Source organism: Dermochelys coriacea, chromosome 10 (genome assembly GCF_009764565.3).
Source record: "Dermochelys coriacea isolate rDerCor1 chromosome 10, rDerCor1.pri.v4, whole genome shotgun sequence".
In the NCBI taxonomy this organism is placed as follows: Eukaryota; Metazoa; Chordata; order Testudines; family Dermochelyidae; genus Dermochelys; species Dermochelys coriacea.
In genome coordinates this window covers 35,705,177-35,939,599 of record NC_050077.1, presented here as the reverse complement: position 1 = coordinate 35,939,599, position 234,423 = coordinate 35,705,177, and the positions used below count along the sequence as shown (strand labels likewise).

The window sequence follows — 234,423 nt, the reverse complement described above, 5'->3', positions numbered from 1 at the left end:
GCAATCAGAGTTGGTTGAAAGAAGGGTAAAATAGCTCAATTTTAAAAAATCCTGATTGTTTTTCAAAATGTACATTTCTTGGAATATTGGAAAGTCTGCCATTCAAAAATGTTTGGCCAGTCATAACTTTTAATTTCAATGAGTTAATATTTTTTTCCATTTACTTTTCAGATTTTGAAATTGGAAATTTCAAAATGGGAAAAACCAGCACTAGTGGCAATGCAAACAGCACTTGGATCCCAGAGTCTTTGGTTTGCAAGATATGCTCCCTATTTACTGCACGCACACACAGACTAGCTATGTATTGGCAGTAAATACTTAATTCTTAATCTCTAATAAGGCCGGATCTAGTTAGTTGCTGAGTTCTCTCCACAACCTTTGACTTCAGTAGGAGTTGGGGGCACCATGCAGAATTGGGCCCACAGTTTGGGGGGTATGTTCAAATGCATTTCCCAAAATCAGGATGTCTCTCTGAACCACCTGAGTCTGAAGAGGGCCCCTTGTGAGTTTTCTGGTACTTCCAGTTTCCAATTGGACTATGGGAACAAACTCTCTCACAGCATTTCTGGACCTCCCACTTCCCCTTCTGCCAGGAAGAGGCTGCATGAAGAGGAAACATTTAGAGGACAAAAGTTAACCGGTTTTTGCTCAGCCTCTGAGACATTTTGGTTCAGGTTCTAGGATGGGTTGGGCCTTCGTTTTTATCAGAAATGTGCCCTGAAACAGACCACTCCTCAACTTCAGACATGGTTACAACCCCGCTGTCCCCTAGATCTATAGTGGGCTGAACTGAAAGCGAGCTCCATATGCTCTCAAACGGTGGATCTGCTTTGGGCCCATTTCTGTTTAACATGATCCCTTCACCCCTCATAACTTGATATCCTGCAGCTACACAGATGTTGTCCGCTGGTTTCAAATTCCATCCAGGGAGTTGTGACATGAGTAATATTTTTCCCTTTCAGAGGAAGTTTCTCCCCTAATCCTACATCCTGTTGACCTGACCCTAGGAAAGGCCATACTCCCCCTCTCTGGTGAATGAGATGGTGTTAATCATCCAAAGTCCCAGGCTAAAGACCTACCTGCTGGACTGCCCGTCCTCTCATGCATGCCTGCCTATTACATTCTCCTTTAGACATTATATGGCCAGGACAGCTGAAGCTTTCTGACTCTGCTCCTGCCCATGTGCTGGGTCTTCAGGGCTATTTTCTTGGTTGCCAGTTTGTTTCCTCCTTGCGAATATTTTTCTTGAAGCCATTCTGAGGATGTAGGATGAGAAGTCAGTGCTCCTTCCAGGGCATCACAGAAGCCAGCCATTCCCCCAATCTGTTGGCATTTGGAAAGCCACCTGTGCTGGCTTTGCAGCACCATCTGGGAAAGTGAAGGTCAGAAGGGGTTGACTTCCCGTTCTCCAGAACCAGCTGAGCGGAGAGTTAGGGATGTGACTGGGTAGGTTTGGAGGGGACAGAGTACTCCTGCATCCTCAGCTAAGGCAGGGTAGAAGGGAAAGGGAGATCCTGACAGCACCCAAAGAAAAAGAAATCTGTTGTATCACAGCGAGGAGGAGGAGGAAGAAAGGGGATGATGAAGATCTTGAATGCCAGCAGCATTCTTGAATATGTGGAATTTACAGCAATTGGCCCAATCAAACTCCACCTGTGTGGGGCTTGCACCCAGGGTGCTGTACATCAATAGCTCTTTGTCAGTTTCTCCCAGCCACAGAGCTCATGTGGCTTAGTCAGACCCCTGAGCTGAATCTTTGGGGTTAACTCTATTAGAACCCACACCCCACTTCCTGGAGCCTATGGGCTGCCCTCACAGATGTCCAAGTGCCTTTGGCCCCACAATGACGTTTCAGCAGCTTGGAATAGTCAGAGCATAGAGATGCAAGGGTTGCAACCCTACCTTGGGGTGTTGCCAGGGCAGGGGGAGCAGAGGTGCCCGGGTGGCCAGATCTCCCATCTTTATGGACTCTTTGAGCTGACAGAGCAGTGCAAAGGGGCTGTAGCCAACTGAAAAATCAACCCCAGGGAGTTTTGGTCTCCTGCTATCCCCTGCCACAGGAGAAGAAGCTACTGGAGCCGTTATGTGCCATTGCTAGGCATGCAGTTAGAATGCTACCATTGTATGCCACACAGCATCCTGCAGAGCAAAGCAACTTTCAGAATTCCCAGGAGAGTTTCTCCTCTCATGGAAGGGGCCATTTTTCTCCTATCAATATAGTAAAGAAATAACTGTGTATTTCCTTGCAATGGCCCTGCACTTCCAAGGATATTGTAATGAATCTACAGCCATCTAGGGCTTTGTGGTTGTCACAGTGCTGCACCTGATAGCCCCCTGGAATTGTGTGTGCATAGAATGGACAGCGTCCTGCTCCAAACAGCACAAACTCCTACCATCTGAGCTGAGTGTTAGCTGTATAGGGCCTAGACACAGAAGGGAGCAATTCTGAGTCCAGCAAGAGAGGGCAGTGGCATATCTACACCATGGTCTGATCATTTATCATTCCAAATGGTACTGCACACCTGCTCAGAGCTAGACCAGCCTATGAAACGCCCAGGCTATCCAGGAGCTAAAGAACCCAGGTGTCCTGGAGGTAGCTGCATTTTTTTTTAAAGTAGGCAGGTCTAACCCCAGTATTCTGTTTGGTAAACAAAAAATGTCTACCTATGCCTAATGCTGAGCGAAAGGAAGAGCTCTGTTAGCAGCGGTGAGGACCCCCAGATGAGCAGTTCTGATTCTGTCCAGCAGAGGGCAGTAATAGCTCATTGCCCTGATGGGAGTCACTACCATGAGAATTGCGTACAAAAAAGGGTGTGTTAAATGGGAATTGTAACCACATCGTTTTTCCACGTCTGCTTTGCAGGGCTCTGGATTTGCTTATTGCACAAATATATTGAGTTTAAGGCCTCTCTGAGAAGCTGCAACTTGCAGTTCCAAAGCTTCTGTTTTGCAGTTGTAATTGGTTCAAAGGGAGGGCTTCTCCCCTCCACTCCAGGTAAAAGTCCTGCAGCTAGCAAGGGGAGACTTTGCTTGGGTCAGGAGCTGCATAGGGCCCCTGCCCCCCTATCCCCACATTCCTTGGCGTAGGGGCGTAGCTGGGGAGTTTCCCTCGTGCTGAGTGTCTCAACCTCTCTGGGGGTTTGGTCAGGCCCTACGCTACCAGCACTCCCAGCTGTCTTCGAGACACCACTGACTTCCTGAGGAAACTACAATCCATCGGTGATCTTCCTAAAAACACCATCCTACCCACTATGGATGTAGAAGCCCTCTACACCAGCATTCCACACAAAGATGGACTACAAGCCATCAGGAACAGTATCCCCGATAATGTCACAGCTAACCTGGTGGCTGAACTTTGTGACTTTGTCCTCACCCATAACTATTTCACATTTGGGGACAATGTATACCTTCAAATCAGTGGCACTGCGATGGGTACCCGTATGGCCCCACAGTATGCCAACATTTTTTGGCTGACTTAGAACAACGCTTCCTCAGCTCTCGTCCCCTAATGCCCCTACTCTACTTGCACTACATTGATGACATCTTCATCATCTGGACCCATGGAAAAGAAGCCCTTGAGGAATTCCACCATCATTTCAACAATTTCCATCCCACCATCAACCTCAGCCTGGACCAGCCACTCAAGAGATCCACTTCCTGGATACTACAGTGCTAATAAGCGATGGTCACATAAACACCACCCTATATCGGAAACCTACTAATTGCTATTCCTACCTACATGCCTCTAGCTTTCATCCAGATCACACCACACGATCCATTGTCTACAGCCAAGCTCTACGATATATCCTCATTTGCTCCAACCCCTCAGACAGAGACAAACACCTAAAAGATCTCTATCAGGCATTCTTACAACTACAATACCCACCTGCTGAAGTGAAAAAACAGATTGACAGAGCCAGAAGAGTACCCAGAAGTCACCTACTACAGGACAGGCCCAACAAAGAAAATAACAGAACAACACTAGCCATCACCTTCAGCCCCCAACTAAAACCTCTCCAACGTATCATCAAGGATCTACAACCTATCCTGAAGGATGACCCATCACTCTCACAGATCTTGGGAGACAGGCCAGTCCTTGCTTACAGACAGCCCCCCAACCTGAAGCAAATACTCACCAGCAACCACACACCACACAACAGAACCACTAACCCAGGAACCTATCCTTGCAACAAAGCCCATGGCCAACTCTGTCCACATATCTATTCAGGGACACCATCATAGGGCCTAATCACATCAACCACACTATCAGAGGCTCTTTCACCTACACATCTACCAATGTGATATATGCCATCATGTGCCAGCAATGCCCCTCTGCCATGTACATTTGTCAAATTGGACAGTCTCTACGTAAAAGAATAAATGGACACAAATCAGACGTCAAGAATTATAACATTCAAAAACCAGTCGGAGAACACTTCAGTCTCTCCGGTCACTCGATTACAGACCTGAGAGTGGCTATCCTTCAACAAAAGAACTTCAAAAACAGACTCCAATGAGAGACTGCTGAATTGGAATTAATTTGCAAACTGGATACAATTAACTTATGCTTGAATAGAGACTGGGAGTGGATGGGTCATTACATAAAGTAAAACTATTTCCCCATGTTATTTCTCCCCCCACCCCACCCCCCACTGTTCCTCAGACGTTCTTGTTAACTGCTGGAAATGGCCCACCTTGATTATCACCACAAAAGGTTTTCCTCCTTCCCCCCGCTCTCCTGCTGGTAATAGCTCATCTTAAGTGATCACTCTCCTTACAGTGTGTATGATAAAACCCATTGTTTCCTGTTCTCTGTGTGTGTATATAAATCTCCCCACTGTATTTTCCACCGAATGCATCCGATGAAGTGAGCTGTAGCTCACGAAACCTTATGCTCAAATAAATTTTTTAGTCTCTAAGATGCCACAAGTACTCCTTTTCTTTTTGCGAATACAGACTAACACGTCTGCTACTCTGAAACTTGCTTAGGTAGGGTGACCACCTAGCAAGTGTGAAAAATCGGGACAGGGTTGGAGGAATAGGTGCCTAGATAAGACAAAGCCCCGAATATCAGGACTTTCCCTATAAAATCAGGACCTCTGGTCACCCTACGCTTAGGGGAGAGGTTGTTGTTGCTGCTGTTTAATAGGAAGCAAGTGTTTCTCAAGCCAAGGCAAAAAGGGTTTGCCCCAGCAGATCAGGCTGTGGATCTGCCACATCCCCCCAGCTCAGTCCCAACGTGACAGGTGAGCTCCCAGCAGGGTTGTCACAATGCTAGCCAATAACAGACACAAAGGGCTGGGCCCAGTGAGGCTGCAGCAAATGAGATTTACAAATTTACAGCAAATTTATACTGGGGATGGTCACGCCCTCCCACAAGTGGCTTCAAGCCCTCCCCGGGGTCTGACTGTGGGAGTGTCCAGGAGCCCCAGCCATGGGTGGGAACTCCATTGCGCTAGATGCTGTACAAACACAGACCAAACAGTTCCTGGATCTCTCGTCCCTGAGCTCAGCAATTCTTTGTTCCATGAGCAGCTCCTGCCCTCATCTACCCTCTCCCCCAACCCCATTAACAGGCTCGGGTCCTTCACCCCATAGTGACAGCATCAGTTACCTTATCTGCCATTTGGCAGCTGCCAGGGCTGCAGGAATTGAGCAATCCGCAAGCCTGTTTCAAGGGACGCCAGGTTAATTCGTAACTCATCAGTGTTTGCCCAATACATTGGGTGGGCGGTACAAGGCTGGGGGGAGGGGATTCTTTGTCCAATGCTCCCAGGGGAAGTTGTCCTTTGATAAGATGATAACAGAACCGGCTGGGCACATTTCCACAGGTAACTGGAAAGTTTTATTTGTCTCCTACTGCCTGAAAGGTCAGGGTGTCCTGCTTTCAATTCTATTTCTGTGTGGTGCCCTTTGTGTTTTGATCGGAGATATGTTCCCTTCTGAAGGATCCTTAATGAGTGTTCCTAGATGTAATTGAGTGACCTGCCATCTGAACCTGTCAGGTGCTTTTGCTTAGGGGAGGGGTTGTTGTTGCTGCTGTTTAATAGGAAGCCAAGTGTGTTTCACAAAGGATTTGCCCACAGCAGATCAGACCATCCTTCCCAGCAGGTAGACAAGGTCATAGACAGTGTTGTCGCAATGCTGTCTGATGATTGACACAAAAGAGGGGGACCAGATTCTCAAAGGTGTTTTGGCACCTAACTCCTATGGGATTTGGTGCCTAAATACCTTTGAGGATCTGGGCCTGGGAGGCAGCAGAACTTCTGGGTTCTGGTCTAACCTCTGTGTGACCACCACCTCCACTGTGGCCTTTGTAGCTCACAGGAGGGCTTGGGAGTTAGCCTCCCAGCTATCTCTGAAGCACTTTGTGAGCCTGAGGGTTAAGATGTATGGATACAAAATTCTGTATGTAACACACAGATCAGAGTGTACTCACCCCACTGCCCTCCACTAGATAGAATCAGAACTGCTCAGCTACATAGCATAAGTCCCAGTATTGGAGATGATGTCTACAGAAGCAGTGAGTTCCACTCAGATAAGATGTGTCTCCATTGATGTGTTCTAAATGTACTGCTCTTTTAATTACATCATAACTCACATTCTTGTACCATGGAGGGACTGATCCTTTCTCATTGCACTGCCCCCAAAATGTAGCATGGCACAAGGGCCAAACTAGGCCAATGCCACCTTGTGTTTGTCAGACAGCAGGGGCAGATGAACCCATCTGTGATAGAGAAGCTTTCCTTGGTCAAACCTATATGAACTGGAGTGCAGATCCTCAAAGGTGCCTAATGCTCATCTAAATCAATGGGAGTTAGGTGTCTAAATACCTTTGAGGATCTGGGTCTGAGTGCACCTTTTCATACATGGCCTCCAAGTCCAACGGAAATATGCAAACGTGAGAAGGCACCAAACCCAAGTGAATTTGTTGGGAGCGGAATCTGGACTCCTGCTCATTGCTAGGTCAGATGGAGATTGTTTGTTCAGAGCGTCTAACTGGGGTAAGTCACAGGAAATGCCCTGCTGCAGCTCCTTGGCCAGCTGGAATGGATTCGGGCTCTACCTGTGGCTGTAGCACAGTTCAGATGGGGGGGACTTTCCAGTAGCGTGTGTGAAACTGGAACCAGGACACCTAAATGTTACCCCTCTCAGCAGTGCTATAGGGCAGGCAGAAGGGAACATTCCATATCCAAACAAAACCATGGGGTAGAGGGAGAGATAGCTCAGTGGTTTAAGCATTGCCCTGTTAAACCCAGGGTTGTGAGTTCAATCCTTGAGGGGGCCATTTAGGGATCTAGGGCAAAAATTGGGGATTAGTCCTGCTTTGAGCAGGTGGTTATACTAGATGACCTCCTGAGGTCCCTTCTAACCCTGATATTCTATAATTCACAGCTGGGATTTAGGAGGCAGAAAGTATTTATGCATGTGGAATTTGACTAGACACAATCATCCCTACTTTTGCCCAAAATGCCATGGCATCTTTAAGAACTGGAAGAGGTCAGGGCTTCAGTTTTAGGCCTCATCTGCAAGATGGGACCTCCAGCAACACAGTACCCATTAGGTGCTCTCTGGGATATTGGAGCAACACTCATTCAGAGTGAAGAAAGCCACCCACTGAATCACCAGCTTTCCCATCCTAAAGTACCCTTGTTTCTTCAGATTGTCAACCATCCAAATCATGAACAGGCCTGATGCTGCTTAACTTACAGGATCAGACAGCTAGCCCAATAACATAGGCAATACCAGCCCTCAAAGCTACTGTTGAGCCATAGATCTAAATCTGATTGGTCCAACTCTCAGTTATTCTTTGCTCAGGTCGCATTTCATTTGCTCCCACGGAAGATATTGTGTTATAGGCCCCAGCCTGACTTACAAACTATTCTACAGCTCTGGGTCAATCAGAAGAGGCATAAGAAAGACTACAGGGTGGTTTATCTTTGTTCATGTAGCAAAGAAATGCCCAGCTTTGAATCTATAGATTGGCCCTTTAAATAAAACAAGCTCCAGGGACCATAGAAACAAAGGAGTCTTTGGTTTGGTTTGGTTTTGGCAGACAGACAGCCTTTGCCCAGGAGGGCTTAGCATGAAAAATGCATGTGGGGATCCAGGCAATGGTAGGATGCTAGAAAGAGGCGATCGATCAAGTATCTCTGAAAGCCACACAGCTGTGCCTGTTTCCCTGCCTTCTCTGAGTCTTTGCTGCTGACGGGGATATTTTGGTGATGGGGATATTTTTTTGTTCCGTGTAGTCACGCTGCTGCTCAGTTTGATTAAGAAAGTTGCTGTGGAGTAGGGACTTTTGCACCCAGGCAAACTCCAAGGAAGAGAACTGCCTGAATGAAAGACAATGGGATGGCTTTGCAGTTATTGCCTCATTTTCCTCTGTGATTTGTCTTTGTTAATTGTTCCAGACAGGCTTTCGGTTTGATTCTGGACACTTTGGCCTTCACTTGCCAGCTCCAGAAATAGCCATAATCAAGATCAAGATATTCAAAAGTGATTTTCACAGTGATTTGGCCCAACTTTAATTTTGGGGAGCCCACCTGGAGACCCCTTTGTGCTCAGCCCTCCAAGCACAAAGCTTCCCTGCAGCCAATATATCCAGCCAATGGCAGCATACAGCCACTTAGGAGCATCGCCAATGGCAGGGCTGCTATAACAGTTACTGTGCTATCCCCTGCCCAGAACCAAGTGTGTCACCTGGGTGTTGCTACTATCTGATGCTCCCCAGCAGCTGGAAGTGCCCCTGTGGGCTGTTGGCAGCTGCTGTAGCTTAAAGAAGCTCTGGGGGCCAGGCCAGTGCAGAACCAGCCCCAGGATCAGGGCACCACAAAGGGACCCTTTGCAAACTCTCCCTCCCTCAGCTGCACCCCAGCCCTTCTTGGGCACACCAGCCTCCATACGCAAACTTAAATCCACTTAAATTGACAGGCCAGAGTTTCGAAGTATCATCAAGCCTGCCTCTAAAATCATGCGATTGGCTTTTTGCTGGTGCTAACAGGGCTGGATATATTGGCTGCAGGGGAGCTTTGTGCCTGGAGATTGGAGCCCCTGTTTGTGTTAGTCTCCCCATCCCCCAATAGGATTCCTTGTGACATGTCTTCTGGAGATATCATGGGTTTAGAGAAGCTCGGAGCTCTCATCCTGTCCGTGCTCTGCCATTGTAGCCTGACACCTGATGGTAGCGGCTGGGACTGGATCCCTCCAAGGGTATGTCCACATTGCAATCAAAATCCTGAGGCACTGAATCTCAGAGCTTGGGTCAGATGACTTGGGCTTACAAGGCTAGGGCTGTGGGGCTAAAAAGAGCAGTGTGGACATTTGGGCTTGAACTAGAGCCTGGGCTCAGAGACCCTCTGCCCTTGTGGAGTCTAAGAGCCCAGGCTGCAGCCCTAGCCCAAATGTCTATTCTGCAATTCTATAGCCCCGTAGCCAGAGCCTTGTGAGCCTGAGTCAGCTGACCCAAGCCAGCGGCAGCAACACTGCGGGTCTTGTATTGCAGTGTAGACATACTCTAAGCCTCTTCTCGTACTCAACCTATACTCATACAGGACTTTGCCCTGCTGCCCACGGGAGACACTGTGGGGAAGTGATTTGTAAGGACACTGCCAGCTACACCACTTCCAGCCTCTTCCGGTGGGGGTGCTTAGGGGTATAGTGTAGGAGTATCAAGCCACTCCCAGCAGGGGGTGCTGAGGAGAATGGGGTAGGAGGACTGAGCTGTGCCCAGCGGGGGGCAGGGGGAGGGAGGGAAGGCGGAGCCACTGAGGGGAATGGCATAGGACAGGGATGGGCAAACTTTTTGGCCTGAGGGCCACATCTGGGAATAGAAATTGTATGATGGGCAATGAATGCTCAGAAAATTGGAGTTGGGGTGCGGGAGGGAGTGACGGGTCTGACTGGGGGTGTGGGCTCCAGGGTGGGGCCAGAAACTAGGAGTTCAGGGTGGAGGAGGGGGCTCCATGCTGGGGTGCAGGCTCTGGGGTGGAGCTGGGGTGAGGAGTTTGGGGCATAGGAGGGTCCTTTGAGCTGGGACCAAGGGGTTCTGAGGACAGGAGGGGGATCAGGACTTGGGCAGGGAGTTGGGGTGCGGGAAGGAGTGCACGCTCTGGCTGGGGGTGCGGGCTCTGGGGTGGGGCTGGGGATCAGGTGTTTGGGGTGTAGGAGGGTGCTCCAGGCTGGGATCAAGGGGTTTGGAGGGTGGGAGAGGGATCAGTACTGGGGCAGGGGGTTGGGGCGTGGGGAGAGGCTCAGGGATGCAGGCTCCAGGTGGCACTTACTTGAAGTGGCTCCTGGAAGCAGGGGCATGTCCCTTCTCTGCCTTCTATGTGGAAGCATGGCCAGGTGGCTCTGCACACTGCCCCATCCACAGGCACTGCCCCTGCAGCTCCCATTGAAGTGCCAGAGGGGGGACATGCTGCGGCTTCCGAGAGCCACAGGGAGCAGCCCCTGACCCTGCTCCCCAGATTGACCGCTGGATGGGAGCCATGCCGCAGCTTTCTGGAGCTGCGTGGAGCAGCCCCCAATCCTGCTCCCTGGCTGGAGCACCGGAGTGCCGGAAGACACTGCTCCCTAGTGGTAGCTTGAGGTCTGGTTTAAAATGGCTGGTGGGCCAGATCCAGCCTGTGGGCTGCAGTTTGCCCACCCTGATGTAGGAGCACTGATCTGTGCTTAGCAGGGAGCGCTAAGGGGAATGGCATAGGAGCATCGAATCCCTCCCAGCAGGGGGCGCTGAGGGGAATGGGGTAGGAGCACAGAGCCCCTCCCAGCAGGGGCACTAATGGGAATGGGGTAGGAGCACTGAGCTGTGACCAGCAGGGGGCAATGAGGGGAATGGGGTAGGAGCACTGAGCTGTGACGAGCAGGGGGCGCTGAGGGGAATGAGGTAGGAGCACTGAGCCCCTCCCAGCAGGGGCACTAATGGGAATGGGATAGGAGCACTGAGCTGTGATCAGCAGGGGGCAATGAGGGGAATGGGGTAGGAGCACCGAGCCTCTCCGAGCAGAGGCGCTGAGGGGAATGGGGTAGGAGCATTGAGATGTTCCCAGGAGGGGGTAATGAGTGGAATGGGTGGAACTGGTGAGTGTCTTAGCCCCAGGGCTGAGGTTCCACAATCCTGGGCCCCATGTGGCTGGGCAAGTAGTGCCTGTGTGGGCACAAGGAGGCCCCATGCAGGCAGACTCTGGCACAGCTGCCAATAACATTTCCCACCACTCATTTACAGAACATTTCAGGAGTTTGCATAATCATCTCTAGATGTGCCAATGGTGTGGTGGTTCTTTAACTGTCAGGGAGGGAGAGAGGGAACTTTACAGGGAGCCGCCTCTTGGGCTAATGGCTAGTGAAAAACAAAGGGAACTCAAGGAATGGGATTTGTATGACTCAGCGTGGAATTTTGTTTCCATCTGATAGCTAGCACCCATTTCACCTCTAAGCAATGTGCCTGTGTAGCTCTCGCCACCTGGTTTGCCTTTAGCTGTTGTGGGTTCAACCCCCACTCTGAGCTGCTTGCTATTTGTATGCAACATTAAGTTTTGTATTCACACACATACTGTACTTAATCATAGAATATCAGGGTTGGAAGGGACCTCAGGAGATCATCTAGTCCAACCCCCTGCTCAAAGCAGGCACAATCCCCAATTTTTGCCCCAGATCCCTAAATGGCCCCCTCAAGGATTGAACTCACAACCCTAGGTTTTGCAGGCCAATGCTCAAACCACTGAGCTATCCCTTCTGTAGTGGAGGAGCTGATAAATACAGAAGGGAGTAGCCTTGTTTGGGGGTGGGGGGTTAGCTGTGGTGATTTTAACAGGACAAATATCTTAAGGATGCAAGGCTGGGGGCTCACCTGTTTCTGGAGAACAAACAAGGTCCACAGTCTAACCTGAAATGGATTGGAGAGAGACATGGAACAGGAAGGAGGAGACAGACCATGAATAGGAAAGAGGAGAAAAGCCAGCTCAGGAAAGGAAAAGGTCTTAAGAAAGAGAGGGTTGAGTCACCATAGCGCTACACACACCCTGCTCCAGGGTCACAGTTCGCCCACATTTTGTCACCTCTCCCTGTCTTCACTGAGATCCTGCCAAGCCTACCTCAGAGCCTGGACTGAACCACAGCTGTTGCTTTCAAAACCTGCAGGATCCCTGGAGTCAGCTGGTGCACAAGAGCATTCTGGGATTCCATCCTCTGACAAGGGCAAGTCCTGGAGTGAGTGAGCTGAGGGCAATGGCTGGAGACTCCTGTCAGATCTGCTGAGCCTCAGTGATGGGTTGCAAAGGAGAATGCAAGCAAGGGAACAAGAATGGGTTGGGGTGCTTAGGTCCATGCTAGGCCAGGTGGCCTCCTGGGAATTCAGCCAGTGAAGTAATGAGGTCTCTGCAACAGACTGTGAACAGCTCCCAGGGAACTACTGAGAGCTCTTGAGTTAAACAAGGCAGGATTTGCAAAGATTTGCAAGCTTCCTGATGACCTGCTTCCATCTAACAAGGAGGAATGGGCTGGAATGGTGCAAATGAAAAAAGCAGGCTATGGTGTGTGTCCTCATGTGAGGTCAAGCAGATTGCAGAACAGGAGAGCATGTGGGTGCCCTGTCACTGGAGCCATTGAAAACTGGACCATTCAAGCACAGTAAAGAATGACCCAGCACTGCTCCCTGCACATAGAGAAAAGGTGATCTGTTAAGGATCTTTCTCCTCTAGCCTCGGTGATCTGACATTATGTCCTGGAAGACCCATCAAGTGACAAACAATGGGGGGAGGAGGAGGAGCCAGTCTGTGATCACATCTTGACTGGAAAATATCAAGGTGTCTCCAAAAGGGGTCGCTGTTGGGGAAATGGAAATAACAAGAGGTTTGCACGAGGCTTTAACTGCATCATCTGCTTTTGTTCCACTTAGTGGGGAAAAACCTCAAAGATCACTTAACTCCATAAAAAATCCCCCTCCCGGTCTGATTTAAAGGCACCAGGCTGTTCTGAGCTAAAGCCGAGACTCCTGGTTAATGCAGCTTCTTCTCAGTCACAATGGGGACAGCCATGGGAAGAGCTACGTGTGCAGCACAATGGCCGCAGCATGTCTTGCCCTGATTGGATGAAATGTTGGCCCCACTAAAGTCTGTTGCAAAACTTCCATTGATTTCAATGGGGCCAGGATTTCACCCAGTATGTTTTACCTGTGCTTATCCTCGAGTGACTTGATGGGGACCTCTCTTTGTCTCTCCTAATGATCCCAAGTCTAGGACCGGCTCTAGGCACCAGCAAAGCAAGCACTTGCTTGGGGCGGCACAATTCCAGGGGCGGCATTCCTCCCCCCCCCCTTTTTTTTTTTGTTGCTTGGGCAGTTGCGCTCTCGGAACTTGGGGCAGCAAACTTTTTGCTTGGGGGGGCAAAAAACCTAGAGCTGGCCCTGCCCAAGTCAAAGGCTCAGTTTCCAGGTCAAAGGGTGCTTTCTCTACTGTGGTCCGCTCTGCCTGGGAAGTCTCTGGACCTTCCCACCCACTGCAAATTCCTGCAAAGCTAGCCACAAGCTGTTGGAGTGTTTGCAAGATATCCTGTCTCTCCTGGGGCCAAGGGGTGCCCTGCTGGGGTGGGAAGTGGGTGGCACAAGGAGAGGAAATTGATCTGTTTTCCTCCAGCTTTGTGCTAATGATTGATATTGGTAACACTGAGCTATTCAAAGAATCAGACTTCCAGTAACAAATGTGTGTGAATTCCCTTGGCAGCAATGGCGTTACAATTTCCTGGGCTCAATTTCCGCCAGTGCATAGGAAATTTCATAGCAGGAAGGTTCAGGTCAACTTCCCATGGTTTGAAGGAACAGACAGAGCCCTCTGATTCCAGAGATCCTGTCATCAAGCCCTGAGAGTCTGTCTTTGAGGGACAGTTTCTCAAGCACAATGTATTTTTTTGGTGGCTCTCCATCAAACCCCATTCCCATCCCACACCTAAAGTATTGTGGGTATTATGCCCAGGGATCATAACTCTGATATGGCTGTGAAAGGACATGGGGAGAGCCTCCAGGGGAGTTCAATGACAAGTCACCCCCATGTATGTCACAATTCTCAGCACCATCAGACCCTATAGACTGGCATCCTATTCATTATAACATATAGAATTAGCATCTCCTACATAAGGGACAATTTCTGTACATTCCCAAAGACCAGCATACCGGTTCTGTTAACACTGATGTGGTATTAGACAGACTGATTAGGACTGAAAGGGTATTCCAGTCAGACAGCAATGACTGCTGAGTGACTATTCTAAACAATAGCCCATAGATAACCATGCCATTCCAAGCAATTCCATCTCTGGGGTCTGGCGACTAAGATTCTGCTGCAGTAGTTTATTATGGATGAAATTACAGCCTCTTATTACTTTATTACATTAACTGCTTAGGGACACATCCTGATATCCTTACTCAAAGTCAGTAGCAATTACTCCACCAGTAATCCCATTGATTTCAAGGGGACTGTTCCTGTAGGAAAGTACTAGTCCACATGAATAAGGAAATTAAAATTTGGCCCTTTATAAATATTAACAATACCTTGCATACTATAGACTTCAAAGTGCTTTTCAAAGCTGCAAAAGTAGCATTACCCTCATTGTACAAATTGGGAAACTGAGGCACAGGAAAGAAGTGACTTGTCTAAGATCCTCTTTATGAGAATTATTATTATCCCTTCTCTCTCTCTCTCCCTCACACACAGACACGGATAAAGCTACATCTATAGCTACATCTATAGTAACACCCCTCCTGTGACCATGGATGTCAGATCTGAATTCCCCCATGGGCTTGTTTTTCTGGTTTAACAGTTTCATGCCCACATTTGTTCATTTCATTAATTACCTTACAATTCACTCCAATTATTAGAAGTTTATTAGTGTTTTCAAAAGTATCTTTCCCCATGCACCACCACTACTTTCTGTTTCCCCATAACATCATCCAGTGCAATCTGAATCCTGGCAAAGCAACACAGGCACAAAACGCACAAAAATGCATCCGATGAAGTGAGCTGTAGCTCACGAAAGCTTATGCTCAAATAAATTTGTTAGTCTCTAAGGTGCCACAAGTACTCCTTTTCTTAAAACGCAGTATGTTCTCCACCCAGTAGGTAGCCTACACAAGAGATGGTTTTCACTCACTGGGCAAATGAGCTAACCCTGGCAGTGTGGGTCTCTCTCCCTTCCTACATGAACACATGTGTCATAATAGAAAAGCCACCAGGTGTTCTATATAAACCTCTACACACACACACACACACACACACATACACACACACGACAGGTGATTCAGTATTTCCCTTTGATACAGCTACAGCTAAGGACCAAGTCACCAGTTTGGTTTAGACAGGGACTGTTCAGAGCAGCCAGCGATGAAAATTCCAGTACATCCAAGTGCCACTCAGCCAGTTCACTGGGATGGGACTTTTAAGCGAATCCAGCACAGCTCAGAAGGTTTCACATTTAAAGAAAATGCTTTTGAAGTTGCTGGATGTGGTTTGGGTAACTAGCTACGATGTAGTCAAGCCCAGCCTCCCAGGGCAGGTGTCAGTCAGATCACAAAACAAACAGCCCAAGAAGTGGTTGTGCAACAAGCAGCAGGAGGAAACTGGTCAAAATACACCCCAGAAAACAAATGACAGCCAGGACAGTTGGATGTGCTTGGATTTTAGGACATGTACTTGTAATAAGAAATTCTGAAGCTTTGTGTTTTAGATTTACATACACACTTGCTTTTATACTGTATGTGCATAACTCTATTGCATAGTCACACAGCCCACAAACATATTGCACACTTTATAGAACAGGATCAAAATTCCAAATTTCTAGGAAAGTCCTGAGCTGAAAACAATACACATCACACTGCCCTTCTCCAGAAGTTAGTCTGATTCTAGCTTTCTACTCCCATCCAGATGGAGCTCCTTGTTAAGCAAAAGAATGAGTGACTTACCTGAAAGCAGGACCTTCTCTCTCTGTCTGCTCTGCCTGATGTTCTCTCTGTGAAAGTGGGAAGTGTTTTAGATTGTGCAGTAGGTATATATTGTCTGCAAGTCTGGCCTAAGGGCGTCCATCACTCGGCCTTGCTTTGCTCCTGCCCCTATATGGAAGATACCGTCACATGCTTTGCAGCTCCCAGCTATCCGTATGGCAAAATAGGAAAGAAGAAAAATGGGAGGGGGGCGGAGGGGAAAGGAATCTTCATAATCATGAAAGAGGCAGAGAGAATTTCTCAGCAAAAACCCACCAGACAGAAATCCCTGACTGACCCAAACTTCAGTTTTTCTTCTTTTGTATCTGTGGCTCCCGGCAGCCTCTTTCATGTTCCATTCAAGGCCCAGAAGATGTAAAGAGAAGTTTACCTTGATCCGATTTCTCTGGGTTCTGTCTCATTGGGAGATTAGATGAGTCATTGCGGGCGGAGGGTTAATGGACACTCTTTTCAAATACCAGGGGGTAACTATGTTAGTCTGTATCCACAAAAACAACAAGGAGTCCGGTGGCACCTTAAAGACTAACATTTGGGCAAAATAAAGCTTATGCCCAAATAAATCTGTTAGTCTTTTAGGTGCCACCGGACCCCTTGTTCTTTTCAAATACAAATCATTGGCCCTGTCTTCCAGAGTAAAAACATTGTCTCCCCCAAATGGAACCCTTACCCATCCACCTCGCCCCCATGCACACCCGCTACACACCCACCATATTCCCACACTGCTTCTTTTGTACTTCACACTTCCAATGAAGACAACGCTGGTCAGTTTCAGGCTATTGTCACCCAACTGGCCACTGTTGTCTGGCAGTTCCTATGTTCCTGTTTAAAACAGCTGGCAAGTTATGATGGGCCAAAGTTGTCCCTGCTGTAACCCCTCTGATGTTGCTTCCCTCCCCATTCCAGTGCTGATGGAAGGAAGTGGGCTGAGAAACCCGGAGAGTGAAGCACTCCAAGCAGTGACAGCTGCTATGGGGAGATTTCCCCACATTGTCTTGCATGCTAGCAGCAAGAAAGGAGGTCTGGGAAGGCAATTGTGGGGGGCGTTTTTGTAGTCATGGTGCCTCCGAATAGATGATCCTCGTTCATTAATTTCACACAGGCCACGATCCGGCCATCAGATGACCTGGATAATTTGTTTTAACCAGTGATCTAGGTGTGAAAATGACTTTATCCCATTAACAGCCATCCACTGCCAACATGGTGATCTCAATATGCTTTGAATATAGTACTTAGCATTTCATGTCTTTAAAGCTCATTGCAAACTATTCTGCACACTCCTCCGATGGCATTAGCCCTTTGTTTCAGGTAGGGAAACTGAGGCACGGCCTGGTGAAATGACTGGGCCAAGTGAGATAGTTGGAGTTAGAACCCAGGCACTCCATGGTCCCCTATCTTTTGCTAATTCCACTAAACTACACTACCTTAGGGCTGAGCAAACCAGTTGGGATGAAACAGACCCATCTGAATCTCAGTCCAAAACCAGGGGCAGTAGTTTTTATCAGTTCCCAGATGGTCAGATCATTCTTCCCCCCACTCTGTTATTTTCATTTTATCAGCTGCCTCGTCCCTTCTGGAACAGGGAGTGGGAGGACACTGAAAAATGTTGCCCCTCTCCAGAAGCAGACCTGCCTAGTGGATGAAGCACTAGACTATGTCTCCCTAGACTTGGTTTCTGTTACTGTCTCTACTACTGGCCTGCTGGGTGACCTCACATGAGTCACTTCCCCTCTCTGTGCCTCAGTTTCCCCATCTGTGAAATGGGACACTGGTACTGACCTTTGTAAAGCACTGTGAGAACTATGAATTAAAAGAGCTAAGTATTATTATTATTTTCTAGTCTTCTTCCACAAAATTTTCCTCAAGTAGCTGGCTCTGCTGTAGTCCTGCTGCTATATAGAAAATACAGTTTATTTCTTTACAAAGGCAGGGGAGCTCTGTTTGTGCACAGAGAGGCGTGAAAGAAGAGAGATGGTGTTTTCAGGGTAGAGATGGGGGTCAGACAAGAAATTTCAAATCCAGCTTCAGATTCTGCACTCATAAAGTTTGGATGTGCTCAGCTATAAGCAAAAAGACAGGGTGTTCTTTATCTACTGGCCCTCCAACCTCACCCTGGGATCTGAGAGTCAAGCCATCTTATGAATCAGTGCCAATTGTAAAGGTCCTACTAGCCAAATCAGGCCCTCACTGACACCTGGGCACCCCATTGTCCTCAGATCTGCCCACAGTGACTCCATGCAGCTGCAATGGGTTTGCTGAGGTGCAGCTGATTAGAACTAGTCAGCAACTACGTTGATGATGCCCAAGCTGCAGTAGACTTCAGCTCCCCCTCCCAGAACTGGGCTGAGGGGCTGACAGGAGGAAAAAGAAGTTCTGTCATTCAATTGCGTAACTGTGACCTTGAATATTCATTGAGGGACCTAATTTAAAGTCCACTGAAACAGTGGGGGGGGGGGTCTTGGAATTCCCTAGGGTTTGGATCAAGTCCAATGAACAGATCTGATGAGTAAGAAGAACCAGTTTTATGTAGCCACTTTTTGTGTCAAACTTCACTTTGAATGTGACCCATGCAGATCTGCTGGCCATGGGGCTCATAGACTCTAAGGTTAGAAGGGACCATCATGATCATCTGTCTGACCTCCTACACATCGCAGGCCAAAGAACTTTGCTCACCTACTCCTGTAACATACCCCTAGCCTCTGGCTGAGTTAGTGAAGGCCTCAAATCGTGGTTTAAAGACTTAAAGTTATAGAAAACCCCACATTTACATTAGCTTAAACCTGCAAAGACTCATTCCCCATGCTGCAGAGGTAGGCGAAAAAACCCCGGATGCCAAACTTGGGTCTCCAGCTCCTGGAGGCGTGTGATCCAGTGAAAATCTCAGCTTTCAATGTTTTTGAAAAAGTAAGTTTCTAGCCCTCAGAGTTGCAGAGAAAACTTGGAAACATGATCCAAGCGCATCCTGAAGACTCAAAAGCCAGAGGGCAAATAGAAAGCAGCACTCATGATTTTTGATGATTGGTAACAACATGATTGGATAGAGAGGAGGTTAGCCAGGATTCCCTGGCCTCTCGGAAAGATTTCCCTCTTGGATGGTACAACCTGTCCCATAGTTTGGATCCCAGCTAAAGTTAGTTCAGTTTTAATATATCCGGCTCAGGTGAGCCAGGTTGGAAGCAGGGTCACAGAATGGGGTTGGGAGCCCAAGCTGTTGGCCGATCATGTAGCATTGTTTAGAAGAGTAGGGGTTGATAGACCCAGGGCCAGCTCCTGTTGTTGTGGATTTCTGGTCACGGAGGACATACTCTGCGGCCCGGAATGGGGCAAGATCTTTGAAACATTGCATCCCCTCCAACTGATCTAGGGTGGAGCTGGGCAAGTGGCAGGAGATAGGAAGCTGCCAGAGTCAACTCCTGCTCCGAAACAGCTGTGGTCCAGATGATAATAATTGAGAACATCTGTCAGTTAGACGAGCTCTTATCTGTGTCAACAAACATCCCAGCCCATGACTTCTTCCTGTGTACCAGACTCTGTTGGACTTAAGAGAAGAGTTCAGCAGATGGGCTGCCCCAACAGTCCTTCCAGGGAGCTAAGCAGGGCCATGTGAAGATCTCTGAATTTTGACAGGAACAGGAACCATTTAATCTCCTCTCTACATACATTCACTGCATACATGTCCTCTTATCCAAAGTGTTGCTATAATGCGTGGAACTGTAAGCTAGAATATTACACCAGAGGTCTGGTGGTAAGAGCAGGCCAATACAGGGTCTGCTTCTCCCCAGAGCTTCATTTAGGGTCCAGTGGACATCATACTAGACTAGGAATCAGGAGACCCGGTTCTATTCTTAGTTCTGCCACTGATCTGCTATGTAACCATGAGTAAGTTACTTGTCTCCCTGTGCTTCTCCTTTCCTTCCCACCCTTTGTCTGGGCTACTTAGACTGTAAGTTATTCAGAGCAGGGGCTATCTCTGACTTTCTGTTTGTAGAATGCCAAGCACAATGGGGCCCCAATCTCATTTGGAGCATCTGCTGTAATACAGGTGGGCACATGAATCCGTAGCAAGTATTTTGCCTTATTATCCCTAGTGCGCTCACAGACAGCAAGTACTTCCTTCTGCTTGACCTGACACCATTGCCAACTTTGCTCACAAACATTTTAGTCGTGGCCTCAGAAGGGCTTGGGCAAAGAGATTGGCTGAGGGGCTGGGATCCTTAACAACACTATGAGCCTTGGCTAGATCAGACACAAGTGCAGCAATGTTTTGAAATAAAACCCAGTTAAAACACCATCCGAGAATTCTTTCATTCCTAGATTGGTTGGAAAATGGATTCTGTGTCCAGCCAAAAAATGTTGACATTTGGCTTTCTTTTTATCCCAAATCAAGATGAAAAGGCAAAATTTTGAATTGTTTCACAAAACAAAATTCCAAAAAGCAGTCTGTTTTGGGTCAGTTGAAACGTTTCATTTGGATGTTGACCCTTTTCATTTTTTTTAGATCAAATAAAGTACATTAGAACATAAGAACTGCCATAGTGGTTCAGACCAAAGGTCCATCTAGCCCAGTATCCTGTCTTTCGACAGTGGCCAATGCCAGGTGCCCCAGAGGGAATGAACAGAACAGGTAATCATCAAGTGATCCATCCCCTGTCGCCCATTCCCAGCTTCTGGCAAACAGAGGCTAGGGACACCATCCCTGCCTATCCTGGCTAATAGCATTTGATGGACCTATCCTCCATGAATTTATCTAGTTCTTTTTTGAACCCTGTTGTAATCTTGGCCTTCACAACATTCTCTGGCAAGAAGTTCCACAGGTTGACTGTGCATTGTGTGAAAAAATACTTCCTTTTGTTTGTTTTAAACCTTCTGCCTATTCATTTCATTTGCTGACTCCTAGTTCTTGTGTTATGAGAAGGAGTAAATAACACTTCCTTATTTACCTTCTCCACACCAGTCATGATTTTATAGACCTCTAGGATATCCCCCCTTAGTCTCCTCTTTTCCAAGCTGAAAAGTCCCAGTCTTATTAGTCCCAGTCAGCGGCAATATGATATTTTCTATCTTATTATCTATGCCTTTCTTAATGATTCCCAACATTCTATTCACTTTGAAGAACACTTTGAAATGTAGAGTCATTTTGAAACAACAGACTTTGTGTTCTGAAAATACTGAAATGGGACTTTTTCCCTTGTCACAATTTTCCCCCCAATTTTTTGTCCAAACGGAATGTCATTGAAATGATTCCACGTTTCATTCAAATGGCATTTTCCAACTGAAAAGTGTTTTGCTGAACACGTTTCAGCCAGCTTGATTCTGCATTTCCCAGCTACCTGTGAACAAACACGCCACTTTCAAGCCCCAGCAGCATCCTAATGCCCTTAAAGCCTATACATCTGACCCTACCCCAGTCTTCCCACCAGGGAGGGCTGGGATGAGGCAAGGCAGGGAATTCTGGGAAAGCACCAAACAGAGCCAGGACAGCATGGGGAACATGTGCATTATTGATTGTTTCCGAACCATGTGTCATTGGCCAGTTTCCCCAAGTCAGCAAAGGGTTGTGATAAAGACAGTATGGAGGGAGTAATTACATCGCTGCTATTTAAAGCAATGGCCTGAGTCCAATGGGCTAATAATAAATGATTGTAGTCTCCCTCAGAGAAAAAAACTGGCCAGTTTGTGAAGAAGCTAAACTCCACTGGCCTTTATAGTCTACAGTCCTGATTCAGCAAGGCACTAAGCATGGGGCTGACTTTAATGCCATTGAGGCCAATTGGGTCGCTCATGTGCTTAGAGTTAAGCTCATTCTTGAGTCTTGCTGAATTGGGGCCCTTGGTAGCCACTAAATGGGCTTAGACAGGTTCTCTCTCACATGTGCAGAGTGTCGCCCGCCTCTCTGTGATGGGGCGGAATTGATTCTGCTGCTCATCTGGGCAGGAGCAGGCTGGTGAGTATGAACAGAAGAGGTTTGTGATAGTAGGGAGAGAGTCTGCAGTCACTCTCTGGAGATGAAGAGTTAGTGAGGAGGGAGCTCAAGCCCAAGAATCTGGCAAGCAGCTGGGAGAAGCCTAGACGAGCCACTGAGCGTGGAGCAAGCTCTGGTGGGAAGCCCTGACAAAGGGCAGGATTTGGACATTGGTTTGAATTTATACTTGGAGTTTTGTTGGGGATTCCAGGAACAAGCCCTGGGATTCCTGGTCCCGAGGAAAGGGTGAGTCTAGAGAAGCTGCGGAGAGGAAGGCCCAAGAGAGGCAGGGTAGGAAGGAGCCCAGGCAGACAGTGGCAAGGAGTGGGACTGAGCAGACTTTGGCTGCTGGTTGTAGGGTCTCTGGGCTGGACTCCAGCATAGGTGGGGGGTCCAGCTTCCCCTACCAGCCACTAGTATGGTGGTGTGAGACCAGAGAAGGTGAAATTAACCCCCACACCCTGATATAAGGGGACAAGGACAGCCCTGAGACAAGGCTGTGACCACGGGGCCCAGAGTTGGGGCCCAAATGGGGTGATGACACTGATCTCCTTTGTAAAGTGCTATAGAGGAGCTTGGGGTTATTATTATGGCAGAGCCAGGAACTGACTCCCTATTTCATTGAGCCCTTAGCCCAGGGACTTAATGTCAAAGCCATCGTCCCAGGGGTTTTAAGCATAAATAAAGCCAAATGTTCATCCTGGGGGCCTGCTCATATGGCTTGAATGATATAAGGATTTGTGCTGAGCCGATGGGTTCATCCTGCAGTCGTGTACAGGTGCTGCAGCCAGTGAGACAGGTCTGTTGAATGAGACTTTGCTGCATTTGATTAGCATTCTAGAAGACAAGAAGAGTTGATGGTTATGTGGAAGGTGGGTGGGTGGATTTGTGCTGTGTTGATAGGTGACCTAGAGTGACCAACAGCCAGCATCTCTAGGAGTGTGTACCGGGTTTTCCCGTCACCAGGCCGAGTGGTGCATTCTGCCCATTGCTGTCCCAAAGCATACATGACCTAAGATTTATTTTCTCGTGGTGTACAATGTCCAGTTCCGCTCAGATCACCAGTTTGCGCCACTACACTGACATGTCCTGGAGCCTATAGATCCCTTGCTACAGCATGGAGGCAGATTGGAGGGCTCCAGTGTTTGTGCATATGGCATGTTTTCCCAGTCTCTCTCCTCATCGTATAGCCCAGATGGCACAAAGACTGTCACAGGAAGGGATAAATATGCATCGCCAGTTGGAAAGCATCTTGTTCTGAGGCTTCATGGGGGTTTGTCATCAACTGCGAAGCAGCATGGCTCTTTCCTCCCCAAAATCTGTTGCACGTGGATACAAATTGACACCTGACTGGGCAGGGCTTTCAAATGACTGTCTGGTTGGACCACTCTGAATCTACTTCTCTCTTCTTAGAGGTCCTCTGTACACCCCGTCTTTCAGGATGTTTTGCCACATGCATGGATGCTGATTGCTCTTAAGAAAGCTTTCAGAGCCCTTATTGTCCAGAAGGCTCCAGCTCCAGTCCTGGGATAGCCATGTCTGCATCCCTTCCAGAAGCAGGGCCTCCGTCCCACAGTGGTCCAAAGAACTCCAGGGTTCTTTAGTGCTTGAATCTGCTTTTCTGTTCCTCCAGTTTGTGTCAATTCTCATGTTTCCTTCCCTAGCTAAGAGGACTCACTGCAGGGTCATTTCCCCCCTGTTGGAGCAACTACTTAGTGTCAACATACTGGAACAATAAACCCAAATAAACCATTTGGCTGTGCTGGCCTGGGAAGCCCGGAAGGTCTGGGCTGCAGCGATTTCAGTGGCCTGGTTTCATGCACATGGTTGGGATCTGGAATTTCTAAAAACCTCCTCAAGGGGCGAAACGCAGAGTGCTGCCTCCTCAGCAGGGCTTGGTATTCGCATCAGAGCTGTAATAGTATTGGGCAGATAGCTCTCTATGGGCCAGGAGACAGTCCGTCTTCACTGGGGGCTTCTAGGGGCTAGAAGTGTGAAGAAAAGCCTCTTCCAGTGCAGGAGAGAAGGAGCCCAAGAAGACTTTGATATGGAGATGATGTCAGCCTTTTTTGGGTCAGTGAGAACAATAGGGCATTGAGAGGACAAAGGTCTCCGGAGGCTAGTAGCACTGAGTCAGTGGTCTGTCAGACGGGGACCTCAAGAGGGTCAGAGGTACAGTATGGAGGCAGCTGGTTGGCAGCTGGAGAGAACAGCCGGAGACCCAGAGCCCAGGTTCCCTCTTTTTAAAATAAAAAGGAAAACAGCAGCTCCCCTGGTGACCTTTCCCTTGTGCAAATCTCCATCCTTCCTCACCTCACCACCAAATTCCAGCTGCAGCAGCAAGCAGCCGGGCTGGGACCTACTATGCCAGTGGTGGCGTGAAGTTACCCAGGGCCCTTGCACGTGCATGTGGGTGCGTGTGTGCGCGCACATACCAGAGTGCTCCTTTGTTCCAGCCTGCAGGCTGCTTCGGGGGAGGGGAGGCAAACCGGTTCGCTTGCCAGTTTCTCCTGAGATCCGCAGAGAGGTGTCTGTAGGGCTCATCTCGAAGAATGTCAGAGTGCATGTGCTCCATAAGACGGCCTTTCAGAACTCATTAGCCCCGCTGTCACGCAGTGCGCCACAAATTGGGAGTGACAGCTGTCTCTGTGCGCACCATCCATCTGTGGCAAATGTGTCAGCTAGCTGAACACTCCTGAGGAAACTGCTACGAGTCAGGGAAGCGGGGGGAGAGAGAAGCCAGAGCAACAGGAGGCAGGGATGGACAACAGCTGACCTGGTGGGACCACGCGTCTCGAATCGCCTGGCTCTTGGTGGCCAGACCGGCAGAAAGGCTCATTAAATAATAATTCTTTACAGTCCCATTCAAGGGCCTGAAAGCTCTTAATAAACAAGAATCAAGCCTCCAATGTCCCCTGGGAGATGGGTGGTTGTATTATTATTAGACTCATTTTACAGCTGAGGAAACAAAGTGAAGTGACTTGCCCAGGGTCACAGAGTCAGTAAGTGGCACTGCTGGAAGAGAACCCAGGACCCCTGACAGCCAGTGTCCCCACAGCACCATCTTTCCTCTCTCCCCATCAGTGGCTCAGATGTACATTGGAAGGCAGAACGACCTCCTTTGCTCTTCTCCCTCCGTGTCTCGTTTCTCCTCTGTCTCTCATTTTTTTCCCCTTTTGATTTCCCCCACCTCAGCTCCCAATTTTCACCCATACAGTGCTGATGGACAGTGCCGGAGTGCCCAGAAGACTATTCCCATTGGTTCTATTCCCAGCAAATTGAAATGCAAGTTATTCCTTCAGTGCCCAGTCCATAACGTTCAGCCCTTTGGGTTGGGAAGAAGTTTAGTTCCATGACCCATTCAGTCTTTGGCTTCTTAGAAATGCTCACAAGAAGACCAATAATTCTAGTTGTGGTGGGTTTGTGATGTGGATGTTTGCCCATTAAGAGCTGGCCTAAGAACCACCAACACCAATTAACTTTGGTCACAAAACAACCCTTAGATAGTGCCAATTTTAGTTGCTATTAGCTAAGGACAAACTTGAACCAAAGACTTGAAGTGCAAAGCTCCATATCCTATTATCCATCCAGTCCTCCAAAGCTAGGAAGTGAAATGTTAAGGACCATCAACATTCCCTCTACTCCCTCCCCAGTGAGACACACCTCCCCACTAGACCAGCCAGAGAGAATTCAAAACAATCTCAATGCTTCTGTAGTAGATCTGCAAGACTTCTAGCAAACCCTTTCCCAAACTTGAGTGCCTGTTGTTACATAGAATTATGCAGAGGGGACAGCAGGAGACAGATGTCTGCTTTTTTTGTGGTGTAGGAGTGTGGATGGAATTTGGGGAAGGGGTTGTTGGAAGGCTAGTGTCCCAGTTGGGGCAGGGTTAAGGTTGGGGTGCATTCTCTGTGGTGTATAGGAGCTATGCTCGTACATCTCTGGGTTGGGAAGTAGAGGAAATCATATTGGTAGTCTTTATTTTTCATTTCCTTTCCTTTTAGGTTCTGTGTTAGGTACATGATATAGAGAGCAACCGTAACTGACCCGCAGCACAGTGTTTTTGTGTATTAACATAGCTGTAGATTCACCACTTCAGGCTCCCATGTTTTGGCCTAGACATCTCCGGAAGCCTGTGGAGATTCGGTGCACTCTGAGTGCTCATGCAGTTCACAAAAAGGCTTTGCCTTCTCTCCAACCCATCTGCCTCCCAAGCATTTACCAGACTTCATGGAGTCATGAGTTCTATTGGACAAAAAGCAGAGCAATTATTTCTTCCAGGTCCATTGGGTATACAAGGAAGCCTTGCAAAAAATGGCATCAATTAAAGCAAGTTTGACATTTTTTTTATTGCTACGGGAGTTGTAGAGAAGGCACTGAAAGTGCAGGCAGTGACATTAATCCACATGGCACATCCAGCAGCACTGCAGGTGTATAGTGCTTTTATGTGGGCAGAGGAATACTAGACAATTAGACACACAATATGGATGAACTATGAGATAATCCCCAGAAACTGGGACTTATGAGAAACCTTTGGGATCAGTGGCAGTATGAGCTGTATGATACACACAGGAGAGGTTTAAATCTCAAACCTGTGAATTTGGGGAACTACATGATGCCTAAATAAAAGATGGACTTGCATGTGGAATAAAAACCCAGATCCTACAACCAGTGAAGTTGGTTGCAAAACTCCCATTGAAAGAACTCAAATGTGAAATTGCGGAACTATTAACTATGGTTTGTAACCTGTCCTTTAAATCAGCTACTGTACCCAATGACTGGAAGATAGCTAATATAACACCAATATTTAAAAAGGGCTCTAGAGGTGATCCTGGCAATTACAGACCGGTAAGTCTAACGTCAGTACCAGGCAAATTAATTGAAACAATAGTAAAGAATAAAATTGTCAGACACCTAGAAGAACATAAATTGTTGGGCAAAAGTCAACATGGTTTCTGTAAAGGGAGATCATGTCTTACTAATCTTTTAGAGTTCTTTGAAGGGGTCAACAAACGTGGACAAGGGGGATCCAGTGGACATAGTGTACTTAGATTTCCAGAAAGCCTTTGACAAAGTCCCTGACCAAAGGCTCTTACGTAAATTAAGTTGTCATGGGATAAGAGGGAAGATCCTCTCATGGATTGAGAACTGGTTAAAAGACAGGGAACAAAGGGTAGGAATAAATGGTAAATTTTCAGAATGGAGAGGGGTAACTAATGGTGTTCCCTAAAGGTCAGTCCTAGGAACAATCCTATTCAATTTATTCATAAATGATTTGGAGAAAGGGGTAAACAGTGAGGTGGCAAAGTTTGCAGATGATACTAAACTGCTCAAGATAGTTAAGACCAAAACAGACTGTGATGAACTTCAAAAAGATCTCACAAAACTAAGTGATTGGGCAAAAAATGGCAAATGAAATTTAATGTTGATAAATGAAAAGTAATGCAAATTAGAAAAAATAACCCCAACTATATATACAATATGATGGGGGCTAATTTAGCTACAACTAATCAGGAAAAAGATCTTGGAGTCGTTGTGGATAGTTCTCTGAAGACGTCCACGCAGTGTGCAGCCGCAGTCAAAAAAGCAAGCAGGATATTAGGAATCATTAAAAAAGGGATAGAGAATAAGACAGAGAATCTCTTATTGCCCTTATAGAAATCCATGGTACACCCACATCTTGAATACTGCGTACAGATGTGGTCTCCTCATAGCAAAAAAGATATACTGGCATTAGAAAAGGTTCAGAGAAGAGCAACTAAAATGATTAGGGGTTTGGAATGGGTCCCGATGAGCAGCGATTAAAGAGGCTGGGACTTTTCAGCTTGTAAAAGAGGAGATTAAGGGGGGATATGATAGAGGTATATAAAATCATGAGTGGTGTGGAGAAAATGAATAAGGAAAAGTTATTTACTTGTTCCCATAATATAAGAACTAGGGGCCATCAAATGAAATTAATGGGCAGCAGGTTTAAAACAAATAAAAGGAAGTTCTTCTTCACTCCGCGCACAGTCAACCTGTGGAACTCCTTGCCTGAGAAGGTTGTGAAGGCTAGGACTATAACAGGGTTTAAAAGAGAACTAGATACATTCATGGAGGTTAAGTCCATTAATGGCTATTAGCCAGGATGGGTAAGGAATGGTGTGCCTAGTCTCTGTTTGTCAGAGGGTGGAGATGAATGGCAGGAGAGAGATCACTTGATCATTACCTGTTAGGCTCACTCTCTCTGGGGCACCTGGCATTGCCCACTGTCGGTAGACAGGATACTGGGCTGGATGGACCTTTGGTCTGACCCAGTATGGCCGTTCTTATGTTCTTATGTTCTTATTGACTTCAGCCTGATGTGAGAAACTTTGGGAAACTGATTTAACCTTAACCCACGCCATGGACACTAGTAGAGCCAATTAAATGCAAATGCAGATTCTAAGTGTGGACTGAACAGCAAATCCATGTGTTGTCATTTCCAAAGAGGAACACTACAAGTTGAGGAAACCCAAATAACAATCAAAATATAAATCAAAATGGTTTCTGGCTGGGTAAATATTTCTGTGCACAACAGTGGCCAAGAACACAAATCTTAGGTCAAATATGCCATTAAAATAAACAGGAAACATGATTTTTCAAAGGTATATCACACAGTTAAACCCAAAAGTGTCCACATGAGGTACAGTAACTATAGAACAAACTGTTTCAGATTAGCAACCGTGGCTAAATATTAGTGGCACATCTGTATCCTATCAGTTGGACACTGGAGCATAATGCAGTGTTGTTCTAGGGGAAATATTTAATAGAGTAGCTAAGGAAGAACAGAAATCTAAAACAAAGCTTGTTTTGTATTCAAGACACAAAATAGCAATACAACAGCAAATAGCTATTACAATTTGTACAATACCAACATAGAAAACATACTCTAAGATACAACCGCATTTGCTCCAATCCCTCAGACAGAGACGAACACCTACAAGATCTCTGTCAAGCATTCTTAAAACTAAAATACCCACCCGTTGAAGTGAAAAAACAGATTGACAGAGCCAGAAGAGTACCCAGAAGTCACCTACTACAGGACAGGCCCAACAAAGAAAATAACTCCACTAGCTGTCACCTTCAGCCCCCAACTAAAATCTCTCCAGCGCATCATCAAAGATTTACAACCTATCCTGAAAAATGATCCCTCCCTCTCACAGATCTTGGGAGACAGACCAGTCCTCGCTTACAGACAGCATCCCAACATGAAGAAAATACTCTCAGCAACCACACACCACACAACAAAAACACTAACCCAGGAACCTATCCTTGCAACAAAGCCCGATGCCAATTCTGTCCACATATCTATTCAAGTGACACCATCATAGGACCTAATCACATTAGCCACACCATCAGGGGCTCATTCACCTGCACATCTACCAATGTGATATATGCCATCATGTGCCAGCAATCCCCCTCTGCCATGAACATTGGCCAAACCAGATAGTCTCTACGCAAAAGAATAAATGGACACAAATATGACATCAAAAATCATAACATTCAAAAACTAGTGGAAGAACACTTCAACCTCTCTGGCCACTCAGTAAAAGACTTAAGGGTGAAAGGTAAAAGACTTCAATTTTGCAAAAGAAAATCTTCAAAAACAGACTCCAACGAGAAACTGCTGAGCTTGAATTAATATGCAAACTAGATACCATTAACTTGGTTTTGAATAGAGACTGGGAGTGGCTGGGTCATTACACATATTGAATGTATTTCCCCATGTTAAGTATCCTCACACCTTTTTGTCAACTGTCTAAATGGGCCATCTTGATTATCACTACAAAAGTTTTTTTCTCCTGCTGATAATAGCTCATCTTAATTAATTAGCCTCTTACAGTTTGTATGGCAACTTCCACCTTCTCTGTATGTATATATATCTTACTATATGTTCCATTCTATGCATCCAATGAAGTGGGCTGTAGCCCACGAAAGCTAATAAATTTGTTAGTCTCCAAGGTGCCACAGGTACTCCTGTTCTTTTTGTAGATACAGACTAGCACGACGGCTACTCTGAAACCTGGATGAGAACTGTGGTCTATCTAGTCTAATATCCATTTATAGCATCACTCAATAACTTGCTGAAGAGTAATTGCAGTTGTTCCAGCTGTTTCAGAACTAAAAGCATGTAAGACCGTAGCCAGAGAAAAGATAGTTGTTGCAAGGTCCATAGAATCATACAGAGAAAACACTGTCAAGATACTAGGAGAATTCTCAAATTTCTTCCTGGAATGTCTGGAAGGAGAATGCCACATTAAAACAGATAAAATCAGTAACTCCTGCACTTCATCCACGAAGAAAATTACATTTGTTCTACCAGAAGTTGATAATGGGCAGGGAAAAAGGGATTTATTGAAAAAAGCAGAACAATTTGTAAACAGGTTTTATACTCTGAAGCCAAATGAAGTACATTTATGTATTGAGCCAAGTGATTTAAATAGTCATAAAATGTAAAAATTATTGAAGGAAAACTGTTGAAGTTGTAGCAGAAGCAAAAATATTCCCAGTATAAAATGCAGGATATATATTTTGTCAAATAAAATTATATGAGTCAGGCTCTAAACTAGTGACATTTTATGGACCACTGAAGTGTCTGGGTCTGATTCTCCTATTTGTGATTCTCCTTGTATTATTCTGAGTTTTATGTTCACTTTGAACAGATTCAAATGACCACACAACATGTGAGACAAGGAAGACTCACACCCTATAAAATCAAGTGAATGCCATTTGGAATTTGCTCTGCCCCTGTGGGATTTCAAACACCAATTACACAGATCTTCAAGGGACTTATGAAGGGTTGATGTTAGAATGGAGATGTTTTAATCTGGGATCAGGACCCTCAAGAATACAATGAAAGATTTAGGACAGTTTGGTAACTTGCAGAAGGCAGAGACAACCGAAAATTTCATAAAGTCCCAAGTTGATCTAACATAACTTATCTATACAGAATGAAGGCTAAGCAAAGGAGTCTTAATTATTGAACCAGGTGAAATAAAATCCATAGCAGAAATGCCCATTCCACTGTATAAAGTAGTTTCATGGGGATGATAAAATATTTGGCAAAAAACATTTCAAATCTCCTGTGGTCAATAAACCCTTAAAGTGATTGCTGGGAAATGATATTACCTGGCATTGGGAAGAGAGACACGAACAGCAATGACTGGGTTCTCATTTATGATAAAGCCACTTTACACCATTCCAGCAGTGTAAAGGAGCCATAAAAAGGACTTTAATGCCTCTTTACACTGCCCAAGGATGTCCATGAGAATTTGGCCCATTTTGATTTAATTAATCTAGTTGCATTGTCAGTAGATGCATCTTCTGAAAGTTGAGGCTGGATTCTCTGATCTGCTAGAGTCACACACAAGGCAAAGGGAACTTAAAGAGGCCAGAGAAACCCCCTGGTGAATTCCCCTTTTTAAGGGGAATGATAGGTTTGCATAAGGCTGGCGGACACAGCCATGTTGCCTTGCCTTCCACTGCCTCCTACACGAGAGCTGTGCTGCCCAGGCTAAGTAGGCAGGGGGTGTCCAGGTCAGAGGTGGAGAGGACAGGCTGGGTGTGTGTTTGGGGAGGAGAGGGGAGGCAAGGCCAGTGCCCAGGGAAGAAAGCGCATGGCAGAGTGAGGCTCCCTAGGCCTAATCCTCTGCAGATAGAAGGTCTTTCACTGACAGCATACTTTAAAGCTGCCCCCTTGCAGCTGATCCAGGGAGAGAACGGCATTAGCTTTGGGTCAGTGTTAATCTGCACTGCTTGGCTTTATTCACACCAGTGCAGAGTGGGGTAAAATGCTTCCACCAGCTTGCAGGGCGATAGCGAATCACATCAATTTCTTTAAAAAAAAGGAAGACTTGTGGCACCTTAGAGACTAACAAATTTATTTGAGCATAAGCTTTCGTGAGCTACAGCTAACTTCATCAGATGCATTCAGTGGAAAATACAGTGGGGAGAGCCATATACATAGAGAACATGAAACAATGGGTGTTACCATACACATTGTAAGGAGAGTGATCACTTAAGGTGAGCTATTACCAGCAGGAGAGCGGGGGGCGGGGGGGGACGACTTTTGTAGTGGTAATCAAGGTGAGCCATTTCCAGCAGTTGCTAAGAACATCTGAGGAATGGGGGGGGGCGGGGGGGGGAAATAAACATGGGGAAATAGTTTTACTTTATGTAATGACCAATCCACTCCCAGTCTCTATTCAAGCCTAAGTTAATTGTATCCAGTTTGCAAATTAATTCCAATTCAGCAGTCTCTCGTTGGAGTCTGTTTTTGAATTTTTTTTGTTGAAGAATTGCAACTTTTAGGTCTGTAATCTAGTGACCAAAGAGATTGAAGTGTTCTCCAACTGTTATACGTTTGAATGTTATACGTCTGATTTGTGTCCATTATTCTTTTACGTAGAGAACACTTCAATCTCTTTGGTCACTCGATTACAGACCTAAAAGTTGCAATTCTCTAACAAAAAAAATTCAAAAACAGACTCCAACGAGAGACTGCTGAATGGAATTAATTTGCAAACTGGATACAATTAACTTAGGCTTGAATAGAGACTGGGAGGGGAGGGGTTATTACATAAAGTAAAATTATTTCCCCATGTTTATTCCTCCTCCCCCACCGTTCCTCAGACGTTCTTGTCAACTGCTGGAAATGGCTCACCTTGATTATCACTACAAAAGGTTCCCCCCCCCACACACACACTCTCCTGCTGGTAATAGCTCACCTTAAGTGATCACTCTCCTTACAATGCGTATGGTAACGCCCATTGTTTCATGTTCTCTATGTATATGAATCTCCCCACTGTATTTTCCACTGAATGCATCTGATGAAGTGAGCTGTAGCTCACAAAAGCTTATGCTCAAATAAATTGATTAGTCTCTAAGGTGCCACAAGTCCTCCTTTTCTTTTTGCGAATACAGACTAACACGGCTGCTACTCTGAAACCTATCAATTTCTTTGGCGTTCGTTTTTTACTCTTTCAAAATTATAGAACTCATGCCTAGGGTGTGTCACAGGTAAAAATGCAGCACACCTGCTTCTTGTTTTTAATCAGGAGAGCTGTGTAAATGAATCCCAGGTAGACTGGCTCACTCACATATCTTTTCCCCAGGGAATTTTTCTCTCTCTTCCAATAGAATATGAGGTGGAAAATTCACAGGGAGCAGGATTGGCTCAGTGATCAGTCATGGATACATCAGTTTAAAATCCATGCATGTGCCAGGACTGGATGGGCATGGAAAGTGAACTGCCGATGCTCTATTCCACAAGGAGCTCTGTGCAGAAAAGAGCAACAAGTGTGACAGCTCTGAGGCCTACAGAAAAACCTTCTGAGGAAGGATGCTGAAGTAATCAGAGTAGGGGGACAGCTTCAAGAGACCTGGGTCCTATTCCCAGCTCTTCCACTGACTGGTGAGTGATCTTTGGGAAGCCACAGCACTTCTTTGTGCCTCGGTTTCCACAGCTGTAAAATGGGAGATATAATAATACTCATTCACGTCACTCAGGGTCTATGATGCTAAATACATGGTAGTTGTAGATGTAACCCACATCCACTCCTTTTGTTGCTCTCTCACCCTCTACTGGTGGCTGGGTCACATAGAGAGGTCGAGAGCCTGCTGAAGACATGGGTGTCTTAGCTCAGGCAGCAAAAGCTCCTGCTTTAAAGATCCACAAGTCCCATATTCTACCCCTGCTACTGATGCCCTCCCAGGAGCGTGGCATTAATGCAGGTGTGCAAAGTGTTGTCATGATTTCATCAAGGAGAGGAATGTGACAATCTGGCAGGCATTTATTTTTGTTACCTTGCTCATTTAACAGAAATAAGTTCTTGCTCAGGAAAGATGAGCAGGAAGATTCCCCGGAACAAAAACATTCCCAGCCAATACATTCCAAAAACACACTGAAAAGAAAGCTGAAAAATGCATGCAGGCAAAGCAAACTAACAGGCTGGGACTCACCCTGCAGAGCATTCATACATTTCCTGAACTAGACATCACTGCCAAATCCTCGTAGGGTCACCACAAGAAAACCCTCTTTGCTTGGGCCCTCTAGCACTAGAGGTTTGTTTTGCCACAGGCGGTCCCAGAGGGACTGCAGGCAGAATGCTGGTTTCCCTGCTGCAGTTTGGCCCAGGAGACAGCAGCACTGGAATGAGGTGCCACCTCATGGCTTTACCCTGCTGCCGAATACAGGGCTCATCATGTCTGCATGCACCCTGATGGGGGGAAGGCAAGAAGCCCTGGCTGCTAGATCTTTGAATTCCAGACCTCAGCAGCATGCCCACCTTCTACCCCCTTGACGGTGAGACTGTGCTGGGCTCTGTGTAGACACAGCACAGGGGTTTTAATGGATAGATCCTGCACATTCACACTGGGCCCCTTGCCACATATTGGTGTCTGCTCATTTCTGGGGATCTGTGCTGCAGAGGTTCTTGTCAGGCCTGATGCTGGAATGCTCCTGTGTGATGCTGAGAGACTGTGTATTTAACCTTCCCATTACCCGGTGCCAGCCCTAGGCAGAGCTGCCTTCTGCAGCCCCTGGGGAGGGATAAATAGCGGAGAGTCAAACCCAGACACAGATGGAGGATGTTACACAAATAACTGCAAACCTTGATATATGATTACAGTAATCACTGCCCTGTCCATCTCTTGCCTGCACCCATGTCCCTATCTGCTAGGGCAGAGGCAGTGGAGAACACTGCCCCAACAACAGCTGAAAAGAAATTGTCAGGGGAACCTGGCCCAAAATGAAGGTTCTCTGAAAATGAAGCACTATTCACCGTAGAGCTCAAAGCACTTTACCGAGGCCAGGGAGTAGCTTTCACCCTGTGTCACAGATTAGAGAAACTGAGGCACAGAAGGACTACGTGATCCCAGCTCTCCTGCTGCCTAGGCCACTGCCTGGTCCAGTGGATCACAACTGCTTTTTACTAAGTCCAACACAGCTGGGGGGAGGCTCCTCAGCCACCACTGCAATGATGCCAGGGTGGGAACCAGTGAGCCTCCAGAATGAAAAGCAGGCGCCACTGTAGCATGAGCTGATGAACCAGGCTGTGTAGTGGGGAGCTGTAACAGACTCTTCCTTTGTAGACTGGGTGCAGAGGGGGATGTGTGACACCCAGTGGGTAGCTCAGAGGGAGGAGGGTTCAGCTGTGGTCACGTCTGAGTAGCTAGGAGCTGAAGGTGAAGAGCTTTGCACCCTTTGTGTTGGATTGGTCAGCCCTGCCAAACGCTCGGCTTGCGTCCAGAACTGAAAATGCTCTTGCACATTGCAGTCTTGATGTCTTCCCCTCAGCTGTTCTTATAGGGCAGCTCTCAAGTGTGGGGATCTTGCTCAAATGGTCTGTGCGAAGGGTTCAGTCACAGAGACCCCCTGGGGACTGTCACCTGATGTGCTGGAATAACCTCTGAGCCCATTTTCCCTGCCAGCTTGGGACTCCAGAACCTTGCCTTGTTGAGCCCGACACACTAGCCTGCAACACAGACCCAGGTTCTGAACCATGCCCCCAAAGCTGCAGACTCTAACCAAAGACTGCTCAGCAAGTCACCACTCTCCAGCACCCAGACACCCAGTTCCCAATGGGGTCCAAACCTCAAATAAATCTGTTTTACTCTGTATAAAGTGTATACAGGATAAACTCATAAATTGTCCACCCTCTATAACACAGAAAGAGATGCACAGCTGTTTGCTCCCCCAGGTATTAATCACTTATTCTGGGTTAATTAATAAACAAAAGTGATTTTATTAAGTATAAAAAGTAGGATTTAAGTGGTTTCAAGAAATAACAGACAGAACAAAGTAAGTTACCAAGCAAAATAAAACAAAACACGCAAGTCTAAGCCTAATACATTAAGAAACTAATGTGGTAAAACCAGGACAAACAGTTACGGGGGGGGGGGGGTAGTAATTAGTCCCAGGGGATTAAAAGGCCCCTCCTTATCCAGTGAGGAGAGATAACCAGGGGCAATAAGGTTCAGCTGGAAAAGGGGTTGCTAGGGAACCAATTAGGTTCAGCTGACTCCAACTACTTGGGACCTTTTTAAACCCTCCCCTGGGTGGAAGGAGGGGGAGAGTGAGGGAGTGAGAGGAGCAGGGAAGCTGCCAGTAGGCTGTTTGCAGCAAGACACCAAACCTCCCCAATAGGGAGGCTGCACTTGCTCCCCAGAATGGAAAGAAAACAAGCACAAGGGACTGACTGAGGAGAGGAGTAGCAGGACCCTGTGCCACCTATAAGGATTCGCCTTGCCCCAAACCTGAGTCTCCAAGGCTAAAAAGGACTGAGTCTGCTGAGGCGAACAAGGTATTTTGCCACACAAAACACAGGTAAATCTCACCCTCAGAACTATTTCAATAAGCTTCTTTCACAGACTAGACTCCTTCTTAGTCTTGGCCCAATCCTTTCCCCGGTACAGTTCTTGTTAGTTCCAGCAGGCATCTTGGGTGAAAAGCAGGGGATTTCACATGACTGGGATGGATCCCCTTTGTTCTGTTCAACCCACTTTTATATCTTTGGCATAAGGCAGGAATCTTTTGTCTCTCTTGGTCCCCACCCACTCCCCCTCTAAATGGAAAAGCACCAGGTTTAAGATGACAGGTTTCAGAGTGGTAGCCATGTTAGTCTGTATCAGCAAAAAGAACGAGGAGTACATGTGGCACCTTAGAGACTAACAAATTTATTTGAGCATAAGCTTTCATGGGCTAAAGCCCACTTCATCAGATGCATGCACGAAAGCTTATGCTCAAATAAATTTGTTAGTCTCTAAAGTGCCACAAGTACTCCTTGTTCTTTTTGTCCTTGTTTAACATGGATTCCAGTACCAGGTGACATGGTCACATGTCCTGTGAGACCCCCAAGCCTCCTTTATTTCCAGCCTGACTCACAGGAAGGCTTACAAGTAAGCAGAGCAATTTACAACTAATTATCCTGGTCAATGAGAGCCATCAAGATTCCAAGCCACCATTAATGGCCCACACTTTGCATAATTACAATAGGACTTTAGAGTAATACTTCATATTTCAAGTTTCAGATCCAAGAATGATACATTCATACAAATAGGATGAACACACTCAGTAGATTATGAGCTTTGTAACGATACTTTATAAGAGACCTTTTGCATAAAGCATATTCCAGTTACTTTATATTCACATTCCAAGCATATTTTCATAAAGCATATGGAGTGCAATGTCACAGTCTGCATCTACACAACTCCGTGATGCCTGTATTTCCATCCACACATGGTCTCCATCTCAATGCAATGAATTCTGGCCTCGTATCCCAGGCCAGCTAACAGTCCAGCAAACTCCTCAAGTGGCTCTTTTGCAGCCCATTCTGCAGGTAAGTTACACACTGACTTGATCACCCACATCTGCAGACAGCTCTCCTACCCAAGTACTCCCGAGGCTTCCAGTTGCCCCATTACAGACTGTCCTGAGTGGTATCTCTCCTTATACAGGTTTCAGAGTAGCAGCCGTGTTAGTCTGTATTCGCAAAAAGAAAAGGAGTACTTGTGGCACCTTAGAGACTAACAAACTTATTAGAGCATAAGCTTTCGTGAGCTACAGCTCACGAAATGCATCCGATGAAGTGAGCTGTAGCTCATGAAAGCTTATGCTCTAATAAATTTGTTAGTCTCTAAGGTGCCACAAGTACTCCTTTTCTCCTTATACAGAGATTCCTGTGTGGCTAGTGCGCTCTATGAAACCAGTTGAGGTTTTGATTTTAACATTGGAGGTCACCAATCTTCTTGTGTTTGTGGCTATGATTATGCTGCATTCAGGTCCAATGTCTATTTTGAAATTCACTTATTTCCCCCATTTACTTCCATTGTTCCAACCCAGTCTGTTGCAGAACATTGCTCTGCAAATGTATTACAAGATCCTGCCTCCGTCACGCCATTCTCAGAGCTTTGTACTCCAGCTCTATGATCACGAATGTATTTTGCTTTTGTATTTCTTTGTGATTTGAGTGAAGAGTAACACGCCACTGCTAACTGGATATGCTTATTGAATGTCCAAAACAAGCCCCAGAGCTGGTTGAAAAATGTCACAATGCAAAATTTCAATAAAAAAAACCAAAAATGTTTGTGAAAACATTGTTTCATTTTTTGACCAGCTGGACTGCTCACTTTGGTGTTCTGGCTACTTCTGTGTTTTTGCAAACAGAACTGATCCCTGCTATTTGTTTATGCTGATGTTCTCTTTTTGTGGCTTGGAGTGCGATTTTAATTAGACGCACTTCAGTCCTCTCAGTGCTCACTAACGCTTGCTTTCAGGAAGCATGATTTTCACCAGCCCTGAAAACAGTGGATACACTGTTCTTTGCAAAATCAAGCCCATCTCTTCCAATAAGCTTGCTTTGCCCAATTGTCTCAAACAAGTCTAGATGTTAACTGCTCAAATTCACAAGACTGAGGACTTGTCTACACTGCCTACGCGGATGGAAGGGATTCCACCTCCCCAAGAGGTGGCAGTTAGGTCAACAGGCGATTTCTCCCATCAACCTAGCATTATCAACACCAGGGATTAAGTCAGTTAACTGCATTGCTCAGGGATGTGGATTTTTCTCACCGAGTAACATGGTTATTCTGACCTGATTTCCTAGTGTAGACCAGGCTTATCTTTGTTATAAAGATATGTGGCATACTGGTCTCACTTAAAAAGAAAAGGAGTACTTGTGGCACCTTAGAGACTAACAAATTTATTTGAGCATAAGCTTTAATGTGCCTTTCCCAAGTGACATTCCTGCCTAGATCCCAGTGTTCTTGACATTTGTGAATGACTCCATCCAGCTGTTTACAGTCCCCATCTTTCTCCCACTTGAATCTGTTGTTAATCTCCCCCATCTCTGGGATGGGCTCTGTAGCATTGTACAAGTTTTCACACCCTTTGATTTCTCTTCAGTGCCACTTACTTCTGGGACAGTTCACAAGCTCTGCCGCCTCCTCTGGTTCTCAGCCAGGTTCCCTTCTAGGCCAAGGGGTTCAGGATGGTTTGCTCTGTTTTTACACACGGTTCAGCTAACTTCAGTTAAGCTGTGGCATGGGAGGGGCCAGTGTCCATGACATTCTTCCTGGGAAGGGATTTTCAGGCCAGCTGCAGTCACAGCCGCATGCACTTTTCTCCTTGCTAGGCATAACTGACCATGCTGTGTAGGTGAAATGTGTTTCCTCAGGCCAACCTGCCAAACAGCTTCTTTCCACATACAAAGGGTTAAATCAGTGGCATCTGACCCTTCCGCTGTCCTGCAGTGGCAGCAGCAAAGCTGTCCCCACATAGACACAATTCCTTCCTCAGGGCTGGTTTGTCTGGTCAGTGCAGGAGGCCCCCTCCAAGTAGCTTTATAGAGCCAGGCTGCCTTCATGAAGCATTAACTCGAAGCCTAGAAATAAGGGGAAAAGGAACCGCTCTCTCTTCTAGTTTCTTTCCATGACACTTCGCTGCAGGGAGCTCCCACTGGAGAAAGTGCCCTTGTGAGCTAGAGTGCTGGAGGTCCATAGAATGAACGGTGCTGGGGAGATTTGGGAGGCTGGCCCACCAGGCAGCCTTGGGGTTGCAGAGTGGTGCACAGAATGGAAATGCTGGAGCGGGACCATTGTATTGCCACACTGGCTTTACAATTCAGAAGAAACGTGCTTGCGGCAGGAGTCACCAGGTGATGTTCTATATCTGGGTTCTTCTGGAAGGAGGTCAGACTAGAGGATCATAATGGTCTCTTTTGGCCATTAAATCAGTGGACCCCGTGTCCTGCTGCCATGACTCCACTGAACCCAGGGGATCACACCAGCAGAGAATGTGCCTGGACAAATCAGGCTCAGGTGAGATTTGGTCACAGAGTGCTCTCTGACTCAAAGCATGGATAGATCAGCCAGAAGTCTTGGGTTTGGGAAGGTGTCTCTCCTTTGCAGTCCTCATTATCTCTCTGTGGGCCTTGCAGAAACTAGTATGCATGAGACTCCAGTTTCACAGAGAACCAGGTGTGAAGGAGCATGACTGGGCTGGCAAGAGCTTCCTAGATGGATGTGGTTGTGCTGGGAGCGGGAGGGACATAACCAGTTCTATTCCCAGGGTGAACTGACTTTTCAAATCCAGGATGTGCTGGACGCCTGGTAAGATTCTCAGGCCCTGCAGAGATTGAGATAAGCATCCACAGGGAACCATTCCGCCATCACTGACTTCAGGCCAATTTCTCCATGCTTTGTGCCAGAGCATGCTCTGGATCCACAGGTCCACCTGTCACAGAAAACACCACAAGTGGGAACAGAGGATGGCCCTTTACCTGACCCGTGTCACGATTGCCTTCTTTGTTGTGACCAGGTGTCATAAATATAAAGAGAAGGGTAAACACCTTTAAAATCCCTCCTGGCCGGAGCAAAAACCCTTTCACCTGCAAAGGGTTAAGAAGCTAGGATAACCTCGCTGGCACCTGACCAAAATGACCAATGAGGAGACAAGATACTTTCAAAGCTAAAGGGGGGGAGAAACAAAGGATCTGGGTCTGTCTGGGTGATGCTTTTGCTGGGGACAGAACAGGAATGGAGTCTTAGAACTTAGTAAGTAATCTAGCTAGATATGCATGAGATTATGATTTCTTTAAATGGCTGAGAAAATAACCTGTGCTGAATGGAATGGATATTCCTGTCTTTGTCTTTTTGTAACTTAAGGTTTTGCCTAAAGGGATTCTCTATGTTTTGAATCTAATTACCCTGTAAGGTATTTACCATTCTGATTTTACAGAGGTGATTCTTTTTACTTTTTCTTCTATTAAAATTCTTCTTGTAAGAAACTGAATGTTTTTTCGTTGTTCTTAAGATCCAAGGGTTTGGGTCTGTGGTCACCTATGCAAATTGGTGAGGATTTTTATCAAACCTTCCCCAGAAAGAGGGGTGCAAGGTTTTGGTGAGGATTTTGGGGGGAAAGACGTTTCCAAACAACTCTTTCCCAATAATAAACCCGGTTAGACATTTGGTGGTGGCAGTGAAAGTCCAAGGGCAAAAGGTAAAATAGTTTGTACGGTTGGGGAAGTTTTAACCTAAAAGTTAAAAGTAAAGCTTTAAAAGTAAAAGATAAAAGTAAGCTTAGGAGGTTTTCATGCAGGTCCCCACATCTGTACCCTAGAGTTCAGAGTGGGGAAGGAACCTTGACATGGTGGCAGAGCGGTCAGATTAACTTGAAATCATTTTGAAATCAATTTGAGATTTTTTGAACCAGAAACACAGATTTTAAAAGGGATTTTTTTTTTCCTTTGGGCTGCTGGAAAGCAGGTTTCCAACTAAAAGCAGTTAAGGGTTTTTTCTCTCTGCTTGGGGGCCAGAGCAGAGACAAAAGGGAATTGTCTCTTGTGAGCTGGAGTTTTCTCTACCTAAAAGCAGGGTAGTTAACCTCCTGCAGGGAAATTCACAAGTCTTCACAGACCTGAAGTTTTTTGCTTTTGTTTTGTTTTTCTTCTCCTAAGAACAACTAGAAGGGTTTTCTGCCTATTTGCCTGGAGACAAAGGTGTTAGGGGTTTTTTTTTAGGATTTCTCTGTAGGCTGACAATCACTATCAGAGAACATAGGTATCCAGACAGCACAGCAAAATTTTACAAGCCAAGGTTTTTTTGTTTGTTTGGGTTTTCTTTCTAACTCTCGGGTGTAAAGTTAGTTAAAAACAGTGAGAGTAAGATGACAGACTCCACGGTTCAACAAAAGCTGGAATTAGCCAGATTGGAGGCTGAGGAAAAAAAAAAAGGAATATGAAAGACGGATAGAACTCATGTGGATGGAGATGGATGTACATGTGGCCAGGGAAAAAGAAATGGAGGCTGCCCACAGGAGGGAAATGGAAGCAAAGGACAAAGAATTGGAGGCGAAGGAAAAAGAGAGAAAGCATGCACTGGAGATGGAGAAGGCAAAGGCTCAACAGAATATACCAACAAACCCTAGCAATCCTTCTCCAGGTACCACTTCCAATCTCAGAAAGTTCCCCACCTACAATGCAGGCGATGATACCGAGGCCTTCTTAGAAAATTTCGAAAGGGCCTGCTTTGGGTACAACATCTCTACAGACCAATACATGGTAGAGCTGAGGCCGCAGCTCAGTGGACCTTTAGCTGAGGTGGCGGCTGAAATGCCTAAGGAACAAATGAACCAGTATGAACTGTTTAAAACCAAGGCGAGAGTCAGAATGGGGCTAACCCCCAAGTATTCCCGTTGGCGGTTCAGAGCCCTAAGGTGGAAACCAGATGTGTCATTTACCTGACATGCCTACCACATTGTGAAACATTGGGATGCCTGGATATCAGGAGCAAGTGTTAAATCTCCAGAAGATTTGCCCTTCCTAATGCAAATGGAACAGTTCTTAGAGGGTGTTCCTGAGGAAATAGAAAGATACATCCTAGATGGGAAGCCCAAAACTGTAATCGAGGCGGGGGAAATTGGAGCCAAATGAGTGGAGGTGGCAGAGAAGAAAAAAACTGGTTGCAGTTGGAGCAGATACCAGAAGGGACAAGCTCAGACCACACCCTACTACTGGGGGCAGCCCAAGGCCCCACCTACCCCCCAAGGAACCCTCCATACACCTTATCGTCCCACCACACCATTCTCCAGCAACCCACCTCGCCCCAGTGACCCATCACCTGGACGATGTTTTAAATGTAATGAACTGGGACATGTAAAGGCCAACTGCCCCAAGAACCCCAACAGATTACAGTTCATTGAACTGGAATCAGCCCAGAGGTCCTCAGGCCCAGATACCTCCCAGATACCCTCGGAGTGGAGGGAAACTGTGAGTGTGGGCGGGAAGAAGGTCACCACGTGGAGGGACACGTGGAGGGACACCGGAGCACAAGTGTTGGCTATCCATGCTTCCTTAGTGGACCCCAATTTAATCAACCCAGAGATCCAAGTGATGATTCAACCCTTCAAGTCAAACTCTTTCAATTTGCCTACAGCCAAGTTGCCTGTCCAGTACAAGGGCTGGTCAGGAATGTGGACTTTTGCAGTCTATGATGATTATCCCATCCCCATGCTGTTGGGGGAAGACTTGGCCAATCATGTGAAGTGAGCCAAGAGGGTGGGAATGGTCACCCACAGCCAGGCTAAACAAGCCGTCATGCCTAGCTCTGTTCCAGAAATTTCTACCCGGACCCAGTCAGAGGTGATGGACCCGGACCCCAGGCAAATGTCTGCAACAGCAGTTGTAGATCCAGTCCCGGAGACCCAGACAGAGCCAGTCCCAGAACCGGAACCGACGGAACAACCAGCACCAGACCCATTGCCCGCACTGAATCCAGTACTTGCAACCCCAACACCAGAGGGCCCCACCAAACCTGAACTGGCAGCAGCCGATAACCCTACACAAGAGGCTCAGCCAGAGCCTGAACCCCAACATAGTGCACCAGCGGAGAGCGGTTCACAGTCAACGGAAACAGCCCCATCCCCTACATCACTTCCAGAGGGATCAAGCATAGGTCCACAAACCAATGAGGAACTGATGTCTCCAGCATCAAGGGAACAGTTTCAGACCAAACAGGAAGCAGATGAAAGCCTCCAGAGAGCTTGGACGGTGGCACAGAGCAACCCACCGCCTCTCAGCTCTTCTAGTCGATCCAGGTTTGTTGTAGAAAGAGGACTTTTATACAAGGAAACTCTTTCTGGTGGACACCAGGAAGACTGGCATCCTCAGAGACAGTTGGAAGTTCCAACTAAGTACCGGGTCAAGCTCTTGAGCTTAGCCCATGATCATCCTAGGCCATGCTGGGGTGAACAGGACCAAAGACTGGTTGGGGAGGTCATTCCACTGGGAGGGAATGGGCAAGGATGTTTCTACCTATGTCCGGTCTTGTGAGGTATGCCAAAAAATGGGAAAACCCCAAGACCAGGTCAAAGCCCCTCTCCAGCCACTCCACATCATTGAAGTTCTGTTCAGGGAGTAGCTGTGGATATTCTGGGTCCTTTTCCAAAAAAGACATCCAGAGGAAAGCAGCACATACTGACTTTCATGGATTTTTGCCACCAGATGGCCGGAAGCAGTAGCTCTAAGCAACACCAGGGCTAAAAGTGTGTGCCAGGCACTAGCAGACATTTTTGCCAAGGTAGGTTGGCCCTCCGACATCCTCACAGATGCAGGAACTAATTTCCTGGCAGGAATTATGGAAAGCCTTTGGGAAGCTCATGGGGTAAATCACTTGGTTGCCACTCCTTACCACCATCAAACAAATGGCATAGTAGAGAAGTTTAATGGAACTTTGGGGGCCACGATACGTAAATTTGTAAATGAGCACTCCAATGATTGGGACCTAGTATTGCAGCAGTTGCTCTTTGCCTACAAGCTGTACCACATCCCAGTTTAAGGTTTTCACCATTTTAACTTGTATATGGCCATGAGCTTAAGGGGCCATTACGGTTCATGAAGCAGCAATGGGAGGGATTTACACCTTCTCCGGGAACTAACATTCTGAACTTTGTAACCAACCTACAAAACACCCTCCGAACCTCTCTAGCCCTTGCTAAAGAAAACCTACAGGATGCTCAAAAAGAGCAAAAAGCCTGGTATGATAAACATGCCAGAGAGCATTCCTTCAAAGTAGGGGACCAGGTCTTAAAGGCGCTCCAGGCCCATAAAATGTAAGTGTCATGGGAAGGGACATTCACGGTCCAGGAGTGCCTGGGAGCTGTTAATTATCTCATAGCATTCCCCACCTCCAACTGAAAGCCTAAGGTATACCATATTAATTCTCTAAAGACCTTTTATTCCAGAGAATTAAAGGCTTGTCAGTTTACAGCCCAGGGAGGAGATGACGCTGAGTGGCCTAAAGGTGTCTACTATGAAGGGAAAAGTGCTGGTGGCGTGGAAGAGGTGAACCTCTCCATGACCCTTGGGCGTATGCAGCGACAGCAGATCAAGGAGCTGTGCACTAGCTATGCGCTGATGTTCTCAGCCACCCCAGGACTGACTGAACGGGCATACCACTCCATTGACACAGGTAATGCTCAGCCAATTAAAGTCCAACCTTACCAGGTGTCTCTTCAAGCTAAAACTGCTATAGAACGGGAGATCCAAGATATGTTACAGATGGGTGTAATCCGCCCCTCTGGCAGTGCATGGGCATCTCCAGTGGTTCTAGTTCCGAAACCAGATGGGGAGATACCTTTTTGTGTGGACTACTGTAAGCTAAATGCTGTAACTCACCCAGACAACTATCCAATGCCATGCACAGATGAACTATTAGAGAAATTGGGATGGGCCCAGTTCATCTCTACCTTGGACTTAACCAAGGGGTACTGGCAGGTACTGCTAGATGAATCCGCCAAGGAAAGGTCAGCCTTCACTACACATGTCGGGCTGTATGAATTTAATGTACTCCCTTTCGGGCTGCGGAATGCACCCACCACCTTTCAAAGACTTGTAGATGGTTCCTAGCGGGATTAGGATATGCAGTCACCTGCCTTGACGATGTGGCCATATTTTCAGATTCCTGGGCAGAACACCTGGAACATCTACAAAAAGTCTTTGAGCGCATAAGGGAGGCAGGACTAAATGTTAAGGCTAAGAAGTGTCAAATAGGCCTAAACAGAGTGACTTACCTTGGACACCAGGTGGGTCAAGGAACTATCAACCCCCTACAGGACAAACTGGATGCTATCCAAAAGTGGCCTGTCCCAAGGTCAAAGAAACAGGTTCAATCCTTTTTAGGCTTGGCCAGTTATTACAGGTGATTTGTACCACAATACAGCCAAATCGCCACCCCACTGACAGACCTAACCACAAAGAAACAGCCAAATGCCATTCAGTGGACTGAAGAGTGTCAGAAGGCCTTTAACCAGCTTAAAGCGACACTCATGTCTGACCCTGTACTAAGGGCCCCAGTCTTTGACAAACTGTTCCTAGTAACCACCGATGCGTCCGAGCATGGTGTTGGAGCAGTTTTAATGCAGGAAGGACCGGATCAAGAATTCCAGCCTGTAGTGTTTCTCAGCAAGAAGCTGTCTGAGAGGGAAAGCAACTGGTCAGTCACTGAAAAAGAATGTTACACCATTTTCTACGCTCTGGAAAAGCTATGCCCATATGTTTGGGGACGGCGTTTCCACCTGCAAACCGACCATGTTGCGCTACAGTGGCTTCATACCGCCGCAGGAAATAACAAAAAACTTATTCGGTGGAGTTTACCTCTCCAAGATTTTGATTTCGACATCCAACACATCTCTGGAGCTTCTAACAAAGTGACTGATGCACTCTGCCGTGAAAGTTTCCCAGAATCAACTGGTTAAAGTCGTCCTTGAGATGTGGAAAATATTGTTAGTCTTTATATACTTGGTAGTATATTTAGAAGTGCATGTGTCTTATTAACTCTGTTTTTTCCTAGAGCTCCAGGAAGAAATCCCAGCCAGCGTTTCACCCTATCTGTGATTTGGGGGGCATGTCATAAATATAAAGGGAAGGGTAAACACCTTTAAAATCCCTCCTGGCCAGAGGAAAAATCCTTTCACCTGTAAAGGGTTAAGAAGCTAGGATAACCTCGCTGGCACCTGACCAAAATGACCAATGAGGAGACAAGATACTTTCAAAGCTAAAGGGGGGGAGAAACAAAGGATCTGGGTCTGTCTGGGTGATGCTTTTGCTGGGGACAGAACAGGAATGGAGTCTTAGAACTTAGTAAGTAATCTAGCTAGATATGCATGAGATTATGATTTCTTTAAATGGCTGAGAAAATAACCTGTGCTGAATGGAATGGATATTCCTGTCTTTGTGTCTTTTTGTAACTTAAGGTTTTGCCTAAAGGGATTCTCTATGTTTTGAATCTAATTACCCTGTAAGGTATTTACCATTCTGATTTTACAGAGGTGATTCTTTTTACTTTTTCTTCTATTAAAATTCTTCTTGTAAGAAACTGAATGTTTTTTCGTTGTTCTTAAGATCCAAGGGTTTGGGTCTGTGGTCACCTATGCAAATTGGTGAGGATTTTTATCAAACCTTCCCCAGAAAGAGGGGTGCAAGGTTTTGGTGAGGATTTTGGGGGGAAAGACTTTTCCAAACAACTCTTTCCCAATAATAAACCCAGTTAGACGTTTGGTGGTGGCAGCAAAAGTCCAAGGGCAAAAGGTATAATAGTTTGCACGTTGGGGAAGCTTTAACCTAAGCTGATAAAAGTAAGCTTAGGAGGTTTTCATGCAGGTCCCCACATCTGTACCCTAGAGTTCAGAGTGGGGAAGGAACCTTGACACCAGGGATCTAGCCAGAGCTAAAAGCATGAGCCTCTACAGCTTATAGAATGAGCTGTGGAGCTGGCTAGTGTACTGGCCTCATATTCCGCATGGACTGGACACAGACGCTAGAGCTGACCTGATGTTAGCAATGATGGGAGATGTTTATATATGTCCCTAGTGCAGACAAGGCCACGGCACTCTCTCATGGAGACTTTATTTTTGTTCTTTCTTGTCTTCATAATCTAAACTAAAAGCCCATCAGCCTGAAGGTCTCAGGGTGCTCTCTGTGTATGGAAAACATAGCAGAGTTGGTCCTTGGCCCCACTAAGTCCCCTTAGCACCATTTTGGCACCCTAAAGGGGACCTGGAACTTCTCCCAATGGGCAGCTGGGATCCCCCGGGCTAACATGACCCCATGTCCTGGAGTTAGCAAGACAGGCTCAATTTTACCAGGACAGTCCTGATTTCTCAGAGGACAAGCTGGCAACTTCTTCTAGGTACCCTGGAAAGTCCCTTTTGCCATGTAGTAAGTCGAAACATCTGCGGCTGTTCATTTTGTCCGAGATGCACAGCCATTCCAGGGTGAATTTGCTCCATGTTTACTGTCCAGAGGAACAAGTGCTGACCATGATGTCCAGTGTAGGGAGTGGAGGGAAGAGCCGGAACGTTGAGATGTGACCATTAATGATCCCAAGTCAGTGTTTTGTGCTAAGCTCACTTGGGACGCTATGTTCCTGGGCAATCCCTCCCCTTAGGAATACACCCTTGTTGCTCTGGAGTCAGAGGCCAGACCTCATGAATGATACCAGTGCATCTGGTATAAGCATCTTGTGACCCTAGAGCATGTCACCACAAAATCGTCTTGCTGCCGGACTCTCAGTGTGGGCCACTGCCCACATATATTTGCTCTACGCAAAAAGAGAGTTTGTTATCTTATTTTAAAAAGCTTGAAGTACTGAATAGTGGACATTCATCAAAAAGTATGGGCGAGGAAACATCTGCATTATCTGATCACTTGACAAGTTGTGGGGAGACCACAATGACTGCAAAAGTTGAACAAATGGACTCTGAAGTGACAATGGAACTACAAAATATTGGTAATTTTGTCATAGTAATGGAAGAAACCTATCCTGAAGACATTGCATTATGGCCAAAATCTGTTTCATTGGCTATGATAGAATATTTCTTAGTAAATAAACCCCAAAATATGGATAATATGGAAAATTTGAGAAAAGTGTATGAGGTTGCAGGACAAAAGCAATTTAGAGGGCCACATAAGTTCCAGTTTCTGAGGATGAAGAAAAATGGGATGACAGAAATGAGAATTTGGTTGATTTGTTGAGAAACCACTAAGAGTCTAATGTTGTTTTTAAAAATTATTCCCTGATCATAATAAAGGAAAACAAACATTCATCACTGGGCACTCTAATTGGAGAAGCGTTACAAGACATATTGCTAATCATGAAACTTCCAGAGTGCATATTAATGCTATGCGTAAGTTCGTTCAAAGGTGTAAATTATCTGGCAGAATTGATTCTGTGTTATCAGCTTACTTTGAAAAGGAGTGTGCTTATTGGCGGAAAGTGCTGAGATGGGTTGTTGCCATGATCGGACTGCTGTCTTCTTTGGGACTACCTCTTAGACAACATGATGAGTCATCATTGTCAAATGGAAAAGGTAATTTTTAACCTGCTTTGAAGATCTTAGTGAATTTGATGATTTTCTCAAAGAACATTTGAAAAATTATCAGTTTTGTGGCTCAAGGAAGACCAATTTTTTAACGCACCAAAGCTACAATGAATTCATCACTATAATGGCAGAGCGGCTCAGAAACCAATTCACTGATGAAGTAAAGGATGCCAAATACTATTCCATAATAATCGATTCAACACCAGCTGTGAGTCATGTAACCCAATTAACATTAATGTTAAGATACGTGACTGGCCATGGGGAAGCTGTCGAGCGATTTCTTTGTTTTGTCCCGCTAAAATCCCACACTTCTGAATGTCTAGAGATAACTGGTTTGGAAATCATTGCACATGTAGGTTTGGACATCAAAAATTGTCACAGGCAGAGCTTGGATAACGCCACAAATATGGCAGGAAAATATTCAGGTCTACGGGCAAGACTGAACAATACAAGCCCCTCCGCTTTCTTCATACCATGTTCCAGCCATTCCTTAAATGTAATCTGCAATGCTGCAGCCGAATCTTGTGAAGGAGCTACACATTTTTGACTTCGTTCAAAACATTATGCCTATTTTCCTGTTTCCACGCATTGGTGGAGTAGGCTACAATCACTCTTGGAGCAGGCAAATGAAAACCCTTTGACAGTCAAAAGAATTTGTGACACCAGGTGGTCTGCTCGTGCAGATGATGTTTTGGCTTTGAAAATGAGCTATGATGATATAAAGAAAACCTTATTAGTCAGAGACACATCAAATTCTGAAAAACTGCATGCAAAAACTGAAGCAAAATACTTAGCAAAAAGTTTGAAAGGTACAATATTGCTGTTTTTACTCTTTTGTGGAATCGTTTACTTCAAAGAATTAATGCCGTCAGCAAATCGCTGCAAAAGGTTGATACAAATTTATTGAATGCTGCACAGTTGTTAGCCTCAGTTAAAAGTTTTGTCGTGGAAGTTCAAAATTACTATAGTCTGGTGGAAGCAGAGACACTAACACTAACAGAAAATATAGGTTCCTCTGATATATCTGATGAGAAGCATAAAAAAAGCTGGAAGTTATTTTTCAGTGAAACTAGAGACAATGAAATCAATTTAAAAGGGAAAGAGAAGATCATCATTGAGACCATCACTGTTATCTGTGACACAATAATAGTGCAGTTGCAGAACAGAGATGAATCTCTAAAGAAAAGGGTTGATTTATTTTGCTTGTTTTTTGACAGAAAATGCAAATGCTAAAAGCCACTACAGTAAGAAATTAAGTGAATTCTACCAAGAGGACATAGACACAAATATTTTGAAGATGAAGTGAAACATTTCATCCATTTTATTGAAAATGATGAGGTCTGTGCTTCGAGATCACCAGCTGATTTGTATAGACTTGTACATGATGGTTTGCAGGCAACCTTTCCAAATGTAGAAACCATTCTGAAAATATTTTTAACAATACCTGTCACAAACGCTTCTGGTGAACATTCTTTTTCTGTATTGAAACAAGTTAAAAATTATTTGTAAAACACGATGAGTCAGGAACATTTGACAAGTTCGGCAATATTGACAATCGAAAGTGCCTCTTTACAAAATATTACTTACGATGACTTAATTGACAATTTTTTAAAGAAAAAGGGTAGAAAAAAAGCTATCTGAATACATTTTTTTTCAAATTGAATAAGTTTCTTCAGAGGAGGTTAACTTTTTTTTCCATTCATGAGTCATTTATACTTTTTATTTTTATGTTTTTTTCACATTAGCATAATGCAAATACAAGCTTTCACCTAGACCAGAAGTTCTCAAACTATGGTGCGAGAACTCCATTCAGGTGGACCGAGGAAAGGTTATTTAATTTTTTTTTATAAAGCATTCTTATCCAAAGCACTTTACAATCGTTAGCTCACGGTACGAATAACATTTGCAAAGATCACTAAGTGGTCCACCGAGACCCCCAACGATTTTCAAGTGGTCTGTTGAAAAATAAATTAGCTTACAAAACAATCAAGGTACCTCATTTTATTTTCATTTACTTGCTATGACTTAGAATATAGGAGGAGGATGAAGAAAAAAAGAATGAAAAACTGGGGGTTGTGGAGGGAGGAGATAAGAGAGAATGTTCTTTTTCTTGGCTGGGTCCGAAGGGAGGGGTCCCGAAAGTGAAGCTGTTCACAGGGCCCCACTAACTCTAAATCCACCACTGGGCAGGGGTGGGGATGGCACTGTGCATCTGAGCTACTCAAAGGGGTTATGGTCACTAGGGGACCTTCATAGGCTGGTGCAATTTCTATCAGCCCTGAGGCTGACTGGAGGAAGAATGGAGGGGATTGGGATGGAGAATGGACGGAAAAGGAGGGGCAGACAGATGGAGGAAGAATGGGAGGGAAGAATAGAAAACAGAGGGAGAAAGTGGGGCGAGTGGGAGAGATCTCTCCCATTTCTCTTTCCTACAGGGCTAGCAGGAGGCAGAAAGGCACAAGAAGGAAGCAGAGCAGAAGGGAGGAAACTGAGAGACTGATTCGGCTGCAGAGAGGGAGGCTTAGGGGGACGTGAGGAGAGAAAGGTGTGAAACAGTGGGAAAGCAGAGGGAGCAGTGCGGTGAACAGCATTAGGGAAAATCCAGGGGGTGTCCTGCAGTCCACTGTCCCCTCTCACGGTGCTCCCCTGGCAGGGGAGGGGCTACAGTGTGATTTCAGGGGAAGTTGGGCCTGAGCTGCACATGGATTTGCTGCAAGTGGGGCACAGGCCAGCCGTGTGCAGTGGAGGGTCAAGCAGATTTAACTGTCCTGAGTCTGAGCTCTTACCTCCCCTCGACTCACACACAAAGCTGGCCACAGTGCCCCTGGCGCAGGCTGCCCAAGGCCCCTGTCTCACCCCCCCTCTTGCCCTGGCACATCTGGAGGCCGCTCGGCACTGTTCCTTGGTGCCTGAGGTGCTGTCCCATTTTCCTGCTGCCGCTTTGCATATTCCATGCTGCTGGCGAGCAGGGCTGAAAAATGGCCATTTGCAGCTCCCTGCCACTTGGCTGGCAACTGGCTTCTAGCAGAGAGGAGCTGCCACCTCCGCAGCCCAACCCTCCTCAGGGGCCGCACTCCCCCCCACCTGCCTCAAGCTCCCTTGCGCCCACACTCTCCCCACCTGAGCAGGGTCTTGCTCTTGTCCCACAGAAGGGGGCTGGTCCCACGCGGCCACTGGGGCTGAGTGTTGGCTGGGCTTCACATGGATGCTTGTGGGACATGTGGGGTGTTGAAGATTGTGCTCTGCCTGCCTAGCACCTACCAGCTCATACCCCAATGCTGCAGCTTTCAGCCCCTTGTTCTGCCTGCTACCACTTCATGCTCCATTCCCCTGGGTCCTGTCAGCCCACCTTGCGCTGTTCCATCCACCCCCACCCCATCTCATTCTCCACACCTGCTCTGCCCCCCCCAGATCATACTGCTCCGTGGGTCACTCAGTGCTACATCATTCATTTCATTTGCAGGATTCGCCTCAGACTGTGCTGGAAGTTCTCCTGTCACTGCTCATTGAACCCGAGGAAGGCACGGACGGGCCTTCCCCATCACTGCTTTATGCACCATACACTGTTGTAGCTGCTGCCGCTTCTGGTGTCTGGTGTCAACAGGTAGGCGGTGGCCAGTGAAGGTTGGAGAGACTGACCAGGAGCAGCATGGTCTTGGCACGGTACCAGGATGGGGCAGCAGTGGCCCTAATGGGCTATTCAGTACAGTGCCTAGAATGGTCCACAACAGCATCTGGCCTGCTACAGACAGACTGGTCTGAATTCTTGGTGGTGAGTACTTGGAGATGCCACAACATCACAAGCCTGCTCAGCTGAATCCTGGCCCTTCTCCATGACCTCAGCACTCAAGGGTAATAGAGCCCAAGCCTTGTGCAGGAGAGAGGGCCCAGAAATCACTCTTACTCCATTAATGGCTTATGCTGGTTTGATGGCCACCATGTTGACGAATACACAGGGGATCTCCAGAGCATCTGAACATGAGTAAGTGTGACTAAGTGTGCCAATGTGAGTGTGTGTGCTGGTGCTTACTCCTGTCCAAGAACTATTGGGCCCAATCTTCAGCTGGTGTAAATTAGCATAAATTGCCATTGATTTCAATGAAACTGAACACCTGGCCCTACACAGAAATTCTTCTATAGACTCTTTTCTTAGGAAGCCAGATTAGTTTGCCTGGACTGTGGCATTCCTATTTGACCTAGATCTCACATCCACATGAGTTTGGTAGAATCTGCCACCAATCCGGCACCATTGCTGCCTCTGCTCAGAGGAGGCCCAGGGTTAGAATCAAAAGTCGTGCCATGAGTCAGGATTAAGGAACATTGGAAGATCCAGGCCTTGAATAGCAGGGAGTGCTGCCGCACAGGACTGGCACAAGCTGTGTGGGGAAGAAGGAATAGAAAAGCATGGATGCTGTGTGTGAGGACTGAGGTGCACTGATAGGTTTGTAGGGAAGGGTAATGAAGACTAGGATAACAAAGAGCTCTGCCAGTCAGAAATGAGGGGCAGTGGCAGAGCTATACAGGGACTTTACCCAGCAGCTGCCTGCATTGTATGCACACACCAGGCCAATATTATTATTATTTTAGTAGTATTTATTGTTTGTATTACAGTAGCACCTGGGAACCTGTAATGGAATGCTAAACTGTATGCTACTGTTCAGCCACTGCGTGGCGCTTTGTGTAAAAGCCCATATTTAAATGACTCTCACCCATACCTGGCAGGGAGCTGATGATGAACACATGTGGTGTGTATAAGCAAGCTCTGTAGCCAGTCCATAGCTGGTTCAAAAGTACATGACATGGTGTCAGGAATAAACTAAAAACAGAAGGAAAACAGCAACAAAGGGTGCAAGCAGAAGGAGCAGAGTTTGCTGGGTGTTTGCAGGATCCCATCCACATGCCACTCTTCAATGCCCCAGAGAACTCCACCTTTGACAACCTTCACAATGGACAGACTGGAAGCAGTGTTTTGCAAGATTTGAATTGCAAACAAACTCCATAAAGAAACTGGAGATATACAGGTATCTCCTTTAATTTATGCTATAGGGAAGCAAGCAGCACATACCTTTAAATCCTTTGACTTTATTGCAGTCACCAAGATGACTATGAAAGGATTGCACCTATGTTTGATGCTTACTTTAGCAAAATGTGGTTTATGAAGAGCATGTTTTCCCCAGAGAATTCAAGAATGAGGAGAAAATGTTGAATCTTTTATGAGCTCTGCATACATTGGCTAAAAACTGATTTTGGAAATGCAAAAAATATCAGAGACAGGCTGGTTATTGGATTAAAAAATAAAAACCTTTTACATCAACTACAATTGAAGAGAAATTTAACCCTAGCCAGAGCTATATATGATAGCAAAGCAGTCAGAATTAGTCAAACAATGGAACAAAAGGTGGGAACAACTTGTAAAACTTGAAACTAGCTTAGAAGCTATAAACAGACACTTGAGTGTTAAAAGTCATTATCATAAAACCCTTGAGGCAAGGAGAGAGAACTTCCAGGCTAAGAGGGACAAATTCCAGCCTACGTGCACAAGGTGTGGAAAAAGTTATATCCCAAGAAATGATGTACACTTAGCCAGAGGCACAAGGTGTAACAAATGCATGAAATATGGACATTTTGAAGCCGTTAGCTGCTCCAAAGCAGTCAGGGAGTTGACTTATATTACAGACAATCAAGAGCCATTGTTTCTGGGTGCTATCACTTGTGATGACATGGAGCCTACCTGGAGAGAGTGAAACTGAACTTCATGGTAAGACTAAAATTGACTCATGAACTGATGTCACAGTCATCTCAGAAGGGACTTAAAATCATCTTGAACCCTGCACAGAGCTGAAGTTGTCTGACACAGCTCTGACTAGTCCTGGAGGTATTCTGAATTGCATGGGCCAGTTCACCACAGAAACAACTTATAAAGACAAAAGTTAAGCATTCAGAGGGCATGGGATCAAAGACCAACAACCTTCTCATGGCAGCCATGATAGGCCTAGTGAGAAAGATGGAAGGACTCAAAAGAGGATTTGATGCTATTGTACTTTTGAAAGGAGATCCAATATAAATCAACTTAAGGGATGATACTGAACCATACAGTGTATAAGCACCTTGACCAGTGAGCTCTTGGAAGAGACTAACTGGACATTTATGCAAATTCAGAGGACATTGTTATCTGGTCATTGTGAACTATTTTTCCAGGTATACAGAAATAATGTACTTGAAAGACACAACATGTTGCTGCATTATTGAGAAACTGAAGTGCACTTTTGCTCACTTCAGTATTCCAGAACAGTTAGTGATGGACAACGGACTACAATTCACTGCAGCAGAATGTAACTCTTTCTGAACCAAATATTATTTTGATCATATTACTAGCAGCTCACATTACCTGCAAATGAATGGAGAGGCTGAGAGAGCTGTACAGAGAGCCAAGAAAATCCTGCAGCAGAAAGATCCATTCTTTGCTCTTTTGAGTTACAGATTAACATCAATAGTGGCTACTGGATATAGTCCAGCACAGCTCCTGATGAAAGACAACTCAGGTTCTTTTCCAAAGTTGGAATGGTAGTTCTATCTCCAGAGTGGCCAGACATGAAGAGAGTAGCCAAATCAGATTAAAAGGCTAAAAGTACTTATGAACATTTTTACAACAGACATCACTCAGTTAGAGAACTGCCGGGTCTAGAACCTGGTGACCATGTTCATGTCAGCTTGGATGGAGAGGAAGGCTGGACAGCTCCAGCTGTCATAAAGAAAAAGAATTCAGCACCTAGATAGTATGTGATCAGTACCAACAGTGGAGAGTTCAGCAGAAACCATTCCTCAGAAAGAACAATCAACAGAACAAATTCTACCAATGGAAGATACAGATCAAGAAGAAGATGACTCAAGTCAGTTACTGCAACAAACAGGCAGCCTGATGACCAAGTTGTTGTGCATTTTTGGTTCATGTAGTTAGAAAACCAGTACAATTCAGAGACATTTAACAGACTGATATGTACTGAACTTCAAAGATAGCATGATAGTGTAAATGATAGGAATGTAGAACGTAAAGGGGGAGAGGTAGTGTGTATTTTACCCTGTAAAATACCTTATTTAAATGACCCTTAGTCATACCTTGCAGAGGATTAAAGGATCTTATGATGAACACATCTGGTGTGTATAAGCAAGCTCTGTAGCCAGTCCATAGCTGGTACAGAATTTCATGACAGAGCTCCAGACATGGACCAGGGCCCCATTGTGATAGGCACTGTACAAATACAGAACAGGCAGTTTCTGCCCCAATGAGCTGACAATAAAAATGTTTCCAGCTCCTCAATTCCACAAGCCCCATACTGCTCCCAGGGCCTGTTCTCATAAGGGATTGGAGCTGGCTGGGCTGCATCTCATTTCTGCATTTTCTGGGCTCCAAATAAGCTCAGCTGATCAGGAAAATGCCACCACTCTGTGCTGGAGAAGATGTAGGAATCATTTGCCCCCTTTTCCTTTTGGCCCAAATATTAACAAAATCCCAACCCCAGTGCAGAGATCTGGGATTCCCAGGACTACTGTCTCCCCTAGAGGTTGCATTGTTTGGATTCTGGGGTTTAGGCTCATCTTCCCTCCACATACACACCTAAATCACCCCTGTGTGGCTTGGTCCGCAGCTCTAGCAGTTTTCAGCTTGTAGTGCGTCAGTGGAGTAGCGCTGGCTGGAGCGAACACCGCAGCCCCTGTCTGCATTGTTAGAGTGACTCAGTATGACATGGAACAGCTGTTAGGTGGAAAGCAATCTCCTGCGGGTGGTAGCGGGGAGAGAGGAGGGGGGCGAGGGAAGTTTGAGCTGTTCAGTGGATAATTATATCTTTATGGGCTAGATTCTTCGCTCACAGTCAAACCTACGGGTCATGAGAAAAAGAGCAGGGCTGTCAGGCCCCATTAGCTCTCCCAGCTCTGACAGCACTCCTTTGCCACTGGGGGGAACGAGGGGGTGGGGAGCCAGGCTGGATTGAAGCCGAACAGAAGGATGTGCACGGAGCGGTGAGGGGAGCACTGTGAAGAGGAACAAGAAGGCACAGCCAAAGCACGGCCAATGGGCAATGGGGACATCCTCTGCACAGTAGCCTTCATTTAAAGAGGCAGGGAAGGAAGGTAATGAGTATGCGAGAGAGGGGTGTGAAAGCGCAGGAATGGGAGATCAACCCTGCCTTCATTCAGAAGTCACTACTGCACCCTGTCCTAATATCCTGATGGCTGAAGGCATACTTCGGGGGTGCGGGGAGACAATCTGTTTGAGACCACTAGGTAGGAGGCAGCATAGTATAGTGGTTAAAGCAGGGGATTGGGTGTCAGGATTCCTAGATTCTGCTCCAAGATCTGGGATGAGTGGGGCCTAGTAGCTAGGGCAGGGGACTGGGCAACAGGATTACCAGGAGCTTTAGAAGCTTAGGTTACTACGGCAAGTCATATACGCCAGCATTTCCACACTTGGGGTCCTAGAGTTAAGTATCCAATGGCAGCAACATGTCATGTAAAGCGAATTGGGATGGGGAAGATGATTATGCAGAGCCAACGTGCAGGGCTTTGGGTGGGGAAGTTGTGCTGGCTCCCACCAGCTGTTTTCCAAGAAGTGCCTGCATTTGCAGAAGCAGCTGATAAGGAAGAGGGGCTCAGTGGGTGCAGGACTGCGGATGCAGTCAGGGATGGAACCTGGGCTATAATACACATGAGTGCCAATGAAGCTGGAAAAGGTGGGTGTGAGCTGCCTCCGAAATGTGTGGGTCTCGGCTGGGGACTACCCCAGAGATCTTGTTGCAGTCTGGGGCCGGGGGCGGAATAGGCATATATGTTACAATAATTAGGTGCAGCTGTCAGATAAACTAACCAAGCCATGCAATTGCAATCAATGCGAGCTTTGCCATTGGCTTCTGGGGTTTAGGCTTTGCAGTCTTATTGTTCATGCAAATGGCACTTTGTGGCCGTGGGTTTGGTTGGAATCCATATTACTGCACCTTGGCCATGATAGCAGCCACATCCTCGCGAGCTGGCTGGTTTGCCAGCCTGTGGGACGAAACCTGACGGTAGAAGTGATGTTGAGATCATTGCCCCGCTTCCATCTGGCTGGTGCTGAGATGTAATTAGCATAGATAGAAACACAGTAATGGGCCTTCCTTAGGTGCCAGAGATCCCCAGCAGGACACCCTATGGCGGTCCCGCCACGCAGGCCCCATGTGCACAGGCAGAGCCCCTGCTGTTCCCTAGGGAGGTTGTCCTCGGTGGCAGGGGAGAGCTGGAGCTGCGTGGCTGGCTGGAGCAGTGGCAGGGCTGGCACAAGCTCCCTGCCCCTCTCTCTCCAGCATGACTTTCCTACCAGCAAAAAAGAAAAGAAAACGGAAATCCTGGCGGTGGCCAGTGCAGTGAAATTTCAACAATTAAGCAATAATGTTCTCGAAATCGGTTGCTAAGGGCAACTTGGGAAGGCTCCCAGAGCAGCCCATGGGCTGGCTGGTGAAGGCGCCTCCCTCCCCTTCCTCCTCCAGGGGAAGGGCTCCTACTCAGGCACACTGCCTCTCGCTCACACACCAATTAAAAAGACCCACAACAACCACCCCTAGAACCAAAGCCCCTGATCTGTGGGGGAGAAGCCAGCCCAGCTTTGCAGGGAGGGATCGAACTCCAGGGAGAGAAGGGCCTGATGAGTCTTATTCACCACCTGACAACCCTCCATGTGGTATCAAGACCCAGCCCCTCTTCAAGGCAGTCTAAAGCCAGTCCTGAAGCCGTTCCTCAGACCCAGCTCCTGGACCAGCCTCTCCAGCAGTTACTGATGCCCAGCACCAGGGCACAGCATGCACCAGGCAAAACTTCTAACAGGCCAAATTCCGAGCACCTGCTAATTCCTTTGGTCCAGATCCCAGAGTGCTGAGCGCATCCTCATCTAGGACTGACTCCAAAAGGAGCTTTTCCTGCCCACAGTCTGAGTAAACCCTCAGGGCTGGATCCTGCTGAATACTGAGTAGTCTGTTAGTCCGTGGCGAGTACTCAGAGAGCCAGACACTGCTCAGTGTGTGTGTTCTCAGGCCTCTTGTCCTTGATGACCTCTTGTCATGCATCACTGTTCCCTCTAAGCTGTGCACGCACACAGATCCTAAACCCCATGCACATGGTGACACACACGTACACAAAAATTTGCACAGAAGCACAATTTGCACAGAAGAAATTTTTTGCGCACACAGCCTGTCAAAAATTTGCACAGAAGAATTTTTTTGCACACACAGCCTGTCAAAGGTTAGAGGGAACATTGCCATGCATGTTTTGCCACACTAGGACTTGAAGCCTGAGCCTGCCATCAGAAAAGTGCCCATCCATGTACTGGAGCAGATTGTCAGTAAGCTGAGGCAGTTCTATTACTTCAGTGAAGCTCAGTTAGCTCCAGCTGTGGGGCTCCCCATTGGCCCTATAACAACCCACTCGGTGACTTCCAGAGCAAACAAGTGCTGTTTGCAAACCAAGAGGATGTGTTTTCTGAGTGCCCTGGTGGCCACCAACTCCACCTGGGATCTGAAAGCTGAGCGGGGTGCTTTCTGCCTCTGCCAACATAATAAAGACTTTGCCCCTGGAGCCGGGTTGCTCACTGCATTTATCATGCAGGGTAACATCCAGCCCACACTCCCACTGCTGAATTGAACTGCAAGGACAATAGGAGTAAGAACTTGTATGTGTCAGTAAAGCAATGTGTTGGCTCAAAGCCACACAGGGACTCAGGCCCTCCAGCCACTGAGAGCCTAGGCCCCTGCGACTAGAGCTGAAGGAAGCTCTGTGTTAGCAGCTTGCCATCTAGGGCCAAAGACACATAGTGAACAGTTCTGATTCCACCTAGCAGAGGGCAGTGGTGACAATGGTAATTCTGCGGTGTGAGTTAATGAGGAGCTGCTGGCCTTGTTTTTCTGACTAGGAACTACCACACTTCAGTAACTCACACACCGCCTGGCAGAGGCCCAGCTAGCAAGAGTGGCTGCCAGACATCCAAACACGTTCCAGTTGCTCTCTGGGGGAATCCAGGGGAGATGCCATTTCGCCTCATGCCCCAGATGGCTGTGTTTGGTACATTCTGCTCGTGGGGTGTGCAAAGAATGGGAGTGGTGGCTAGTGGAGTTTTCCATTGTCTCAAACTCAGCCCATGTCCTTGCACGATGGAGTGTTAGGGTCAGAGGCAGATGATTATTTATTTCTCTCTACGTGTCCACGTGATTAGTCAACGGGCCCAAAACCATGGCGAGGAGGCTGGGCAGGATCAGACCCTGACACTGGGATCTCTTCAGGAAGGGGGCCTTGGCCTAGATCCTCAAAGGCATTTGGGCGCTTAACTCAAAGGCATTTGGGGGCTTAACTCTAAGGCATTTGGGTGCTGAAATACCTTTGCAACTCTGGGGGCCATGCTCTTGTGCTGGTCTGCAACACCTAGGATGCATCTGGCTCTAGATCCACAATGAACATACACTGAGGGCTTCATTCAAGGCTTCACTGTGGCTGCCTCAACTGCATGCCATTTGAGAAGAGTGGTGACATGACATCATCAGGCTGTTTTCTGCAGCTTTTCTTCTCAACAGTCTCTCCCCTGTGCTGATTGGTTGTGTGCTCCAGCCCCTCCCACTCCCTGTCCATCTAGCTCCTCCCCCCTAACATAACCCCACCAAGAGGATTTAAAGAACAAAACAAAAGAAACAAAATTGTGGCATTAACATGATGTTTGTCATCATCACGTTGCCTCTCTACTGCTGCGGGTTGGGCACAACCACTGGCCTTCATTTAAGCTAACTGTAAGAAACAAGTATCAGAGGAGTAGCCGTGTTAGTCTGTATCCACAAAAACGAAGAGTCCGGTGGCACCTTAAAGACTAACAGATTTATTTGGGCATAAGCTTTCGTGGGTAAAAAAGCAACAGTGTGTGTAACCAGGAGCCGCAAGAGTGTGTGTAACCAGGAACTGCAGCCTCTACTCCAAGCCCAGGCATGTCACCACTAAAACAATGGTTAAAAAAAGGTTTGTGAGTCTGTGAAAGAGAGGCAGGAAGCTCAGAGAAGATGGGAGTGGAGAGAGAAGCAGCAGAAAGCCAAGGGCAGGGAACAAGCACTGGTAGCAAAAAGGTTGGAGCTGTTGGGCTAAGTGCTGGCTGGAAAAGGGGCTTGGACACTGTCTCTTGTTGTTTGATTCCTGATGAGTCGAGGAAAACAGGACCTTGGACATTTTTTGTAAACAGACAGGATTACACCAAACACCTGACTCCGTCACCTGCTGCTCCTCCTAAATGGACAAACCTGCAAGATCCCACGTTTCTGGCTAACTGCAGGGGTCGAAAGGGGTAACATACTTTCCCTCCACTCCCTTTGTCTGGCTTGTCTATTTAGTTTTCAAGATCTTTGGGGCAGGGACTATCTCTCATTATATGTTTGCACAGCGCTTAGTGCAGTGTGGCCCCATTCTCGGTTGATCCCTTGGCACTAGGTAATAAACCAGATCAATAAATAATAAAATTAATAGAACAGCTCCCTCCCGTCATTAAAATGAGCCCTGCCACCTTCCCCAGACCCTCTTCCAGCACCGCTTACGTCCCACTCCTAGCAGCTACTCTTGTCCACAACACAGAGCTCTCCACTGGCCTAGCCAGCCCTGAGCCACCCCAGTGAGTAATGACTTTCAGCCACTAGACAGGCTGAATTTAAACTGGTGACTTGGCTGCCAAAAACTCTATGGTCCATTCCCAGACCAGTAAGCCATCAAGACTCCCACGGGCAGCATGAAATTAGTAAACTGTTATCTATGTGTTTCCCTAGAACATTGCCCATGGGGAGTTTTTGTGATGTCACATATTGTAAACTCTAGGCTTTGGACACTTGCAAAATTGTTGTAAGTAAGGGACTGGAAGGAAGCAAAGGAACAGTAACTTGGTTATTGACAAGTCTGATAAATTCCAGACAATTCTTCCAGTGTCACAGCTAGAGGTGTGTAACTTACAAGCAGAGCCATATTTACCCTCCTTTTCCTGCTTGAACATCCAGGAGCAGATCACCACTTCTTCCACCTCCATGGATTGTTTGAAAACAAAGGCCTTTTTTTTTTTTTTTTGGTACTCTGTGGCTTGATTGCAAACAGCTCTCTGGAAGTATTCACTACCTGAGTGGCGCTGGTTTGTTGCAATTGTTTAGATAAGTCATGTGGTATTGTTTCTTTCTTCTGGTTGGATGAGTGTGCAATTATTAATCGTGTTTACTATAGTAATGCATCTAGACCAACCAACACCAGGCCTCATTCTGTTAGATGCTGTACACTCTAAATCAGTGGCGCTCAACCTTTCCAGACACTGTGCCCCTTTCAGGAGTCTAATTTGTCTCACATACCCCCAAGTTTCACCTCACTTAAAAACCTTTTGCTTACAAAAGTAAGCACAGCACACCATTACTGAAAAATGGCATACTTTCTCATTTTTACCATATCATTATAAAATAAATCAATTGGACTATAAATATTGTACTTACATTTCAGTGTATAGTAGAGACCAGTATAAACAAGTCATTGTCTGTATGAAATTTTATTTTGTACTGACTTTGCTAGTGCTTTTTATAGACTATTCAGACAAAGGACAAGCATGTCTGGTATGAATATTCACGTGTAACATTAGCATTTGGGTTCCATGGGACTTTGAAGTGCACACAGACTGGTTAGCTAGGGAGGTGCCATGATTCACTGGCTAAGGCAGTGGGTTAGGAAACAGAAGATGTGGGTTTTACTGCCACCTATGCTGCTGTCCTGCTATTTGACCTTGGGCAAGTCATTTTACACCTTCCAACCTTTGTTGATAAGATCTGTCTCTCACCAGGTGTCTGTATAGCACCTGTACAGTTGGCTACTGATCTCATCTGAGGCCTCTAAGTTCTATCACAATACAAATAAGTCAGAGAGAACAGGTGGGTGAGGTAATATTGGACCAACAATAAAAGGTATTACCTCACCCACCTTGTCTCTCTAGTATCTGGGACCAACACACCTACAACTACACTGCAAATAATAATTCACGCAGTCGAACTGGATCGGACAAGCAGCGGGTCAAGAAAATTGAAACATCAGGGGGCACTCTCACGATACCAGCCCAGGCCAAGAGGCAGGCACTACTTCCCCAGCTGCAGAGCGCCCCTTGCCTTTAGGAGAGGAACTGAGCCCCTCTACTGTACCCACTGGCGGGAAACCAAGCTGAAAGGCTGTGAGCATGGCAACGTGAAATCATTTAAAAATTCAAGGTTTCAGAGTAGCAGCCGTGTTAGTCTGTAGCCACAAAAAGAAAAGAAGTACTTGTGGCACCTTAGAGACTAACAAATTTATTTGAGCATAAGCTTTTGTGAGCTACAGCTCACTTCAATTTGTTAGTCTCTAAGGTGCCACAAGTACTCCTTTTCTTTCTCCTTACAGTGTGTATGGTAACACCCATTGTTTCATGTTCTCTATGTATATAAATCTCCCCACTGTATTTTCCACTGAATGCCTCCAATGAAGTGAGCTGTAGCTCACGAAAGCTTATGCTCAAATAAATTTGTTAGTCTCTAAGGTGCCACAAGTCCTCCTTTTCTTTTTGCGAATACAGACCGGCTGCTACTCTGAAATCAGTTTCCTGAGAGCATCTAACCAGAATCTCAAAATGTATCATTTTCTTTCCCCTGCGGTTGGTGTCAGGGAATGAAGAGGCATCGTACAGAACTGTGATAGTTCTAGCTATGGGCTAGAGGCTCAGCCCCGTGTAAACCTGCCGAACTCCTTTGATATCAGTGGGGTTACACTGGTGTATACCAGCTGGGGATCTACCCCTGTGATCCTTGGCAGCAGAATAGTCTAGCTGGAAGAAATCAGAGTAAAGCCAGTTCAGATGTTCCTGGAAGTGACACAAGTTCCATTTTTTCTCAGGAGCCGCTCATGGAGAACTGACTTGCAGCATTTTCCATGGCTGTTGTTTCAGAGATGTGGTTGTGGGCAGGAGGAGTCGACAGCCTGGGGATTGGGCTGGGAGGGCTGGTTTGTGGACGTAACTGGGTAACAGGCAGCTGTGACTAAGCTGAAGACAACAATTTAGGGGAAGGATTGGTGGTAGCTAGGTGGAAATCAAGGTCGGGCTGGTTGGGGTGCAGGTTTTTGGGGAACAGGGTAGGTGGAGTAAAGTTAAGAAATTTGAGGGGCTAAGGTATGCACTGCTGTAGCCAGATGGCAGCCAGTTGGCATTGGGCTGGGGCACTTTGCTTTCGTATGCCTCAGTGGGGAGAGGCAGTTGCCACAGAAGCAGTGGGGTGCACTTAGTTTGGTCAATGCCACGTGTGAGCATCCTGCAGACAAGAGACACTTCGCCGCACCCTTAGGGAACTTGCGAAAAAGGCATCACTCAGCGTGCTCCATGTCCTGCCAGGCTGCTGCAGGCTGTCCCAGTGCTGGGGCTGGCAGAGGAGACATTGGAGCAGAAGACGAATGCGATAAGAGTCATGGGGAAGAGGAAGAGAGAGCCAATAATTGGTCCCTGTGCACACATGTGCCCCAGAAACACACACATGCCTAAACATACCACCAGACACGCATATGCCCAGACACAGACCCATGCTCACCAGGCCCACAGGCACACACCCACACACACCGGGCCCCCAGACACACACCCATGTCAGGGTTGCCAGGTGTCTAGTTTTTGACCAGAACACCTGGTGGAAAAGGGACCCTGGCAGCTCTGGTCAGCACAGCTGACTGGGCTGTTAAAAGTCTGGTTGGCAGCAGCAGCCGGTTCCGCATGGCTACTGAAAGCGGCCAGCATGTTCCTCCGGCTCCTAGGCACAAGGGCGGCCTGAGGAGTCTGCAGCACAGGTGTGGCCCCCAAGTGCTGGCTCTGCAGCTCCCATTGGCCAGGAAATGTGGTCAATGGGAGTTGCAGGGGTGGTGCCTGCAGACGGGCAACACATAGAGCCACCTGGCTGCCCCTGCACCTAAGAGCCAGAGGGATATGCTGGCCACTTCTGGGAGCCACCTGAAGTAAGCACTGCCCAGAGCCTGCACCCCAGCCCCCTTCCCCAGCCCTAAGCATCCTCCTGCACCCAAACTCCCTCCCACACCCCAACCCCCTGCCCCAGCCCAGAGCCCCCTCCCGCACCCTGAACCCCCTCATTTCTGGCCCCACTCTGGAACCTGCACCCCCCTGCCCCAACCTGGAGCCCCCTTCCACACGCCAAAACCATCATCCCCATCCCCCTCCTGCACCCTGAATCCCTTGGTCGCAGCTGGAGCCCTCACCCTCTCTCGCACCCCAATTCCCTACCTTAGCCCATGAAAATGAGCAACTGAGCGAGGGTGGGGGAGTGTGAGCGATAGAGGGAGAGGGGATGGATGGGCGGGAGCGGGGCCTCACCCCCCTCAGAGAAGGGGCAAGGCAGGGAGTGAGGCAAGGGTGTTCAGTTTTCTGCTGTCAGAAAGTTGGAAACCCTAACACGCACACAAGGCCCCACACACACACCCACAGCCCCCAGACACACTCATGCACTCGCCTGCACACACCCAGCCACATGAGACTCTTGCCCTTCCCCTCCTGCAGCAGAAGGAAACAGGCGAGATTAGAAAAATCCAGATCAGACGCAAAGGCCAGGCAAGTTGCCAGCCCTCTGGGGGCTGTCCTGGCCTTCATCACCCCTTGAGAGAGGTGCAGTCTTGTCTCCGCCCTCAGTCACCAGGCTGCTGAGCACTGAACAGCCCTGGAGGACGAGGTGCGAGGACACACACTCCTCAGGCTCCAGCCCTCCCTCTCCCCTGGTATGTCTCTGATGCTGCTGCACTGCAAGTTGTGCTGCGGTGAGGACTTTTGCTCTGATTCACTGATCCCGTTTCGCCAAGGCTCAACTCGGCTCTCAAAGCCACTGGGCCCGGCTGTTGTTATTGTTGGTTTTCGCATCCTTCTCTTTCTCCCTGAGCGGTTTGGAGGCTCCGTCATTACCCGGCTTCCCCAGCCACCTGTCGGGGCCTACTGACCTCAGCGTCGCCTTGGGCTCGCCCTTAACAAACAGGCCAGGGAAGATTTCTCAAGCTTCCACCGCCTTAATTAGCAAGTGCTGGGCTAGGGCCATGTGTCCTGCTGGCTGCCTGCAAGCAGGCGATGGCGGTCCGGAAATGCACCCAATTAGCCAACCACTCAGCTCCCGGATGGGGTGAGCAGCCCAGTCACTGCCAGCAAAACACAGGGCCAAAGAAAAGACTGACACCAGGTTTTTTCTCCCCAGTTGTCTAGGCCTTATCCTCTTCTCCACAAGGTTTGTCCCTGGTGTAACCCCACTGGCTTTCATGGAGTCACTCCTGCGTGGCAGTAGGATTGGGCTAGCTGTGCAAGTCTCTTAGGGTGTTTAAATCTTCGCTTCTTTTAGGGCGTTTTGATTTCACTCTGATTTTACACTGTTGGGATCTCACAGAGGGGTAGGACCAATGTCTACCCAGCAGTTTGAAAGGTGATTGGTTACTTTGTATTCCTCTCTTATCCTCTACAGAGAAGGGAGCATTCCCACTCACCCACCAACCACTCAGTAGCATTCTTCAGCTCCGACCATTGGAAATTGTACAGCCATTTCACGCTTTCACCATGCACTGCAGTCTGGTGCCCTGCATCCATAGACATCTTAACCCACAAATCCATTAACAGTTTGGCTGGGGGGGTTGCTTATATGATGGCTGCCTTCTTGGCCAATGCACCAGGGAGTCAACCAGGGACCTCCGGAGCTGCTATAGCTTGAGCTAAAGAGCCAGTCTCTTTAGCGGGTGCCCTAGCAGACTCTTCTCCTCTACAGCCAGGGCAGAGAGAGAGAGAGAGGGATCTGTATTACACCCACACCAGTGGGTTACACTAACATTGCTAAAGGTGCCAACAATGGGAAGATGCAGACCAGCACTGCTTCACATCAGCAGCCAAACCCCCAGGGCTGCAAGGATTGAGATGTCCCAAGAGCCAGGGTGCTGAGTGAAATATAGTGGGGGATCAGAGGTGAGCGACTTGGCAAAAGAACTGAGATTTTTGTGATAGATTCAATTAGGTTTTTAAGAGCAATAAACGTGCATTTGCAAAGACAACAACTTTAACAGTCCATGTTCTGTGGGAAAGTGTGCTTCCAAAGAGCAGCACGCTCCCTTTTTATACCATTGTTCTCTGCCATTTGCCCATCTCATCATGATCTTTGGTCTAATTTAAGGGGTAAGCCCTTTGGGACAGGTACCGTGCTGTTATGTTTACAGCTCCAGGAGGCTGGGCTAGCGAAGGCCAAGCTGGGAACGCAGCCACCTCTGAAGTAGAATGCAGCCTTTGTTTATATGATGGAAGCTAGGATTAAAGATGTGCAGAGGGATTATAAGAGATGTCTTTCACATCTCACCTTTCCCAAGTAATGCCTGAAATTGGACCCTTGGTACATGGCCCCTTCTAGGCCCAAATATTTCCCATGCCCAACAGAACTCTGAGAACTTTCAGATCGGTATACCTGTGGAAAGCAGTCTCCCTGTGGGAGCACAGAATGGCTGGGGTTGCATAAAAAGACCAAGAGCTAATGGGCTTTGGAGATTCCGGTCCTGTCCTCCTAGTCAGCTGCCAACCTTTCAAGCAGAACAGTCATGCCTTAGCCATGCTAAGTGATGCAATCCGAGCAGCAGGGTCTCAGTGGGGGACTGCCCCTCTCACCATGCCCAAAATGGAGGGAGGAATTTAAGGGATCCTTTTGTGGAATGGTCACCATGGTTCTGGCATCCCTGAGTCCTGCCTTGCCTGGTTCTCAGGGCACTTCCTCAGGCCAATGTAGGACAGGCCTCACCTCCACCATTGCTGCAGCTGCAGTGGAAGGAAACACCTCACCTGCTGCACCTTCTGGCTCCCCCTCCCTTCAGACCTGCTCTCACTACTTCCCTACCTCGCTGTGGCCTTCCCCTTCTCAGCAGGAAGCAGACATGCCCCTAAAGCTCTCCCAGGCTAGAGATTGAAAAGTTCTGACCCAAAAACATCTCTTGAAACTGGGACCTCTTCTCAGTTGTCCCCAGTCCACCCCTCACCCCCAACTGCCTCATGTCCTGGCCCCCTGGAGTGGACACAGGAGAGAGTAGTCCTGTGCCACTGTACGGCCCATGGAGGAGGCCCCATTCGCTTGTCCAGCTGAGCACCCCAAAGAGTTAATGCAAAGCATCAGCCATTAGCATCCTTGCTAATAATCCCAAATACCATGAGCTGCCAGGCTGTCACTTTCATTAGTGCTTGGAAGATGAGCCCTTTGCAAAGGACAGGCTGGGGGAGGGAAGGCTGAGGGGCCGTTCGGCTGACAGACATCAAACCGCCTTCAGTGACGTCAAAGGTCACCTCAGCACTTGCTAAGGACTGCCACCTCCCCCACTCCCCCAGCCAGGTGGGGGAAGGTGCGCAGGTCCCTGTGCCATTGAGGTGGGTGATGACTGGAACGCCATGCCTCGCCGAGCTGCCACCCCGCTCTCAGGGCTCTCGGGAAGCGCGCTGGCCGTTGCCCCGAGCGCCTGCATTCAGGGAGGTGTGTGGGGCTGCTGTCACATCGCATTAGCGTCCTGGCCCCAGTGCGGTGACTCGATTAAGTCTTTAGCCGCAGAACCAGTTTAAAGAGTCAGTGATTCACTCCACTGGCTGGGCAGGCCCAATCACAGCGCAGGTCACTGATGAGACACTGGTAGATCCCAGGGACACGCGGATGAGGGAGAAGTGGGATTTAAAGGCGAAAGAAAGAGACCACTTTTTAAGTCTCCCTTAACACCTCCCACCAGGATTGTAACACTGATCAGGTTGCGAGGTGGGGGGTGGGGAAACGGTGGGGTCCGGCTGGCATGCAGAGGTGTTTGCCATCTGAAGAACCCTTCAGGTCACAGCCCCCCATCTGCTGGCATGCACTGAATGTAAACTTGCCTTTTCGGTGTGTTTTGCCCTGGTGAAAGGCAGCAGATTGACAGCCCCAGCAAGGAGAGTGCTCTGCTTACCCAGAGTGGGCCGTGTGGGCCTGCAGACGGCTGGTCTTGGGTCCAAGGTGTCAGGTGATCTGGGTTCAAGGCCCAGCACTGCCGCAGACTCCCCCTGTGATCTCGAGAAAGTCACATAGGGCTGGACTTTTCAGAAGGGCTCAGCTCCCATTGATTTCAGGTGGAGTTGTGGGTGTGCCGAACCTCTGAAAAGCTGGGTGTAAAATGGGGTGAGTCCCCCCTCCTCTACCTAGTCTATTTAAGGTGTGAGCTCTTTGAGCAGGCGCTGGCTCTCCCTGTGTGTCTGTACCTTGCATGGCACAGTGGGGTCCCGCTGTGGGACCAAGCATTCGTTCATTCTCTGTCTGTTTAATCCTTGTGGTCACTGACAGCAGCCACAGCAGTACCACCTATGGTGTCTGGAAGGAGATTGGTAGCCCACAAGCAATGGACTGAGACCACAGTTCGTTCCACACACTGTCAGCTGGCTAGTGTGCGGCCACCGCTAGCCTTGGCCCCAGGCCCCCCGCCCGTGTGCAGAGGTACAGGGGTGTGGTTGGGCCCCCCTGGGACTGTCTCTGTGGCACCTCACCAGCCTCCTTGGCCCCCTCTGCTGACCCCATGGATGAGGGGTGTCCGTTGGTGCTGCCACGCCCACACGCTTATTCCCCATAGACCACCCCACAGCCATCAGGAACTGAGCACAGTCAGCACTGATATGGGCTGGTGTGAGCCACTCACCTGGTGGTGGAAGGGTCCGTGCTGAATGCTGATTCTCTGAGCCAGCCAGATTCTCTCAGCCCCTCTGAGCTTTTCACACCTACAAGCCTGGCTTTTGTAAATTGCCTGGGGATCAGTCCACTGGCAGGCAGTGCCATACACTAGAAAACGCTGCATTCATGTGGCTCCTAAACTAGCCACATTTGTACTTGTTGGTAAACTACAGTCAAGTTAACACACAAAGTGTAAGTGGAGCTTAATGATGTTTGGCTATGGGTATGTTGTCCCGACCTGTTCATTCTGTAAAAAGCAGCCAGGCTGCTCAATTCCTCTCCTCTCTCATGTTTTATGGCTCTATCATGCTGCTCAAGCCACCACCGCCACCTCTTTTCTGTTTCCCCAGGCAGCAACACACCCACCAGCTAGTGTCCCAGTTCCCCTGACCCCAAAGGCCACACCCCCGAGCCAGTCCTACTGAGTCACCCTAAGCTACAGCTGACACACCTCAGCAAGGCTGAAATGGCACCATGAGCTCTCACCCAATGAAGAGTTATTTGTGGGTATGTCACTCACCCCCTCTCCCGGTCTATTGTCCTGTTCTCCCTGTACTTCAAAATCTCATCTACCTCCTACTTTCACGGGCTGCCTTCCATACTCTCCTGCCAGCTGTGACAGAATAGGCCCCTCTATTCACAATATACACACTACTGTAATAATCTGTGCACAAAGTATGCCTTGTAAGGTATCACTTGAAAACTCATAATTTTCTGAGCAGTGTTGTCTTGGTAAAATATGTGTAGGAACATTGTATGGGAAGTTATAAGTTTCCCCTGTATGATGTTATTAACACGTTCCAAACTCCACAGCCCTGCCCATGCAGAAGTCAGGTCTGTCCTAAACAAAGGAAGGACTGTGTGCTTGCCTTAGTTTGCATTTAAGCAGTAAACAGAGTTATCAAGCAGGGAGGGAAAACAAAGGAAGTTCAAACAGGTGAAAAAAAACTATCAAGGACCATCCTTCCACATGGCCTCTGTCTCCTGGTTGGAAATGGTTTTCTCAGCTGGAAATGGTTTTCAAGAGGGGGCCTGACACTATAAAAAGGAGGGACAAACACCCCAAGGCACCTCCCTGCCCATCTCATTCTCTGCACCTGAGCAGAGAACAGGAAACAGCCATCGGAATCCGGGGGAGAGGTCCTGACCTACAAAGTTTGGACAGTGATCTGCCAGAATATGTGGTGAGAATGTTGGCTTTGCAACTAAGAGAGTTTCTTAAGTAGATACTAGTAAGTGTTTTATCTTTATTTCTCTTGTAACCATTTCTGACTTTTATCCCTCATAGACTTTAAGGCCAGAAGGGACCGTCACAATCATCTAGTCTGACCTCCTGCCATTGCAGGCCACAGATCTTCACCCACTTTACTTGTATAATAGACCCGCTGGCTGAGTTACTGAAATCCTCAAATCATGATTTAAAATTTTAAATTACAGAGACTGTACCATTTACACTAGTTTAAACCTGCAAGACACCTGTGCCCCATGCTGCAGAGGAAGGTGAAAACCCCACCACGGTCTCTGCTAATCTGATCCAGAGGAAAATTCCTTCCTGACCCCAAATAAGGCGATCTATAGACCCTGAGCAAGACCCATCAGCCAGACACTTGGGGAAGAATTCTCTGTAGTATCTCAGAGCCCTCCCCATCTAGTGTCCCATCACCAGCTGTTGAGGATATTTGCTGCTAGCAGTCGCAGCTCAGCTACATGCCTCATTACTTGTACTCACTTAAAATCTATCTTGTTGTAGTTAATAAACTTGTTGTACCTAATCCAGTGTGTTTACATTGGAGTGTCTGGGTAACTCTATTTAAAATAATGAGCTGGTGTATTATTCCCTGAAGAAATAACAGACTTAATATATGTGTACTGTCCAGGAGAGGGTTGGGCAGTACAGGACGTACATTTCTGGGGGAAGATCCAGGACTGGGGGTGTATTGGGGTCACCCTGCAGTGTAATCAGGACTGGTGAGAGCCAGGGTGTGACTGGTAGGCTGCAGCTGCCTACAGACCCTCAGGGTGTGGCTTGGATGCTGGAAGGTTCTGTGTGAGTGGCCCAGGTGAGAGCTATGACAGCAAGGCATTGTAAGGCTCTCTGGTTGCAGGGTAGGGGTGGCACGGCCCCCCACTAGTCTGGACTGTACCCCTGGTATGTCACACTAGCCAACAAGCCTTGGCTTCAAATTTAGCCCTGCCTGAACTGCTCACAGGCTCTCCAGAGCATCAATCCATGATCTCATGAAGAGAAGGCCCAAGCCACATCCCTCTATTCCTCATGTCATTTCCTGATTTGGAGGTTTAGTTTAGTTCAGTGGATTCACCCTTTGCCTGTTCTGACCCAAAGGATGGGTTCTTGAGCATGAGCCCCATCTGTCTCCTCTTCCCCATCCCTGAAAAGCCCTCGAAGGGTACATCTATGCTGCAAAAAACAAAAACAAAAAAAACCCCACAGCTGTTACCTAATTTGTTGAGTGGTTATAGATTATATTGACCTTCCAGTTAGTCACTGATCTGTCTTACAAGGTGTATGCCTGTAGATTTCTTGCATTCCTTCTAAATAAAATACCTTTAAACTGCTATGGGCTACATGGCAGCAAGGCTCAGAGTCCAGATCAACTGACTTGGGCTTGTGCGGCTCACACTACGGAGCTAAAAATAACTGTGAACGTTCCCATTTGGGCTCTGAGACCCACCACCCTTGCCTAGGTGGATCTAGAGCCGGTGTCCAGGAATTAGTTTTTCCAGGAACTTCTCTTCAATCCTCTCGTCTCCTTCACAGTCCCAGAGACCAAGCCCAGGTAATACAGCCTCACTATTCCTTCCCATCTCAACTTCCAAACCCTATTTCTCTGCATTAAATGACATGCCACAATGCAGAGAGCATGCCAACCGGATACTACATAGAAACATAGGAATGTCCAGATCAGATCAGATCCAAGGTCCATCCACCCATCATCCTGTGTCCGACAGTGGCCAGCACCATGTGCTTCAGAGAAAGGTGCAAAAATCCTAGTTGCAAATGGGAGATAATCTGCTCCCCTACATCGGTCTCATTTGATAGCTATTGTCTCAAACTCTGAAGCAGGAGGTTTAATATTGCTTTGTGAGCAGTAACTATGATAACTCTGAAAATCTGTTATTCACATACATGTCCAATCCCTTTTTGAATCTACCTCAATTCTTGGCCTCAACAACATCCAGTGGAAGGGAATTCCACAGGCTAATCACACACTGTGTGAAAAAAGTATTTACTTCATCCATCTGAAATTTTCCACCTTTCCTATTTCATTGACTGTCCCCTATTTTGTTCAACTTCTCCATCTCTGGCTTGGAGAAGATGTTCACCACAGGTGCCATCCAGGGCATCATGAGCTGCTCCATGTATGGTGTCACTTGATGATTTCTATATCAGATGTGTTCAGTTATTTATCTTTAACTTCCAGTCCTGCAGACGTACCTGGGTGCTGAGACCTAAGCTGGATTCTTCCTTCTCCCACGTAATGACAGTTCTACAGACAGCTGGCAACCATCTTCCATATATTTGTAAAGGAGTAACTGAGTGGAGCCTAGCAAACTATTCTGTTTATGATGCACTAGTACTAGCCCCCAGGCTGCTCTCCCAGAGCGATGCTGGCTCTGCAGGGCTAAGGGGAGGAAAAAGCAAGCCCCATTTCTTTAGTCACTAAAGTCCCCAGTTGGGGGTCAGAATTCATGCAGGAAGCTGGTGCATGCAGGATTTGTGGATGAGAAGGCATCGATCCTCTGTTTGGTGTTGAGCTGCACTTTAAGGCTTGTATCTTTCCAGTTAACTTGAAGAAAGACCATGATCTTCTACAGGGAAAACTCTCTTAGTTGGTGCAGTAATTATAAATACCAGGTTGGCAGGTGGACTTCATACTGGGAAGATCAGACTCCCTGGCTTCCCCACCCTCAGGAGCAGAACTCAGAGAGACTGACTGTTCCTTGAAAGTCACCAGACGCTGAAGGGAACCTCAAAAGCTGTCTTAGGAGAGGCCATTCCAGGTGGGCATAGACATGCAGCTCTGGTTCTTCTCTTCCCAGTAGCATCACACAGAGTCCACTCCATGGGAGCTCAGGAATCCTCATCTCCTCCCTCCCCTTTTGGGGCAGTCACTGGGACAGAACTGGCTCCTGCTTATACATTAGGAGCCGGGTTAAGACTCTGTACATTAACTTCATTCTAAATGATGGATTTAGCCTGGGAAGCCACAAGCTGCCAACTCTGGTAACACGAGCCAGGTGTAAAGCCACCTCTCACTGATGCTGGGCCTGGGTCGGGCCCTGAGCAGAGGCTGAGATGAAGGAGGCAGAGGAAAGGCATGGTTTGGGATCCTTCAGTTGTTTGCCGGATGAAAGTAATAGTCAATTTCACGCCAGTGTAACATCCCAGATTGGCAGCCCCAGCACGGCATGAGCAATACAAATCCCTGCGCACCCATCCCTGCTTGGAGCTAGGGAGGGCATGCTCGGCTTCAGTTCCTATGGCCTAGTCTATCTGTAGCCTCTCTCCCAGGACTGCCAGATAGGGCTGCTGTGTGGATGGGACTCTGGTCTACCAGGGGCTAGATTGAAGAGTCACCATCTCTCATCGCTAGATGGCCAATGGTAGTGAACTGCTGTCTGTAATAACCTGGTCTGGGTGCAACTGGGAGAAGGCTTCATTATCCCGTACCAGTCCCCAGCAGCCCCTGGCTCTCCAGGTGCGGAGTTATTCAACATGCACGCTCGAGATGCCCTCACAGTACGTGCCTTAGAGCGCAACGCTAGGACATGGCCCTTTGGTGAACTGGAGAGATGGCCGCGGCCCCAGGGAGTTCTCCATTCGCGTGTACATCTCTGCACCTGGTTGTACACAATTCCCATGTCCATAGGGTGCTTAGCTCCATGCCAGGGCCTTCTCCTCACTCCAAGGCAACAGCCAATCGGAGGGAGTCTCTAGCTGCCAGGCGGCCACAGAACTAGTGTGGGATTTCCCATGGATGCCCTTGACTGTGTTGCTAACAATGCTAGTGGACTCTTGCCTGAGCCTTCATTCAGAGCCTGGCCACTGGTCCCTGGGAAAAGGACCTGACCCGATTTCTGTGCTGGGGCTCTGAGGTGCACCTCAGGCAGTAGACACCTTGGCTGAGAAGCAGGGACTGAGCAGCAGACAGAGGCAGCCAGGCTGCCTGACAAACCAGCAGGGTGGGTAGCAGTAATTATCACGCAGCCGACAGCTGAAGGGGAGCATATGGTAAGGGAAAGGAAACGAACTTGTATTTTTCCGGCCCCCAAGGCTCAGCCTTTCAGGCGCTTGTCACAGTTGATTTTCGCTGCCTGACTGGCAGGGCCAGGGCCCCTCAGTTTCACTTTGTTCCTGAGTTGTGTCATTCTGTTCTCCGAAAGGGCTCTGTGCAGAATATGCACATAGCTTTCTGTGCCTACTGCAGTACTAGGCCCCATTCCCCTGCCCCACTGCATCCCTATCCCATGCACCCTGCCCCACTGCAACCCTATCCCACCAGCCTGTTCCATACCCCTGCCCCACTGCATCCCTAAACCATCATCCTGCCCCACGTACCTACCCCACTACAGCCCTATCTCACCATTCTGTCCCATGTGCCCCGCCGCACTACATTCCTATCCCACTGTCCTTCCCCATGCCCCTGCCTCACTGCATTTCCATCCCACCATCTTACCCCATATCCCTACCCCACTGCAATTCTATCCCACTATCCTGCCCCATACACCTGTCCCACTGCAACGCTATCTCACCACCCTGCCCCATGCCCCAGCCCCACTGCATCCTTATCCCACCATCCTGCTCCATACACCTGCCCCACTGCAGCCCTATCCTAAGAACATAAGAACAGCCATACTGGGTCAGACCAAAGGTTCATCTACCTCAGTATTCTGTCTTCCAACAGTGGCCAATCCCTCACACCTAAAACACCATCCACCCCATCCCTTCCCTAGTGTACCCATCCCCCACACCTAGCACACCCATCCACACCTTCCCTCCCTAGTGTACCCATCCCGCACACCTACCCTCCCTAGTGTACCCACCCCAAACCTAGCACACCTGCATCCCATCCCTCACTAGGGTACCAATCCCCAACACTTAGCACACCCATCCACCCCATCACTCCCTATTGCACCCATACTCCACACCTAGCACACCCATCCACCATAGTTAACACACCATCCAGCCCATCCCTTCCCTAGTGTACCCACCCCCAAACCTAGCACACCCACCCACCCTATTCAGCCATAGTGTACCCATCCCCCATGCCGAGCACCCCCATCCACCTCCTCCCACCCATCCCCCACACCACTCCCTAGCGTACTAAAACCCAACACCTAGCACACCCATCCAATTGTAGTGTACCCATCCCCCACACCTAGCACATAATTCACCCCTTCCCTCCCAAGTGTACCCATCCCCAACATTTAGGACACCCATCAACCTCATCACTCCCTCGTGTATCCATCCCCCACACCTAGCACTCCCACTGACCTCATCCCTCCCAAGTGGACCCATCCCCCACATCTAGCACACCCATTTACCCCATCCCTTCCCTAGTGTACCCATCCCCCACACTTAGCACACCCATCCCTCCCCTCATGTACTAACTCCAACACCAAGCACACACATCCCTCCCTTGTATACCCATACCCCACATCTAGCATTCCTTCCACCCCATTACTCCCTTGTGTATCCATCCCCAACACTTACTTAGCACACCCATCCACCCCATCCCTCCCCAGTGTACCCATCCCCCATACCTAGCACACCTGCATCCCATCCCTGAGGGCACCGTAGCCCCGTTCTCCCATCACACTCCTCCACAACTTCCAGACCCTGACCAAGATCTACTTTCTTTTTTCGCTTTGCTGGTTGTTTACATTAGATATCTTTGTGTTCCTGGGCGATGCTCTGGAGGGGTGGGGAGCTGGTCCGTTAGGATGTCTCGGATGCCCTGGAAGTGAGACTTGCTCTAACTGAGAGGGCAGTTACTTACTTTTATTCAGACTACTTTGACAACTATTTAACTCAAACCCTTTAATAATCAGTGTGGACAAATTCTCTTCCATTAAAGATCTGATGTCCCAGGCATTAAGATTCTACTAATAATGCCTAGCTCTTCCATGGGAGTTTCCCTCCCTAGCTCTCACAGCACTTTATCCAGGAGTCCTATGCCTTTATCCCCATTTTACAGATGGGGAAACTGAGGCACAGTGACTTGCCCAGCATCCCCCAGCAAAGCAGTGGCAGACCAAGGACCTCTTGAGTCCCAGTCTGGCACCTTAGCCATTAGCCATAAAGGCTGGGAGAGCTCATTAGGCAAGAGACCCTCCCAGTACAACAGGGCCGGTTGGAAAAGATGCTCCTTCTATTTCTAGGGTAAGACTCGAACAAAACAACCCAGTTTGTTAATACAAGCCCTATCAAGTTTTCACCAGGAAGAAACAATAAGGTCTCCGGTCATTTTATCCCCCTCTGCAGGTCACCCATAAAGCTGTCAGTGTTTGGCACATGGGATCAGCATACACCCTCCTGAGACAATAGAAGAGTGTGCGTGCATGCAGGTGGGTGTATGCATGCAGGGGAGACACAGGGTGCACCAACGTGTGAACAGAGCATGCCAGCGACAGCAGATGTGCATGGCAGTGGCTGTGGTCGTGTGTTGTGTTGTGTGGGTAGCTGTGTGCATGGCTGGCACAGCATGCACCACTATGAAAGCCCCTCCTAGACGGGAGGAGCACGGTGCACATGTATCTGAGCTCTGTGTGTGTGTGCGCGCGCCCGCGCGCGCACACACTGAACACCCCCTCCCTGACAACAGGGGTGTGTGATGAGCAGAGGTTTGTGAGCGGGGAGGTGCAAGTATGCACTGAGCATAGCTCCATTAGTGTCGCAGGGTGTGTGAGCTCACAGGTGTACACCCCAGCAGTGCTGTGTAGCGCGGGTGCCCCTGCTTTGCAATGCACACCAGCCACAGCCCACCTCCTAAACGAGACCCAGGCTATGGTAACCGGACCTGTCTGTTACTCAGAAGCGGGGCCAACCCCTGGCAAAACATCTCCAAGCTCTGAACCACAGCTCAGCTAGTCCCTCGGCGCCTTTCCAAATGGGAGCATGGGAACCCTGAAGCTCCAGATAAAAGAGAAACCTGCAGGATAGAAAGACTGAAAACTCCAGCTCCCAATGGCTCAGCTGTTGCTCTGCAGTCCCTGAAACAGTTTCAGTTCACTCTTCTCAGGCTGCTTTGAAAGGTCTCAGCTACACGTAGGGAAGATGTTTGTATTTATTTCTCTGACACACAACATGCCTGATGTCTAATAGGTGAGGCTGGTCCAAGTGCTGGATCTAAGACTAACTAAACAGAGCCAGAGTGAGCCAATGCAATACACACTTTGGACTCTGCAAGGTGGCGTCACAGGGCCATGTGTCTGATTGAAGACCAAATTCTGTTGTGTCCGTACAAGCAGAGATTAATAAGACTGGGCCTTTTCAGCTTTGAAAAGAGACACCTGAGATACGATATGAGGTCTATAAAATCATTCTGGTACACAGAAAGTGAAGAAGGAAGTGTTATTTATTCATTCATATCACAAAAACCAGGGGTGAGCTAATGAAATTAATAGGAAGCAGGTTTAAAACAAAGAAAAGGAAGTATTTCTTCATGCAACACCCAGTCAACCTGTGAAACTCATTGCCAGGGGATGTTGTAAAGGCCAAAAGTATAACTGGGTTCAAAAAGAACTAGACAAGTTCCTGGAGGATAGGTCCATCAATGGCTATTTGCCAAGATAGACAGGGATGCAACCCCATGCTCTGGCTGTCCCTAGGTTGTTTCCCAGAAGCCAGGAGCGGACAACGGGTGGATCATTTGATGATTGCCTTTCTGCTCCTTCTCTCTGAAGCACTGGCACTGGCCACTGTCAGAAGACAGGCTACTGGGTTAGATGGACCACTGGCCTGAACCGGTATAGCCATTCTGATGTTCTGCTGTCCCACAGCAGGCTGAGGGCAGTCCTGCTCTAGAAAAACTCATTGGTGTTTGGGGAAGGGAGAACACTGGGGATTTACACCCCAAACAAGTCAGGGGCAGGGAGAAGCCTACCCGGGAGCGATGGTGCCCTCCCTTGGATGCCTAGATCCTATAAGTCTCACCTGGCTAGTATCTCTGGCTGGCTCACAGCTGACTGCACGGGGTAGCATCTATTCTCTATGTGCGTGTCTCAACAGTTTCAAACCACAAAGTGTGGCACCATGCCAGGCAGCTGCACGCCTCAGGTATGCTGTGAAGAGTGTGCATTCAGAGATCCTGACACAGCAGGGTCAGTGTCACAGTCCTAGGACTCTCAGCAGTGCCTGGCTCTGTGATCACAGCAGAAGGCGGCAGGTTTGCAAACAGGTGGTGACATTCCTCGGGCTGAGGGCCTCCGTGTAGGGACCCACAACAGCAAGAAGCCAAGGGTGGAGGAGGACAGAGATTGCAGGTCAAAACTGATGTGCATTAAGAAGGCTGTGGGGGTCCAGGTCTGGAGGGATGGCAAAGAACAGTGACAACAGCAGTCTAATACCTCAATAACTAGGGCTGCAGGGCAGGGTTGAGGGGTGTCGGCAGAGCTGAGGATGCAGGACTGGAATAGTAGGAGCGGGTGTGTGAGCTTTGTGTTGGCATTTAGGAGCACTAGGAGATCCACATGGGATGCTAGCATTGATAAAGCAGGCGGTGCAGGCTAGGTTGATGTGCATTAGCAGCACATTGGACTGGCAGGAGTGAGATATCACAGCTGAGGTATCTGTAGGATTCACAGATCTCAAAATGGAGAAATCATCAGGAGTGGGCACCATGGAAGTAGGACACCTCCACAAATGTATCTCCTTCCAAGAGCCCAGTGCCATCACTCCATGGGTTCCTCTATCCCCCAGTGTCTTGGTGCTATCAATGCAAATCAGGAGGGGACTTTTCTGAAGAAGCAGCAGTAGGGGATCATAGAATATCAGGGTTGGAAGGGACCTCAGGAGGTCATCTAGTCCAACCCCCTGCTCAAAGCAGGACCAATCCCCAACTAAATCGTCCCAGCCAGGGCTTTGTCAAGTCTGACCTTAAAAACTAAGGAAGGAGATTCCACCACCTCCCTAGGTAACGCATTCCATTGTTTCACCACCCTCCTAGTGAAAAAGTTTTTCCTAATATCCAACCTAAACCTCCCCCACTGCAACTTGAGACCATTACTCCTTGTTCTGTCATCTGCTACCACTGAGAACAGTCTAGATCCATCCTCTTTGGAACCCCCTTTCAGGTAGTTGAAAGCAGCTATCAAATCCCTCCTCATTCTTCTCTTCCGCAGACTAAACAATCCCAGTTCCCTCAGCCTCTCCTCATAAGTCATGTGTTCCAGTCCCCTTATCATTTTGGTTGCCCTCCGCTGGATGTTTTCCAATTCTTCCACATCCTTCTTGTAGTGTGGGACCCAAAACTGGACACAGTACTCCAGATGAGGCCTCACCAATGTTGAATAGAGGGGAATGATCATGTCCCTCGATCTGCTGGCAATGCCCCTACTTATACATCCCAAAATGTCATTGGCCTTTTTGGCAACCATGGCATGCTGTTGACTCATATCCAGCTTCTCGTCCACTGTAACCCCTAGGTCCTTTTCTGCAGAACTGCTGCCTAGCCATTCGGTCCCTAGTCTGTAGCAGTGCATGGGATTCTTCCATCCTAGGTGCAGGACTCTGCACTTGTTCTTGTTGAATCTCATCAGATTTCTTTTGGCCCAATCCTCTCATTTGTCTAGGGCCCTCTGTATCCTATCCCTACCCTCCAGCGTATCTACCTCTCCTCCCAGTTTAGTGTCATCTGCAAACTTGCAATCCACACCACCCTCCAGATCATTTATGAAGATATTGAACAAAACCGGCCCAAAGACAGACCCTTGGGGCACTCCACTTGATACCGACTGCCAACTAGACATGGAGTCATTGATCACTACCTGTTGAGCCCGACAATCTAGCCAGCTTTCTATCCACCTTATAATCCATTCATCCAGCCCATACTTCTGTAACTTGCTGGCAAGAATACTGTGGGAGACAGTGTCAAAAGATTTGCTAAAGTCAAGGAACAACACGTTCACTGCTTTCCCCGCATCCACAGAGCCAGTTATCTCGTCATACCCTTGTCAGGTATTAGAGGCCTCTGTAATCTGTCAGGCAAAGGCATCCCAAGATCCTGTGGCTGGAAGCTGAAAGTAGACAATTCAGAAAGTAGCTACCAATTTTTAAGTGTGAGGAACTAACCAATGGAACAATTTACCTGGGGATGAGGGAGATTCTGCATCACTTGGAGTCTTCAGATCAAGATGGGTCGTCTTTCTAAAGAGTGGGTTCTAGCTCAGACACAAGATATGGGCTTGATGCAGCTGGCAACTGGCTGAAATGCTCTGGCTTGTGTTATACAGGGCAGACTAGATGATCATAATGGTCCCTTCTGGCCTTAATCTCTGACTCTATTACTGGTTTCTAATCCCAGCTCTGTCACTGACCCAATGAGTGTCCTTCGCTAAGTCACTTCACTGCTGTGTTGCAGTGTTCCCATGGGGAAAATGATCCTTTGTACAGTGCTTGGAGATGTGTGGTCACAAGATAATATTTCAGTATGATGATTTCATACATGGTGTCAGCACCAGTTGCCCTGATGGTATCAGCCTTTGGCACAATGGGTGGGACTGTTTCTCTCTGATGCGGACTTTGCTACAGCTACCTGTCCCCATGTGGCTTTCAGCCTGGATTGCTGCACCACCCCCGAGGACCATCTTGAATCTACAACTGGTGCAGACACAGCAGCCCCCTTCCTTAGCAATGCTAGCCCTAGGGAACAGCTACATTTGCACTACAACGCATGTGCTGGCACCCTGGCCACTTCTTGCTGCAGGGTGAGGTGTTAACACTGAACTGTAGAGCCCCATGCAGTTTGGAGCAGACTCTCAGTTGTCGTAAATTATAGCTCTCCTAAAGGACATGAAGCTTCACTGCTTTACACCATCTGAGGATCTGGCCCTTTGTGTCCTGTCAACCTCAAGCCCTTTCACCCCACCAATCTGCTCCAGAGCTGAGATCAGCTGGTGTGCTCTCACTCGGGGGCATTTTCAGTTAATGTCCCTCAGCGACGGACTCTGCCTCCCACTGCTTGCTCCAACAGAGCTAAAATCTGTTGCAAAGTCCATGTTCAATGAGGTGTTTGCCTCGGGCACCGACTGTGGGAATACAGCGCTGAGCACAGCTGAAGTCCAGAGCAGGGTTGATCACATTTGGTTTGACACTGGTCAATGCAGCATGTATTACTTTAAAATCCTGCCTTTGTGTGCAAGTATGATCGGCACCTTCTCAGCTAATTAATTCAAATAAAACAAAGGCAGCAATGGACTGATTCTACCAGATGAAATTTACATTAATTATTATAACCTATACAAATGGTAATGAAATCACAACAAAAGCAGCATTTAGCACTTTCCAGCTTCAAAATACTTTACAAACATTAACTAATTAATTGTCAAACCACCCAATTCCATTGAGGTTGACCACCATTATTATCCCCGTGGTATAGATGGGGAAACTGAGGTACAGGGGCGAACTAAATGACTTGTCCAAGGTCACACAATGGGCCCATGGCACAGGAACTGTTGACTCACAGTCATGTGTGCAAAATCCCTAGGCTGTGGACCGGCAGAGGTGAAAATGGATCTCATTGAAAATTAGTACTCATGAGCGGGGGCACTTTGCCCCATACATCACTGGGGCAGCCAAGACAATGTCACATAGTAGGATCTGCGTCTGCCAGCCTCACTCGTGCCCAGCAGCATCCTGAACTCATGCCAGCGGGCGCGTCCTGGGTCTTTCTGGAACACAGAGTATTGGCAAATGGAATCATGGGACTGACTAATCAGCATGAACCATGGAGACACCATCTGCCAGCCAAGAGAGAAGGGGAGTGTGGTTAGAAAACAGGCACTGCCCTGCCATCTCCCGCACTGCCTCCAAGGTTATGGGATCTGGAGCCAGCAGGTGCAGGTGTCGTACTGGGCCTGAGTCACCTTGGGGTGTATGTGAATGTTTGGTGCCCACATTCATCACACAGAGTCCCTTCACAAACCGGCCTGCCTCGCCCCAGTAACTACTGCCTTTATCCCCTTGCTGGTCTGTGTAGACACAGCTGCAGCAAGGTTGCTAGCTTGGTGGCCTAGCAAAGAGGAGGCTGCTCGGGTCCAGCCAGCAGGGGGTCAGTGCTAAGGAGGTAACCCATCTAGGGCACGGGCCTGGTCCTTAAAGGATGGGCCAGGCACGACGTGGCTCTTATGCCCCATGGGCTCTGGGAGCGGGGCCACTGTCAGCTTCTCTACAAGGGCTGGTGAAGGTGAAGGACCCCCGCTACAGAGGGGGAAAGGGCGTAGGCACAAGAGCCTCTTCCACAGGGTCAGTTTGGGGTTCTTCTCTGCCTGAAAGATGTACCCAGCATAGGCCAAGCCTGACACTGAGGCCTCTCCTGGACTTCCAAAAAAATTACCATGGAGACAAGAGAGGCCCCGGGTGGGTGGTGGGAGGAAGAGGGGAGGCGAGTTTAGAGAGTGAGCCCATCCTGCCCTCACCCTGCAGCAGTGCCCCTTATCCCATGGGGATGGGCCTGGCTCCCCACCCTGGGCATTGTGACCTGGCCCGCAGGGTTGCAGCGCTGCTTCGGTTTGGTCCCCCCCGAGTTACACGGCGACCCCATGTGCCAGCTCACAATGCCACTCTCACAAGTTCCATGGTTTTGGGGGCCCTCTCCAGTGGCAGGGGGGCAACTGCCCCTTTTGCCCTCCCGTTCCAGGTGCACCTGATTCTGCTGCTTCTCCTCACCTGAGTAAATTAACAGACGAGGCAGCCTTCGACCCGCCAGACTTCAGAGCCCCACGGACACTGCCCAGGGGAACCCACCTGGGTGCAGAGTTCTGATGGACCCTGGGGACATCCATCCGAGCTCTGCATGCCCTCGTTCTCCTCCAATCGCCGGCTTCTACGCAGCACGTGAAGCCGCTTAGCAGCCACTGTTTTAAAAGGATGAATCCAACTTTTAAAGGGACTTTGAAATACCCATCCAGGAATTTATACAAGGAGCCACTGAGGGAGGATGGGGGACTCACCTTTCCAACGAATGGAGACTGCAGCCCTAGCATTTCTTGGCCTCCGAGTGTGTTCAGCTGCAGCTTCCTAATTGTCCCAGCTGTGTATCGCTACCCCATCCCCCCGCCTTCTCCACCGCCCCGCGGTGCTAACCTGCGGGTCCTTGACTGGTAAGCCCCGATTACTGACCTGCTATTTGCCTGTCAAGAGTTTGCTCCACAGACAAAACACCCCCTGTCAAATTAGTGAGTCAGAAGACGTAAGAGAGACCACCGCTGCTAATTTGTACATTAACTGGTTCTGACAGAAATATTTCACAAGTGAAAAAACAGAAAATGTGCCTCAAGAAAACGGTCAGCCTCCATACCGGCAAACTTCTGCTTAACTGGTTAGTGCAGGGGGAAAAAACCGCAAATGCCAGGCAAGGTGGGCAAAGCTCACAAGCCCCACTTCCTCTGCCCCCCCATCTTTGGGGCAAGAGAAAGTGGGCCAAATGCACAGCCAGCTGCACCAGCAGTTCTGGGCCATATGCTGCTGTTTTTAGGAGGTGGGGTTAGAACTCTGGCTGGTTCTGGGTTGGATCTCAGCCGCGGTGAGAAGATTGGGGTTTTGGGGTTGTTTTATTCAACTAGGGCTCAGAGCTGATCCTGAACTAGCAGGTTGGGTTGCAATGGCAGGTGCTCAGTCCCTGGGTTTGCAAATGTTGCAAGAGGCCTAGTGCAGGGAGGGCCTGCCAAAGAGAGAGGTAGAGCAAAGAGGTAGATTTAGAGGTGACAGGGGGAGCACGTGCCCCTTCCCCCCCCAATTTCTGCCAGGGTTTGCCAGCTGCACCTGGGCCCCCTCCCTGTGTGGCAGCTCCTGGAGCTGGCGAGCTGCAAGTTGCAGCCATGAGGATGGATAGATAGCAAACAGCTTGGAGCTGTAGGGAGGGGCCACTGAGGATAAGGGGAGTGTGCCTGGGGGAACGTGACTCAAGTTGTTCGGGGAGGGGGGACCTTTACATTTTGCACTCCTGCTACCAGCAGGTACCAGTCATCTCTGGGTAGATTTAGATGTATATGGCCTCAGCATTCACAAATGGGGCTAGAGTTTCTGAAGTGCTCCACATTCAGCTCCGCCCCGTGAGATGCTCATGGCCAGTTTCTAAAGCACCCACCATGCACCATCTGGCCCCAGACCTACAAATGCTTGTGTCCATGATCCACTGAGTCACTAGGATGGCTAACATGGAGGAAGTGAGTTAGGCATTTACAGGGTCGTTCGTATGGATTTGCTGGCCAAACAGCAGCAAAGTGGGGACCCAAGAGCTCCAGATACTTGCAGGGTGTGTACACGCCAAGGCACACAAAGAATACTCAGGGGGGCCCCCAGGGGATCAGTTGAGAAGTAGTGGGATGAACCTGGGTGACGGGGAGTGCTTGCTTCCCAGGTGGGATCCACTAGGCTGGGGAGGAAGTGGTAGAAGCTGTATCCTGGACTAGATGAAGCACTAGCGCATCCACAGTCCCAAAGAGGCTCTGAAGCTTTGTACTGGGGACTCGTATGTTGACCCCAGCTAGGTCTGGGCTCCAGACAGTCTCTGGAAATTCTTCTAGATCGTGTCAGCTCTTCAAGTCCTCCTTCTCCATTCCTCTGTCTTAAAGCTGCTCCTTGGAAATTCTGCAGTTTATCAAACCCTTTTGTATGACATCCATCCATCCATTTAGTTTTGGGGCTTCCAGCCCTATACAGTCTTCAAACCTTCTTTTCATATGCCCAACAAGCTAAGCTGCATTCCTTCCACTCTTCTATAATTGATACCACCTTCACGCTTCCCCCAGTTCATTCATTGTGAACGTAGGCCATCCTTGTAACTCCAAGCACACATCTTAACATTTGCATTGCCCCCGTATTCCAGCTCTGCTCCTGTCTCTTCCTCTGTGCTCAGAATTTGGAGTCATACCCAAGTACAGGCCCCTTGTAGATCTCACTTTTCAGTTGGACAGGTGTTCTATCACAGATCGCACCACTCACGGTTCTCCATTTAGTCCACGTCTCTCAGTTTGATGTGGAGTTTATTATCAAACCCAGTTACTTGAGCTTCTGTACCTTTGGGAGTGGCTGACCCCCCCAGACTTGCAGGCTTGTTGACTTCCTGCAAGGTATCATCGAACCTACAGACCATATGTTCTGTTTTATTTCTGTGGATTTTCATGCGATTTCTTTCAAGTCCCTGGAAATTACAATATGCAGATTATAGGATCGTTATTTGTTCCAGTACCATAGGTCCCATAGATGCTAGGTGCTGTACATACCAGAGCGAGAGACAGTGCCTGTCCTGACCCCTTTACAATCTGAACAGAGGGTGAGAGGGGAACTAAGCACAGAGAGTGGAAGGGACTTGCCCCAGATCAGTGGCAGAGCTGGGAATAGGACCCAGTTTTCCTGAGTGCTAACCCAGTGCCTCACCCACTAGGCCATGCTGCCTCTCACTGGTGCAGTACCAAGTTTATCAGACTCCAGATAGCCCCAGCCAGAAGAGAGGGGGATGAGGACAAGAGAGAGAGAGAGAGAGAGTGTGTGTGCGCGCACGCCAGCCATGCATGAAGCTCAGGGACACTTCTAAGCATGAGTCAATGGGACCCAACAGAGCTAGAGCCTATATACTTTAAGGAACCAGCCTGAATCCTGGAAGAGCACACTACAAGCATGGCTTTCAGACATACAGTGGGGTGGGGCTGGGGACAAGAACACCAATGTCTGGTCCAGATCTTCATAAAGCTGCACTGATTGACACCAGCTCAGGATCCGGCCCACTGCATCCATGCTAACCTCTGACCTACAGCTGCATGACATAGCCACACCACCAGGACTGAGTTCCTCTTGCATGCCAAGCATCTGAGTCTCTTCTGCTTCATAGAGCAAACACACCTGGGCAAAGTGGGTGTCCCACGGTACATGGCCTGACTATTCCAACCTTGGAGAACTTGTATCAGATGCTTGCTTCAACTGCTGATACTGCTGACATGGGCAGCGGGTCAAGCACCCTTTCAGGGAGGCTAGCCCCCGGCCCTGCCCTTTCTGATGGAGCCCCACTCCTCCGCACCCCGCCGACTGCCAGACCTCCGAGCCCACCCACCCCCTCCCGTGGCCAGAGGAGTCCCAGCCAAACCGCCCCACATCCCAGGCCATTGGTAGGGTTGCCAGGTGTCCAGTTTATGACCAGAAAGAAGCACTGACCAGACACCAAAAGTCCGGTTGCCACCTGCAGGAGCACGGGTGACACATGGGGGGACATGCGGGGGCAAGTGCCCCCTGAGATTGGCTTGCCGGGGTGGGGAGAAGGCTCTGTCAGCCAACTTCTCTCTCCCGCAGGCAGCCACCACGCTGGGTTGGGCTCTCACGCATACCCAGAGTGGAGTGGCTATTGGGAGAAGTGGGTGGTCATAGAATATTAGGGTTGGAAGGGTCCAATATTAGGGTCCAACCCCCTGCCCAAAGCAGGACCAATCCCCAACTAAATCATCCCAGCCAGGGCTTTGTCAAGTCTGACCTTAAAAACCTCTAAGGATGGAGATTCCACCACCTTCCTCAGTAACCCATTCCAGTGTTTCACCACCCTCCTAGTGAAATAGTGTTTCCTAATATTCAACCTAGACCTCGCCCACTGCAACTTGAGACCATTGCTCCTTGTTCTGTCATCTGCTACCACTGAGAACAGCCGAGCTCCATCCTCTTTGGAACCCCCCTTCAGGTAGTTGAAGACTGCTATCAAATCCCCCCTCACTCTTCTCTTCTGCAGACTAAATAACCCCAGTTCCCTCAGCCTCTCCTCGTAAGTCATGTGTTCCAGCCCCCTAGTCCTGTCCCTTCTGCTCCCCACACGGGCCTGGCTGCCAGGGTCAGAGGCTGAGTGAGCCAGAAACATGCTGGGGAGCAGAAGGGGCGGGACCACCCACTTCTCCCTCCGGCCGCTCTGCTCTGGGTCGGCGTGACAGCCCAGCTGCCCAGTGCGACAGCTGGGCTGCCTGAGAGAAAGCCTGGCTGTGGGAAGCGGCAGCAAGCCACCCCCAGCCCAGTCCCAGCTGCCGGGGACAGCGGCTGAATGGGCTGGGGGGCAGGTGCAGCAGGAGCCAGATAACTGGTGGGGTGGGGAAAGTGCAGCAGTCCCCAAGCTAGGCGTGGGGGGCGGAGACTGAGTGGAGGGCAGTACCTTGAGGGAGGGGGTGGAGCATGGGGCTGGGCCTTAGGGGCAGAAGGTGAAGCAGGGGTGTCCAGATTCCAGAAATTGGAAAGATGGCAACCTTAGCCACCGGCCAGCCTGAGCACCGCTCCAAGCCCCAGGGCCACCAGCTGGCCCAAGCACCAGCCCGACTCCTAAGCTACCTCAGGCTGCTGTCAAGCCCCAAGCTCCCGGCTGCTGACTCGAGCTGAGCCCCCACTCACTTCGGGGAGGAAGGGGAGCAAGGATGGGGTCTTGGGGCCGAACATGAGCAGGGCCTCAGCCTGGGTTAGGGGAGGCTTAGCCTGCCCTGGCCTATGATACCTGCTGCCCATGAGAGCAAGTCTGTGCTTCCCTCTCTGGCTTTCCCTTGCAAATGCAGCTGGGAACCTGTAACTGTGGAGATATATTCCTCCTGGGAGTACAATAGCCTCTAGAGATGTAAGACTGGGGGATCACGCAGAGCTAGCCTAACGGCCAGTGTGTGAACCCAACCAGACCTGCTTGGTAAGCACAGTTGTATCCCTGGGCCCCATCTAAGAGGGGGACGGATGTAAAATTCCAGCCCAGGATAGGGAAAGGCCTGAGAGGGTGAACGCAGGGAGCCCAGCAAGTGGACAGCATACAGCTAGACCCGTAACTGTGGCAGCCTCCACAGGGAGGAGATGAAAAAGATAAGGATAATCTAGTCTAGAGGGAAGCTAAATAAGAGGAGATGAGACAGAGATGCATAACATAATGGAAAGCGTAGGGCAGGTCAGTCAGGTTCCCCTGCGTGCTCTCTCAGAATAAAAGAACAAGAGGGAAGCCACTGAAATTAAGTGACAAAAAAATGTAAGCCCGTCCAAGGAAGTCCTGTTTGAGATGAGATAATTCACCTGTGGAACTCACTGCCACAAGGTATCAAGGCAGAGAGATTAGCAGGATTTGTAAAAAAGGCTTAGCCATTCATATGAATAACAAAGATCTTGTCCTACAGCAATGCCAGCCCTGCCATGAACCAGCCACACAGAGGCCCGGTTTTCAAATGAGTTCTGAACATCTGGCCATGTCAATGCAGTGGCCAGCTGTTCAGAAGTGCTCAGCATCTAGTAGCAGGCCTTGAGACAAAGGGAAACTCCCTGTGGTGGGTGCTGAAGGAAAGGACTGGAAAGGCACCTCTGTCCCATAGCGTAAGCACCAGAGCAGACCAGTTCCTGCAGGTCATGCTGCAGCATCACAGGTGGGCGGCTAAGTCCAATTCTTGAGCAACTGTCCTTGCCACTGATAACGCAGGTGTAAAGCGCAGGGCCAGAGGATGAAACCGGCACACTACTAGAGCGTGAGGCTGGCTGCACTTTTCACTCTTTTCCCTTTCCTCTCTCAAGAATCTCTCTTCAGCCTCTTTGCCCCCCTGTCACAGCACTGAGATCCTGTGGGGCCTCTTGCTAGGTTTTCCCAGCTTGCCGTGGCGACATTCTAAGTTTTCAAGTCCCTCTTGCAAACATTCTCGAACCTGAGCCGAGGTCGGCCCAGTGTCCTTGGGGCAGCCACCAGTTCTCCGAGAAGGACGTACTTTGGAATGCATCCAATGATCAGCGCAGGTGACTACGCTGGTGTTTGAAAATCTGGTCATCAGAACCACGGCGATCAGCATCCGAGAAAAACCTAAGTCAGACAATCAGCTAGAACAGAGAACAATCCACTGGCTCTGCCACAGGTGCATCTGTTAATGGCTCCGTGCTTGCACTTACCCTCAGCCCACTAAGACATGAGAGAGATGCGGCTGAACACACCACAGATGGCCCAGGGGATCAGAGCAACATCCTCCAAACCACTCGCATTCAGCCAAATACCCAGCATGGCAGCCTCCCTTCTCACACAGTGCGCTGCTGAATTAGTGATTGGCTCACCTGTCAGTCAGCAGAGCTATTAACGCCTAGTTCAATTCAGAGCGCTTAGTGACTGCAATCAGAGACCAACAGGGGAAGGAAGAGAAGCCATCATCCAGGGATGCTTTCAGTCAGGCCTGGACTGCCGCTGTGACAGCACTGCTCACACGCTTGCTCTGAGAGATCACAAAATCAGTGAATGCCTCCTTAGCACCACACATGTCAGTGCCCCTTTCCACATGGAACACGGCCAGGCTGACTCCAACGGGCCTACTCAGAGCACTAGACTGGGACTCGGGTTCTGTTCCTGACACCACACTGCACAGTGACCTTGAGCATGTCACTTCACAGCCCTGTGCCTCAGTTCCCCATTTATGAAGTAGGAATAATGATGCTGGCCCGTCTGGGGAGTGCTCAGAGATCCGCTGCTCAGTTCTTGTAGAAGAGCTAAGGATTACTAGGATACAGTTAACCCCATGCGGGACCAGGACCCGCATGCTCAGCACTTTGCAGAATCAAGCCCTTGGTAGAGACAGTGAGGCTAACTCTCTGAGGGCTGGTATCATGCGTCTCGCCTCCCCCTTGGCACTGAGTCTTCTGTAGGGCAGATGACTTGGGCAGCAGCAGCAAAGGGGTGGGCTGAGATCTATGGGACCTCTCCCTGCCCCTGTCAGGAGCTGCCTGTTTGGGGCATGGGATGCATCAATAGGTTTGCAGGCAGTAGTGGGGGTCCCCTCCTACCTAAGCCATTAAAGAGGAAGCAAGAGCCAGCTTCAGGGCATCGTCTGTCCTCACTGTGCAGTGAGCCTGTAAGAGCAGGACCTGGGTTGGGAGTTGTCTCCCTGCCCTCCACACAGGGCCGGCTCTAGGATTTTTGCCGCCCCAAGCAAAAAAATTTTTGGCCACCCTTGCTTTTTTTCGTGCCCCCCTCCATCTCTGGCTCTGCCCCAATTCCACCCCTTCCCAACCTCTTCCCCAAATCCCCAGCCCCGCCTCCTCCCCCAGGCGTGCCGCATTTCCCTCCCATTGCTTCCTGCGGCTCCCCCCCGCACAACCCCCTGCCTTCGCTCACCTCTGCTCTGCCTGCTCCCCTGAACATGCCGCCGCTCCGCTTCTCCCCCCTCCCTCTCAGGAGAGGGAGAGGCAGTGCGTTCAGGGGAGCAGGCAGAGCAGAGGTGAGCGAGGGGGGGCGCGCAGGAAGTAACGGGAGAGGAACCACTCCCTGCCCCATCTCACCTCCGCTCCACCACCGCTGCCTCCCCCGAGCGCGCCGCCGCTTGGCTTCTCCTCCCTCCCTTCCAGGCTTGCCGCGCGAAACAGCTGTTTGGCGCGCAGCAAGCCTGGGAGGGAGGGAGGGAGAAGCAGAGCGGCAGCTGCACACTCAGGGGAGCAGGCAGAGGCAAGCTGGGGAGGCGAGGGCACATTTCTAGATAGGGGCGGCATGGCCGGTGCCGGAATGCCGCCCCTAGAAATGTGCCGCCCCAAGCACCTGCTTGTTTTGCTGATGCCTAGAGCCAGCCCTGCCTCCACACTCCCAACCACCCCATCGATTCTTTTCACACCTGCAATAATCAACCAGTTAAAGCCCTGGATACTAAACATGCCTCCAGCCAATCAGAGTGTTACTGTTCACTGATGCACCCTCTGTCCCTCCCACAAGGCCTCTCTTTGGAGGTTGTGATTGGTCAAGACTACAACAGGCTGATTTGAGGTATTGTCAGCATTAATACCTAGGGCTCATATGGCACCATTCTGTCATAGACCTCCAAGCCCTTTATAAGGGACACCAGTATCATGACGCCTATTGTACACATGGGGAAACTAAGGCATTAAGTGGTGATATGTCCTGCCCAAGGTCTGAGCCAGGAACAGAATCCAGGTCTCCTGGCTCCCAGGCCTGTGCTTTATCAACAAGGCAACACTGCCTGTCCTCTGCAGTCGTTAGCGTATATCCCAACATTATCATAGTGTATTGAGCAATCTCACAGTTAAGCTTTTGTTTTATGACCTTTTATGAAGGCAAATCACCTTTCCATTCCTAGCCCAATGCCATTTTGCATTTGGTTCAGATGCTGCCTGGGCAGACAGAGAGAGACAGTGCTCTAGGGAGCCTTGATGTTCCTTTCTTGTTTGGCAGCTTCTGTGCACAAGAACAATGGTGCTGCCAACCCCTCACTCACCTCAGAGCAGCACTGCCTCAAGAGCTGTGGCTGCTTTTTGGGGAGCTCACGCGGGATGTATCAATATAGAGAGGCTGTTGGAAGGACGATTCTTTTCCAGGTGTGACAGCAACGCACTTCAGAGGCTCCTGCTCCCAGGGGCCCTTGAGGCTCTGTAGCGGCTGGTCCCTCAGAAGGCAGGAGAGCTAAACGCACCTGAGGGAGGAAATGCAGCGATCAAAGGGACGTGAGCGATCGCAGCTTCCCTACTCGGCTTGGCCACTTTTGGCAGAGTGGGTCTTTTTGAAAACACGTAGTGCAAGCAGGCAGGGTGGGGCCATAGTGTGATGGTAGCGGCTGGGCATTAGAACACTAGGGAAGGTGATATATTGGGAGCGCTTCTAAAAGCTCTGCTCCAGGAATTACTGAGGGATAGGACCCAACGCAAGACCTTCTGCTCCCAAAGCACAGGTCCCTGGAGTGAAAGGAGGCTTGTGAGGTGCTGTTAGTAGAGCCAAGCCTCTGACATGCACTGGAACCATTCCAATGCTGTCCAGCAGAGGGCACCACACTGTTCATTTAAATACCATCATCATCTTTGGTAGTGTCATGCGCTGGGAAAGGGCGACCCATTGGTCAAAGGGCAGTACCTGCCCGGCTCGGGGCACGAGATACTGAAGAGGGGTAATAGGGCTACCAGCCCTTTCCTGGGGTGCTAGCGGTGGTAAACTTTGGTACCTGCCCCTCTCTGTGGGGTGTTGGCGACGGGGGGTATACAGGGGTACCTGCCCCTCTCTGAAGGGGGGTGTCAGAGAGGGGAGTATACAGGCGTACCTTCTCCTCTCTGGGGAGGTCTTGGGGGTATACGGGGTACCTGCCCCTCTCTGGAGGGGGGTGTCAGAGAGGGCGATATACAGAGGTACCTGCCCCTCTCTGGGGGTGGGGTTGGGGAGTATACAGGGGTACCTGCCCCTCTCTGGGCGGTTGGGGGGTATACAGGGTTTGACTGAGGGCAGGGGGCAGCCTGCCAGGTCCTCAGAAGCACCAGTGCAGCTCGTTGGGTCCTTAGGTCCTTGCCCCAATGAGTCTCCATGGGGAGAACTGGTGGTGAATGCAGGGGGGGTGAGGGGGTAGGTCATTCTCTTCAGGGCCCCCAGTGCAGGAAGGACTCCATGGCCATTCAGGAAGGGAGGAGCTCACAACTCAGGCCTCTCCCCCCTACTCCAGGCCCTTCTCGGGCTCTCCTTTCATGGGGGGGACGAGACTGGGGGGCCTTTGTTCTGAACCACACAGCTCCCGTCCCTGCCATGAACCCCAGGATCTGACTCCCTTGTGCCCCAGAAGGAGCTGACACCCTGGGCAGGGGTTGGGGTGGGCACCCGTCTGAGTGACCCATGCGAGTGGCCAGGAGCAGGCAGCCCATCCATGTCTAGTAATGGCTGATACCCTGAGAGCTGCCAGAGACCCAGCCAGGATCGAGACCCTGTTGTGGCCTGCACTGCCCAAACACACCTGGGGACATGGCCCTGAGGGGCTCACACTGGTAGCAACAGCACAGAGCACACATAGTGGGTACGGCAGGATGGTGAATGGGGGACGGGGGGCATGGCACTGGGGCACAACAAGAATTCATCTGGTCTGTGGAAGTTGTAGCTCCTCGTGGGCTCTGGCAGCTTCCTGGGGCCCATGATCCCTGGCCTGACCTCCCGAGGCTCCATGCCAGGCCAGCCCTCTCTCCCGTGGCAGTAGCCACATTGGTGTGACAGAGCATTTTGAAAAGCGCTGATCCACCAGCATGAGGGGCTCTGGTCATCCCCCCGCCAGGCAGGTGGGAGGCAGGGAGTGCACTGGCTGCGGCTGGCTCCTCGGGATAGCAGCACACGTTGCGTGATCTGTTGTGGCAGCTTCCCTGCAGCCTGGAGCCAGCCTGGAGCTAGCACTGAGGATGGCTTTAATTGCTTTCAGATTCACTAGTGAGCCCATGACAGCCTGGGCTATGCAACTGGAGCAGCTGCAGTGCGGCCAACTGCCCCTGCTTTGCTAGGGACAGGGCCCGGTTTTCATCCCTCTTCTGGCTGCTTTTGAAAGGAAAGAATGAAAGGAAGGCAAGATGCTGCCTGTGCCCCTTTCCAGACTGGCAACCTCTTCGCTTAGAGCCAGACGCTATAGCAGCTTCAGGCAGCCCTCTGGCCCAGCGCCTCCAGAACCCCGTGACATGGGGACCCCCCAACCTTCCTCTATTAACTCCACTGGGTGGTAACAACACAACCAGTAGCAACCTGCTGCCCCTCACCTGCCAGCTGAGGTTTCCATGGCACAGCACAAACCTCGACTGAGCCTCATGTCTCTGCTACGGTGTCTGGTCATCAATCCCATTTTACAGAGGGGGAAACTGTGGCACAGGGCAATGACATGATTTGCCCATGGTGACATGAGTCAGGGGCTCCCAGAACCCTGCTCTAACCCATAGGCGCAGACTTCCCCTCTGCCCATTGGGTGCTCGACCCCACCCTGCCCCTGTCCTCACCTTTTCTCGTCCCTCCCCCACCCCCTTCCCCTAAGTCCTTGTCATTGCCTTGCCTCTTCTCCACCTCCTCCCCTGAGCATGCCTTGTCCCCACTCCTCCCCCTCCCTCTCAGAAAGTCCTAAGTGCCACCAAACAGCTGTTAGGCGGCACGGGGGCGGGAAGCACTGGAAGGGAGGGGGAGGAGCAGAGATGCGGCACACTCGGGGTAGGCGGGGAGAGCTTGGTTGCCAGTGGGTGCAGAGCACACACTAATTTTTCCCCGTGGTGCTCCAGCCCCAGAGCACCCACGGAGTCGGTAACCTCACCAGGGCTTCTGGGCCCTGAGCTTCCACCCAGCCAAGCAGGCTAGTGCTCTGTAAACTCAGCTTGCCTCCCACCCCCACAGTTAACCATCTGAGGGCTGGGAATGGGGCTTTAGCTCTCACCAAGGGGCTGTGATGTTTGCCCTGAGATGAGCGATAATGGGAATGTCACAGAGGGATGGGGGGGATTTGCAGGAGGGATCAGACCACAAAGAATGTCAAGCAGGCGAGGGTGATGACAAAGCGATGATAGAGCCAATGGGACTATTCAGTCTGAAGGGCCGTGAGCACAGTCTAATGGGGGTCATGCCTCAACTCTGCCTGGGATCATGGGCAAGTCACTGCCCTTCTCTGTACCTCGGTTTCCCAGCCTGGCTCCTGGGGCAAGACGACGCTGGGGAAGCACACTGGGATTCTCAGCCGGAAAGCGCTGTAACATTATTACTGAACAGCCGCATAACTGCGGGGCAGGAGACACAGGGCCATTCCTTTTGAAAGGGACAATTGCCATCAGACATCATGCACCCCTCCCTCCCGCTCTGCTCAGGGTTCAAGCGAGGTCCCCCTCCCCACCCACCTAGGCATGGACAGCAGGGCTCACTGGGCAAGGGGCTCCACAATTAAAAACCTGCACCCCATTGAAGCTGCATGGGATGGTCCCTCTTCACCAGGATTCCTGCCATAGAACAGCATTCACTTTCAGCGCGTCTCTCCCCAAGCACCACTAAAGCACTAGCCAGGCTGGAGCTGCACTGTGTGGTCCAGCGCCCCTCGGGGGATAGAACCGGGCACCCAACCTTCTGCTACCTGAAGCAAAGCGGGAGCCCCGTATGGCTCTGGCAGCAGTAGCCCCATACACCACTTGCTGTTATCTCCCACTGCAGGGAGACAAAGGCCCCCACCTTAGCCTTGGGGATCAGGGCTTTAGCATCACAGGCTTTTAAAAGGCTCAGCCCTGTTCACACTGCACCCAGGGCCCATCACTGCAGGGCTGTAGCCAGGGCTCCCACCTGCCGCACAGCCCTTTATGTAACAGTTTGGGGACAGCGCAGAGGGGCTCAGCAGCCATCCCCTCGGTCACGGGTCCCCAACAAGCACCCCCTGTCAACTGCTCCCCAGACACTGTGAGGGAACCCAGCCGCTGGGCCCCAGGTGTTTTAAACTTGAAAAGAGCCCAGCAATTTCCCGCAGTCTTGGGGTCCCTAGGCTCACACTCAGGGCATGGACCCTCTATCTTGCACCCCCCCTCCTGAGACCTGGACCCTGCTTGTCCGGCTACCTCATCTCATAAACACAGCCTCTCACAGATGTGAGCCTTCTGGGTTAGTCTAACTCTCTCAGGGGGGCCGTGGTCAGTGTAACCATACAATACTGAGAGCCATTGTGTTCAGGAGCCAACGCCATCGCTCATTTACGTAACAGATACAGCACAGGAGAGGCCAGTTCCACAGAACACAACAACCTGTCACGTCCACCCCCCATCAGCTCACCTTGGGAAGCCTGGGTGACCACCTGTGTTCAGGTAGGCAGGGCCCCTGCCTCCTCAGGCCCCTACATGCTGGGTTGCATCTCTCTCCTCTTGAACTGAAGGAAAAATGGCTCCTGAGCAACTCCTGGCCTTTTACAACTTTCAGGCCCCCCATCAGGTGATGTCCTTCTCAGGTGATCACGGACCTCGGCCAGGTGACTCTGTTACCGAGACAACTTCTGCTAAACCAGTTCTCCTGATTGAAGCCATCTGTTGCAATTAGAGAGCTCTTAACATCAACAACACTCTTTTGTTGGCCCTTTGCCACCAGTCTTGGGCATTTCAGTTCGTCGTGAAGGCAACCAGCCAATGGAGAAAGCAAAGGGGGGCTGCACATTCAAAACGGAATCTGTGGTCTGGGAAAGTTCCCTGCAAAGGGTTCCTAAGCTCACACAGCAGTCACACATTGTATGGCCAGATCCCCCAAATCCTCACATCTCGCCCACCTGACTTACCTTGTGACAGCTCAGTACAACGTCTATGCAAGTGAGCCAGCCCTCTTCAGTACCATGGCAGTCCTGGCTGACTTTGGCAATGAGGAGCAGGCTCTTGGGACAGGCAGACCTTCTGTTTAAACCCAAACTCCTAGGGCATCAGCTGGGCTGGGGGAGGAAATGCTGCTGGATGCACTGACATCCTGCTTGCTAGACAGGAGCGCCAGAGCAGCCACAGCTTTAAGGCTCTGGTATTCCCATCTTCCGCAAGCCACCCCAGCAGGTAACGAGCCCTTCTGCAAACGCTTGCAGTAGTTCTGTCACTGGAGCCATAGATCTGCGCAATAACTGACCCCAATCAAGACAGGAGGGGGAGAGGGGCCGGGGCTGGGAATCAGGACTCCTGGGTTCTATTCCCATCCACTGGCAGGAGTGTGAGCTAGTGCATCAGAGCCGGGGCAAGGGAGTCAGGACTCTTGGATTCTGTTCACAAGTCAGGGGAGTAGGGTCTAGTGGTTAGACTGGGGGCTGAGAGTCAGGACTCCTGGGTTCTGTTCACATTACCTGGCAGGAGTGTGGTCTAGTGGATTACAGCAGGGATTCTGTTCCCAGCTCTGGGGAGAGGGGTAAAGCATGAGGGACTGAGAGTCAGGACACTGGGTTTTAGCCACCTGGAAGGAGTGGGGTTTACTGGTCTGAGAATCAGGCCCGTTAGCTCAGAGGATTAGGGTTGAGTGGTTGGAACTAGGGCCTGAGACTCAGGACTTCTGGGTTCTCCTTCTTAGTGCCACCCTGACCTGATCTGTGGCCTTAGGCTCGGCACCTCTGTCTGGCCATCCAAACTGTCAATCTTAGGTGCTTTTAAGTTGTCCATCACCACAGCCTGCAGGTGTCAAGACTCCACCCACCCTGCGCCTCAGTTTACAATGGAGGGAATGGCTCTTCCCCAGGGGCAGTGGTAGACGGCATTAATGGCGGAACGGGTGATCAGATCCCTGGCGGCCAGGTGCTAGAGGAGCAAAGGGGCTCAGCAGCAGTGGGTGGCGATGCGGAGGGCACCCCACTGTGAAGCAGGGCAGGCCTCTCACATGTCCTGCGTATGACTGGGTGTGATGTGCACACACACACACAAACACTCCAGGAAGGGCTTTGCCCGGGTGGCTAAATGGCAATGGCAGCTGTTCCCAGGTCAGCTCTCTGAGCAGCTCCGGCAGACCAAGGCCTCAGGGTGCCATGGTCAGCACTGGAGTCCATTGGCAGACCTGGGGGCAGAGGGTCAGGTCAGGGGTCTGAGGTACATGGCGTGTGGAGGAGGTGGAGCCCAGCACTGGAGTAGCTGGGGGCTGTGGGTCAGGACTGAGGGGTGTTGTCAGAGCTGGGGGGGGCAGGACCCCTACACACAGAGCTCTGCCAATGCCTCTCAATCCCAACCCGCAGTCCCTGCTAGCCCAGCCCTGGGTTCCTCCACACACAGCCTTGCCAGTGCCCCCCAATCCCGACCCAGAGCTCCTGCTAAGGCTGCCCCTGAGCAGACACTCCCCATCCCACCAGCATCGTGTTCTACTTCTGTGCCTCGGGTTTGAACTCACGTAGCATAGTGCCAGTGCATCACCTCACTGCCCCGTTCCCTCCTAGGGGTAATTACCTGCCTGGTCATTTCTGCCCACCCCGCCCCCATGCTAGGCACGTGATGCATGAGCAAGCAGAACCATCAATAAATCCCTTAGCCCAGCCACCTGTGGGCAGCTTTCCCAGGCCCCACTCCAGAGATGCCAGCCCTTCCTGCTGGTTCATAACACCCTCTGCCCCCTTCAGGAGAGCTGTGCCCTGGACGCTAAGGCCAGCCAGGGGAGGGCTGGGGCATTTACATGCTCACCTGTGAGGATTTACACTGTCAGTGCCCATAGCAGAAGCCGGGGGCTTTGGAAGGCACTGGCTTTCAAGGGTGGGACATCCCCTTGGACGTGACAGCTTTGGAGGCTGCGCTGGAACCATCTCAGGTGGGGTGTGAGTTGGGCCGTTGATCCTACTGGCTCTGCAGTGTGCAAGGAGCTGCATGAACCACCAGCGGCACAGGGACTGCAGGCTCAGAGGAGACCTGAGCCAGGGGTGCCTTGGCCAGCAGCTCAGGAGAACAGGGCCCAGGCCCAGGGGGAAAGGGAGGAGGCCAAGCTGAAAGCTGGAATCTTTCCTGCCGGGGAGTGGAGGCACTGGCAGCTGCATACGGCCTAGAGGCCCATTAACCCGGCCGCGAGCAGCCTGCATTATTGACAAGGTTGAAGCCAGGCCCTGGCGCAGGCAGCCACCGAGCCAGCCCAGCTGCATGTGCACGGGGCCGAGTGCGCGGCAGGCAGCCCCCAGGCAAAGCACTCTGCCTGCTCCACAGAGCCCCCCTCCCTGGCAGCCTGCTCAAAGGAGTCTCTGAGTGGGAAGTGTTTCATGGCAAGAGGGGGTTGGCTCCTTGTTGGAGTGGCTGCAAGGTGTCCAGCATATGAGCAGGCCTGGATTGCTCTGGACCCAGAGTATGGGGGGGGTAGCTTGGTCCAGAGACAGAGATCCCAGGGGAGAGCAGTGTGTGGTTTCCCCACCCCTACCCCTCAGTCACCAGGCTTTGGCTGTGCTGGCTGGGGTTTCATAGGCAAGATCCTGGCCAGAGACATGCTCAATACCCAGAGCATGGAGGTGCCGTGCCCATGGTCACCCTGCCCCGCAAGCGCCACCCCTCCATACTGACATAGGCATCACATGCAGGTGATGTCACATAGGGATGGTGCATGTGACAGCACCAGGTATCACATGGGCACAGGGGGTCTCACATGGGGGTAACACAGGGGGATGGTACAGGGGATATCACATGTGGAGGCATGGGGGGTATTGGGGGGGCATGGAGATGGCTTGGGGTGGCATAGGGATTATCTCATAAGGGTGGCACAGAGTTGGCACAGAGGCATCATCCATTGCAGAGCACCACGCTGAGGCCCCTTGCAAACCCTATCTGTTCACCCAGACACTGACACTCCCCACCCCGCCAGTTGTTCTTTTCAAACCTCCCTTCGTCTCAGAGGAGCTCCGCGGCGTGAAATGCACAATATGCTCTATCTGCCCTGTGGGAGCCATAAAATATTCACCAGCAGCTCCCATTATCGTCAGATGCAATCAAAGAGGCAGAGCGTATGCGAGGCCCTGCTCGGTGACATGGCCCCGCGCTCTCCTGAACGGGGCAAACTGGCCACATGGCCCGGCCATCACTGGCCCCCACCCCAGCAAGGCAGGGAGACTGCGAAACAGGCTCTGCTCAGCGGGAACCCACCGCAGATGAGGCACTGGTGCTAGCACCCGACAGGCGGCCAGAAGCCTTCCAGCTCAGCGGCTGCGTGTGTACAGAGAGGGGCCGCTGAGGCTACCTTGGTGCACATCCACCAAGGCACAGGGTGGGGATGGGGTTTGCACCCCCTTCAGGGCGGGTGTAGACCAGGCCGAGTATTGTCCTGATTTTACAGTGCTCTTCTCCCATCACGCACTGCATCCAGCAAGGGTGCCCTTCCCCCAGTCACAGTCGCTACTGCCGCACAGCTCCTCCTGCCCTTCCCGCCCAGCACAGGCATCGCCTTCCAGGACAGCCTGGCCTTCCCAGGGTTCAAGGGAGGGATCCTCCACTGTTGGCACTGAGGTCCTGTCCCAATCCATGCGCCTTGCCCATGGCCCTGGGGCAAACACCTGCCTTTGTGCCCCTGCCCAGCTGGCCCCTGACACTGGAGCAGGTGGGGAGGTGAGCCAGCTGGTTCTAAGCCAGCCAGTGCTGTTTTTCCGAATCATTGTCCCCTGCCTGGTAGCGATTTAGACTCGGATGTGGGTTTATCTGGTATTCTCATGTGGACTTGCTGAGGACACAGTGGGGGCAGTTTTTCACATCATGCAACCCACCCCCACCAGTGATGGTGCGTGCGAGGTCATGCCGATGGGGGCAGGGCACTCACAGTACCAGAATGTCTGCTATCCTGGAGATGTAGCAATGCACACCCTCCCTCGGGGACTGCCCCCAAGCCTCTCTGCAGGGGCTGATGCCCTGCGGCAGGGCCATGACACATGCAGGCTTTGCCCTACAGGATGATGGGAAGAAAGTGGCCATGCCCCAATCCCAGCTCCTGCATCAGAAGCCATTGCCTTTAGCAGGTGCATGTGTGAAAACACACAAGGCAAATCAGGACCAGGCCGGCCAACGGGACAATTGACAATCCCACAGAAATCACTTTAAAGGTCTTTCCTCATGGCAGCTTTGGCCTTGACTCCAGCTGACTTTCAGTGAAGGACATCACCTATGGATTCACCAGTACCGCTTCCCTGGAGGCCTCCTACTTCTAAATCTAATTACCACCACTGGGGATAGAACTTCAGCTAAACAAGTAACTTCATCCTCTCTGGCAGCAGGAGTAGGCTCTTATCCTCTCTGCAGAGTAGCCACCAGAGAGGGAGGTGCTAGACCTGCAGGGTGTTGGAGCTTGTTGGCTTGGCCAATTGTTGATTGTACAGCCCCAGGTGATCTGGCTCCAGGACGGTCACTGCCCAGCATGTGTTGTGTGAACTGACAGCTGGTAGGGTCATGCACAGCCCCTGAGCTTCAAAGCAGGACACTGTGCAGTGGTGAATAATATATTTATATTGTATAAGGGGGAGTTGCCAACAGAGCTGGACGCTGAGGCCACCGAGTGCCATCACACTGCTCTTTAATCAGTAAATGTTGCCATCATACAAATACTGGTGGAGAAATACGGAAAAACCCAGACATTGTTTGTCCTAGCAGATTTTTTTAAAGGAGTCTTTAGATGTAGCAGGTGGCAATAGAGCCGGACGAAATATTTTGCGTGAAATTTTTTTCTGGCACAAAAATGAAGATCCAGCAACACCTAAACATTTCCCGTATCTGTGTCAGCTTCATCAACCTGGTCATTTGCCAAATACCCTACCAAAAAAATTCTGAAATACCCCAAACATTTCATCTTCACATTTTTCAAATGAAATATTTCAATGTTTTGGTTTGAAACGACTTTTCATTTCAAAATTTCTTTTAATTTTATTTTTGAAAATTCAAAAAATGTTTAAAAATGGTCATAATGGAAATGAAACCTTTTCACTTTGTCATAATGAAACATTTCATTCAACCCCAAACATGGTTTTTTCCACTTTTCAATTCCCCAAAACTTTTGAAAAGTTTTCGTTTTCCATCTGATCCGAGACTAATTTTCTTCTGACTTTTTGCCATTGAACCAAAAACTTCATTATTCACCCATCTCTACTTGGCAACACCTCTGTTTGCCAGCGGCAGAGAAATCAGCATGCTATTTTGGTTGCGAATGTGACTGTTAGGTTACAGAATCTTTCTATAGTTCTGAGTTTTGTCTGTTGACTGGTAACGATGGGGGCTTGAATGTGAGGTCATTAAGGCTCAGATAGCATCTGTGGTCTCAAACTGTGGTCCCTGGATTGCTGGTGGCTCATGGGGCATTTTTGCTTTTCCTCAGCGCTGGATGATGAATCTGTGAGTCTCCAAGCAGTGCCTAGTCCAGGACAAGTGGAATTCCCTGAAATTTAGCCAAGCACATCTGCTGGGCATGCCAATCCACCGGTGGCTGGGCAAAAAATGACATCAAAAAGAGCCTCAGCATCAACTAATCTGTGTTGCCAGTGTCTGTGTTCTTGAGAAGTCAGCACTAGGCTGGATAGACACTACAGTGATGGACACCTTAGAGATGCAGATGGTCAATAGCAGAAGCAGCTGCTGCTCTTGAGGGAATCCAGTGCTTGACTGGGTACACTGCTGGAGGGTCACCTATATATTTAGTCTGCAGAAGAGGAGAGTGAGGGGAGATTTGATAGCAGCCTTCAACTACCTGAAGGGGGGGATTCCAAAGAGGATGGAGCTCGGCTGTTCTCAGTGGTGACAGATGACAGAACAAGGACCAGTGGTTTCAAGTTGCAGTGGGGGAGATCTAGGTTGGATATTAGGAAACACTATTTCACTAGGAGGGTGGTGAAGCACTGGAATGGGTTACCTAGGGAGGGTGGTGGAATCTCGATCCTTTGAGGTTTTTAAGGCCCGGCTTCACAAAGCTCTGTCTGGGATGATTTAATTGGGGAGACTCAGGCCAGACAGTGGGTGCTGTCCTCATTTTAAAGACAGGTTCAATCATCAAATAATTATTATTAATTGGTCAACTGCTCATTGAAAGGCAATTTTCCACACCCCTCTGTCTCAGAGCTGCACGTCCACAGCTCACCCAGTGCCCCATAATCCTGACCCCCAGCTCCCTCACTATCCCAGCCCTGGGGGACCTGCTCAACAGAAGAATTGGGGCACGAGCTGCCCAGGCCAGGCCGACAGCCAATGGCCACAGCAGCCTCAGCTTAAATCCAGACTCAGGATACTTCCCTCAGGTGCCTCAGTCTGGGCCCCCCCAAGTCAACTCCAGCACCACACAGCACCTCTCCCCTTCTTGTCTCCACCCCACTTCTCTCTAGCTTGACATCCAGATCTGGTCATTCCTGTATTGTTCCCGTCACGGTGCTTAGAGCTATTTGGGAGTCTCCAGCATTAAGCTGCCAGGATCTGTCAGGATCTGTCTCGGTCACTTAGCTTTGCTCAGTAGCTACCTGTGTTGAACCTACCTCTCAATGTGCATCAGGCCTGAAATCCTGCTTGCCACAGGCTGGCCCGACCGACTTCCAATCCCCTTCCCTTGCTCTTCCTGACAGACCTTCCCTTTCACATCCCCCACCCTCAAGATTTAGCCTAGCAGTAGATTCAAAAGGGACAGCTGATTTCGTGGTTAGATGGAGGTGCTTCCACTGGGTCTTGGGGTAGTCCATCAGCCATAGCCCTTTTTCAGGTATCCCCACCACTAGCAACAGCAGGTTATTATCCAGTGTAGCCCTGGCTAGTTTAACTTGCCTCGTGGTGGTCACTCTGACCTGTGTAGTCAGGCTTAGGGCCCCTAAAAGGCAGCTAACCCCAATATTGCATTTTAGTATGAATGGGAATTTGTCCAAACATTTGTATCAGAAAGTGTGTTACTCGCTCATTCCTAGCCCTGTGTTCTTTGTCATCCAGTAAGGGAGCAGACGTGTTATCATGTGACCTTTGGTGACCAACCACAGGACAGAGATGGCAAAGAGTCAAGGCAAACAGTTGGCAAGGGTCCTGTCATCTGAAAACGCTGTGGTAGAAACTTGCGAAGAAGAGAATGAGGATGCATCAACCAAACCGGGGGTGCAATGCACCAGGAATCTTTCAACTCTCTCTGCTAATAACCATGCCTACAATAAAGGGAAATCTTCTCACAACCTCACAATTTTGCTTTGGACTGGCATGGGAATTAGGCTCCAGAGAAAACCAGCCTGGGGGAATATTACAGAGGGAGCCTAGCGAGCAGTGCAACAATCAGTGAGTGGAGTGAGGGTGCTCTGGGAGGAGCGGTAACATCCTAGGTGGCAGGGAGACAATGCCCCAATTCAGGAGCCCCCTGAAAGGCTCAGGTCATCCCATATAATTCGCACCTCAGCTGCCAGCACTGCTGGTAACAGACATCAGCCACAGCCACCATCATCTTCTTGGTGACTGTCCCCATAGCCACTATCACTGCTACTGCTGGCTGCAGTCCCCGCACACCTTCCACCCATGCTGCCAGGAACGGAAACTCAATGGACTCTCAAAAAAATGGGGGATGTAGCTAGGGTGGAAGCGACGGGCTCCTCTCCTTGACTGTTCGCCAGAGGTCAGGCTGTAGGGGCCCCTGTTAGAGACAGGCTGCGTTAGTCATTCCCAGAGCTAGAGAGAACCACAGGGTCGGGTCTGCATCCAGCAGCCTCAGGAGAGGATCCCCCTTTTTACTCAGCCTTACTGATCCCAGCCTGTCTCCTCTCTTCGCCAAGGGACAGGACAGAGACTAGGCCGAGCTGGTGGAGGAGTGGGGTGAGTTAAGGAAGCCGAGGGCAACTTGAACCTTGGGGGTGGGTGGCTGCAGAGCATGGCCCAACACAGCACTAGGGTCTACGGCAGAACACTGAGGCAGCATCCAACAGGTCCCCCCTTCACTCCTCCCCCTGTATTTGACACTGCCCTCTATGCCCCAGCAAGAGATGGTGGGAAGCTGATGGGATGCAGCAGGAAGGGGAAGCAGCTGAGGAGAACAAAGGGTTGAAATAATAACTCCTTCCCTCTCCAAGTTGTCCCTTCCTGACCAGAGCCAGGCCCCAGAGCAATGGGGAAAGACGGGGAAGCCGAGGAGACACTGCGCCTGCCCCCCTCCCCCCCAAATTAACTCTCCATCTGTTTCTTCTCAGCTGAGGCTGATGGCTTGTGACAAGGCCTCCTCACTGCAAATCTGTTTTGCCTGGAAAATCTATTACAAGTTGCTCTAAGAAAGACAGAAATCCTCTCCTTCTGTCTCGCCGCACTGGTCTCTCAAGGTGCCCACCCCAGGCAAGAAAGAGGTTTGGGAGCTGGCGTGCGTGGTCTGCTGCCTCCATCGAGGTGGAAAGCTCGCCCGCTGACCGTGAGGCCAGACCTTGGGCTGCCTCCCTTCCTCCCCTAGGCTCTCGGGGGTGGAGGGCATCCTGCCCATCTCAGGGGGCCAGGCCTACCTTGCCTGTTACAGTCAACAAGAGGACACCCTGTTGTACCCTTGTGGGAGGAGGATTGAGCCTCTTAGGGGCTGTAAATGAGAACTCTACACAGTCCAAAATAGATGGGCAATGCAAATCCCATCAGTTATTCCAGTGCTGGGTAACCCCTCCCTCCCAGCACTGCTAATGAAAATCCCATAAGTACCTACATGGGAAACAAATATTTAATAATGGGCTCTTCAATCTAGCACAGAAAGTATAACACAATCTGAAGGCTGGAAGTTGAAACTTGATTAATTCAGATCAGAAATAAGGTGTACATTTTTAGCAATGAGGGTAATTAATCACCAGAGCAATTTACCAAGGGTTGACTCGTGGTGGATTCTCCAGTGCTGGCAATTTTTAAATCCAGACTGGCTGTTTTTCTGGGAATTGTTTTGGGGCAGGTCTCTGGCCTGTGCTATGCAGGAGGTCAGCCTCCATGATCCCAGCCTTGGAATCTATGAGTTTGGAAAACTGGGGTCAAATTCACCAAATTATTCTGATGAGGGAAAAAAACCTAAAAAAGAATTCTAAAAAAATTGAAACCCTGTTTTTTCAATTTGAAACGACGACTCCTTTCAAAACTTAATTAAAGAACATTTTAAAAAGTCACTCAGGAAAAGAAAAAGAAAATGTTTCCTATGAACCAAAATTTATTTATTTAATTTTAAGTTCACTGAAACTTTCTGAAACTTTGCACATTGGATCATCGTCAACCTGAAATGAAAACTTTCTTCTATTTTTTTTTTCAGAACAGCCAGTGAACTGAAAAATCAGGTACTTGCCCAGCGCTAGTGTTTAGTGCTAATGCCAGCTGTGCCACTGGATCCCTTTATAGATTAAGCTAAGGTCCGGCCCTTCTCTGCCTCAGTTTCCCCATCAATGCTATGGGATTACCAGGTTTGGCCTACCTCCCAAGCAATCATGAGTGTTCATTACTCACACACCCATACGTTATCGCAAGACCAGCGATGAGCTGCACCCCCCCCACCACTGTAGGAGCCGACAGGGGGGTTGATTAGCACTTTTGGGGCTTCTTTTGTTCTATTAATAACTTCAGAGTAGCAGTGCACAGACAAGGCAACATGCCTTTCAGTGAGTCACAGCTACAGACGCAGCACTCAGCCATGTGTTGCCCAGGTGTAATGAACGGGTGGGTTATGAGGGCAAAGTCCCCTGGTGCTATGTTGCTCAGCGGTGGGTGTCAGAGGCAGCTGTGGGTCAGAGCCCACACACTGTAGGGTGCACAGTCCTCTCTGGGGGCACGCTCAAAACCAGGGGCAGAGGAGTGAGCTGCAAAGGCCTAGCAGCCCCCCGAATCCATCCCCTTTCACGCACATAGCAGAGTGGCACTGTTAGTGCCACGGAAAATCCAGGCATTGTGCTGATGGCCAGTGGGGTAGAAGGCCAGGTGGAGAACAAGCCGAACCCCTCTGACTCTTTCAGTGTGAAGCCAGCCCTGAACCCACTTGGCTGGCATAACTTGGCTGGCTTCAGATCCAAAGGCAATGACTCCAGTCGACTGACAAAGGGATGAGCTGGGGCAATTGGCTCTGTGGAGCTGCCTTCTGCGCCATGCTGAAAGCAGCAAGTCGCGTGGCTGGAGACAGTTCTCACGTGGGTAGTGCTGCACTCGGTGCACCCACATGCTTTGCTGTGCTTTATTATTTACAGGGGATTTAGTGACCCCACAGCCCCTCCTCCAGTCCCTTGGGGTCCCAAGAGTAAAGGCTCCAGGCCCAGTGCAGTCCCACTGGTAGGCTGAGACAGAGGAGGGAAGGATGGCCTGGAATACTGGAGAAGGGCTAATGTGGCGCCCATCTAGGGGGAAAAGGAGGAACCAGGGAACTATAGACCAGTCAGCCTGACCTCAGTACCTGGGAAACTACTACAGCAATGTATGAAACATTCCATTTGCAAGTACCTGGAGGATGAAGGGATGATCGCTAGCAGCAGCATGGATTTACCAGAAATAGGGTAACTGCTTTGTTGGATAGGTGGAATGTGGTGGACATAATATACCGGGACTTCAGCAAGGCTTCTGCCACAGTCCCACAAGACAGTCTGATAGGTAAACTGGAGATATGCGGGCTCGACGGAACTACCATTACATGGATACAAAATTGGTTAAACAACGACAAACAAAGAGTATTAATGGAATGATGTAAGATTGGAGGGAGGTCTCAAGTGGGGTTCCACAGGGATCTGTTCTGGGGCCAGTGTTGTTTAACATGTTTATTAATGATCTGGATGTAGGTATAGACAGCAGACTGATCAAATCTGTAGATGACACAGAGCTGGGGCAGAGGGGCGTTGCCAATACTTAGAAGAATACATCTAAAATTCAGAGGGTTCTTGATAAATGGGAGAACTGGGCTATAGATGACAAAATGAAATTCAACGAAGACAAATGTAAGGTGCTATGCTTAGGGAAGGAAAACCAAATGCACAAATACAGAACGGGGGAAAACTGGCGTGGCAGCAGCACTGCTGAAAAGGATCTGAGACATGTGGTGGATCACAATCTCAACATGAGTCAGCAACGTGCAAAAAAAGCAAGTGCAGTTTTAGGTTGCATTAACAGGCATAGCGTGCAAGTCACGGGAGGTGATAGTACCATTCTACTCGGCGCTGGTTGGGTCTCAGCTGGAGTATTGTGTCCTGTTTTGGTCACCAATGCAGAGACAGCCCAGGCCTGCCAATAGTGGGGGGAAGGAGCAGAATGAGGGCAGCTGGCTTCAGCAGTGTTACTGAGCATGCTCAGTACAAGCCAAGCAGTAAATCTGTGGGGGCTGTGACACTTCATCCTCTTCCCCCCATCCCCATGCGTTGTCTGTGCACCAATGTATAGAAAGGATGTTTAGAAACTGGGAAGGATCCAGAGTCAAGCAACAAAGATGGGGTGGAATCTACGCCACATGAGCAAAGGCTGAAAGGACAGGGGATGTTTACTTTGGAAAAGAGGAGATTAAGAGGGGGACATGATAGCAGTCTTCAGATACTTGAAAGGCTGCCATAAAAAAAAGAGGGCAGGACAAGAGGCAATGGGTTCAAACTAGAGCATAGCAGATCTAGACTGAATCTCAGGAAAAACTTCCTAACTGTAAGAACAGTGGGACAATGGAACAGACTCCTTGGGAGCTTGTGGAACCTCCTTCACTGGAGGTTTTCAAAAGGAGGTTGGATAGTCATCTGTCTGGGATGGTTTAGACACAACAAATCCTGCATCTTGGCAGAGGGTTAGACGAGCTGACCCTGGCAGTCCCTTCTCACCGTATAGGTCTATGGCCCTGTGGATAGGACACTCACTGGGAACTCAGGAGATCTGGACTCAATGCCAGGCTCTGTCTCTAGGTGATTTTGGACACTCAGGTCCAGATCCTCCAAAGTATTTCAGCACCTAACTCCCAGTGATTTCCTTTGAGACACTGGGCCTCAACACCCCACCTGTGCACTGGGGTGAATACGTGACTCTCTCACGGGGGTGTTGGGCCGGTAAAGATGGTGAGGCACGCACATACTCTGCTGCTCTAGAACCTGCGCTGGCACATGCCCTGCTCTATAGTGACTAGCCCGCCATCCCAGGGCATGGGACGCTGGGAGTGGGCCTGCGCAAAATGCATCCCAGGAAACTTTTTCTTTTCCCTTCCCTGGTCTCAAAGATGAACACCTTTGCAACATTCGGCTTTTTTTCAAAATTTTCTATCCCCCCCAGCAACATTTTCCTTTTCTCCTTCCCCTCCCCTACCTGTTTGCTCGGAACCCGCAGAACCAAACAACTTTGGCTTTTTCGCAATGAATCACTACCATCCTCTCCCACCCTGTAACTGACCCCTCTCCCCGTGGGATCCCCCATCACCATGGGGCCGATGACCCCTCAACACCCTTACCACCACATCCAGTTTCAATTAAAGCAGGATGACCCGCTAAATCCCAGCTCCTGGAGCCCCTGGTAGACGCAGGAACCTAGGAGTGACTTTAAATGTGGCTCAGAGCCTGTGATGGGGAATGAGTTGGTATGATGGTCCCAGCGCCACGCCCATGGACTTCGGACTGGCTGTGATGGAGGAACTCTGTGAGATCTATGTAGCAATGCAGAAGCAGCTGAGTCCCTCCCCCCACTGCACACCGCTCTTAGCACCAGATGGCCTGCAACGGTGCTGTCCGTGCCCCAATCGACAAGCTGCCAAATGCAGCAGAGCATTGAGTGAGATGCAGCACTTGCCTCCCTCTCCGTCTGGCATCTCGGGGCACCAAACTCCCTGGGTCTGAACCTCCCATCAGTGCACAAACCCTTGGCTCCCAAGAACACGTTAATCCTACAGTCCCCAGCAGGGGGAATAAGAGGCAGAGCTGGCCAGCCAGTGATGTGTGACCCCTGGATCTTTCTCCCCAGTGACAGTAGCTGGCGCTCCCCACTTAGTCCTGCTCTGCTGAGAGATCATGGAACCTCTCTGCTCTTTGCCTGACTCCCAGACCTCCTGGTTGCTAGGTTGCCCTGACATTGCCAAGGGCGGATCAGTGCGTCTGAGTTACACTAGGGATAATGCACCCACCTCTGCCCACTTCACCTTTGTTCCCACCACTAGGCCAGGCGGCTGGGGACATCCGCTCGCTGAGCTGAACAAAGCAATGGCCATCTCTGCTGTCAGCAGGCCCTTCATCCAGACCAGCGTGCAGGAGACACAGCATGGGGCCAGCACAGGCAGGGAGCCAGAGTGAACCACAGGGTCTGTCCATGTCCAAAGCCTCCCCTGCACCCTTTATAGGCACTACAGCCACATCCTCGCCCTTTCTCCACCACTAGGAGGCTCTAGAGATCCCAGGGCACCCACTCAGTCCTGCAATTAAATTGATGCCACTGCAAACAGTGGCTTAGCTGGCTGGGGGGGCAGCAGCCTGTAATGCAGCACAGGGCTCTCTCCCAGGAGGCTGACAGGGGTTACAGGCTGAAGGGGTCACCCCCATCCCTCCAAGGGATCCTTCCTCCTGAAAGCAAGCCCCCTCCCACTCCTGGGGTGACATGTGGAGGGGATGAATGGCAGGTGCCCCTTCTGCCCAGCAAACTCTGATTCTGCCTCAGCGCTGAGTCCTCCATGCACAAGGCAGATACAGCCCCTTCACGAGAGACTCTGGGAAGTCAGACTCCAGGGCCCAGTCAGTCCTTGGCCTTTCGCTGTCACTGCCAATAAGGGGGACACTCAGTGCCAACAGCGCTGAACTCACACCCCCAAGCAGGCCTTGCCATGGAGACACCCACCAGCCACTGCTGACTTGGGCTTGATTTGAACTAGCAACCCAGCGCAGGGGCTCCTTAGACCAGACCAGCACCCTCGGAGTTCAGACATTGTCCCTCCAAATGCCAAGGTCTGGACAGCAGATGGCTAAGAGAAGTGATGCCAGTCGGCTATGAAACCAAGCGTGGTGTGGAGAATGTGAGTAGGGATGTGAATTCACCCTTCCCCACAAAACCAGGGGTCACCCTATGACGTTAATAGGCTGCAGGTGGCATACAAACAAGAGGAAGTATTTCTTCACACAATGCACAGCCAACCGGTGGAATTCATTGCTAGGAGATGTTGTGAAGGCCAAAAGGCTAACAGGGAGGTGGGACGGGGGTGTCAAACAAGCCCTGAATGGTTCATTGAGGATGGGTCCATCAATGGCTATTAGCCAAGGTGGGCAGGGACACAACCCCACACTCTAGGTGTCCCTAAACATCTGGGTGCCAGAAGTCAGGTGTGGCAGACGGGTGGATCACCCCATAACTGCCCTGCTCTGTACACACCCTGAGGCTCTGGCATGGGCCAGCGTCAGAGCCAGCAGGGCAGCTCTCAAGTTCTTCGATCCCCTGGGCTCCCCTGCACTGGCTGGGCAGACAGCCTGTGTGAGGTGGGCAGCAGCTTTGCAGGAATCTTGGTCCAATGTTCCATACCAAGACTTGGAATGATCCTCGTCCTTCCCAGCTGGGAGCAGTGATTGGCTGCAGGGCTGGCACCCCACGAGTGCTGCAAACTGGTGTCCAGGAGGGCAGGCCTGGAATGCCAAGGGGCCAGGCCCCCAGCACTGCCGTATGCCAGATAACCCCACCCTTTTCCCCAGCGTAGCCATGGGTTAACCCCGTTTACTGGGCATGGTCACACCTCGGGGTGGGGGGAGGGAGCTTCACCTTCCAGTGAAACACACAAGGCCAAGATGCCCATGGCTGGAGTTTGGGGAGGGCTCAGAACCCAGCCTGGCTCATTGCAGCTGAGGCTTGGGCCCCGCTGCACAGGGTGTGGTCAGGAGGGCTGGGCAGAGATCCACAGGAGGGGGAGGGGGCACAGTAGGAGGCGGTGGGATGGGATTCCACTACGGCTTGGGAAGTGTTCAGCTATGGGGGCCAGACAAGCCCCCTGGCCAGAGAGAATCCGTGAAGCAGGGGTAGAGAATGTGCAATGAAGATCCACAAATGAGATGCCTAGTCCAGATCCCCCACCACCTACCCACTGCTCCCATGGCCACCCCACCCGACGGCAAAGGGCAGGGCAGGGCAAGAATGCTTGGTGGGCTGTGACAGCCTTGAGCACTGCTGACAGGGGGGCATGCACTGAACAGAGTGCCCTACCCCAGCAACCAAAGGAAAACCTGGGACAGTCCAACAGGGGTCAGGCAGAACAGGTTGGTATCCTAGAGAGAGAACCAGGCCTCACCTCAGGCCAATGTATTTCATGTGACGACTCTGCCCCTCGCTGGCTGGTCTCAAAACAGATTTCTGCACAGACATTGTATTTCCACAACCCCTAGCCAGCAACTAGCTCATGCGCTGCCCAAGCAGCAAGGAAGGGTCTGGCCAATGTTTCCATGATGGCATCAGAGAGATTTAGCCCCACCCAGGATCTCTCTCGGTGATTCAGTCCAGATGGGAATAGGGCAGAGACGTTTGCAGGAACTGGGGCATTATGGATTTAAATCAGTTTGTTTCTGTCCATGCAGGAGCACGCGCGCTCTCTCTCTCTCTCTCTCTCACACACACACACACACACACACAGTGTGTTGCCAACGTTTGCACTTTTATGAGTCTCACAATAAGTGATGTTTTTTTCTCAAAGCCCCAGCTCCTGGATTCAAGTGAAAGGCGAAAATCCCACCTGTCATTTAAAAACAAACAATGTCGAGCTTAAAACAGGCCCCAATCACCCACGAAAGGGAAAGAAACCAGAAGACAAAGAAAATGAGCCCCAGTTTTATTTTTAAAGCTCATGATTTTTAAGTCAATCTCATGACTTTGAGGCCTGACTCTGGATTCTTGAACAGTTGGGGTTAGGAACACCATCCACACCCACACCCACACCATTTATAACTCACCCTTTATGCAGACCCTTGGGCCCAGATTCTGATGCGGTGTGAACGGGTGCCACTGCTGAACTATGTCCCCTTACAGCAGTGGCAATGGTGGATAGCTGAAAAGAAGCTGCTAGAAACCAAGAAGCCTGGACATTCTCATAAGGAATCTCAGGAAATGCTGTCTCAATTAAATTACTCTAAAATGGATGTGAACCTGTTTGAAAGACCGTATTGAAAGTGTAGTTCACTGTCAAATGGGGGCCACCATAGCTAGATCGGTCCCACCGGGGGCAGTCCTGCATCTGATGTTATTCACTATTTTCATTCAATAACAAATAACGGAGTGGAGCGCGTGCTTACAAAATGTGTGGCTGACATCTGTGTGGCGCAAAATGTGTGGCGATCTAGGGGTCGCCCGCACTAGAACTCAAAAACAACCTCAATAAATTGGAGACTTGCTCTGAAATGAACAAGATGCAATTCAATAAAGACAAGTGCATCGTACTACATTTATGAAAGACAAATAAAATACACAGCTCCAAAATGGGGACTAGCTGTCTAGGTAGTAGTATGGCTGAAAAGGATCTCTGGGTTACAGTGAATGCCAAATTGAATAAGAGTCAACAATGTGATGCAGTTGCAAAAAAGGCTAATGTTAATCTGGGGTGAATTAACAGGAGTATTGTAAGTAAGAGACAAGAGATAATCATCCGGCTCTACTCAGCACTGGTAAGGCCCCAGCTGGAGTCCTGTGTCCAGTTCTGGGTACCCCACGCTTTCGGAAAGATGAGCAGCCCCAGTTCGAGCTCTTATGCCCAGCCATACAGCACACTACATCCCCAGTGCCAGTAAAGAATGCAAACATCCCAGATCTCAATAGCACAGGTCCTGCTCCCAGCACATCCCACGGGCCAGGAGATGTGCTAGTCAAAGCAGTAATATTGCCCTCACCCACACAATGATTGCTGCAGTGACCACTTCCCCCTGCTAAGGAGTCTGCCGGCCCAGGGACTATTTACGATGCAGCAGGTCCAAGATTTCTCAAGGGTTCAAAGAATCAGAGCAGCACCGGGCTGCTGGCCTGATCCATGGGCCAGTTAAGGAACATAGCAAATAACAGACATGACAAGCTACTGGTGTGTTACTGCTACCCTCTAGTGGACAGAATTAGCACTGCTGCACAGGCCTTATACTACTAGCTACCAGGAATTCTCTCTCAGCTCAGGGCAGGATGGATCCAAATTCAGTCCTTTTTGTTGCAGTGAGGCTTCGAGTGACAACGGGGTGCAGCACAGTTATAATACCACATAACATTTATGTCCTGCCACCTCTCTAGGGCCCACAGCTCTTTATAAAGGTTTCATTATTCCCATTATACAGATTGGGAAACTGGCACAGAGCGAGGCAGGCTCTTCCCCAAGGTCACCCAGAGAGCCAGGAATAGAACCCGCCTCTCCTGCTTCTCAGGTCAGCACCATACCCACCCAGCCACATCACCTCCTACATACTGTGCCATCCCAGCAGGCCATGGATTTGTTAACTAAAATTCAGAATTCAAAGGATTTGGAAAATTTGAGGAAGAACCACCATAAAATTGGTGAATTGTAGGAACTGTCACAACAACTCAGACAAAGGTTCCATCTACACCAGCATTCAGTCGCAGTACCAGCTGCTTTAGAGGAAGATAGAAGAAACCTTGCAGTAGCAGTTATGGGATAACAAACTCTCAGGGAAAGTTTCCTCTTGACCCCCATTAGGGAGAGGTTGACTTGTGCCCTGAAGCATGAGTGTTTATATTTCCTCCCCAAACTCTTGTTTAGTTTTTAATGTTTACTATAACAGTTCTAGATACTCATGTTATCCCTAGACGTGTCCAGTCCATCTTTGAATCTTGCTAGGTTCTTGGCCTCTGTAACATCTTGTGGCAATGAATTCCACTGGATAACTGTGTGCAGCATGAAGTCATTTCCTCTTAGTTTTGAACTTTCAATTTCATTGTTCTTGTATGAAACATAGAGAACCTGCTTCCCAGCGTGGGCTTCTAAGTGTATGACTGAAAATGATCTACACAAATAACAACAAAATAAACGAGGGGCTTAATTAAAAAACAAAACTTTATTTGGTCCATTGGAACCTGAGTTTGAAAACCACCCATGGATAATTCGTATCATACAGGGATTACAGATCTGATTTACAATTGATAAAATAGCCTGTGTTTTGTAAGAGCTGGACAGTATTTACAGGGTTAAAAATATTCACAGCTCAGAGAGAGAAAAAACGAGAGAGAGAGAAAGAGAGAGAAGAAAAGGACAGAATCATCCAAAGAAGGAAAGGAAAGAACAAAACATATCGTTCGACGAATAAAAACTACAAATAACAGAGCTTGGCTCAGCTGCTCCCTGCCGTTGGGGGGCCAGCAGGGTCTGAGAGGCCGTGCACACGAAGGGGCAATATCCCTCACAGCAGAGATCCCCCATTCCCACCCCCCTCCTTCCCAGGGAGCACAGTGCAGATCATAAAAACAGAAGGGAGGAGAGAATTGTCCCACGCTCACAGCCTGGAAGGGAAACCTGGGGTCAAAATAAGCCTTGGCATTGCCAACCCCCTCGGTGCCCAGCAGAACGCCAGCCTTCCCCCAGTCTGAGTCTCTACAGCACAGCTGATCTCTCAGGGGTGAGATGCTGCTCACAGGGGACAGCCTGGCAAGCTACCTGTGCAGGCCTCACAATAGCACACATCTCTGCTGGAGAATCTGAACCCGGAGCGCACCGGGGGCCTAACTGCCTAGGGACTGAGTGCCTGTTTCAGGATCTCAGAAAACCATCATGTTAATAAGGGCAGGTAAATGAAACGGGCGGCTCCAGGGCTGAGCTAGAGCTGATTCCATCTGAGCATCACTCCCCCCTCGCTAAAAACACAGAACATTTCCCAGGAGCCTTTGGGGGAAGATTAGTGCAAAGCTTAAAACCAGAGTTAAAACCGCCCTGGGATTTTCATGTCAAAGGGCCTGCTATGGGAGAGAGGTTTCACTGAGCTGGGGGAGTCGCGCTCTGCACAAAGCCGAGTGGACTCATCTGCCGTAGGACCTGGCTAGCTCAGAATCCCACATACAGAGGTGGCAGCATGGGGGTCTTGGGCCCACCACACTAATCAGCCATGAGCATGGATCTCCTGCTAGCACCCAGTGGCACCAGTGGCTGCACTGTCACTCCCATGACACCCCATGCCAATGCCCTCCAACAGGCCCCACGACATCAACTGCACAAGGCGTTTGCTGCGGTTCCAGACTCACTGCCTCTGCTCTGGACGTGACCCTCACCCCCTGCTCCCTCTGCCCTGAAAACCCACAAGGTGCCTGGGCAGAACCCCCTCCCTACCAGCAGCTTTGGGACCCCTGCAGAGTGGGGTATTTGGGGGCAGGGATTCCCTGACTAAGCTAGTTGGGGTTTGATTGGCCGTTTAAAGCAATGATCATTTAAAAAAAGAAAAGTCAGTGCATGGCAAAACTGTCAAACAATGGGGGAAGGGCGTGAGTCTGCTCAACCCCCAGCCTGTGTCCAAGCCCCAGTGCTGGCTGGTGTACCCACTACGCTGTACCCACCCCATACACTGACAGCCCTGGAAAATCCCTGCTCCAGCTGCGCCTTTCACCTGGGCCCAGCAATGTGCTGCACTGAACCATCAGTTGAGTTCAATTTTTTGTGCAGCGGCAGCTCCATTGGCTTCCCTGGTGCAGAGCAGGCCAGGATCAGGCCAGACAGCCTGTAGTTGGGCCGTTTCTTTGGCTGGCCTCCCTGCGCGCCTGCACCAGCCCTCCCAAAGCTGGGACAGTGGTGCCACGGGTCGAGAGGCGCACTGGGGAAGGCTGGACTGTCAGTGCCAGGGGACAGTTCTCCAGCACAGCTCATGGCTTCTCTCCTAACACTGCTCCCCACGGCCAGTACTGCATAGTACACGTGTGTTCCTCGCACACACTGAGCACGGGCTCTGGGAGGGGGCTGGAATCCCACACATGCCCCGTGTCTCATAACGCAGAGAAGAAAAGGGACATTTCACTCCATTTTGGTAAAAGACGCTTTGTAAAACGTTAACAGCTGCTTTTCAGAAGAAATCACTGCCCCCCTCCCAGGGGAAAAAGCAGCTCTGAGCAGCCTCGTTCTGCCCGCTGCAGGAGGGGGCTGCCCGCAAACACTGTTCTTTGCCCTGGTGAAATATGGGCAAACATCCCCCTGCAAGCCATGGGACAAAAAACTACTTGTCCCAGAAACCTCTGGTGCATAAGGCTTTACCCAGAGCTGGTTTGGGGGGCTCAGAGATCAGAGATGGGATCACTGGCCAGGAACTTTTACCAGATTTGTGGGTCATGTAAATTCCCAGCCTGATCTTCCTCTCCCTGATCTTTGCCATCAGCCTCCTGTGAAGCCACTGGCATGAGATGCAGCTGGAGGCAGAGATGCCAGTGCCCCAGGCCAGGCCGGGCGGAGGCGATTCCATGCACCCATGGCCATTTAAAGCAGCAGCACCTTCCCGACAGCCCATGCGAGCCCACTTCACCTGGGCTGGCCCCCTGGCTTGCTCTGTCCTTGCCAGGAGCTCGGTCTCACACTAGCTCTCAATTCTCTTTGGCTGGCAAACAGCCGACAGGAGGGCAAGGCAGGGCCTGAGGCCGGCTACACCGGGCCCCACCAGCTTGCTGCAGCCATGCTTCCACAGCGTCCAGGTGGGCGATCCTGGAGCCGGGCCCCGCGGTACTAGGCGGGCAGCAGGGAGCGCACACAGATGGACAGATGTCAGTCAGAGGTATATTGTTTTTTGCAGCATCAGGTGCCTGATGCTAGTGGAGGGAGCAGAGTCCTGAGTGGCCATAGGGTTAGGAAGGAACCTGCCTCCCTGCCCCCGTTCTCCTCCCCCAGCCTGGCCAAGGCTCCCGGCTGCCCTGGCGATTGGTGGCCATTCCTCCAGACCAAGCGCATGCGCTGGAGGGGCGGGGGAAGGGCCAGGATCCTGAGACTGCCCCCGCCCCGGCTGGCTCCCTGTAAAGTGCATGCGTTGGCGGACGGGGGTTGTGCGGAGGCAGGGAGGGGAGCGGGGGGGGGGGGGGGAAGGATCCCCAGCCCTGAGGGAAAGGCGCTTGGCGGGATGCTGTGGCACTGCCCCCTGGTGGCTCAGCACCACCGGGTCGGGAAGCAGCCCGAAGCAGCCGGGGCCAGGGCCTTGGTTAAAGCAAGAAGGCGGAAGCAGGAGAGGGGCAGGGAGGGCTGGGCTGGTTGTCATAGCGGCCGGGGCCTGTGCAGCCCCGCCACTTCAGGGGTGAGCAGTGGGTTGTGGGTCCCTTTCGTTGACATCCAGTCATTGAGGAAGGCCTGGGCGGCTTTGCGGTGCGCTAGGCGGTGGGTGATGGAGAAGCCGGCATTGCCTTCCAGCTGAGAGAGGATCACCAGCACCTGTCTGCAGGGGGAGAGTGATCAGTGTGGGTGCGGCCGGAGCCTGCTCTCTACCCATGGGTGCAGCTGCTGAGAGACACATGCTCCTACGTGGGGCTCCCTCATGGCAGGGCCTTGTTAGGGCCACAGGGCTCAGGGGCTCGGCCAACAGCTAGGCTCCCTCGGCAGCCCCTTTCTTAGAGGCGCTCTGTGGTTGGGCTGGAGGCGCCGGGTTCCCTCACCAGCCCCTGCCTCATGGGGGTCTCTGTGATCAGGCTGGCGGCACCAGATCTCCTCGCCAGGCCATGCCCTGGGGGGGAGGGGTCTCTCAGTCTGGCCCGGCATTGCAGGCCCTGTCATATGGCAGCCTCATTTCTGGCATTCCCCGGGGTGTCCCCTCACCTGTGCAGCGGTGGCACGCTGTCCTGGGTTTTCAGGCTGCCCCGCGTGGACACCACATTGAAGCTGTCCGTGCAGTCGCACTGGACGTGCAGGTAGGACTTGGGGTGCCGGTTCTCCACCACCACGATCAGCCCTGCCCAGCCATGCGTCAAGTAGTAGCAGGTCATCCCCTCGCGGCCCTGCCAGGACAACCAGCAGGGTCAGACGGGCAGGCCCCTCCCGGGCAGGCCCCTCCCAGCCCCCGCGCCAGAGCCACAGAGTCAGTGCCCACCGTCACAACAGGAACCCAGCCAACCAGAGGAAGCTGCTGGCCTCTCCTGCTCACTCCAAGCCATCCAAGGCACCTGCCCTCACTATGCATCACCAGTATTTTCCCACCTCAGCACCCAGGGGAGGGAGGGATGATCCTGCAGGCACAGGGATGCCCTGTATCCCCATCCCCTGCCCCCCCTGCTCTCCAGGGACCGAGCCCATTCACACCCCATGCACCCCAAGCAGGGTACCTGTGGGATTTGCCAGCCAGGTACTGCCCTCCCATCAGCCCACCCTACCCACCTGGCAGGGAAACCTGGCCCCCAGAGGTCAGGGCACACGACTGAGCTGAGCCAGGCTCCCTGTGGGAGAGGGACGGAGAACCTGCAGCAAAGAGGAGACCCCTCTAGCCACAAGCAAGAGCCACCAGTCCGCCCCCGGGGGGGTGTCTCCATAGCCAGCAGCAGTGGTGAGCTAGGTATGAGCGGGCAGAGTGCCAGCCGGAGCTGCAACATCCACCCAGCTATTCGTAGTGCGCTAGCTCCAGCCCCGCTAGCGCACATCCCTCTCCCAGGGCAGGGAGGTTGCAGCACAGACGGACCTGGGGCAGCCCGTGTGTACTGACCCGTCAGCCAGCAGCTTGGGACTCAGCTGGGTCCCGCACCCACCTCGTGCCGCTCGCCCTTGTTCTCGGTCAGCAGGATGATGGCGTCGGCCAGCGTGGTGGGCTGCGCCTCGACCTGCTCCACCATCACCAGGCGGGAGCTGTAGATGGCCAGGATGTAGCTGGAGCTGTCAGCGGGGGGGCTGGAGGCTGGGGAGAAAAAGATGTCTTCAATGAGGGGGCGCACCAGGCCCTCCAGCCCCCACCATACTGCCCGTGCTTCCCCACTCGTCCAGCTCCTCCATCAGATTCCAGTTCAGCTCCTGCTGCTTGGGACAGGACGCTGCCCAGGGCACCCTGTTCCCTTCACCAGCACCTCATCAAGCTCCACTGACATCACAGCTCCCTTGGGACAGGCCTTGGTCACCCCCGGACAGGGGAAACCGAGGCACAGAGCGGCGGTATTACTGGCCCAAGTCACATAGTGCCTGGAACAAGACCCAGGAGTTTGGATTCCCAAAGACAGGGATTCTTGAGTTAGTCTGCAGTGATTGGAGGTGACTCACTAGCCAACTGGTGGCATGGCTGGCTCTGGGGGAGCTCCTAGGAGGGCCAGTCTAGCAGGCAGAGCTGGCATTGGGCACTCGGCCAGGCAGAGGGAACTCTGTGCCTGCAGGTAGCAGGCTGGGGAAGGGCTGGGTGGGCTGTGCTGATGGTGGCCCTCTTTCCCCTGTGAGATCACAGGAGATCGCCTGTGTGTCATGAAACGGAGATGGGGCGCAGTCCTGGAGAGCCAAGGACCTGGACTCTCGCCAAGCTGCCTTCCCTCTCCCACCCACCCACCCCACAGCCCCTCAGGGCAAGCTGCAGGGACATGCCCAGCCAATGGGGAAAGCCAGGGGGAGATACCACTGCCCCCCGCCAGCAGCACAGGAGCGAGGTGACAGTACAACCGGCCCCACAGCCCCTCCCTGCAGGGCACGCTCAGTGGGCTGGTGTGCTGAGCTGGGAGCGCACCGGGGGCCTCACCCTGGCCAGAGGACGTGCCCGGCAGCGGGGCATTCCAGTGGTTGAAGGCACAGCACACGACAGCATACTCGCCCGGCTCCAGCATGACGTCGCAGTTCACAAATTTTTTCACCGCCCGCTTGCTGTGGGCCACCAGCCGGCCCAGGTTCAGCTTGTTTCCGCTGGTGAAGGTGGCACGGAACACCATGATGCACAGGTCCAGCAAGTGGCTGTCCACCATGTCGGAGCGCCTTCTCGGGGGGGGGATGGGGCGGGGAGGAAAGAAGTCAGGACTGCGCCAGCCATGTCCCTGCCCACCCCGGATGGGAAGGCTCTAACCGGGGGATACGGCTTTACTGCCAAGGTGAGCCGTGCTGCCGTGAGCAGGACAGGCGAGCGGAGCAGATCCACCAGCTGGGCCTGGGGAAAGCATGGCAGGAGCATTCCCTAGCAGCAGCATGAGTGCTTTGCAGGCATAGCTCTGTCATACAGAGTAGGGATACAGGGGTAAGTGTGTACCCAAGAAAGGCTTTCCATGCTGACCTGGGCGCCCTTTGCCTGACACAAACCCCTCCTGCTTGCACCCAGCTCAGGCAGAGGGAGACACATCCTGGGTGCTGGTATCAGCGGATTACAATAAAACCCCAGGCAGATCTTGGTGATCTTTCCCCTTCATGTGTCTACTGCACCGAGTCTGTGCTTTACACTCGCCGCCGGCAGATGGGGCAGAGAGCTTCCTGCCAGGCCCTGTTCTCATCCGCAGTAAGCAGCACCAAGGCATTGCAGCAGAGCCACCTCCGAGGCCAGTCCCAGGAGGGAGGATCCAGACAATTCCCAGCCCAGGCTGCTTTGGGCAGTCAGGGAATAACAACAGCTGGCCTGTTGCCAGCACCAGTCGAACAAGGATCCCAAAATGCTTTTCATGTGTTAATGGCAGGACAGGATTATTATCCCCATTTACAGAGGGGAAACTGAGGCCCAGAGCATGGCAGTGGCTTGCCCATGGTCACCCAGGGGCGAGGGGCAGAGCTGAGAATGGAATCCCAGACTCCTGGCTCCCAGACTTGTTCCCCCCTGCACTGCTTGTCTGAACTGGATCCAAGGCATTGCTCCTTGCCCAAGTGCCACACCTGGTTTCCCTGCCTCACCTGCTGCCCTCCTGGAAGAGGGCGAACTCCAGCGCAGCACGCTCCAGCACCGTCAGCGAGGTCACCGTCACGGGTCCGCTGGCCTTGTTGGGGAAGGTGCCCTGCACCCGAACCTCATGCCAGTCTGAGTGGAGCTTGCAGATATCCACCGAGTCAAAGTATCTGCCAGGAGCGGGGCCAAAGCCAACGTCAGTCCCAGGCAACGGTAGCCATGGCTGCGCTGGGGCTTGCAAACCCAGGCTGCACCAAGGCCTTGGTGAGTGGATCCAGCCCCACCCTACCCACCGCTGGGCAACAGAGCGCCTCCAAGGAGGATGCAGATGGCTACCCACGGACAGGAGCCGCACTGCGGGTGGGTCAGGGCAGTGCGACCCACATCCTCTGCAATGGAGGGGGGCTTCCCAGCGAGCAGAGGCTGGGCCAGACTTGTCCCTGCCAGCACACCCCCACGCTCAGCCTCTCTCCTTGCACGGCTCCCAGGCTGGAACCCGAGCCCAATGGGGTGGCCCTGGGTGGCGGTGCTGCCCAGCAGGGGGTGCTACAGGGACTGCCCCGGAGATCTGGCACAGGCTCCCCAGCCCCTGGTGTTCCCAGTGGAAGAGGCAAGGAGCGGGTGGGAAAGAGGGAGGAAGGAGCAGAAATAAAGGAGAGCAGTACTGGGGGGGTGGGAATTAAATGGCTCTTCCCCAAACAAGTGCAGGCCCCGCCCCCATGCCCAGGGGCCTCAAAGGACTTTGAGGGGCTAGAGGCATATTAGGAGAGGATTCCTCCTTCAGGACACGGCACCGGCACGCTGACCACCACTAGGTGGCGCCAAAGCACCAGGCTTGGCAAGGGACAGGTGATGTGGGCACAGCCCAGCCAGCGCTGCACCCGACCCTGCCAGCCCTGCCCCTGTGGCCCTGAAGGCCCACAAACAACCAGGCGCTCGCATTTAAGTCTCCTCTAAGGTGGTGCACACCACTGGCCTGGGCCCACGAATTGCCAGTAGCACATCCAGCAGGACCTCCTCATCCCAACACTGGCCAGGTCTGACCCTGCATCACATACTGGACCCACTGGGATCGCGGGTGGGAGTCAACACAGACACCTGCCACAGTGGCCGACCCGCTGCACTGCCCTGGCCAGAGGGGCTAACGAGGACTGCCTTAGCTAAGATACCTCCCTCATTTACTGCAGACTCCTAATGGGGCATTTTAATACAGTCTGTGTATCTGTCCATGTTTGACCTCGTGCCCAACTACCCCATACTTATGAGCTTCAGCCCCAGGCTGCCATGGGAACCCAGAGGTCCTCTCCACAGGCTCCAGGCTTGCCTTGCTGTGGAGTACATGGGAGTCCAGGAGCAGGGCAGGACTCAGGCCTCAGGATTTCTCCAGAGCCGTGTCCTGTCCCAAGTGACGGCTTCCCCCATGCCCCTCAGGAAGCTCGGAGAGAGCTCAGGAGCAGCCAGTTTTTTCCTGACTTAGGGGCTAAATTTTCCCTTTTGTAATTTCATTCCATTTACCCTCCTCCTTCCCTTTGAGCCACCTCCCTCACCCCAGGTATTTACCCAATGCAAACCTCGGTACCCTCCCATCCCCAGCTGCCACTCAGCCAAGCTCTGCCTAGCTTGGCTTTTTTTGAAGCTGGACTCTCAGTCCAGGTGGCAGCAGAGTCTGATCTGAGCCCAGGGATGTTGGGATCTGGGGCTCTCGCTAGATTCAGTCCCAGGGGAAGGCAGGACAGACCTGGTGGGGGAGCTGCCCAGCTCCTGTCCTATAACCGATAATGATGAGGCCAGGAATTCGGAGCCCAGCAGGGCGAGGGGGACCCAGTGCAGCCCCCAGGTGTTGGCACACGGGGAGCCCCCTGCTCGGCTTTACCTGATGAAGTCGCCGTACTCCATCCAGAAGACGCCCTCGCTACTCCCATGGGGCATCAGATCATGACGCAAGTGCACCGGCCAGTGGGGCCACTCATCGGACCAGCTGCCATTCCAGGAGAAGCGGCCCCAGGGGTTCCGGAGCCGCAGCAGCCTGATGGGACAGAGGAAACAGCCCCCAGAATCACAGCAGTGCCAGGCGAAGGGTATAGCTACTGCGCTCATCAGCTACAACCCACTAGACATTTTTTATCTCCCGAGACTTTTCCCCCATCCCCAAGGGTGAGCCAGCAAAAAAAGGCAACTTCCTGTCCTCAGTCTGCCAATGCAGCTAGATCCTAAACCGCTGCCACTATCCCAGCCCTGGGCTCCCGGCACAACTCTGCCCTGCCAGTGCAGCTCAGTCCAAACCCACAGCCCCCTGCCTGCTATCCCAGCCCTGGGCCCCCCACACCTCCACCAGTGCCCTTCCATCCTGTATCTGCTGCAACCCGAGTACCGTCCTTGAGCTGCACTCAGCAGAGGCCACTTGCACGGCACACCAAGCAGCAGAGTGGTGTGATGTAAGCAAGCCATTAAAGAGATCCCAAACTGAGCCTACTAGGCTAGCTTTGAAAGCAGGCCTCCCATAGCATACCCCTCCCCATCTCTGCCAATGAGGATGAGGAGGTGGCACGGCATATTGCCAGCGCGGGTAGCAGCCCCACCCCAAGGCCTTTGCAGCCTCAGCTGGAGGCTGGCCTGTTTGTACCAGACAGACAGACAAAATCAGGGGGGCAGGTGGGGAACCTCTCTGTGCAGCTCCCTCCACCCTGGCCAGTAAAGATCAGGGACAGCTAGCCCTGCTAGATCAGGGCCACCCAGCATACAGCAGGCAAGGACACTGGTGGTGCTGGCCTACAGCACAGCAGCATCCCAAAGCATAAACCAGTTTGTGTGACACCAAGGGACAGAGCAAGGGATTCTACTGTGGGGACTTGGCCATGTTTGTTATTGGGGTTCCAGGAGTCCCCTTGGGGCCAAGGCCTGCAGGGGGGCCATTCAGCACACATCGCCCCTTAACCCAACACCCCCATCCTCAGCCACATAACACACTCTCTCCCTTTCCCCGGGATTTCAGTTCGGCCCTACACTGACACCACGAACCCAACTAGAGCAAGGCTCTGTCAGTAACCCCTGGGCAGGCGCAGGGGGCTGGCAAAGCCTCAACACTCCAGGCTCTGTGCTGCTGGCCCCGCCCCCCCCCGAGCGCAGAGGGGACTGGCGACACAACACCATGTGCACCATGGCCCGGCTCACCTGCGGCTCTGCACGTCCCGCACGTCCAGTATTGAGTAGGCGTGCCGCGGGCGAAGACCCATGCTCTCATAGGCTGCGTCATCCACCTTCATGTTGCCCCCGCCGCAGGAGGCGCCCATCAGAAACCTGCAATGGGCAGGGAGGAGAACAAAAGAGATTGACGCCATGCCGTGTGGCACTGACAAGGATGGAAGGAGAGGCTGGGAGCTAGCCCTTCCCCTCCACATAAGGACACAGAGCCAGGGACAATCATTCTCTAATCCCAAGAGGAGCTCCCCTGGTTCAGTGACAGGTGGCCCAGTGCCAGCTAGGAGATGGCCCTGCCCACGGCTGCTAGTGCCAGTCACACATTCTGCTCTCAGGAACATTCGCTCTCTATTCATCCCACAGCCAGGCTCTTTGTCCCGAAGCTCCTCAGGTCTCCCCATATTTTGCCCCAGCCTAAGGCCCCATTGGCAATGCCCAGGGCTAGGGCTGCCCGTGCCAGGCATACAGCAAAACAGATTGCAGTCACCCCATGTAGATGGTGCCTGCTGAGACCACTGGTCTGGCACACAGCACTCTGGTCTGCTTGGAGCAGGTTATAGACCATTGCGTGCTGCACTCTAGAGCTTCCACTGGGCACCCCACTTCAGGCGCAGAGAAGCATTGCATGCTGGGCTCTGTAGTCTTTGCAGATGGCATTACACTATTAAAGAAAAGGGCAGACAACGAACTGTGCAGCAGAACCCTGGGCATCGCATATGGTCTGTTTAATGATCCCGGCTGCACCCTCTCCTGTCAGAGAGAAATATCGCCAGTTCCGAGCACTCAACACAACCTGCCATCCAGGACCCTAACTTCCCCTCCCTTATCCCTGCATCTCCCAATGCCCTTCATTGCAGATCCAAATGAACCCTGCCTTCTTCTAGTCTCACAGATCCGGTTTCACTTCTCACTGCAGCAACATTATGCCCCAGTGGGGGAATATGCAAGGATGGGGCCTTAATAATATAGAAGACTGGAAACAAAACTCATGCAAAGCAAAACATCAAATGAATCATCAGGTTAACAATCAGCCATTTAAAACCCACGAAGTCTGGTGATAACTATGGGAAGGAAGTTCATCAAGGTTGGATTTTCTGTAAAATGAAAACGAACAAGGAGAAAGTCACTTCCTAGCACTATGCCCAGGGCTCTGCTGCCAACATTTATCAGGGCTGCCAAGTGGGGCAGGTTGCATCCTGGGTGACACTCTAGCCTCTCTTCTGTGCTCTCTATGAATAAGAGCTGCCACTCTAGCCTCTCTTCTACAACTCTATGCTCCTGACAGCTGAACATGAACCCCTCCCGCCTCATCTTACCCAGCCTCCTTAGAACTCAGCATTTTGGCCCAGATGAGGTCAGTGTCAATGGGCTCCTCGCGAGGGTTAGTGGAGCTGACCTGCAGCATCAGGCTCTCGCAGGGGGCGCCGGTTAGTGTAGCCAGGCCTTCAATGGCTCGCCCTGCCTGGAGGGCAAAGTATGAACCATGCAGCTTGGCCAGAGCCTTCTCAATGAGGGCTACCCACAGCTGCTTCCTCTGGGCCTGGGAAAGGGAGAGAACCAGGGGTTACAACCACATGGAGGCGTGAAGCCAGCTAGACAGAGTCGCACTCACATTCATGCAAGCCAGGACCTTTGTGCGAAAGTTCCCCCTGGTCTCCTTGACCCCACCCTGCAAAGATCACACAGAGGAGGCGCGAGTTATTGAGTGGCTGCCTTTGAATGAATCTTATCTGACCAGCATCTTGTTCCCATGGCATCACTCCCTCAGCCACATCCTGGAGTTGACCCAAGAGGCTGTGAAGACTCTGCCGACAATGTGGTGGAGAGATGTATTTGGACAGGTTTTCAAACGCAGGCTAATGGCCCCACTTTCCAGTAAATCTGGATTTAGGAATGTTTAATAAGAAAAGGGGATTTCAAATGAGTCTTGAATGTCTGGATTCATACCCACTCCCCCCAAAAGCCAGCCCCATGGATTAGGCTGACTACAGAGCACTTGCAGATTGAACCAATTATATTTCGCACAACATAGAGATGAGATTGTTTCAAGGACAAATAGATGACAGCTCAGAGATGTCAGAGACACAACAGCAAACTTCTCTCCCCCGCAGTGCAGGGACAATGGGAAGAAGTAATTAGACAGAGGCTGCTTTGCAGGAGGAGCGTACCCTTAAATTGCTTTGTTATGGTGCTAGGCTGTGGCATTGTTACGCGGATTATATATTCATAAATAAATACAAAGACTGCGTGAATACAACTAGAAATCTGCAAAGGTTCCATCAGCACTAGCCACATGGCACAGCCTGTATGATTGATTGTGCAGCGCCTAGCACAATGAGGTCCTGGTCTATGCCTGGGGCTCCTAGCACTACCACAATACACATAATAAATAATCTTATGGCAGGCGCTTTGTTAGATGAGTGAGGCACTTGGCAAACACACGGCAGCTCCCCACCCCAGGAGCTTACAGCCCATGGAGATAAAAAACAGAGGAGGAGCAGATGACAGCAAAGTGAGGCGATATCTGGCATGTCTCTTGTTGGGGCTAGATGTTAAGTTACACATTTCAAAAAGTAACAGAAAACACCGCCTACATGCAACCTGGCTAAGCTAACGCCGTGCTGCAGGAACTGTGGTAAAGTGCTTTGAGATCAACAGATGAAGCGCACCCTATGATTATCCACATTGCATGACATTTTGCGACTGAAAGGTGAAATTCCAGGAGGAGGTGACTGGGGTGGGATCTTCTGAGATGCGGGAGAAGAATGAAGCTTCTTTGTGATCTATAAAGAAAGCCTGAAAGTGCTTTTGTGTTTTGTTTTTAAAAGTCCCTTCTCCCTGCCCTACAAAAATGTTATTTATCTCTGCTTGAGATCCTATACAAGTGGGCCCTGATGCTGCTCTTCCTTTGACTTTTTAAAACTCAGGCTTTTGGTTCACATTGGTTATCACTTATAAATTCCAACACCTACAAAACATCTAAGAGAAAAATTCCTTTTCTTAAAGATTCAATTCTGCTCCTCCACCCAAGACCAAAAAGTTCAATCCACATGCAAGACCTGCAAGGAAACCTCCAGAAAACTCAGGGAAGGCCCAACTTAATATTTCTAAGGTAAAATAAAAACATACTTTATTTTGAAAATAAATATATAACTATAATTCTTATCTAGCCTTCTCTGTGCTTCATGAGGAGGCACAAGCTGAGCACAGATGTATTTCCCCCCTTTTTAGTTTCCCTTTAATGGTGCCCTGGCTTTCCTATATATCTCTGTGCACTCATGTGGGAGTTGGAACATATGCCTGCAGAAATCCGGCCCACAGTTGTTTTGATTTTGAAATGAATGCTGAGGATTTTCAGAAAGCTGCCAGCCTAGCAGAGACCCACACTGTTTTCTGTGCCCCTGATTTTCTCAAGTCTCTGACACTGAGGCAGTGCGGTTTGTCCGGAGGATTTTCCGGCCTGTGTTTCAGAAAGGACACTTCCAATCTCCTTCATGCAAATGAACCCAGCAAGCAGCCGCTGGGCCTGTCAGACTGGGCAGGGAGAACAGGCAGTGATGTCCCAAAGGGGCCGAGCCTTTTTTAATCAGTCACAATCCAAGCAGATGCCAGCTGAGCATGCCCAGAAGCGATCTGACAATTGCTCAGAGTATATTTATGTGTAACGTCCCCCTCAAACCAAGCAAAGGTTAACGGAGGCAGTCCCCACTGAGAACGGGGCCCTGCCCTGCTTCAAACTGCGGCCCTCTTTTCTCCCATCCCAAGGCTCAAAAACGGCTCATGCTTAAAAAACAGAAGAGTCTGTAAGTGGAGAAGGGAGGAAGGAAACTCAGCAAGTTACATGCATGTGAGGCCCAAGGAGGCTGCAATAGAGACAGCTTGGCAGCCTAACGCAGGCACCGCCTGCAACCACTGTAACAAAGGGAGAAACTCACCCCACAGCAGGCCGTGGAACCGTGACTGTTCCCCATTACCCACTCCACAGCCAACAGCGAGTCACATGGTGGACTGTGATCAGCATCCCCCCAGCCCTGTGATTTTCATCTACATATCCTGGTGGAAGGGGCTATTCGTGCTGCATCACTCTCTGTCCCACCGCAGGCCTGTTAGAGCTCCCCACCAGCTCACCCATGGAACATCAACCCCTCCAGTCGGCCACCCAGTGGCCAATGGTTGCCAAGGCAGGAGGAGGGGGTGCTGACCTGAGAGAAGAGGAGGTAGCCACACTCATCACAGGGCAGCATGTCATCCACCAACACTGTGGTCCACGTGCCGTCTTTGCACAGCCGCACCTGATAGGCTCCCTCTGGGCACATGGTCCGTGTGATCATCACCCTCTCCACCAGCTCTGGCCGCTCCGCCAGCACCGCCAGGGCGCTCAAGAACCTGGGGAGAGACCAGACAAGAGGCCTCAGGAACCGTGCTGGAGGAGGCATGTCTGCAGCATTGGCATGGAGAGATGGCCTTGAACTGAGAGGGGGCACAGGGCCTGGTGGGCGGGGGAAGAGAACATTCACCTTGGGGATAGTCCTGCACCTGCTCTGCAGAGGAGCCAGGAGCTGGCTAGACGTGCCCTCGGATCCCACCAGCCTAGCTGGACCCCTGGAATAGAAAGGTCCCTCCAGTTGGATTCCTGCCTTCTCAGCTGGCTGCAGGACACCCCAGCCCCAGGGTACCTGTGATCTGGCTGGGGTGGGCGAGGTGCCAGCCCAGCCCCGAGAGCTTTGCCAGGGACTCTAGCTGCAGCAGGCTTGGCCCCTGTGCTGTATCATGCCCTGTGGGGCAAGGAGTATTTTGCGCACTGGCCCTGCCCAATGGATTAGCCCTTTTCACACTTTCTGCCTCCAGGAAGAATAGCAGAATGGTGTCCGGCTTGGCTAAGCATACAGGAGTACACAGCCTGGCACTGCCAGCAGGGAGTGCCCTCCACCTAGAGTCAACACCCGAAAAACTCTGCCTTACGTTCCCCATGGGCTGCAGAGAGGAAAGAGACGAGGCAGCTCCAGAGACCAGGAAGAGAGCAGGCTTTCTGAGCTATCCCAGCCACTCACTGCCAAGTCAAGGGGGCGGGCATGTAGATGGGCATGAAACATGCCAAGTGCTCATCAGCAACCATTCTGAAAGGGACGTTAAACCTTGTGCTTCAGGGTTTGAGACAATTGCTAACTATTAAGTACCAGGATGAGGCAAATTATCCCACATCTGCTACTGCGGGGTTCTTGCCTCGTCATCTGAACCTCCAGCGCTGGCCACTGTAAAACAGGACACTGACTGTGAAGGACCTTGGCTCTTATCCTGCCTGGCCATGCCCAAGTCATCTTACAGCCATGCACATGCAACCACGGCAGAGGGGCAGAGACCACGAGGGAGTGGGATCCCCGCGGCCCTGTCTGAACTTGTCTAGCAGGAGATCAGGAATGGGGCTCACGAGTTCATCCGTGGATGCAGACACTAAATAGGAGAGGAGTCTTTGGCTCTATAATGAGGGGCGAGGACACGCTAGGGACTGGGATAGCAATGGATGTAGGGGGTAGATGAAGGGGACTGGGGTCCGTGATGGGATGAGGGATGACAGCTGGCACAGGGGTGTTTGTGTGAACACAAGAGAGGGTCGGCGTGGCTGGAGTGCAATCAATCAGCTCCTTACCAGCAGTTTCCCAGGAGTCCCTGCAGAATGTCCGAGGGCCGGGGCGTCCGGAACACTGACCACTTGACTGACCAGTCCTTGGAAATGCTACAGTTGATTTCGTGGGGCCGCAGCCACAGCTTCACCCTCTGCTGCACGCTGTCCCCGTCAGGGAACCCCACCGCCTTGGGCCCTGGGTGAAAACTGTCGTCCACAAAGTTGACCTTGTTCTGCAAACACAAGCATACTGTAAAGGAGGAGCAGGTCTGCACAGTCCCCCATGCCCCCGGCAGTGCATCTCCAATGGCAGGGGACTCCTGGCTCCCCACGCCCCCCGGGAGGAAGAGCCAACGTGTATCTGCCACTGCCCTTGCTGGGAGGGTAGGACATGCTGGAGGCCGAGCCCTCGAGCTGCTGCCAAGGAGGGTAGCACCTCAAATGCTCCCCTAAGGCTGGCATTTAGAGTAAGGTGCCTGGAGACTGTAGCGGAGAGGGAACAGCAGCATTAGACCTCACTAGGCTTTTTCCAGGGCTGCTGCTGAGTGGAGCACCTCCGAGAGCGTGTAAGAAGCGGGTCCCTGCAGCTCCCCCTGCAGGAAGCCGAGCCAGGCTGAAGGGACCGTCCTGCTATTCCTCATGGGTCAGGGGCTATCTCACAAAGGGCAAGAATTCGCCCTCGCACACCTCTTCATATCTGGTCCCCAAGGAATGTGCAGCCCCACGAACACGTGGGAACCACAACTGCTTTCCACCCTCCTAAGACCAGTCTTGTGGCTAAGGAACGAGGAGACCTGGGGTCAATTCCCCACTCTGCTAGACTCTCTGTGAGATCATGGGCTTGTCAGTCAGTCTGTAGCTGTGGAGTGGGATTGATACCCCTGCCTTTCTCACACCATGTTCATCTTGGCGAGTTAGGTTGGCCAATGCTGGGGGCAGGGCCTGTCTCTTACCATGTGCCGCACACTGGGGCCTCGAGAAGATAAGAATAGCAGCAAACCTCCAACAAAGCCTCTACTCTAAACCATGCTCTGAACGCTCACTGCTCTGTGCCATCAAGGAGCCTTTGCCAGCTGCTCCCTTGTGGTCTGAGTCATGGATGCTGCAGGCTGCTCAGAAGCACTCAGCTTGAGGAGGCCAAGGGGGGAGGAGCCATTGACCAAAGATACTTGCAGCAGAGAGGTTAGACAACAGCGATAAAAATCAGAGGGCTGCTGCCCCAGCCCCGGACCATCCAATTCCCCTCCTATTATAGGCCCGGCTTGCTTCCACCTGCGCTGCACTCTGTGCAGAAGGGGGAACCAGACCGGGCTGATCACTGGGAGGGTCTCCCCAGGAAGCCAGTGCACCCGTAGGAGGAGGATCTACTGGAGCTCTGGGAATCGAGAGACTGTGCAGGAAGAGGGCTGGCTTGAAGGATTTGTGTAGGAAATAAAGAAAGAAGCATTTTGAGGGCTGAAGTGCAGGTCTACTCTGGGAGACCTTGTAGCCAGCTAGAGAACTGTTGGTGTATCTGTTGTCATAACCCTAAGGGAGCAGCCCCTGAAAGGGGAGAAATAATATTTACTCAAACTGTTTACAACTGGCTCAAACAAACCAGGATCTTTTTAAATTAAAGAAAAATTAAATTGTTATGATAGAAAACAAATGAGATTTAAATGAAGTTCTCTATTTATGGCAGGGGTGGGCAAACTTTTTTGCCTGAGGGCCACATCTGGGAATAGAAATTGTATGGCGGGCCATAAATGCTCACAAAATTGGGGTTGGGGTGCTGGAGGGGGTGAGGCCTCTGGCTGGGGGTGAGGGCTCTGGGGTGTGGCCAGAAGTGAGGAATTCAGGGTTCAGAAGGAGGTTCTGGGCTGGTGAAGTGGGGTGCAGGGGAGGGCTCTGGCTGGGGGTGCGAGCTTTGGGGTGTGGCTGGGGATGAGGGGTTTGGGGTGCAGGAGGGTGCTCTGGGCTGGGATCGAAGGGTTGGGAGAGGGATCAGGGATGGGGCAGGGGGTTGGGGCACAGGGAGAGGCTCAGGGGTGCAGGCTCCAGGCAGCACTTACCTCAAGCAGCTCCTGGAAGAAGCGGCATGTCCCTTCTCTGCCTCCTATGTGCAGGCGCAGCCACGTGGCTCTGCATGCAGCCCTGTCCAAAGGCACCACCCCTGCAGCTCCCATTGGCTGTGGTTCCCGGCCAATGGGAGCTCCACGGGTGGTACTTGGGGCAGGGGCAACATGCAGAGTTGAGGCCCCTAGGTGTTCCTATGTATAGGAGCCAGAGTGTGGGTCATGCTTCCGCGAGCCATGTGGCATGTCTCCCGACCCTGCTGCCTGGCTGGAGCACCGGAGGGGGGCCATGCCGTTGCTTCCGGGAGCCACGTGGAGCGGGGCAAGCCCCATACCCTGCTCCCAAGGAGGAGCTTGAGGGCCAGATTCAAACAGCTGGTGGACCAGATCTGGCCCGCAGATCATAGTTTGCCCACCCCTGATCTATGGGGCTAGCTCTTTTGGCTCCTGCTCCAGTCTGAAATCACTGTGGGAGTTGGGTTACTCATTTCTTTAATTAGTGTTTCCTAATTGTTCACAGCCTTCCTGATTTTGCAGAGGGTTTTTTCCTACTGATAAGTTTCACACTTACAATATTCATCTGTATCGAACAAGAGAAGTCCCAGGTCCTCCTTAGTCTTCTCTGAGGGGAGCGCGCCACACAGTCAGAGACTAAATTCATGAGTAAATAGCCTGTGCTCTATTTGCAACCAGCAACATCTTCTGATATACTGCACGTACAAAGGTGGGTCTGTGGCAGTATCCCCACTGGATAGGTGGGGAAACTGAGGCTCAGGTTGGTAGCAATGAATGCGTCAGAGCCAGGAACAGAACCTTGTTCTCCTGACTCTCATTCTAGCACCCTTGTCACCGGACCAGGAGCGATACCATCAGGATTGGAGCAGTTACTGTTTGTCAGGCGCACGGGGTTCCTGTCACCACCCCTTCCTTCGTGCTCGCTGAGGCTTCCCACCCAACTGCCTTTCTGGATGCAGTGCTTGATCTGGTCTAGAGCATCACGGGCTAGCTCCTACAGCAGCAGTGGGTCCTGGTGGCACCGGCTGCCACCTGAGTACATACCAAGGATTGGGCAGGAGGGTACTCGAGCAGAGCTGGCGTGTGTATTTCAGCCCACACTAGGAATTACACCTCCCAGCTGCTGTGTCCACACACCCTGGACATGATTGTGGGCAAGTCATTCCTGCTCTGTTTCTCAGTTTCCCCCTTTGTACAACAGTTTGCTCGATTACCAGAGGGGAGGGCATGAGGATTAGCCAATGCAGGAGATTCTCAAGTGGTGTAAAACTGTCACAGCTTCCCTGACTTTGATGGAGCTCTGACAATTTGCATCAGCTGAGCATCTGCCCCAGAGTCTGTGCAGTGCTTTAAAACAGAACGTGCTCTATTAGTGCCAGGTGTTACCATTAGAAAAGGAGGGAGGGATGCAGGATTAGGGGATCCAGACAGCATAAGGTAGAGAGAGAAATGAGAAGGGGAAACAATGCCAGGCAAAGAGACAAAAGAAATGGGAGAACCTGAACGAGTTTTATGCCTAAGGTGGCAGAGCAGAAATAAGACTGTAGGTGGGGAGATTAAATCTTATTCCATTCTGGGACACAGAGGGAGGACAAGGCTAAAAATGAATAAAGCCAGGGCCATGTTGGTTAATACAAAGACCCAGGGAGAAACATTTTGAAATGTACAAGCAAAACAGACGAGAGCAGAACGCCATCAGCAGTTAATTCAAGCAGAACTTCCTTGCTCAGAGGGCTACTAACATATGGAATAAACCACCAGAGGAGACTGCTGATGCAAATAGCATCAATAGGCTTTAAGAGGTTACTCCATATATTTCTGATGCTTGGTGCTAGTCCAAATGGGAACTGCCACAAAAGAACAGAGCAATGATCCATCCAGTCTGGAGTCCAGACTACGGCAGCGGTCTGTACAAAACATAGCCATGGCTTTAAGTCTATCAAACACAGCAGCAGATCGAACTCTTTAACCTCCTCTTAAATTCAGGCACAGAGCGGGAATGAATTCAGTCAGGCAGAATCTCTCATGCTGTTATGGTGGGAGCAGAGATCAAGACCTAGCACACAAAAGGAGAGGAACAGGAAAGAGTGGGGGAAATCTGGAGAGGATGAGAGGTTTACTGCTTTGTTAATTATCCATCATGGTGTATTTCTTTCAGGTCCCAGGATCCTGTTAAGCTTCTCCCTCCAACCTGTTGCAGGAATTCTGATCACGTGGTTTGATCTAGCTGCAAGCTTCACAGCTGGCCAGAGGGAGTTTGCTGTGCCTCTGGGGTCTGGAGAGCCGCAGGGCACTGGGCTAGACCTCTCTGTCTGATTAGGCGTAGATTAGCCATCAGGGAATGAGGTGAGTTATTCTCTACCTGACTGTTTTAGACCCTGATTCAGCAACATACTTAACATGCCCGTAGCCCCAATGACTCCAAATTCACTTGCTTAAAGTTAGGCACATGTGTAAATACCTTCCTGAGTCAGGGCCTTGTGGATGTAAAGGTGCCCAGCTGCCTTGGCAAAGATGGGTGCCGATAAAAATAAATGTAGGCCATAATTTTCTACAGCCTTGTATTCAGAGTCAGCATTCCGGTGGTCAATCTTCAGTGGGGAGCTGTAGGGGGGAAACCCCAGCAGGGCTGAGTGAGGATGGAGGTGAATTCCTCACCAGCAAAAGCTAGCGATGGTACCCAGATTCCACATGCAATAAAAGCTACAATACCCAGGTCTTCTATAGCGCTTTTAATCAGTAGATCTCAAAGTGCTTTACACAGAGGTCAGTATCATTATCCCACTTTACAGATGGAGAAATTGAGGCACCAGTCAGGAAAGTGACTTGCCCAAGGTCACCCAGCAAACCAGTGGCAGAGCCAATTTTGACACCCATGTTTCCCAAGTCCCAGTCTAAGGTTCTTAACACTAGGTAACAGAGCCTCCCACTAGCCCAGAACAACTGGATGCTTTCTCCATAAGGTGTGCCTACATTACAGTGATGAAAACAGGAGAGATTAGAGATTTATTTAGTAGAAGCAATAAATGAAGGTTGCCATCAAAGCTTCCTATCAGAGCAAATCATTGCAGCGTGGCCAACCCTTACAGCAAATCTCATGTTTGTTTTTTTCCTTAAAGCCCTAAAACCTTGGAGTCGCATGAAAACAATAGAATTGCAGCTTTCATTTAAAAACAAAAACAAATCAAGAAATGCCTAGCCTTCCTGGCTGCAGACAGAAGCTTAAGAATGTGAACTCTAAAGGTTAAAAAACCAGATGGCAAGTAAGAGCTCCAAATGTATGATTTTTAAAACCTCATGTTTTTTAAGTCAATATCATGACTTTTTAGGCCCCAAGTCACAGCTTTTTAAATTCTTGGGGTTGGCAATAGTGGTATTATTGCTATCAGTCTGCATCCACCTTTTGTCTCTTGTTTTATTCTTGGACTATACATTCTCTGGGGAAAGAACCATTTTTGTTCTGTTTATACATCACCTAGCACAATGGGGTCCTAGTCTACAGCTGGGTCTCCTAGGCAGTACCAGAATACAAATAATAATGTTCCTTTATAAAATCATTAGGTTTCAGAGTGAACACACTGAGTAGAACTGGGCAGTACACACATCTCAGAACTATTGTTTTGGGCTCTCTGCAAACTCAGGCAGACAGCACTGCAATGGGTCACTCTGTGAAAGTATCCTCTGCAACCATAAGGGCTAGAAACCTAAAAGGAAGATTAAATTGAGCCAGAGAAATGCCAGGCTCGATGGCTCAGAACCAGCTCATTCCTCCCACATGCTATGCAGAGTGCCAGAGGAGCACGGGCACAGAGGGCAGAGCAAAGCTGTGGGGTATTACGGGGCCTGGCAAGCACTCACCTCCTGGCAGAAGCTCACAATGTTTTCCCACAGGGCCTTGGCCTCCCCCTCGTCTGTCTGCCGCCGCTTCTCGGCATCCATGCTCTCCCGCCTCTTGAGCGGCTTGGCGCCCTTGCGCTGGGTCATATACAGCTGCGGGGTGTGGCAGGCCACACAGTGCTTGGCCTTGAGTTCGTTGAGCAGGGTACAAGCGGGGCAAGACCACTGGCTCGGGCTGTCCTGGACCAAGAGTGGCTGGGAAGGGAAGAGGCGGGCCATTTTCCGGGCCGACGGGGCCTTGCTCCCACAGGAGGTGCAACCCCCTTTGTCGGAGCCACAGTCAGAGCACTTGGGGGCTGGATCGCCCTGCGCCCCATGCTCCTGGAAACCGTGCAGTTTGGAGCAACCGCAGGCTTTGCACTTCTGCGCCAGGATGGGGTTCTTTAGGGTGCACTTGGAACAGGCCCAGGTGGTGAAGTCAGGGCTGGAAGGGCTGCAGGGGGTGAAGCGCACCGAGTCCCCCGCCAGGTCGATGGTGTCACTGCCTTTCAGAGCACTGCAGGTCTCGCACTTGCTCGACCCAGCTGAGTTGAGCAGGGCACAGGTGTTGCACTGCCAGTGGGACGGGCTGACCTCCATCTCCTCTTCCAGCACGCTCAGCCGCTTGTTGGACAGCAGCTCCTGGAAGCGGGCAGCAGGGGGCGCCCTGGCCTGGCCCTGCGGAGACCCCTTCTGCCCAGACGTGGGCTGAGAGATGTCAGGCACCTGTGGCTGCAGCTGGGGTGGCACCTCCCTGCGGCTCCTGGGCACAGGGTTGTTCTGGAGGCCAGGGGAAAAGGGGCTGAAGGTTGGCATCTTCTGAATGTCCTGCTCCATGATCACCGGGCTCTGGATGGCAACAGGGTCACTGTCCAGGGTTTCTATGGCAACACCGGGCTGTGCCGGAGCTGAGGCCACATGGAATCCAGCTGGAGCAATGACTTCGGGAACTACCAGCGCCTCTGGGGGGATCTTGGGTAGCGAGAGCTTGCGTGGCCCCCCACAGGCGGAGCAGGAGTTGGCCATGGGGGTGTTGTGCAGAGTACAGCGCTGGCAGACCCAGCCATTCTCCAGCTCCACCTCGTCAGGGCTCTTCCCCCCAGACTCTTCGCTGTTGCTCTCCACCTTGTGTGCCTCCTCGGTGGCGATCCCCTTGGGCTCCACCAGGACAGCGGGCTTGGGCAGGATGCCATTGATGATGGGCAGTGGGGAGCCGCCAGGCCCAGGCTCCGGTGTGAAGCCGCACACCTCACAGGCCTCCTTGCCCAGGAAGTTTCTGAAGGTGCAGCGGGCACACGGCCATTTCTGCTCCTCCACGCTGAGCCGCAGGATGTGGTTGAGGTCTGGCTTCTGGCGAGGGGCCTCGCAGATGGAGCACTGGCGCTGGCCCACTGGGTTCAGGAAAGTGCAGCGGGTACAGGACCACTCCCGCACAGCAGCCATAGAACCAGGAGAATGGGTGTGACTGCAAGAGAGCAGGAGAAGAGATCATTACCAACCCACAGCGCAGGGAGGGGAGCAAAGGAACACACCAGAGCCTAGAACTCTGTGCAAAGGAGCCTCAAACCTGCTACCATCAGATTGGCTCTTGGTAGGGGATGGACTAGGAGGCTCTCTCTGCACTAGCCAGAAAGAACATGTGCATACCTCTATACCAAACACACATAGCTCCTGCTAGAAAGGTGCTCACATGCTTACATAGACGGGTCCTTGCTTACAGTACGGGAATGTACAGGAACCCAACGTACTAGGGACCGGTTTCTCTGGCACTGACAACCCGTTTCTCCAAGCACACAGCACCAACCTGGCTTCCTACCAAACGACTTGAGGAGCAGAAGAAAGGTAGCAATCCAATGCTGTGCAATACCTGTGGTCCCTCCCCAGACAGAGGAACACCCCTGCCCCCCAAGGGAATGCCAGGCTCTCAGTGGATCCATCAAAGACCCGGAAGTGATTCCACTTTCTCCCCTTCCCTCTTGCTTATCACTCCAAGATTTCATTTGTCAGCAGAACCTTCATGGGCTATTCTCTGAGTAATCACACGGCACCAGGCAACACAACACAGATTCAATTGCACTCTGGACTCTACCCCACAGGAGCAGTGCTTTGGCCTAGAACTGTAGAGAAATGCATGGAGCACAGGCTGACAAGTATGTTAATACCACACCTCCAAGCGGCTTTTCTAAAGCAACTTTCTCCAGCTTACACTTGATTAGTTTAAACCGCACCTGTCTCTGTTCACCTTAGGTGAATATCTGGATTACTTACAGACAGACACAGTGATCATGTAACAGAAGACCCTGTTGTAAGACAGATATGCAAGGGGAAGAAAAAGACACTGGTTAAAAAAAATCAAGTTTTTAAAAGAAACAAATGTTCTTACCTGGGTAATTCATATCAATGTAGCTTATTAAAACTTGAACACATTTTAAAAATCTAATCTACATCTCACCCTGAATGGTGAGTATTTGCTTTGTTCCCACTACTCAACTGTGGCACTAGCCAGTTTCACTTTTGGTCTCAGACTCTTTCTAGTAGCACAGGAGAAACTTGCTACAAGGTTTGCAATGTGACACCACAAGGGAAGCTTTAAATCCTAACCAGGCAAAAAACAAACCCAAACCACTTTTCATTGGAAAAGGAAACAAAGTGATGGACACACTGCTAGTGATCTTAGATTTTGTCAGATCTTTTAGTACAGAAACATTTGGTAAAACGCTGAGCCTATGCAAAGCTGGCTATTCCCTCAATGCTGGGGAAGCCTTTACTCAGAGCTGTATGCTTGGAGATTAATCCCTCTGCCTTTCCATCGCACTAGTAGTGTTTTCTGCCTGAGAAACACACGATCTCCCCTAGCAGGGATGCAGGGTCAGATGTATACCACCAGAGTAGCAATGTACCAACAAGTGCCAGAAAACATAGGGTCTGTGCCAACACTCCAGCCGCGGCACCCTTCACCCCAGAGCCTGAGTGAAGGTCAGCACATCAGGCTGAAATGGGAACTTCCTGCCTCTTTCCTCATTTATGGGAGGGATTTGAAGGTTAGACAAGTTATAAATCTAAACAGAAAAATTATAAAAAGACAGAGAGAAAAATCCCAATCTGTGTCAAGGGGATGGGACCCTTGAAAGGGGAGCGGGGCCCATACACCTGACTGGTCAGCTGCCTCCTAAACGTGTATTAAGAGAAGGCACCTGGGGTAACTCAGGAAAGATCAGGAGAGAGCTGCCTGAGAAAGACACAGGAGCAGCAGAGGAGAGCTGGGCCAGGGAGCCACTGCAAAGACTGAAAGGTGAAGAACATTGTTGGTGAGGACTGGCCAGAGCTGGGATGCCCTGGCAAGTTTCAGGGGAGCTCGTGCAGAGGCCCCTAGGAACAAGGGGAAGAACCCGCCTCTGTATGGGAAGCTGAGCCCAATGTTGGAGGATGGACTGGCAGGCAAGGGACCCCTGGGGGAGTGGAACGCTGCAGGAAGCCCCCTTGCAACAGGCTGGAGCAGAGGGCTGCGGGAAGCTGAGCCCTGGCCCAAGGGGTGGTCCTGCAGGCATGTCCCCCGAGCATGGGTAGGAGGCCCAAGCAGGAAGGAGGCCAGACGTGGGACTACGGAAGAAGAGTCGTGGGAAGGAAGCGATTCTGGGAGCAATCGGGTGGGTGCTCCGGAGCAAAAGGCAGAAAGAGGAGAGGGACAGACCCGTTAATGGAATGGTTTCATCACGAGGGTTTTACAGATTATTGCATGTACATTACGCCTAGAGGCAGGCTTTTGAATTGGCCATTGAGAGAGACTCAGCTCCTTGTATGGCCGGACCATGTAGTCTATGTTGCCAGATTGGGGTTGCCCTATGACACCCAAGCCCAGTGGGCCCTCAGCAAACAGCCCTGATCCTGCCATCAGGTCCATCAAGGCAGACCCCTTCCCCCACACTGGGGATCAGTGCAGCACAAGGATCCACCTGTGCAGGTCTGACCTCAAGATCAGGCTCACAAAGAGAAACCCAGCAGTTCTACAGCAAAGGAAGCTACACCCCAGGCCACTAAATAGCACCTCCTTGCAGTACCTCTCCCTTGGAAAGAAGAGCTTTGCAGCACGGTCTGAGGGCTGACAAGTTCCGGCTATTCTGGGCCACAGGGGAGGAGCAAGATCCAGACCTGAGGGGCTTTCACACTGGATGACAGGCGCCTCTGGCTCCCAACTCAAGTGCTCCTACTGATCTCAGCTGCAGCAGAACAGCATGGGGAGTGAGGGATCTCATCCCTCAGCCAGACAGTCCCAGAGCTTTAGGAGTTAGTACAAACACCTTCAACTCAGCCCAAATGTCTACAATAGCCAATGCAAGCCCATTGTGCCCCGGCACAGCGCCCTGATTCCCGAGCAGCCCAGCCCCTTCTGCACCAGCTGCACTTTCCAACACAGCCCCAAGATGAGCACGTTGCCACAGCTGAGTCTTGAGGCAACAAACCCATGCAACAGGGTAGTGAGAGCCACACAGGAGGGGAAAAGACACAGCCTCCTGGCCACATGCAAATGAAAACAGCTGTCTTCACCAGAGCTGGAAGACAAGGCAACAATCACTTAACAGTGACACTCCCAAATGGAGAGCCCAGGTAACCGAAAGTGGGAAGCCCCCTCCCCACACACACCCCACCACCACCAGAAGGGCCGCTGTGATCTTTGCCATCTCTTCTACTGGATTTTCCCAACCCCCCAAGAGAATACTTCTCAGAGATTCAAATTAATTCTGAGAGCCCGCGCAAAATCTCTTTCTGATTCACATCATGCTCTTTAATAGTTTGTACTTTACCATTTGTTTATTGGAGTTATTTCAGGAAACTTTCATAACAAGGTGAAATATAAAAATTGATTTTCCTTTCTTCTGCCTTGAGTCATACAGCTGTGAGCTACCACGAGATGATCAGCAGCCTCTCATGCAAGTCTCCAGCTTACTGGAGTCCACTCTAGCTATTTCTACCCACTATTTCCATTTGTATGCTCTACACATACAGATACACACCTGCAAACACACACACACACACACACACACACACACACTTACTTACCAGTCTCTGTACTATAGCTGAAGCCAACTGACCCAATCAGGACGAGGGCTGCAGTGTAGGGGCTGTACAAACCCATGGGGAGACATGGTCCTTGCCCCTAAGATATGTGTGCACACGCAGACAGACAGAGTGACTGACCCTCATTTCATACTCTGATCTGCATGGGTGGGCCCCTTTGGAGCCCCCTGACTTCGTGTAACACACACACACACAGGTATGTGAAAATTCAGTTGTTCCCCCAGTCCCGTGGCCACCTCCCTCTGCTTCCTGACCTCACAGACACTTCTTAACTCTGGGGGAAGCAAATGAGACAAACTGTCTGTGCTTGCCTCCAGGATGGGCATGGCAGGACAGGGAATTTGGTTTACAAAGATCAGTCACCACTCAGCAAACCACAGACCCAAAACATGCACCACCAAGGAATCAAATGGCTCCTTACTGCCCGGTGCCACATACAGGAGTCTCTTAGCACACGCAGCTGCCACCTGGGAACAACCGAGTGCAAAACCTGCTGCAGCTCACCAGTGGAATGAGCTTCAGCAGTCTCAGTGCAGCGCCTCATCCACATGATAGCTCAGCATGATCACATGGACTTGGGGCGCTAATAGCAACCAGAGGCTACCACCACCTGAAAGCTGTTAGCTTACATACATAAATGAAGCTGGCAGCTGCAGCCACACCATCAACACGCCACTGCAGTTGGCGCCACGTTCAGCACAGAAGCCATAGATGGACTGGGCTGCAGAGACTGAATTAGCCCGTCCCTGCTGTGGCATGTCACTGGAGAGGCCTGCGCTGCTGAATCCATCCTCTTGGCTGAGGCTACAAGAGTCAAGGACCACCAATCGTCAGGTGTGGGGAGGGAGAAGAGGAATCCGCATGGATCTCTTGTCATATACTGGCCATAGACAGATTAGGCACCTCAACGCTCCCCATGCCCAAAATGGGGCAGCATCCCACATCTGTCAGCATCTGCACAACAGGGCCCAGGTTGGCCCACAGCCAAGCTCTTGTGCTGGGCCATTCCCAGCCCGAGATGCTAAACCACAAACATCCCCTTCTCACGAGCACGCTGCAGGCCCAGAGGAACTTTTACCTTTGCTCTTCACCTGGGTGAGTGTGGGGAGTGCCCCTCAAGTGCTGCAGGGTCATACTTTGAGGATAGACCTTCAAGGAAGACCAGTGGGGTTCATGATCAGTAGGCCACCCTTTTCCCACACCAACTCAGGACTGAACCCAGACCTGTGTGTGACAGGGGACATGGGTGGGATATAAACGCAGGGACCCTAAGTAGGAACAGGAGCCTATGGAACTTCTTGGAAAAACAGAGCTAGAACCCCTGATGCCCTAAGTAAACTTCACTCTGGGTAACCCCAGGTTCTGCTTCTTGTGCCTGAAGTCCCCTCTGCAGTTTTGATTGAAGAGGTATTCAAGGTATTTGATTGAAGGCAGTATTCTTCCCTTCCTGCCTTACAGCATTCTGTAATACTGCTGTGGGGTGTTAACCAGCCACCAAGTTCCACCCCAGAGCTGGCTGCATTTCAGTGGTGGACAGAATTAGCCTTTTCTATAAATGTGGCAAAGTGTTTTGCAATCCTTTGGCACTGTAATACATTATTATTACTGCTTCAAGGAGAACGACAGCCTGCTAGCCTCTGTGAACGTGGGCACCGGTGCAAGGAAAGATTTGAACAACAGATCCCACACACCATGCAGACCTCCCATCTAAATCACAGGATTCAACAGGTCTGTCCTCTCAATTAAAAAAAAAATCCCCTTTATATTTACACTACTGCCAAGTCCACTCTCCTCTTCATCACAAGGGGCCTGGCTCAGAAAAGGGAACGTGTATCTAAAATCTCACTAATGGTGTATTCACCACACCAGCAGCCCTCGCATAGGTCAGGTGGGAAATGCCCATTTGCTTATGACATGAGCCAAGAAGGATGGGGAATGAGCATTAGTAGCATCAGGTAATACTGACTGAGCTGCTCAGAAGCACAGTGCCCATTGCAAAAGCCAATCCGGTTAAGTTGTGGAGGGTGGGGATCAGATGAACGAATTCCTGCTCCACTAAATCACAGACAATCTGGGGATGCTCTGGCCTAGCTGCTTCCAATGGGAACTGAGGGCATCAGCACTTTGCAAGGAGAAGATCCTAATTACGAGCCTCTGCCCTGGGCCACCCTGTCTGTCTCTGATTCAGCCCATACACTCACTGACCCACTCTACCAGTCCTCATCAGCACTGACTCTGCTCTCCAAGTCACAGAGAAACCAGCCACTGTTCCCAGCCTGACCCTCCTCTTCCCCTTTCAGCCTCCCCAATCAACCTGACGCCCTAGCCCAGGAGCTCCTACACCCATCCCTCCCAGAAACCTGCTCTTGAGGGAACCCCCCAAACCATCCCCTCCTAGGAATCCCTGCCTCCCACACCTCAGTCCCCGCTCCTTACCCCTCCCTGCTGGTGAGCCTCAGGTCTATCCACCCCACCTCCCTGGCACTGAGAGGAGCCAGAGCCCCAGCCGCTGTGGTTTCAGCGCACCAAGGGTCCAGTATGCGCAGCAGCACATGGCACTTACAAAATTGCTGCATGGCCACTGGTGTGGACATGCGTATGCACAGCTTGCAAGGAAGGGGGAGGGCAAGGAAGTGGCACATTTCATTGGCAACTGGCAAGGCAGTAGAAAAACCAGCCAGCTGGCAACCCTGCACTCCAGCCACTGCTCTGGTGAGCAGATGCAGCCCATGTCCTGTGGCACGGTCGAGAATGCACAAAAGGCCCCATGGGACAACTGGGGAAGCGCTGAGCTACACGCAAAGGCCTGGCCTACACCAGACAGTTGTACCACTTTAACTACACCCGCAGAGCTTAACAAACACAACCCCATCGTGCGAATGCACTTACACTGGTATGAAGGTGCTTGGGAGTCACACCCCCGAGCTGACTCAGTTATACCGGCACAACTTCCCAACTTGCATGGAGGACAGGTCCACCAATGGCTGTTAGCAACCCCATGCTCTGCGTGTACCTAGCCTCTGACTGCCAGAAGCTGGGACTGGATAACAGGGGATGGATCACTTGATAATCACCCTGGTCTGTTCATTCCCTTTGAAGTCTCTGGTGATAGCCACTGTCGGCAGACAGGATGCTGGGCTAGATGAACCATTGGTCTGACCCAGTCTGGTCACTCTTAGTGCATTCCACTCGATGGCGTGAGTTCACCTCTCCGAGAGATAGTCACTAGGTCTACAGAAAAATTCTAGCTGCCCTATGCTGAGGGTTCGGCCACCTAACTACTGCGCTCAGGGTGCCTGATTTTTAAGTGTAGAGCAGGCCTTAGAAAACAAACAATTGTAAGGTTATGCATTTAGGGATTAATAACAAGAATTTTAGTTATAAGTTGGGGACGCATCAATTAGAAGTAACAGAAGAGGAGAAGGACCTTAGAGTATTGGTTGATCATAAGATGACTATGAGCTGCCAATGTGATATGGCTGTGAAAAAAGCTAATGCGATTTTGGGATGCATCAGGAGAGGCATTTCCAGTAGGGATAAGGAGGTTTTAGTACCATTATACAAGGCACTGGTGAGACCTCACCTAGAATACTGTGTGCAGTTCTGGTCTCCCATGTTTAAAAAGGATGAATTCAAACTGGAGCAGGTACAGAGAAGGGCTACTAGGATGATCCGAGGAATGGAAAACTTGTCTTATGAAAGGAGACTTAAGGAGCTTGGCTTGTTTAGCCTAACTAAAAGAAGGTTGAGGGGAGATATGATTGCTCTCTATAAATATATCAGAGGGATAAATACAGGAGAGGGAGAGGAATTATTTCAGCTCAGCACCAATGTGGACACAAGAACAAATGGGTATAAACTGGCCACCAGGAAGTTTAGACTTGATATCAGATGAAGGTTTTTAACCATCAGAGAAGTGAAGTTTTGGAATAGGCTTCCAAGGGAAGCAGTGGGGGCAAAAGATCTATCTGGTTTTAAGATTCTACTTGATAAGTTTATGGAGGAGATGGTATGATGGGATAACGGGATTTTGGTAAGTAATTGATCTTTAAATATTCAGGGTAAATAGGCCTAATCCCCTGAGATGGGAGATTAGATGGATGGGATCTGAGTTACCCAGGAAAGAATTTTCTGTAGTATCTGGCTGGTGAATCTTGCCCATATGCTCAGGGTTTAGCTGATTGCCATATTTGGGGTCGGGAAGGAATTTTCCTCCAGGGCAGATTGGAGAGGCCCTGGAGGTTTTTTGCCTTCCTCTGTAGCATGGGGCATGGTTGACTTGAGGGAGGTTTCTCTGCTCCTTGAAGTCTTTAAACCATGATTTAAGGACTTCAATAGCTCAGACATGGGTGAGGTTTTTCATAGGAGTGGGTGGGTGACATTCTGTGGCCTGCGCTGTGCAGGAGGTCGGACTAGATGATCAGAATGGTCCCTTCTGACCTTAGTATCTATGAATCTATGAATCACTGCAGTGCTTTACACTGCCTTGAGTTCCCAACCTGCCAGGTGCAGGTGGTATGAGCTCGAGGATCCATCTACCCACGTCAGAGTCTGGCAGTAAGAAGAGGTACATGAACCAATACGGTCTGGGAGCTGCTGTTTAGAGCAGTGGTTCCCAAATTGGGGTTCGCAAACCCCTGGGGGTTTGCAAAATGTTACAGGGGATTCGCCAGAAAAAATTCACTAATGGCAGCCAGAGGATCCCGGGCATTGGAGGCAGCAGGTGGAACCCGGTTGCAGGGCAGACAGCCTGAGCCCCAGGGAGAGATTTAAACTTAAATCCCTGGAAATATTTATTTTTAAGGGGCGGTAGGGGGTTCACGAGATTTCACAATTTAGTGAAAGGGGTTTGCAGGCTGTTAATGTTTGGGAACCACTGGTTTAGAGCCTTCCCAGGGGCAGATTTCAAGCGATGCCGGGGGAGACAGCGAAAGGGATACAAATCCCAGATCAGATGTGGGCCGGCAGAAAGTGTGGGGCATTCACAGAAGCAAAGGAAAAGGAACCGTGAGACTGAACCTGCCTGAAGGGGCAGAGGCTCCTTGCGGAAGCTCCAGGACATGGGACTGCAGGGAAAACTGTGTGCCATTGCCTCCGGGAAACTTCCCTTCCAATAACATTTCCAAGGGCACGGATGTGTCAGAAGGCCACTGCAGTTGGAATTTCCAGCCGAGCACCACCCCCTCCCCCATGCAAGAGGCAGTCCAGAGCATTCCCAGATGTACAGGGAGAGAGAGACGGAGAGGAAGTGAGGAGAGAATGGAAAGCCCATTACAGAGATACAATTGTTCCTCTGCTGATCTATCCCTTAACTAAACGGGACAAGATGACTCGGGCTGGATGATGCAGAGGGGAAAGCACTAGCCAGTCCCCTTTGGAAAGCTGGGCTCCCATCCTGACTGGCTCTCCGCTGTGATGAGTTTGATGGCCTCTGCTAAGCTAGCAGTGAATATTTGATCACCACCACATTTGGCATGCTTGTGAGAGAGGCCCAGGGCTGGAATAAGCCAGGGGGCTGCTGGTGAGGCAAAGTTGGGGGAGTGGGGCGGGACTAGAATAGCAGCATCCGGATAGTACTGACAGTCGCTGGCAGGATTGTGGGGGCGGAGGGGGAGGCTGGAACAGCAGTCCTCACCCCCTGCAGCTGCGAAGTGAGGGGCATTGGCGCATCAGCTGTTCCCAGCCCTTACTACCCAACCCACCACATTCATCTACTCTAAAAAGAGGAGGACAACAGGTCCGATGGGAGAGGGAAATAGACTCTTACTTTCTTGAAGGGGCAGCATCCACCCCTGTACTAGCCATCCCTATTCTGTAGTAACATCCAGCAGGCAAGGGGCTGCTTGACAGGGCCCTTCCCTGGGGACTTACAGCACAGTGAGACTGGAGGCCTAACTAGAGCAGGGATCAAAAAGAGCAGGAAACAAGGTGAGGTAGGGGTCTGCTTCATTATACCACCGCTTTGCAGGGAAATGAGCAAGCCACGGGCTGGCGCGCTGCCACCAGCTGTGCATTATAGAACAGATGCATACTGGTTTCTCCCATGTGAAGGGTGCTAGCCATGCCCACCCCCCATCTAGCGGGTTAAAGGAGTTTTGGTACAGTGTGATGAGAGAGAGGAGATCCAAGCATCAGAGTGAAAACACATAATGGTCCCCATTACACCGGTACTAGCCCAGAGTGACTGCGTTGACAGGAACAGAGTTATTCAGCATCTACAGCTGCTCAAGGGTCACCAGAATCAGGCCCTCTCTCTACAGAAAATTCTTCAAAAAGATCTGAAGCCCTTAAACCTGTTGCCTCAGTTCTCTCTAGTGGAAAAATCAATTGTTCTTGTTAACAAGGTGCAAACTCGGAATTCTCTAATACACAATATATTCTAGCCAAATACTCCTGCTTGACAACACAAGAAAAGCACTAAGCTTCTTTACAGAAGCTATCTGACTTGATTTTCCTCTAGCAACAAATCATAGAAATATCAGGATTGGAAGGGACTTCAGGAGGTCATCTCGTCCCACCCCCTGCTCAAAGCAGGATCAATCCCCAATTTTTGCCCCAGATCCCTCAATGGCCCCCTCAAGGACTGAACTCACAACCCTGGGTTTAGCACGCCAATACTTAAACCACTGAGCTATCCCTGCCCCCCGATAGACAGATGGAGCACAGCAAAAGCAACCCTTCTGCATTCACGGATATTTCCAATCTCAGACATTGCTCCACAACGGTAGCATGGACTGCTCTGAGGCACGTGGATCTCAATGTAGCCCCACAGCCGTTTCACAAAAGCTCCACCCAGGAGGCCTAAGAGACAGTCTCTACTCTTTCTCTTGAGAGATACCCCATGACTGTAAAAGCAGGAGATGCTGTCAATCAGGTAACAAGCCAGATGCACCCAAGATTGGAAATAGGTGGCTCGAGGTCAAGACTGAAGTGCAGGCCAGACTTTGGCCATACCCTAGGCATCAAAACTAAGATTAACAAATTCATGTCACTTGTAATCTAATGCAGAGTTAACCCTCCTGTCTTCAGGATGAAATGCCAGGGTGTTTGCTCACCGCTAGCATGTCTCAAAACATGGTTTGGCAAGTATTTTATACCCTTTCCACCGTGACCCCAACACCTGACGAGAAAAGAACTGTTACCTAAATGAGACAGGTCCCAAGCAGGAACCCTCATCAAATCCTGGTAAATTACAGTACAGGCAGGAAGAGTCCGACCATTATCCCAACACTTCCAAGCCTGTTCCAGACAGCCAACCACCCCGCCCCTGCCAGAACTAGGCACTGACAGCCAGGGCTGCCCAACATGAAAAAAAACACCCAAATGCAAGAAAGCTGTTCCTTTTTCCTTTCCACCCTCTGCACCCAACTCACCTCCTAACCCACGCCCCCAGCTGTGCTGAGGACTTGCTGTGAAGCCAGTCACTGCTGCCTGAATACAGCTGTTCATACTAGATCCAGGCAGGGGGAGCCCATTTCCCGAGAGGAGCAGGTCTTCTTGGTCAGCAGCCGAGCAATTGCCATCCTGCTTCTCCAGGAAGGCCCATTGTGATGTCACAAGCGCTGCTTCATACATGGGTGACTCGCCCAGCTCGAGCCAGAAGAGTTTCCTCTGCACAGCTGCATTTCCAGCTACCCTTTGGCTTCACTGTACTCAAACTTGCCCACATCTCCACTGACTTCAGAGATCAGCTCTGCTTTATCCACCAGGGATGGAGGCACCAGTAAGTGGGCAAGATCCTACTAAGAGTAAGTCTACACTACAAAAATAGGGCAAATTTATAGAAGTTGGTTTTGTAGAAAAGCGTTTTTATACAGTCTATTGTATGTGTCCCCACACAAATGGTCTTTTATCTGGCATTTAGTCGGCGGAGTGCATCCACGGTACCGAGGCAACCATCGACTTCCGGAGTGTTGCACTGTGGGTAGCTATCGCACAGTTCCCGCCATCTCCGTTGCCCATTTGAATTCTGAGTAGAAATCCCAATGCCTGATGGGGCAAAAACACTGTCGCGAGTGGTTCTGGGTACATATCGTCAGGCCCCCCCTTCCCTCCTGCTCTCCGTGAAAGCAATGGCAGACAATCGTTTCGCGCCTTTTTTCCTGGGTTACCCGAGCAGACGCCATACCACAGCAAGCATGGAGTCCGCTCAGCTCACCGTCTCTGTATGTCTCCTGGGTGCTGGCAGACGTGGTATGCATTGCTACACAGTAGCTGCTCATTGCCTTTTGGCAGCAGACAGTGCAGTATGACTGGTAGCCATCACTGACGTACTCCAGGTGAGGTTTTAGTCGACCTGGGTGAGGTTAGGGGCATCTGGGCAAACATGGGAGTGACTCAGCCAGGTCATTTCCCTTTTAAGTTTCATCTCATGGCGATTCAGTCCTGTCGGCAGTCCTACTGCACCGTCTTTTAACGAGCAGCCAGGAGATGACGATGGCCAGCAGTCATACTGAACCGTCTTCTGCCAAGCACCCAGGAGATGACGATGGCCAGCAGTTGTACTGCACTGTCTGCTGCCAGCAAGATGTATAAAGATAGATGAAGTGGATCAAAACAAGAAATAGCCCAGATTTGTTTTATATTCATTTTCTCCTCCCGCCCTCCGTGGCCTGCTAAACCCAGGGTTTTGAGTTCTATCCTTGAGGGGGCCATTCTGTTTCTCCTTGATGCAAAGCCACCCCCTTTGTTGATTTTAATTCCCTGTAAGCCATGTTGTCAGTCACCTCTCCCTCCATCAGAGCAACGGTAGACAATCGTTTCACGCCTTTTTTCAGCGCAGACGCAACAGCACTGGGAACATGGAGCCCCCTCAGATCAGCGCGGCAATTATGAGCACTATAAACACTGCATGTGTTATCCAGCAGGATATGCAGAACCATAACCTGCAAGAAAAGCGAAACCAGGAGAGGAGGAGACGACTGCAGCGTGGTGACGAGAGTGATGAGGACATGGACATAGACTTCTCACAAAGTATGGGCCCCTGCAATGTGCACATCATGGTGTCAATTGGGCAGGTTTATTGTATGCAACGCCAATTCTGGGCCCGGGAAACAAGAACAGGGTGGTGGGACCGCATAGTGTTGCTGCTCTGGGATGATTCCCAGTGGCTGCGAAACTTTCGCATGCATAAGGGCACTTTCATGGAACTTTGTGACTTGCTTTCCCCTGCCCTGAAGTGCAAGAATACCAAGATGAGAGCAACCCCCAAAGTTCACAAGCGAGTGGCGATAGCCCTGTGGAAGTTTGCAATGCCAGACAGCTACCGGTCAGTCGGAAATCAATTTGGAGTGGGCAAATCTACTGCGGGGGCTGCTGTGATCCAAACAGCCAATACTAACACTGAGCTGCTGATATCAAGGGTAGTGACTCTGGGAAATGTGCAGGTCATAGTGGATGGCTTTGCTGCAATGGGATTCCCTAACGTGGTGGGGCATCTTGGCACTGGAGCACCAAGGCAGCGAGTACATAAACTGAAAGGGGTACTTTTCAATGGTGCTGCAAGCACTGGTGGATCACAAGGGACGTTTCACCAACATCAACGTGGGATGGCCAGGAAAGGTACATGATGCTTGCATCTTCAGGAACTCTGGTCTGTTTCAAAAGCTGCAGCAAGGGACTTACTTTCCAGACCAGAAAATTACTGTTGGGGATGTTGAAATGCCTATAGTTATCCTTGGGGACCCAGCCTACCCCTTAATGCCATGGCTCATGAAGCTATATACAGGCACCCTGGACAGTAGTCAGGTGCTGTTCAACTATAGGCTGAGCAAGTGCAGAAAGGTGGTAGAATGTGCATTTGGGCATTTAAAAGCACGCTGGAGCAGTTTATTGACTCGGTTAGACCTCAGCGAAACCAATATTCCAATTGTTATTACTGCTTGCTGTGCACTCCACAATATCTGTGAGAGTAAGGGGGAGACGTTTATGGCGGGGTGGGAGATTGAGGCAAATTGCCTTGCTGCTCATTACGTTCAGCCAGACACCAGGGTGGTTAGAAGAGTACAAGAGGGCACGGTGCACATCAGAGAAGCTTTGAAAACTAGTTTCAGGAATGGCCAGGCTATGGCGTGAAAGTTCGGTTTGTTTCTCCTTGATGGAAACCCCCCCGGTTTCACTCTACTTTCCGGTAAGCTAAGCACCCGCCCTTCCCCCCCTTCGATCACTGCTTGCAGAGGCAATAAAGTCATTGTTGCTTCATATTCATGCTTTCTTTATTTATTCATCACACAAATAGGGGGATAACTGCCAAGGTAGCCCGGGTGGGGTGGTGAAGGAGGGAAGGACAAGGCCACACAGCACTTTAAAACTTCTTGAATGCCAGCCTTCTGTTGCTTGGGCAATCCTCTGGGGTGGAATGGCTGGAGGCCCCTCCACCGTGTTCTTGGGCATCTGGGTGAGGAGGCTATGGAACTTGGGGAGGAGGGCAGTTGGTTACACAGGGGCTGTAGCGGCAGTCTGTTCTCCTGCAGCTCAACCATACACTGGAGCATATGAGTTTGATCCTCCAGCAGCCTGAGCATTGACTCCTGCCTTCTTTCAGAAAGCTGACGCCACCTACCATCTTCAGCCTGCCACCTCTCCTCGTGGTCATATTGTGTTTTCCTGCACTCTGAGATTGTCTACCTCCACGTATTTTGCTGTGCTCTGTCAGTGTGGGAGGACGGCATGAGGTCAGAGAACATTTCATCATGAGTGTGGTTTTTTTGCCTTCTATTCTTCGCTAGCCTCTGGGAAGAAGAAACATATCCAGCTGGTGGAGGAAAAAAAAGGGAGAGTGGTAGTTAAAAAGATACATTTTATAGAACAATGGGTACACTCTTTCACAGTAAACCTTGCTGTTAACATTACATGTTAAGCACATGTGCTTTCATTACAAGGTCGTATTTTGCCTCTTATTGAGGGTATGCCGATTTGGTACGAGAGATCACTCACACAGGGCCGGGCAGCAGAATTCGGCTTGCAGGCAGCCATGGTAAGCCACATTCTTTTGGCTTCTTTAACCTTCATAACATGTGGAAATGGCTTCAAACACCAGCGCCCTTATTTCCCATATGAAGTAGCCATTGGGTTGCCCATTAAAAATGGGCTGGCAATTTAAAAGGAGGGGCTGAGGTTTCCGGGTTCACATGCAGCACAAACCCAACTAACCACCCCCTGCACGCACACACACAATTCTCTGGGATGATGGCTTCACCCCCTCCCCACACTGCGTGGCTAACAGCAGGGAAGATTTCTGTTCAGCCACAGGCAAACAGCCCAGCAGGAATGGGCACCTCTGAATGTCCCCTTTCTAAAACCACCGTTTCAACCAGGTGACCATGAATGATATCACTCTCCTGAGGGTAACACAGAGAGATAAAGACAGATGATGTTTGAATGCCAGCAAACACCAGGACCATACGCTGCAATGCTTTGTTCTGCAATGATTCCCAACTACATGCTACTGGACTGGCATGGTAAAGTGTCCTACCATGGAGGACGGAATAAGGCTGCCCTCCCCAGAAACCTTTTGCAAAGGCTTTGGGAGTACATCCAGGACAGCTTTATGGAGATGTCCCTGGAGGATTTCCGCTCCATCCACAGACACATTAACAGACTTTTCCAGTAGCTGTACTGGCCGCAAATGCCAGGGCAAATTAATAATTAAACACACTTGCTTTTAAACAATGTATAATATTTACAAAAGGTACGCTCACCAGAGGTCCCTTCTCCACCTTCAGAGTCCAGGAGCCCGCCTTGGGTGAGTTTAGGGGGTACTGGCTCCAGGTCCAGGGTGAGAAACAGATCCTGGCTGTTGGGGAAACCGGTTTCTCCACTTCCTTGCTGTGAGCTATCTACAACCTCCTCCTCCTCCTCCTCCTCTTCCTCACCCCCAAAACCCGCTTCCGTGTTGCCTGTCACTCCTTGGATGGAGTCAAAGCACAGGGTTGGGGTAGCGGTGGCTGCATCCCCTAGAATGGCATGCAGCTCATCATAGAAGTGGCAAGTCTGGGGCTCTGAACCGGAGTGGCCTTTTGCCTCTCTGGTTTTTTGGTAGGCTTGCCTGAGCTCCGTAATTTTCATGCAGCACTGCTGCAGGTCCCTGTTGTACCTCTGTCCTTCATGCCATTGGAGACTTTTTCAAATATTTTGGCATTTCCTCTTTTCAAATGGAGTTCTGCCAGCACAGATTCGTCTTCCCAAACAGCGATCAGATCCCGTACCTCCCATTTGGTCCATGCTGGAGCTCTTCGGTGATTTTGGGACTGCATGGTCTCCTGTGATGATGAGCTCTGCATGGTGACCTGTGCACGTGAGCTCGCCTCGCTGGCCAAACAGGAAATGAAACTGAAAAGTTTGCGGGCCTTTTCCTGTATACTTGGCCAGTGCATCTGAGTTGAGAGTGCTGTCCAGAGCGGTCACAACTGAGCACTCTGGGATAGCTCCCGGAGGCCAATACTGTCGAATTGCGTCCACAGTACTCCAAATTCGCCCTGGCAAGGCTGATTTCAGGACTAATCCCCTCGTCGGGGGTGGAGTAAAGAAATCGATTTTAAGAGTCCTTTAAGTCAAAAAAAAAAAGAGCTTCGTCGTGTGCAGGGTTAAATCGACATGATGCTGCTAAATTCGACCTAAACTCGTAGTGTAGATCAGGCCTGAGTCTCTCTCAACCTCAGCATCATCCCCAGAGCCATCCTCATCCCCCAGAAAGCACTCCAGGGCCTAAACCTCCTAGAGTTGACTCCTGAGCCACCGGCCAAGTCAAATAATGCTCCACCTTTCTCTAAAGCAGTAGTGTGCTTCTGCAAAGGAATTTAATAGAGCATAAATCCCCAAGGACTTTTAGAAACATACAGACTTATTCATAAGGGAAAGGGCACTAAAGCCAATGACAGAAGATCACAAGGCCAGGTTTAGCTCCCAGCTCCGCTACTAACTCCCCTGTGTGACCCTGGGCAAGTCACTTTGCTTGCATGTGCCTCGGTTTCCCCATGCAAAACAGGGATAGTAATTTACCTGTCCCTCAAATGGAGAGAGAGTCAGGCTCATTGAGGTACAGATTCTGTCTACACCAGCTATTGGGGCTGGAATGCCTTGAGCTCACAGCTCACATCCCTGTTATCCCAGTGGTTTTTAAGGCACTATTTGTAACACCTTTGCTGCCAGGTTTAACTCCACTGTCTACAACAGCTGCTCCTCGGCCCATGTAGGAAGCCAACAAACCTTGCAGATCCAATAGTCTGGCCAATTCTACTCCACCCTACAGCACAGAACCTTGCATTTGGAAGTTACCCATCAGGCCCAACCCGCCCTGCTCTAGCCACTGGGCTGGGTATACTGGAGCAGCTGCTGCAGGAATCCAGCATGCATTGGTACAACTGCCGTGCTGCTGAAAGGTTGAGCAAGAAAAAAGCCTGTTTCATGAAACCGCGGTCTCACTATGTGTGGCCACACCAACCACAAGCTCAGATGGGGCTGCGGTTTGAACCACTGCAAACCTAGGCTACTCCTTGGTTCCCTCGGTCCAGTAGAAAGGGGGGGAGGGGTACAAAATCCATCCTCTTGATGAAATAAAAGCTTCTTGTTCCTGAAATATTAACTGAGTGCTCCAGAGCTTTATTTTAAATGTATACCTTTTCCAATGCCTGCCTGATCTTTGGAGTCAGCGTAGGCCAAACCAGCCACCAGCTCCCAGGAAAGCAGCTCAGAAGGGGAAGAAATTTACCAGGGGTCAGGTCATTAGTCCTTCATGCCAAACTCTCATCCAGCCGGCCCCCGTCCTTCCAGAAGTTTCTCTCCCTGAATGCAGCAGAGACAGAGTTATGGGCCATTTACTGAAGCAATGCGAATGCATTTGTGCTGAAAATGGCACTTTCCACTGGTAATAACTTGTGAATGAGTTGAAGCATGAGGACTGTATTTGCAGAGTTTAATAAGGACATGGGAGTAGGAGGATTATTCATCAAAATATAAAAGTGTAAGAAATCCAATTCTGCAGCTACAGAATGGGCAAAGGTGTACAATTGGAGGGCAAACTATAAGAGGGGGCAGTGGTGTTAAGAGGACCATTAATGCATTCATGTCACACACGCCCAACAGCCTACAACAGACGCAAACTGCCTAACTCCAGATCACGTATCAATCCCTTCCCAGCTTCAGTTTAGCAGCCTTCCTGCCCTAGTAGGTTAGCTCTACTAGCTCTGCCGTAGCATACACACCAGTAAACATACTGTGGAATCCCACAAAATATGCCAGACTGGAGGATACTGAGGATGGTGACTTTTAAGCAAAGGTTTCTGGTCAAAATATAAGAACCCAATCAATGAGAACCCTGTAATAAAAACAGACTCAGAACACTGGGAGTTTATTTTGTAAAAAACTTTGGCATTAGCAAAATAATGCAAAGAACCCATGGTAAACTGAGGTGTTTTGGGCACCAATTTACATCAGTTACATCATTCCATAAAGCATTTCTTACATGTCCTACACTTTTCACTCACCATTCTTCTGATCAAACAGGAAAGCTGGGGGCTTTGGAAAGCACTCTGCTGAAATATGGAACGAAAAGCTTTTTTAAGCACTTACGGCACAATCCAGCTACTGTGGCTTGGCTGGATCAGGCCCTTAGGGCAAAGTTTCTAAATCTGCCTCTACTGGGTGCCTGCAGCTTTGCGAGCAATGGAATCTAGGGCGAGATCCTCAGTTATACTAAGGCCCCATTACACTGCTCTGGCAGGGCATGGAAATGGCTGTTCAAGAACCTCACCTACACAGTGGGCCTCCTGGCTAGGGAAAAGGCTCTACAGAAACCCTGGTGCCCTCTCCCAGCATAGAGGATGGACCACAGGACTGTGGCTCGAGTGCATTGCACAGGGGTATTCTCTACTTCCCACTGCTCAAGAAGGCCATGGAAAGAAGAACATGAGAAGCCCTGAGATTGGCCTAACACACACCGGGGCTGGTAGAGCCCCATGCACAGACTCAGAATACAGGAGCAGTCAAGGTAACTTTTCCCCATCCCTGCCCCAAACACAGGAACACCCTAATGAGAACCAAGTTATAGATGTCTAGCTCCTGGATTGGTGACAGCAGATGTTTAAAGATGACTTATTTGCATCCACAAAACTGCAGGTACAAACATGTCAATCAAAACTGCAGGTGCAATTCTAGAGACTAGCAGGTGAGTCCTCAGCTGTGACCAAGCACTTGCCCTGGCACAAATCAGAGCAGCCCAAGGGTTGCTCTAAGTTGCACTGCCTGGCAGCAGCCCCTCACCTCACCCCAAGGACCCATTCTGCCTGGCAGTGACACGGAGAGAATAGAGTTTCAACCACACTGCCTTTTCCTAGCTATGGCCTCTGCACCAGGGCCAGAATGAGGGGCCAACTTAGGAAATCCCTTACTAGCCAGTTAAGCTCTGCACTGCAGGTAGAGGGAGGAGAGCAGGATCTAGTAGAGGTTATAGTGCATCTGAAAATACAGCCTTTGGAGTTCTAAACCTGGCATCAAGTTTTAAGTGTCCAGAAAGGGGGACTCCTCTCCAACCGCCCTGTACCCTGTAGCTCTAGCGTACTGCACAGCCTCTGATGTTCCTACCCAACAGCTAACACAGAGGAGACCCAGAATTTTATTATTTCTCCCATAAAATCATCAAAGCGGGATCTCAATTTTTAAGGTCTGCCTGATGAGAAAAACTAGGATGTGCATCGTTAGCCTTTAATTGGTCTTAATATCTCAGGACACTGAAGCAATTACCTTTTGGGAGGAAACCGGTTTGGCTAGCAGCGAGCTGTGTAGTTACAGACATGTCGAGACACTGTAATCTTCAAAGGCTCACTAACAAGTGAAAAGGTTACCCAGATCTCCATCTGGAGCAACTGGCACAATCCCAAGGGGTATGAAAGGAATGAAGACAGCCCAGAAATTATTTCAAGGAGGTGTGCAAAGTCAGCAGTCCATCTTAAGCTAAGAGTTGGTCTTGTCACGGATTATATAAAATCTGGGCTGAAAATCCTATGGTGAAGAATTCTCTTCTTAACACAAAGGGAAAGTCATTTCACCCACTCCTTGCGTGCTCCTGGATGTAACATGATAAAAAGCGTGGCAGACGGGAAAGATACCCAGTGGGGAGAGTCTAAGACCTTCAATTCCCTGCTCTGCCACAGACTTGCTGCGTGACCTTGCGCAAATCACTTAGTCTCACTCTGCCTGGTTCCCCATCTGTACAACAGGGACAAGAGTCCTGCCCTACCACACAGGCAGGTGGAGGAGAGAGACACTAAAGATTGCAAGGTGCATAGATACTGCTGTAATCGGGGCTGTACCAATACCTCTGAGAGAGAGAGAGTCCGATTTGGGAATCTGGATTCCATGTTTTTCTTTTAATAGAGAGGGATTTCAAACATTTTTCACTGGAACCATTGACAGATGCAATAAGCTTCATACGAAATGGAAAGGAGGGGAGGGGCGCACTCAGAAATCTCTCCCATGATTAAAGCATCTGTATCAAGATCCCAGATCATAACAGCTTTGGGGAGATTTTCAGTCAGGCTCTGGATTCTTGGGCCTTTCTAGTTGCAATATTTTAAAAAAATGCATGGAGACCAATTATATCCAACTGATAAAATGAATAAACCAAACCTCACTCCTGGGGTCTGAGAGACACATTTCTGCAGCCAGAGCTACAGCCTAACAGCTTTTCAGTGAGGCCAAGTTACCATTGCTGTGTAAGTTCAGTCATTTTTGGACTCCATATATGTGACTTCTCAAGCTCGATGCTGCATTAGCACAAGGCTTCTTGCATTTAATTTCCCTAAAGTTTTGAGGGGAGGGAGGGAGAGGGGAATAAGGAGAAAGCACTATTAAGGCCTGTTTACATCCAAAAATTGCACTAATTTACTCATTTGGGGCACAAATTGATGGGGTCAAATTGTGCATAGCAGGGGGCTGCATTTTCATAAATGGGTTCAACAGCACCTTATCTATAGAGTTAGCTTCAATCAGTGAGGAACTAACCATAGAGCCATTTATGAGTGTGCACACCAGCGGATTGCACTGACCAGCTCCAACTTCTACGTAGTGCTTTTCATCAGTAGATCTCCAAGCACCTACAAAGGGCGGAACTACTATCATCTCCATTTTTCAGACGGGGAAACTTAGGCTCAGGAAGGTGAAGTGATTTGCTCAAGGTCATCCAGCAGAGCCAGGATTAGAACCTCATTGAACTACATCAGTTTCTGCACCAATTTAGTTGAATCAGTGCGACTTTGGGGAGAATACAAGACCTAAATCTCTCTAAAGATTCACTGGCTCTGCAAAAGTACCTAAGATGTAGACCCTTAAATACATGCATCTCTGAGGATAGTTCTTTAAAAGGCACCTGGAAAAAAAATCCTATAGAAAACCTAGTGTGTGAGAATTCGGGAGCTGACTACTTTAAAATGACATGAACCAATGCACCAAAACTTGAACAATTTCCACTGTCATGATCCTGCAAGGTTCCAAACATCCTTAAATTCAACTGGAGCCAATGGGATTAAAGGGCACTCGGCACCTGAGAGATCAGGCCCACAATGTAGGCTACAGAACAAGTCGGATATTTCTAGCTTCAGCTTTTGTTCCATTTGTGATGGAAGAGCAAAAATTCCAGTCAGAACACAAGGGGGAAAGTTGTTTTGTTTATTTAGAAAGTTGGGGGAAAGTTGGTTCAGCTGGTTATGTTTATATTTTAAAGAAATAACATTCAAATATTTGGCCTGAGAAGAGGCATGGAAATTTTCAGCCCAAAAGGAATTCGTCCGATAAATTTATGAGCAACTGAAAACGTGGAGGATTACGAGGGAGGGCAGAACTCCCTTGCTAGATCCTGTGGTGACTGGTGCTGCAGAAATATCATTAAATAAAACAGGTAAGACAGCTCCCAGGGTTGAAAACAAAGATCTGAGCCCTAACTATGAAAGCCAACGGCAGCATGTTAGAACAAAAAAGGACATGCACTGATTCAGCATTACAACTGAGATTTGAAAACATGAGGGGCCAGATTCTCAGCCAGCTGTAAAACAGGATTTCACTGGATTTCAAAGGACCTGGGCGTGGTACTTCACCAGCTGAGAAGCCTGGTCCATAAACCTCAAGAGATTGCAAAGCCATTTTACCTACAGCCAACCTGGGGTAACTTGGCCTCGGGCCCTTCACAGGTTACCCTATTGGGTACACTAGATCACTGGTTCATTTAAAACCTGAGACATAGGTGCCACCTTGCCAACGTTAATGGCGTGCTGTGGGAACCATAATGGGCTTTTTGTGGAGGGTTGATTTTTTTGAGGGGGGGACTAAAAAGAAAAAACAGAGCTTGATCACATTGTTGGAGTGTGTGATGGGAGTGGGATATTCCACAACATGGTGAAGTGTCCACATCCCCCCAGTCCTGAGGCAGTCTCACTCCAAAGGACATCAGAGGGAGCCTTTCCCTTCATGGGACCTGCAGGATCAAGCATATTCTGAGGAGTGTTTTACATATGGGACTGTATGTTCAAATGCACACTTGGAGAATATTAAACAACAGCTCTAGGCTTATTTCAGGGTAGGGACCTCCAGACAAAGAAGACACCACTAAAAACTCCACAGCTCTGCCACTGTGGGGCCAAGGACTGGATCCAAAGTCCACCGAAGTCAATGATAAGACTCCCACTGATTTCAGTAGGATTCAGATCAAGCTCCGATCACAGCACACAAGCATCTCCTGCTCCAAGTACAGGGAGATACTGGTTACAGCAGGGGCCTCGGGCTGGAGTGTAGCCTGGGCTGCCTGTGCACAAGGGGCCATCTCTGGAGCTCCACATGCAGTCCGCTGTTGCCATTGGCAGCAGGTTGGTATGCTGTGTGACTTCCAAACGTTATAATTTCATAGGTCACAGCCAGAGGGAGTTCAGAGAACTAGCTGCCAGTTACCCAAGGACAGAGTAAAAAGAAAAGGAGTGCTGTGGCACCTTAGAGACTAACAAATTTATTAGAGCATAAGCTTTCGTGAGCCACAGCTCACTTCATCGGATGCATTTGGTGGGAAAAAAAAAAAGTTGTTTTTTTTTCCCACCAAATGCATCCGATGAAGTGAGCTGTGGCTCACGAAAGCTTATGCTCTAATAAATTTGTTAGTCTCTAAGGTGCCACAAGTACTCCTTTTCTTTTTGCGAATAGAGACTAGCACGGCTGCTACTCTGAAACCAAGGACAGAGTAAAAGTCTGGACAATCTTGTAGCTGATGTAACCCCCAAGAACAGCCATGCAGAATTTTACCAAAACACCCCCAAAGGCTGATGGGTTTCGAAAGTGTATTGGCTTGAAGTCGGGGCATGGGATGCTGATGCTCTTGTCTGAAGGAAGTTTTGGCGCTGATGGGGTTTAATTGTTCTCTCACCACACTGTAGATCCTCTGCCCCCTCAAATCACCTTTGAAGGACACAACTAATACAAGACCCAGTGAATCAGATGACATGTTCCTCCCTCCTGTACCAATGCCAGTGAGCAGCCGGCTGAGTGGAGGGGGAAAAGTCATCACAAAGGGATCTGCAGTTTGGTAGCCACAAAGTAAGGCAGGCTATGCTCAACGGCATGCCAGGGATTTGTGCTCTTGGGCTCTGGTGGGTGTCGGAAGTGCTGAAGAGCAGGCACACGCAGAGCCCAGGGGGTGAAATGCTCACACCACTCAATTCCTAGTACTTCCAGAGGATTGACTGGCACCAAAGGGCATTGAGTTGCAGGAGCTCAACGGCGCTGGAGAGGCTGGTTAGTATGCAAGAACAATGGGGAGAGTCCCCAAGGCTCCAGAAAGGATCTGGAGATCCCAGAGCCAAGGTACAGGAAAATCTAGACGATATGTTGAATGTTCCCCCCCCCCAATACCTGGCTCCATCCTCCTCAGGCAACCCAGCCCACGCTGCACAAGGCTGAGACACTGGCAGTACTGCAGCAAGAAGTGGATGACACCTAGCCCTCACTCTTCAGCCACTGACACCACTCAGTCTCTTGGTGGCTTCTCCTAGGTTCCTCTTCTCCTACGCTTGGAGTTCCAGTTTCTTCCGGCACCCCCTCAAACACCACCCCCTGCAGTCCTATCTTCTCCCCATCGGGGCAGCAGTCAGCCAATGCCCTGCTGACCCTTCCCATCAGCCTTCCTCTCTGACAGACACTTGGCTCTCCCACCCTCATCCCCAGTGCCTGCAATGTCCTCTCCCTTGCCCTCACATTTGACCTTCACCCCGATCAGTTCTCCTAACTGTGAAATTGGCTGCCCTTGCCTTTGCTGAACATTGCTCCTGCCATCAGTCTTTCCACCATCATGTTCTCTCTCTCTCTACCCATCACCTCATCTCCTTCAGCACCACCCGCTCACCTCTCTTCTAGGCTTTTTGATCAGACAACATCCATGTCTTCTCCACCCCCCAATTCCCTTCTCCCCTGTCAAATTCCTCCCCTCCCCTCCACCCTCTCCTGCCAAAGTCTGCCCTGCTAAGCCCCGACCTCCCAAGTTCTCCATGTCCCACTGAATACCTCTCAGCATCTCCTACTTGGTGTACTGCAACTTCCCCCCCCCACACAGCTACTTCCCCCCCCCCCCACAAGACACAACAGCTAGGACCATCTTTCTTGCTCATGGACGCAGGCATGGTAACCAGAATGCCAGGAATCCGGGTCTCTGGTCTAGGCAGGGTAGTGGAGTAAAAGCAGCCCTGCCAGGCATCAGGAAAGTTTGCGCTGAGAGGAAGAGAGCAGCTCCACATACCAGCTATGGTTAAGCTACAATGCGACATACTGGAAGCCAGCGGAAATCAGTACCAGCATGGAAAATGTTGTGGACATCCTCTCAGAGCTGGGAAGTTAATTACACTAATTAACTCTACATCTTAGCTTTTTAAATCAAAAATCTCTGTCCTTCTAAGAGGGCACAAACCTCAGGAACAGTGCCACAGAGCCTGCCACCACCAGCAGAGGAGCGAAGACTATGTGTTGCGGCTAGCTCCTCTCAGAATAGCATTACGAATAGCTTGGGGGTGCTGAAGGATATCACTCTCGCTGGCCGAGGTTTCAGAACTGCTTTCTGAGCCCTTCATTCATGCCAGGACAGGCCCACCTGGGAGACTCCATCAGCTCCAATTTATAGCTGAGCTGCACGGAAAGTTGGTACAGCAAGGAGAGGTGTCCCTTCCACTCCAGCCAAGGATGCAATTCCTCCCCTTGGTGCAGGCTTGCATAGCTTGGGGGTTGGGGACGCACGGCTTTTTCCTGCGTGTTCTCCTCGATTGCCCATCTTAACCTTCTACCTTTGAGAGTCACTGAGCTGGCTCTTCTCCAGATGCACACTCGCCCGTCCTCCCAGCTAGCCCGGATGTGGCACCTGGCATATACCAGAGCTGTACATAAACTTGCTGCATCAGCCAATGGTGTGGTAGGATATAGAGGGCTGATGCACTGGCCTGTCACTTCTAGAACCACAAGGTCAATGGTAGATTTAGACATAATTAAATGAAAAGGTCTCAGCTTTTTCCTAGTGGATCTCGGAGCCACAACACAAGACTTCCCTATAATTTGCATATAATTTGGGCACAGCTGATGGTAAATGCTCGAGAGAAGCCCAGGTCTGGAATAGCAGGGGATGCTGTCAATCAGGATTGAGGGGCAGTAGTAGAGCTGGGTGTGGGGAGCAACGGGACAGACTAGCAGGAGAGGTGCACTGGACAGAACTGGGCCTCAGTAGAGCTCTGTGCAGGAAACTGCACAACCTGGCCTGAATGTAGTCAGCACTAACAGCCCCTCACTTTGAGGGGCAAAACACTGCCCTCAGTTTAAGACATTAAACTCCTTCCTCCCAGAGCAAAATGGAAATTAAAGGTTATTTGCTGCCTTTAACAAATACTTTTGTGTTTATGAAATCCTGCTGTGTTTGATGCTCTACAGAGCAGCCCCCCTGCACTCCTGCCGGAAGTAACTGTCCTGCACAGTGGGCACAAAGCTTCACAGCTCCTACCACCACATAAGACCTAACTAATATCTCCCTTTCCATTTGCTTCTGCCTTGACCTGAAGCAGAGAACTGTGTCATTCCCTAGCCCCTGCTCTGTCCCTGAGCAATAGAGAATCCTCTGGCTCCTGATCCCTCCATCAGGGGAGCCTGCAACACATACATCTGGCCTACCTAGAGTGCTTTACAAAGCCCTAACAAATCAGGCCTCAAAAGCTAGGAGAATGAGCCCCATTCCACATATGGGGAAACTGAGACACAGGCAGGCAAAAGCCCCTCTCTCCATCTTCCGCATTAGCCTTTCTCCTTCTAGGGTGACCAGATGAAATGAAGAAAATATCGGGACACATGGAGGAAGCAAAAAAAAAAAAAAAAAAAACAGCGGCTGAGTTGACGAAGCAAAAACAAAACAAAAAAAAAAAAACGCTGGAGCAGCCAAAGCCACAGTATCGGGACAAATGGCATCCTAACCGATGGACACGGGACAAAGACCTAAAATCGGGACAGTCCCAATTTTATCGGGACGTCTGATCATCCTACTTCCTTCTCATGCCCTTCTCTCAGCCTGCCAGCTCTTGCTGGCCTTGACCTCACAGGCAACAAGCTCCACAAGGGTTCTTAATTTGTCCAACAGGCTTGGCCCAGCTGTGGGGTTAGAGGCTAATCAAGTGAGAACGGGACTGGCCCATGACTACACGGCAAGTCTACGGCAGAGAAGGGAACAGAAGCCAGATCTCTCAGCCCACAGTCTTGTGCTTCCAGCTCCCAGGCTGGGATTCCAGAACATCTGCACGACTTGGGCCACCTCCCAACAGACTGCTCCCCTCCCACTGGGAGTCTGCCGGATGCACTTCCCGCCCTATGGAAACAGGCTCTCTCTTGCTGGGAGGAACTGCAGACCAAGAGTGACCTTGATCCAGGCAGTGCCATCTGCCTCCCTGGGGCAGGTTGATGACTCAAGAAGAATAATGCTATGCTTTTGCCACCACTGGTGGTTCTCTCGGGGGCAACAGGTGAGCAGGACCTGGGGACCTTCCAGCTGGAGAAAGCCTGCAGGGGAAGCACTGGGCCTGGGGCAGATGGAGATGGTCAGTACTTCCCTCCAAGAGGGCCAGCTGTCCCAAAGGAAGCTACAGCAAGGCCTCTGCTCATGACACCATCTCTTGCTGCAGATATTGGCAATTCTCTTTCAGGGAAGAGACCGCTGAGCAGGCTGCTTACTCTGGTGGTGTCTGACATCCCCAGATTTCCCTGAGTCCAGTTGATCGGCTTTTTGACTGGGGTACATTACACAAACTGCACTAGTGCCCCAGTAGATGATCTCCTTCTAGTGATGGGCAAGGGTCAGATGCTCAAGGCAATTCTCTGCAAGCAGCCAGCTGCCTTCGATGCCACCGATCATGGGGTTCTGCTGACATGTCTGTGGTCTCTATGGATGTCATCATTGGAGTGGCTCTGCTGCTTTCAGGGAAAGGGATCCCAGGGCAGATGAGAACAGCATCCCTCCAGGATGCACCAGATGTATATTTCTATGTGTAGCCACCATGAGCAGGGGAGTAGCGACCCTGCCAGGAAACGCCAATTGCATTGCAGGGCTCACAATATGAGTATTCCTAGACCATGCTCACACCATCGTATGTAATGTAACTAGGTACTGGGGTTCTCTGTCTCTCACACACACACACACACACACACACACCCTCTAGTCCCCTTCCAGAGGGCACAGCATTAGAACAAGCTCACATTTTCCATCAGCTGCTAGGAAAGAGTTGTGCTGGGAGATTTGGTTTAGCCTGCTGGATAGGGGAGCCTGATGTCCATGGGTCTGCCTGACCTGGCAACTGATCGAAGGAAACTGTAGCCTTACTTTGTGTCTATGCAGAGAAGATTGTTGGGGCTGCCTGACCTCCAAGGGATGTCACTGTCTTGAGTAATGACAGATCCCATTAGCCTCAGAGCAGCCCCTACCTCTCCCGTCAGCACCTCCTCTCTCCTGGATCTTCCTTCCTCCATCCCTTCCCAAGGTGTTTCAGGGCTAGCAGACGAGTGCAACAAAGCGCAAAATTGTCTGCTGCTGCCACGCTGCATCCATCCGACAGCCTCTACCTTCCCCACGGACTGGAGGCGGGGGCAGGGAGGGGGCCATGCAGCTGCTGCAGATGCTATGCAAACTCGCTACAACATTTTCCCACCCATGGGATGGTGGGAAGTAATTCACTTCGACAAGTGGCTAATCCCTGCTTCAGACTCTGCCTTTTCTGACAAAAAGCTACTGCCACAAGTCCAGCCCTCCACAGACCCTACGCACTTCTACCACGACACACAGGAAGCAGGAGGGGCAGAAGCCACTGGGCCAAATTCTGCACTGGGGTAAGCAATGTAACTTCACCCATTATTAAGAGAGAAGAGAAAAGAATCAGGAACAAAAGAAAAAAAATATAAACCCACGCCCCCTTTGCACAAAAGCCTGTCCCCCAGTGGGGACTGAACTGACAGCATCCTTACGCTGGTGGCTCTGTTGCGATATCTGGTCCTACAAATTTACCTTACACTGGCAAGCAAGTGGATGTTCACAAAAGGTCACAACAACCTAGAACAATAAATGCTGACAGAAAAAGGGAGACAGAAACTGAATTAGTCCAAACCAAATGTCGGAAATTAGATCTAATTGGCAAACAAAATAACGAGGGGATGGGCTATTCTGCCCACCACTCTCTTTCGCAGCTCTTAACAAGAGAAGACTTTTTTAAGGGACATTAGCAGAAGCAGCTGTCTGCCAACAACCACTGCAGAGAGCTTTACTGTCAGGCCTTCCACCCAGGCCTTTCTCCTGGGAGTCTGGAATCTAGCACAACACCCCTGGGCCTTCATTATCCTGATCCTCTTCCTGACCAGGCTGGGCCAAAAAAGGAACACAGATCACATAGCCACCTCCACAAGCTAAATCCCAGCCATCACCCAGGATGTGAGACTGCCACTCCACCTCACTCCTCCATGTATGCGTTCTCTTTCCTATCCCTCTCCTTTTTCCTAGTAAGAGTCTGGCTTATCTGGCCAAAACATGCCACAACGCTGCCGTAAGAAAGGCACCTACAAGCAATGCCCTAAAGAGATAGATACTAGTACAAGTTTGCCAGGTCACAGAGTGTGTTCTTCCAGCAACGAGGCAGGCCAGAGCCAGGAGCTGCATTTTCTATCCTTGCTGTTCTTTTCTTCCCCCTTATGTGCGCTTTTGGCTTGTTTGATCTGTCAGGGAATGGGATGGGAGTTTAACAGCAAGAGCAATGCAACAGCTCCAGCCCATCTCAGCTAACTTTACTCTCTTTGGCAAAAAGGACATATCATTTTTAATACCATCTAACTGACCATGAAGCAAGGGGTTTTTCCCTCTAAAGACATACTCTAGCTAAGGGAAAGGGAGCAAGGAATGCTGTTAAAATGAAAGCCTTACTTAACACTTCACATTTCAATGCTTTCACTATTTTTCCAGCTCTTCAATAAAGGGTTAAAAGGAGTGGTAGCGGTGTTTGCACCAGCTCTCTGTATGCCAACTCCTGAACCTTGTTTAACACAGGGTTGGGTTAACACCTTTGATTCTTTGGGCCCAAATATTCCATTGAAATTAATACAACAGCTCTCCATTCCCTGGCCTTGCAGCACTCATTAGTAATCCCACCTCCTCCAGCAAACCCAAAGTGAAGAGGCAAGTAGCTGCTAGGCCTGGATTTATGGTGGCATTGCCAGTGTAACACATGCCAGCCAGCCACTGCAATAGCAAAGCTCAGCTCCAGGACAGAGGGCTGGCTGGCTGACTGTACACACGTGCTTGCCCCAAGATGCCATCAGTCAGCACTGTTAGGACACTGCTGCTGAGAACTGCGACATAGCTAAGTGATAAATGGGTTAGTGAGTTTCATCCCCAAGCATCTGAGGTGTGTACTGTGGAATTACTTCAGTCCTGAAATGCAGCGCCCTCTGGAGTGAGGCACCGCAGCTGTTTAATGGTGCACAGCAGCTCGGGACAGGAAGGGATGAAAACCATACCTAATCAAGCCTGCAGGGAAGGTTACATAGTCCTGGTGTCCTGGCAAAGTTCCAGGCAGCCTAACACATCTAAGTCATGGAATCTTTAATGGCCACAGCTAGTCAGGCCCCCCATGGTCAGGTTTCATGTCAGCTGTACAGCACCCCCCAGCATTGTGATGGACTATTGATTCAGAGCAGATGCAGACACCAGATATCTATGCAGCAGCACCACCACCAAAATGCTGAGATGGCTGGACACTGCTTGACTTGTAATGACAGATTAGTTCACAAACCAAGGGGATGGGGCAGCAGAACAGTCTCAACACAGCGATGGGACTGAATTTCCCACTTCCCCTCCCACACCATAAAGCCTCTGGCTGCCATGTCCCACTGGACCTATGGGCCTTCAACAGCATCCTCCAATCAGCAACAGCATGAAAAGAGATAGTGGGCTATGCCCAGACCCCTGTATCCTGGCATTATCCGAGTGTCTCACAAACATCCCTGAATTCAGCCTCACAGGCAGGTCAGTGTTACCCCATTTTACAGGTGGGCACCAAGAAACCACAGGATTCGCTCAAGACCAAATGGAGTGTGTGTCAGAGCCAGGAACCAAAGGCAGATCTCCGGGCTCTCAGGCCAGTGCCTTACCCACAAGGCCATCCTTCCTTCTGCCCTCACGGGCAGACATCAACATGCTCAAACCACCAACACAACTGATGATCCACTACCCTGTTTTCAATCAGCAAAAAGCGAGGATTCGATGGGCCATGGAGCCTGAACTCTCCACTCGCCCTGAGCAGTGCAGCTTTGCCAGGTCAGCGCTGCAATCTCTAGCAGACCAGCACAGGGAGCCTGCATAGCTGCTGCCAATGCTTCCTAGACACAGGAGCCCTCCAGGGCTGTCAGTCAGGCACCTTTCCTTAGCACTAGAGTCACAACCTGCCTTCCATGCTTGTCCTCGGCTTGCTGGCGACCCAGCCAGCCAGCTGGCAGCCACCGCGCCTCGGTGGGTCTGAGAGCACCTCCCTCAGGAGCAGGAAGATGAAAGACCTAAGAGCACTCCCCTCATTCCACTGACGCTGCCTTTATGGGCTTTTCCCCTACCCTGCCAGATACACGACTCCTTTTATTGCCAATTTTCCATGGGCAGTGAAGTTCCGGATGCTCCGGCGTGGCCTCTCCAGTTTATTTGAATCATATGGGCATATGGTATATTACTCCAATTAAGGAGGGCGGCGGGAAGGGATTTTAAAAGGACAAACCACCAAACTGCTTCTGTAATTCAATGCATGCGAGGGCTGTGGACGGGCCTGGGGCATTAGATCAGGGACTGGTTGACCCGCTTCCAGGCCTTGGCCTGCGTCACACATGATCCTTCAGGGAGACTCACACCAGCAAACTGCTATTTGTGGCACCGCCATGAACTTCCTCCCACCGTCAGCTATAGCAGCTACTTCTCCATAGAGCTCTGTGGTCCTACAATGTAAGGAAGTGGCTGCGCTCACACTGAGACGCTGGGAGCACAGGAGTGGTCAGAGCCTGAGACAGAGGGCAGACAAATGGGGTCTGATTCAGGGCTGAATCGACCGCCCCGGGCAAAGCTACCCATCCCAAGCCCCAGTTTTACTATGACTACAAATCCCAGCATGCTGTGCAAAAGCAGCCAGGCCTTACGCTGAATTCCATGCCCCCTCATGCCTAAGCTTGACTTGCAGCCTGCAGCAGAGTGAGGCCCCGTTTAGAAAAACTGGGGGCAACCTCAAGCAACAAAGACCCCCAGACTTCAGCATCCTGAGGCAGTCTTCCAGGCAGAGAATCTTTTCATCACCCCACAAGACTGACGGGGGCACCATGCATGGCAGGACAGACTCGGCAGGTGCATCATATTAGCACAGAGAAGCAGTATACTTCCCTCTCCGTCATGGGGCCATGTGTCGTTAACAGCTGGCAATCTAGCAGGGAAAAGCTTTCCCTGGAGACAGAAGACCTATACAGGGCCAGCTGCTCTACTGACCCAAACTGTGCGGCATACTTTCCAGCAGTGGGCTGGCTCCATGGGGGAAGCCAGCAACCCCACTGAGAAACCTTTTCAAAAAGAGCCCTTAAATAACCAGCACATGGTCAAAGGGCTTCAGCTCTGCCCACGAGCAGCCACTGGGCAATGGTACCACAGGCTGATCTTCAGATACATTTCCAGGGGGATCAAACAGGATCTGAACTTGGTCCCTCCTCCTGGAGTGCGGTGCGGAGTCACAGTGATGAGAGCCCACAGGGGCAGAAAGGAATGAGAGCAAAAGAGCTGAAATGAACCCATCCCATTCAGTGTTGCCAACTTAGTGACTTTGTTACTAGATTTGGTGACTTTCTGGTTTCGCTAGAGAGAAAATAAGTGTCAAAGTGACCAGTGACAAATCTAGCAACTTTCACTGCCAATTACAGTGACATTCAGAGAAAAAATGTCACCAATATCTATAGTCACAAAATCATTCAAAGCAGCTCAATAGTGTTAATAAAATCGATTCCATGATCTTCTTACTACATTCTGTTGCACACCAAGTCAATGTCATTACATCTCAATTGAGCGTGTCTGCTGAAGGAATCGCATTCCAGAGCTTCTTGGGCTGAGATCACTATAATCTGTAGGTGAGGAAAAGAAGTGGAGGCTAATTAAATACTTTGCTATAGCCAGGCGCACTTTGGAGAGAGCAGCACATTAGCCAGGGCTTGTATTTACCCAAATGTGTTCTTTCTCACTGCTCCATCGTAGGTAGCACAGCCTGTGATGCAGGGAAAGATGGCCAGTGAAGTGGGCAGGGCAGGAGAAGCAGGTTAGCCAGTAAGGAGAGCCGCACAGATGGAAGGTGGGGTGAGATGACACAGGGCCATGTGCCCCAATGGGATGGGAGGCACCGTGCCTCCAAGAACGAAGCCCTTACTACAGGATCAAAGGTGGAGCTAGCTTGGTTTTAGTTGCCCTCTACTCCTTTCCCTAGCTTGACCAGGGGTTAGCTGCCCAGCTGTTCTCGGAAATCAAACCCTGGAAGCAGGGGGAAGGGGTCTGGGTAGCGGATTTTTGGTTTTAAATCTACTTTCTTGTCTCGCTGCAGCGCAGAGTTCAGGTTAGGTGAATGCCCTCTCCCCCCGGCTCTGGGCTCTCCCTTTCACTAACCTGTCGGCTCAAAACCAGGCTGGCAAAAAAGGGAGGCTTAGCTGAAATTAACCAACACCAGCCAGCCTGGGCTGCAGTGTTCAGAGAGCTTTCCCAATGAGCAGCGGGCTGCAGTTTCCTTCCCAATGAGCAGCGGGCTCCCTCCTAATGATGACAGTGTACTGTTGTAGTTGCTTCTGGTGTGCACCAGAATGTAGTAAGAAGAGCATGGAAGAGCTGCTTGTGAATGGAAATTTTGTTCTGTGACATTTTTGACTCCTTTTGAGGTTAAACAGCTACATCTAGTGACTTATCAGGGTTTGTCTGGTGATCTCCTGCTATGTGGATTTGGCAACACTGAATTTAACTGGGGAACTGAAAGGGTGAGTTGGCTCAGGGAGGAAGGATGGCCTTGCAGTTAGTGCAAGGAGTCAGAGCCTTGGGCTCTCTTCCTAGCTTTGCCACTGACTTGCCGTGCATCTTTGGGCAAGTCACTTAAAAAGTGGCCCTCAGAGAGGTAAGAAAATGGGTTTGTGCCCTTTTCTGCTTCTTTATGATTTGACTCCAGTAGGGAGTCAAAAAATGTTTGAAGGGTTGTGGTTTGTTCATTTTTTAATTAGATATGTAGGTCTCATCTATCCTGGATGACTACAGATTTGGAGCCAGAATGCTTCATATTCAAGTATTTGACAGAACGTCAACCACGACTACTTCGGTTAGACTAACGTTCTCAGCAAACATCCTGCAGAGCTGCAAGAAGTCTCCCTGCAAAACTGGGGACAGCCAGATGTGCCCAGCATGGTGTTTCTAGGCTTAAAGCATGACTATTAAAGCTCTCTCACACGCACACCGTTCCACCATTCTTCATTTGTCTTAAAGAAACAAAGGGAGCATGCAAACGCACGCTTTTCCCAAGCTCCTTTGCAGGTTACCTGGAATTTCAATTTCCTCCTCAGTAAAACATGCCTAATGATGCTCAGCTACCTCCAGAGGAAGCTGTGATGAAGATATATTAATGTTTGTGTAGTGCTTTAAGATCCTGAAATGCAAGGTGCCAAAGAAACGCGAAGCACTGTAAAGCACAGGCAGAGGTGCCTGTATGCTCTGTCACTTATAGGACAGAGAGGGCTATATGCGGGCATGCAGGGCATGTGTCCAAGGAAACATCTCAACATGGGTGATTAGCCAGAGATAACATGGGCCTGATTCTCCTCTAAGCTATACTAATTGTGGCAAATTGCTGGCACTACTATGATGGGTCTCGCGCTTTCTTATCTTGGGGGGGGGGTGTTTCAGGGCACCGTTTCTTGTCCCTGAACAAGGGGGAGGGATAGCTCAGTGGTTTGAGCATTGGCCTCCTAAACCCAGGGTTGTAAGTTCAATCCTTGAGGGGGCCATTTAGGGATCCAGGGTAAAAATTGGAGATTGGTCCTGCTTTGAGCAGGGGGTTGGACTAGATGACCTCCTGAGGTCCCTTCCAACGCTGATATTCTAGGATTCTATGATTTCTATGAACTGGGGTATTAACTGCCCCACTAGTGTCCTAGAGAAGGGGAGTGGAGAAGGAGAGACCCGGGCCTGCCCTCTACTTTGGGTCCCAGCCCAGGGGCCCTAGGGATAGTGGTAAACCACTTGAACTAGCAGTTCCTTCCCCTGGGCTACTTCCCTCTCCTGCCCTTCAGCTTGTGGAGCTTCCTACCCTCCCTCTGCACAAACCAGGTGACCCTTTACCTAGGATCTTCTTAGCTCACCACAGCACTTCTCCAAACTCTGCTCTGCTTCCCTTCAAACTGCTTTCTGCTCCAACACCAATCCATTCTGCTTCAACTCCTCCTCTTGTCTGATTGAAGCGGGGGGGGGGGGGTTATCAGGTGACTGGCTTCAGGTGCTCTAATTGGCTTCAGGTGCTTTAATTAATCTATAGCAAACTTTCTTCCCTCTACAGGGAATAAGGCTCCCTTCTAACACTCTCCTGCTCCCCTCTCGCCATGCTGTATCACATATTTCCCCCCCACACCCCGCTCAACACCATAGGGTTGGGCTACTTGGGACTAGAGGCAGTGCTGTCGTGATAGGCCATCAGCTTTGCCGTGTTGGCTTCCGTCCCTATGCTGTACCCGGAAATGGAAGGTCTTCGGGGATAGAAACCACCTAGTCACTCTTGCATTCTTCTCCTTGTTTCTGTGCATCCACTGGAGTGGGGCATGGTCTGTCACGAGGGTAAACCACTGCCCCAGTAGTTAGTAGCAGAGAGTCTCCATAGCCCATTTTACTGCCAGACATTCCTTTTCAACGATGGCGTACTTTTGTTTCCTGGGAGGAGTTTCCGGCTGAGGTACAAGATCGGGTGTTCTTCCTCCCCTACCATCTGCGAAAGGACAGCTCCTAGCCCTACCTCTGAGGCATCTGTTTGTAGGATGAATTCCTTCTCGAAGTCTGGGGCTACAAGTACTGGATGGCAGCAAAGAGCTGTCCTTAAATCTGCAAACGCTTCTTGCCGCATCAGTCCACTTTACTATTTCAGGACCCCGAGCCTTTATCAAATCCATCAATGGCCCTGCTCTTGTGGCGAAATGAGAGATGAATCTCCGATAGTATCCTACTATCCCTAGAAATGCTCTGACCTGCTTTTTGCTGACTGGTCAAGGCCAATCTTGTATTGCCTCCACTTTGTTCCACTGGGGTTTCACCAAACCTCTACCTACTACATACCCGAGGTATCTGGCCTCAGCTAGTCCTATCACGCACTTGAGAGGGTTGGCAGCGAGGCCGGCCTTCCACAGGGCATCTAGCACCGCTTCTACTTTTCCTAGGTGCGTTTCCCAGTCAGGGCAATGGATGACTATGTTGTTTAGATGGAGTCCAAAAGGGAGGACAGTGTATTGGAACAGGCCATCAGGTGTAGAGAAGGCAGTCTTTTCCTTGGCATTCTCGGCCAGGGGAATTTGCCAGTATCCTTTGGTCAGGTTCAGAGTGGTTAGGCAGTGGGCCTTGCCTAACTGATCAACTAGCTCGTCAATGCGTGATATCGGATAGGCATCGAATTGGGATACTTCAACTTCCAGAAGTCGTTGCAAAACCTCAGGGTGCCGTCAGGCTTGGGGAGTAGGACGATAGGGCGGGACCACTGGCTGTGGGATTCTTCAATAACCCCGAGTTCTAGCATCTTCTTCACTTCTGTTCTAATTTCTTCCCTTTTAGCTTCCGGTATTCGGTACAGTCTTATCGTCACCCTTACTCTGGGACTGGTGACAATATGATGTTGGACCAGTGTCGTACGGCCCAGCTGTGTACAGAACACGTCCTGGTTCCATTGGATCATATCAATGACCTCTGTTCATTATTCTGGAGTTAACTCAGGAGATATCTTCACCTGCCCCTATGGGTCGTCTGTCTGGGGTGGAGCTCCTCAAATGACCAAGCACATCTCTCAGTCAAACCAGGGCTTCAGTAAATTGATGTGGTAGATTTGCTCTGGCCTTTGGCGGCCTGGTTGTCTGACCTTATAGTCCATCTCCCCAATGACTTCCACTCTTTCATATAGTCCATGCCAGCTGGCTAGGAGTTTGCTTTCTGCTGTCGGCACTAGCACCATCACCCGTTCCCACGGCTGAAATCTCTGTACTTTCGCCCGATGGTTATAATATGTCCACTGGGCCTCTTGTGCTTTTTCCAAATGTTCTCATACTATAGGGATTACTCAAGTTATTCGCTCTCTCATCCATGTCATGTGCTCAATGACATTCTCTCCTGGGTTGGGTTGTTCTTTCCAATCTTCCTTGGCAATATCTAATATTCCGCGTGGGTGGCGTCCGTATAGTAGTTCAAAGGGAGAGAAACCAGTGGACGCCTGGGGGACTTTCCGTATAGCAAACATTAGATACGGTAGAAGGGTATCCCAGTCTTTTCCGTCCTGTGCTACCACCTTCCGGATCATACTTTTAAGAGTATGGTTAAACCGCTCGACCAGTCCATCTGTTTGTGGATGGTAGACTGAGGTCCGTATGGCCTAGATGCAGAGTAGGGTACATAAGTCTTTAATTAATTTTGACATGAAGGGGGTTCCTTGGTCTGTCAGGATCTCCTTAGGGATGCCCACTATGGCAAAAACCTGGAGTAGTTCTTTTGCTATTGCCTTGGATGTGGGGTTTCTTAAAGGAATGGCTTCTGGATACCGCGTAGCATAGTCAAGGATGACTAGTACGTTTCGGTGACCCCGTGCCAATCTTGCCAGTGGTCCCACTATGTTCATGGCTATCCTCTCGAAAGGGACTTCAATAATAGGCAAAGGTACTAGTGGGGCCCGCCAAGTGAGGTTAGGAGCTATGCAACTGGCATTCAGGGCAGGAGGCACAAGCTATGCAACTGGCATTCAGGGCAGGAGGCTGGACCTCTGTACATATTCCTGGCCAATAAAACCTTCTTAGGATTCTATCCAGTGTCTTGTCTACTCCTAGATGTCCCCCAAACAGATGACTGTAACTAACTCTGTACTGCCCTTGTGTGTTTCCGTGGGACTAAAAGTTGCTCTGCTTCTTCCCCTCGTATTTGTGCTATCCTGTACAACAGATCGTGTTTGAGCACATAATATTTCCTTGGGCCTTTGGACTTTCCTTCCACAGGTACGCCATTTAGTTCCAGGACCTCCTTCCCCACATTCACATATAGCGGGTCATTGGCTTGGTCCTGCCCGAAATTCTCACGTGCAGTACCGATCTGACCTAATTCCAGGGGGCTTGTTTCTACCCCACCCCCTGGGTTGCCCTTACTTGAGCTAGGAACCACCTCCGAGTACTCACTGGCCTGAATTATCTCCTGGCCTCTTGAATGGGTTTGCCTACCAACAAGGGTGGTTTTCTGGTTCTCTGCTAGAATCCTGGTCCCTAATCTTTTATCTGCCCTGCTTTCCCACCTAGACTTTTGGGGTTTTCTGGGGGATGAGAATAACTCTCAGGCAAATTCAGCAAACATTGGTGTGAGGCTATCTGTAGGTGCCTCCGTCTCAGCCCGGGAGTTGCTACCATCCCCTGGCTCTATTGAGGGAGTAAGCTCTCAAACCTGGGGAAGCCCCTACCAATTAAGACAGGGTAGGGGAGCCTGGGGACCACCCCTGCAGTCACCCTGTTAGTATTCCCCTGGATCTCAATCCATACCGGGATTGTGGGGTAGAAATTTACGGTGCCATGAACACACATTACCCCTGTGTTTTTGGCCCGGGTTAGTTGGTCTTGCCCCACCAACTTCACCGAGACCAGCGTGACAGCACTCCCGGAATCTACTAATGCTATGGTCTCAATACCATTCATTTTTACTGATCTTGTATACTCATGCGAGGTCATTGCGACCCCTACCAGGCCCATTAGGCCACAATGCTCCCCGTGATCCCCCAGATTACATTGCATAGGCTCTTCCCTGTTGGGGCAGTGGGTTGCTATATGCCCCAATTCCCCACACTTCCCCTTATTCCAGTTGCCACCCTCTGCCTGGGGCTATTTGGCCGGCCCCCCCCAAGCCCTCTCTTCCCAAACCCCCAGGTTCCTTTTTGGCCTTGGGCCATTCCTTGGTGTCTTTCCTCCCAGTTATGGTTCTACTGGAGTTCACGACAGTCCGGGGCCTTGGGTTTGGGACTGATTCCTGGTTTGCTGTGTCTCACCCCCTGGGGTCTGGAACAGTTTGCGGGCTGCCAGCTCTCTTTCCACGAGGGAGACACACTCGTCATAGGTGGAGGGGTCATTCTGGCCAACCCAAGCTTGGAAGCCTAGTGGTAGCCCCCTCATATACCGGTCCAGTACCAGGAGCTCCATCATCTTCTCAGAGCTGAGGGCCTCAGGGCGAAGCTATTTCCGGGTCAGGTGGATCAGGTCAAACAATTGCGATCAGGGTGTCTTGTCCTCCGTATACTGCCACTCATGGAACCTCTGGGCGTTACTCCGGATCTGGCCAGGATCTCTGCCTTCAGCTGGGGGTAATCTGCTGAAGTCTCCACGGCCATATCGTAGACGACCTTCTGGGCTTCCCCACACAGGAACAGGCCAAGGACACTAGACCACTGATCTCGGGGTCAGGCCTCCCACAAGGCTGCTCTTTCAAAAGCCAGAAGGTATGCCTCCACTTTATCCTCAGGCAGTGGCTGGCCCGTATGGTCCGGGTCCCATCGCATTTGTGGTTCAGCTCCATAAGGACCTTCATCTGTTTCACCAGCTCTTGCAGCAGGGCTCGGTCCTGGGCAGCCTGACTCATCAAGAGACGATTAGTCTCCTGCTGCATCCGAGTCGCCTCCTGTTGGGTGATTGCTTGGACCTGGCTAGCCTCCTGTTAGGCTGCGGTGGCTTGTATTAGGGTCTTGACGACATTGTCCATATTGGGGACGGGAGAGTTTGGCTAAACCTGGTTTAAGTCCCCAGCGTGTAGATCCCACTTCTTACACCATGTGTGGCAAATTGCCAGCACTACTATGATGAGTCTTGCACTTTCTCATCTTGGGGGGCGTTCACGGCACCGTTTCTTGCCTCTGAACTGGGGTATTAACTGCCCCACTAGCGTCCTAGAGGAGAGGAGTGGAGAGGGAGGGGACCCGGGCCTGCCCTCTACTCCGGGTCCCAGCCCAGGGGCCCTAGGGATAGTGGTACACCACTTGAACTAGCGGTTCCTTTCCCTGGGCTACTTCCTTCTCCTGCCCTTCAGCTTGTGGGGCTTCCTGCCCTCCCTCTGCACAAACCAGGTGTCCTTTTATCTAGGGTCTTGGTCTTCTTAGCTCACTGCAGCACTTCTCCAAACTCTCCTCTGCTTCCCTCCTAACTGCTCTCTGCTCCAACACCAATCCACTCTTTTTCAACTCCTCCTCTTGTCTGATTGAAGCGGGTCGGGGGGGGGTTTTCAGGTGACTGGCTTCAGGTGCTTTAATTAATCTATAGCAAACTTTCTTCCCTCTACAGGGAATAAGGCTTCCATCTAATACTCTCCTGCTGCATTACATAATGTAACATCATACACAGGAGAGCAGCTCCTGATTTACACCAGTGAAAACAGAGAGTCAGACCTATGGAGTTCGGTGTCAAGAGTCCATCGTCAGTTCCAGAAATGCAGGATCTTTCCCACTGGGGACAGCACGTCACAGGCATCTTATTCGAGGGGGAAGGAATTCACAGCTTGCGCAGACAATCATGAGATGAGGTTACAGGGGCTCAATGGCCCACAGAGGGGAGAATCAGAGGCAAGCTGCTGGGATAGTGAGACAGACACAGGGGTTTCTATTCTATCAGGACCAGCTGAGGGGCTCACCCACAGCCTCCATTCCCAGCGACAGTCCTCCAGCGTGGGGGGAGGGGGATTTACTGGTGGCTGCCCACCTGGATTGCTGCTCAGCTGGGATTTATGCTGTAATTTGCAGCACTGCTAAATAAAGTCAGCAAAGAAAAAGGAGAGGGGGGGTGGATGGGTCAGCGGTGGCAGCATGGCTCCAAAGCTCCCATCACTCACATCTCCACTAAGCAAATCAGAAGGCACTTCCAGCTGTTGGGCTCCAGCCTCCAGTGCCTGAAATGCTTATACCTGGCTTCACTTTATACGGACACGCAGGGTACCTCGAACAGGAAGCTTCCCTGCCTTTACTGCATCGCAGGGGTCAGACTCACTGAGAGTGGACAGGCACAGGGAATGCAAGCAAATGCCCTGGTGCACACAGAGGCCCATGCCCAGATTTGTACAATGTTTCCCAGGTTCCTTGCATCAGGCGAGGGGCAACTCCGCCAACATCTCTGCATCACCCATTGGCACACTTCTCTGCAACCCCTAGGAGAAGCGTGTCAAAGGGCTCTACAAACTAACTGACATGTGAACTAAGGCCCTCATGCAGAAAGGTACTAGAGCACATGAACAGCCCCAGGGAAGCCAGACAAAGTTAAACACATATTTAGGCCTTAATTCAGCAAGGTACTTGAGGGCACAATCCTGCAAGGTGCCAAGTAACTCACAGGGAGCGTCTCCTGGGTAGAAGTCAACCAGTGTCAAGGGCACTCGGCAGATCCCATGGAACATTCACTGCATGCTGCAGAATTAAACTCTGTCATGTTCCCACTGAAACAGCAAAATTTCCATCGGACTTCAATGGTAGCCACATCCCTTCACCATCAGTGAAATGCAGACTGCTCTGACAGCACCACATCAAACAAAATTCAGGGGGAGAGTAATTATGATGGGATAGCCTAGTTTTGGCAATTAATTGATCTTTGACTATTAGCGGTAAATATGCCCAATGGCCTGTGATGGGATGTTAGAAGGGGTGGGATCTGAGTTACTACAGAGAATTCTTTCCTGGGTGTCTGGCTGGTGAGTCTTGCCCACATGCTCAGGGTTTAGCTGATCGCCATATTTGGGGTCGGGAAGAAATTTTCCTCCAGGGCAGATTGGCAGAGGCCCTGCAGGATTTTCATCTTCCTCTGCAGCATGGAGCACAGATCACTTGCTGGAGGATTCTCTGCACCTTGAAATCTTTAAACCATGATTTGAGGACTTCAGTAGCTCAGACATAGGTTAGGGGTTTATTACAGGAGTGGGTGGGTGAGATTCCATGGCCTGTGTTGTGCAGGAGGTTAGGAGACGAACATGATGGTCCCTTCTGACCTTAAAGTCTATGAGTCTCATTTCCCCTACTAGAATGTAGTCAGCTCATTGGGGCTCAACATCCCAGGTCCCACAAGTGCTGCATGCTCTTTAAGGGACCACGAGGAGTCAGGACCACAGTTTTACATCTCATCAGACCCAGCCCCACTACCATTCTGGTAGATGTGGCTTGGGACTGACTCCAAGGGCACCTGTGAGCTTACAAGTACTATTTCCTGAAGCACCTCCTTACATTGTGCCACCCAACTACTGACCAGGCCCAATTCCATTTTGCTTGGGTGGTCAGATGGGATCACAGCAGTGGATAGGATCTTCAGACAGCAGCTCACTAAGTCTGGATCAGTTCATACACACAGCTGTTCCATAAAGGTCATTTAATTCCTATATCTGTGACACTCCTGCCCACTGGATATCGTTCATCTCTTTGGCTACCTCTTATATTGGTGACAGCCTCTGAGAAGCTCAAAGGATAAACGCTTCTATCCATACTGATCTCATCCTTTGCTAATCAGCCAACATGTCTTCCCCTCTCCTCCTTGTGCATCTCCTGGAGGTGCTTAAACAGACCCCGGTTTTGTGGTGCTTCCTCTCTTCCCTGTGCCGATGATAGCAGCTCTGGGGCCAGCATGCTAACTGATCCTAATGGGCCAGCGAAAGAATATGAAATATTGCTTTGGACTAGAGGTGCTGACTAGATAGTTGCAAAGCCAAGATGGAAATTCACCTCAGCTATATCTGGTTCACAGAGCACCCTGCACAGTAAAGAGGGGGCACAAGTCTATGCGATCCCAGGGCCTACCAGACAGAAACCCTCTCTCTGGATTTCCTGCTTCACTAAAGAGAACAGCAGAATGCACCATAAAATGCCAGGACTTTTACTGCCCTTGGTATTTGTGATGTCACAGGATGCTGCACTATGGGATACCATCAGTGAGCCAGGAAGCACCAAGAGGATGTCAAGGGGTGGAAGTGTACCTTATAATATGCGGAAACCCTGACTTCCTCGGTGCCTGCCGATTCAGGGGAACATTCTGCACAGAAATCCAGGCTATTCAGCTTTGCTGTGTGGTTCACCTATAAAACAGTCACTCTTTTGGTTTCTCGGGCACAGCAAGGTGAATTAAAAAGGGATTACACTGAACCAGAAAGGGCAGCAGGGACAGACTCAGAGTTGTTAGCAGCGGCTGGACTGTACGTGTTCAGTTCTCACTCTGCGACATCAGCACCGGATGCCCACAGCAAAGATTGCCCCCTTGGCCTCCCAGGGTATCTACCCAGAAGGAGAAAACCTTCACTTGCCCCAGGCAGGCCTCTGAAATACTCACTCCTGAGATATTTCAGTAAGACAGTAACTACCAATTAAGCACCTACGAATTATACTGTACTCTGGAAGACGTTGGACTCAGACTTTATTAAGCCCAACATACTGTTTACTGCCTCCTTCAGAGAATGATTGTTCAAGTTAGCAGCTAAATAGCTACAATCCAGAGCTGGTCACTATCCAACCATAACCAATTAGCCCCTTAATTGCCAAGTGCCATAGAAACAGCACACCAGGAACAATCTGATTCCCAGGCAATCCCACTGCACTACGCTCCTCACTATACAATGCCTGCTCCCCCCACTTGCAGCTTCCCTCCCTCTCTCCCCACTGACTGGTAGCCATAGGCAGCGGTGTGGTGTACTGACCAGCCTGCCCTCACTCTGGGCTTCCCAGATCACTGCATTTCCCACTCTCCACCCCACCACCCACAGCTCAAGCTCTCCTCCAACCCTACAGTCCTCCTTCCCATCCCATCCCCCATGCACACAGATGCTAAATAAATCCAGGCACGTCATCATTCTTGGATTTTTTTTTTAAGTTCCACGATTAAGTAGTTAAGGCAGGTCAAATTCTGCAGCCTGTTTAAACGCACATCTCCTGCCCCTTCTGCCAAGAACTTCCCCTTCCTGAGTAATCTTGGCACAAGCTGGCATGTGCACACTCCGAAGGGAGGGAGGGAAGGCTAAGCCGCCCATGGGTCACAGATGAAGGAGAGAGAGAGAGAGAGAGAGAGAGTCAGCATTCTGCCTGCAAGAGACTTAACACTACACATGACAGATAGGGCTTGTCGACTGCTGTGACCGCTCAGCCACCTTACTATGGACAGTGCACTTGCAGACAGCCTATTAAACACACAAAGCAAGCTGAGACACTCCCCGCCCCATGGCTGGCTCCAGCACCCAGACTAGCACTCCAAGGGAGTGGGAAGTGTCTACATGACTGCAGTGAACCAGAGCATCATGACCCGATTTTATTTGCTCATTAGGAGATTCTGTACTGTCCACGTGCTCTGCATCATGCCTAATTCACCCATCGCCATGGCACTTCGGGGCCGAGGAAGCTGCTGTCAATATGTTGGCAGTGCTGCCTCATGCCAGAGGATGGAATCCCAGGGGTCATGCTATTTTTTTTTTTTAAAAAACACCCCCAGAAGCATTATGTGCTTCTAAATCCATCCCTCTCTGCAGACACACACTAAAGCCACCAGGCAATGCAGCTGTGAAAGACTCTTCACTCAGTTTCCTAGCATGTTAACGACAAGCAGCTACGGTCTGATGAGACTCCCTACTCCAGCCAAGGCTGCATGTAGAGTAGGTGACCCTCAGCACAGGGACCAGAACAAGCACAGAATTGCCTGTGCACACAACCTCAGTCCCCTAAATGCAGTCTGAATGGAGATACCACCTCCTCTGGCTAAGGGGAAAGAAGCTGCTGCTTTCCTGCCATTCTGCTTTTGGCCTGCATGGCTATCTGAGAGGCACTCTCATCATGCCAAGGGTCAGCTGGAAAGAAATCGCTTGCATCACAACTCAGCCAGGGCAGACCAATGCATAGCTCCCAGTGGGCTCTAAGGGGAACCACAATAGCCATTCGGTGGGATTTTCGAAGACACAAACTCTTACTAACTGTCAATGGGAGTGAGACACCAAACTGATACTGGTGCACCCATTGTCTTTTATACAAAGGCGGGCACCTGTGGAAACTACAGGCCCCAGCAAGCACTGTCAATCTGAGCACTGCATGCTGGGAGCTCTAGTCTCCAGGGTCTTACTCACTGCATTGAAGATGAGGGGGGCTGCAATCTGATCCATTGTACACAAGGCAGAGGCAGCTCTCGGGCTCCCAGCAGGTTGTCAGGCTGGCCTTCCACAGGACAAACTTTGCGTGGTTCTGGCACCCATCCAACAACTGTACCTTTCTGTGAAGCTCTGTCAGTATGTCTGGGCATGGGAAGGGAGGTAAATGGCAGGGCAAGGAGACACTTAGGGTACACCCTGAAACAGCAGGGCCACACCCTGTACAGATTCGGGGCTGAACTGCCTAGCAAAGGGACAGATCCCAAAGTGAATGTGTGCGTAACCTTCCAGTCGGGGGCTGCAGGCAGTTTGCTGCTGGATTTGATAACCTGCTGTACCAGAGAAGAGCTTCCACCTAGTACAAGCCATCTGTAACACAGGCTCTTTCCCCCCACCCCCTTCAGTTGGTTTCTTCATAACTCGTCATTGCCGACTTCAGTTCCATTCCCAGGGATGCAGAGAGAGACCATTTCTGGCATGAATGACGGGATGTTCTGTTAGCTAGTCCTCACAAGCTGTATTATTTGTGCTCTGCTAGTACTATGCCTGGAGGCCTGGTGAGGCTTGCAGTGGGTCACTGGGCAGCTTTAGTCCTGGGGGAAGGTGCCCTAGTAGTTACTGAGAAGGCTACGCACTAGAGGGAAGAAGGCTGGAACAATGCAGCAACGAGGCCTCACTCAGAGCAGAGCACAGATGCACACTGTAATCTACAGCCCAAAGATTTTTACATTCCAAAAGCACTGACACTTCATTCTCCCAGTCCTGATTAATTTTCTTGTTGTTACTCCACTCCCAGAACAGTTGCCCTCCCCATCACACTGGCCATCTCACCCTGGATTCAGATGGACCACTTGCAATGGACATGGCCCAGAAGTCTGTTTCTCCCAGGTACAGCAAACAAGCCTGAGACGAGATGAATGCAGCTTTGACAGAGCCCTTCTATCCCACTCCATGAGCTGCCCAGGGACTCAGGGGCGGGGAAAAATCACTACCTTTTAAATGTTGGCTTCTAAACCATCTTGTTAACCAAGACCTGACTTTCCATTCTGTAGGAGCATAGGTGGTGTCAGACCAGATTACACTCAAATGCAGCATCCTGCCTCCTGCAGCGGCCCATATCTGATGCTTCAAAGCAAAGCAAAAACCACCACCCAACAATCCAAGAAGCTTCCTGCCTGACCCATGCTGTGATCAGCTGTCACCTCAAAGCCGGCGATTCGGTCACCCTTACCCTTAGCTGCTGGGACACATTGCAAGGGAGTGGGAGTGCAAGGGTTAACACAGCCAGTTTCTCAGAGGGGCAGACATTCCCCAGCACTCTGCAGGCGCAATATTGGCTCTCTTATTTCCCCAGCCTTAGCATGACCTCTGGGAAATCTTCCTACCTTTGCCTTCCTTGAAGTGGCTGAACCATGCCTGGGAGCTCAGCAGGTTCCCCCTTCCTGATGCCAGCATATTAATTCCATAGTTACTTCTGAGAGGCAGCTATGCACGATGTCTCTCAGCGGACCCAGAGCTCCTTCGGGATGATCTGCCCTGAAATATTGATCCACGCTTCCGCCCCAAACCTGTTTCCTTTCATGCAGCAGAGGAGTTTGCAGTGAAGCTAATAGAGCTGTTCAGGGGAGACTCAACAGAGCTCTCTTTTTTCAGTGCTCGCTCTTCCCCCTCCCGCCAATCCCCTCTCCCTTCCCTGCCCTGCCCCGCAAGCCCCTAAGGACTTTTGTCCGGGCATCAATGAGGAGAAATGCATCCAGAATGCTCCAAACCCGTCTCCAGACCCCTCCCCAAGTGGGTACGGCAAGCAGTTCCAGTGGCATGGTGGACCCACCAGCTGCCAGAGCAGCTTTCACACACACAGGAGACAGCTTCCTTGATAACCAGCCCACAGCTCTGGACTCGCTCTGGAAGGGATCATGAGGACAGGACCATGGACCTGAGTGTATTCACAGCAAAATGCTAACCTGCTTCTGTAAAGCAAAACCATCAAGGCCTCTGCAGACTGGGAGACAGCCACAGATCTGTGTGTACATGCACCTGGAGAGTATCAGATATCACAGCGATGGGTGCAGCAAGAACCTAGAGGAAGTGGCAAAATGGTCTCTTGCTACACCAATGGTGAGCATCTTGACATTAACACTATTTAAAACACAGGCCAGCTGTGCTTTCTCTGCTGCACTATAGCACAGCTCTGTGCTGCCACAGCCCAGGCAAAGGGTCTCAGTATTTGCTTTCGAAATCCAAACCATGGGCTCTAAATGCAGCTATTAGATTTTGCACTGGGCTGGCCCTTACCATGCAAGTTCTGAGTCCACATGCAGATTCCTGGGGAGGGCCACAGGAAAGAAAAGTTATAAAACCCTTCCATTGCCCTGGAAAGAGGACACGTAGCCTTTCACTTCTAGGTCCTGGCTTGGAATCCCGCCCAGGTTGGTAGGGCCTGAACTCCATTACCACTGGAGGGCTGTTCAGTGACCTACGTGTGGCTCAGTCCAGGCCCCAGTGAACAAGCATCCTCCCTCCCAGAATTCACCCCACCAGGGTCAGAGACACCAGACTCCCTTTTTGTCCCAGGCTTATTGTGAGGGCAGCACAAGGGGAAAGCTTGTCCTGGTGCTGCTGCTGCTACCTGTTTGTGGGCAAACTGAGCGCATCAGTCTCCAGAGCTACCACGCCACCACCAGTCACCAGCACGAAGGTGTACATGCATGGACTCCACAACCCTGCCCCACCCCACAAGTATGTCCTCTGAGCTCTCCACAGCTCCAGAGCAACATGTTCAAAATAGCGACAATTTAAACAACCAAGAAGCTTTGCAGACCAGTGTCTGGGTCAAGCTGCCTGTGTGCTAAACATACAGGTGCTACTGAAAGGCTGGGGATGTCTCAGGAGCAGTTGGGGGGTCCATGAGGAAGCCAAGATATCACCCCAAGCACCATGTGTTTCAGAGAGACCTGGCACCCAGAGAGTTACAACCCAGCATTCCCAGCTAGATGGTATCCGTGGCAACGAGTGACAGTCTTATTCCACCAAGTCCCAGCTGAAGTTCAACACCATGGTGATTCCCAGAGGGAATAACAGCGAAGCGCACAGAGCTAAGCCAGACGTGCCCATCTCACTGCTACCATAGCACCCGCTGCTGGGGGGGTCCCAGTACTGGCATTACAGACGGATCCCAGTCAGATGACAGCCCAGAGGGAAGCAGAGAAGAAGTGGAGACCCTGGCCCCATGTCTAGCATGAGCAGGAAGGGCGTCCCGAGACACACAGGCCTTGTCTGTACCATTACGGTTTGGGAGACAGGGTCTCTCTTCCCGGCTCCACACATGGAAACAAGCAGCATAATCTGCTGCAACTCAGACACATCATGAGTCAAACCAGAGCCAGGTCTTCTCCAGCCGCATCTTAGCCGGGGGCCTCTTTGAGCCTGGTCTGAGAGACCTGGAAGCGGAGACTAGGAAGCAGTTTGCCAGTTCCAGAATCCCCATGCGCACAAGCCGGTTTTGGCTGGCACCGCATAGAAGTGGCTCCATTCATATCCAGAAGCTCTGGAAATACACCCCTGACATCCCTAACTGAACCTCCCATCTCACAGCACAGTCCCTGGTTTGTGCCGTTCAAATTAAATGGCTCAGAGAACAAGATGAGAAGAGGGGAGTTTAGGGGGTAAAGAGCAGAGGGGAAATAAAAAGTTTCTGGCAGGTCTAACCCTGCTCCATGTATAACTGTGGTGAGGGAGCTCTCAAAAACATGAGCCACCCAGTAGGCAGTTGTGGCCTCTGGGAATGAGGTAGTTGGCTCTGTTTGAGTTGGGCCAGAATCAACGGGGCTTCTAGAGAGACTAAAGGATCCTCAGAACTCCACACAAAAATTCCCCTACAAAAACACCGGTTAGAGCCAAATTTCCTATATAAGCTTATTTACACAAGACCTGGAGAAATGTCCCAAACTAGCGATCGTATCATTTTTACCTACACAGAGACACGGCTCAAGGTCTGAGCAAATGGGCTGGAAGCCAGGAAACTCATAAGACTGACACAGACTCTGCCACTAAGGGCTTTTCTACACTTGCAGTTGTAGAGCGCTTTGGGTTCAACCAGCCTTCAGAGAGCGCATCAGGGAAAGCACTCCAGTCTGTCCACACTGAGAGCTGAAAGTGCACTGGCGTGGCCACATCTGCAGCAGCATTGGGAGCAGTGCATTATGGGCAGCTATCCCAGCATTCAAGTGGCTGCAACGTACTTTTCAAATGGGGAGCGGGTGGGGTGGAGTGTGTTGTGTGTATGTGGGGGGAGAGAGAGTGGGTTTTTGGGGGGCTGAGAGTGTGTCAGCACACTGTCTCGTAAGTACAGACCCCCCTCCTTCCCATGCCTCTCTCTCTCTCTCTCTCACTCACTCAAAGCAAACATTAGCTGTTTGGTTTTTTAAATGGAGCTTTGAAAGGGCCACTTCCGCATTCATCCCGAGTTCACAACAAAGACAAGAGAGGCCACTTCAGTTAATGGGATTATGGGACGTTTCTGGAGGTCAATCAGAGCGCTGTAACGTAAATCCTCGTGTACAGGACCTGCAGGTCTCACCCAATACGCAACAGCCTTTAATCCTCTGGTGGTGGTGGAGTATCAGGAGCGCTCCAGCCAGGGAGTTAGAGCGCTCTATGTGCCTTGCCAGTGTGGACAGGGGAATAAGGTAGAGCGCTCTAGGAGGCTTTATTGCAGTGTAACGTGCAAGTGTAGCCAAGCCCTAACTCCTTTCCGTGACTTTGGGCAAGTCACTTCCCCTCTCTGCCTCAAATATAAAGTGTGAACAGTGTGACCAGCCAACCCTCCCAGCGCCCTTTCGGGGTAAAGCCATTTACATCTCTAAAGTTCCAGCCCCCAAGCCTCCACCTTGGGTGACACACATGTGCAGGCACAGCCCACCAGCATCAATAATGACAAATATAAATTCTGCTAATCTCCCTAAATAAAACCACCCGGTAACCCAGTGCATGGAGATGTGCTGGGACACCAGAGGATGGAAGGGGACCAGAGATTTGGCTGCCTTCCCCCAGTTAATATGCAGAACACCGCTGAGGTCAATGATCAGCTAATGGCACCATGTGCAAATTAAGAAATCGGGAGAGTTTACAGCCATCCTTCACCACTTGTTAACACTCCCAATGGCCTTGTAGGCATGCTGAGAAAGTAAGGGCAAAAGCACAGAGCATGCAGAACCCCACCCAGGAGAGCCAATTGTCCAATGCTAGCCAGGCTGCTGTGGCTGCTCCAGATTTGGTGATGGCCATGCTGATCTCAGCAGGACTGGAGAGAACCCCGAAGCAGCTTGTGACTGTAGGTGACAGCATTGCCCAAGCCGCTGCTGGCAGGAGCAGAGGTCGCTGGCTCTCAGCCAGCTAACAACAGCTAAGCCAGCTCCTTGCCAAGCAGCCAGCATGATCACTGGCCATAAGGAGGGGAGGTGTTGTCTAGTGGACGAAGCGCAGGAGTGCTCCCATATTTTAATCCTGGCTTTGGCACACCCAGTGTGTGGACATATCTCTTTCCCCCACCACCCCCACTTATGTGCCTCAGTTTCCCCATTTGTAAAATGGAGAGAATACCACCTCCCTTGCAAGGGTGGTGGTCTAACTACTAATGTCTTTTGAGCCAAAAATTCAGTAGAAGTCATGTTCTACTCCCTACAGTGATTGGGGCCTACCAACATTTAATTCAATAAAAGCCTTTTTAAAATGTATTTGATGCCACAGCAGAATTTTTAGAATTTCTACAGTGCTTGGAAAAGTCAAGAGACCGTGCTGCAGAATTCCGCTCCAGCTTTTCACAGAGCCCATGGGGCTATGGGCTAGACCAAAACTGGCTGCAGTCGAGGGGACCAGAAAAACCCAGATTGAGCTGGGAGCTGTCTCACCACAACCTGCCTCAGAAGGAGGAAGACTGGCAACACAGGTGACAGAAAAAAATTTTCAGCGTTAAATTAAACGCATTTTCACAGCGAAATCCATCCAAACTGCTTCATGAGGTGTCTACACACAGGAGCCACCAGTAAACCACTAAAATACAGTCATCTCTGGGGTATAACGCATCAGCTATCTAACAGCACATAGCAACACAACAGATTAGTACAGAAGGTACCGTATCAGTCTGCAATTACAGGGGGGAATTCAGAGAGGCAGAATGTAATTACTCAAATTTGAATTGAGCAAGAATTTTTTTTACCTCCCTTTATGAAAAATGCAGGGGTGAAAGTAAGTCGAGTGACTTACCGGTACTCTGGGGTCAGCTCTGGCCCCTGGAAGGGGCAGGGCCTAGGGCAGAAGGGGCAGGGTTGAGGGGGTCAGAGCCAGCCGCAGCCCACCCTGTAAGGTAAATGACCCCCCCCCCCAGGGTAGCAGCAGCAGCCCGGGGCTCCAGGGGCTATTTAAAGGGCCCAGGACTCCCCTGCTTCTACCGCCCTGGTCCTTTAAATAGCCACCGGAGCCCTGGAGTAGCGGTGGCGGGGCTCTAGCGGCTATTTAAAGGGCCCGGGCAGTAGAAGCAGGGGAGCCCCAGGCTCTTTAAATAGCTGCCGGAGCTCTGCAGCCGCTACCCCAGGGCTCCAGCAGCAGGTCTCTGGAGGCAATTTAAAGGGCCTGGGGCTCCCCTGCTTCTACTGCCCGGGCCCTTTAAATAGCCACTAGAGCCCCACCACCGCTACTCCAGGGCTCCGGTGGCTATTTAAAGGACTGGGGCAGCCCTTTAAATTGCCCCCTGGGGAAGCCGGGCTGTCCCAGTACGGTGTACCGGCTCTTACCGGTATGCCGTACTGGGGCGTACCAGCTTACTTTCACCTCTGGAAAAATGCCATGAGAATTCATGACAAGCAACCACAACCTCTCTCAAGTCTCACTGCAAAGACAGTCCAGAGCCGTCCAACACAAACCCTAGTTCAATACTGATGGAAGACTGCACCCTAACAAGCCACCAGCTCCTAAATGGTCCATAGAAAACTCTCACCCAAGGACTGACTTGCCCTGACTCCATTTAGCTTCCAAGATGTGATGAAATCACAGGCAAAGACGACTCCAAGCTAATCAGAGATTTCAACAACAGAACAATAACCTCAAACCCCAGGGGTTCCCACTCTATAGAAGGCACTTAGGTAGCTCCCAGCATCACAGCACCTCACTAGCTTTAGCAATACACAGCCTCACAACTCCCAGGGAGGCAGAGCAGCGCTGTTACCCCCTGTCCATGGTGGGTAACAGAGAGGCTCAGAGAGATTAACTGATTTGCCCAACATCACACAGGAAACTTACACAGAGCAGGGCCTTCTCCCATGTTCTAAGCCAGCTCTCTAACTACTGGGCCACCCTTTACTTTCCTCCAGGTCCTTCTGTCTTGAGCATAAGAGGAATGCCAAACATGAGGCCTACCCAGTCTGCAGTATCAGCATCTTTAAAACACAGTGCCTGCCTCATTCCAGCCTATAAACCCCTAAAGGGGGAAGGCACCTTTTCCTCCCGCCCCGACATGCTTGCAAGTCTCTGCTCTCCCCCACACTCTACTCACAATCACCACCTTCCAAGCAATTTTTTTTTTTTGAGTAAACAGATCAGTGTTCATTCAGATTACGCAAGCCAGCTAGAGTCCTTTGCTCTGCACTGGACTACATAGACCAATGTATTATTAGCTCAGAAGCTGGATGTACCCAGGCAGGAAATCAGCAGGCAAAGTCAAGTCAATCCTAGAACTTCACTCCAGCCTCAGATTGACTGTGCACTACTGTACTTCCTTCCTGCTCTGCTGGGCTCCAGGGGATAGGACATTCAAAGGCAAGAGCCGACGCCGTCTGCTCAGATTTGTTTTATTTATTTATTTATTAGAAGAGTGTATTCATCCACCCTGCTCTGGATACAGATTAGCTGCCTTTGCTCAATATCGTAGTTCCACAGGCCTCAAGATGGGAGCTGTGGGTACTTTGATATATGGATTGAAAGACCGTCTAATTTCACTGGGGCTTCTGAACGTAGCTCTGTAACTGCTGCCTAAAAGCAAATTCTTTCCACACAAGAACTTCTTGGTGAATCACAACTGGAGATCTTCCTGCCTGCGAGAGCCACAGCCTACTTTTTTTTTTTTTTTTTTTTTTGGTGTGGGGGAAAGGGGACTATTTCTGTATTCCTGCTCTAGCGGAAAACACACAGCTCTCATACAGCTCCCCTAATAAGACACCGGCTTTATCTGCTTGGAAACCAGTTGTTCCTCCTCTTGAACACCGCATCCATCACACCTTTTCCACCATGGAGGCTGACCAGTTAGGAAATTTATATCCATGCTCCAGTATCCCACAATGCACCACCCCTCATCACACAGGTTCTCAAGTCCTCAAAAATCTGAATCAAATGCTGCACTGAATTAGATCAGTCAGATCTTCTACAAGAGTAGCACACATTGCCTTTTGGTATCGCGCAGGCCCACAAGCAGCAGACTGGCTCAGCCCGGCGGACCCTGGCCCCTGCCTCTCCAGCATATGCCACTCAGAAGTTTCAGCCAAAGGATGAACAGTTGTTTGTGCCATTGTTTCTCTCCCCTGTGGGAGGTTTGGAAATTCAGTTTCAGAACCCTGATATGCAGTATAGATGAGAAGCAAGCATTTAAACTGGGAGGAGAACAACTGTTGCACAGACATAGAAGGTACACACTTGAAATCTAAACAAACTAACAGGAGGCCATCCCCAGAGGCTGGTGGCACAGCTATAATGGCACAGACTACATGACATGGCCTTTTTAAAGCCCCCTGGAGCATTGCTGGGAATCTGGTCACATGGCCGAGAGCAAAGGTAACAAATGATTAAATTACACAGTTGCCATCTTACAGGAAAGCCAAGGCAGAGCTGCGAAGGAGCACAGCATGGAATTGTTTGCCCCAGGGTTTCCCCGTGCCTGTGCCAGCAAGACCCAGATGCCATGAAGCAGGGCAAAAAAACTCACTGGGATTTACAGCAGTGGGCAAAAGACAGGTACACGACATACACAAACACTGTCATCACAGCAAACATTTTCAGAGTGAAGCCAGAACAGCTCAGAGACGCTTGGAAGCAAGCTGCTACTCCTACAGTCTCTATACAGACTCAGGCTGGTACAGTCACCCTACAAGCCGAGAAGCTATAAAAAGCAAGCATTAATCAGAGGCTCAAATATTATTAGCACAAAACACAGCAGCCTTTATAGCCAAGGCTCCCTGGGCAGCACACTGTTAGATGCTTTCAACATACCTCTCAACCTGCAAGAGACTAAATATAGGACACCAGTCACCTAATAGGAGGAAAAATCTTAATTGCAAGCAGCTCAAAGGGAGAAAAGATAGTGGGATGTATAGTGATTCAGCTGCATCTGCAGTTTGATTTGCAGATCTCACTGGAGCTGGGGGGATTGGTGATGTGGGACAAGTTCCCCTTGGAGGTAATTGTCTCTGAGGCCTGTTTGGTTTTTGGTCTGTAATTTTTATTTTCATCTTGTTATTTCTTGCCAAGGGCAGAAGCACAAAAACACCATATCTCACTCTTAGGAGTTCATGGACTCTTGCTGCTTATCCCCACCAACCTGGAGTCATAATCCTCCATTTGTGATACTGTCATCACTTCTATAGCAACCAGTTGAGAAGTCACAAGTAAGATGAGAGGCCATAAGCAGCAGGACCAGGGCCAATGCTTAAAGGAATCGAGAGCCCGTTCTCACAAAGGCAGCTTTGCTATTAAAAGGAGCAGGGAAATCTAGGATAGACATGCAGAAGTGCATGTTTCCTTGAGACATCAGCTGCTCTTTAAAAAGGACCCAGCCTGGCCCTACTGATGTCAATAGGAATTTGGCCCCAGATTTCAACTGGACCAAGATCTGGCCTTAGTAAAGCTAACTCAGCACCAGGGCCAAGCAGGGCAGAAGGTAATTTAGCCCCAAATTACTGTTCTGGGTTCAGGGCACAGCTGAGAGGTATGCAATCAGGCTCCTTCCCCTGTTTCTTACCTTCGTGCCCGGTGCTGTAAGTGCTGATGCTGCTGTGTTATAAGGGCACTTTCCCAAACAGGGCCACTGTGGCTACTCCTATACCAGCTCGCAACCGGGTGCCCCGGGTAGGGTGGGCTAGTGAAGCCATGGTCCGACTCCGTCTCTGCGGCCAGCGATGAGGCAGAGCTCCCCATGCTTCCCCCCTACCCAGATCACGCCAAGATTTATCCTAGGTTAGGTCCGAGCCAGCAGAAAGGGGCGAGGTGCTGCGACATGGACTGGCGTAAAGATCCCAATACTGTAGAAAGGGAGGTCGGTTCTGATCAAAAGAAGGGGGGGAAAAAAAAAAGGAAAGGAAAGGAAAGGAAGAGAAAGAAACAAGGTATGATATACATCACCACCACTAGGATTCCCAAAACCTGCTAATGATCTCTCTGAACAAGACAGTTCCAGAGTTTATTGGGGATGGGGAGGTTTTGTTTTAACAGGCCAGTCCATCCCAGTCTGGAGGCGGGAGACACATGGTGGTTTCATAGAGGCTTCCTCTGGCTAAACACCCTAGACTCCTGGCTCCCTAACTTTGGAGGGCAGCTATACCACTCCCAGCTGTACTTTGGGTGTGATTGGCAATGCCTGTGGACGCCTACTCAACTGTTCCCAACCCACCAGGAAGCGCAGTTGGTGCAAGACAACCGAGCAGAGCCAAGCATAGAGGATTGTCATTAAGATAAAGGAATCCAAGGATAAACCGTAGAGTCCCAATCACAATGCCTGAAGCACCAGCTCTTGGGAACGACTAGCACAGAAAGGGTTTCTGAAGGCCCCAAACTCTAAAAATCTGACAAGCCAATTAAGTCAACCCTGAAAAGTAGGACTTGTCTGTTTGACTAGGGCAGTGGTTCTCAACCTTTTTTCACTGGTGACCCCTTTCACACAGCAAGCCTCTGAGTGCGACTCTTCCTTATAAATTAAAAACACATTTTTAATATATTTAACACCATTATAAATGCTGGAGGCAAAGCGGGGTTTGGGGTGGAGGCTGACAGCTCGCAACCCCCCATGTAATAGCCTCATGGCCCCCTGAGGGGTCCTGACCCCTAGTTTGAGAACCCCTGGTCTAGGGCAAGGAGGTGTTTTTTGTTTTTTTAAAGGAATAAAGTTTCATTCCTTTTTTTCAGCATCATCATACTAAAAGGGATGGCAAGCAGATTTTGTGCCTAGGCTGGTAAATTTTCATCAACCATTTTTTGCATTGTGGAATGAAATGTGAAACATTTACACCCTTCCAGGTAGACTAGATTTCTAACAAACAAAGACTGAAACAAAGACTGTAAAATGCAGTTTTTCATTCCCAGGATTATTCCAGGGAATCAAGAAAGGTCTCGGTGGATAGCAGACCCCAGAACACTGGAGCTCTTGCAACAGGTGCAGTTTTGCTAGAAGTTTAGCACCAAAACTAAATGCATTAGTTATTAAATGAATATTATTAACCACCTTTTAAATGGTTTCTTCTTTATTCTCCATGGTCTGTAATGATCGGTTAAAAAAAAAAAAGTCTGAGAATAATTATTTCTTGGCCCTTCCTTGACTTTTGTCTCCCTAATTGGCCAGCACAGATTCTGTGCATCTGCATTACCAAAAGGCAGCACGGCTCTGGTACATTGCTGCCAACACGAGAAACTCATTGATTATTGGGGGACTGGCAAAAATGGTCCCTTGTTTTTTCCTTCAATAACTGCCATCTGAGTAGTTAAGTTGTAAGAAGTTATATTTTCCCTCCAGGGGGTGGGGGAGAGGTGGAATAAAAAAAAAGAAAGATACTTACTATCCAGAGGACATTTCTCGTAAGATTACTGTAATTTTAAAGAAAAGGAGTACTTGTGGCACCTTAGAGACTAACATATTTATTTGAGCATAAGCTTTCGTGAGCTACAGCTCACTTCATCGGATGACGAAGGCTTATGGTCAAATAAATTTGTTAGTCTCTAAGGTGCCGCAAGTACTCCTTTTCTTTTTGCGAATACAGACTAACACGGCTGCTACTTTGAAACCTGTCATTATAATTTTAAAGGTAGGTCAGATTTGAGACATGGTCTGTTTTGCATCTATAAAAAACCTTAACCTTCTGCCTCAGCCGTTGATAACTTCAACAGGGCCACTCTCCTATATGTTCCAGCAGCCACTTTCGCTATACAGCTGAAGGGACAGAGAATGTTTGGCACATGACTTATAGGGCTGGTAGGCTGAAACTTTTTTCCCCTCCAGGATTCAAATTTTAACAGGTGTGACAGGGCAAGGCCAGATGGCTATGGAAGAGTAGTGGGAAATAGATATATTAGCTCCAGGCTAAACAAATCCCTGGTACCAGGATAAGTGAAATGGCAGCTGCTCCAGGTCAATTAAGACACCTGGGGCCAATTAAGAACTTTCCAGAAAGCAGGGAGAAGGCTAGGTTGATTGGGACACCTGAAGCCAATCAGGGGCTGGCTGAAACTAGTTAAAAGCCTCCCAGTCAGTCAGGTGGGTGTGCATGTCAGGAGCTGTGGGAAGAAGTTGTGCTGTTGGAGAGGCTGAGTAGTACACACCATATCAGGCACAAGGAAGGAGGCCCTGAGGTAAGGGTGAAGTAGAGCTTGAAGAAGTAAGGGCTGCTGTGGGGGAAGTAGCCCAGGGAATTGTACATGTCATGTTTCTAAAAGGTTTGCTACCATAGCTGATACTACTAGGGTCCCTGGGCTAGAGCCCGGAGTAGAGGGTGGGGCTGGGCTCTTCCCCCCCCCCCCCCTCACCTTAGCCCCCTGATTAATCACTGAGACTGTGCAACAACAGAGACTGTGCAAGGAAGGATAACTTCTCCCCACCTCCCTTGCTGGCTTATGATTAAAATGGCTCAGTAGACTGTGACCCTTGTCTCTAGAGAAAGAAGGGTTACGTGGAGGGTCACAGTGAACATCTGAGACTAGCGAAATCCGCCAGGAAATGCTGGACCCACGGAGGCAAGGCCAGAGCTTTGTCACACAGGCAAGAGGGAAACTGAGATCAGAAAAATGCAGACACTAATGAATCTCCAAATTAAAACACAAGCGAAGGATGGGAAGGAAATCTAACATTAAAAATCTTTCCGCATACAGAGTTACACAACCAGATAAAGCAACTCCAACAGTCTCGTTTGAAACCATTTCCTCAGCAACTCACCCAAGCTGAGAAGGCCACGCCACTCCTCTTCCCCCTTCTATAAGAGAGAGCCTCAGGGACATGCAAGTTTTAACTCCCCAGACTCTGCTAGGTGGAAGACAAGTTAGCAATGATGCAAGCAGCTGGCATCCAGAATATTACTGCTGCCCTGTCCCATTCCTCCTCCCCTGCCCCTCCAGGTCTGTTACAGGAAGTCTGATCAGCCACCCTGAATGCAAATGTATTTTGGGAAACAGATGATGGAATCCTGGTTTAATACTACTCAGTAAATCTCTGTGGTGGGTGGAGTTGGGTGAAGGAAGGGATCTCTCTCTCTCTCATATATAGTCAGGATAACCTAGCTAAGCTGGAGCTGTGTCTAACTCTATTTGGGCTACTTTTCTGTCAGCACTGTGAAATCTGATTGCTTTAGGCAAAGCATTAAATCTCTCATCTTGGGCTGGACCCCTCAGCACTAAGAATGGCCCTCCCTTTAACCAACAGGAAACCCTGTTATTAAAAAAAAAAGTGAGATCCAGTTTGCAAACAAGCACTAGCAGGATTGTAGTGACAGCATTAGATGCTTCCTCATTTCAAATTTATGCAGAACTCACGCCAGCTCCCATGCCTAGAACAGTGGTGGTCAGGGAATGGCTTAATAATCCAACCCACCGTTTGCCCTTCAGAAAAATAAGTGGTGTTTTTAAAAAATGAATGCAAGTTCTAATAATTACATGCTACTTCACATGGGTATTTAGCCATGATTAGTTAATTCTTTGCAGCAGTGTGAAAACAGGTAAAGTGCAATATAAGTGTCAAATATTAAGGGTCTCTCATTCAGTGATTTGTAAAACTCCAAAGGTGGAGAGTGCACACAGAAGGGTAAATAATGCGTGTTAAATATATTTAGCGAGTGATACAGCAAGCCACAGAAAACTTCACACAAGTGGAGGGGAGGAAAAACAAACACAGGCTTCCCCTCCCTAGTTAGGAAATTCCTGGACAGCTGGAGCTGGGAGACAGCAGATTTTTCCTCCTAGTGAAGAAGGCACTTCTTCGATTGATCTAATTTGTATTTGTATGGATTTAATTTGCTCCAGGACACAGAGGCAACATAAGGAAGAATGGGGTGAGGGGTTAGCTAGTAGAAAGGAGTAATAGTTAAGCACCTATGTGTTTTCTTTGAGGGTTTTAAAGTACAGTAACTACTAGGTTTGGAGTGGTACCGTTAATTGCTCCGGAAATACTGTTTTCAAAACAAACTGATTTGATTTTTGGAAATAAATTACCCCTACCACCCACTTATCACCGCTCGCTCACAGATCCCTCCCCACAGCCACCAGCAGCAGCCTCCACAAGGAGTCGGCCGGCCGGCCGGCACTCCCAGCGCCGGCGGACCCAGGGGTGAAGCTCTCCCATGAAGGGCGCGCTCCGGCCAGCCCAGAGCAGCAGGCGGCGGGGTCGCCGCAGCAATGCCCGCTCCGGGGCTCACGCCGCTGCGAAGCCGACCCGGACCAGGCGCGCACGAGGCTCGGCTCCTCGCTCCCGGGAAGAAGCGCGAAGCGGGCTCCGGATCTGCCGGTGGGCGGCTGGGAGCGTTCCGCGGCTCCCCGCGAAGAGTGGCCGGGCCGAGCCCCTGCCCCGCGAGGGAGACGGCGCGCCCGGGGCAACGCAACGACCCCGCCGCAGCCCAGCCCGGCGTGGGGGTCGCTCCGCTCACCGGCCTTTCGGCAGCAGCCGCTCCGAGCCCGCGGGGGGGTGCACGGAGGCGGGGGGCACCCTCTTCCCCACAAACTGTGCCGGCTGGGGGAGGTAGAGCCTCTGGCAGTGCCCTGGGATGGCAGCTGCAACTGCCCGGCCACCTCGCCTCGCGCGGGAGATCCCCCCGGCCGTCTCCCCCTCTCCCGGGAAGAGCAGCGTGCAGCGCCGGACACGCGGCGCGAGGGACTCGCTCCGGGCAGGAGGAAACGGCAGAGCGCAGGGCTGGCCCCACAACGCTGCGCTCGAGGGCTGAGCCCAGGGGCCGAATGGCTCACAGCTCGCACCGCGGTTCCCAAGCCGGAGCAGATGCTTTCAGCCCCAGGGCCAGCTGCGCACCACCTTGGAAACAAAGCGCGATGCCAGGGGGCAGGGAGGGGGTGTATTTCATGCCTGCAAGATTTAACGTCACACACTGAGGGGTGCAAGGGAGTGCACAGCTAGGGGGGTCTGCTCAGTGGCAGATTTAGAGTTAGTAGGGCCCTGGGGGCAGCTTCATTTTTGGGGACCCAGCCCATTCTCTCATCTCTCCCCCACACACACTCCCCATTTCCCCCCCTTCCTCCTCCTCCTCTATTCTAAGTAATGAGAAATAAATTAAAATAAAGTGAGGTACCTTGAGTGGGGCAAGGGTGCAGGCTGTGGGCTGGGAGGGGCAGCGCTTACCTCAGGTGGCATGGCTTCCAAAGCAACTGGCACCCACAGCCCTCCAGCAGCAGTTCCTAGGCACAGGGAGGGGGGGTCTCCACGTGCCGCTGCCCCCAGGCGCTGCCCCCACAGCTCCCATTGGCTGCAGTTCCCAGCCAATGGGAGCTGTGGAGTCGGCGTTCAGGGTGGGGGCAGCGCACAGAGACACACACACACACACACACACACACACACACACACCCCTGGGACCACAAGGTCATGCTGGCCACTTCTGGCAGCAAAGCAGTGCAGAGGGAGGGAGGCAGAGTGAGCAGGGAGCCACCTTAGCCCTGCTGCTGGCACATCTCTGTGCACCCCTTGGGGGGAGGGAGGCAGCGGGCACAGAGCCGCCGCCTCCTCCTCCCCCCCCCCCCACCAGGGGCACACAGAGACATGGCAGCAGCTGGCCACTTCTGGGAGCAGCGTGAGGCCACAGCATTCAGACAGCCTGCCTGAGCCCTGCTGCACCACGCAGCTGGGATTTGAGGGCAGTTTGTCAGTTATTTTTCCTGCATTTTGGGGGGGGGGCCCTGTTGTTGGGGGACCCCATGCCACCACACAGTGTTTCATGGTAAATCTGCTCCTGGATATGCTGGGGGGGGAGTGTCACACACTGATGTGTATATAGTTACAGGATGTGTGTGTGTGTAAGGGGGGTTAGAGTGATGGGTGTAAGCTACGGGGAGTGTGCGTATAAGGGGATCATAGTAATCTGTATGTAAGGCTGTGCATAGCTACACAACAGTGTTTATGTAATAGTCACCCAATGTATAGCTACAGGGGGTGCATATGTAAGGGGTGTTGTATGACTGTGTAAGAGTAACACAATGCATATGTGTTAGTGTCAGAGGATCATAATGGTAAGGGAGGGTCACACACAGTGATCAAGGGGATGTTACAGAGGCATGTGATGTATATGTGCATGGGTGTCTATTGTGTGCATAGAGGAGTGATGGGAAGGAGGAAATGTAAATAAGTAGGCGTTTTGCTCCATTGGGCCAGGACTGAAAGATGCCATAGTGGTGCGAAGCAGTGTGGGTTTCCAGAACATGTGGATAGGACTTCAATAAGAAGCTACATTGCAGGAGGGGAAACAACTACGTTCTTTTCCGTCCTCAGATACCTTTAGGGAGTCACAGCTGCTGGTCTGGGAAAGCAAACAGCCTCCCTAGGATGGCAGGAAAGTGTTTAAGCAACAAAACGCCACCACCTTCAACCCTCCTCTCCCTATATTTTGAGGCTGAAATAAGGTCCTGAGACTTCATGGCCATGACAGCATGCAGGCACCAGTCTGAATGGTCCTGTGGTACAATAGGTGGTCCCATAGGCTTCCCTGCTGGCAGCTGCAGCAGCTTAAGGGCGGTTCAGTTGAAAAGTGGCCAGGTAGAAATTGACACTTCCTTGTACAATCAGCGCCCTGTGTGTAACTGCTGCCTTAGTGACAAAAAAACAAAGTTTTCACTGCCTTTTCCACCAGTTAACCCTACAGAGCCAGCACAGCTAGGGAAAGGACAGACTCCAGCTCACTGCGCATCAGTAAACAATGCTGTATCATGCATCCGATGAAGCAAGCTGTAGCTCATGAAAGCTTATGCTCAAATAAATTAGTTTGTCTAAGTGCCACAAGTCCTCCTTTTCTTTTTGCGGATACAAACACAGCTGCTACTCTGAATGCTGTTGATAGTTTCTGATCAGTTACAAAGTTGTGCAAACCCCCTCACAGCCCGTACAACCTCTGGGACATCAATAGGGTTGTGAGACAGGATGGCCTCATGGCTAGGATACCAGCCTAGGACTTCAGAGACCAAAGTTGAAATTCCATGCTCTGCCACAAACTTCGTGTGTGCTCTTGGCAAGTCACTTAGAGGGGGAACTAAGGCACAGAGAAGCTGACAACAGAACTGCAACATCCCTGGGAGGCAGGGCAAGGATAAATACAGTAAAGATTTTGAGGTGCTCAGATAATACAGTAATGGGGGCCAGATAAGTATCTCTTGTAGAGAGCTATAAAGGAGGGTAAAATTTGCCCTGCAGAGTCTATTATGGGTGGTGATGTGCCAAGAAGAGAGCACCCAAGTCCCCGTTACCAGGAAAGATCCTTTCTACAGAGTACATCAAATGTGGGGTCACTAAATGGCAACTATCAGAGCCGCATACTTAAAACCACCCCTTTAACATCATCATAGGAGCTACACATATGCCACCAAATAAAGCCACATCTCTCAGTTCCACATCTGAACTCCCTATAACCTGGGATCATGGGGATTTGTTTCTGGACTACCTCGGGATGTCGTGGGGGGAGAACAAGCCAAGAGCCAGACTGGTTTGAGCTCCATTTAATACCACTTCCTAATACTTTGCAACATTGACACAGAGGGAGTGGAATCAGGGTATGACACACACAAAAAGGTCACAAGCAATAGGAATAGCAGTTTCAAGCCAGTGTCATGGCATAAACTCATTACTGCTAAGGTCAAAGAAGTTTCCACCTCTTCTGTCTACAGCATGGTGAAAAGTGAAGTAGTGACCACAGCTGGAAGCAGGACACCAGGGCTAGACAGAGCAACTGTCTGATCAGGTACAGTAAATCTATCATGCCTAACAAACTTCAAGACAGAGGATTATACAGATTTGAAAGGGGAATCAAAATCCTAATTAAAAGCTATGGAAAAGCAGCTGACTGTGTCCTTTTAAGTGGCAACTAATCCCAGCACCCATTTCTATTATTGATTTATGAGTAGGAAGTTCATTTTATCTGAATAAGCACTGAGATCACAAGCCAACTGCGATTAAGCAGGGCTGAGTGTACACAAATTTCAAAAAACAAACACTATGGAAACCCGGTGCTCTAAGCCAATTAACATTACTTCAATGAGGTGCAATAGGGCTGCTCATATTTTCCAGTTTATTAGCCAATTGTGGATAGATTTTGAGCACAGAGTTAACAATAGCGTGTGAGCTGGCATGGCTGGTCTCATTAGCAACACTGCAGTAGTTTAAACAGGTGCCTCTCGTGGCTGGGGGAGGAGGAGAAAGACAAGCCAGGCCACAGCATCCAATCTCTGTAAGCACTTAAGAGCAGGTCTGAATTTCCAGAACCTTTCCCCTTCTGTGTTTATAGTCCTTGCAGTAGACCCTTTATCATCTTGGTCAGCCCAGTGGTTTGCCTCACCTTTACAGTCTGCCTATTGAGAACAGTTGCATTATAAGCAGGAAGCTTTATGATGTGTGCTACAAAAGTGCTATATATTTAATAAGCATCTGAGTCTAACAAGAAGATTCCATGAAAGGAAAGCATGCGAGACAGGATAATGCTTCTTGGATGACGCACACACAAATTTCCTCTGTTTTTAGACAGATTTATCCTAACTCTGAATTTCCCCTCCAGCCAGAAAACAAACAGTTTCTCTTTCCTGCTACAGTTGGGTGTTGATTGGTCAAGAGCCGATCCTCCCGTCTGAGGCTGTGCCAGCCTGTGCAGGGTAGGATTGTTGTTATTGGACATTCACAGCTAGAGATAAACATGAGTAAGAACCAGGCACAGTCTCCTCACTCCACCCGCTTTATCGGATCTCCATGATTCAGTGCGATGAGTGCTTCTGACACCATCTTTCCATACAGCAGCATCAACGAGCAGCTAGAGCAATAACAAGGGAAAGCCAGATGAAAGTGATGCTAAAATGAAGAGAGATCATCTGTATTGATTGCCATTTACAAACTATGCACCCCCTTCTGAACCAGCTGCTCTGACAGTCACTTAATGCCACAAAGTTTGGAAATAACCAGGAATGAAGTCAACTAAAAACCTCACCAAAAAACTACGCGAAAGAAACCGTGTGTTTACACAGCTCTTTCAGGCAGGTCTGAATAAAGAACCAGGTCTTTCTCTGTGCCCTAACAATCATGAAAGTCTGGCTGTGTTAGATCATCGGGGAAGTGAATTCCTGAGTCAAGGATCACCCCCATCAATGAGATGAGCAGGTCTTAGCTACATTTTATACAGCATCTATTTCCCCACCCCTCCTCTAACTCATCTAATAGGCTACCCCATGGTGGGTAGAGTGATCACAGGTATGGTTGTATTTCAGTGAAGGTTTTAAAACACATTGCATTCCATGTCAAGGTACAAAACTCAAGATATTCCACAGGGTAAAGGGAATGTATGTTAATTGCATGCCAGCTAAGCCACAGAGATAAGTGGACAAAGGGCTGGCCCATCAACACAGGACACAGCCAACAGCTGCTATAAGATGTGGAGTTTCAGAGTCACCAGCATGCATCAGGCAGGGACTGGAAGAGCCAGATCTCGGAGCAGGAAGAAGTAGGCATCCCACCCTCTGACACTATCCCTTGGGCAATGCAGATCTAGATTTAGTTATAGTTCATCTGGGGGAACATTTGGATGCCAGAATGATGGGTTCTATAGAAAATCCTATGGTAGCTAGGTAGCAATATCTCGCCTACAGAACTTATCCTGTAATGTGAGAGATGAGGGCTACGCACAGCATCCATACTGCATCCCTGTCCCAGTCTACAGAGCTGCTCTTAAGCCCTTGCTGTGCTTTATCAAGCCTCCTTTCATGATACAGGGAACAAAAGACTTACAGATATTAAGTTAGCCAGCTAAAGTTACCAAGAACCCTTCCTCCAGGTTACAGGGTTTGGAGTTTCCCTGAACTAGTCATTTACTGTGTCCTAATTTCCAATGCACTGTCCTAGATTTTGGAGGGCCAGTGTTTCGGAACTGGCCTCAAGCAAGAGGAGAGGTCAGATGAGCGTTACAGGCAGCAGGTTCTTATTTGGTATTTACATTAGAAACAAAACCTAAAAAGATAGATATCAGAATAACTGAGAACTGCTCAAATGTCTGCGCACACACACCAGCTCCCTCTATATAAAATACAAATAGTCTGGTCTACACCACTGTAGACCAGTACACAGATTTTATATTGGTGTAACTACTTCAGTTCCGAGTGAAATAGTTATACAGGTACAATCCCTGGTGTGGATGCAGTTATACCAGTATAAAGCGGCTGTATACTAATCCAGTTTATTCCCCTTCCGAAATGGGAATAGCTATACAGGGAATGTAAGCACTTTTATACTGGTGTAACTGTATCGACCCTACAGAGAGTTGTGCCACTTTCACAACTCCAGTATGACTGGTGTGTTTAGACAAAGCCTTAGCAGCATTTAACCAGCACAGCAGCAATGAACAAAGAAAACAGTCACATGGGGAACAGATGACTTCTTAAAAGGCAAGACTTCAAAATAACATGGATGCTTTCAGATGTGGCTATCCAGACCAGAGCACAAGCAATGGCATCATACTTGCTATAGCTAGGGTCTCCCTCCAAGAGAAACGCACAATACAGAGGTGACCAGCAGCTGACCCCTGTGAAGTGGGTGGGGAAGGAATCCACAACTAATCCAAGACCACCCCCCTAGATTCTCAGAGTGCCATTCACAAGAGCAGCTCAGATATCACCTGCTCGAGAGGCAACACTCAGGTGCCTGGTTAGACATGCGGTCACGCTGCATCACTGCACTGGTAGTTCCTCCATCTCAGCCCTCTCTCTCTCTCTCTCTCTCTCTCTCTGGTAGTGGCTACCACACCCAGTGACAGGCAGAAAAGTTTCACTCTGGAAAACGAGTTGTACGACAATAAGGCACGGGAATCACAACACAAGAGTTGAGTTTGCAGCTCACATCAAACAGAAAGTGATCACAGAGGCTGCTGCATGCGTTGCAAGGAGACCATGCTGCCCAAGGGGCACACTGGCACAGGGTGCAAGCAGTAGACTAAAAAGGGGTATGACAGGAACTAGCCAAGTCACTGACCCAGAGGCAACAGGTGGAATTACAGACCTAAAAGTTGCAATTCTTCAACAAAATACTTCAAAAACAGACTCCAACGAGAAACTGCAGAACTGGATTTAATTTGCAAACTGGACACCATTAAATTAGGTTTGAATAAGGACTGGGAGCGGATGGGTCATTACACAAAGTAAAAACTATTTCCCCATGCTAATTTTCCCCCTACTGTTACTCACACCTTCTTGTCAACTGTTTGAAATGGGCCATCTTGATCATCATTACAAAAGTTTTTTTTTCCTCCTGCTGATAATAGCCCACCTTAATCGATTAGTCTTGTTAGAGTTGGTATGGCAACACCCATTTTTTCATGTTCTCTGTATAAATATATATAAAAAAATATATCTTACGATTGTATTTTCCACTCCATGCATCTGATGAAATGGGCTTTAGCTCATGAAAGCTTATGCCCAGATAAATTTGTTAGTCTCTATGGTGCCACAAGTACTCCTTGTTCTTTTTGCGGATACAGACTAACATGGCTACCACTCTGAAACCCATGCTATTTGTACGAATGTATCATTCTTGTATCTGAAGCTAGAAATATGAAGTATTACTCTGAAGTCCCTTTGTAACTATGCAAAGTGTGAGCCATTAATGGTGGGCTTGGAAACTTGATGGTTCCCATTAACTAGTACAATTGGTTGTGAATGACTCTGTTTACTCAAAAACCTTCCTGGGTAGGTGCAGGCCAGCCCTGAGAGAATGGAGAATGAGGTCTTACAGTGACATGTGATCATGTCACCTGGTACTGGAATCCATCTTAAACCTGGTGCTTTTCCATTTAGAAGGAAGGGTGGGAACCCAGAGAGAGAGAAAAAAAGGATTCCCGCCTTGTGCCAAAGATATAAAAAGGGATGGAAGAGAACAAAGGGGGCTGGAGTCATGAGAAATCGCCTAGTTACCACCTGAGCTGGAACTAACAAGAAACAAGAACTGTACCGGGAAAAGGATTGGGCCCAGACTAAGAAGGAGTATAGTCTGTGAAAGAAGCTTATTGGAACATCTCTGAGAGCGTGATTTACCTGTATTCAGTTTTTTAAATGTTCTAGGCTTAGACTTGCGCGTTTTGTTTTATTTTGCTTGGTAACTTGCTTTGTTCTGTCTGTTATTACTTGAAACCACTTAAATCCTACTTTTTATACTTAATAAAATCACTTTTGTTTATTATTAAGCCCAGAGTAAGTGATTAATACCTGGGGGAGCAAACAGCTGCACATCTCTCTCTATCGGTGTTATAGAGGGTGGACAATTTTGAGTTTACCCTGTATAAGCTTTATACAGAGTGAAACGGATTTATTTGGGGTTTAGATCCCATTGGGAGCTGGGTGTCTGCATGCTGGAGATAGGAAACCTGCTGAGCAGTTTTCGTTAAAGTCTGCAGCTTTGGGGTCATGGTTCAGACCCTGGGTCTGTGTTGCAGCAGAGTAGCATGTGTCTGGCTAAACAAGACAGGTTCTGGAGTCCCAAGCTGGCAGGGAAAACAGGGTCAGAGGTAGTTTCAGCACATCAGGTGACAGTCCCAAGGGGGTCTCTGTGACCAAACCTGTCACAATAGGATCCTTGCAAGGGAAGATCAGGTTAAGCCCAATTTAGCCATGTTCCTAGTTCACTGGAATGTGAGGCTGGCCAAGAAAGAAGTCCTCTAGAGAAAAAGCAGCCAAGCCAACACAAGGCGCAAGTCCAGACCAAACACACCCATCTCCACTCCTTGGGCAGAGCAAAGAAGCAGTAAGAGCTGCATTACCCTAGATCCATCTTCCCCTACCACTTCTCTTCTCTGTCCCACCGGTGGGCCGTGCTCCCCAAACTGGAAATATCACATATGCTGGTGACTCCAGGTAAAGCAGCATGGGGCTCCTTAAAGCTACTTGCCTGCCCTCCCGGTTCTGGAGATGGTCTCTGACACTGCCAACTGCCTGGGGAGCTCCAGTTTATAAGGCTGCAAACTCAGGCCACCATCCCACTGGGCCAAGATTCTCTCCCCAGCTGTTGCAGCACCACTTTGGTCACAATAGTACATGCAACCCAGCCCTAGCAGCACAGAGCCTTCTGATACAAGGAGGGAACATTACCAAAGAGTGAAGGGGAGAAAGCCAGAAAACAGACAGGGAAAAGGGGAGGTGGTGCGGACTGTACTGTGGTAAGGGGATACAGAGAAGGGGAAGAGAAATGACAGAACCCTTCCTGCCATCCATGATAAGAATAGAAAAGGGTTGTGAAGCAGTGGCTTGGGTCTTGGTTTCCACTCTATAGGCCAGATCCTCAGCTGGTGTAAGCCAGCAAAGTGCCACCATAATCAATGCATGTCAGATGCACCAGTTGAGGATCTGGCCTGCTATTTATATGACAGCTACAGTCTGCTAGGATCTGACAGTGGTATGGGGTTGGTGAATGGAGGGAAAATGAATAGATGAATAAACAGTTGTCGAGATAGGCTGATGAGTACCTCACTAATGCATACAATACACTCCGTATTTTTAAGACATTTACAATGCTTGTGGATTCTTCAGAACTACAACTCCCAGAAGGCGTTGGGGCTTCTTACAGCATCAGCGTCTGAACCTGCCTGGAGACAGGAGCCTATCTGTTGTGGTTAGGGGTTACACAGAGACTTTTGCTCTCTGTTCAGAACAGGCTGTCACCTCACTGTTCTGTTACCATTTCTGCTGCCACTAGCTCAGTGAGGGCTCTTTGACACCTAGAAAACTCAGCAGGATCCTAACAGTACGGACTCTGGGTAGCTTCCTACAATCAGCAACAGGGGCAGGATCTCCGGAGGGATCCGTACATGCCCACCCAGCTTTCCGGAGGGATCCGCACATGCCAACCCAGCTCTCCGGATGGTCCCACTGCCTGGGTGTTCAAATACAGTAACAGACATTAATTATTCGGCATGGCCAGTGTGTCATTAGCAATTGCATCTACTAGAAATTTATGAACAAAGGTTCCTCTGAATAGGTTAAATGCGCTTGTCCCCTGTGAGCACTAAGACCTAGTAAGATTTGAAGTTTAAAGGTTAATTTTTGTTATCCTACTGCAAAAAAAAAACAACAGCTATTTAAAAAAAGATGCATTTCCCCCATGTTCTCAAATCTCTAAACCAGCTCAACGGATTTTAATAGAGACACCATATGAGAAATTATAGCCCTGTGACAAAGTCGTGAAGAATCCCTGTTTGTAATTGTTTGGCTCCTTTAATCTACATTTCAGAGTGGCCACAGTATCCCACAGAGACACTAGAACAGCTGCAGCTCAGGGCTGTGGAGTGAATAAGTCAAAACTACAAGGCTACATACTTTTAGGTATATACTTTGTGAATCGTACAAGGGGGGAGTTAAAAAAAACCCTCAAAATTTTACAACAGTTTATCTTTAAAATTATAGGCATGTTTCTGCACCTAACTTCCACATTGTGCTGTCAGTTACAGCTGTGCAAAGTGGGTAAACATCAGTGCAGGCAAGCAGAGAATTTTATTTCATAGTGTTTTGCGGATACTTTGCACTGGCACATGGGATACCAGATGCCAAGGCAATGGAGAATCAGACCCACTGCATTAATTCAGGCCTGGATGTAGGCACTGCTAATAGCATCTAACCAGCAGTATACGAGACATGCTAAAAGTGATACTGAGCAGGCAAGAAACTCCTCCAGACTCTGAGGCCCAGTACAAGTTCATAGATTAAGGCTGGAAGGGACCACTGTGAACATTTTAGCCTGATCTCTTGCACATGCCACAGAATCTCATCCAGTGATTCCTGAAGCAATCCCAGTATGTTCTGGCTAACCTAGAGTGTATCTTTTATAAGACAGCCAGATATTCAGGCCATTCCAACTCCAGCTCCAAAACTATTTATTTCTGTTCCTCATGAAGATGGCCACTAACTCAGAGTTAATGAGACATTTTCAGATTGATGCCAGATGATAACGTGCAGCATAAATGACAGTATTGAGATAGAGGATTCCACATCGCTTTTGAAAGCATGTGTGCACATACGAACCTCCTAACTGTGCTTGGGCCCAGGGAGTTGAACGTAGGTATGTCACAGTCTCACTACCCTGCCTGTCTGCTCTGATCTTAGCACAGGTGGGCAACTGGTATGGACAAGAATTTGAGAGCAAGATCCTTGTCCATTTCAATCCTCCAGTCGTTGGAGAAAACAGAGCCAACAGGGAGAGAAGTGCACAGTACAGCACAACGGTCTTGCCTGCCACCACAGGGAAACCAATTGCCTCAAGTTGAATAATAGGGCTTCATATCTTAACAGCGCTGCACAAACACAAGCTAGTTAATATGTCACCTAGCAGAGCATTTAATGATTTAGCATCCATGTAAACCCTTATTTTATAGGATGGACAGATTTTCAGCAGACAGGAGAACAGTGTGACTGAAAACAAAGTAGTGAGGCCTGCTATGATCTTGTCAGCACTCAGTAGGCTAAGCAGGACTGGGCTGGGTTGATACCTAGATGCAAGATGTCTAGATATTGCAAGTAGTGGTGGTTGGGATTCAGTAGGTGGCGCTCTTCCCTCCAAGTCAGTTATGTCGCTGGCAGGTGTTGGGGGTGCTCTTTCACAAAGGAAGTAAAAACAGAGGTCCTGGCCATTTGCGGTCTTTGCTGATCCAACAGCAGTTTTTTAAGAAGAGAGCCATTAATCCCAGTGTCCTGGCACAATTCCAGTCTGGACCATTCAATCTGGCCTGCCTGAATTTTCACATGGATACAGTATTCCTCACATCCCTTCCAAAGGCTCACGTGGTTTTGCAGTGCACCATTAACCAGGTGTTACATATTGTCCCAGAATCAGCTGCATTTCAATGGTGAGCGAAGCAATTTATATCTTGATGTATACACACCCACACAACATCAGCAAAGCGCTGCAGGATCCATTTGTATGGGAATGAGCATACACAGGCAAAATCATCATTACTTTGAAATGTAGGTAGAAAGATCCAACGTCCAGCTTGAGATTTCTGAGGTCAAATGTGATCATCTCAAGCTTTTCAGAAACAGCCTGCCAGTCCCAAAAGAAGCAAGACACTGTCCTCCTCCCAAAGACAATAAAAAACCCACCAAGAAGTCTCAGTGGCGATGGACTTAACCCTCTAAAAGCCCAAAGGGTGCTGTATTGGCCGCAGACACGCTCCTGTCACATGGGAGCAGCTCTCCAGTCCCTCCTGTTGTATTTAGGTGATTTAGAGTGAAAAGCACAGTGCCCCTGAGACAAACAACAAACCCCAGGGCCTGCTAATTACATCAATATAAAAGCACTATCTGGGCTGTCAAACATTGGCGCCATTGACAGGACAGCAATCCTCTGCGATGTAAAGGCAGGGGAAAAAATCCCGCTTGCTGCTGGTGACCCACTTCTCTAGATTGGATTCAAATTCCCCTCCGGTGCACTCCTCCTCCTCCAACCCGAAAAACAGAGGCAGCTGCTCTTCCCCCAAGAGTGAGGAAATACACACACCCCACCCGCGCCATCCTTTAACTCAGGAACAATAAGCGGCTTTAGGGAGCCACTGTGGCATTTCCCATCCACTAAGGCAAGAGCCTCTAATATGTGAGACAGGTTGCGGGAGACAAGAGTTATGTTCAGGCCCCTATCCCTGCCTCTGCTTCCTCGATAGTGATCAACAAACACTAGACAAGCAATGGCACTCCAGACTACCCAGGACTCAATGTACTGGGAGCCTGTTCTGTTCCATCCCACCCCTTCTAGTCCAAGGCAAAGATGAAGATTCATATATAGTATAACCCAGGGATCGGCAATGTTTGGCAGGCAGCCCTCCAGGGTAAACCCCCTGGTGGGCCAGGCCAGTTTGTTTACCTGCTGCGTCCGCAGGTTTGGCCAATCACAGCTCCCTCTGGCTGCGGTTCACTGCTCTAAGCCAATGGGGGCTGTGGGAAGCAGCAGCCAGCAAATCCCTCAGCCCTCGCCACTTCCCGCAGCCCCATTGGCCTGGAGCAGGGAACCGCGGCCAGTGGGAGCTGTGTTTGGCCGAACCTGCGGACGCAGCAGGTAAACAAAGCAGCCTGGCCCGCCAGGGGACTTACACTGGTGGGCCATGTGCCAAACGTTGCCAATCCCTGGTATAACCTGATAGCCATATACAATACACTCCAGCCTCACAGAGGTACATCCCATGGAGCTACATTTCGGGTGGCAGGGGGAAGGAGGCGGATTAGTGAAAGAAAACCAAGGAGGACACCTTAACTCAGCTGTCTGAACTACATTACAAGCAGGATCTGCTTTGCCCAAGGGGATTCTCACAGCGGGGCCATGTTCACATGTCCTTGTCAGAGCCATGGTGCCCCTCATTCCATCGACCGGCTATTAGCTACTGCTAACGCCCCATGCTACTAGCTTAGAGCAATCAATGTTCTGAACTCCATTCCTTTCCCTCTCCTCCCCAAGTGATACTGGGCCCTGATGCTAGCAGCTCAAAATAGTCCCATCTCCCCCTATGTACGGCAAGAGTTCATGATGGGACACGGGACTAAGCAGAGAAGGGAACAGGGTTTAGATGGAAAGGAAGAGAGGAAAAATGTCTATTCATTTTGTTCTAGCCTAACTTAAAATAACCACATGCCCCAAAAGCGAGGGGCCAGATCCTTAGCAAGTGAGAGTTAGCATCACTCTACTGACTTCAGTGGACCTATGCCAATTTGCAGCAGCAACAGATCTGGCCCGATCTCTCTCTAGGACAGGGTCAGCAACCTTTCAGAAGTGGTGTGCTGAGTCTTTATTTATTCAGTCTAATTTAAGGTTTCGCGTGCCAGTAATACATTTTAACATTTTTAGAAGGTCTCTTTCTATAAGTCTTTAATATATAACTAAACTATTGTTGTATGTAAAGTAAATAAGGTTTTTAAAATGTTTAAGAAGCTTCATTTAAAATTAAATTAAAATGCAGAGCCCCCCGGACCGATGGCCAGGACCCGGGCAGTGTGAGTGCCACTGAAAATCAGCTCGCGTGCCGCCTTTGAATAGGATATGAATATGGCTTGTGCTTGTAGGTGCCAATAACTCAGGGGAGAGGCACTGGCAACTCCTACCAGGATATCCCTCCCCAGTGATTTCAACAGTCTTGTATCAACAGAGGAGCAACCCAGCAAACTTACTCAAAGCCCTCTTGACAAAACCCAGTGAATTCTTTTCCATATGACAAAGCTGATTATACCATACATACTCCAGCCTGCCACAAGGAAAAACAGTGCTGAGGTAATGCCGAGGGCTGGGCTTAAACTCCCAAAGCAGGAGGAATTCAGAGCAAAGATAAATGGTGTCCTCAGGATGCCCCAGTCCGGCGCACACAATCCAGCACGTACCATCACTCACGCCTGTCTGTGCGCCAGGGATACCTGGCTGCCTACATGGGTCAGTCCAGCACCTCAGTAACACAGGCTTTAGCAGGATGCCAGACTCTTTTAGTGGTACTTCAAACTTTTCTGTGGCTTAATATTTATTCAGATTTACAAAAACAACACACACCTGGCTCCTTAATTGTACAATAAGTCGTCAGAATAGGGAAGACTACCCCAAGGAATTGACACCCCCCCCCCCACACACACACATACAAATACATAAAAACCTACCACTGCAATCAAAGGCCTTTCAGCCCCCAAACATCTGGGGAGCAGTGGGGGATGGTGGGCCATCCCTTGTGTCCCGAAATGCAAGAGATCGAGGCTCTGACAGAGGTTGAGTGAAGCATGAGAGACTTTTACTCATAAGGATCATTAGGATCTCATATGTACTCAGGGATTCCAAGTATCAGTTCAATACAGGGTAATGTTTACATCCCGAATGAAGTGGGGTGATGCAAGTCACTTTTCCCAATACACTACTGGACTCTTGATCCCTTAACGTCACAAACCAGATTTGATCCTGGCATGGTCCCATGCCAGTCAATGGGAAAACACCCATTGGCTTGAACGGTGCGGGATCACACTCAGACAATAGCTAATCGATTATGCTGCTTATCGTGCCAGTGGGTCCCACAATGCAGCTGCAAAGGAAGTCACCCATCAGACTCAGTGCAGCTGGTCCCCAGCATGCCTCAAGATGAAAGGAAAAAGATTTCCTGGCCTTATAGATTTCTGTTACCATTTACAAAAAGCCATACCTAATGCGTACAATGAACAGATGGCAACCAGATTTTCCTTTAACACAATAGGCAACCCCTAGAAACTACAGGTCCCAACATGCACTGCTACACTGTGATCTGGTCACTCAGATTCATAAGTAGCATTGCATCCTAGGATGCGCAAGACTCTTGGGGCCACCCTGTCTGTATTAAAAGGCAGCTCTGGTCTATACTTTGCCCAACCTAGCCTTAAGTCTCAGCACATTAATAGCAGGACCTCTGGTAACTCCTGAACAAATCATTACTATCTCCCACTATCAGTGGATCATTCCCCTGTGCATGTGCAGTAGGTACATTAAGGAAAACCATTCATTATGTTTGGCTATTCACAGGCACTAGTGCATATCGTGGAGAAAAGCCTACAGAATATCAAGCACAAATGTATTCTCCTGTTGTAGAAATGAAAAAAAAAAGGCATTTTTAAACACACGTGTGTAATCTTGTCTACCAGCTAATACACAGGATAACCATTCCATGGAATTTGCTTTCAGGCTTAGGAAGGTGGAGGAGATGTAAAACTCAATTGTCTGAATGCAAGAAGGGCATATGAAAGTTATTTAAATAACAGAGGCTTTGGTTAGAGGAAAGAGCCCATTACATGCACTATATCAGACTTACAGTGATGTATTTAAGTCTTATTTGTAGTGTAGTAACACCGAGGGGTCACAAAGACAGATCTAAGTCCCTGAAGAGCTTACAATGTGAGACAGGTGACCACAAGCGGATACAATAAACAGGCAATAGCACCTAAACATTTGAACACATGACCCTGCTTCAGATAGTGACAGGAGTCCTGTTCTAGCAGTTAGAGCACACAAATAGGAGGCAAGATTTCTGGGTTCTTTTCCTAGCTCTGCCACTGATTCACTGTTCAACCTCCAGGCAGTCATTTAACTACACTGTGTCTCCGTTTCCTTGATATAACCTGACGTGAACAATACTTCCCTGTCTCTCAGTGGGATTGGAAGGCTAAATTCATCCCTGTTTGTGAAGCACTCAGGGACTGGAAAGCACCACAGAAGTGCAAAGCATTAATAAATAAATTCATTATATTGGGAGGGATTCACTAAGGTTCCACAGCATTTCTGTTGCTGCCCTGTAATCATTTTTTTTAAGCAATCTGGCTCCAATTATAAATAAAGTCAGAAATATTAAGGGGATAGGCATAATTTTAGGCTCATCATATGCACTATTATAGAGCAATAATTACAACCACAACCTCAGCAGTGCTGCCCATTGGTCCCATATTTACTGGACTATATTCCTATATGGGACTGCATCCAAGTTTTCTTATCCATATTTTATCCTGGCTATTAAGAAGCTGTTCCCACCAATTTGAGGCAGTCCAGCTTTCAGAATGGATCTACTTTGCCAATCCAGCTAAAAATTCCTCTTCATGCAAGGTGACCAGGTGTTAGCAGAAGAGAGCCCAGTAGCTCTGCCCACTTTGAGGTTTGTTATAAAGAGCAGTCCCCTTGCTACACAGCACATCAGGGCCAGGTCCCTGAGCAGTGACAGGTGAGATTAGGCAGGTAAGGGAGTGGTTGTTATTTACAAGAGGCAGAACAAACCACAGCAAAATACTGTGAGGAATAAAAAGCACAGGGCCCAACAAGGAATCAGGTGAGTGTGAATTAGAAACAGCCAACGAAAGCCAAGATTTTCAGTCCCAACTTCCAGAGGGCTTTAAAATGCTTCTGAGAGGGCAATTAGGAGAGTCAGTGAGTTTCAAGCAGCAAACATCTCACCCATCCTGCAACCTCCTCTCTCCCAGTTCATTTAGCTTTTATCTTATTTCAACAAGAGGAGAGAGTCTCCATTGTCCTGTGTGTAATGATCCAACCCGACACCCCCAGCTACACCACTGCCCCCTACACTCTATGGACCCATTCCCAGCCAGGGCAGGACAACACCCCTGTCAGGGTTCCCTCCCCACTCTGAACTCTAGGGTACAGACATGGGGACCCATGAAAGACCCCCTAAGCTTATTTCTACAAGCTTAGGTTAAAAGCTTCCCCAAGGCACAAATCTCTATTTGTCCTTGGTCTGAGATATGCTACCATCACCAAGTGATTTAACAAAGAACCAGGGAAAAGGACCACTTGGAATTCCTCTTCCCCCACTGCCCCCTACACCCTATGGACCCATTCCCAGCCAGGACAGGACAACACCCCCGCCCCCCAACACACACACATCCCCGCTGCCCCTTCACTCTGCATTCCCAGTTAAGACTTTTTTGTGGGGGGGAGGGACACTCCTAGATCGGCTCAGAGCAAGATACAGCTGCACTCTTCTCTCCTGGTTATTCCTACTTGGGTAGGAATGCTGGGGGATCCCCCTCTTTTGGCTGGACTCAGAAAGCTAGATAGCAAATGGGGGGCAGTCCTTCTACAGCCTGACTACTCCCTCCTTTTAGCCAATGGTTTTACAGAAAGGATCCCCTTTTCCTAGCTGTAGAAAACTCCATGGGGAGAGGACTCCCTGCCCCCTTCCTTTGCCTCCCTTCTAAACTCGCCTGGCTCCATGGGGGAGGGGGGCTCCCTAGCGCCTCGTCGTCCCGTCCGCCCGGCTCCATGCGGGGGGCTCCCCAGCCCCTGCGCCCCTCCCCCGCGGGTGGCACTTACCTTCGGCGAGAGGCGGCTGGGCTGCAGCTCGCGTCCCCCGGGCCCCTCACTTTCCCCCGGGCAGAGTAACTTTGACCCTCTCCCTTCACGGCTCCCAGCTGCTTCGGAAACTGTTTCCTCTCCCTTCAATGAGAAGCTCAAGCAGAGCCTGCCCGGGAGTCCAGACACCCGGCCTTACGCCAACTCTGTAGCGCAGCAACCCATAGGGGACCAAAGGCGCTACGTAGCGGAGACAGCGTAAGAGCCATGGTGAATCGCTGAGGGAGACTACAAGCCCCAGGGGGCTTTGCGAAGCCGGAGCGGAAGCCGCTGAGGAACGCGAAGCATTGTGGGAATTGTAGTCCGTTCGGGCACACTGCCACCCCGACAGTGGGTTTGTTGAGGCCGCGGCTACAGCGCCGAACCCAGGAGGCCTCCTGGCCGCGGCGGTCCATTGACCTGAGGTGCCGGGTATGAGAAGTAGCGAGAATGGGAGCCGGGGGGGGCAGAGGGACTCGAAGGTGGGAACTACAAGTCCCATAGTGCTCTGCGCTTGGGAGGCAACTTCCTAGCCAGGTTTCAGCGGCGGGGCACCACCCCGTGCACTCACCTGGGGTTGCTGCTGCCCGCAGCTGCCCACGAGCGGCCTGCAGGGCCGCCCACCGCCGGCAGCGGGCGCTGCAGAGTCTGCCGGCTCAACGCCCACGCGACCCCTAGAGCCGGCTCGCCCCGATCCCAGGGGCTCCAGCTAATGGGACCAGTGGGCTCTGGCTGCCCCCTACCCCACACACCAGGGCTGAGGTGCAGGAGCAGCGCGATTTGCACTGGGCAGCCGCCAGCACAGAGCGGGTGGGGAACAGGCAGGGAAGGAGAGAAGGTGGCTGCATAGCTGAGCCGGGGGAAAGGGACACCTGTCCCGGTTATGGCCTGGTCCCCTGACTCCATCACACATGCTGAGCCAGATGTGACCCTACACTTCTACAGCACCTGTAATCTCAGACACTCAGCACTAGCCTAGCCCATTCCCCCTGCGTAGCTCCAAGGGCTTTACAAAGTTGGGCATCCTTCACCCCCATTCTACAGCTAGAGAAGCCAATGCACACTGAGTGTCAGAACTAACAATGGAACTCAGGAGTCTTGGTGTCAAGTCCCGTTATAACCACTAGACCATGCTGCCTTTCAAAGCAACCCCCACCCAATACCTGGAGGAGTCACTTAATTCACTGCTGAAATGCAGCTACCTCTGGGCTGGAACACAGCACCTGGACCACGGTTTAAGACAGGAAGCTGTAGAAATTCTCTTCTCAATTCATTGGACCGTGGGGAGTCAGGAAAAAACAATGGAGTGCCAGCAGGAGCCCAAATTCAATCCTGTCCCAAGGTAAGGGCCTCTGCTTTGCATGCGGTTTATACTTTGAAAAAAAATCAATACAAAGTAATAAGACTTTGCAGCTTTGCTTCATCTTTAATCAAATTCCAAAGCACTTTACAGACTACTCCCTGCCAGGGAGTCAAAAGTTATTATCCAATTTTTATTTACAGAAAAAGTAAGCAACTTGCCCAAGGCCAGAACAATTTCATAGCAGAATCCAAGAGTTTCTGCATTTAGTGCCCCACTTTTGCAATGAGTTCAGTCGTGCCAACTCTAGGCATTCAAACATCACTAGTCAGGCCCTTCAAAAAGTCATGGGGCTTTTTTAAAAAAAAAAATAAATAGGAGTTCTTTTTATTTGTTTTCTCTCTTTTGAGCCTGTAAGGGTCACGTTTTCAAGCTTTTCTCCACAACTTTGAAGGCTAGAAATTTCCTTTTTAAAAAATGTTAGCTCAGATTCTCACAGTCCCCTGACTCCAGGAGCATCAAGGAGCTGCAGGATTACTTCAAGAAGACACCAAATATGGAGACTAGTGATAAAATTGCATGTTTTGTCAATGCACAAGGGTTAGAATCTTTGACACTGCAGCAACAGGCATTTTAAATGAGGTAGCTACACTTAGGGCTTGTCTACACAGTGTGAAAAAACACACCCCTGGGCAATGCAAGATTCAGCACTGTAAAGCGCCAATGTAGACAGTGCACCAGCTCTCCGTGCTCCCAGCGCTGATAGCTACGCCCCTCATGGAGGTGGGTTTTTTAGAGTGCTGGGAGAGCTCTCTCCCCGCGCTCTGCCACAACTACACAAGCCACGTTAAAGTGCTGCTGCCAGTGTAGACTAGCCCTTAGATTAGAATGCTGGCATCCACTCCCCTGCCCTAACCACTGAACCACCCTGAACTATCAATGGAAACCATACGCAGCACGCAAGCAAGATTATCATAGGTAAATCCCCCCAAAAATGCTACATCTGGGAATGTAGGGACTATACCTTTACCTGTGAAGACAACTGCCTTCAAAGTTGTGTACTACAGACTCCACTTGGTATGTCACGGTGTTAAATTAAATTGCACACAAACACTTTCCAGCAATTTAGGCCTCACTTTTCACCTTTTAAAGTGTCCTATGATCTGAGAAACGTAAATGTGAAAACACTCCTCATTCTAAATATCTACATCGCTTCCCTTTCCTTCGTTCTATTTAAACTATAAATCAACCAGTTTATTGCAGAGAAATTAAGAACAGAAATAGCTACTATTTTTGAAGGACCTACCAAAATGGTAGTTAGTCGCTGTTCTTATTTTGTCACAGAAATTAAAGTGGAAATCATTGTTCCCAGATGCTGATCCGCTAAGTAAGATAACTTGGCAGAATACGACATTAGACAAATTGTTGTTGTTCAAACAAAAACAGTTTTGTTAATTCAGCTGGATTCAGAACGAGGAGAGAAATCAGTGTTTCTTAAAGGAAAAAGGACATTCACTTATTTGGGGTAACATTATCTTTAGGCTTGCAAATAGTGGAGCCTTACAGAGAAAGGGACACATTTCCTGGTTATGGCCTGGTCACCCTTTGTTTCCTTTTTATACTTTCGCCCCCTTGGCCAGTGAAACTAAACCAGTCAGTTACATTTTAGTTTATTGTCAGCTTCACTTCCTGCTCCTAATGTCCTGTCTCACCCCACAAAGCACAAGGCATAAAAATCCAAATAAAAGAAAAAACACCCCACCACTCCAAAAAAATCCTCCCCGCCCCCACATTTAACTGAAGGGTCAAATCCCCAAGTAATCCACCCAAAGCCATCCCCGTACACCCCATCCCCACCCCTTTGAGGTTGTCTTTTAAAGAGGCGCATGGAAACCTTGCAGATAAGGACGGATTTTGTTAGAAACTGGGATTGGTTTATTTCTTTGCCGTCATTAAATTTGGGCCTTAAACTGACTTGACATGGGCCCCTTTAATGGGAATCTCTGCCAAGGGGACCCTAAGCCACTGATGGCTGAATAACTTGGATTCATTTAAGTCCCTCTATTTCTGTGTATAAGATCCTGTGTGCCTAGCAGAACACTTGGTTCCTTGGAGAATCTGCATTCACAACCCCGTGTTCAGCTTGATCTCTCAAGCTCATAGCAGCATGCAAACCCTAGCTGGTGGAACGCACCCTGGGGCTGGGGCTTGGAACTGCACAGATGGAACCATTCTCGTCAGCTGGGAGGAGGGGCACTGTCAGTTGGAGCATGTTTGTGTACTTCATGGGGGTGTAATTTAGACTTCTTTCTCACTCACACACCAATCAGTATAACAGGCCTCCAAAAACTTAAGTGAGGGTTAAGCTGCTCGTTTTTTTCTTTCCACCCCAGATTGGTTTAATGGCTGAGATGGTGCCACCCACCTTCCTACCACCTGCCTGTGGTTTGGGAGGCTGAGCCCAACAAAGCAGGACAGTCACCAAACTACACGCGTCAGGGAAAGCATCAGCAAACAAGGAGAAGGAGGAACAGCTAATTACTGCTCCACCAGGAAACAGATCCTGGATGTATGGATACCTCACTGACTCCATTTCCACTGCACAGCATGCAGGGAAATGAGACAGCTTGCATGGCCACTCACCCAAACAAGAGTCAGAGATATGGGAAACCACAGCCATGGGGATGGTTAAGCAGATGCAGGAGGTCACTGCTGGTGCAACTGATCCTGCAGCTTTATTCAGTTGTTTTGATACAGATCTATGGGGAGTTCCTGCCCCTCTCAGCCTCTTGTCCACCTTCCCTTCCCAATTCCCCACCTAGGGCCTCACAATGCCAGACTCCACTGCTGGGCTCTCTACCCCCAGCTCTTGTCCCTCTGAAGCCTGGTCTACGTGGGGGTGGGGAGGTGAGCTAAGTCAGTCTAAGTTATACAACTTCAGCTACGAAAATAGCGTAGCTGAAGTCGATGTACTTAGAGCTACTTACTGCATTGTCTTCACTGCGGCAGGGCAACTGCTGCTGCTCCCCCATTGACTCCGCCTACGCTTCTCGGAGTCAAAGGGAGAGCGCTCAGCAGTCGATTTATCGCATCTTCACTAGACGCAATAAATTGACCCCGGTGGATCGTTCACTCCGGAGGTAAATGTAGACATGCCCTGAGTTTTATCAAGTATTGAAAAAGCTACAGTCACAACATAATGCAGCTCCAAAAGTGGAGTCCTGCACGAGCCACACTGCCCCCGGTGCAGCTCGGAGACAGCCACAACATGGGTAGTAAGTGACCTTTGTGACTCTCTGGTCCTGAGAAGCACCTTAGAGCAGCCTCAGGGCTGCTCTAAATTGCCCCAGCTGCAAAGAGCTGTTCTGGTAACCTAGGACTGCCAAAGTGCAGCAGCACTCCTAGCCACTCCCCATTTCTCCTCATCTACAGACTGCAGGCCACTGGAGTTGACACACAAGCTGCCTGCAATCTGGAGATTTCCTATGCCAGGTGAATCCCCCAGACAGCTGGCTAAGCCAAATTTAATGTTGTTTGGCACTGGCAGAGTGGCACAAATTAGCCTTAGCATCCCAGGATCAGGCCCTTTTTCTTAAATTAACTGTAACCCATTCATCCCATTCCGTTGCTCCCATCTTCACTCCCTGCATTTGTCTAATTCCAAATGGAAGCTCTTAGGCGCAGGGGCTGTGCCCTTCTGTTTTTGCAAAGCACTGTGTATAAACAGCTGGCACTTTTCAGAGACAACCAGCCCAATTCACCACTGCCATGGGTGCAAAGGAGATGCAAAAGCAGACCCAGGGTGTACCACACTGCACGAATGTGAAGGACTGCACAAGGGGTGGGGCAGTGGTCCCCAATGAAGACCCATCCACCTCACAGGTGGCTCCACCTTAGGGATTTATGAAATGGAAGCAAAACTAGTTGTTCATTCCAGCTTTATGTAAAACAGAGAGAACAGACATGCTGTGTCTGAGCTCAGCCCACTTGGGATCAGAAGCTCCTCTTAGACAATCAATTATATCACATCCACTTAGAACCATACAGAGGGTTCTCTCAGCTCATCCCCAGCTCCCTCGCACCAGTGGGAAGCACGTCTCTTTGGGACAAACAATACATTGCTCACTCCAGCCTCTCAGGAAGAGCAATCAGCAGCCTCTATTGATTTTAATACCTTCACATTTGCTGCACTTCACAGGGAACAATAATTAGAAAATTGTCACTTGAAGCCAACTCAGCCTTTCCCTTTAGCTGCAATGTTACCAATTAAAAGGGGTTAATAGTCAGCAATTTACACACATTAACCTTTATAATGCCCCCTGGAGGTAAATACTATTCCCATTTATAGATGGGAAAACTGAGGCACACAGCAGGGCGGGGACTTGCCTAAGGTCACACAGCAAGTTAGGGGAGGAGCTGGGAAAAGAACTCAGATTGTCTGACTTTCCCCTCAACTTTGGTTCTGTGCTCAAACCACTAGGCCAGTGGTTCTCAACCAGAGGTCCGGGGCTCCCTGAGGGGCCACGAATGAATTTCAGGGGGTCCATGAAGCATGGCTGATGTTAGATTTGCTAGGCCCAGGGCAGAAAGCTAAAGCCCCGTGGTGCAGGCCTGCAGCCCCAAACCCCACCACCCAGGGCTAAAGCTGAAGCCTGAGCAACTTAGCTTCACAATGCCCCCTGTAGCATGGGACCCCGGGCAATTGCCCTGCTTGCTACCCCCTAGTGCTGGCCCTGGCTTTATATGCAGAAAAACAGTAGTTGTGTCACAGCTGGGCCATGGAGTTTCTATAGCATGTGGGGGGGGCTCAGAAAGAAAAAGGTTGAGAACCCCTGCACTAGGCCACGCTCCTGCTCCTGTCTGCATGGGTGAGGGTTCCAGAGCTGGAAGCGCCTGGGGGCGCTCACTGTGTGTTTGTACAGCGCCTGGCACAGTGGGGTCCTGATCTCAGTTGGGTGCTGCTGTAACAAAGGATTGGAGTGATAATCGCCTGTGGGAGATGGACAGGGATCCATTGGCAGTTCATACCCAATGCATGAGGCAAACCGGTTTGTTTGGCCTGGGGTTTCCTCCAACAGACTGTTCTCATGCTGCTAGCTGCTCGCGCTCCGGCGGTGTGAGACTACACGGCATCTGACACGGCAATTGACAGCACCTTCCATCATGCCTCCAACTTTGCCAAGCTCCCACGTGCCCCTCATCCCAGGGCCCAGTGTGGAACTTGCCTCTCATACCCAGTTGCCACTTCCCCCAAGGTCACTAAAAGCTAGAGAGGAAAAATCGTTAGTTGCTTACCGCTGGTGCAGCCCATTGAGCAAACCCAGGGGAGAGGCGCAGGGGCCAGGCAGGGGGCCTGAGAGGGGAGGGGTGAGCTGGAAGCCATGCGGGCCTGGGTGGGAGGTAGACAGAGCCCTGCAAGATCCCAGGCTGCTGCTGCAAATTCAGAGTGAAATAGGGAAAGCCAGAAACAGAGATGAATTTGTTGAGGAGGTTGGGTCTGAAATCCAGTGGGGACATCCCAAGCTCCCACCCCACTAACATCAGGAGTTCAAGCCCTTTTCTCTTCCCTCTTTGATGCCTGCTTTCCCTGTGCAGTTCCTCTCTCCCATCCACATGACCCAGGCCAGCCCTACACTCCAGCATCGGCTCCTTAGCTGGGGCTGATAAGGGCAGGACCAACTTCCCTGCCCCTGCCAATCCTCAGCTATTCCCCTTTCCTTCCTCTCCCCCACCTGCAGCTGGGCTCTCCCCACCTCTCAGCCCCTGGTCATTTCTGGTGCTTTTCTCTGATCTCTTTGGCAAAGAGGTGCCCAGCCCCAGCCACAGCATTCCCAGTGCAGCCCCACCAGAGTCATGGAGGGTCAGGGGGACTCTCTCCCCCTGCTCTGGGATGAGATCGCTCTGCATACACCCTCCCCAGATTTCAGCAGCCCTTTGTGCCTGCCGGACCTTTCAGGACCTGTTGAAACCGAGCTCTCCCTGTTGCCCCTCTGCTCCCTGCTGTGGGGAAGTGGGTGCATTACGGGATGCATGGATCAGGAGCTCGCCAGCACTCAAAGGAGAGCTGGTGAGACCATGCTGGGGCTGCAGAGCACTGAATCTAGGTTTATATCCTCTGGGCTTATCTGGGGAGGAGGAGCTACAGGTTTTACAAAATTGCTGAGGCCATAGCTCAGAGCACCCAAGATCCTAATGCCAGGGGTGGTGAAGGGTGCAGGGAATGCCCAGGTCTCAGCCCACAGAGCTCCCACCTTCTCTCGAATAGCTCATTTTCCTGCATGCCATTCCCATCATGATGGCACCTCAGAGCACCATGCCTGCGCCTCGCCGTGAAAACCCAGTATGAGCCACCTGCTGCAAAGAGGAGGTGCCACCCACCCCCAGAGGCTCCTTGCATCAAGTCTGCAGGGAGCTGGGGAAAAACACCCTGGCCTTGCTGCTGGAAGCCACAGGGCCCCCATGGTGGCTGTGGGGTATGCAGAGAAGGCTCCTTTGGAGCAGGAAGGGGGAGCGACCTTTGGCTTCTGGGCTCATAAAAGGCCCTTGAGGAGGAAGATCCAAGGGGCACACGGCTACCTAAGGGCTCCCTCTCTTCTGGCCAGGGCACAGGGAGCGAATACTTGGCTCTAGAGACCATGGATCCAAGCCGGGTCTTACTGTTCAGCCTCATTAAGGGATGCCAGCCAGAGTATTCCTCTCTTCAACCCACTCCCCTATCCCTGGGCCTCGAGCTACAGCTGGGGAGAGCAGATGTGTTTGGGAGGAACTCACCAGCTGACCAAAGCCTGGAAAATTGGGTTTGCAAAGTGCATAGGAGTTCCCCAGACCTCAGACAAGACCCAAAGACCTCCAACTGGTGGGCAGAACCCTGCCTTATAGAAAGCAGGAGATGGGAAGGCAGTGCAGCACTATATAAATGCTCCTGGCCTGCCCAGCCTTGCAATGTTGGGAGTGTGTCAGTCAGACAGACAGCTGGATGATTGTTGTTGTTAATGTGGCCCCTGTGTTTGACTTAGAGTCAGCTGCTACAGTTGGGCAGATCTGGGTTTGCTGAGCCTTTGGGGAGGGCCAGTTGGATCAGTAGCCAGGTACCCACCATGCCCCACTCATTAGCCGCCTCAGTGAAACACAGCCATGAGGGAGGGTCCCAGTCTGTGTGTATCAATGGGATGTGGGGGGAGGGAGCAGCAGTCAGAATGTGAGGACCCTGCCCTTCCTCCAGGGCCCTTCCACTCAGTTTCCCACCCAGCACTAGGGGTCTCTGGCCCCAGGGAAGGGAGGGATAAGGAGATTGACTGCAATGCAGAGAGCCCCTGGCTGGGGAGCCTGGACCCAGTGCAGGGAGGTGCCCTACATGGAGCTAGGCAGCCTCTCATTCCTTCCATGCCCCTAATATCCTAGTGAATTTGCTGCACCTCCTGCCCTCCCATCCTGCTGCAGCTGGGGGGCTTTGGGTCCCCATTGCCAGGAGCCCTCCCCCGCACTCCCTAGCTGCACCACTCAGTGCTCCAGAGGCAAGGCTGGAAAGATGGGGGCACCCAGGCCAGGCTCACCTGCTGCCCGGAGGTCTGTGGGGCAGGGGGGGAAGTGAGCTGAGGGCTAGAGGGGACACGCCACTCTCAATACAGGATGAGCACTGAGCCTGGCTCCTCGCAGGGATGCTGAGTCAGTCCTAGCTGGGCCGGGGTGGCTCTGAGAGCAAGAGAAGGATGCTCGTTAGCCAGTTCTGTCCCCGCTTGGGGCTGACATGGCTTTGTGGGCCCAACTGCGTTTGGCTTGGGATCGTGCCAACTCCACAGGCGCTGCTCAATCACTGCCAAGGGAGGCAAAGGCCCTGTGCTGCACACTGGGGATATGGCAAACAGCCCAGACCAGCTGCAGGAGGGGCACGCTTGCCCCGCAGGAGCCAGAAACCACCCCACAGTAAGAAGCCACAACTGCAGCCACCCTGCCCCCCCCCCAGGTGCCACGCTGCCCTACCCCCAGCTCACATCTGCATGGGAGACCCTCTGCAACTCTCCTCTGACTCGGAGAGGGCGCTGGGCTGGCAAGGAGAGACTTTGAATTGTTGTAGCATCACCAACCCCAAACATTACAAAATCCCATGCTAGGCCCTGAAAATCATGAGATTCTGAAAATCGCATGATTAGGGCCCTACTAAATTCACAGCCATGAAAAATGCATCACGGACCGTTAAATGTAGTCTCTACTGTGAAATCTGGTCTTATGTGTGCTTTTACCCTATACTACGCAGATTTCACGGGGGAGACCAGCGTTTCTGAAATTGGGGGTTCTGACCCAAAAGGGAGTCGCTGGGGGGTCGCAAGGTTATTTTAGGGGGGCCACAGTATTGCCACCCTACTTCTGCACTGCTGCCTTCAGAGCTGGGTGGCCGGCCAGCAGCCGCTGCTCTCCAGCTTCCCAGCTCTGAAGGCAGCGCCGCCGCCCGCAGCAGCACAGAAGCAAGAGTAGCATAACCGCAATCCCTTGTACCTCCCGCCCTGCCCCAACTCCTTTTTGGGTCAGGAACCCTACAATTACAACACTGTGAAATTTCAGATTTAAGTAGCTGAAATCATGACATTTACAATTTTTAAAATCCTATGAAATTGGTCATGAAATTGACCAAAATGGACCATGAATTGGTAGGGCCCTACACATGATTTTTAACCAAACAAACCATTTTGGGAGATGTTTATTTGCCTGCTGGGTTTTGAGGCTTTGGAGGCACATTTTCACGTTTCTCTCTGCAAGCAGAAGGGCTAGAAATTCAGACCCAGATGCTCAAAGGTATTTAGGTACCTACCTCCATCAAAATCAATGGGAGTTAGGTGCCTAAATACTGTTTGGGCCTTTCTTGTATAAAAGCTGACATTCTCCCATAATCCTATGACTCCTGGAGCTGGGGCTTTAGGAAAACACCAAAGATCTTGAGAGTCTTGCTAAAATAGCAAAAGTTGGGAACACCATGTGCAGTGACTGTTGTGTCTCCTACTCTTTACACAATGAATGTAAGATGGACAGTCCCAGGGGCCTGGTGGACACCAGGGAACCATGCTTACTGAACATACATATCATGCAAGGCCAAGCTGGCTCGCCTCTGGTGTCTTCATAGAATCATAGAATATCAGGGTTGGAAGGGACCTCAGGAGGTCATCTAGTCCAACCCCTTGCTCAAAGCAGGACCAATCCCCAGCTAAATCAAAAACTAATTCAAAAACATAGAACACTGGTATGACGTTTCACTCCATATTCTTTATGAAAATATGCTTATGATACGAATATGATGTAACTGAGATGTACTTTATGCAAGAAGGGTCTTGTAAGGTATCATTGGAACGGTTATAATTTACTGAATGTGCTTATCCAATTTGTATGCTAGTATCATTTCTGTATCTGAAGTTAGGAATGTTGACTATGTATCTGTATTTTAACTATGTTACTTTGGGTGATGCACACTGCTAACACTTCAGGTACAACAATGGAAAATCCAGACAGGGCGGATGTCCCATTGGCGAGGACGGTGGACTGTGAAAAGGCTTGGCCTTCCTGCTGAAGCTCCATACTGCCACTGACTCATGGACGCTGTGATGCTACAGAGTCAGGAGATCTTGTCACCTGATACTAAACATTACTTGGGACTTCTTGTAACTTTCCACTGGAATGGGGTGGGGTGTCAAGTTTGGGAAAAAAAGGATTCCAGCCTTATGTAAATCCTATTTAAGGGTGGGGAGGAAGGCAAAGGGGACTCCTCCTTTCCATGGCTTAACTGCCCAAGAAGAAAGACTGCTAAAGCCACCTGAAGGGAAAGCAGGGGGAGGAGGGGAGTCCAGACTGAGACAGGTATCCAGTCTGAAAAGGAATATACCTGGAACTTTGAATCACAGAAACTTTGCAACCTGCCTAAAATAACATTTAGGGTAAGAAATTACATTTTGTAACCTGTTTCTTAAGTATATTGAGCTTAGCTTGCATATTTTGTTTTATTTGCTCAGTAATCTGTTTTGTTCTGTCTGTTATCTCTTATACAGTATTCACTTAAAATTCACCTTTTGTAGTTAATAAAATTTGTTTTGTTTATTATTAAACCCAGTTTCTGTAATTTCTAACTGCGGGGTTAAGAATTTGTACATATCTCCCTCCACATTGAGGGAGGGGGTGAATTTCATAAAACCTTTGGGTTTGTACCCCTTAAAGGGTGTGGGCACATCAGTGCTGGGGGAGCCCTCTCTGTGCAGCTAGGTGTGGCCCTGCCTGTGTGCTTGGCTGGAAGAGGCTCGTGAGCCTAACCCAGTAAGGCCAGGTAAAGGGGACCCAGGCTGGCAAAATAGGCTGATTGAGTCGGGGATGCTCAGTTAAACCCCAGCACATCAGGTGGCATCCCAGAAAGGGGGTCGAACCCATCACAACTGGGACCGCCACAAGCGGGCTCACAAGCTATTTGAAGGATAATGCTACTGCCTAGCTTTTATGTAGTGCTTTTCAGCTGTAGATCTCCAAGTGCTTCACAAAGGAGGGCAGGTTTCAGAGTAGCAGCCGTGTTAGTCTGTATTCGCAAAAAGAAAAGGAGTACTTGTGGCACCTTAGAGACTAACAAATTTATTAGAGCATAAGCTTTCGTGAGCTACAGCTCACTTCATCGGATGCATTTGGTGGAAAATACAGAGGGGAGATTGATATAAAGGAGGGCAGCATCACTTCTCCCATTTTACGGGGAGAGATGTGATTAGCTAAAGTGGTAGAGGTCTCCTGAGTCCCACTCCAGTGCCTTATCCACTAGGCCATGCTTTTCTACAGCACCCTGTTTTATACACTACAATAGTCCCCGTGTGGGATGAAGTTGGTGTGTGCTGGTTCCAGCACCAGCATCACAAACTCACCTCTGTGCATTGCACTAGCTGGCCAAGCGCTCCTTGGGCCATTGACTAACCTGTCCCATGGCCCCGAGAGGCAATCTTTCCTGGTCTGGATTGAATCCTGTGTGTGGGAAGCTCCCTCTGCAGATCATAGAATCATAGAATATCAGGGTTGGAAGGGACCTCAGGAGGTCAACTAGTCCAACCCCCTGCTCAAAGCACGACTAATCCCCAACTAAATCATCCCAGCCAGGGCTTTCTCAAGCCTGACCTTGAAAACCTCTAAGGAAGGAGATTCTACCACCTCCCTAAGTAACCCATTCCAGTGCTTCACCACCCTCCTAGTGAAAATGTTTTTCCTAACATCCAACCTAAATCTCCCCCATTGCAACTTGAGACCATTACTCCTCATTCTGTCATCTGCTACCACTGAGAACAATCTAGATCCATCCTCTTTGGAACCCCCTTTCAGGTAGTTGAAGGCTGCTATCAAATCCCCCCTCATTCTTCTCTTCTGCAGACTAAATAACCCCAGTTCCCTCAGCCTCTCCTTGTAAGTCATGTGCCCCAGCCCCCTGATCATTTTCGTTATCCTCTGCTGGACTCTCTCCAATTTTTCCACATCCTTCTTGTAGTGTGGCCCAAAACTGGACACAGTACTCCAGATGAGGCCTCACCCATGTCGAATAGAGGGGAATGATCATGTCCCATGATCTGCTGGCAACACCCCTACTTATACAGCCCAAAATGCTATTAGCCTTCTTGACAACAAGGGCACACTTGACTCATATCCAGCTTCTCATCTACTTTAACCCCTAGGTCCTTTTCTGCAGAACTGCTGCCTAGCCATTCAGTCCCTAGTGTGTACCAGTGCATGGGATTTTTCCATCCTAAGTGCAGGACTCTGCACTTGTCCTTGTTGAACCTCATCAGATTTCTTTTGGCCCAATCCTCTAATTTGTCTAGGTCCCTCTGTATCCTATCCCTACCCTCCAGCATATAAACCCTCCAGATAAACAGAGGACTTCTTTCCCCAGGGCACGCCTTTTCATCTACTCTAGAGATTCCCCCACCTGCTCGATGCAGGGCTCGAAACCCACAACCTTGAGCTTAGGGGTCATGTTGCCAGGGCCCCCAGGCTGATGCTTTCCACTTCATGTCTCAAAACTGGGGGCCAACATGGAAATTGTTTTCAGATATTCAAATCAGTATATTAACTAGTTTGCATAAATGTCTCACAGAGATTCACACAAACCTCGGCCAGAGCGCAACAGGGCACTAGGGTCGTGGGCAGCTGGCAACGCAGTGTCAGGAATGGTGCCGCCTGGCTGAGCAACACCACCTGAGTAACAGGGGCTGAGCTAATGCTCCTGCCCCCACAACAATCCCCATCCCCCCGGACATGCTGCCTTGGCTGCTGTTGCCACAGCACGCTGGCTGGGTGTTTAGCACAGATGGGCTGATGAAGCGGCAGGTACCTGGTCAAAGATCTCACACCCATATGACTGAAATGTGCACAAGGGCTTGGAAGCCATCCTATGCTGGAATCCACCATTTTCTGCTCCCAGCCAGAGCTCTCACCCAGCACCATCCTGCTCTGCAGCAACCCCTGCTAGCCCAGTCCTGAGCCCCCCACTCCCAGCTCGGCCAGTCCACCTCGCTCCTGGCCAGCAATGCTGCAGTGGCCCCTTTGCGCTGAGGCAGAGGACAGGGCCGTTCCACTCTTCCTCCCCCGCAGCTGGGATGCAGTACTGGCAGCACCTGTGGAGTTACATTTTCATATGTCACCAACGCCGTTCAGTCACTCATTTATCCCCCTCCTTATTTATCTGCACTTGGACGAGGTGATGCTACCAAGATCTCACTCAAGTGTCCCTTTCAGCCTAATAAAAACATGCTGCTGAAACAGATTACTATGCAGGTATAACAGTCAATTTGAAAAAACACTTAATTAACCCTGTGCTGGTGGGGGGATTTCAATGTGGGTGTACTCTGAAGACAAATACCAGGATTGGGACAGGAGCATCCAAGTGGTGGAAGAAACACTGCCTGGCTCAGTTCCAGTCATTCAGGAGGCTCAGTACAATAATACATTATATAGCACTTACCATCAGTAGATCTTCAAGCACTTTACAATGGAAGTTGGCATCATTATTCCCCTTTTAAATATGGGGAAACTGAGGCACAAAACGGCAAAGGGACTTGCCCAAGCAGGCCAGTGACAGAGCCAGGAATAGACCCCCAGCTTCCTGAGCTCCTGGCCAATGCTCTTCCACTAGGCCATGCTGCCTCCCTATAATTATTTTTCAAATGAAAAACACTCAAAGTAGGATCTTTCAAAGCAGGTTCCAGAAATGCCTCTCCCAGTGTTACTGTATGGCTGGGGTTGGCATTTCTGCCACTAGATGCTGCCATTTTACCAGGCCTTCCAAGCAGAGGGTCCTTTGTGCCATAGCTCAGAAGACTTGGCATCTGATTCTCCATTGCCTTGTACAATAGGCTGGCACTGCAATGTGCAAATGTACTGTGAGTGCACAAAGCTATCACTGCAGCCTGCTCCCCAGATGTGCATGATAACACATGGTGCAAGCTAGCGGACACACAGCTGCAGGAAGCACAGCTCATCTGGATGCATGAGGAGCCTGCACAGGGGCTGGGAGAAGGCGTCAGCGACTCGCCTCTGGCCCTGGGCCTTGGCCCATTTTCTTTATTCAGAAGCATCAGGCTGAGAGTCCATGACATGCTGGGTCTGTCGCTGTAACACCCTGCCCACAGCCCCTCAGCACTCCCAGCAGCACTCAGAAATAGCCAAAATAGAGACTGTCCAATCAGAATTCACTGCCCCACTGCATGCTGGGCCAGGGCACTGGGGGGAGAGTCTGGTCACTCAGCTAGATCCCTAGGAAAGCTGGAAGTTACTGAAAGCTAGACCCAGATCTGCAAAGGTATTTAGGCACCAAGAGTTAGGTGCCTAAATACCTTGGAGGAACTGAGCCCTAGGATACAACAACCCTGGTAGAGCCTTAGATCTGACCAGGGTTTTGTTACTAATCCCAATGCAGCTATGCAGGAACAGCTGATCTGGATTGGGCAAGTGTCAGACAGCAGAATCAGTTTGGTTTTCACATCTATTAAACAGTGAACTGTATTGGCTGGAGATTTAGCTAAGGCAACAGAGAGCTCCTAGGGGAAGAGGTCATTTAACAGCCTAGGAGGCAATTCAGAAAGGAGGTGTGCTGAGACCCCTCCCGGGAGGGGACAACCCTTGTCAAAGTACCAAGGTGCTAATAGCAACCTTCACGTGAATCATGGCAGATTGTCAAAAGCGGCATCGGCCTCACTTCGCTCCCACGGATGTCAGCGGTGAAACGCCCATTGGTCTCTATGGGGGCTGTGTTCAGTCCAGCCAGTGTTGCTGATGCTTTTGAAGATTCTCTCCCATTAAAAATTGGGTTTGTGCCCTTTCTTTGCTCCTTTGTGATGGAGAAAAAAGGTCTGGGGGAGATTTGGTTTGATGTTGTTTCTTCCCTTAGTGACGTTTCTGGTATTTCTATCGAATCTAGCAAGATTTTTAATCGTCCTTTATCACAGTCTTCAGGACCATCTTCCTCTTATGTGTTTGTACAACACAATGGCACCCTGATCCAGGAGCAGGGTCCCCCGGCATGACAGTTGTCTGAATAATAAACAATAAGTAATAATCTGAGCAGCTCCCAAGCAATTAGAAGGAACAGTGATTACAAAATAAACTCTTTCTCCCTTCCCATAGGAGTAGAGCTTGGTTGTATCTGAGTGTGTTTCAGTGGGATGGAAGTAACCATGTGTCTGGGCTGGCAGAATCAACCTAATGCCTGAAACTGGGGATTGAAGTGGTTCTGAGCTCTCCCGTCTCCTGCAGGAATTTAGACCCATGGTCCAGGTTTGCCTCTCATAAGGTTCTGTTCCTGGCCCCCATGAAACTTCCCCGACTGGTGGACAGTCTCATAGGTCCACTAGGACACAGCTGTCATGGTCGGTCGTGGTGATGGAGTGAGAGGCGTCTCTCACACAGAGAGGGCCAATCCCATTGGGGGCTCTGAGTATCAGAACTTAAACCTTGAACTGGTCTCTATCCAGTGGGGAGCCAGAGCAGAGCACCTGGGCAACATGTACATAGCAACTCATGTTGTAAGGCAGATAGGCTGCTGTCTTTTGTGCTATCTGGAGTTTTTTCAGGGCAGGAGGCCACATGCCCAGATAGACTGAGTAGCAGTGGTCAAGCCTAGTGGTCACAATTGCACAGATCACCACCGCCAGCTCTGTGTCTGATGGGAGAGAGTCCAGTCTTCTGACCAGTGGCAAGTGGTTTGTCAAGAACTGGTTTTGCTGGGGGACTCTTTGGGGAGGGTCTCAGAGACCTCCATTGCACATTCACACCTTAACTGAAAGGGTTGAGATACTGACCCTTTAGCAAAGATAGTCTTCCCCCAAGAGTCTGTTAGTCATTGGAGTTGTTAAAAACAAGCAGAAAGTCGTCATTTCCCTTCTTAATTGCTTGGCTTTCAGTCTCCTCTCTTGGGAGATCACTGGTTCTCCCAGTAGCATAGCCTTGTCTACACTAACAGTTTACTTTAAAACTTCCTCCCCCCCACACTGTTGGGGAGGGGTTAGATAATGTGGAGTTAACCACCAGGGGCAGGAGGAACCTTTTCTACACTAGAACTCCAATGTTGTAAGCGCCAGCATCGGTGCCAGCTGCAGCAATGGTTGGGATTTTAGTTACAGAAACACCTAGGCCCTATCCATACACAGAGGCTGAACTTTCCACAAGGTCGTCGCAATGGAAGCCAATGTGACTGCTCACAGTCTGTGAGACTTTACACGTAGAGAAAGAAGGGTTCAGCAGTCAGGGCACCAATCTGGGCTTTAGGGGACTCGGGTTCTAAGCCCTGCTTTGCCAGAGACTTTCTGTGTGACCTTGGGAAAGTCACTTAATGACTCTCTACCTCCTTGTCCCCTACTGTACAAAGGGGATTACGTGCCTCTGCCTCACGGGGGGGGGGGGGGTTGGGAGTGGAGCTGGTTGGAATTTTTTTAATTAAAATTGGTTTCCATCAGAAAATACTGATTCAGAAAAAGCAAAAGCGTTCACAAAAATGCATCTGTTTCAAGAACAAAACTATAAGTCCAGGATGGAATTTCTGGTCAAAACAAGAAAGAAATACCCCCAGAGTAGCCAATAATCCAGTAGGTAGGGTACTTACCTGCATGATGAGAACTCCAGGTTCAAATCTCTGGTCTACCTAGGGTTGCCAACTTTCTGACCGAAGAAAACCAAACACTCTTGCCCAGGCCCCGCCCCCTGCCTGGTCCTTTTGAGGTCCCGCCCCCCACTCACTCCATCCCCTCTTCCTCAGTGGCTCGCTGTCCCCCATCCTGACTCACTCACTCATTTTCACGGGGCTGAGGCAGGGGGTTGGGGTGCAAAGGGGGTGAGGGCTCCAGCTGGGGCCAAGGATGAGGGGTTTGGGGTGCAAGAGAGGTCTCTCGGCTGGGGCCAAGGTGTTCAGAGTGTGGGAGGGGGCTCTGGGCTGGGCCAGAAGGTTGGGATTTGGAGGGCTTCAGCTGGGTGTGCGGGCTCCAGGGTGGGTCCAGAAATGAAGGTGTGGTTAGATGTTCAGCTGCATGTGTGTGTTCTCAAAAACTCAAAAGGTAATAACAAAATGTTTTTTTAAAGTACATCAGAAGCAGGAAGCCAGCTGAAAAACCAGTGGGCCCCTGGATGATCGAGATACAAAAGGAGCACTTAAAGACAATAAAGTCATTACAGAGAAACTAAATGAATTCTTTGCTTTAGTCTCATGGCTGAGGATGTTAGGAAGATTCCCAAACCTGAGCCATCTTTTGTAGGTGACAAATCTGAGGAATTGTCACAGATTGAAGTGCAACTAGAGGAGATTTTGGAATTAATTGAGACACTTAATAGTAAAAAGTCATCAGGACCAGATGGCTTTCACCCAAGAGTTCTGAAAGAACTCAAATGTGAAATTGTGGAACTATTAACTATGGTTTGTAACTTGTCCCTTAAATCAGCTACTGTACCCAGTGACTGGAAGATAGCTAATGTAACGCCAATATTTAAGAAGGGCTCTAGAGGTGATCCTGGCAATTACAGACCGGTAAGTCTAGCATCAGTACCGGGCAAATTAGTTGAAACAATAGTAAAGAATAAAATTGTCAGACACCTAGAAGACCATAAATTGTTGGGCAAAAGTCAACATGGTTTCTGTAAAGGGAGATTATGTCTTACTAATCTATTAGAGTTCTTTGAGGAGGTCAACAAACATGTGGACAAGGAGGATCCAGGGAACATAGTGTCCTTAGATTTCCAGAAAGCCTTTGACAAGGTCCCTCACCAAAGGCTCTTACGTAAATTAAGTTGTCATGGGATAAGAGGGAAGATCCTCTCATGGATTGAGAACTGGTTAAAAGACAGGGAACAAAGGGTAGGAATAGATGGTAAATTTTCAGAATGGAGAGGGGTAACCAGTGGTGTTCCCCCAGTACTAGGACCAATCATATTCAACCTATTCATAAATGATCTGGAGAAAGGGGTAAACAGCGAGGTGGCAAAGTTTGCAGATGATACTAAACTGCTCAAGATAGTTAAGACCAAAGCAGACTGTGAAGAACTTCAAAAAGATCTCACAAAACTAAGTGATTGGGCAACAAAATGGCAAATGAAATTTAATGTGGATAAATGTAAAGTAATGCACATTGGAAAAAAATAACCTCAACTATACATACAATATGATGAGGGCTAATTTAGCTACAACTAATCAGGAGAAAGATTTTGGAGTCATCGTGGATAGTTCTCTGAAGACGTCCACACAGTGTGCATTGACAATCAAAAAAGCAAATGGGATGTTAGGCATCATTAAAAAAGAGATAGAGAATAAGACAGAGAATATCTTATTGCCCTTATATAAATCCATGGTACACCCACATCTTGAATACTGCGTACAGATGTGGTCCCCTCATCTCAAAAAAGATATACAGGCATTAGAAAAGGTTCAGAAAAGGGCAACTAAAATGATTAGGGTTTTGGAACAGGTCCCATATGAGGAGAGATTAAAGAGGCTAAGACTTTTCAGTTTGGAAAAGAGGAGACTAAGGGGGGGGATATGATAGAGCTATATAAAATCATGAGCGGTGTGTAGAAAGTGAATAAGGAAAAGTTATTTACTTGTTCCCATAATATAAGAACTAGGGCCACCAAATGAAATTAATGGGTAGCAGGTTTAAAACAAATAAAAGGAAGTTCTTCACTCAGCGCACAGTCAACCTGTGGAACTCCTTGCCTGAGGAGGTTATGAAGGCTAGGACTATAACAGAGTTTAGAAGAGAACTGGATAAAGTTAACTTTAGGTTAATGGACTTAACTGGAGGTTAAGTCCATTAATGGCTATTAGTCAGGATGGGTAATGAATGATTTAAAAGAGAACTGGATGAAGTTAACTTTAGGTTAATGGACTTAACTGGAGGTTAAGTCCATTAATGGCTATTAGCCAAGATGGGTAAGGAATGGTGTCCCTAGCCTCTGTTTGTCAGAAGGTGAAGATGGATGGCAGGAGAGA

General features: G+C 49.9%; 1 protein-coding gene and 2 long non-coding RNA genes across 8 annotated transcripts; all 3 read right to left on the bottom strand.

The window, feature by feature from the left end:
• Positions 1-82,051: 82,051 nt before the first annotated feature.
• LOC119862853 lies at positions 82,052-96,434 on the bottom strand. Of its 2 annotated transcripts, XR_005295404.1 has the most exons (5): positions 96,332-96,434; positions 92,034-92,228; positions 89,875-90,029; positions 83,518-83,705; positions 82,052-82,589 (listed from the first exon to the last, which is right to left on the bottom strand). It is a non-coding gene; the product is annotated as an uncharacterized LOC119862853 (long non-coding RNA). The 2 variants fall into 2 exon arrangements; XR_005295405.1 differs by lacking the exon at positions 89,875-90,029.
• Positions 96,435-114,886: 18,452 nt separating this feature from the next.
• On the bottom strand, positions 114,887-214,889 carry CAPN15 (calpain 15). 5 transcript variants are annotated; one of them, XM_043493578.1, is made up of 14 exons: positions 214,634-214,889; positions 195,560-195,643; positions 192,383-192,683; positions 136,368-137,850; positions 130,465-130,673; positions 129,020-129,203; positions 126,134-126,357; positions 124,791-124,916; positions 123,493-123,645; positions 121,628-121,789; positions 120,501-120,730; positions 119,536-119,681; positions 118,616-118,794; positions 114,887-118,238 (listed from the first exon to the last, which is right to left on the bottom strand). In XM_043493578.1, the coding sequence occupies exons 3-14, from the start codon at positions 192,556-192,558 to the stop codon at positions 118,061-118,063; spliced, it is 3,450 nt and encodes a 1,149-aa protein (XP_043349513.1). In that variant the 5' UTR covers positions 192,559-192,683; positions 195,560-195,643; positions 214,634-214,889; the 3' UTR covers positions 114,887-118,060. The 5 variants fall into 5 exon arrangements, with proteins under 5 accessions (XP_043349513.1, XP_043349512.1, XP_043349514.1 ...); XM_043493577.1 differs by lacking the exon at positions 195,560-195,643; XM_043493579.1 differs by lacking the exons at positions 195,560-195,643; positions 214,634-214,889 and adding an exon at positions 197,963-198,397.
• A 5,096-nt stretch (positions 214,890-219,985) lies between these two features.
• On the bottom strand, positions 219,986-222,857 carry LOC122456039. Its single transcript, XR_006274652.1, has 3 exons — positions 222,723-222,857; positions 220,980-221,210; positions 219,986-220,141 (listed from the first exon to the last, which is right to left on the bottom strand). It is a non-coding gene; the product is annotated as an uncharacterized LOC122456039 (long non-coding RNA).
• Between the last annotated feature and the right edge of the window lie 11,566 nt (positions 222,858-234,423).

Coding starts and splice junctions, on each gene's coding strand:
- CAPN15 (XM_043493578.1), bottom strand. CDS start 192,558: ATGGGGAGCTCTGCCTCATCGCTGGCCGCAGAGACGGAGTCGGACCAT. Junction 120,731..121,627: donor CTCTTCCAGGAGGGCAGCAG/GTGAGGCAGGGA, acceptor CCCCCCGAGAAG/GCGCTCCGACATGGTGGACA. Junction 118,795..119,535: donor ACAAGGGCGAGCGGCACGAG/GTGGGTGCGGGA, acceptor TTGTCCTGGCAG/GGCCGCGAGGGGATGACCTG.